This window comes from Girardinichthys multiradiatus, chromosome 6 (assembly GCF_021462225.1).
Source record: "Girardinichthys multiradiatus isolate DD_20200921_A chromosome 6, DD_fGirMul_XY1, whole genome shotgun sequence".
In the NCBI taxonomy this organism is placed as follows: Eukaryota; Metazoa; Chordata; class Actinopteri; order Cyprinodontiformes; family Goodeidae; genus Girardinichthys; species Girardinichthys multiradiatus.
The window spans coordinates 22050767-22339124 of NC_061799.1; the positions used below are offsets into that span (position 1 = coordinate 22050767).

At 39.1% G+C, this 288358-nt stretch overlaps 2 protein-coding genes and 2 pseudogenes across 9 annotated transcripts; 2 read left to right on the forward strand and 2 right to left on the reverse strand.

Annotated features, from left to right (window-relative positions):
- Nucleotides 1–33240: 33240 nt before the first annotated feature.
- On the reverse strand, nt 33241–185100 carry gpc5c (glypican 5c). Of its 6 annotated transcripts, XM_047369087.1 has the most exons (10): nt 184662–185100; nt 166140–166301; nt 136740–137443; nt 118312–118481; nt 117063–117119; nt 114904–115026; nt 87908–88028; nt 64135–64273; nt 63865–63947; nt 33241–35692 (listed from the first exon to the last, which is right to left on the reverse strand). In XM_047369087.1, exons 1-10 carry the CDS (start codon nt 184837–184839, stop codon nt 35612–35614), a joined length of 1818 nt encoding a protein of 605 aa, XP_047225043.1. In that variant the 5' UTR covers nt 184840–185100; the 3' UTR covers nt 33241–35611. The 6 variants fall into 6 exon arrangements, with proteins under 6 accessions (XP_047225043.1, XP_047225044.1, XP_047225042.1 ...); XM_047369088.1 differs by lacking the exon at nt 63865–63947 and having other exon boundaries at nt 64150–64273; nt 184662–185099; XM_047369086.1 differs by lacking the exon at nt 63865–63947 and having other exon boundaries at nt 184662–185097.
- Nucleotides 185101–195032: 9932 nt separating this feature from the next.
- Nucleotides 195033–213762, forward strand: nyap2b (neuronal tyrosine-phosphorylated phosphoinositide-3-kinase adaptor 2b). Of its 3 annotated transcripts, none has more exons than XM_047369428.1 (7): nt 195033–195898; nt 198343–198544; nt 202038–202357; nt 205974–207050; nt 208603–209832; nt 209956–210059; nt 211167–213762. In XM_047369428.1, exons 2-7 carry the CDS (start codon nt 198366–198368, stop codon nt 211452–211454), a joined length of 3198 nt encoding a protein of 1065 aa, XP_047225384.1. In that variant the 5' UTR covers nt 195033–195898; nt 198343–198365; the 3' UTR covers nt 211455–213762. The 3 variants fall into 3 exon arrangements, with proteins under 3 accessions (XP_047225384.1, XP_047225385.1, XP_047225387.1); XM_047369429.1 differs by having other exon boundaries at nt 195033–195498; XM_047369431.1 differs by having other exon boundaries at nt 195034–195898; nt 205977–207050.
- Nucleotides 213763–213887: 125 nt separating this feature from the next.
- On the reverse strand, nt 213888–216697 carry LOC124869823 (annotated as a pseudogene).
- Nucleotides 216698–264511: 47814 nt separating this feature from the next.
- On the forward strand, nt 264512–272322 carry LOC124869824 (annotated as a pseudogene).
- Nucleotides 272323–288358: the final 16036 nt, after the last annotated feature.

Here is a 288358-nt window from a genome sequence, read left to right on the forward strand (position 1 = left end):
ATAAAAATTATTGTTCTCGTTTTTTGACCGACTGATTTGCAGATGAGCATACCTGGTTCCCAGGTGAGGAATGTCCTGTGTGGTTCTCAGGTAAAGAATGCGCTGGTTGGTGCTCGCTTACCATCAGCAGGTGTCACATGAACTATAGGCCCCTTCCTTTCCATCCACAGAACTGGATACCTTCGTCTGAGTGTGTCTGTGAAACAGAATGCATCACTCTACAAGGCAAAATTAATTGGCTAATAAGTCAACATCTGTCTTGAGCTGAGCTGCTTCCAAGTTGCCTGTCAATCTTGGTCAATACCACAATCCAGACAACATTGCCACTCTGCGCTATATTTAAGTTTACTTCAATGTCAGAGAGAAAGGAAAAAAAGATATCTACACGTTAAAATCTATATGGTACTTTGTTCTCTATCTGATTTAACCTGCAGATGGGAAAACGGATAATACGTTTCAGTCATGTTTCTCATAAGTTATACAATGTAATATTTTTGCAGAATTTGCTTCTTGATGGATGTGTCTTTGGTTGTGTGTAGGGTGGCAAACAAGAAAACACACACACACACACACCAAGGCACCATTCATTCAAGAACCACCATTTGTACCAAACATGTACAAACAAAATTGTGACATACTTCATTGGATTAGAGAAGAGACTAGGAAGACCTTCATCATTTGTCAAAGCCTGCCAAAAGTGACCTTTACGCCGTTAAGTTAATTTAGACAGACAATGTTGTATGAAGTGTAATAGACTGAATATATATGTTTTATCTAAATTTTAATGTTTGTCATAAATGTCTCATTGTGATGGTGTTGTATTGAATTTTGTTAATTTAATACATTTTAAAGCAGATCCACTGGTGCATTTCCTGTTCAACAACTGCAACTGAACTATATCTGACCTAAGTTTTGATTGATTTAAAAGCTTAGTTTAATATGTTTAGGTTCATAAAGTAAAATTGCAAAACTATTCACGTTAGTGCATGACAGTGCAGTTCTTAGCACTGGTTCTTCAAAGCAAGAAGGTCCTTCCCCTAGTATACAGGTCCTTCTCAAAATATTAGCATATTGTGATAAAGTTAATTATTTTCCATAATGTCATGATGAAAATTTAACATTCATATATTTTAGATTCATTGCACACTAACTGAAATATTTCAGGTCTTTTATTGTCTTAATACGGATGATTTTGGCATACAGCTCATGAAAACCCATAATTTCTATCTCACAAAATTAGCATATTTCATCCGACCAAAAAAAGAAAAGTGTTTTTAATACAAAAAATGTCAACCTTCAAATAATCATGTACAGTTATGTACTCAATACTTGGTCGGGAATCCTTTTGCAGAAATGACTGCTTCAATGCGGCGTGGCATGGAGGCAATCAGCCTGTGGCACTGCTGAGGTCTTATGGAGGCCCAGGATGCTTCGATAGCAGCCTTTAGCTCATCCAAAGTGTTGGGTCTTGAGTCTCTCAACGTTCTCTTCACAATATCCCACAGATTCTCTATGGGGTTCAGGTCAGGAGAGTTGGCAGGCCAATTGAGCACAGTGATACCATGGTCAGTAAACCATTTACCAGTGGTTTTGGCACTGTGAGCAGGTGCCAGGTCGTGCTGAAAAATGAAATCTTCATCTCCATAAAGCTTTTCAGCAGATGGAAGCATGAAGTGCTCCAAAATCTCCCGATAGCTAGCTGCATTGACCCTGCCCTTGATAAAACACAGTGGACCAACACCAGCAGCTGACACGGCACCCCAGACCATCACTGACTGTGGGTACTTGACACTGGACTTCTGGCATTTTGGCATTTCCTTCTCCCCAGTCTTCCTCCAGACTCTGGCACCTTGATTTCCGAATGACATGCAGAATTTGCTTTCATCCGAAAAAAGTACTTTGGACAGCTGAGCAACATTCCAGTGCTGCTTCTCTGTAGCCCAGGTCAGGTGCTTCTGCCGCTGTTTCTGGTTCAAAAGTGGCTTGACCTGGGGAATGCGGCACCTGTAGCCCATTTCCTGCACACGCCTGTGCACGGTGGCTCTGGATGTTTCTACTCCAGACTCAGTCCACTGCTTCCGCAGGTCCACCAAGGTCTGGAATCGGCCCTTCTCCACAATCTTCCTCAGGGTCCGGTCACCTCTTCTCGTTGTGCAGCGTTTTCTGCCACACTTTTTCCTTCCCACAGACTTTCCACTGAGGTGCCTTGATACAGCACTCTGGGAACAGCCTATTCGTTCAGAAATGTCTTTCTGTGTCTTACCCTCTTGCTTGAGGGTGTCAATAGTGGCCTTCTGGACAGCAGTCAGGTCGGCAGTCTTACCCATGATTGGGGTTTTGAGTGATGAACCAGCCTGGGAGTTTTAAAGGCCTCAGGAATCTTTTGCAGGTGTTTAGAGTTAACTCGTTGATTCAGATGATTAGGTTCATAGCTCGTTTAGAGACCCTTTTAATGATATGCTAATTTTGTGAGATAGGAATTTTGGGTTTTCATGAGCTGTATGCCAAAATCATCCGTATTAAGACAATAAAAGACCTGAAATATTTCAGTTAGTGTGCAATGAATCTAAAATATATGAATGTTAAATTTTCATCATGACATTATGGAAAATAATTAACTTTATCACAATATGCTAATATTTTGAGAAGGACCTGTATATGCTAGGATGCATATTCTGTTATTTTGCCATTCTGTATTGCCATTAATGTGTGTTTGCATTGCATGGAGACATGTAGGAAGAATCCGGTGTGTCTCTGTGTTTCCCTTTGCTGGACTTTCCAACCTGTCCGGTGTGCAGTCCTGTGTGTATATTGCCTAACACCCACTTTATAATTAATTATTTTGAACAGAAATATTACTTATTTGGTAATCGAGATTATTGTTTTTTTTTTCAATACAGTCTATAATTTAGATAAATGTTCACTTAGGCTTTGGGTTCAACACCTAGCCTAGTATGTCAGGTCAAACCCATAACCCAGTTTGTTTTTTAAGTAAGATGCCACCACCCATTACAGCAGTGGATATATAAAACTGCAGCACTTTTTAGAATAAAGAACCATCATGACAGATGTGCAAACAAATGTCAAGAGAAAAGAGAGAAAGGCGTAACAAAGATGAACAGGAGAACCTTGTGGCAACATGAGCCATTTCCTATCCCCTAATCATTCTCTTTCCAAAGGCAAATACTGTTTACGATTACATTTTAAACTACTACACTATAATTAGCCTTTTCCTCGTCACTGGCTTAGTCCAAACAACGAGGAAAGCATCTCACAAATCAGTAGCTGACAAAGGGCCACACTTGCATCCTATTATTACAGCTGCGAAATGAATAGGCATGAATTACACATTCATTCGGGAGTGTCAAGTGTCATCCTCATTGGCAGCCTCTCTCTTTCTCTGTGTGTGTGTGTGTGCTCGTGTGTGTGTGCGTGCGTGTGTTTGTGTGTGTGTGTGTGTGTGTGTGTGTGTGTGTGTGTGTGTGTGTGTGTGTGTGTGTGTGTGGGAAAAACTGGTGATACACCTTCACAGCTGCTTTCTAATATTGAAATATGTACAATACAGACCAAAAGTTTGGACACACCTTCTCATTCAAAGAGTTTTCTTTATTTTCATGACTATGAATATTGTAGCTTCACACTGAAGGCATCAACACTATGAATTAACACATGTGGAATTATGTGTTAAATTACTTACCATCAGCTACTAGTTAGACTAGTTGAACTGTCAAAAACACCACAGTTTTTGCTCAAGTATTTTATTTTGTATATTTGTTTATTTGTCCATTGCATTCTGAAAATCCCAGTACATGTACAAAATCAAAAATTTCAGTCAAGTGAAAATTTGCCTTCAATTTTGAATAAATCCTCAACAGTGTCACCAGCAAAGCACCCCCACACCATCACACCTCTCCCTCCATGCTTCACGGTGGGAACCAGGCATGTAGAGTCCATCCGTTTATCTTTTCTGCGCCGCGCAAAGACACAGTGGTTGGAACCAAAGATCTCAAACTTGGACTCATCAGACCAAAGCACAGATTTCCACTGGTCTAATGTCCAGTCCTTGTGTTCTTTAGCCCAAACAAGTCTCTTCTGCTTGTTGCCTGTCCTCAGCAGTGGTTTCCTAGCAGCTATTTTACCACGAAGGCCTGATTCACACAATCTCCTCTTAACAGTTGTTCTAGAGATGTGTCTGCTGCTAGAACTCTGTGTGGCATTGACCTGTTCTCTAATCTGAGCTGCTGTTAACCTGCGATTTCTGAGGCTGGCGACTCAGATAAACTTATCGTCCGCAGCAGAGGTGACTCTTGGTCTTCCTTTCCTGGGGCGGTCCTCATGTGAGTCAGTTTCTTTGTAGCGCTTGTTGGTTTTTGCGACTGCACTTGGGGACACTTTCAAAGTTTCCCAATTGTTCGGACTGAATGACCTTCATTTCTTAAAGTAATGATGGCCACTCATTTTTCTTTACTTAGCTGCTGTTTTCGTGCCATAATACAAATTCTAACAGTCTATTCAGTAGGACTATCAGCTGTGTACTGTATCCACCTCCTGCACAACACAACTGATGGTCCCAACCCCGTTTATAAGGCTTGAAATCCCACTTATTAAACCTGACAGGGCACACCTGTGAAGTGAAAACCATTTCAGGTGACTACCTCTTGAAGCTCATCAACAGAATGCCAAGAGTGTGCGTAGCAGTAATCAAAGCAAAAGGTGGCTACTTTGAAGAACCTAGAATATAAGACATATTTTCAGTTGTTTCACACTTTTTTGTTCAGTATATAATTCCACATATGTTAATTCATAGTTTTGATGCCTTCAGAGTGAAGCTACAATATCCATAGTCATGAAAACAAAGAAAACTCTTTGAATGAAAAGGTGTGTCCAAACGTTTGGTCTGTACTGTAACTGTGACACATTGTTGACAAAAAACAATTTCATTACTGTATCTTACTTGTACCTCGCTCTTCTTGCTGCTGTGAAACAAAATAGATTGTGTTGAGGAAATCTGGCAAGTAGAATCAAACCATGTGTGATCAAGACTGTAAATTGCGGGGGGTTAGGGGGGTTATGGACCCCCCCCCCCAAAACAAAAATGGATCCAGTCAATTACCCCTGCAATAAAATTATATCATTCAGATTTACAAAAAACATCATACATGAATACCTTGTTGATTTTCTTTATTTATTTACATTTGCCAGCAAAATAGTAGTGTGTTTAAACATCTAATAATGTAACCCCCCTTCCTCCTGCCAAAAGATTGCTATAACCCAATCCACTTTCCTACCAAGCGTTCACTGTTGGCTGTTCTTTTGATGCATTCGCTGGTGAGAGTGGTTGTACTTTCAACTTCTGGTCGACAACAACCCCTTGTAAAAAGAGCAAAAATCAAAATGAGGGAAATACATATGTATTGTTAAGTTAGCTCATAACTTGTTGACTATGCTGTTCGCAAACGCAGACACACTGTGAATGCTGGTGCAGGTATTTGGGCTAGCTCTGTGGTACAGTGGCACCCAGGAACATTGTTAGACCAGTCACCTGTACTTCCGGAACTGAAGCTCCAGATGTTTTCTGAATAGCCCCGAATCTCATGATAGAAGATATTTCAGATAAAAACATGCATTCAGCCCCCAAATGACATTAGACTTCACATATTTTTATCTAAAAAGAATCCAGTTTGTTTCTACTGTATTCCATGTCGCATTAGTCATAATGCTCCACATGTAATCACTGCCTGCTCCACCTAATGAAGTTAGCGGTAAAGCCTGAATACGGACTTAGAATGGGATATTTGGTTTTTTTATTGTATGTTTTTTTACCGTGTCCTGTCCGGCAGGGTAGCAATCAGAATTGTTGTCTGAGTGCCAAGAAGAAGCCCAACAGATTTACTTTCACATGTGGAGCACTATGACTAATGCGACAAGGCTCCCCTTGATATTTAAGAAAGAAACTTTATTGGAAAATGCTTTAGGATTATTTCAATTGCAATGGATATGAAGTCAGAAACAAAAAGAAAAAAAAAAGAAGCAAGAAAGAAAGAGAGGTGCGACAAAAAGGAAAAAGGGAGAGAAGGAGAAAAGAATAGAGGAGAGAAAGAAATATGAAGAGAATACAAGACAACAACCTAGAAGACCATTTCTACACCTGCAGAAACATGTATAACACCCGCATTGTTATCGAAAAGTGCACAGTGATAATGAATGCAAGATGTATTTGGTGGTAACTGTGGCTCAATATATAACATCTGTGTATCTGTTAATACCTGAATCTAATCACCTGTGGGTGTAAGTGTGAGAACACTTGGGTATATAAGGTTTCTCCAAAAAAATATGTAATAGTGAGTGTGAGGAGCCACAGACTTGCCCCCTGGACCCGAAACAGACATGGAGGAGATCTGAGCCACAGACATCCAAAGGCCCCCCAGAGCACAAGAACCCCGGAAGGACCACCACAGGGATTACCACAACCCCCCCCCAGAGAAGCGCAGAGGAGAGCCCCAGGGGAACCACTCAGCAGTCACAGTGCAGAAGCCCCAGGGAGTTGAAGCAGCAAGCTCACAGGCCCGCTAGCAGCCGTCTACACTGGAGCAGATCCAACCATGGACCCAGAGACCCCAGAGGGGCAACCAGCCAATGGTTCTATCTGTGATGAGTATAAAGCTTGTAAAAATCTCTGAAAGTGCTGTTTATTCTTTCAGGATCATAAACTGTATTCCCTCTTGAATCTTTAACAGTAAATATATTTGTCTTTTCTTTGTTTATTTTTAGGAGGTTAGCTAAAAAGCTACCTGATTTATTGGCATGTTCAAAGTTTTCCATTTGAAGTCTCTGTACTAAGGAATGTTTGTTTTTTTTTGTCAATAATTTTATTTAATTCTAGTTTTGCCTTACATAGTTTGCCCAGGATTTCCTGTTCCTGGGATTCTTTTAACAGTTTAATGGTTTCTTCTAATTCCTGAATACATTTGTTTTCTTTTTTGTTATGTGATTAGAATAAGATTATTTTACCTCTCATCACTGCTTTCCCTGCCTCCCAGTGAACAGATGTTGATGTACCAGGAGGTCATGATACTCCAAATATGAAGTCCACTCTTCTTTAAAGTATTTGATAAAATCTTCATCCTTAAGTAATGATGTATTAAACCTCCAGCTTTTGCTTTGGGGGTTTTATTTCTTATTTACTAGAGTTAAGGAGACATGAGGATGATCGCTGACAGCTATGGGGTGTATCTGAGATTCTGAGATGTCAGTCAACAACAAGCTGCTGACATAATGCAGACAAGAGTAAGAGTGAAGCACATGTGAGAAAAAAAGTATATTCTCTGTGATTAGGGTGAAGAGATTGCCATGCATCGCAAAGTCCTTAATCACTTATGTACTGCTTAACTATATTTGTTGACTGCCAATTGCGCTGAGTCCCTGTTGTACTCAACATGTCTGTTTTTTCATTTAGACCAAAGTTGAGATCACCCCCAAGAAGTGAATAATCCAAGTGTTCAGACAGCGCAGAAATAAAAGTATAGAAGAATAGGGCGTCATCAACATTTGGGGCATATATACTGGCAATACATAACTTTTGGTTATGTATAGATATTTTTATTTTTATAAATCTACCCTCTAGATCTGTAACTATGTCTAATACTGTAAAGTTTTGCTACTCCCCTTTGTCTATAATTATAACAGGGAGATAACAAATTAGGAAACTCAGGTGATTTAAGATCATTCGCAGCTGTGGCAGATTTATGAATCTCTTATATTAAGATGTCTGCCTGTAGTCTTTAAAGCTGGTTAAAAATCTTTAACTTTTTCTCTATGGTGTTGGCTACATGCACATTCCATGTGACAAACCTTAGTGTGCCCATAGTGGTGTGTGTGTAATTAAAGTTGGACAGCACATGACACCATAGAAACAGATAGAGTTAAGTGAAATCACAGTTAGTGCTTGGGGCTGCCTGATGTAAAGTCCAGAAGTAGAGATATAGCAGAGAAAAACACAGAAAATTAAGAAGGTGCTGAGGATAATGTTAATAAGTATTTGTGTGTGTATGTTGATGTATGTGAGTGTGCATGTTTGTGTGTTACAGAAAGAGAAAAGAGTGACAGAGAGATGTAGTAACAGACAAAATGAGAGAAGACAAAAAGGAGCGGATTCCTAAAAGCCCAGCCTTAGCCCCTCCCACATCTAAATATGTAAACATCATGCTGAGCTGTGCTTTCTAGTATATTATAACTGCCCGTTTTCTAACCTTTTATCTAACCAGGTTTACATGTTTTAGACTAACCTGCTGTTGTTCCTAATAAAACCAAGTGATCTCCTGGTCCCTCAACAACTGCCCATTACAATGTTTTAAAAACATTTGTCTTAGTTCTCCAGAATGTCCAAGGTTTCCTCGTCCAGTTTATCTGGAAGATATGACACAGTGGTTAGTATTTTAAACGTTTCTATGTTTGGCTTGCATTTATTAGCTTGCTTTACTTGAGTTTGTCGTGTTTGTTTGTTTACCAGTATACCGCCATATTACTTACGCACAACTGTCACGAGATCTCAGCCGCTCATCTTGGGCTATTTGTAAGCAACAGCTAATCACTTATTCACCCAATAAGGCATGAGGACGAGTTTTACTCATTTTTACTCAAGTTACATGTACATACAACTTTATGTATACATTTATTAATAACTGTAACATTAGTTTGAATAACAGGACAAAATATTAGAGTCAAAGAAAGGTCCAGGATGAGGCTGTATAATATTTCAAACTTCGTTTTTGCTACAGAAGGAGTTTAATAGCAACGACTAAACTAAAGACTCACATGCTCCGTGGAGAACAACAGACTGTGTTGTAAAATGTTTTATTAATTATTTTTGGCAGGCCAAATTAAAATAGTTTCTTCTTAAGTATAATGAAGAGCTAGAAAGATCGCAGTAAAACATAACAGGTTCATGAAAGAAGGAACATATGTTTAAAAACTCTCATCATAATTAAAATAAAAACATGTGTTTGTAGGATCTTACCATTTGACTAAAATTTAATAAAATAAACTTTATACCAGTATCATTTTTTTGAGATGTAACAAGGTATGAACCTGAAGTCAGAACAATTTGATGATATTAACATTTAAAAAGGTCATTTATGCAGATGAGCGAAGTAGCACATTTTTGACCCACAGTAAATATGGTTTCTGTAAGTTTAATAACATATTTTTTCAGACGGACTGAGCAGAAATTCAGATTAAGATTTTTCTAAATATCACAAAATGTGCCATTATCTGCTTCTGCAAAAAAAAAATCATCAATCCAGAACTCCATTTCTTTTCATCTTTCACTTCAACTACTAGCAAAAAAAAAAAGATAACCATGTCAAATTATTGTAAATCTTTTTTGTTTGATTCACAATATGTTGCATTCAATGAAAACCCAGTCAATGCAGAGAGGAACAACATAACTTTATATTACTTATAAACTGGGCCGCTGTCTTATGAAAATGAAACTGTTTAGGGCCTGAGGTAAAGTCCCCAATGCTTTAAGACCCTATTAATGCCCATGGTGAAACCTTTACTTTATAATATAATTTGTTCTCTGATGAAGCTCTTAGCTGAAATTATTCATATGTAGAATCAATTTTTCTTATTGAAATGAATTGAAATATAATTATTCCGTTCCAGACTCCAAGAAAAACCGTGATGCAGCACTCATGAATATGAAGGTGTTTAGTTTAGTTTAGGGTTTAGTATATGACCTTCACATGTGCTTGTGTCTTTGTCAGTGGCATTTGGTTTGTGAAACCAGAGATTATGCGTCTGACCGTGTTCCACATGTGGTCATAGGTCGGCTGTCTTGTTGGAGAGCTGATTGGCCCTCTACTGTCTGGTATGGAGATTATGTAATTAATGCTCAATAAAGCCACAGAGCAGCCATGTTTTCTTCCGACTGCCTCTCATTGATGTTTTATTGCCTGTGACCATGAAAGGCTTCCTAATGAGGAGCAGGATGCGGGGGGAAGTCAAGCAGACCAGCAGAACGTTAGGAAAGACAGAGGAGAGTGCTGCGTGAGAGGCCATAAATAAGCAGCAGTTTATTGTACATGTGCAATAATTATGTGGGGAGCATTTTCAGGGTATGGTGAGGTTTTCCAGCAAAAATGACATGTGTGCGAAGTTACTTTTGCATAGTGACAGTGGTAAAACGTGTTATGAGAAAAAATAGGTAACTAAATTGAAACTGTGATTTAGAGGAACTTTTATTTGTGCTTTTAGTCACTAAATACATCTATGGAATCTATTGAAAACGAGTCTTATGAAATGAAATTAAAAGCAGAATGCTAGACAAAAGGATAGAACAAAAATAAAATAAGGACAAAAAAGCAAAATTGTTATTAGTGCAATTTAAATGTATGTCTTTTAAAGAATTTCAAGTGTTTCCACTAGATAGAATTTTTATAAGAAATTCCTCGTACTCGTACTCATACTCGTCGTCTTCCGCTTATCCGGGACCGGATCGCGGGGGCAGCAGACTTAACAGAGACGCCCAGACGTCCCTCTCTCCAGACACCTCCTCCAGTTCCTTCAGGGGGAGCCCAAGGCGTTCCCAGGCCAGCCGAGAGACATAGTCCCTCCAGCGTGTCCTGGGCCGTCCCATAGGCCTCCTCCCGGTGGGACGTGCCTGGAACACCTCCCGAGGAAGGCGTCCAGGAGGCATCCGGTATAGATGCCCGAGCCACCTCAACTGGCTCCTCTCGATGTGGAGGAGCAGCGGCTCTACTCCGAGCCCCTCCCGGATGGCCGAGTTCCTCACCCAATCTCTAAGGGAGTGCCCGGCCACCCTATGGAGGAAGCTCATTTCAGCTGCTTGTATCCGGGATCTCGTTCTTTCGGTCATGACCCAAGGTTCATGACCATAGGTGAGGGTAGAAACGTAGACCGACCGGTAAATTGAGAGCTTTGCTTTTCGGCTCAGCTCTCTCTTCCTTCACTCGTGAACAAGACCCCGAGATACTTAAACTCCTCCACTTGAGGCAGGAACTCCCCTCCAACCTGAAGAGGACAAGCCACCCTTTTCCGGTCGAGTACCATGGCCTCGGACTTAGAGGAGCTGATCCTCATCCCAGCCGCTTCACACTCGGCTGCGAACCTCCACAGCGCATGCTGTAGGTCTTGGTTAGAGGGGGCCAGCAGGACCACGTCATCCGCAAAAAGAAGAGACGAAATCCACTGGTTCCCAAACCAGACCCCCTCCGTCCCTTGGCTGCGTCTAGAAATCCTGTCCATAAAAGTTATGAACAGGCCCGGTGACAAAGGGCAGCCCTGCCGGAGTCCAACATGCACGGGGAACAGGTCCGACTTAGTGCCGGCAATGCGGACCAAACTCCTGCTCCGCTCGTACAGGGACCGGATGGCCCCTAATAAAGGGCCCCCGATTCCATACTCCTGGAGCACCACCCACAGGGCATCACGAGGGACACAGTCAAATGCCTTCTCCAGGTCCACAAAACACATGTGAACCGGTTGGGCAAACTCCCATGAACCCTCGAGCACCCTGTAGAGGGTATAGAGCTGGTCCAGTGTTCCACGGCCGGGACGAAAACCACACTGCTCCTCCTGAAGCCGAGGTTCGACTATCGGTCAGACTCTCCTCTCCAATACCCTGGCGTAGGCCTTACCAGGGAGGCTGAGGAGTGTGATCCCCCTGTAGTTGGAACACACCGTCCGGTCACCCTTCTTATGTAGGGGGACCACCACCCCAGTCTGCCAATCCAAAGGCACTGTCCCTGTCCGCCACGCAATGTTGAAGAGGTGTGTCAACCATGACAGCCCCACAACATCCAAAGACTTGAGGTACTCAGGGCGGATCTCATCCAACCCCCGAAGCCTTGCCACCACGGAGCTTTTTAACCACCTCGGTGACTTCAGCCTGGGCGATGAAAGAGTCCAACCCCGAGTCCCCAGCCTCTGTTTCCACCACGGAATGCGTGATGGCAGGATTGAGGAGATCCTCGAAGTACTCCTTCCACCACCCGATAATGTCCTCAGTCGAGGTCAGCAGTCTCCCGCCACCACTATAAACAGTGTTGGCGAAGCACTGCTTCCCCCTCCTGAGGCGCCGGACAGTTTGCCAGAATCGCTTCGATGCCAACCGATAGTCCTTCTCCATGGCCTCACCAAACTCCTCCCAGGCCCGAGTTTTTGCCTCTGCCACAGCCCGGGCCGCAGCACGCTTGGCCTCACGGTACCCGTCAGCCGCTTCAGGAGTCCCACAAGCCAACGACAGCCGATAGGACTCCTTCTTCAGCTTGACAGCATCCCTTACTGCCGGTGTCCACCACCGGGTTCTGTGATTGCCACCGCGACAGGCACCGCAGACCTTACGGCTGCAGCTACGGGCAGCAGCATCGACAATAGATGCGGAGAACATGGTCCACTTGGACTCTGGTCGAAGCTCTCCCGGAGGTGGGACTTGAATACATCCCTGGCCGAGGGCTCCGCCAGGCGTTCCCAGCAGACCCTCACTATGCGCTTGGGCCTGCCAAGTCTGTCCGGCTTTCTCCTCCTCCAGCGGATCCAACTCACCACCAGGTGGTGATCAGTGGACAGCTCAGCCCCTCTCTTCACCCGAGTGTCCAAAACATGCGGCCGAAGGTCTGACGATACGACAACAATAACAAATTCCCTTCTATTTAATGGCAGACAGAAATAACAAATCAAAGAGAAAAGAAATGTGGGGAGGGGATACAACAATGAAAAAATATTAGTAATAATGAAATAAGTTAATGTAATTCATAAAATTGACCTGCAACACATTCTGTGTTAGGGCATGAAAGTTTGTGATTTCCCCTGCTGCCATCTACATGTGTTGTGTGAGTTTATGTCTTTATGTGTTTGTGTCTGCACAGAATTTAAAAGGCGAAAGTTGTCTGTAGTTCAACTGTGGAAAAAGCCACAGAGGAGACAGAACATTCCCACCTAGCAAGGGCAGGGGCAGACACAGGTCTGTACCTGCAAAAACTACAAAATGCAGCCAGCTCCTCCTTCACTTATCGTTTAAACGTGGTGTTTCTTACATGTTACATGCCAATTAGTGGTGTGATAATGTAATTGGTAATAAATTGGTAACATGCTTATGAAGCAAGCACATAATGTTTTATTTATGTGGGGTGTTGAGCTACAAAGTACTTTGCAATTGACAACTGAACAAGAAACACTATGAAATAAAGTTAATTAAAGAAACAATTACACAACAGAACAATACAAATGGACTGAGGTAGGTGAGTGGGACTTTTAGAGAGACAAATGTAGTTAGGTTTGTGTGAGACAAAGTATAGGGAAAAATTAACTTAAATTAAAAAAGTAACTAGGTTCGACTCCCAGCCGGGGGTCTTTCTGCATGGAGTTTGCATGTTCTCCTCGTGCATGCGTGGGTTCTCACTGAGTACTCCGGCTTCCTCCCACAATCCAAAAACATGACTGTTAGCTTAATTAGTCTCTCTAAATGGTGTGGATGCGTGTGTGCATGGTTGTTTGTCCTGTATGTCTCTGTGTTAACCATGTGATGGATTAGTGACCTATCCAGGGTGTACCCTGCTTCTCACCTGCAGACTACTGGAAATAGGCACCAGCTCCCACGTGACCCACTATGGAATAAGCAGCATAGAAAATAAATGAATGAGTGAATTAATGAATCAATGAAAAAGTAACTTTAAGTACATAAAATGGCAAACCTGTGATTGTTTAAGTTTGATACATTTCTTTATATGCAAAGACAATGTTGAAAATTACAACCACATGACCAGCTGTGTAAAACCATCGTATCCTCTAATACATTCTTCTTGGAAATTATTGATGTGGTGTCCTTTGAGGTAATGACAGAAACTTGAAAGTTATTATATCTGCAAAAGCTACCGTCTGTGATGGTAAAAGGTTATTAAATGGGATTAGTATGGACAACGGTATCCGTAAACTGTTACTGGTCTGATGCAGGATAGTGACAAGTCTGCATGTAGACAGGAGGTGAATCGGCTGGTCCAGTTATGCAATCAGAACCACCTGAAAGCTAGCCTGCTCAAGACGGTGGAGATGACTGTGACTTCCAGAGAACACGCCCCATACTTCCTCCCCTCACCATCCCCAACAACGCCGTGTTTGCTGTGGATCACTTCCAATTCCAAGGAACCCCCCTTTCTCGGGACTTGAGGTGTTCCTTACACATAGACACTGTTCAAAAGTAGGCCAACTAGAGACTGATCTTCCTGTGGTAATTTAAGAAGTACAACCTTCCACAGGATCTGCTGGTCATCTTTTACACTGGCATCATTCTGTCTGTCATGTGCACATCCATCGCTGTGTGTTTTGGCTCATCCACAAATAAGGACAGATCCAGACTGCATCAAGAATCATCAGGGCTGACCTTCTGTCCACCCAGGACATGTACAGGTCTAGAGTCAGGAAAAGGGCTGCTAACATCTCTGCAGACACCACATATCCTGGTTACAATCTATTTATACTTTTTTTTGGTAGCGACTTTTATTAGGTAACGCTCTGTAGCAACCTTCAGGTGTGCTGTTTACTAAAAACAGCCGCCACAGAGACAGTTTCTTTTCCCAGGCTGTCTCTTTGATGAACATGAACACCTTACAGCCAGAGTAGTCCACGACTCTGCTGTGAAACCACAAAAGCATATTTGCACTATCACAACTTGCCTTTCTGTTTTAACCAAAGAATTGCTGACATGCTGCTCATTTAGCCTTATTTTTATTTTGTCTGACGTTTATGCATTTGTGAGTGCTGGAAACCAAAGTTAAATCCCTTGACACAAAAACATGGACAACATAGATGACTGTCATTCTGATTAATTGAAGGGCTTTGTGTTCATTTTATGCTCCTGTTCTGTTCTGTACTTTAGAATTTTTATGTGTTGGTCTGCATTCTGGTTTGAGTTGCAGCGCCTTTCTCCTTTTGGTTATCTGGTTTTCTTTTTTGTGCTGTGTCCTGTTTGCTTCCTTTTGACCTCTAATACCTCTTTCTGAGTGTCTTTGTCACTTTTGCTCTTTTCTTGTCACTTCTCTGTTTAATAATGTTCAGGTTAGTTATTATTTACCTTCTGAATGCCTAAAGCATGTCTCTATGCAGCTGGGTCCTCATCACACAACAAATACTGTTTGACATAAACTTGTCAATGAGTTGCTTATTAAGCTCAATTAGTTCATGGTTCAAAGAACGGAATAAACTGCCATTCAGATGACATCTCTGACATCAGCAATGGTGTCTATTCCTGGAAGATCATTTGAAATCACCTGAAGAATTGCACTCAGAAGCCAATGATTTTCAGTAAAATAAAAAATCTTTATGTAGTCAAGATCTGTAATCCATGGAAAACACCTGGGAAATTATGTTTATAGTATAACAACAGAATCCCAAATTAGGAGAACTTGTCAAATCCAACAACAGGTAAAAAGGGGAAACCTGGCAATTAAAAAGATAGGAAAATAACAGCGACAACTTCTATGAATATAAAACTGCAAATACCATACCACTTCTTTAGTCCAGTGAAATTTTCTATACCTGTTATAACTATCTGATGTGTGACCTTCCAGCACATCAGTTTGCATTCCTGTTTGTGTTCATCCATTCTTTATTTTAACCTGGAAGAAAAAAATGTCAGTAACATTTTTTAGTAGAGTTTAAAACAGAGATACAAATTCAAGTGACAGATAACTCCATCTTTTATGTGTGAAACTTCATCACAAATGTAAAGTTTCCCTGATTAACAATTAATTCACCTTCATCAATCTTTACAGCTAGAAAAGTGATTTAGTTGCTTTACAAACAAATGCAATTATCTTCATTTTTTTTCCACATAGCTTTGTAAAAAGCAATACTTGCATAGTTATGAAAATAAACTAAAATACTATAGATTTTGCCACATTTAGACAAGCACAGACTACTCATATTCAAGCACAAACTCACTTTCTCCCCAAAATAAAAGTGATTTAGTGAGCATGCGTCAGGACTGGATAATCTACAAGGCCCTCTGCTGGGCCTCAGAGTTTCTCTGTAAACTTCAGTGTGCTGTTTCAACAGATGTAATCATTAGAGGGAGATCATTGTGTCCTTTCCCTAAAGCCAATCTCTTCCATGTTCTTACAGATACCATCGAATCTTCATCCGCTCTAGGTTTTAATGTCAACCATTAGCCAGGGTTCAGCACATTCACTAGAGTGCTTAAGTGCCACACATTACTCAGCAGATCTGTCTTTTGCTTTTCGTATTCATTGTCCCCTTTATTCAGTCCATTACATTTATATTTTATCTCCCATCCAGAATACTCCCTGATGTCCTCTTCTCATATATGTCCTACAGGAATTTTTGATCATACCTTCATCCTTAACTTTGAAGCTACAATGCAAAATTGTAGGTTTTTGAAGTCCCCTCCTGTAGCATTTCCTTTGTCATCTATGTTTCTGTTTGACTGGAAGATTTCCTGTTTCAATAAAAGAAAGCCTCGCCAGTTGCCAAAGATAGATAATGAGAGGAAAAGGAGTAATATGTGCAAAGGGAAGACATATTATATTGTGGAGGAAAATGACAATAAGTGGGGAAAACATTAGGGCTTGGCTGGGTGAGGTAGTGTGATAGGAAGGACAAGAACATAATGATGGATGACATGAGGAAAATGAATAAGAAGGAAATTTAAGGGAGTGAAAGCAAGTTAGAACTGAAAGAAAGTGCACAGCCTCAAAAAAATAAAAAATGTTTTGCTGCTTTTTGTAAAATCTATAAATATTTTACTTTTTTTACATTAGTTAACTTTAAAGTCAGTAAACTATATATAGAAATCCCCCAACTTAATTTCTGTTAGTACAGACGAAAGCTAATAATTACACACTGTGTGAACAGCTAACATTTCACCATCTTACTTTCTGAAATTAAATCAAATCAATTACTACAATTATTTATATCTGCTAAGTGCCACACTAATGAAAGGAATATTTGTTGTCAATACTTAAACTTTCTTCTATTTCAGATATGTTCATAATTTTCCTTAGTACTTGTAAGAATTGTCTTTTCAACTGAATGAGTATGGTCAAAGCTTTTGGGAACCCCTTTACAAGCTTGTCACAGTAGCTTACTGTAATTCTGAGCCATTCCTTCTGACAGAACGTGTGTAACTGAATCAGTGAATAATGAGAAGGCAGGAGGTCCCAAGGAGAACCAGACATCAGGCGGGTAACCCGGAGGTCATTCCGGGGAGACGCAGAGTTCAGGCGGGTGACCCAGAGCTTATCCCGAGGAGGGACAGATTGCAGACATGCAGTTTAGAGGTCGTCCCAGAGTAGTACAGAGTTCAGGCAAGTGACCAGGAGGTCATCCCGAAGAGGTAAAGACTTCAGACAGGTAACAGGAGATAGTCTAAAGGGTAGTTCTGGTGGGCATCAAGTTCAGCAATGAAGTGCCATGTCAGAATGGCTGGGCCTTGAGATAGAGGAGTCATCGCAGCTGACCTGGATGCTGACGGCACAAGAGGTGTGGAATTCAACAGCAACGACGATAGAGCCACTGGCAGACGGGTTCAGGAGGTCCTCGGTGATGGCGGCAGTGGTGGAGGGGTTCAAGAGGCCGGTGCTGCAGGTGGTATGGAGGCCGGCCAGGAAACCGGGAGGACCCATGAAGAACCTTGTCAGAAGTCTGATCAAGAGATTAGGAGAACCCACAGAGAACCTCTGGAGACTAGACCACAAAACGCTGGATTCCATGGTTAGTCCACATGGCACTGGAACCCACAGTGGAGCGATGAAGAGCAGTGCTGAGGCTGCTGGAACCTACAGTGGAACCCTGGAGAGTAGTCATGGGGCATCTGGAAGCCTTGGAGGATGTAGCCTAGACATATCTTGGCAGAGTGGAAAGGAAACCGGAAGATCCCTCGAAGGAGCTCGGTGACAGCAACGTGAGATGGAGGAAAACCCATTTGGATTCACTCATCGGAGAACCCAGGAACACAAGGCGGGTCCACCTGGACACCAATGTAGGAGAACTCGGAAACAGGAACAGGAGTTGGGTCATCCTCAACACTTTCGGAAACCTCAGGATCAGGACCTTGAGGCTGAAATGGAGCCATGGATGGCTAAACAGGTGGTGCAGATGGCAACAATGATGATAATGGCGGAGCAAGGGATGCAAATAGTGACAATGATGGTGTTGTTACTGATGAGGATGTGGAAGCTATTCCATGCTGTAGATCACTGAGAGGTGCTGAAGCAGCAGCAGGGGCACTGGAGAGGTCTTGGCTCTGGCATTCAGAAGGGATGAGGAGTGGGCTCTGGTGTTCTGCGGTGGTGGCATCTTGAGGTAGTGGTGGTCTTGTGCCAACGACATTGTCTGCAGCCAGAGGATGAGGTATTGACAGGGAGGGTGAAGATGTCAACTGATGCCATCAACTGGACCTCTGATACTGGAGTGGGGGTGTCAGCTGGACCGTCCAGAACAGGAGTGGAAATGTCTGGATGGTGGCGTTGTCTGCAGCATGCAGAGAAGGAAACAGCAGGATGTACTGAAACGTGGCGGTGGAGGAGGTTGAAGCTGTGACTGAGGTGGAGGTGATTGTTGAAGAATCTCTGCCCATGCTTCCTTGTAGTTCCACTCTCCTTCGTTGAGATGGAAGAAGAGGGCTCCATATGGGCAGCTGATGCACAAAATCAGCTGCTGCAAATACATGCTGCCAAGGTTTGCCAGGCTGAGCCACTGTGTTGCCCTACACTTTCAATATGTATTTGAGTTTGTTGAAGCCCTCATCAGAAGAGGAATCTGCTGGGTCAAAATGGCTGGATTCTTCAGTCATGATTGTCAGTTAGGAGAAGGACTCAAGTGCAGCTATAAACTGGCAACAGAGGACTTTAATAAATAAAATAGAAACGTACAGGTGGTATGGCACAAGAAGAACAGGCCATAGAGCATGGGCAAAGAAACAGGCAAACTAATGGTATCTAGTTTGTGCACCAATCCCTCCTCCAGCAAAATATAAACACAGCATCATGCTGCCACTTCTGTATTTCATAGTTGGGATGCTGTTCTCAGGGTTGCAAGTTTCCCCCTTTATCCTTTAAATATAACAGTGGTCAATATGTCCAAACACTCAAATCTTAGTTTCAGTTGTTTAAATTCAGACGACAGAACATGTCCCCAAAACTGATGATCTTTGTCCCTGAGAGCTTTTGCAAACTTCAACCTGTTTTTTTTTATGTTGTTTTGGAATAGGTCTCACATCTTATGCTTTTATTTCTGGATTGGTGCATATTTCACACCAAATCCCAATAGTTTCTGGGAAACATAACCTGGCCTGAACAAATATGGCTGGACATTCCCATGGTGTTTATACTTGCATAAAATTGTGTGAACAGATGAAGTCATTGGGTGAGAGGTGGGGGCAGACATCTAGAAATTGTAGCCAAGAAAGAGATCAGTCAGTCAGTCATTTTCTACCACTTATTCCATAGTGGGTCACTGGTGCCTATCTCCAGCAGTCTATGGGCGAGAGGCGGGGTACACCCTGGACAGGTTGCCAGTCCATCATAGGGCAACACACATGCACACACTCATTCACCTAAGGGCAATTTAGAGTGACCAATTAACCTAACAGGTATGTCTTTGGACTGTGGGAGGAAGCCAGAGTACCCGGTGAGAACCCACGCATGCACAGGGAGAACATGCAAACTCCATGCAGAAAGACCCCAGGCTGGGAATTGAACCCAGGACCTTCTTGCTACAAGGCAACAGTGCTACCAACTGTGCCACCCTGCAACCACAAGAAAGAGGTGTTGCCCAAAATACATTATTGCTTCTGTTTACCTCAGATGTTGTGAATTAACCAATCAGAAGCTTAAAAATTCACTGAATTAACATCTGAGTTTTCCCAGATGTTTTAGTCACACTAATCTTGTGTATCTAAAAATCAGTCAGTCAGTCATTTTCTACCACTTATTCCATAGTGGGTCACTGGTGCCTATCTCCAGCAGTCTATGGGCGAGAGGCGGGGTACACCCTGGACAGGTTGCCAGTCCATCACAGGGCAACACATACAACCACTCATTCATACACCTAAGGGCAATTTAGAGTGACCAGTTAACCTAACAGGTATGTCTTTGGACTGTGGGAGGAAGCTGGAGTACCCGGCGAGAACCCACGCATGCATGGGGAGAACATGCAAACTCCATGTAGAAAGACCCCCGGCCAGGAGTCAAACTTGCTGCAAGGCAACAGTGCTACCAAACGCGTCACAGTGCAGCCCCATATCTAAAATCAATTTTCTAGAAATCTCTCTCTCTCTTTCATTATTCTAGTATTAATGAAAAATAAATAATTATGCTAAACTTAAATTACCTAAAACTGGAAAGGTTTGTGTCTGATACAATCAAACCAAACCTGATTTATTCAGTGTCTGATTAAGTCAAACGGTGAAAAAACGGTTATATGTCTTTTTATGCAGTGTATGTAAACCTCTGATATTCACCGTAAATCAAAAATGATTACTACAAATTAACAAGCCTCTCTTAAACATAATAGTGAGCTTTACCTGACAGTAGCATATTTCTGTCAAACTGCTATGTACATTTACCTACTCTATTGGTCATATGTCCCAGAGAATGAATGAGTTACTCCCCTCAATTGCCTCTTTCTGTGAAAACTCATAAACTCCAGAAACAACATGTCAGAAATGAATGATTAGGATTACAGTAGTAATGCCTACGATTGTTAGCACATTTTGACCATGAGTTCAATGCTTGGATGTGAATAAATAAATGTGTTTTATACAGGTTTTATGCATTCTTTTTTTCTTGAGAGAAAACCATGGTAAGGCAACGAAAACGCTGAAACTGGTCACAAATGTTCTGTAAAATTTAATTCATGCAAATCTGATCGAGGGTCAACTAACCTAAACTCCCCTTTGCTCCTTTTTGGTTCTGTGACAGATCTTTGTTCAGACTGGCAGCACCTCCCTCCACACTCCCTCCACACTGGCCTCGGAAACAGTGGGAGGCAAAAACTCTGTGCAGTTCTCAGCCCCCTATGAGGAGTCCTACATTATTTTTCCACTAACACTTAAGATTATCTACACATTCCTTCAACATTCCTCAGCCCTCCTCTGCACACAGGGCACTTTATCGCATTACTCCTACTCTCATCTCCAGAATTGGGGTTTAATGAGAGAGATGTCAGAAAAATAAGAATGCATCAATGTCAACAACATTACCAATAACAAGGATAAGGACTTTAAAGTACAAAACCATGGACTTTTGACTGCAATAAAGTTAGTTTTAGGTTGGATATTTGATAATCATGTTCGAAAGTTTTAGCAGAATCTTACTCCCAATTGATCCGATGGAGGCAGTGTGATTCTCTGCCTGCTACGGTGGTTCCTTTAGTGACCGTCCATAAATTTCTGAGTCAAACACACTGTTTCATGGTGGTATTGTTTTGTGTGTTTTGGGGGAAATGCACAGTATGTGCGTCTGAACAGCTGATTTTATGTGTGATCAGCTGGTTTAGATTGTTATTAAAAACATCGCTCCTCGTCTTCAGGCATGGTTTCTGTTTGTACATAGTATTTTATTTCAGTTTGACCTGGCTCCGGCCACTGTTTCCTTAATTATTATTGTCATCTCTTTTCCATTTTATTAATTTTCCCTGCACTACCTATTCAAAAACCTTCTCATTTCTCCTGGTTCCATGGCCAATCAGTGAACCGCAGTCTGTTCACGTCATATATAGTCACTACTCAGCCCCGGTCGTCCCTGCTTCTGAGCAGGTACGTAAAAAGTAGGTATCAGTAAAGGAAAAACAGCAATTAAAACACTCGCAAAGTGAGATGAATGGAATGAAGCCGGCCTATATAGAGTTACTGGAAAAGGGGCAAAAGTGACTGTGTAAATGCAAATCCTTCCCACCTTAATAAACCTTCACAAACTGATTTTCTTTTTCAAGAACAGCTGCTGAAAACAACCTAGGAAATGTATTGGTGTTTTCTGAACCTTTCCATTTGTTTCTAATTGTAAATTTCCATTTAGATGGATTGTTCACTCAGCGCATTCTTCTTATGGGGTTATAAAGTAAACTGTAAAACAAATTTGGCCAATAAATCTGTCACCTGTGAACAGGCTGAGTATGGCTGGATTTCAAATGAAGTTGTAATACTGTGCTAAAAATTAGAAAAAGCTGTGTGATGATGCTGATGGAGAAGCCTGCTTGAGTGCAGTGTGATAAGTTCATGATTTGATTGTATTCAACTTCGTCTCCATCAAGGATTTTAAAAATGCAAGATTTAAGGAATGCTCAATTTGAGGGCATGGTTTCTAGTGACAATGGCTGTGGAAATAGTCATGGTTGTACAAGTCACTTTTTAATTTTGGAAAATGGTCTGTGCTTGTATAGCCTTTCATGAAAAGAGTATTCCTTCATTTTATTGTTAACTAAATGTATATCAATTGTTTTTTTTATCTTAATGTTTGTTCATTAGAGTGTTGTCTTTGCATTGATCAAATGTTTAAAAGCCATATTTGGTGGAACCACCTTTGACGAAGCTACAGCCACAATGGTTTTTTTGGATATTTCCATAACAGCTTTGCACAGGTCATACCAAAAAAATATATATATATATATATGCTGACCGTTCTTCATTACAAAATAGCTGAGGCTCAGTCATATTGGATGAAAAGTAACTTTAACCAAGGGTACAGTAGGTAAGATAAGCATTGCTTTAAAATACCTTTTTTCCCCAAACTTTGGTTTTATGACGATTTTTTTTCTTTGTTTTTTTTTTTAAATCAGGAGAATGACAAGTGATTGAAATAATAAAATAAAGTCCTTTTTGTCATTATGCTCGAAATAGCTCGGACCCACATAAAGAGAACACTCAGGAGGAGGAAGTAAAATAAAGATTGTTTATTGAAGATAGTCAGGAACAGACGACATCTCACTGTAAGGAGAGAAGTGAAGAGAATGGATGAGTATGGGTAACGGAGGGAAAAACGAAACTAAGAGCAAATAGTTATCTTGATACTGAGATCGGCTTACTGAGTTATGATGGTCAGGTTGCCAGGGGGAATGAGATTCAGGATCCAGGTCTTAGGCAGATATATCCGTAGAGAGTTCACTTGGTGCTGTTCTGTGGAGCTCAGGTTACAGTAAACAAGTTCAATATACAGTGGCTTACGTTGGAGGGTGGACAGGGTACACTTGTGGTTTGGCCCAGGAGACGAAGAGGACAGGAAGCTGCCAGCTTGATGCGAATCCAAACGAAGGTAGATCACAGGATAGGAATCCTCAAAATGAAGACAGGCTTGATCATCCAGAGTAACTTTCAGAAACATAGTCCAAAAAACTCAGTGACATAGACCCAAAGCTTAGGCTTTCAAAATCTGCAGAGGAGCAAAAAACAAAGCTAAACGAGGTCGACACACAAAGCATAACTTGGAGTGTGGCTAGAGTTTGTACCACTGTGGCATTGAAGTGCTGGAAGCCTCCTGCTTAAGTACTCCTCCTGGCAATCAGTGGAATAAGTAGCACCTGTCACCCAGCACGCCTGAGAGCTCCAGCACCACCTGAGAATGAGCACATGTAGCAAGCACAAAAACACAAACAAAACCCAGATCCTGACACATTTTGTTTTTTATTTGTTTCTGGACTTAAACTATGTTACACGATAATGATGGATCACTCCATTGTAGATCTGCCTGTATGTTTAGTGTCATTGTGCTGCTAGAAAGTGAACCTCTGCTATAGTCTCAAGTCCTTTGCAGCCTCTAATAACATTCCAGGGCATTCAGGGTGACATGCATTAATAGTTTCCTGCCACCTACGGATATAATTTTGTATGTTGACTAGAAGGTTTTATTTTGCTCTCAGCAGAGCCACTTCATCCTCGTTTGCTTTGTCCCCTACATGGCTTATAACAAATGCGAACAAGAGTTCTCATGACTTTCTTTCAACAATGGCAAGATTCAAAACCAGTAACCTCTTGCTGAGTCAACAGTGCTAACAACTGTTCCATTAAGGGTGGTGAAATTACCTTTAAAGAATAAAGGAATATGTAGATTTAGAATTTTAGAGAATATTGTCAGATACATTTTGAGTATTGGTTTAAGTTGTGCTATCATTGTGTAAACAGAAACAATTTCCGAACATCTATTGTTATATTTTTACGCTGAGAGTACAGATCTGATCTGAAGTATGTGATTGGGGTTCTCCAAATGATGGCGGAGATCCTAACTGCACTCAACTCCAAATTTCCCATTATTGGGGTAGTGTCAGTGATCTTAGTCAGCATCTAATGTAGAAAGTTCTGATGGAAATATTTTAACAGAAAATGTAAGCAGTTAAGCAGACACATCACAGGTTTGCAATTTGAATATTTCTTGAGGTATATGAATAGAGCCATGTTCTGTCCCACCTATTTAATTCAGCATTGAAATTCACGCATTCACCTGAATACAAGGAAATCATCCAAGCATTTTTCTTAGGTTGTTTATTCTAAAAACCAGCCTAAAGAACAACATGTACATATTTTTATATTACTGTACTTTAGAGCTACTAAGAATAAACACGGCACTGACTTCAGTAATGTATTCTGTATCAGAAAATCTTGATCTGGACATCCCCAAATTTCTATTTTTAGAGAGCACTTGAAAAGCAGTCACCAACCTATTTTAATATGCACAAAAAGTTCCATCTGCTGGCAAAATTATCTTCAACTTTCAGCATATTATAATGAAGCATAGCTGCATAATATACATGTATTGGAAATAAATGCTTCAGTTGCTATTTGCATGATTTAGATTTCATATTTTAACTCAACGTAAAAAACAAAAACATTTTCTTTAATTAATTTGAACTTAGAGACCTTAATTTTGCAGAGGAACATAAAGTCTTTTTAGGAGAGAATGTATGCTACAATATGATGTGATATTCTCTGTGTATTGTTTATTTCATGTTTCAAAAACCTCTGCATCAAGATGCTGGAGCAGAAGCTAACTTACTTCTACTAACTCACTGACTCACTCGCTCACTGACTCTTACTAATAAATCATGTATGAAGAGCATTTAAGGAACACTCAAATCAGCAAGAAATGTTTTTGTCATCGCTGCCGTCCAAAATCACTCAGGCATGAGAAGTGGAGGTTATACTACAAGAATGAGGCTGAAGCACTCGATGGCCCGAATAATTGATTTCAATTCATTCACGGTCTGTGAATTTTGACGTCGATGTGCACCTCTGAATCTCTAATCCAAGCCAATCGATGACACTCATTTATCTTGAGTCACATACAAACTGTGTATCCAACAAGTCCAGCAAATCAATCAAAAGATTGATTTAACTTTAATACAATACATTGTTCGGACGTTATGAACATGGGCAAAATCCTGTAAAACTAAAATAATCGACAAATAATATTCAGTTTCAAACTGTTACAGATAGACAGAGAGGTGGAATGGCACCCATGGCACCCATGGGACCTGTGGAACATTCACAGTAGTGCTCATCCGTCTCCAGGACATAAGGAAGAAGGCTGCCTGCCGCATGCTAAACAGAGCAATCCTGAAAGAGAATTCTACTTAGATGAAGGCCAGCCTTTAACATATTTGACACCCATGCAAAACGACCTACAAACATTCACACACATGTGTATTACTCAATTCTCAGCCTCCTCAATCATACCTCAAATTACAGTAACAGCAACAGCGACCCTACTGGTCTAATTGCAATAGGGGCTCATGCTAGAGGGGCCACATTTTTCTTTTGCTGGCCTCATGTGGAGACAGTTAATCTGTTTTCTTAACTGCCTGACTTTCCCATTGACTAATGTTCAGGCCCACTGCTGTGCCTTATTAAAGCACAATACATTCCAATGACACACTCAATCTAGTCTTTGGTTTCGTTCACCAGGCCATCAATAACTTTGTGTCTTTTGGACATTAACATGGGTAAGCATGGACAGTCCTCATGGATGCAACAGTTTGCATCTGTTGATAAATCATGTTAACCAATATTTACACTTACAGGGATATCTAAAAGAATTTGAGTATTTTGATGAAGTTCAATATTTTTTGTTGCTCATTCCAGAAAGTGAAACTCAGGCAATACGTAGATTTATTCCACATAGGGCGAAATAGTTCAAGCCTTGTATTGTTTTTTATTACTATGACTAATAGATAAGGAAAACCCAAAATTTGGTGTCTCTGAAAATTAGAATATTGTGAAAAAGTTAAATATTGGAAACTCATGTTGTCACATCCTAATCAGCCTATTAACTCAAAACACATGGAAAGGTTTGCTGAGCTTCTAAATGGTCTCTCAGGGTGGGTCAGTAGGCTACACAATCATGAGGAAGACTACTAACTTGACAGACGTCCAGAAGACAGTCACTTACATGCTCCACAAGGAAGGTAAGCAACAAAAGGCCATTGATAAAGAAGCTGGTTGTTCACAGAGTGCTGTATCCAAGTATATTAATAGAAGGTTGAGTAAAGTCAGGCAGGAAAAGGTGCACCGGCAACAGGAAAAATCACAGTCTTGAGAGGATTGTCAAGCAAAATCCATTTAAAGCTAGAGTCTGCTTTATGGGCCTCTACGCAAAGACAAATCTGACGCATGGGCTACTAACATCATTCTTGGACTAAGGAGAAAGGGAACTGGACTGTAATTCACTGGTCCTAAGTCCTCTTTCAGGTGAAAGTAAAGTTTGCATTTAATTTGGAAATCAACATTCCAAAGTCTAGACGAACAGTGTAGAGACACATAACCCATGTTGCTGCTGGTTTTGGTCCACTGTTTTTTCTGTGGTCCACAGTCCACAGAGAACTGCATGCTTCCTTCTGCTGATAAGCTTTATGGAGATCCAGCAGGATTTGTCTCCTGCCCGCACTGTAAAAGGTACTAAAAGCTGGTTCTATGACCACAATGTTACTGCGCTTGATTGGCCAGCAAACCCGCCTGACAAGAGGAAGATGAGAGAACCCAGACCCAACAAGGCAGATGACCTGAAGGCTGCTATCAAGCAACCTCGGCAAAACCACAGCTGATCATTTTCATGCCACTTCACACTGATGCAGTAATTCATATAAAAGGAGCCCCAACCAAGATTTGAGTAAAAGAACATACTTTTCAGAAGCCTGACAGTTCTGTTAAAATTATCCTTTTTTTATTGGTCTTATGTAATCTAAGTTTCAAGGACACTACATTTTGTGTTGTCATTATCTGTAAGGCCTAATTATCACAATTACAAGAAATAAAGGCTTGAAATATTTCACTCTATGGATAATGAATCATTTAAAATTTTTGAGAGGCACCTGGTGGTGTAACGGTAATCTTTGTTCCACTGAATGTGTTGCATTTGTCTTTGAGAAATCGAAGATCATAACGTGAATGGAAATGACACTGACATTTTAAAAACCTAAACTAGCAATACTTTTTAAATGATTTCATTAAACGTGCAAATTCTAAGAATAGAGAGAATTATTAGGATTTTAAAGAATGGCTCTCAGTAGGAGCATACAGAGTTTCTGAAGCATTTTTCAACACTACAATAAAAATGGAAACATATTTTTAATAAATGGATGATAAATATAAAATGCTGTTTAATTTCTCTTCTTATCCTTTTAGTTGAGCATTATTTCTGTAATTCCTAAATGGCATGGTTTCCCATGCCTTTCATATCCACACATTCTAATTTGAAATACAAAAGTAAATAAAAAAAAAATATATATATTCATAACAAATTATGGGGTTTTAGGTGTTTCCTCAAGGTCAGTACTGCCTTCACCAATTTGGTACCCATGTGTATGGAGGACCGATCCTGACATAATTAAGAATAAATAAATAAATAAATAAATGACTCGATAAAATAACTACTGGTCCAAAAAGTAACTAGAAATATAAATTAGTGTGCCATTAAATGCAACAAAATAATAGACAGAAGAGATTAATTAAATTATTGATCAATTAATCAGATATAAATATATATATTTTTATTTTAATCCGCAATTTTTATTTAAACCATTAATTTTAAAATCTTTTTTTTTTTCTTAAACTCTATATTTTTCCTTTGTTTATTTAAGTAGATTTCTTGCTGTTTTATTTTTCTTACCCTTTTTATTTCTTTCAAATGTATTACCACTTTCTGATACTTTCTGAATAATATTAAGATATATATAAACTTTTCAACAATAAACCCTAGTAAATATGGCCAATATTACTCAACATATAAACCTTTTTAAAGTAAACAGTGATTCAAGGCTGCATGGTGGTGCAGTTGGTAGCACTGTTGCCTTGCAGCAAGAAGGTCCTGGGTTCAATTCCCAGCCTGGGGTCTTTCTGCATGGAGTTTGCATGTTCTCCCCATGCATGCGTGGGTTCTCACCGGGTACTCCGGCTTCCTCCCACAGTCCAAAAACATGCCTGTTAGGTTAATTGGTAACTCTAAATTGCCCTTAGGTGTATGAATGAGTGTGTGTATGGTTGTATGTGTGTTGCCCTGTGATGGACTGGCGACCTGTCCAGGGTGTACTCTGCCTTTTGCCCATAGACTGCTGGAGATAGGCACCAGCTCCCCTGTGACCCACTATGGAATAAGCGGTAGAAAATGACTGACTAAATATGGCCAATATTACTCAACATATAAACCTTTTTAAAGTAAACAGTCATTCAAGGATGATTTCTGTCCAAAAAAAAAAAAAAAAAAAAAAGAAAAAAAAAAAAATATATATATATATATATATATATATATATATATATATGATTAGTTAATCAATAATTTAATAAATCTCTTCTGTCTATTATTTTGTTGCATTTAATGGCACACTAATTCATATTTCTAGCTACTTTTTGGACCAATAATTATTTTATTGAGTCTTTTATTTATTTCTGTATTTATTCTTAAATACGGCAGGATCTGTCCTCCATAATATTGTGCCATTTCATTACTTAATATTTCGTACCTGTAAACAAACCCTTTCTTATCCACGTACTCAACCTGTGTTTTACGAATTTATTTTAATTTGTGGCTAATAATTTTCTTAGTAATGGTGATAAGCAGTTATAAAATGCTCAAATGCAAATCTCACATATCTAATTGTACATTGTTTTCTGAAGAACCAGGTACTGATCCCCATTTGGGGTTGTTGATTCTCGTGGAATTTGACAGATTATGACCCCTGATCAAATCAAAGTAACTCTACGTGACCTTCTGGTGGTAGATAACATTTATTTGAGTCACATAACTACATAAATTAATATTAGACAATGTGTGGATTTTAGAAAGTTACAATGGATTTCAAAGCAGGTATAAGTTGATGCATGAACAGCACAAAGATTTATGTGGTAGAAAGGTCTATTTACCTAAAAAGCCAGACGTGAAAATGCAAAACCTGTACAAAATGTCCAGCACCTGTTTGTTCAAAGCTATATGTCAAGGTGGGACTGACACCTAGGTGTTATATCTGACAAAATGTGGGATTTTATATGTATTTCTTTTGTCCGTGGGATACATGGCAATGCCAAAATCAGACTATTTGGCTGTTAAATGTTCTCAAATTTGTGTTTTCTGACAAAAATGTGTAAGTGTTAAGAACTGAACATTATTTACAGGAACTCTATTGTACAACTTCTGTGAAGTTCTTGTAGGACCTGCCTACTGCTGCATTTGTTAGTTTAGTAACCATGACCCTGTCAAACTTCTGACCAACCTCACAATATTTGAGTGTGTCAAGAACAAACTGCAAGAACTCCCAATCTAAGATGGCAAGAAAATAATTGTCATTTTGTTTTTACCACTTTGAAAAAGAGCAACTTCATCTGTTTGTGCAGAGTATTGGCCTTAAGTTAAGCTTTTTAAAATATTTTAAAGTTCTCTTTGAGACTGTAAATGAGAGTAGGGGTACACCCTGGACATGTTACCTCAGTGAATCAGAGAACAATGCTGAGACAAACAGAACTGACAATCATGCGTGTACACATTCTCACTTAAGGAGATTTAGAGTGGCCTAACAGACACGTTTGAAATTTTAACCTAGGTCTTTTTGCTGCAAGGCAACACTAGGCAAGGCAAGTTTATTTGCATAGCACATTTCCGCAACAAGACAATTCAAAGTGCTTTATATGATAAAAAAAGTACATTGCAGTGACAAAAAACATACACTAACAGCTGCACCACCACACTGCCCAAAATGGAGCATTCATCCACATAATAATACAGATATCTTTAATCAGTTTTGTCTATTCTAATACTGTAGTTTCAGTAGTTTCATTTAGACATTTTTATTTTCCTTAATATGAGACATGTTCGCCCTGCCCTTTCACTGTTTTTCCCCCTCTTAAACTGTGAATCTTAGAAGTGATTGGAAATGATACGAGCCAACTGCTCAGTCTTCTGGCCTGTGGTATGATAGTTAAAGTCTGCCTCTGTTTTTCTTTCATAAGAGGAAGAATAGGTTGGAAATCCCATAGGATCTGAAAGTATTGCATAGTTGAATAACTGCTCATATTTGATGTAGTCCATCTTGAATGACTTGCCGGAGGCAGTTATCAGCAGAGGACAGGATGACTACAGTATGACAATTTGTTATTTGTATTAAAAAGAGGCTCATAAATTTACTGTGCATGAAGCTAGTAGGCCACCGGAGCAAAGTGACAGATCAACAACTGACTATATCTGCCTTCGTTAACCTGTTATTACAGTTGATGAAGCTCTGAGCAGAGAGAAATTGATACATCTGACGACTGAAAGTCAAGAGGGAGAGCTGTGGTTAAGAGTAGCCACAGGACTCTTTTCACCCGATTGTCTATCACAAGCTATTTCTGGTGCCGTCTCCTTTCCATTGCCTCTTTCATTCTGTTCAAGCTTGTCAAAGTGATCCCATTGCTGAAAAGGTAAGACAATCTGGAGGTATGGGGTGGAGGATGGTGGATGTTATCCTGGTTTGGAGAGTGGGCTGCTCTGTTTTTACTCTGCTTAAGCTGGGATCATCGACTAGAAAAAACATAATGTTGTCAAAGCTAGATTCAGTGTGTGTGGTGTGACATCTCTTTGAATTAGTTCTAGAACCTATCTTTACCAAGATGGCAAATATTTCACACTGTCTTACTCTCCCTTCTCTCTATATATGTGAGGATGCTTGGGTGTGCATGAAGTTCTGTTGGAACGACAGAAGTGCTGATGTATGTCATTGTTTAAAATAGCCCAGACAGACATTTAAGCAGCTTTGACCTTAGGTCCCCCAAACTCTCAGTTAAACTCATTGACCACTCTGGTTCTCACTCTGTGTCGGCATATCCCACAACATTTTTTTAAAGATAAATTCAAAACAAAAGTGAATGTCAGACATTGGTACATTAAAGGTTTACAAGTTTGCGTGGCCATATTTATTAGGCTTTAGTCACTTTATTACATGATGAGCTCATTACCAGAACCACAACACTTTGATACTGTAAGACAGAACAGTGTAGACCACTTATAAATGAGGAAAAGGTGCAGAAAACGTTTAAATACCAAAGTTTGATGTCATGGGTTGATATGCTGGACCAGTGGTATGAAGTAATGAATTTTAAACCAGATTATATTGGTTTTTTGGTAGTTGTTGCTGTTTCTTTGGTTTTGTTTTAATCCAACTGATTGGTTTTGGTAAACAATCAAATTAAACCAGTAGGACAGCTCACTGTTATGAAGCAGTGTATTTTGAAACCAGATAATGATTTTTTCTTTATTTGTTTGTTTTATATCTGAGTAGTTTGACATGTTTGAGTAACCAGTAAATGCATTTGAGTTTATGCAGAACTTTACATTTTAATTAAAGTATTTTAGGAAACTTTTAGTTAAGATGTGAAGGTGTTTTGCACTTCTACACATGCAGCTGTCCTTCTCAGTATAAACATTCTTAATGTCCCAAAATATTATGTACCCATACATACTAATTAAGGTGAAACTAAATGTTGAATCTCCTTTTCCTACCTACTCACTGACATTGTTTCCCAACATATATCCAGTTCATACCCATATAAACACAAATTTCAAACCCATTGCCATTAAGCCTTGTGTATTTGTTTAGTTTTAGTTTTCTCATTGTAGTTGGTAGCGTACAAATGTTAAAAACTAACTACTTCATTTAATTTAATTATCAAATTTAATTATATTTAGATTTTTTTTTCTATTGTACCCTATTACTAGCGACAGAGTTTCTGATGTTGGCAAACATTATTTGGGTCATAGGTCCACGTGTCCTTAAGGTAGACTTTGAATATGTTATAGAAAATTGGCTTAGATCATTGATTGCCAAAGTGGGCACAACATACCTCCAAGATAGATAGAAATTAACGCTTGGTCAATATGGAACATCCCATGACATACGGTTCCATTTTTTACCAAAAAACAAAAAAGAAAAATAGTGTTACAATAATTAAACTGCAAAAGTACAACATGGTGAAGGGGCAAAATGAACAGCACCTAATTAATATGGATCAATTACTTTGCCTTTATGTGTTCTAAGCTTGGCTATTTGGGATTTGGGGAAAAATAATTATTTGCTAACAGGCAACCCAACCCCCCCTTCAGGGGCAACCAACAGGTCATTCATAACCAATTTGATAGATGTTGCTGTCATCAAGACTGGCTTTGACAGTGCCTGAACTATTCATGTCTTCTGCACTGTCACACTACTGGTGCAAACACGGACTGGTATGCTTAGCAAAACTTCCCCTTGGTACAAATGGTGAAGGACATAATAAAACAGCTTGTCCTGTCTGGACCCTCATAACCTTAAATATTCCTCAGCCCTGACATCAGAACATTTGATCACAGTCTTTATGTTGAGAGATAACACCCTGCTCTATTCAACTTGGTAGTTACTGCACAGGTGTAATAGTTACTGGAGTTGAATCTGGTTGTTTCTGTAAAACAATGATGCAAATTATGCATAGGAGCATCCGCAAAGGTCAAGCTCAGAATGAGTTATGACAACATGAAACATTAAAAAGTCTCAAGTGGCAAAAGTGTTTGCATCTATAAAATGTGTAGGTAGAAAATGACTAGAGACTTTGAGCAGACCTTATGAGGTGTCATTAAATTAGACAGATGTGTTGCCCTTACAGTTATCATTTCCCATGTCAAGGATAGTTTGTTAACAGTACATTTAGCATATTAGAATGTATCACAAAAAAAACAGCTGTAGATCTATATATGCACTTTAAAGAGTACTGTGACAAGCAGAAAGAGCAGAGCACTTTTAATAGAGCTCGAGTGCACTGTATCGTAATGATACAAAAATGACAAACACAAAACAAATGACAGGATGAAAAATATATACATTTATACACATGCAAGGGCCTAAAACCGCTGATAGATGGGTGAATTTACTGCTGCTTTGGAGCAAAAGTTATGATGGAACAGCTGTGTTTAGAGAACACAAAACGTTACAAATTCAACTTTTGAAAGCTTGCATAGTTACTATAATAATTATTCTATTCCAATTTGACTTTGATGCTTCCGTATGTAAATCCATGGATGTTCTAAATTACACTTCACATTTGTGTTTTCAGGTAGGGTGTAGTACTTTGTTATCAGCCCAGCTTACACAGCTACAGTTAAAACCAGGTATTAATAAACACTGTATAAAAATGAAACACAACTTTTTTTTTTCACTGTCAGACCTCATATCACAGTCTTTAGGTCAGTTTAAGAGCAACTAAATTATTTTCATTTGCTAAATGCCGAAATAATGAGATTATTTGCAGAGAATGTTGAATTACTTTCTTCAAATTTAAAGAGTTGCATACCCTAAGCTTCTGAAAGGTTAATTCACAACATCTTAGTTTAACAGAGCCACACCTGTGGATGTATTTTAAGGCCGTACCTCAAACACACTGACTTCTTGTGTGAAATATGGAAAAATTAAAGAAATCAGGCCAAATATCTAAAACTTGGTCTCTCTCATTATTGCGGCAATTAGCAGATAAAAATGGTTGGATGATCCTAACTGACCTAAAACAGGGAAAAGCATATCTGATTTAATGTGTGACACTGAGGAAACAAATGTATGCCTATTATACAATGCATGTTCTATTTGATTTAAACCGTATTCCTCTGTGTTAGTGCCAGCCATTACAACATTTTACCAGTCATTACAATTCGTCTGCACAAAAGGATAAACTGGCACTCAAATGAATCCATATCTGAACACATGTTTTTTCTTCCTCTGTTCTGTGCCATCACAATATAATGAAAACACATTTTCAATTGTTAGATTTTCTGAAAAAAAAAAGAAAACAAATAGAAAAAGCATATACTAGGGATACTGTATTGTTTTGTGATTCTACATCATCTGGTTGCAGAAAGGCAAAAAATAAAATATAATTTCACAATTAGAAATTTTAAGGGAAGAAATTCAAAAATAAAGAGTATTTGAAACTGAAGCTCTGTGAGAAATAATTTTAAAAAGTTATCATTTAATTCGTGCAATAATGTGCAATTCATCAAGCAAACACACTAAGCAGGATGCACAATAAACATTACTAGAGCCAGCATTTTACAACCTTTGTTCAAAACTCTAAAACTCCCCATTCTTATAATGACTTAATGTGGTAAATTATTCATATTTTCCCTTTATTCCTGACATTAACATTATATTGACATGTTGTGTAGAGCTGACAAGCATAGCCTATTCATGAAAGAAAACAAATTAACAACCCATTCAGCTCATGTCATACATTCACTCAAATCTCTCTACCTATATACAGTTGCTTGCTACAGTATTCACACCTAGTTTGTCTGCACAATATGTTCAGCCATGCAAGGGAGCTTGTGAAGTCATTACATTCTAATCCCTGCAAGGCACACAGTCATTACAGCAAGTCAAATCTGCTGTTTTGGACCAGGCACCTGGGACGGATCTATTGGTTTTTCATGCATTCCTTAATTCCACAAAGAAATTAGTTAAATTTTTAAGAGCAGAATTCTTCCACCTGGCTGGTATTAGTACAGTGCTGTGAAGAGGTTCATAGCTTAGAGGATAAGTTAAATCAACAGTAGAAAAAGAAGACAGCTGCTATATGTTATTTGAATTATGTTTGTATTTAAGTGCTTACAGTTGTAAATGTTCTTAAGAATGATACAACCCCATTCTGAATTACAAAAGTTAGGTCTGTGCAAGTGAAGCGAAAGCTGTACCACTCCTTTATACTCACATCTAGCCCCAAACAGTATAGTGAAAACGACAAATCTAATCTTTACAAGCATTCACTATGGTGATTCTGTGGGACAAGACCCTGTGGTTACCCACTCATTATGCATATACAGGCTTCCACACTGTTGTCCACACAATGTCCCACTCTTCATTACTGTGTTGCCCTTAGTGATGTCTATCCGTGCAGAATGATGAGAGAAGTAAGGGAAATATTTTTGATATGTCTATGATGTGAGTGTCATGTACAGGGGCAGGGATGAGAAGAGTTGTTTTTTTGTTTTTTTTCTTTTTAGATAGCACTGTCATCAGAACATCATCCACTTCAGACAAAGTCCAGCAACAAGCAAAACAAGGCAACCCGGTTGTTGCCAGCTCATAGTTGGTGAACCCCCGACCACCTTCACTGCAGGGGGCTTGGAAAGGTTTTCTTGTGTGTTGTCACCTCCAGGCTGTCTTTCATTTGACGTCCGCCCATTGACATCTTTATGGGACAAAAAAGAAAGAGAGAGAAAAAAAAACAGATAAATATTGGTATTTAACAATATGATCAGTGCCATCGGTTTTGAATTTTTGAAATGAGGTTATGCAAACACGGTACATAATAAAGCAGTTAATATCTTACCTGTTGGCATTTTCATTCAGTCAATCCAGATTAGTGGATCCCAAAAGCTAAAACAACTCCAATCTCAAAAACATCAAAGCAGTTTATGTTAACACCATTTTATAAACCATTAAACCATTGTCACATTTGCATTGGGTGGTTATTTTACACAGATGTTGACAATTATATACATAGGAAAAATCAGGAGGTGGTGCGCAATGATCTGTTAAACATGGACTAAGAATGGAACATACAGTCAGAATACAGAACTATCTGACGGGAAAGTAATACAGTGCATAAAGCAAAAATATTACTTTTTTTTTTACACAACCTTGTCTTTTCATCTTATATTTAATTGACAGGAAAATGTTTTACATTTTCTGTCCTCAATGTGTGTTTCACACAGAAAGATCATTTGAGGTGCAGCACCTCCATTTCCAATGTAAATAATCATCAGTTTTTGTGTACACAAAGGCCTAAAGTAAATGTATTGACAGTTTAAAGGTTCAGAAAATAGCATTTGCATAATCTGATGTTATGTGTTTAAGATGAGACTGGAGTTGATTTAAGATGATGGAAGTTCTTTTCGGACTGCGACGCAAAGCTGTCAGGTCCAACTAATTTATATTTTTGCTAAATGAAGATACCACCAGAGTTATCCTGCTTGTAAGACAATAAACTTTGTACAGTCTCTCACTTCTAAAAGCCTGAACTACTTTTAAGTCCTTTAAAGTTGTGTTGGGCTCATAAAAATGTATATATTATTATTTTACATCACCAGTTGAATCACTTAATTCTAAGTGTTGTTGCTCTCCCTCCAGGCCAACTAGATGATGTACATTAACTGATGTATAGCTGTTGGATGAGTTTAAAGCACTGTATTTGTGTGCCCTAAAGATCTTTAAAATGCACCTACACTGTGCACAGTAATACATGAACACTGTAGGTCCTACATCTGACAGTGCAAAGGACATTTTAGTTTCTGCCAATCAGGAACTGCCACCAGAATTTCCATATATGCATCAGTAGGAAGAAAATGCCTTGATGTCTTCTTACCTCTGGATACTGTACATATTCATCTGAACTCGGACACAAATATAAAACCTTCCTGCTGACATCAGTGAAATCTCAGCTCTTCTCTACTTTTATACTCATGTCAGTGTCATCTGTCTTTATTTATCTTTTCTTTCAACATGATGACAAGGTGGAAATGGATTCCTCCTATTCATTGCCCATCCCTCTCTCCAGTTCTCAGTATAAATTCCAGCTTGACCCAACCTAACTCTGCTAAGAAACGCAAGTGTACAGATGCCAGCGTAACACTCTCTGCACAGTAGGATCACACAACAGGATCAAACACACCCATAGACAGAAAGATGAGAAGGTTTTTTTACATCTGTTTGAGGGACTCATGTGAGGCTCATATGAGTGTTAAAGGAAGATCAAGATCAGTAAAACAAAAGAAATGGTTTGCAAATGTGGTTAAGGATGGAAAGACATGGAATTTGCACTGTAGAGTTAAAGAGCAAAATGTTGTTTGCTCAAAGGCAGGACAATTCAGCAATGCTTTTGTACCGTGTTTAAACAAATCAGGATAATGTATGAGGAGGTAATCCAATACCATGTTTGTGAAATACAAATAATTATTTTGCACACCAGAGTAAAATAGGAAATGGGTATCCAAATCTCCTATTTTTAATGTAAAAATATCCAATGATTTATTTTTCTTTCCTTCAAGTATCTTTGAATTTACATTCTTTTGTAAAAGAAACAACCCATCCCTAACCATGCTCCTGGGTTTCTGTGCATTCCTCTGTCAGGGTATGGCGGGGCTTTGGATTGAGGAGTGTTCCCCGTGTCAGTGATTTTTGTTGCTCTAGTAGACAATAGACAAATACATTATTTATCCCAAGTCAGATTTCTGTTATTGTGTAATGGGAATGGGTTAATGAAGCAGGTTGTTACAAATACAACAAATTACAACAGAGTTTGAGAGCATTGCCAAATAGATAAAATGGCCTTTTATATGCTCCTTGCACTCTAAATGATGTCTTCATCCTTCCACCCCTTGTAAAGGTAAAATAGCTTAAACCTACAAGCAGAAACAGTTGACACATATAATGAAGTCAAATTATAATAATCAAAGTTCTGAAGCTGTCTAAATATATCAATGTAGGCTTTCTGAAGGTGCTATTGTGAACATGGTGATGAATGTGAACCTGGCAATGATGCGGCACTACCAAAAAGGTCAGAAATGACATTTACAATTGTTTTCAACTTGGCTTGTTGTGGCAAGAGAGAATACGATGTTTTTTGTGTCTGGATGATTTCCGTGATATTTTAATGATAGTACATAGATGTGCATGTTTCTTGAACTGCCACCTTAACGTGGTGGAGGGGTTTGAGTGCTCAAATGAGGCAGCGGCAATCTCCGAACCCGGTGGTGGACACTGGCAGTAAGGGATGCTGTCAAGCTGAAGAAGGAGTCCTATCAGTTGTTGTTGGCTTGTGGGACTCCTGAGGCAGTTGACGGGTACTGTGAGGCCAAGTGTGCCATGGCCCGGGCTGTGGCACAGGCATAAACTCGGGCCTGGGAGGAGTTGGGTGAGGCCATGGAGAAGGACTACTGGTTGGTGATCCTGGCAAACCATCTGGCACCTCAGGAGAAGGAAGCAGAGCTTTGCCAACACTGTTTGCAGTGGGGGTGGGGAGCTGCTGACCTCAACTGGGGACATTATTTGGCGGTGGAAGGAGTACTTCGAGGATCTCCTCAATCCGGCCATCACACATTCCCTGGTGGAAGCAAAGGTTAGGGACTAGGGTTTGGACTCTTTCATCACCCAGGCTGAAGTCACCGAGGTGGTTAAATGCACCACAGTGGCAGGGTTTCAGGGGTGGATAAGATCCGCCCTGAGTACCTCAAGTCTCTGGATGGTGTGGGGCTGTCATGGATAGTGCCTCTGGACTGGCAGACCAGGGTGGTGGTCCCCTGGCATTATAACTGGCATTATAAACTGAATTTGACTGAACTGTATTAGATCAAACTGACAAATGATCTCTTAATTCACTATCTGAAACTAAACTAGAATAAACTAGATTAAATTGTTTGTAAACCTGTTTTTCTTGTAAATTGCCATACAATGGCATTTGTTGTGATTTGGCACTATATGAATAATTTAAATTGCACTGAATCAAATGTGTTTTTAAACTTAATAAAGCTTCATGCACATTTCTTTTCCATGTTCCAGTGTGTTTCCAACAAGCTGCTTGGATAAAATTTGGACTTTCAAAATCACCAAACTTTAAGTTTTAACAAACTTGTAATACCATAAAATTTTAGCTCCATTGAGTTACCAACTTATTCTTTTCACATTTAAACAATGAAAAGCCAACAAATGTTAACAACATCTGTATTGAAATGTCACATTATAATGTGATAATAATGGCCAGAAAATGTTGAGTAGGGTAGTAACTTGAGAAAACAAGCTAGAGTGAAGCAGCTTGGAACACAAAGAAATCTGAGATGTAAATGGAATGTGATTTTGTTGTCATAATCAATTTATGTTAGCAGATAAGCCGTGCTTTATAAGATGGCTCATGTGTAAATCCTTCAAATACGAAGGGAGAAATGCAGAAAAGATCAAGGGAAACAGCAAAACAATGAGTGGGAGGGAGCAAGGAATGCCATAGAGGGAGAGGGGAAGAAAGCAGTAGAAGGATGGATTTCCTTCATTGTTCACATAAGGACAGATGGAATCAATCACTTTAGGCAACATCAAGGTTATGCAGCAGGAGTGATATGCCTCTTCCACTAGGCTGTCCGTTACTAAAAGACAAATGTAATTTAATTTGTAAATGTTGTATACAGTGATTACCAATAATTAACTGATAGAAAATCAAGTCAGAACTAATAAATCAGGATGGATGAAATATATTTGTGGTAGCTTTAAATTGTTATTCAGATCTAAAGTAAACTAAAAAGAAAATAGTTTAACTATTTACAATTGTTTATTCAAAATCTCCTCTGATATAACACATAGCTTCAGGATCTTGTTGACCTCTGTGTTAGCAAAGTGTGTGAGAATTAGTTCATATAGTCCTTTGTCACTAATGCTTCCCCTGATGGGTTAGCTTGTGTGTTTAGAGAAACAATTTCCCACTGGGCAGGGAGAAAACAGCTGCCTGTAGCAAGTCTGACTATAACAACAGAGCAGTTCAGGCTAGGAGGCAAGGCAGATAAAATGGCAGTGTGGGAGAAAAAAAAAGAAACAAGTCTTGACCATAATATGAGAACATTCTAAACTAGAAGGTCTCTTATTTTTACTGTCAACCTTAAGTGGCATGTGAGCACTTTCAGTCAATTTTTTGTTTTGCTATGCTTCACTTGCTGCACACACTTTGGCTGGCAATATACACTGCTCAAAAAAAAAAAAAGGGAACACTTAAACAACACAATATAACTCCAAGTAAATCAAACTTCTGTGAAATCAAACTGTCCACTTAGGAAGCAACACTGATTGACAATCAATTTCACATGCTATTGGGTAAATGGAATATACAACAGGGGAAAATCTTTGGCAATTAGCAAGACACACTCAATAAAGGAGTGGTTCTGCAGGTGGGACCACAGACCACTTCTCAGTACCTATGCTTTCTTGCTGATGTTTTGGTCACTTTTGAATGTTGGTGGTGCTTTCACACTCGTGGTAGCATGAGACGGACTCTACAACCCACACAAGTGGCTCAGGTAGTGTAGCTCATCCAGGATGGCACATCAATGCAAGCTGTGGCAAGAAGGTTTGCTGTGTCTGTCAGCGTAGTGTCCAGAGCCTGGAGGGGCTACCAGGAGACAGGCCAGTAAACCAGGATATGTGGAGGAGGTTGTAGGAGGGCAACAACCCAGCAGCAGGACTGCTACCTCTGCCTTTGTGCAAGGAGGAGCACTGCCAGAGCCCTGCAAAATGACCTCCAGCAGGCCACAAATCTGCATGTGTCTGCACAAACGGTTAGAAACCGACTCCATGAGGATGGTATGAGGGCCCGACATCCACAAATGGGGGTTGTGCTCACAGCCCAACACCGTGCAGGACGCTTGGCATTTGCCAGAGAACACCAGGATTGGCAAATTCGCCACTGGTGCCCTGTGCTCTTCACAGATGAAAGCAGGTTCACACTGACACATGTGACAGATGTGACAGAGTCTGGAGACACCATGGAGAGCAATCTGCTGCCTGTAACATCCTTCAGCATGACCGGTTTGGCAGTGGGTCAGTAATGGTGCGGGGTGGCATTTCTTTGGAGGGACACACGGCCCTCCATGTGCTCGCCAGAGGTAGCCTGACTGCCATTAGGTACCGAGATGAGATCCTCAGACTCCTTGTGAGTCCATATGCTGGTGTGAAGCTATGGACCGGCCCGCCCATTCCCCAGACCTGAATCCGATTGAGAACATCTGGGACATCATGTCTCGCTCCATCCACCAACGTCACGTTGCACCACAGACTGTCCAGGAGTTGGCGGATGCTTTAGTCCAGGTCTGGGAGGACATCCCTCAGGTAACCATCCGCCGTCTCATCAGGTGCATGCCCAGGCATTGTAGGGAGGTCAAACAGACACGTAGAGGCCACTCACAATACTGAGCCTCATTGTGACTTGTTTTAAGGACATTACATCAAAGTTGGATCAGAATCAGAATCAGAATCAGAAAAGCTTTATTGCCAAGTACGTTTTTGGACATACAAGGAATTTGTTTTGGCGTAGTCGGTGCAATACAATACAAATTAAACAGTATAAACATATCTACAATATAATATAAATATATGTGCACAGTTTTAAGTGAGTGAGAGTAAATATAGAGCAGTATAAGATGCAAGAGCAATACAACAGTGCAGGTGATCATTGTGCAAGTATGGCAGTGCAAGTAAAGCAGGAGTCCATGCTGAACGTTAATGTAACGCATAGAGTTACAAGTTACGGGTGTCCTGTCAGCAAAAAAAGGGGGGGTGTGGGTAAAAGGGAGAGTGTCAAGGTGGTTTCCGGGCTTTGTTAACCAGGCTGGTGGCAGATGGGAAAAAACTGTTCTTGTGGCGTGAGGTTTTGGTCCGGATGGACCGCAGCCTCCTGCCAGAGGGGAGAGTCTCAAAGAGTCTGTGACCAGGGTGGGAGGGATCAGCCAGAATCTTCCCTGCCCGCTTCAGGGTCCTGGAGGTGTACAGTTCCTGGAGCGACAGTAGACTGCAGCCAATCACCTTCTCAGCAGACCGAATGACACGCTGCAGCCTGCCCTTATCCTTGGCTGTAGCAGCGGCGTACCAGATGGTGATGGAGGAGGTGAGGATGGACTCAATGATGGCTGTGTAGAAGTGCACCATCATAGTCTTTGGCAGGTTGAATTTCTTCAGCTGCCGCAGGAAGAACATCCTCTGCTGGGCTTTCTTGATGAGGGAGCTGATGTTTGGCTCCCACTTGAGATCCTGGGAGATGATGGTTCCCAGGAAGCGGAAAGATTCCACAGTGTCAATTGTGGAGTCACAGAGGGTGATGGGGGCAGGTGGTGCTGGGTTCTGCCTGAAGTCCACAACCATCTCCACTGTCTTTAGAGCGTTGAGCTCAAGGTTGTTCTGGCTGCACCAGTCCAACAGATGGTCCACCTCCCATCTGTACGCGGACTCGTCACCATCAGAGATGAGTCCGATCAGGGTGGTGTCGTCCGCAAACTTCAGAAGCTTGACAGACTGGTGACTGGAGGTGCAGCCTGTAGTGGGTTTTTCCACTTTAATTTTGTGTGTGATTCCAAATCCAGGCCTCCATTGGTTAATAAATTTGATTTCCATTGATGATTTTTGTGTGATTTTGTTGTCAGCACATTCAACTTTGTACAGAACAAAGTATTCAATGAGAATATTTCATTTATTCAGATCTAGGATGTGTTTTTTGAGTGTTCCCGTTATTTTTTTGAGCAGCGTATTATACTTCTGGTCAACTAGGGGAGTTGTCCCTCTTCCACTGTATAATTTATCTCATTTAAAAATCTTCCCAGATGAATAGGCATAATGTGTGTGCTTTCCTAATCTTTCAGTTTGGTGGTTTGTAGTTGTAATTATGGGACAGACTGGCTAAGCTCTGAATAACGGTTGATCAGTGCCAATATAAGTAACTTCTGCCCATGCAGTTAGCACAGCAACATGTACTTTGCTGTATTGCAGAAAAAAAGTCAAACAAGCATGCAGCCATACAAAAATGTACAAGGTGCACACACAAGTAATACAGTGTGGAAAACTAGAAGTATTTGATACATTGCTGATTTTGCAGGTTTTCCCACTTGTAAAGCATGTAGAAGTCTTTAATTTTTAGGTACTCTTCAACTGTGAGCAACAGAATCTAAAACACAAATCCAGAAAATTTACATTGTGTGATTTTTAAGTAGTTCATTTGCATTTTGTTGCATGATATAAGGATTTGTTCACCTAACAACCAGTAAGAATCATGGCTCTCACAGGCCTGTTAAGAAGCCCTCCTGTTCTCCACTCATTACCTGAATTAACTGCACCTGTTTGAACTCGTTATCTGTATAAAAGACACCTGTCCATACACTCAATCAAACCAACTCCAACCTCTCCACAATGGTCAAGACCAGAGAGCTGTGTCAGGACATCAGGGATAAAATAGTAGACCTGCACAAGGATGGGATGGATTACAGGAAAATAGCCAAGCAGCTTGGTGAGAAGGCAACAACTGTTGGTGCAATTATAAGAAAATGGAAAAAGTTCAAGATGACTGCCAATCTCAGTTTGTGGCTCCATGCAAGATCTCACCTTGTGGAGCAATAATGATCATGAGAAAGGTGAGGGATTAGCCCAGAACAACATGTTAAGGCCTAGACAATGACCTGAAGAGAGTTGGGACCACCATCTCAAAGAAGACTATTAGTAACACACTACCCCGCCATGGATTAAAATCCTGAAGGTCCCCCTGCTCAAGCCAGTGCATGTCCAGGCCTGTCTGAAGTTTGCCAATGACCATCTGGATGATCCAGAGGAGGAATGGGAGAAGGTCATGTGGGCTGATAAAACAAAAAGAGAGCTTTTTGGCCTAATGTCCAATCCCAATGTTTGAAGGAAGAAGAAGGATGAGTAAAACCCCAAGAACACCAAATGACATTTTATGGAGATGCTTTTCTGTTAAGGGGACAGAAAGACTGCACCGTATCAAGCGGAGGATGGACGGGGCCATGTATCGGGAGATCTTAGCCAACAACTTCCTTCCCTCAATAAGGGCAATGAAGATGAGTCATGGCTTGGTTCCTCAGCAGGACAACGACCCGAAGCATCTCAAGGTCCTGGAGTGACCCAATGATAGCCTTGAAACCTGAAAGATCTGAAGAAGATCTGTATGGAAAAGTGGTCCAAAATCCCTGCTGCACTGTGTGCAAACCTCTTCAAGAACTACAGAAAACATCAGATATCTGTAATTGCAAAAAAAGGTTTCTGTACCAATGTTAAGTTTTGTTTTCTGATGCATCAAATACTTATGTCATGCAATAAAATCCAAATTAATTACTTAAAAATTACACATTGGATTTTCTGAGTTTTTGTTTTAAATTCTGTCACTAACAGTTGAAGAGTACCTATGATAAAAAATTAAAGACTTCTACATGCTTTGCAAGTGGGAAAACCTGCAGTCTGTGTATCAAACACAGACTGCAGGTTTTCCCACTTCCCAGTTCTCCTCACTGTTTATCATTTGCTTGAGCAACTGGAAAAATGTTCTATTTGACTTGTTTAGACATGGGAAAATTGGTCTTGAAAGGGCACAGCTTTAAACTAATCTTTCTCTACTAAGAGTACTGTTGCTGGTCATGAGCAAAATACAGCCTACATATGACTATTCCTTGCACTTCTAAAATAATGTTGTCTCCCTTCTTTACATCTTTCCTACTTTCTGGTTTGTTTGGTTTCAGATAAAACTATCACTGTTGCCTTACAAAAAAAAGTTCTGCAATGGTAAAAATGCAAACATATCACACCTATCTCTGTGTTTACATAATATTGTCTGTCTTTTCCATATCTCATCATTGTTCTAAGAGAACTCACACAAAGAATGTATGTACATACCGGACAAAGATGGGAAGATTTTAATACTGACACACTCCTACAATGGTGCACTAATGGGGCTAGCAGGTGGTGAATCTATAAAGAGACAAATCTGGTGAGATAATGCTGGAGACTTAAGTCTATGTAAAAATATATATTTTGCTTAGACACAAACCTGTACATGTGTTGCTGTGTGAGCTGTGCATGTCTGCACAGAATTCCTGACTGAATCTTAACTGTGATCCATCAAGGAAAAATGCTGCTGTACTCTGACTTATCAGGTTGTGACACTATTTGATTCTGAGTTGGCAAAGCAGCTTTTGTAGACTGAAAACACACTGGTAGCTACTACAAATATTGTAATCTGTGTGGAACCGGGTTCTAAACATTGCACCTAAAAGTTTCACTGAAGTTGAATGTGCATATATTTAATATGGACATTTTTAAAGTACCTCTGCTCTGCATGCCGTGCGCAATTGTATGACGCCAGAAAGCAGAGAATAGATTGATTCCATACCAAATGTGTGTTGTGGATGTTGATGGGATCAGTATCTTGCTTCTCATCTTGCTTTATTGCTGTTTCTCTCTTAGTTCCCACAGCGGCCTTGACCTTGTATTGCCTCTCCCTGCTAAGCAGTTGATGGGTGGTGGATGCAGCGGTTGGGAACATTAAAGCAGCTCGAGTCTGGCTTTTCACAAGGTCATTGAATCTGCATTATGGTGGGCTTTCATTAACACAAGTAACCTCTGACAGTTTTTACCACTCACAAAGCAAGTCACATAAACGTAAGCAAGCACACAGGCAAGAAGATTCACGAAACTTATGATGCATGCACATCAGAATGCACATACAAATATACTGTCTGACACATGATGTGGGTAATAGCTCCTTATCTTAAATATTTCAATAATTAGTCTCTTTTTATAGAAAATTCCTGATGTTAACTTTACTGTTATTTGCCATTGTTTCATAAAAAACTGGGTCTGTCTGCTTCCAGTGTGAGAGGGAGAAAAGCCAGAGATAAACGGTCAATGCATGTTTCACCATTGCCTTCATCGATGGAAATCAAAAAGTTTTGGAGTGTTGGAAAAAATAGATTAAAAAACTAAAATTGTTTAGAATATGATTTTTTGTGTTGTTAGTTTGTTATGGGCTAAATGAATGAAAAAAAGTATTGTACAAAGGAAGACAATATTAGGTCCTCTTACAGAGTGATACTTGTATTATCATAAGAGTCCACTAAAACAGGCAATGAATGTCTAGAACATAAAGCTTCCACTTCTACACTAGCAAATCATATACAAGTAGTATATTGTGATTCAGTGAAACAACAAGGGCATGCCTGAATCGGTCTTTTTTTATCCTAAATCTTGTGATAATTCCACCCGCTGTTGTCATCGTCAGGGTGCATACATGCATGTTCTGAAAAACAAAACAAAAAGATATGCTCCACATGTTACATTTTGAGATGGTTTTCTTAGATTTTAATCACAATAGCTTATAGCAGTTGCAGTTGGTAGCACTGTTGCCTTTCAGCAAGAAGGTCCTGGGTTTCAATTTTAGCCTGGGGTCTTTGTGCATGAAATTTGTATGTTCTCCCCATGCATGTGTGGGTTCTCTCCAGGTACTATAGCTTCCTCTCACAGTCCAAAAACATGACCGTTAAATGGTATCTGTAAATTGTCCCTGTGTGTGTGTGTGTGTGTGTGTGTGTGCTTATCCAGTATGTCTCTGTGTTGCCCTGTGATGAACTGCAGACATGTTCAGGGTTTACCCCACCTCTTGACCAATGACCACTGAAGATGGGCAGCACCTCTCCCGTGACCCTGCATGGACAAGCGGGTATAGAAAATGGATGGATGGATAGTTTATAGTTAGGGTGGCTTACGTTACCCTGAGCAGATTCTGCTACACACTTAAACTGCAGCATGACATACTGACCACCTTTCTCACTTTGCTATTTTCTTCTAACACTTTCCATTAATGCTTTATTTGTGCTTATTGTTGCCATTTATTTTGTGTTATCTCTCTGATTATTTTCTCCATAGAAGTGACACCTGGCCTGGTGTCACAGTGCTTAGCTGTGTCACCTTCTTTGAAGGAGCCATCTGCTTAGCTATTGCTGCCAATAACTTTATTTCACTCTATAGATCATACACTTGGCTTAGTTTTTCAGTGGTTAACTGCTTTTCATCCCTTTAGATTGTACTACTGGCTCAGAATTTTGGTTTAGCTTCTGTTTAGCTGTGTTTTTGTCTTGGAAACAGTCACTAAAAGTGCTTCCGCTGTTTTTTGTTTTTTTTTCCGCCTGCCCTGTCTTTGTAAATCTCCAGTTGGTCGAGGCAAATTGTCATTCATATTGAGCTGGTTTCTGCTGGAAGTCACAGTTGCTGGATGCAAGCTCAGTTTTGAGATTGCTGAAAAGTTAACACTCGATGCAAACGACCATTCACTGTTCCATAATGTTTGCACAGTATAAAGAATAGCTGCAAATTCAGACTCAGTGCAGTTGGCTGGGCCTCCATAAGATAAATAACTGGCATTATGAAATAAATTTAAGTATATTGTGATACAAAGGGCTGCACAGTGGCACAGGTGGTAGCCCTGTTGCCTTGCAGCAAGAAGGGTTCGACTGCATGGAGTTTTCATGTTCTCCCCGTGCATGTGTGGGTTCTCTCTGGGTACTCTGGCTTCCTCCCACAGTCTAAAAACATGACTGTTAGGTTAATTGGTTTCTCTAAATTGCTGTAAATGGGTGTATGCATTGTTGTTTGTCTTGTTTGTCTCTATGTTGCCATGAGATGGACTTGCAACCTGTTTAGGGTGTACCCCCTGACTGCTGGAGATAGGCACCAGCTCCCCCACGACCCTATACGCAAGAAACCGGTACAGAAAATAGAGGGATGTGGTATAAATACAATCATATTAAAATGCATGTAAATTAATTTGAATCTGTCTATGATTGATCTGGTTTTACACAGTATGTAAATTGAATTTAATTTAATAGAACTGGATTGGTTTAAACTGAATTTTGTATATAGCTTGACATATAAGCTTGACTGCTTAGTCAATCAATTAATATGGACGGCATTAAATTGACCTCTGGTAATAAAGTAAAAAACCCTGGAATTATTTTTGATCAGGACATGTCATTTAAATTCCATTTTAAACAAGTTTCTAGGATTTCCTTCTTTCACCTCTGGAATATTGACAAAATGGGAAATATCCTGTCCAAGAGTGATGCTGAAAAACTAGTCCATGCACTTGTTACTTCAAGGCTGGACTATTGTAATTCTTTACTATCAGGATGACCACAAAATGCAGTTAAAAGCCTTCAGCTAATCCAAATTGATGCAGCAAGAGTTCTAATGAAAATTAAAAACAGAGATCATATTTCTCTCTTTGGCTTCCCTTCAATGGCTCCCTGTTCTCTCAAACCCCCCAGTCGGTCATGGCAGATGGCCGCTGACACTGAGCCTGGTTCTGCTTGAGGTTTTGTTGTGATTATAAATATGAATATATAATTTAATATTTAATATTAATACTTTAGCATTTTATCAACACTTTATTAATATTTCGGTCTGTTAAGGGTTGTCCTGTGAATACCAGCCCAGTAAGGAGATGGTATTAGGACAAAATAGAAAGGTGTGAGACGAGCTCTGACATTGTTGAACAGCAAAACTCTGTACACACATGGAATGAATTTACACAATTTCTTAAAATACAAGAATTTATTAACAAAAATAAGTCAACTCAAAGTCAAACATATTTCAATCAACAAACTCTTCACTATGCTAAAACAATCCAACTAAACTACCAAGCAGAATAAAAGAATAAGGAAGACTAATGGGCTATGAACAATATAAACAAGCTGATCAAAGATGGTTGAAAACCATGACCGAAAGAGTGATACAACATTACCATACAATGTTATTTATTTTGAAAGTCCCAGAAAAGTTCTTACTGGCCCATTATGTTGTATCCATGGCTGGTGTCCTAACAGTTTCTTCCTGTTAAAAGGGAGTTTTCCTCTCCACTGCTCCACTGTCACTACATGCATGCTGAGTATGAGTAATTGCTGCAAAGTCGATGCCATCGATTGTCCACTGTCTCTACATGCTCATCCATGAGGAGTGAATACTGCAAGTCCCTGCCTCAATGCAATCCGTTGGGTTTTCTTAGATAGAAAAACTCTTGAATAATAAACTGAATCTGACTGCACTGTCTGATAGTTAGGATTAATTGGAATGTATGCACCTGATTTGAAATCTGTATGATTGAATCGACTTTGCAAGTGCCTTGAGATGATATGTGTTGTGAATTGGTGCTATTTATATAAAACTGAACTGAATTTAAATTACACACCACCATCAGACTGAAAGTGCCAAACTGGACATGAAACATTAATTTGTCTTCTATACCACTTATGCCATAGTGGGTCACAGGGAGCTGGTGCCTATCTCCAGCAGTCTACGGGCGAGAGGCGGGGTACATCCTGGACAGGTTGCCAATCCAGCGCATGGCAACACAGAGACATACAGGACAATTCACACCTAAAGTTAATTTAGAGAGACAATTAACCTAACCGTCATGGTTTTGGACTGTGGGAAGAAGCCAGAGTACCCGGTGAGAACCCACGCATACACAAGGAGAAGATGCAAACTCCATACAGAAAGACCCCCGGCCGGGACTCAAACCCAGGACATTCTTGGTGCAAGGCAACAGTGCTACCAACTGACTCACTGTGCAGCCCACTAAACTAGAAATGTTTTTCTTTAGCAGGAAAGTGTAAACACATTAACAGATTTATCTTGGAATTGCTCAAGAAGTGAAAAAAATAGCATGGAATGTGAGCAGGAATAATGCAAATAAAAGACTTTTGCAAGTACTGAATAAAAATGGTCAAATAAAAAAATAAGGGCAGTATAAAACGTTGGTGGGTCATGCAAACAAATAAACAAGTTTGGAGCAAGATTGCCCTCTTAAAATATTAAAACAAATAATTTATACTTTTGAGTCTGTACCTATAGGAGCTGTTTTAAAGAGGATAATTTTTTGTTGTCAAATGAAGAAGTCAATATATGTGTGATGTGGGAATTATATCTTCACACATATCCTGTAACATATGTAGATTAGTGCCAATTGTAAGTCAATAAAGGATTTTTTAATATTCTGTAATTTGTCATCTACAGAAGCCCTAAAAGGCAAGCGGAAACCAAGTGAGCTCATCATGTACTCCAGAGGTAGATTGTGTTTGTTATTTCACTTGTGGGACAAACAGAACTACTTATAATATTATATTATTTCACCACCGAACAAAACAAAATGTGGCTGAGAAGTCAAAGGAGAATAGACATTCACTGGTTAAAGTTGTCTAAATTTAGACAGAATGCATGGACTACAAAAGGTTGGATGTTGAATATATTGCTCAAGCCCAAATAAAAAACATGCTCAGGTCAACTTTAAAATAACCTTTAAAAAGGTGTCTATGGATATCTAGTCTTTTCTAGGATTAGTCCTATAAAACTGCTGGGCCTTGTATTGTTTATGTGTTATGCAGAATCAGATGCTGTTGTTCGAAGAATGAAAGCAAGGTCTATTTGTCACTATGTCCCGTGAACATTTACGTTTCCAAGAACTCCCGTAATGTTTTCTTATTGTCTTTTACTGTATAATTAAATATGGGGGTAGATGATGAAGAATAGAGAGGAGAGTAGGATGAATTTATACATCATTATTGTCCATCTAGGTTGTCCATAACTAACATTTTATTCCACTGCTTGTTTTGTAAAACAAACACATACATAAATAATTTCTCTAAAAGATTTCCTTGAATAACGAAACTCTGTATATGTAAAACAGTAAAAACAGTACAGATACCTAATGCCTAATATGAAACATATAGAAGCTAAAGGGGCTCAAATACTGGGGCATCAGTTGGATACACATCTTAGCCCAGAGCTACCCCAGCAACCAGCAATACCAGTAATAACGTGGCAAATCCAGAGAAGAGGTCACACCAAAGGCATCTGTCAGGACTATTGAGCTTCCTGGCCAAAATAAAATTTACACCCTTAACACAAACAAAAACAGGTACATAGAATAAATTGGCATATGGGCCATTCAGAACACAGTGACCTGTGCTATTTATAGTGAAAGATACTGAGGCTAATTTGGAAACTTTCGAAGAAAGCAACCTCTATCTACACAGCAGTTAAATGTCTAACATAACTTCGCAAATGCAAGCACACATGCACACAAAGCTTCTCAACAGAGTATAGAGAATACACAATAAACCTGTGTGCACTCAGATGCCAGATGTCTCATTGCACTGGCAGGTGTCAGGTTGTCCTTGCAGACAGACAAGCATGAAGGATGCAGAAATAAGCTCACATTCATTCTCCTTTACTCCATATTTTATCATCTAACACATGCATGAACACACTTCATCATCATCCATTTAAGTCAAGAGGAAGTGTACATAGGGTACCAATCAAGAGATTCTGTCAAGGTTTTGTCTGACATATATTCAAAACTAAGATCAATCTATGCATGTAATCTTTATATTTTACTGCATAAATGTTAATTTGTTTTATAACATCAATAATAATGCTGGAGTCCTAGGTCACAGTTGTTACAACCCCAATTCCTGTGAAGTCAGGAAGTTGCTTAAAATGTAAATAAAAACAGAATACAATGATTTGCAGATTATATTCAAGCTATATGCAATTGAATACACAACAAAAACAAGATATTTAATGTTTAAACTGATAAACTTGTTTTTCACAAACATTCACTAATTTTGAATTTAATGCTTGCAACACATTCCAAAAATGTTTGAAGCCATTGGTCTCAATTAGAAAAAGGTGCATTGCTCCCTGATGGGTTGGGGGTCAGTCAATGCCTCAGACAACCGAGTTCATGCATTTGGGTGTTATGTTTACAAGTTCACAAATGATGGTAGCATGGAGCGAGAGCAGAATATGCAGATTGGAGGACTATACGAGTGCTATTCTTACCTGTCAAGGTGAATAAATAGCTGTTCTGACCCTCATAAGTGGTAATGAGATTTGGAACGCCACAGAAAGAATGTAACCTAGGATACAAGCAGCTAAAATGAGAACACTCCATAGGGTGGCTGGACTCAGCCTTTGATAAATACCGTAAGATGTTTTTTCATCTGAGGCGAGTTCAAAATAGAGCTGTCCAGAGGGAGTGAGTTGAGGTGGTTTAGGCATCTGATCAAAATGCCTCATCAAAGCCTCCCTTTGGAGGACTTTTGGGCATGTCCCACTGGGAGGAGATCCTGAACTGGGGTTGAGGAACTAAATATCCCCTTTAGTCTTGGAACACCATGGTTCCTCAGAATGTGCTGGAAAAGGTCGCTGCAGAGAAGTGTGTCTGTGTTTCTCTCCTAGAGCTGTTACTTCCATGATCTGATCTCAAATATACAGATGAAAACCAATGGATGTATGTCTTATGTTGATACCTGTTTAGTGACAAGCAGCAATGATGCACACACAAAAGTACTGTTCAGAAATTAGATTGCAGCTCTGTGTTATGTTACATGACTAGCCTCCCTTGAATAAAACTAACTTAAGTAAAGCTTATCATCCTTACTTCAAAGTGATTTCAGATATCTGTGAGGGTAAGAAGAAAAAGCATTGTGCTGTGATGCTATAAATGTTTCATTTCGTGGCAGTGAGTAAGATACTTTGATGTAAGCTCTTCCTCGCTTACTCCTTGCAGTTTTAAAGTATGTATATGCAAAATGCATTGAATAAGCTGTCAGTGGTTCTTTCTCGTTAAACTGTAATTAGGTAGTTTGGTGTGAGGTCAAACCCTTCCCAGTCTTCAGACTTCATGGCCTGTCAAGGTTCAGCTCTAATTAACATTAATTATGGATAACAGAGAGGGCCTTTGTTGCTTTGGTCAATAGGATTGGCCTTTAATCGAGAGACTTGTCTTGAACGTGTCTTTTATGCATAATACCTAGAATACCTACAATACCTAGTCAGACTGCAGGTAGTCAATATATAAATGGGCTGATTGCCACAAGCCTTCACTGCCTAACCAAACATACATTGGTTATGTAAAGCCACCATCTAAACCTTTTTTAGTTTCAACTAGATGTAGCTTCGTAACTCTGCACTATGGGGGCATTTCTTTCCTTTTTTATCTCTCCTACTTTATGCTGTCCTTCTCCCTATACAGTGGTTTGAGACGGAAAGAAAAACACTAATCCCTGCTCATCCTTCCACTGTATTTTTCAATATCATATGTCTTTCTTTATTTACCCAGTACTACCTTACAACAGGAATGTTAGTTTATCTATTAATAGAGAGAGATAAACCACAGCCATGGCAAGACAGTCCAAGCTGTCTCTCATGCTACACAAACACACCTATACACTCATTAAATTCTCATCGCAGCCCTCTAAATTATATAAGCTTGAATATAAGCTTTAATGAAGCAGATGGGAAAGTAAGTGAGTCTGTCCAAAAGTTGCCCCAGCCCCTAAAGTTAAAACCAAAATGTTTCTTTAAAATCAATAAGCATCTGGTCCAAAAACCAAAATCAATGCCAGGGTCAAGTGGAAAGGGTGGTGCACAAGGGCTTCATGCACATAATAAACCTCAAGTTATATGCATTGAATTTTCAATTTTCAATGAAGAGACCTTTATGAGACTGGACGCCATCTTTTAGCATCCCTAAATTGCCATTTACTGCCTTGAAACCTGCAAAAATCCATGAAGACTTATTGAGATTAGTGGATATTAGTTTCATGCTTTTATTTGGCTCTGGTAGAGCATGGAGCCATTGGCATTCTTTGTGCTTCTGCTGGTTAACTTCCCAGCAGTCACTCAAAGTTCTGAATTGTATGGATCATTTTCACTAATTTCTGTGGGTAGTTACTCACACCACAGGCCTTCATTTTATGGCCTGCTGCTACACCAGAGATTCTTTGTGCTAGGGAAGCTCAGTCATAAAAGGCCTACAGATTCTGCTTTAAAAGGAAATGATGATGATTGCTAATGGGAGCTATGCTACACTGATGAACATTGCCTAGAGAGTCTTTAAAGCTAATATGGTCCAAAAAAGTGCAATAAAAACCAGAGGGCAGCATGTCCACCAAGGAAGAAAAAGGAGTCCACAAAAAGGTATGATGAATCAGGCTTTAAACAGCATAACAAGTGACAGAAGAACACAGGAGTTTATTGAAAAACTAACAAAAATGTTTGCTGTGATTTGGTAATTACAGATTGGCTTATTAGAAACAAGTCAAATTAAAGCTCCTTTAAACCAATTTTCTTTCCAAAAAATAAATTTTTGGAAGCCAAAACTTTACAACTATGTAATGTTTTTTGCAGCTTCTAATACAGAAAAAGCCACTCTGCAAATGTGACTGGGAATGTGATGAATTACTACCACATCTAACCACAAAGCAGGCCATTTTCCTGTAAATTCAAAGCCATCCCAGATCCTCATGTTCCTTCTCCCACAACACCACTCTTCCGGGAGGAACATTCTCTGAGCCCAGTGAGCTCTAGATAAAAAACTAAGGGAAATGGCAGCCCCTCTAGTAATATCCGCACCTGGGACTCAGCCACTACATCTGCTGGCCAGCCAGCTTCTATGCACGCAGTCTCATGGGGGAACCTTGCAGGAAGAAGATCCAGGGTGAGTGGAGGTCAAAGCATCCAAACAAGTACCAAATCCAGCATTTATGTTCCTAAACCTCCTCTCTCACAGTAGATTGTCATTGATTTGACCGATAAATTTGTGTTCTTTGATTCTTACCCATTTTTCGCTCTTTTACCTGTTCCTCCATTACCTAATTACATCTTTGGGTGTAACATCCAATCAAACAGCTATATTCCATTAGTTCTGCATTGTTTCATGATGTTTTTCTTTCCAACCCATCTATGGCTGTGACACCAGGTACTTCCAGCCTAATCTCCCTTTTTGTTCTAACTTTTCTGAAACAAGATGTAGGTGTGTTCTTGTTCTAGAATAACATCCATCTGTACTGAGCTTGTGGTTATTCATCGTAATCTTAGTAATAATGATGTAAGTTGACCATCTACTCGTACCATCTTCCCTGTTGCTGCTGACAAAAATTCATCCCTATAGCATTATTCTGCTACCAGATGTTTCACCTTAATGATTTGCAGGGTTAGTTTTCTGTCACACAGTGTTTTGCATGTTGGCCAAAATGTACATTTTTGGTATCATCTGAGCAGAACAACTTGTTCCACGTGTTTGCTGCTTCCCCTCAGTGTCTTTAAACTACAAACAGGCTTTGGGATGCCTTTCTCTAAACAAAGCAACCCTAAAATTTTTATTGTTGTTCCAAAAGGCTGGACTTGCGAATAATGCCCCTGTTCCACTGGTACCTATTCAGCACAATTCTGCATGGCTGTACACGCTTTTTAGACTTTTCCATTAATAACTGTTATGTAGAACTGTTATTAATTTTTATCCTTGGTTGGATGCGGTTCCAACCGTGTCAAGTGCTGAAATTGCGACATCAGAAGACTCTCGGCCACTGATTGGGTAGGGGGCGGCGTCACTGGTCACTACTATATTTAACCGTTAAGTCATTGTATGCTGGGCTTATTGTGTATATGACCAAAATAGCAAATTAACATTAAGAAGAGTTAGCTTACCCTCACATGTTCTCTAGCTTGTACCCTTTAGTATGATACCACTCCATGGCTTCCCATTATCTCCTGTAGTTCTCCAGGGTGTTAATCTTGCCGCCCTCAGACGTCTCTGGCTCTGTTCTTTCACTGACAACAGCTATAAATTGAGCAGCATATACTCCATTGTTGTTTTGCTTGTTTAACTACAAATGACATCACATTGTTTTTCGGATTGTGGTGTCGCCTTGATATTCAACTGTAATGTAAAGGAAAATGAACCAAACCGTGTAAAGCTGACCCGACCCGAGTCAAGTAAAGTAGTTACTAATGCAATTAATACATTTTCTGTTTTTGCTATTTAGATCTTCCACCTTTCATTAAATGTGTCTTTGTTTGGTTCTCGTTTTCTTGATAAGTCAACCAACCATCCTGACAGATGTTGGTGGAAGAATTGTATTTCCAAGGCTGAATGATTCACTTAATAATGCAGAGCACAAACCTTTAGCTCAGTCCCATGATTATCTTCCTATCCTCCTGTGTAATTTATGACCTGCTTTATACTCACCTATTATAGACTCTTTAAATCCCATACCATAGTTTTAACGATATAACTTTTAAAACTTCAGTGGAAACAGGTATAAAACATACTTCAGATAGAACAGCTTTTTAGTTTCTAAAATATTTCATTGTTCTACGGTTTCTAGTTGTTGCCATTCCATTTCTTAATAACATGTTGACATGTGCCTTACGTCCCTGATGTTATTTAAAAGACACCATCTGGAGTTAGGTCTATGGAAGGAAGCATATGTCTGAATAACAGAGCGGGATTTGAGCAAATACAATGCAGATTAGCTAACATTTCTGTAAAGCTTAATTCCAGAGCAGTTACAGTATATTTGTTATTGTGTCTGTCATGGAGTGACATTTTGGACTTGTTGGTGTATTTTGTAATTTTGATTCTCCTTATGGCTCTTTGTTTATTTCTTAAGTTATTGTTTCTATGTTCCCCTCTAGTTTCTCTGTTTACTTTAGTTCATAGTTATTCTAGTTCTTTATTTCCTCCTCTGATTTATTCTCTTGCTTAGTTTGTGTTTTCTGTTTCAGTCCTTTCACCCATCCTCAGCCTTTGTATTTGTTTCACCTGTTCCTTGTCACACCTGTTCCTTGTTTCTTTGATTACCTGCCTTTTGTTCCCCTCTCTGCTCTGTGTATATTAGTTGTTCTGTTTGTTTAGTTCCTCGCTGGTTCCTTGTTTCTATGTTGGTGATGTCTATGCTTCGTTTATGCTACGCCACGTTTCTATGTCTATGTTTTGTTCATGCTTCGTTTTGCCATACTACCTGGAGTGTGGAATAAATTATGATGCGGCTACCGAGCTCTGTTCTGCGTTTTGGTCCGACCCACAGTCCTTCCCCGACAGTGTCATTTTATTGTAAAATGTAAACTGAAAGTAATTTAGTATTTTTATTAGTAATTTACTATTACTTAATTTAGTAACCCTAACCCCTTGGTATCTGGGGAGAACCAGACATGATGGACATGATAGCAGAACCGGCTGTTAGAAAATCTTACTATATAACTGTCAGTTTTTTGCATATTTGTTCTTCAGTATAAGCAATAAAGCAGCACTATTTCACAGAATTTCCATTTGTGAACCTGTTGTCCAATTCACTAACAAACAACCAGTGGTCATTTTGTGATCTTATTCTTTGTTTTTATACTGTGCCTTTTTGACAAATTCAGGCAAAATCCTTTATTGGCTGTCTTTTTTGCAGATTTACACATAAAACTGTAAGAAAAAAAAGAAAAAGAATGAAAAAATATCTACTTAAACCCCAGGAAACATTGTTGGCCCCATTAGAAAATGGAGTCAAAAAAGTCTTGATGTGTCTACATTTGAAGCAGCTCTTTTCCTAATGGAGAGATCATGGTCTAAACTACCATGAAAAGTGTTTTAGAGATTAATGTGCTAATGAGCTATCTAGAAATGAATAGCTTTGCAAGCAGCATCACAAATGTTCCCATGGCTAATGCGGTTAATAACCCCTGCTCACGCCACAAAATGTACTACAGAAGAGGCACTCATAGCCCCAGAGAAGAGGGATCATATGGGTCATTAAAGATTCGTTGATTTATCCCTTATGTTCGTGATTGTCGCAATGGCAATTCGAACATGACCAGACCTTGTTTAGCTGGCACACAAAGTACACCAGCATGGAGTAAGATCACAGCCAAGATCAAGGAGGGATTACAGCATACAGTCAGACTGCACTTTCTTCAAGAAAGAAACAACAGACCATATCCATAGAGTTTGAGTTCTATTTTTTTTCTATATATACAGTACTGTACAAAAGTACTGTTGCACAGTATAATAATTAATAAAGTTGGAATAATTTGTTCATCTTTTTCTCCTTCTCCATGTTTTTTTTTTTTTTTGCTGAGAAAAATAATGAAACATATATAATAAAACGTAAACTTATAATTTAATATAATAAAACTCAAGACCCTGCTTTGACGAACAGGATCCTAACCTAATAACTATCAAAGATAATTATTCACTTCCTATAATTTCCTTAGCTTTTGAACCAGTCCAAGGTGCCATAAACAGCTAAGTGGTTAAAGTCTTGTCAGTAGTGTTGGTCTCTGTTCTTTTCTTATTTCTCCATCACTTATGACCCAGGATCCAAGAAAATCAAGCCCCACGCCCTCTCTTTACTGTTCTTCCTTGAAGAAGCATCTATAGAACCAGAGCCCATCCTACCTCAGTCTTGCAGCATTGGGGCCCTCTTGTGGAATCTGGAAAAAAAATGTATGCGCCCTGCAGGAGGAACCAGATCCTGGGGAGGGTCTTCCTGGCTGCCTCTACATACTGTTATCTGTTCAATCCCAGGTAATTAATTGGGCATATTCTCTCTTGTCATCAAGGAGCCATTTGCAGTGTTGACTTCTTTGACGTTACTTCTGGTGACCCTCTCTCAATAAAGATGTCCAAGAATGTGTTTCAGCATGCTCAATCAGTGTCAGCAGTAAGAGTACTTACAGACCCCCTCAGGGCTTCTACAACCACTCCGTTACTAGCAGTCCTTGGTCTCACATTGCAATTGGTTTCTTTGGTTTTACCATCTGTCAAGACACACCTTTTCCGATGCCACAGGATCTGGAACCAAACCGAAGCTGCACTCCAACTTACTTCTGTCCAAAATAAAACAATTGCTGGCAGGAAATGCATCTCGACACCCATCTACTACCCTGGATGAGAGGTTTAGCTTTCTTTTGCTATCATCCCATATTCCATGTCTCCCAAATTAAACCTGCTCTTTCTAGCTCCTTGCCCATCGCTCCACTGCTCTCCACTTCTTGGACAGAATGAATGAGAAAACATCTGCATACTCATAACATAATCAGAAAAAGCAAGAAATAACATAAGTCCTATTTTCCTAGCAGGCAGCAGTTCCATTCTTTCTGAGTGATAGATAGTAAACTGAATCCATTGTCTGTAAAGTAGAGCTGTTAATTAACTTTTAATGAAGTCCTCTTTTTAATACAACAAAGGATGGTTAATCTTGCTTATTACCTGGACATTAGAATCTCTGCCTCAGTGAGAATCTCAAGAGTACTTGTCTTGCAACTTAACTAAGCTACAGAAAATCTATTCTACCATTTCCTTTAAACTTGCCTCCTTTAGGATTGTGAACCTTGCTTTAAAATACTTTTTAGACCCAAAATAATTTAGCTTGAAATAATGGTAACCAATCTAATGTCTTAAAAAACATGAAACACAGTGTTAGTTTTTGACTGATGTCCTTTTACTGAGATCATTACTTAAAATGTGTAGCGCCCCAGTCATGGGACAAAACATGGACTTGAACTGTACACCATTAAAGAGACTGGTAAAGACTCTAGATCTCTGGGTTCTCCATGTTAACCTACTTTTAGTACAGCCCAGGAAGGAGGAATCACTGCTGAAATACCTGTGATATCATGGAGCCACTAACAACACACTTCTCCCAGCTACACGTCTTTTTTCAATACCCCCGACAGCTGATCACACCGGGGAGAGCGTGCAAGAACCTGAATGTCTTTGAAATCCGTTGGTGAGTAACACTCTACTACTTTAAAGAACCCTTGGATCCAAAGTCAGCTACGATCTGATGTTACTGTATCTGTCAATTGAAGAACAACCACAGGTTAAGCTGTGATCTGCTGTGTGTGCCTCCAGCGTTCCTATCCAGGGTTAATTAAGGCAAGCCGCCTTAAGCCTTTTTTTCTGAGCTTCTCCAGAAAAGGAATCTGAGCCAGAGGTTTCCCCAGAAGAGATGGTGTCTCTAACCATGTTGAGTGAAGTGGCCTTCCCCCTTACTGCCTGAGAGCAGATGGAACAGGAACTGCAGCATCGCATGCCTTCCTGTGTGCTGGTCTGAGTAGCAGAGGTGACCTCTCAGGTGCTACCAAGAGCAGCAGCCACATTGCCAGACAACTCAAGCCCTTTGGACTTTCTTTACTTCTGTTCATCAGAATGGTTCACGTAAAAGGTAGTGTGTGGGGCAGAACATTTGTTTTAGGATTAAATGACCTAAATATTGTTTATTTTATAGTTTTTGGCTTTTGTTTGTGGTTCTAATGCTATTTTTATTATCTACATGAGTGCTAGCAGGCTACCGAGCCTGAGGATACAATCTAGCTTGGCTCGGTTTTCTAGTAAAACTGCCTTACTGCTGCCTCGACGAAGGCGTGCTATGGGAATCTCCTCCTTGCCAACAAAAGCAGGAAGTCTTTCCGCGCTGGCATTTTTTGCGGCAGAAGGAAGACGACAGCTTTGCTGCCGGGTGAAGGACAGGAAGAGAGAAGCCGTATCTTAGGGGACCTGTCCCCAGATGAGGAATTGCCAATCTTGAGCCATCATAAGATGACTGCGGCACTGGTAGGCCTGCAGAACGGCGCAACGTCTTCTCCGCCTCCCAAGACAGGTAAGTGAACAGGTCCAGGGTGTTTGCCTGCTGCTCATCCACGAGGTCCGTGTGTGGCAGAATAATTCTGTCAAACATGTTGTGGTGGAGGGCCCCAGAATGCAGACGAACAGGCAGTGTAACGGTGGTGAGTAAAGGATTTAATAAATAAAACTCACTTCAGCAGGTGGTGGCAAAAACATTCATAGACAGGTAGGCAAGACAAGACAGGCTTGGCATGAACAGCATGAGCTGAATGAAAAAGGGTGGGATGTATATATAAGCTTTTAACTAAGTGTTTGACGTTTTAAAGGAGACCACAAATGACTGTTTAACTAAGGGAGCGTAGAGCAATGAACGTAGAAAAGAAAAAGGGGATGGGTACCAAGATGTTAAAACTCTTCTTATTGATAGAGCTTATAGTTAAAGCTTTCTTGGTTAACCTGAGTTAACTCTATCTCTATGGGCTTAGGCTGCTGGGGGACATAATAACATATTTCCCTCACTCTGCTATATTCTCTTACTACTCTCCAATTCTGGATTGTTTGGTGTTATTTGAACCATTTTTTTTCTTTTCCTGAAAGATATATCTGGTCTGTCGTTCTGTTTAGCTGTGATACCTTCTCGGAAGGGAGCATCAGCTGGGCTACTGCTGCTGATAACTTAATGTTCTGCTGCTAATCTCCTGCTATAGATGATACACTTGACCCTGTCTTTTAGTGTTCATCTCTATCTCTTTCCTATTGACTGAGCTTTTACTGCAACTAACTGTATGTGCTCTCTTTCATTGTATAGACTGAAAACTGCATCAGAGCTTATCTGATTGGCTGTGTTTCTCTCTAGATGAAGCCACTAAAGCAGTTTATACTGCCATTAACTTTGTACTTTTATTTAACAAGAAAGTACTCCTAGATCAGTGTGTCTGTGTTTTCTTAAGTGTATGCTATGTCTTCTTCTCAAACTCCTAGTCAGTCATGGCAGATGGTCATTCACACTGAGTCAGGTTATGTTGGAGGTTTCGTCTTATAAATGGACAGTTTTTCTTCGCGCTGTCGCTACATGAATGCTTATTATTACAGATTAAACTGAATTGAATTGCTCTACCCACCTATAGTTGCTTCACTGAATGAATGACAAACATATTTTAACCAAAAATGCTACAGATACATACACACACCTACAGTTTATGTGAAAGTGTAAAGTCTTGTTTGTACACTGTTCCAATGTTATTTTCAATCTCCTGAGCCTGTTGTACTATTTATAGGTCAAGTGAATGTACAGTGAATGGTATATCTTGTCAGAAGAAGTACTTTGCCCTGTTCTAACATATATACATTATGTACTGTAAATCTTGGTTTCACAAGCTTTATGATGTGAAAAAGCGAGATTTGAAAATGTGTGTTTCTTCTGTCTGACTGTTGTTTTGAAATGATAGTTGTCTATTACAATTTTTTTAATTTAATTCCTTTAAAATGACAGAATTTGCAAATTAGTTTTTATTGTGTGTCTAATTACCAAAGTCCATTTTAAAAATTTACAAATGGTCTATTTTATTAATTATGTATTAACTAGTCCTATTCTAAGCTTTAAAAAAAACTAAAGTAGGAGCTTCTATGCAGTGTTATAGTGCCAGTTATAGAGTATATCTTATCTGCCCCAGGTTTCCGCAAATATCAATAGGTTCCCTTTAGTTATCTTGTAGCAAACTTATTTTTCTTATGCTTCTGTCATAAATGTATTAGAGGAAAAATATATTTCAAAAATAATGAAACCAAATAAAATGTTTGTTTGTTACATAAATGGCCTTACCGAGTTATACCGAGTTATAAGGTCATGAGCAAAAGTACATTTGGGCCCACCTAAGAAAATGGTTCTTGTACTTTGCCTTACTTGCCTTTTTTGAGGCTTAAGTAGGATTAACTGTAACAGCAGTTAAATTACTTACCATCAGCTGCTAGTTAGACTAGTTGAACTGTCAAAAACACCACATTTTTTTGATCAGTTTTTGCTCAAGTATTTTATTTTGTATTTTTGTTTATTTGTCCATTGCATTCTAAAAATCCCAGTACATGTACAAAATCTAAAATTTTAGTCAAGTGAAAATTTGAATATTATACAGTACAGACCAAAAGTTTGGACACACCTTCTCATTTAAAGAGTTTTCTGAAGGCATCAAAACTATGAATGAACACATGTGGAATTATATACTGAACAAAAAAAGTGTGAAACAACTGAAAATATGTCTTATATTCTAGGTTCTTCAAAGTAGCCACCTTTTGCTTTGATTACTGCTCCGCACACTCTTGGCATTCTGTTGATGAGCTTCAAGAGGTAGTCACCTGAAATGGTTTTCACTTCACAAGTGTGCCCTGTCAAGTTTAATAAGTGGGATTTCAAGCCTTATAAATGGGGTTGGGACCATCAGTCAAGCATGCTGGAGAGCTGTATTGCACACACACTATTCATCAGTGGATGTCAAGGCAGTAAGTAAGTTTTTCTTACTCAACTGGGAACTTATCACATCTCTTTATGATATGCTTAATTTATCACATTTGCATATTGTCTACAAATGACCTAGCTACACAAACGGAACTAAAATGCTTTACCTCTAAACACTTTTTTAACTTTTTGATGTATTAGATAAAGTATGAGAGAAAAATTTGCAATGCAACTGGAAATGTGATTGACTTATGGTTTTGGAGAGCTCTTTGAACCAACCTAAAACAAGAAACTTCTGAGTCTTAACCTGCCAAGGTTCCCAGCTGAGGAAATGCACACACATTTAGACCTACGTGGGCAGTGTACATGGGAGACAAAGAACATTACAGGAAACATAAAGTATACGAAGCACTGAACAAAGAGACTGGGGTTTGGAAACTATTTAATCCCTGTTCTTGTAGTGCACTGTAATTATAATTTTTTTATTTTTGAAGGAAAGAGCTCTATTTTATTTTGAGTTATTCTCTGTCACTGTAATTGTGATATTCTATACATTTTTATATTTTGTTTTGTTGTTGTGCGTTAATGCAATAAATCAGTCAGTTGCACTACCAATCATAATCCTTCTTACTCCTCAGAACCTAGGTCTTAGTAGCGCAAATCTTTAGTAGAATACAGCACAAGTGCTACATATATTTTAGAGAGATTATAGAAAAATACTAGACCAACAAAGATAACATAAAATGAGAGAAAAATCCATCTGTTTTTATGAATTATGGATAGAAAAAGAAGTGCATGTACACTGCAAGCATAATATGACTAAACCATGTACCTTGTATTACAGATCTCCTGGTGTGAAAAACTTGATCTCCATAAATCCCCAGTGTTTACCCAGTACTATAATATCTTTAGAAGATCGAGTACATACCAGTTTGTGACATAGTCCTTGCACCTTCTTAACTGTAAGCACATTTCTGTCAATGCTGAGATGGGTAACTGGGCTCAGTCTTTCTGAAATAAATGGCCTTTGATGGTTATATGGTATAAGGAAAAGTGGGTTGAAAAAATACAAAATATTAGTGACTGCAAGTCCTTACTACAGATATTCTCTCAATATAATGTGGAATATGAAAAATGAGTAACTGTTTTTGGTATAGGTTTTTACAGATGGCATTTTTCATGTTGATGTGGTGCTTACTGTTGTGTTCTTCACCATCTCCTGAGCTTTGGCAGCCATCTTCATCATCACAGTCTGCGGTGCTTCCATGCTCTTCCCCACTGCCCAGTTCTTCCCAGACGTGAATTTCAATAAGATCTGGGAACTTCTCCTGGGTTTCCTACAAAACGTATGGACTGTCAGCATGCAGTAGGGTACAATTTTAAGGCTAAACAAAAGAATAGTAGAGAAACATTTTAATTTATATTTTCGTTCAAACTGAACAAAGTAACAATACTATTCATGCAGTGACTAAGTAAATAGTTTCTATATGACAAGTCATATACTTAGTGATCAATATTGTGCTAATATTTAAAATAACAAGTGAGTGTTTCAGAAATTAAAAACAAGATGAACATCAATGTAAGACAGGAATGATTAACTATGACATTTAAAAAAAAAAACAACAGATTAAAATAGGCCAAGGGCTTGGACTATTTGACTGAGTGTGAAGAGACAGCAGAAGACAGGCACATCTTAGTTTTCTTACAGCTGGAACAAAGAAGTATAGACTGAAAAGCCAGATGTAAAAATTGAGTGAGAAGGGAAGTGAGAGTTGATTGAGAAGAGAAGTGAGGAACAGAGTTAAAATAAAATAAACAATAGGACAGAGCCATAAAAATAAAAAGGATGAAAACCTTAGGGCCATGATTAGGGCAAATTACACAGCATGAAACTGCTGCCAGACAAAAAAATTAATTTAACATGGGAACTTATATGATACTTTAAATTTTGTAAAGTACATCCTGTGTTGGAATAGGGGATAATTGTGCTTTCTTAGTTTTCCTGTGAAACATTTCTAAAGATGAAACATGGCCTCTGTTTAATGTCTAATGTTGGCTAGAGCTCAAAATGTCCTGGGGTAGATCAACGTGGGTGGTGCACAATAGCAAAGGCCCTAAGTGGTAGGATTATGTGTTCCATTTATTCCAAATCATGTTTCTAGAGAAACAATTACTCAAACAAAAAAAAATACCAAGTGTTATTTATACATGCATTTTATCTATATTACATATAAAATTGTCTGTCACTTCACACCACGACTTACAAATGTGTTGTACCTCAAGGCACAGGGACAAAAGAATAGCATGAATCCTAACTGTTGAATATATGGAACCACACACACACTTCTTGTTTTAACACTGTTGGTTGTACATTTCAATGTGAAAACACACTAATATCATTTACTGTACCAGCCCTAATGATTGACCGTCATACAGAAGAAATATCTAGTAAAAATATGTCAACTGGTGAATGTGAGGAATTGGGGTGAAGGTATCTGTGTAGAGGCATGACAAAAATCTTTGCAACTGGAACCACACCACTGACCCACACTCCTGGCAGCAATGGTGACTTGGGAATACCCCACAACAAAATCTTTCAGGGGCCTAGACATGCCTAAGTAATGTTTAGTAAGTCATGCAAATTCTTGAACAAAATCGGCAGGTGGCAGTGTTGCAGTTCTGTATGTACGGTATTTGGTAACAACCAAGAGACTACTGACATCTAAGGGAATTAGTTACTTAGTTACTACAATGAATATTCTTGAAGAGTTACCCAAAAACAAAAATACATTAAATGAACAAGTTAAAACTGTGAAAGATTAGAAGAAAACTTGTTAGCAGCTTGATTACTAAAGAAGAGCAGGGGTTGGACAATGAAACTGAAACACCTGTCATTTTAGTGATGGAGGTTTCATGGCTAAATTGGACCAGCCTGGTAGCCAGTCTTCATTGATTGCACATTGCACCAGTAAGAGCAGAGTGTGAAGGTTCAATTAGCAGGGTAAGAGCACAGTTTTGCTCAAAATATTGAAATGCACACAACATTATGGGTGACATACCAGAGTTCAAAAGAGGACAAAATATTGGTGCATGTCTTGCTGGTGCATCTGTGACCAAGACAGCAAGTCTTTGTCATGTATCAAGAGCCACGGTATCCAGGGTAATGTCAGCATACCACCAAGAAGGATGAACCACATCCAACAGGATTAACTGTGGACGCAAGAGGAAGCTGTCTGAAAGGGATGTTCGGGTGCTAACCCAGATTGTATCCAAAAATCATAAAACCACGGCTGCCCAAATCACGGCAGAATTAAATCTGCACCTCAACTCTCCTGTTTCCACCAGAACTGTCCGTCGGGAGCTCCACAGGGTCAATATACACGGCTGGGCTGCTATAGCCAAACCTTTGGTCACTCATGCCAATGCCAAACGTCGGTTTCAATGGTGCAAGGAGCACAAATCTTGGGCTGTGGACAATGTGAAACATGTATTGTTCTCTGATGAGTCCACCTTTACTGTTTTCCCCACATCCGAGAGAGTTACGGTGTGGAGAAGCCCCAAAGAAGCATACCACCCAGACTGTTGCATGCCCAGAGTGAAGTATGGGGGTGGATCAGTGATGGTTTGGGCTGCCATATCATGGCATTCCCTTGGCCCAATACTTGTGCCAGATGGGCACATCACTGCCACTACCAAACCATTCAATTCCATTTAATTCAGTTTTATTTATATAGTGCCAATTCACAACACATGTTGTCTCAAGGCACTTCACAACAGTCAGGTACATACATTCCAATTAATCCTAACCATTGAACAGTGCAGTCGGAGTTAACTTTTTATTCAAATTGGATACAAAGTTTTTCTATCTAAGGAAACCCAGCAGATTGCATCCAGTCAGTCACTTGCAGCATTCCCTCCTCCTGGATGAGCATGTAGAGACAGTGGACAGTGACTGGCGTTGACTTTGCAGCAATCCCTCATACTGAGCATGCATGTAGCGACAGCGGAGAGGAAAAACTCCCTTTTAACAGGAAGAAACCTCCAGCAGAACCAGGCTCAGTGTGAGCGGCCATCTGCCACAACCGACTGGGGGTTTGAGAGAACAGAGCAGAGACACAAAAAGAACACAGAAGCACTGATCCAGGAGTACTTTCTATGGGAAGGAAAAGTAAATGTTGATGGATGTAGCTCCTTTAGTCGTTTCACCTAGAAAGAAAGAACAGATAAACTCTGAGCCAGTTTTCAAGGTTAGAGTCTGAAAGAGAGCACATAGAGTTAGTCACAGTAAAAGCTCAGTCAATCGCCATTTCTAGGAGAGAGAAAGGCTTAAACACTAAAAGACAGGACTATGTGGATCATCGGTAGAGGGTGAGGATTAAGTTGTTGCCAGAAGAAGCTCGGACGATTCCCCTCTCCAGAAAGGTGTCACAGGTAGACAGGCCATGTGTAGCTTCTAGGAAGAGAATAGAGAGAACACTCTTGAGGACCATGTGCATCCAATGGTTCAAACATTATATCCTGAAGGCGGTGCCGTGTATCAGTATGACAATGCACCAATACACACAGCAAGCCTGGTGAAAGATTGGTTTGATGAACATGAAAGTGAAGTTGAACATCTCCCATGGCCTGCACAGTCACCAGATGTAAATACAGGTCCTTCTCAAAACATTAGCATATTGTGATAAAGTTCATTATTTTCTATAATGTAATGATGAAAATTTAACATTCATGTATTTTAGATTCATTGCACACTAACTGAAATATTTCAGGTCTTTTATTGTCTTAATATGGATGATTTTGGCATACAGCTCATGAAAACCCAAAATTCCTATCTCACAAAATTAGCATATTTCATCCAACCAATAAAAGAAAAGTGTTTTTAATACAAAAAACGTCAACCTTCAAATAATCATGTACAGTTATGCACTCAATACTTGGTCGGGAATCCTTTTGCAGAAATGACTGCTTCAATGCGGCGTGGCATGGAGGCAATCAGCCTGTGGCACTGCTGAGGTCTTATGGAGGCCCAGGATGCTTCGATAGCGGCCTTTAGCTCATCCAGAGAGTTGGGTCTTGAGTCTCTCAACGTTCTCTTCACAATATCCCACAGATTCTCTATGGGGTTCAGGTCAGGAGAGTTGGCAGGCCAATTGAGCACAGTGATACCATGGTCAGTAAACCATTTACCAGTGGTTTTGGCACTGTGAGCAGGTGCCAGGTCGTGCTGAAAAATGAAATCTTCATCTCCATAAAGCTTTTCAGCAGATGGAAGCATGAAGTGCTCCAAAATCTCCTGATAGCTAGCTGCATTGACCCTGCCCTTGATAAAACACAGTGGACCAACACCAGCAGCTGACACGGCAACCCAGACCATCACTGACTGTGGGTACTTGACACTGGACTTCTGGCATTTTGGCATTTCCTTCTCCCCAGTCTTCCTCCAGACTCTGGCACCTTGATTTCCGAATGACATGCAGAATTTGCTTTCATCCGAAAAAAGTACTTTGGACCACTGAGCAACAGTCCAGTGCTGCTTCTCTGTAGCCCAGGTCTGGGGAATGCGGCACCTGTAGCCCATTTCCTGCACACGCCTGTGCACGGTGGCTCTGGATGTTTCTACTCCAGACACAGTCCACTGGTTCCGCAGGTCCCTCAAGGTCTGGAATCGGCCCTTCTCCACAATCTTCCTCAGGGTCCGGTCACCTCTTCTCATTGTGCAGCGTTTTCTGCCACACTTTTTCCTTCCCACAGACTTCCCACTGAGGTGCCTTGATACAGCACTCTGGGAACAGCCTATTCGTTCAGAAATCTCTTTCTGTGTCTTACCCTCTTGCTTGAGGGTGTCAATAGTGGCCTTCTGGACAGCAGTCAGGTCGGCAGTCTTACCCATGATTGGGGTTTGGAGTGATGAACCAGGCTGGGAGTTTTAAAGGCCTCAGGAATCTTTTGCAGGTGTTTAGAGTTAACTCGTTGATTCAGATGATGAGGTTCATAGCTCGTTTAGAGACCCTTTTAATGATATGCTAATTTTGTGAGATAGGAATTTTGGGTTTTCATGAGCTGTATGCCAAAATCATCCGTATTAAGACAATGAAAGACCTGAAATATTTCAGTTAGTGTGCAATGAATCTAAAATATATGAATGTTAAATTTTCATCATGACATTATGGAAAATAATGAACTTTATCACAATATGCTAATTTTTTGAGAAGGACCTGTATTATTGAGCCATTTTGGGGTGTTTTGGAGGAGCGAGTCAGGAAACGTTTTCCTCCACCAGTATAACGTAGTGACCTGGCCACTATCCTGCAAGAAGAATGGCTTAAAATCCCTCTGACCACTGTGCAGGACTTGTATATGTCATTCCCAAGACAAATTGACGCTGTATTGGCCGCAAAAGGAGGCCCTACACCATACTAATAAATTATTGTGGTCTAAAACCAGGTGTTTCAGTTTCATTGTCCAACCCCTGTAGATATTCTATTATTATTAGAGTGCTTACTGCATCTTTATACTATGTGTAATGCAATAGGAAACTGCAAATTATCTTGTCTCACAGATACGTTTCTGACATTGTAACTCATTACATTTGTCATGTATAGCATTTTTAATCAATGTGAAAACATCTATCCACTCCTGAGGTGCAACTAATGTGATGTGATATAATAAAAACTGTACAAAAATGGCAGAAGTCCAGTTTTGATGAATGTGATACACTATATTGCCAAAGGTATTGGGTCACAGACCCAAATTAATTTATTCCAGTGTTTCAATGTCTGCAGGTGTATAAAACGTGATACGGAGAAGCTTGACTGGCCTGCACAAAGTCCTGACCTCAACATTCTTGAACACCTTTGGGATAATTAGAGGGGAGGCTGCAATTCTGGTTTCCTCATCTAACTATGAATACACCCCTAAATCTTGTGGAAGTTGTTTAGATAATAGTTAAAGTTGCTGTTGATGGCAATGGTGGATCCATCAAAAAAGTGAACCTTATGGATTAAGAATAGAAGTTCATGTACATGAAAAAGTAGACAGACAAATACTTTTGACTATGTAGCGTATATTAAAACGAAAGGACTTTAAAAACAAGCTGGTAAGACAAATCACTTACAAAGCAAGAAAATAAAATGGATTCACAGATTGACATCTCAGTTCAGAGTTTTGTAACATTCCCAAGAAATACTCAGCAACAATGCATAGTTATGTTTATGCAGTTTGTGTTTAAGGGTTGATTCAAATTACAACCTGTCTATTTTTGTTTCCTAAGCACATTTTGGCTTTTTGGAAATTGTAAGCTTATATTCTGTGTTCAAAACAACACCAAAAAAAGTACTTTCAGTCAGAGAGATCATAGTTGATGTCATTAACAGTAGATGTTTTGTGTATGTTTCTAACTTTACACTGCCATTTGAAGTTTTACTAGTGGGCATAAGAAAATGCTTTTACACCCAGGTAAGTGACAAATAGTCAGAAAATATCACCTATAAGAAAGATGAAATGCTTCTTAATTTCATCCAGAGCACAGTAATGGTAAACGTAGTGCCCTGTGTTAATTTTGCAAATCATTCAAATAAAAATCATATGCAATTAAATAAGTTAACAGCTATATGACATGTTGAAAAGCAGAAGCTCCTGTACCATGTAACAGTAAGTCTTAAACTTTTAATCACATCTTTTAGGGGAAGGGAAAACACAATGTCACTTCACACAGCCATGTTTAAGACATGTTAAAAAAAACAGCAAATCAATTAAGGACTATTTCATCACTATTGAAACCAAAGTAACTAATTGTGACTTGGTTGCTGTCCAAAGTGGCTCCAGCAACACAGAGAAAGAAAATGTGCCTGCGTACAAAACCTAAAACAAAACAAAAAAATCAAAAACAACAATAATAGCTCTCTTTTTGTCGTTCAAATTAGGACTATCCTACAAAGTAGATGTTTGAAGTGAAGGTAAACTATGACAGAAAAATGGAAGTGTATCTGTCTGAAAGAGAAAAGGTTATACTGTGAATATGCTGCTAGACAGGTGCTTCCAGTTATGTAAGGTGATCTGCAGCCAAGAGAGAAGTGTTTGAAAAATTAAATTCCAACCTTTCATTACTCTGGCATCTAAAGAGAATTTAGGTATTCCCAAAAGACTTGATGAAATAGTTTTCTAGTGCTGCTCATAACATGCAAACTAATTCTCTCCTCTCTTTCTTCCTAAGAATATTCTTTAGTCAAAGGATGATAGGGTTTTAGAGCATCAAAGGCTAAAGTTCTGCAAGCAGTCAACTTCTGAGTATGTCTAACACAGACACACACATTCATATTTAAATCCAGTATAATTTCCACTGGGGAGTCTAGCGTGTCTAAGTCTGCAAACAAGGACTTCTGTTCTCAAATGGAAAAATATGCTTGTGATGAAAGATGGTAAAAATCCCTTATTGATGCTCTGTGATTGTCTACTGATAGTTTGAAAATGGAACTCATTATAGAGGCTGTTGGTGATGAAACTGCATTTGCAGAAGATAAAAAGAGAAGTAAAAAAAAATATGCTGGGAACAGAAGGAAAAAATAGCAATTATTAATAATAAAAAGGTATGCCCAGTATTTCTCAGTGCCTAAAAAAATTCAAAGTCAAACTAACACACACAGTCTCACTTCATATTTATACACTGCTCAAAACAATAGAGGGAACACTTAAACACAATATAACTCCAAGTATATCAAACTTTTGTGAAATCAAACTGTCCACTTAGGAAGCAACACTGATTGACAATTAATTTCACAATCTGTTGTTCAAATGGAATAGACAACAGGGGGAAATCTTTGGCGATTAGCAAGACGAACTCAATAAAGGAGTGGTTCTGCAGGTGGGGACCACAGACCACTTCTCATTACCAATGCTTTCTGGCTGATGTTTTGGGCACTTTTGAATGTTGGTGGTGCTTTCACACTCGTGGTAGCATGAGACGGACTCTACAACCCACACAAGTGGCTCAGGTAGTGCAGCTCATCCAGGATGGCACATCAATGCGAGCTGTGGCAAGAAGGTTTGGTGTGTCTGTCAGCGTAGTGTCCAGAGCCTGAAGGCGCTACCAGGAGACAGGCCAGTACACCAGGAGACGTGGAGGAGGCCGTAGGAGGGCAACAACCCAGCAGCAGGACCACTACTTCTGCTTTTGTGCAAGGAGGAACAGGAGGAGCACTGCCAGAGCCCTGCAAAATGACCTCCAGCAGCCCACAAACGTGCATGTGTCTGCACAAACGGTTAGAAACCGACTCCATGACGATGGTAGGAGGTCCCGACGTCCACAAATGGGGGTTGTGTTCCCAGCCCAACACCGTGCAGGACGCTTGGCATTTGCCGGAGAATACCAGGATCGGCAAATTCGCCACTGGCGCCTTGTGCTCTTCACAGATGAAAGCAGGTTCACACTGAGCACATGTGACAGAGTGATATGCTGCCTGCAACATCCTTCAGCATGACCGGTTTGGCAATGGGTCAGTAATGGTGCGGGGTGGCATTTCTTTGGAGGGCCGCATGGCTCGCCAGAGGTAGCCTGACTGCCATTAGGTACCGAGATGAGATCATCAGACCCCTTGTGAGACCATATGCTGGTGCGGTTGGCCCTGGGTTCCTTCTAATGCAGGACAATGCTAGACCTCATGTGGCTGGAGTGTGTGAGCATATATAAAATTATTTCATAATTTATAAAATATAAACATATATACATACGAATCAAAAACTCAGGCTGTGATTTACACAGGCTCTCCAACATTTGACATTAACATATTGCAAATTCTTTCCTGAATAGTCTCTTTTTCTGCAGATGGTACAGTCCGAATTCTGTGCAAATATCATGAAAGAATGGATCCATCCTGCCTTACATTAATGGTTCGAGCTAGTGGTGTGAGTGTAATGGTGTGGGGGGATATTTTCTTGACATACTTTGGGCCCCTTCATGTCCACTGTGCATTCTTCAAATGTCACAGACTACCTGAGAGCTGGTGCTGACCACATCCTTTCCCACTGAGACAACAGAATACCCATCTCCCAAGACCTATGTCCAGCATGTCACAAATGCTCAAATCATGTCAAACATTAGTCACCAGTCACCCTAGTTTTAACTTTGTAATATATTTTGGTTTACCCAGACAGGTTCCTATAATATCAAAAAAGATTCCACTAATTCATTTAATGCAGGGAACATTTACTTATATGTTACAAGTTTTATAATCGATGATACCAAACTGGCTTAGATTTTCAGTAGAAGATAAAATAAAGAAAATACCCAAAATCAACCAGAAGAATTTATATAAACGAAAATACAGATGGCCATTTTAAAAATGCATGAGTACAATTATAACCTTGGACAAGTTCTAAACAACAACAGAGCAACACACCCCTAAACTACATGCCAGCACAAGCTGATTGTGTTCCTAACTGTTAGTGACACATTATTGGCTGTGGTCTTACGTAACTCTCATGACTCATTCACAGCAGTGCACTGTTAGGTCAGGCTGTCACACCCTGCACCTTTTAGACACTCACTGGAGCATATTCCATGTGTGTATAATGTATGTGTATTTGAATAAAGTTTGACTCATGCAAGATGAATGACAGATTTAATAAAAAAAAAAAAGATGACAGTTTGAGTAATATCTGTATTCTTTTAGAGCCTGTTCCAACAGCTGCTTAGATGACAAAAAAAAAGAATGTGAGAAAATGTGAGGCTGCTCCTGTGTTGCTGGGAACCAGAAGTTTTTCAGACATCAAACTGAGCTTAAATTGTCCTCTAGGCAACAGTATGAACAGTTTTAAAAGCTGCTCTGACAAGGTACCACTTGAGGTCACTCGCCATGAATGCCCATTATAATGGTAATAGTCAGCCCATGTGCTGGATTAATGAGAACAGCCTCTACAGTACAAGTATGTTTATTATTTCAGTTGTTTACTGACAATAAACTGCATCTATTTATCAATCCTTATAAAGAAAAGTCACTCTTTGCAGATCCATTTAAATAATAGAAGCTCCAAAGGTCTATAATTCCTAATGATAATTGTTAAAATAAGTGTTCATTCACCTCAGCATGCTGAACTCTTGACCTTCTAGACCTACCTTCTGATTAATTCAGTTAAAAATCATTCGACAACCTGGGGGCACTTAACTTCAGTTCCCAGATTAAAGACCCCCATTTAGACCAGCACGATAAACCTTTATCGTTATATTAACATTCACGCAAGAGACAATTGCAAGAAACAATGTGAAGCAAGTGACTCTGGAAATTCGCCATGTTTCTAGTGTACCGGTAAAGGCCATTACATAGGAAAAGCATAATTAGCATAATTACGCTGCTTTTCTTCTTTTTTTTTGTGAGCTATGGCTTTTCAGATGCAGGAGCGCGTTTCAGAGACACTTTAGATGTGTCCTTAAAAAGGTACGAAGCAAAGATTGCTGTAATCGGTATAGATCCATACTAGGTGGACAAATGCAACATGTCAGGGAAGATTCGCTCCCAGCAGTCACCTATATAGACATTCTGAATTATTTAATTCACAAAAAAATGTCTACACTAAGGAAAAGCTACAGTTCTTGAAGTATTTGGGCTCTTTTAACCTTTTTCCAAGCAACTAGAAGAATTGTGTACATGTACATTTACACATTTTGTAGTTCATATTTTATGCTTTGTGCACATGCAAATGGTATTACCTTTTCTTTGTGTGAGATTGACAGCATTTTATGTTTGTTATGACAGACAAAAATAGACTGCTCAAAAAAAATAAAGGGAACACTTAAACAACACAATATAACTCTAAGTAAATCAAACAATGTCCCACTGGGCAGGGAGAAAACACAGCTACCTGTAGCAAGTCTGACTATAATAACAGAGCAGTTCAAGCTAGGAGGCAAGGCAGATAAAAGGGCAGTGTGGGAGAAAAAAACAAAAAAACAAATCTTGACCATAATTTGAGAACATTCTAAACTAGAAGGTCTCTTATTTTTACTGTCAACCTTAAGTGGCATGTGAGCACTTTCAGTCAATTTTTTGTTTTGCTATGCTTTACTTGCTGCACACACTTTGGCTGGCAATATACACTGCTCAAAAAAATAAAGGGAACACTTAAACAACATAATATAACTCCAAGTAAATCAAACTTCTGGGAAATCAAACTGTCCACTTAGGAAGCAACACTGATTGACAATCAATTTCACTGCTTTTGTGCAAATGGAATAGACAACAAGGGCAAATCTTTGGCGATTAGCAAGACACACTCAATAGAGGAGTGGTTCTGCAGCTGGGGACCACAGACCACTTCCCACTACCTATGCTTTCTGGCTAATGTTTTGGTCACTTTTGAATGTTGGTGGTGCTTTCACACTCGTGATAGCATGACACGGACTCTACAACCCACACAAGTGGCTGAGGTAGTGCAGCTCATCCAGGATGGCACATCCATGTGAGCTGTGGCAAGAAGGTTTGCTGTGTCTGTCAGCGTAGTGTCCAGAGCCTGGAGGCGCTAGCAGTTGACAGGCCAGTACACCAGGAGATGTGGAGGAGGCCGTAGGAGGGCAACAACCCAGCAACAGGACCGCTACCTCCGCCTTTGTGTAAGGAGGAACAGGAGGAGCACTGCCAGAGCCCTGCAAAATGACCTCCAGCACGCCACAAATGTGCATGTGCAGGACCCTTGGCATTTGCCAGAAAACACCAGGATTGGCAAATTCGCCACTGGCACCCTGTGCTCTTCACACATGAAAGCAGGTTCACACTGAGCACATGTGACAGACCTGACAGAGTCTGGAGACACCGTGGAGAGCGATCTGCTGCCTGCAACATCCTTCAGCATGACTGGTTTGGCAGTGGGTCAGTGATGGTGTGGGGTGGGGTGGCATTCATTGACCTCATGTGGCTGGAATGTGCCAGCAGTTCCTGCAAGATGAAGACATTGAAGCTATGGACTGCCCCCCCCATTCCCCAGACCTGAATCCGATTGAGAACAGCTGGGACATCATGTCTCGCTCCATCCACCAATGTCAATTCAACTTTGTACACAACAAAGTATTCAATGAGAATATTTCATTCATTCAGATCTAGGATGTGTTATTTGAGTGTTCCCTTTATTTTTTTGAGCAGTGTATTATACAGAACACATTTAAGGGCTTTTTACTGAACTACATCAAGTTACATGCTCATTGCATGATCCTGCTTTCAGGACTAACACATTGTTAAACACAACATAATTGTAAGTACTTCAGTCCTATAAGACAGAAACAGCTTATCAACATTCAACAATGAAATGCATTGATCCCTAAGGCTCTGGTAGTTGTTGAAGGTATTATTTAAATAAACAGAGCAGAATGTAACACATGTAAGGCTTTCTTTTATAATCCCAAACAACTTGACAAGCTAAATTAAATGTACAATAATAGTTGTAGACTGATATGTCACAAACTGGTATGTACAATGTCAGGTGCGGTGTAACGGAGGACCCCGGAATGCAGACGGACAGGAAGCATAGGTGGTGAGTAAATGGTTTAATAAATAAATCTTTCTTCAGAAGGTGGTGGCAAAAACAGGCATGGAAAGGCTTGGCATGAGCTGCATGAACTGACTGAACACAGAGTGACATGATCCAAAATGTAAACTAAAACAAGAATGACTAGAACCCAAACAACCTCAAATCATGACAGAACCCCCCCCTCAAGGGCGGATAGTAGACACCCCAAAGAGTCCAAACAAAAATCAAAACATCCAAAGCAGGGTAGGCGGAGGGGGCCTCGGAAGAAGGGCCAGAAACAAAATAAAGTTCTGGCGGGTGACCCGGTGGTCGTCCCGTGCGGGCACAAAATTCAGGTGGGCGACCCGGTGGTCGTCCCGTGCGGAAACATTCTGCGGTGTAACGGAAGACCCCAGAGAGCTCTGGCTGTGTTTTACTTGTCCTTTGTGTGACACCGGTCCTATCCTTTTATATTTGTTGTAATAAGAAGGAAGAATGCATAGTACTATTATCAATAGAGAAACAGGAACAATTCAGATATTAAAGCACAATAAGAATAAATGGATGAAATATGTCAAGTAATGCATTACACAATCATGAATGAGTGGGTATGGTATTTTATTAATTATAATGCAATATAGTTTATTATTTCAATAATAATTATTACTATCACACAATTACAACATTTTACCATATATTGTGCATCAAATTACCATTACTGCATAATCTGATTGCAGATATATAATGTCTGGGACAAAGCCTGTACTTTTTTAAGTTAGCTTAATAGAGTCTCCTTTCACAGTCGGTTGTTGAGGCAGTTGCTGTGTCAGTCTGCCTCAAGGTAGGAGCCCAGTCTGGGTTGGATCCGCCATACAAGTCTGCACATTTTGCTTATATATATATAGAATTTGCTGATATTTTACATCAACCAGTTCAATATACCACTGACTGACTGACAGCGTCACAGTTTGGTTCTTGTTTGAAACATTTGAAAAAGTCCGTACCGCTAATGAAGTGATCAGAGCAAATCCGCGCCATATCTGATGGCTTGTATTTGATGGCTTGTATTTCCTCTGGAAACACAGGCCTGGAAGCCTGAAAACACATGCTGTCAAATACGTTGGCGGTTTATGCTTAATTGCAAAGTTTGCTCACTTTCTTCTGATTCTTGGTATGTAATGAAAATTTCTGTTTTCAATTTACTGTCTTAACAGTAATTGTTTTTAAACCCTTAAACTCAACAAAATACACAACCGTCGTTGTTTTCTTACGTGCGACCAATGAAGTGGAAAACTGCTTCCTGGATGTAGGACGTGTGATGTCATGTGGGAGCTATCTATTGGGTATGGTGTGTGTTAACTGATCAGAAAAGGATTGGATTCACTGGGTTTTTACCCAGCCTGTAACCATTTAGGGCCAGGTAAACCCAAAATAGTCCAATCCTGGTAACTAATTTTCATATTGTTGATTTTTTGTTCTTTAATTAAAAGCCCACTGGGTTACATTAAAAAAGTCAAATAATTGGGATTTTTATAAACTATGTGCTACCACCACAAGCAAGTTTTAAGTTTTCTACACGTGTCAATACTTGAGTTTGCAACCCAAAAAGGAGGCTAATGTATAAAAAAGCTGGCAGGATATTTAGAAGCTTTGCATTAACTAACAGTGGTTAAAAAATGTTATGGTCAAATTACCGTCTGGCTTCCTAAAGTTTGGTTGTCATGGCAACATAAAGCCTTATGTAGACAGACCTGTTACTGTATTGTTGCCACAGCAGCAACAAAAAGGAGCAGAGCTCCTGTGAAAACCAATTCCATCCTCTTTTTCAAGTGGAAAGAATTTGTCCCCTCCCTGTGACATGCTGCCAGCTAAGTCCAGGCTCTTTCTTCATCCCCTCGACTCCAGTAACTCTTTACAGCTCAAACGCCCTTAGACTAAAACGTTAAGTGATGGCAAGTTAAGGCCAGAAAATGTATTTTGGTTTTAGCTAAATAGCATGCACAAATTGGTTAGAATAAAAGCAGTAAAGTATATTCAAAAGCTGAGATAACTGTGGATTGAATGTGTTAACAGTAGTGATTTACTGAAATGTGTTCAACACCAAGGGAGGTTTATCTGGTGTCTTACCTAAACTGACAGCAAAGCAGGAGTCAGCCTCATCAACCACACAACTGGTTTCTCTCAATTTGACTTTATGCTCTATATCTTTAAAGAATCTTTAAAGCAATCTTCATGCTCTGACTGCTCAGTTACCACAACTTCCCCATTTTTAATGATCCTATCTGGGTTTCTGCATAAATGTTAATCTGTGTGTTTGACAGAAAATAAAGGATTAAAATAGAAAAAAATACCTTTTTGCATCTTGTTGGTCACATTCCATTTACAAAAGAATTTTCTTTACTCTATGACACATGTTCTGACCTCGATGATGGAAACAAAATGAGCATTCTTAAAGGGTCCACACTCAAAAACAGCTGGACTTAATGCTATTAATCAAAAATACATTTCACAACATTTATTGTCCACTTTAGTAGTATTTATGGGCAGAGAGCAGATAGTGAAACAGAGAAAATAGTCTGGGGAGGAATACATGGTTGAATCCTGATCTGACATACAAATTAGACCATTTTATATAATATAACCCTAGGTTTGACATATTTGTGCATTTGTGTTTCTATTAGGATGTTATTTCTAGATACTATTTGATTAAATGATTCTTGCTGTAGATTTGCAGCTGTATATGTCTTCATTCACCACATAAAACTGTCAAGCACATGTCACATGACTGTGAGAACCTAGCATTTGCACTGTCTGTTTTGTTATGGTTAAACCTGCACTCATGCTCTTCTTTGTGCATGAACAAAATAATGACATGAATAAATTCTAGGCAAATGTCTGTGGTATTTCAGAAAGAATTATCTTAGCATAGAGAAATTTCAAAAGCACATGCAGCAAGAAACATATTTTCTTGTTGTTTTTCTTCCTCTGTCCTTTTAAGTTTTTTTCTATGCCATAGTGCAGAGCATTTTATAAACTTTACATTATATTGAGGAAATTAGAATTACAGTTCATGTACACAGCTTTGAAACTCAGTCATTCATGCAGCTACACTCAGCCGAGGGGACAAAGTGTGCCCTGCAAACTTTGATTTGAAAGAAAGAATTCTAAACAAAAAAGGTTTTAAAAGCAAACACAACCTGTGGAAACATGTAACTGTGATTCATTTTCAAATCTGCCCATCCCAGCTGAGAACTCTGTTGAATGACTAATAAGGGGCTTTAAAATAAAACAATAAACTATTAGAGGAGTTTAAAAGACATTTTTTCTAAAGTCATTTTCCCCTGCCATTATGTATTTTGTTAGATTTTTCAGGTTTGCTTTTCAGTTAATCTCAGACATTGCTCCGTTAAAAGAAAAAAAAAAAAACTCAAATAAGGCAAGAGTAGATTATAGCTAAAATAACAGGGCTTCCAAACAGTTGCTGGTATAGTCCACATTAGATACAAGGTTGTTTGTGCTTAATCAAGAAAGATTCCATATGTGTTAATTAAACAAGATATACATAGTTCACCAGCTTCTTTATTAGGTACACCAGTTTTATTGCTTGATGAAAAACAAGTTGTCTTATCCTGAGCATCAGAATAGGGAAAAATGAAATTAAAGGACTTTCAATATGGTATGGTTGTTGGTGCTGGGACCAGCTTGTCTGAGCATTTCAGAAACTGCTAAACTACACATACAATCATCTCTTGAGTTAACTGAGAACAGTCCAAATAAGAGAACAGATCCAGAGAGCAGACATGTTAATGCAATTGCTTTGTTTTTATTAGATTTCAGAGAAAATTGCAAATATTACTTTGTGATAATATAAGTGTAACATTAGCTAAAATAACAAAGGTATGCAAAATACTACTCTGAATGCACAACACATTGAACCTTGAAGCAGACAGCAATGTGTGCGTCTCTCGTCAACTAAGAACAGGAAGAAGAAAAGACGCCACAATTTGCACAGGCTCACCAAGATTGGATAATAACAGTGTGGAAAAACGTTGCCTCATATTATAAGTCTTAATTTCAGCTGCAACATTCAGATTGTAGAAAAAGAATTTGGTACAAGCCATATGAAAGTATGGGTGAACTCTGCCTTTTATCAATGTTTCAGGCTGTGGTGATAATGTAATGATGTAGAGGATGTTTTATTGGCAGACGTTTACCCTGTGCAAACTCTGAACGCAACAGAATATCTGCTGCTGTAAAGAAAAATGAAAAAGAAAGACTGCAGGGTCTAGAACACCACTGATGAGTACATTGAGTTGGAGACATTCGCAAGACTAATGTAGACCCTGTAATCCTCATACAATGCAGTCTGGTTTTTTAATTGCACTTTAACGTTACCAAGTACATACAGTTCTGTTCAAAATAATAACACTATGTTTAAAAACTAAGTAAAGCTTGAAAATCTTATAAAAGTTGTTATTACCATACACGCAAATACAGAGCCTTGCAAAAGTATTCATTCATTTTTTATGTTTTATTGCCTCATAACCTGGAATTAAAATTAATTGTCTTAGAGTTTGCACCATTTCATTTCCAAATTATGCCTACAGCTTTGAATATGTATTATTATTTTATTTTGAAGCAAACAACAAATAGCACAATATAACCAAAAACTTCAGCATGCATAACTGTTCAACCCCCCCTAAAGTCAGTACTGTGGAGCCACCTTTTGTGGCAAAACATCTGCCACTCACCTTGGATAAGTCTTTATGAGCTTGCCATAGAGCCTATCCAAAGACTCTATGGCAAGTGTTAGTTGAGCAGTATTCTTCAGGTCATTGTCCTGCTGGAAGGTTAACCTCTGTCCCAGTTTCAAATCACAGGCAGACTGACACAGGTTTTCCTCAAGAATATTCCTGTATTTAGCACCATCAATCTTTCCCACAACTTGGATCAGTTTCCCAGTCCATGCTGCTGAAAAATCTTCCCACAACATGATGCTGACACCACCATGTGTTGGGTTTGCACCTGATAGAGCGTTTCCTTTGTGGCCAAAAAGTAAAATTTTAGTTTTGTCTGACCAGAGCACCTTCCTCCATACATTTGGAGAGTCAATCACGTGCCTTTAGGCAAACTCAAAATGTGCCTTCTTATTTTTAACACTGAGTAAAGGCGTTTTACTGGCCACGCTTCCATGAAGCCCAGCTCTATGGAGTCTATTGTGGTGTTGTGGACAACTACTCCAGTCTATCCTGTGGAACTCTGCCACTCATTCAGGGTTACATTTGATTTCCATGCTGCCTCTCTGATTAATGCCCTCTTTGCCCTGTCTGTGAGTTTTGGTGGGCAGCCCTCTCTTGGCAGGTATGTTGTGGCACCATGCGCTTTCCATTTGAAGATTTTGGATTTGATGGTGCTTTTAGAAAACATTAGGGGGCAAGATTTGGATATTTTTATAACCCTACCCTGACTTATACTTCTCAACAACTGTACTGGACAATGGGAAAACTGCCCAATACTGGTCCTTCTCAAAATATTAGCATATTGTGATAAAGTTCATTATTTTCCATAATGTCATGATGAAAATTTAACATTCATATATTTTAGATTCATTGCACACTAACTGACATATTTCAGGTCTTTTATTGTCTTAATACGGATGATTTTGGCATACAGCTCATGAAAACCCAAAATTCCTATCTCACAAAATTAGCATATCATTAAAAGGGTCTCTAAACGAGCTATGAACCTAATCATCTGAATCAACGAGTTAACTCTAAACACCTGCAAAAGATTCCTGAGGCCTTTAAAACTCCCAGCCTGGTTCATCACTCAAAACCCCAATCATGGGTAAGACTGCCGACCTGACTGCTGTCCAGAAGGCCACTATTGACACCCTCAAGCAAAAGGGTAAGACACAGAAAGAAATTTCTGTACAAATAGGCTGTTCCCAGAGTGCTGTATCAAGGCACCTCAGTGGGAAGTCTGTGGGAAGGAAAAAGTGTGGCAGAAAACGCTGCACAACGAGAAGAGGTGACCGGACCCTGAGGAAGATTGTGGAGAAGGGCCGATTCCAGACCTTGGGAGACCTGCAGAAGCAGTGGACTGAGTCTGGAGTAGAAACATCCAGAGCCACCGTGCACAGGTGTGTGCAGGAAATGGGCTACAGGTGCCACATTCCCAAGACCTGGGCTACAGAGAAGCAGCACTGGACTGTTGCTCAGTGGTCCAAAGTACTTTTTTCGGATGAAAGCAAATTCTGCATGTCATTCAGAAATCAAGGTGCCAGAGTCTGGAGGAAGACTGGGGAGAAGGAAATGCCAAAATGCCAGAAGTCCAGTGTCAAGTACCTACAGTCAGTGATGGTCCGGGGTGCCGTGTCAGCTGCTGGTGTTGGTCCACTGTGTTTTATCAAGGGCAGGGTCAATGCAGCTAGCTATCAGGAGATTTTGGAGCACTTCATGCTTCCATCTGCTGAAAAGCTTTATGGAGATTAAGATTTCATTTTTCAGCACAACCTGGCACCTGCTCACAGTGCCAAAGCCACTGGTAAATGGTTTACTGACCATGGTATCACTGTGCTCAATTGGCCTGCCAACTCTCCTGACCTGAACCCCATAGAGAATTTGTGGGATATTGTGAAGAGAATGTTGAGAGACTCAAGACCCAACACTCTGGATGAGCTAAAGGCCGCTATTGAAGCATCCTGGGCCTCCATAAGACCTCAGCAGTGCCACAGGCTGATTGCCTCCATGCCACGCCGCATTGAAGCAGTCATTTCTGCCAAAGGATTCCCGACCAAGTATTGAGTGCATAACTGTACATGATTATTTGAAGGTTGACGTTTTTTGTATTAAAAACACTTTTCTTTTATTGGTCGGATGAAATATGCTAATTTTGTGAGATAGGAATTTTGGGTTTTCATGAGCTGTATGCCAAAATCATCCATATTAAGACAATAAAAGACCTGAAATATTTCAGTTAGTGTGCAATGAATCTAAAATATATGAATGTTAAATTTTCATCATTACATTATAGAAAATAATGAACTTTATCACAATATGCTAATATTTTGAGAAGGACCTGTATATTCCAAAACAGAATTTGCCAAATTTGTTGTCGCACTACATAAAGTGAAAAAAAATGAAACACTAGGCATTTAAAAAAATATGTGGCATGTGCTTATTTTATGGAAATTTAAACATTTAACTTTCCTGTGAATTATTTGACTAGTATAGTTGTTCAACCACTATTGCTGAGAATGGTCTCACATCTTTGTTGCATGAACTCTGCTTTTCCTGATTTTACCTCAGAAACTGCATGCTTGATGTTACACCACAAGTTTTCTATCGCAATAAGGTCCTGGGATTGGACTGGCCCCTCCATAATGTTAATCATGCATCTAAATCAGCATCTAATCAGGATCCTGCTCCCTTACTAGTGTCTTTGGAGTTGTTGTCGTGTTAAAACATCCATTTCAAGGCCATTTCCTCTTTGAAATTAGGCAACACGACCTCACATTTTGATGTATAGACTCATCCAAGATCCCTGGTATGCACATGATGCCTTAGCCACCATGCTTCACAGTGTTCTTTTGCTTTAGTTCAGTGTTTAGAGACTTGTCTGCTAAACATTTTACAGCCCTAGAATAAAAAGAAGCAACATTGATCAGTCCATAAAATTGTACCATTTACCTTTAGGCCAGTTAATATGTCCTTTTGCAAGCTACAAGTTCTTCAACCTGTCTTTGTTTAACAACTATAGAACACTGCAAGAGCATCTTGCCAATGGCTTGGCTTCACATAGGCCTCTTCTAATTATTACCCTGGATCTGATCCTTGGTTAAGTCTTTGTCATTTTGGCTATTCTTCGATCTATTGTATTGGTAGGTTTCCCTTTTCCTGCACATCTTTCTGGTTTTGGTTTCCATTTTACAGCATTTGAGATTATTTAAACCGAGAAGCCTTTAATCTTCTGGCCTTCTTACATGTTTATTCTTTTCTCAATTCACTTGTTTACCACACTGCTGTTCTTCTAAACCATGTCTGGAATGAACCATGTTATTCCGATTTTTTGAGAGGAAGGCAGTATAACCAGCTTGTACAACATGTTTTGCTACTTTGCTCCTTCAATAAGGGCCACCTGTAAAATACCTGTTTTTCACATAATGAATGACATTACTGTTTGAACCTAAAGCAGTTATGACTGTGAATAAACCCCATTCAATTAATGATTAGTTACACTAAATCGGAAATTACCAGAATCAGAGAAGGCAGGTCACATTGATATAGTAACCTGTGTTTGTATGGCCTTCAACCATTTGAGTATTTGCGTGCTGATATTTTTGTATTTGTGTGTGTGTGTGTGTGTTTGTGGGTGTGAATTTGTCTCCTGGACGTATACATTTGTAAGTGTGGCGAGAACCGTAGAAGACCTGTAATCCACAGCACCTAGAAGCAACAAAGGGCAGGTAGACCTGGCTCCGGAAGGCAGCAGCAGTCCCTGGTTAGTCATACGCTAAGCACAGAAGTAGGTTGCCAGCAAGTCACAGGAGCAGCAGCCCCCAGGTCAAAGAGGCATAAAGCAAGACGCAGGGTATTGAGCCCCGCCGAATCAGCCACACCGCCAACCCCAGCCTTGCCAAGCCCATGAACAGGTCCCAGACCAAGGCCTGCACCAACCCCTGGCAGCAAGACCGCCTGGCACCAAGCAAGGGAATCCCACCAAGAGTCCCCAACATGTTGGGCAGGCACCAGCTCATCGCACCAGTCGGAACCCGGAGTGACCAAGGTAGGAGGGGCACATTGTTTTCATTCTGGGGAACCTATCCGTGACAGGTCTGGAGGGAGGAATACCAAGCAGAGTGAGGCGCAGCCCCCATGGCCCTCAACCGGCCAAACACACCTCCGGGAGCTATAGGCCACCAGAGGGGGGCCCACCACTGTGGGACATGGCCCGAGGACCCACACAGACAACACCCCACCAAGGCCGGCAACCCCCTTGCTGGGCCCAACCCCAAAGCCCTAAGTGTCTCTATCGCATTGAAATCAAGGTGCAGGACAGGACCAAATATAACAAAGGGGGGGGGATTGGATGGTTCCCCCCATACCGATAAGGCCAATTGTCCCACTCCCCAAGAGCAACCACCAACAGTCCAGAACCCAGAGATCTGCCGGACCAGCCATTACCGCAGGCCACACGCAGGCCCCGGCAGGTGCTCCCAGCTCTCAGCCTATCATCCACACGAACATACCCATTCCTCAACCCCCCTGCCAGCTCTAAACCCTATTTTGGCCCACACATAGCCAAAATACCCCATGGCTCAGCCCTACCTCAATGCCAGCTGCCACAGCACCCCCACACCACCAGCTACACCTCCATGGCAAATCCACTGGGTTTGTTGGTTTTCTATTACTCTGAAACACCTTCTGGATTCACCATGCAGAAACTGAGTGGTTGAATGAAGTTGGAGTAATACTTTTTAACACAAATAGACATGGAACTGATTTTCTTAAATAACTAAATAATTATATATATACTATGTAAATTCAGTCCATTTACCATTTAACTGACTAAGGCTCAGTATTGGCAACCTAATTTTAATTGACTTGGATCAGTATTGGGTTACTAACATCCTGGCCGGCGTGTCCCTACTGGAGACAAATTATTCAAAGACAAATGACAAGTCTTCTGACAATAGAAGGACATCCAATGAACTTAAACATTGCAACAACAAATATTTAAGCTGACAAATAATTTTTGACAAGAAACTCAGTATGAAGTCTATTCATATTCTAAAAATCAGTTAATTGCCAAATAACTACACTTTAGAAGTGAAACTCACGACTTAAACTGAACAGTGGTGGTAAAGAAAATGTTGTGATGCTAACAGAAAATTAAGCAGCTGGCCTCTAAGCCTGTCATATGCATTATGAGCATGAATGAATTCTGTTGGATGTGCATCTAATTCTGAACAAAATCCCTTTGATCTGCCATGTGGCAGAGGTTAGCATCATTCCAATGCAAACAGTAAAAGTGAAATAGCTTGATTTCAGAAAGTGCTATTAGCAATAGTAGAAGTACCATTTCAACAAGCCTTTAATTATTATGCCTAAAATTGGCAATGTAGCCATACTGTTCTGTAAACATGTAACGGTTTAAAACTTGCATTTTGACTATTTGAGAAGTCTGATCTTATGCTCTTATCTGACATAGCTGTATAACTCACCAAATCTCTGTCACTTGGTGTGGATTCAAGGTACACTCTTAAACTCTGTAAATGTCAACGGGACACCTGCTCAACTCTGCATAGTTTCCATGACAACAAGGTACTTGACAGGTGCAATGCACAACAGGATGCTGAAGTATAACAGAAGTGATCTTGAGCAGTCAGAGGCAGACAGCTTGACAGACGGACTGATAGATATACAAGATATTCAAGAACAGGAAAAAAATATTCATGAAAAAAAGAAGAAAAACTGTGATAAATGCAAGATAATGAAAGCAGATAGAAAGAGTCATGATGATATCACTTCAAATAAGAGCAACAGAGAGGCTCACTAACAGGGAGAAACAAAGACAAATGAGAACACGGGAGAGAAAGTTTCTTTGATGTATGAGAAGCACGAACAATCAAATAGGCAAAGACAGGGTAAAATCAGGAGAAAAAAAGAGAGATCTATAGATATAAAGTGGACGGTGACTGCTATACTATTTGTAGGCATAATTTCCAGGGCAACAAAAGGGCCGTCAGGCAAAGGGGAACAAAATCCTTGTCCGTTTGTCTCCTCAAATGGCCTCTAGGGAAAGTCTGAAATGGGGCTTTTCTTCTTGGTCCTTTTGAGCTCTAAACCCCATCTACATGACAAACAGTGTCACTTTGAAGCTGCTTGTCATCTATGCCTATCTGTCAGTCATTCCTGACCTTTTGCTCTTGCCTCTCATCTCTCTCTTTTTTCTTTCTTTTCACAGTAATTCAACTTTTTTGTCATGGTTTCCTTTTCACACAAAATCCTTCTCATTTATCTTTGATTCCTGCCTCTGTTCAGAAAACAAGAATGTGAATCAAGAGAAAATGGCAAGAATAATTAGGTAGATTGGCGTTTCCCTGTGTTTGAGGAGAGGAAAACAAAAATTATTTTAAACTTGAATGTTCAGGTTTTACAATTGTACATTGCTAAAATATTGCCAATGAATGTTGGAAATGGTTTTATTATTCAGCAACATTAGGTTTAATCAGCAAAAAAAATTTTATTTGTACATAAAAAAATCTGTTGTTTTTATGGATCAATTTAGTTTAATGATGAATTCAGACAGCTATAGAATTGCACTTTTTTTTAAAACATGTAAGAAGAACCCAATAATTCAGTGGCACCCTTGGGTCAATTTCCTGTATTTGCTGTATGAGATGTACATGCCTATATTTGTTTAAAAAAGGAAGTATTGATGACACATATCCTAGTGCTAAAACAAAGTGCTCCTACCCGGTTGAAGAGCTCCAGCCTTTTCTTTAACTCAGCCATTGTAGGATCTAAGCTTCGAACCTTGACCTCTGGGTTTTGCCTCTGGGCATCCAGACCATTTCCGACGATTCTGCTAATATAACTGGGAGAAGAAATAAAAACATAAATAAACCACATATTAGTTGATTGACCAAACACCAACCCTATTTTCTAATTATTTTAGAGCACAAATTGTTAGATAGCAGGCTGTTTGTTGTTACCAAGTACATTGCTTTGAAAAAGTATTCACCACTTGTTTGTCACATTTAAATCACCAAACTAATTTTGTTATTGGAAACAACAACAAACAAATTAACTTGAGGAAATGCAAAATGTAGTTTTCAAATGATGGTTTATTTTATTGTGGGAAAAAAGTGATCCAAACCCACCTCGGCTTATGTAAATCATCCCCCTTGTTAAGTCATGAATTAACTGTGATTAACTACATCATTTGGAAAGCTAAGCTTAGTCACATCTTGGTCTGATTACTGTCAGACCTGCAGAATACAGAAATCACACAAATATAACCCATCTCTGACAACACGAAGTAGTTTCCAAACATAACAAATTAAGCCTGTCTAACAGAAAACCCTTCAGAAAAATGTCTGGCCATCAGTTGGAAACCTTAAGGTCAAGTGCAATTATGTTAAGCAGAAAAGAAGCAGCAATGAATTGAGCTCACAAGCAGACACATCTCAAAATTGCTCCAAAAACAAACAGAAAGTTTTGAAGATCAATCCATCCATCCATTTTCAATACCCGCTTCTTCCATACAAGGTCACGGGAAATTTTGAAGGTTTAGAACTTATTTGAAGTGAGGTGACATGACCCCAATAAGTCTGTTTATTCTGGGACAGTAGCTGGAAATAAATTTGGCTGAATTAAAGCAAGGTTGGTTTTGGATAGCTTTGATTCCTTATTAAAATAAATAATTGAAAGCTGCATTTTGTATTTACTCAGCTTATCTTTTGTTTAATATTAACTTTTAATCATCATCTAAAATTTTAAAGTGTGAAAAAAAAAGTTGTAACAGAAGAATTGTACCAGTATGTATGTAACAGTAGTTGTAAATTAATAATCTATCTGTAACTTCAGTGGAACCATTAAGCAAAGGTCCTTTTAAATTACGATGGTGTACTTTCCTTTTTTCATCACAATCCATGAAAAAGGAAACAAAAACATACATCATGTACAGCAGTCATTATAAACCTAAAATCATTAGGACCTTATTTGTCAAATACGAAACTCAGCAAATTATACAAAGCCATTAAATGCTCCGTTATGCAATTGCATCAACACAGAATCAAATCTGGTCCAAATCATACATTGTGCTTTTAGGTTCTCCTCTGACTGAAAATATTTACTTTGAAAATATGTCTGAGCTCAGCATTGTAAAAATTAAATTAAATTAAATGGTAAGCTCAGCACTGTAATATCTGCTCTTCATGCTCTTTGGACCAGAAGCTTGCCATTGTTGAGGAAGTGTTATATCTTTGTCGTATATTGAAGTTTACTAAACATGCAATAACCTTATAAATCCCATCTAAATTGTGCAACTATGGTGGGAGGGTGAGATGAGAAACTGTTTCGATAAGTGAAGGGTCTGAATGTGTGTGTGTGTTTGTGTGTGCAGTTGCTTAGGGGGAGGAATCACTTTTAAATAGTGTTTTTTTTATTCCTGTAAAATAAGAATAAGAAAGAAATACCTTCTTATAAAAAAGATGGTTGTGTATTTATTTAGTCAGGATGTAATACTGAAAATATTTAACTTTAATCAGTGCCTTTGCAGTTAAAGGGATGCATGTTGTACAAGAGGGGACAAATGCAAATTCAGGGGCATATTGTTCCCTTGACTATGGATTGCTCTGCAAGAACAGAGGGGTATTTTTGCTTTCTGCGTCTATTTAGAGTATTCTGCTTTGGGAATTAAGTGCAGAAATAAAGCAAATAGTAGGAGCCAAACAGAAGCAGAAAATGGAAGAGATTGCACTGCTTTATGAATTTCCTCATCTATGTACTAGTTTAGTAATCTTTATTTCGCCTTCACATATCTTTGTAATGTTGTCTGAATTATTTTGGCATTTATATACTGATATTAATTATTAATTCATGGACTTGACATCATCGTAGAGGAGTGACAGGCACTGACACCAAATTAATCGATGGTTTCAGCACCAGTGCTTGGCTGATAAATGATTATGTATGGTTATAGTTGGTGTGTTTATGCAGACATGTTTATGATTATGTCATGCATTTGTGGTTTCCTGCACTCCCACGTCTATGTATTAATTCAAATATGAGTAAAGGAAATCATAAAAGTGCTGAACCTGAGAATTTGTGGCCCGTGATCTGAGCAATGTGTTGATGAGGTCTGCACCATCAACTTGCTGAAATGGCACTTTACTGATTGGGCCAATGAAAATCCCCCCTTTACCCTGTCATGCCGCACATTAACTTTACATCCCATTGTTCTTTTTTTTTATTATTTGTTCCTTCATGAATTGCTTGATTTACTTTAGTGTATTTGCAAAGCTAAATTCCTAAATCCCCCAAGGCACAGACACAGATAACCATATCTCTGTTTTGACAACAGCTAAAGCTCTCATTGCTGCCAACTCTAAATCTTGTCAGGATGGAAACAAGCAATAGTGTTCCAGCATAACTTCACTGAATAAAATGATTAAATTAAAAATCAAACATCTGTGGGTTTGGGGGCGTATGCATGTCTGTCTCTATACCTGGCTTCGGGATGACAGAACCGGTGTGGAGTTTTTCACACTAGTCTGGATGCTAGCGAAAGGGAAGTGTAATTTCTTTGAAGTAACATTTGATAATACATAAGGGACATGACAAATGATGCAGCAGGATATCCAGGAATTATTACTTCATAACAAATTTAGTGCCACAGTATAATCAAGTGGTTCATGACACAAATCAGACCTTACAATTACTGCACCAACATTAAGCAAATGGTCAAATCTTTACCCACTGTGCCTTACTTTAACAAACCAACATTTTGCTTTTTTATCTCTGCAGAGTGTTAGCGAACATTTCAAATGATTACCTAAAGTTATATTACACTTGACCCATGGCTCTCTAGCTACTTTTGGTGGAACTGTAACATTGCTCACTGAATGCCCCATTAATCGCTCTCTTAAAGACAGCTTTGTCTGGATCTTCTCTCTGCTCTGAGCACACAGTAGCAGTGACCTCCGCTCACTATTTTCAACTTCTAACTGAACTCACTTGATCTTTTAAAGATCTGCAGGAAATCTTTTTGCATTGGAAGCAGAAAACAAAATTAAATACTCATCTGCAGGGGCATCTGCAGGGGCAGATAGCAAAGTGAACTTGCACCTCATTATTCTGATGTTGGGTATACTTTACATAGATTTACTGGTGAAAAAAAGCAGGTGCATTTGAAATATAGTTTATAGAGATTTTAAGTTGTATCAGTGAGGGTTTTTAAATTAGACTTGAAACAATTAAATTCCTTTTAACTTTACATTTCATCAAAGTGCAATTCTCTATCTACCAAAAAATCATCTTTATTTCTTCCTATACATTGTTTTTGCAAGGCAATGGTGCAGCCCGGTTTGTCATGATTGATAATTTTCCCTTTAAAATAAACATACAACAAAACTAAAATGTAGATCTTAACACAATTTTAAAGATGCAAAAGAAAAAGAAAACTAGAATCTCTAACAAGATGCAGTGCTTACATTTTTTTTACAATAAGCTGTACACAAAAACATATCAGAGTATTGTGCGTGCATAAAAAATAATTTTATACAGTTTTAACATGCTGTGGTTTATCTTCAAGGAATATATAATAAAAAACATGCTCAGAAACATTAACTAAAACTCAGTCCTAAGCAGGAATTGCTTTTATGCCTGAAAACAAACCAAAAAAATGGAAGACTGGCTGTACAGATGCAGTATATTTTATTTTCCTCACTCACTTTGGTTAATAAATCTGTGTTTTCAAATATCATGCAAAGCATTATTATCATGATCATTATTATTATTATTACTATTATTATTATATAATAATTTTGGGTATAATGCCCATCAAAGAACAACATAACTGCATCATCACAGACACTGAATGTTGGAAAAGGCTGAGTACAAGTATTTCTTCCTTCCCTTATAGGAAAACTTGAAGTCACAAGTGAGTGCAGCAGTGAAAGCAAGGGAGGGGTCTAGTGGATGTCTGTAGTCAGCTAACTTTTACGAGCAGGACTTGGACATGTTGAAATAGTCTGAACGAGAGGTTTTGTTCTGAAAGGCCAGACTGTTCTCACACACTGTGAGCCTAGCAGCCTTTTGCTGTACTGCAAACACTAAAGGAACTGGTGAAAAGCCACTTTACAAACATTTAACCAACATAACCTATGAGAACATGCTCCCACTTACACTGAATATAAATATGTCTAAACAGATACAAACACTTTTCAGGAGTGTCATGCCCTGTAAACAAGTACATATGGCTCTGAGACTTGTCATAACCTCTAAAATATAAGATTTGCTCCTTGGAAAATAAATATTTCAAACATCAAGCAAAAAAAAAAAAAAAGAAAAAAAATGGAATGCTGGCAGAATATTTTGATTGCTCTTGCTGAAGCTGTCTCAACTCCTGGCAATAAGCAATGTAGCATGCTGTACTTCAAAGGCACCATTATTAAAGAGGAAATACTTGGATCACAAAATGTGCAAGAAGAAACTGCAAGCAAATACAGAGGGGTCATCTGCAGGGCAGGCAAGCTTAAGCAGTATGCTTTTTATTCAATGCTCTGTTTCACTCACCCTTCCTGCACTCCTACCCATTATTTTGTGCTCCTAGATGATCTCTCCAAGCCAACCCTTTGATTGTCAGTTCCAAGTCTCATTTTTCTTACTTTACTGGCTTTATCATCCTTTTTTGCTGCTGCTGTTGTCATTTGTAACGCATCTGGAATTGCATTGAATTCTGAATGGACTTGGAGGTTTTAGGCCATACTGTATCAGCTTTGTTTTATCATTACTTTTCATTGCCCACAACTTCAGATTTTATTACGTTTTAAAGTCTTCTTCTGACATTTAGCGGTTGTCAAAAAGCTAATTATTTCAACAACATTTTGTTTGCTCTTCTCTTTCCAGTGCTGACAAAACCTCTGCTTTGCTCAATTTTGTGAACCCTCAAGTTAATCTATTTAAGAGGTGAGTTAAGGGTGCCGTGGGATTCTGTGGTCCTGGCTGGAAGCCCAGAGAGCCTCCTGGCATGCCTTTCATGATGTGATGGCTCAGATTTGTGGGAAGAGCTGAGCAGAGTCAGAAATATAAAGATCAGTACAGGAAAAGAAGGCATCTTGACAACGACAAACATCATCAAAATAGATAGCTGTAGAACCTAGCGATATACTCTTTCTTGTTCTGAGGTTACTAGGAATTTGTTTGGATGATTTCATTCTGACTAACCACTTCTTGCAATGGGGAGTTTCTGCATGACTAATCAGGAGATGGTGAGAAACTGAAAACTCAGAAATGTTGTTGTTTGTAATAAGTCTTCTATGGCTCAGCCAACATTGATCCTCTCGAGGCAATCTAGAATTTAAAGCATATCAACTGGTTTCAAAGGTTTTTGACTTTTGATTCCCAGGATATTGTTTATAAATGGCTATGTTTTCCTGGCCTGTTGAAAATATTGTTAAATATAAAATTAGAAAGGAACAAACATTAGACTGCTGGAGATAGGCACCAGCTCCCCCGCGACCCACTATGGAATAAGCGGTAGAAAATGACTGACTGACTGACAAACATTTAATTATCAAGTGATAACATAACCCTCAAAATTGAACAAGGGGAAAAAACATTGTTAAGTGTACCGGTATAATGAATCTATTAACATCATCCATACAAATCTTTTAAGGTTGGCTGTTGACATGGTCTTTTTACTCTGAGCTCTAGATTACATCATTTTAGTCAAGATTATGAATTTTTGTCCATAATGTTTACATTAGCAGACCTTTACAGGTAACTTCTTGGACTATACAGAGGGACATTACCGGCGCATAGCTGGTGATGTGTATATTTGAGGTATTTGTCAATGAAATAAAGATGTTTATGGCTTTGTGGGTAGGGTTGGAACTACCCCTTTTGAAGGGGTCCCAGATTGATTTGTACTAAGACAATAGTGGTTTATTGAATGGTTGCACTGCAACAGCTATATGCCTTAATGTCTTACAGCTCAGATTTCTAACAGTTCATGCACAATAAAAGCCCGGCCTCTACAGTGCAGTAAAGGCTGTAACTATGCTTACAAAATGCTCCCTTTCATACTGTGCTTTCTAGATAATTTTGATTCTGGCCTTTTATTAGGTCAAGTCAGGTGCTTCATGATTTTCTTAAACATTTAGTTGATTTGTCAATTAACCCATACATGTAAGAGTTTAAATTACTTATTCAATCATTTATGATTTGACGTAATCTGCATCATATACAGTGTCTTGCAAATCTATTCATACCTCATATATTGTCACAATAAAGCTACAAACATGAGGGAATTCTGTTTTGAAGATATGTGGTAGAGCAACATAATTAGCACATAACTGTGAAGTGGAAAAAAACGATAGATGGTTTTCAATATTTCTATACAAATAAAAATTTATCTATTTTTAGCCGCTAAGACTAAATTCTTCGTAAAATCACTTTTCATTTTAGGAAAAGCCACAAGTCTTTCTGGGGTATCTGATTCCAGGTTTGCACATCAAGAGAAATATTTACCAGTTTTGAAAAATAGTTGAAAATCATTCTGACTGCATGCAATCATCTGTGATCAACAGCAATTGTCAAGTCTTGCCACCGATTCACAATTGGATTTAACTCTATCCTCTGACTAAGCCAGTATAAAACATAGATGCTTTGATCTCAACCACTGCATTGCACCCCTGACTGCATCAATACAAAAACAGTGAAAACAAGCCAGTCAGAGGCTGCATACCTCCGTCACCCAATGCTGGGTTAGAAATCTTGCATCTGGATCAACTGAATCACTAGCAAAATTTAACGGATCCTTCCTTGGGCTAAGACACACCTATGGTAAGAATTTCACAAGAATTTGTGAGTAACTTTTTCCGTAAATGTTCTGACAGACAGACAGACAGACAGACAGACAGACAGACAGACAGACAGACAGACAGACAGACAGACAGACAGACAGACAGACAGACAGACAGACAGACAGACAGACTCACTCAACTGAAAACATTACCTCCTTGGTGAAGGTAATCATTTCCATAAAATACATTGTAAAACAAACATATACGCTTCTTTTTTTTAAACACATGCTATTATCAAACATTGGCAAAAGCCACCCTGGCAGAAAACATTAAAAGGTGTGGAATTTTACTGCATGCTTTGAATGGGCAAAAAAGTTGTGCCATCTGACGGACTTAAATATATATATATATATATATATATATATATATAGCTGCCACTCCAAAATGAAACCAGAACATAAAGGATTGTTGGATGGTAAATTTATGATCTGAAATTACATTTTCAGATCATAAATTTAGGAACAAACTTGACCATGTTTAAATTGTTTAACCATTTTAGGGTAATTTGAGGCCACAATTGTACAATTGTTTAAAAAAAAATATCCACTGGAAAACTTAGGCTACATAATCCTACACAAAATAGATTATAATAAAGAAAAATATACTAAACTAAACTGACAAACAATAAAACCAAATGGTATAAAATATTGTGTTAAATTATACAGTGGCAGACATTTTTGTTGATTTTTTAATAATTAGGGGAATTCTTATCACATTTGGTTTCACTGGGTTTTATTAAAGGGAATCAGTGTAAAGACAGCTGAATACAAAATATACAACAGTTTTTTTCTGATTTCCGTTTCTAAAATAAATTAAAAAATATTCTTCATTTCTGTTCCATTCACAAAAGCTACATTAAAGATTGTGGTTGTAATGTGATAAAATGTGAAAAATACTTATGGGGAAAACGTGCAATACTTATTTAAAATTCTGTGTAAAGGTCACTCTATAGTTTTACACTGATCAGAGTTCCATGTGTTGAAACAAGGCCTCAAAGGTTGCCTGAATACGTATTCTGTACTTGCTTGTATACTCAGCCATGTGCTTTGGTAGCTGTTGACTGAGTGTGTTTGGCAGATTCTTGCGTAGATGGAGATGAAAGTTGACCCCAGTTCCCCCACTCTATTAGACCATGGTCTTGTGGTGATGTGGCCCACTGTAAATAGCAAAATGAAATGCTCTTCAAAGATGAGCTGTTCAGTGTACTTGGGGCCAAATTAGTTAAGCAAAAAACAAATTGCAGCCAGATTTCCAAGGGGAAGTTTGGAGTATATGTTCGTGACCAAGGTCATACTGCCTGCACAGTAAGCCTAACAAACAATATTTATTATATCCCCTAGCCATAGCTTGTGGAAAAAAAACAAGCCCTGACGTAGGTTATCCAAACAAAAATGTTTTTGTTTTTAATTTAGCCCATGTCTTCTCCTTTCTTGGAATGTGCTGAAGACCACTGTGACCGGGGCCAATCCCAGATATTTGGAAAGCTGGAACAAAAACTGAGCCACAGTCAGTGCACTGAGTTTTAAGAGGAAAATGGAACTAATATATAGCTAGACACTTTAAAAGGATTGCATATATTTACAGATATCCACACTCTGTTGTTTTCTCGTATTGTGATTACCGTGTACCTGAGAGGTGTTTTATATCATTAGACCTATTCTTTTTCCATGTCTATCTGCAGGCGAGTTGAGACAATATCAAGCCTGGCTCATCATTACCCCATTACTACACTGCATTCAGCTGAGCATGTCTCATTTCTTCAGTACTCTAGGCTAATGAACATGTATCGATTTATCTAACAATTGCAGCAACTGCAAAGTGGCAAATTAATTTGGAGATAGTGACTCACTCTTGGCAAAAAGTACTCAGGCTCCTTTGGTTTTCTCATACTCCTGTTTCTCTCACTCCTATATGTTTGTGTAAAGATGTCATATTAGCAAATCTGTCATGTTTGCTTGTAGTTTGACTCTGGAGGTGCAATAATTACAGACAGATTGAACTGGTTTGAAAGATTTATTGATACAATAATGTAAGTGATGGGTCTTCTGGGTCCTGGGGTAGATTTAGACCGAGCGCTGAATAGGAAAGGTAAGTGGTTAAATAGAGAGAAGATGACGATGATGATGATGACGGTGCGCAATGGGTTCTGAGAGTGGAATAGAACACTTGTAAACAGATGCCCTGGGGAGTTCAGCAACACACAGAGTCTGAGGCTGATAATGCAGCGTCTCCTGTTGTCTTCCAAAAGGATGTAGCTTTTGGAGCACTTGATGTTTGGAGGGAGGACAGGCAGGCGAGTGAAAGTTTTGTAGCAGAGTACCAGAGGTAACTGTTATCAGGCTGAAGATCCAAGGAGCTTTTCATCTTTGATCACAGGGAGGCTTCGCCAGGTGTCCAGGTGTCATGCTACCACACAAATGTTCTGGCATCCCCTTAAACACTGGTTTAAATTATATCTCTTTGGACAACTCAGTTCATTTAAATTAAATCCTTTTTGGGGTTGGTGCAATGACTCAACATAAAGAAAATGTCATCTGTTGCTTCCTAAGTGAGTTTTCTATTGCTGTTTTGCCTGTGCTGTATATTTTAAGTGGGTGCCCCCTCTATTGTATGCTCTTCAAACACTGTTGAAAATATAAGAAGAAATAATTGAATACTGTGGCTGGGTAATGACGCTGAAGTTTCTATCTGAGTTGCAATGGATGCCTAATTAAAAGAGCTTTTGATGTGTCTTCTGTAAGGAGTCTGGTCTAGATTTGAAAATCTTTAGGCTGAAATGGAAAATAAGCAGTCTGGTCTATCTACCTATAATCCCTAATTATTAAGAACAAGAGCTAACATTGAAAAGACCAACATTTTTAGGGTGGAGAGCAGGATCCCCTCCCACGGTCCCATTCATGTAAGAACCGCCACTGATCTTAACTATGGTGTAGTTTCCCACAAAAAGAAATACACATGTTGTTTAAGAACTATGACACACTAATCCTCACCAGAAGTCTTTATATGAATCCCATCACTCATGTCATTCAACATTTATTCTGCTGACTATTACATTTCATGCTGACTGCAAAATTCTGTTTCTCCCTTTTAAGGCCATTAATTACGTAATTAATGGGTTGCTCATTATCGTTCTATCGTTTTCAGTCACTCTGCCCACCGCCTCTGCCATACCTTTATACCTGACATTCGTAACAATAAGTCTCTGTCCACTTTCAGATCAGGTCTGAAAACATATTTGTTCACTCTCTATTTCAATTATATTTAGTTATTTTGTTTTTTATATGTCTTTGTGTATGCACTTGCTTTTAGATTGTTTAAAGTTGGAAGATGTGGTAGCCATTGAAACCTTCCCTTAGACAAATGTTCTTCTAGTATAAGACCTTGTGTTTGGTGATGCAGGTCACGACAGAATCCTAGGCCTGGAAAAGTTTTCAGGCAAGAGAAACAGCGGCAGCTGGCCGACAGGACTTCACCAGAGCCACCATGAGGATGATATCATGATGATACTGCAAAATCAATTTGACAAAATCTGCAACTTGTGCTGTTTTTCCAAGATAAATGTCAGTCAGTCATTTTCTACCGCTTATTCCATAGTGGGTCGCAGAGGAGCTGGTGCCTATCTCCACCAGTCTATGGGCGAGATGCAGGGTACACCCTGGACAGGTCACCACTCCATCACAGGGCAACACACAAACAACCATGCACACACTCATTCATACACCTAAGGGCAATTTAGAGTTACCAATTAACCTAACAGGCATGTCTTTGGACTGTGGGAGGAAGCCGGAGTACCCGGTGAGAACCAACACATGCACGGGGAGAACATGCAAACTCCATGCAGAAAGACCCCTGGCTGGGAATTGAACCCAGGACCTTCTTGCTGCAAGGCAACAGTGCTACCAACTGCACCACCGTGCAGCCCCAAGACAAATGTTTCTGAAAAAACATGGATGACAAAGGATTAGGAGATGCCTGTATTAAGAAACTTGTTCAAATGCTTCTTAAAAAAAAGAACTAAAGAGGCTTAAGAGAAATATAAGAAATATAAAAATAAGCTAATATTGATTTTAAGAAGACATAAAAAAGGGTACTAGCAATTTACTAAGTAAAAACAGAAACAACATGAAGGCTCAACGGGGAAGAATAAACAGTGTGATAAAAAATTATATAGAAAAAGTCTTTCAAATTATTTTATTAAACACAACTTTGAAATTTCAGATAAAAAGAAAATAGTAGATAATTTCAATCTTTTTTTTTTTAGATGTAGGCACAAATCTTTCAGCAAATGTCCCTTAAAAATGTTATTTACAAAAGTATTAATAAAAATGTTAACAGCATTTTTCTTTAGAAAACAGAAAGAAGAAGAAATATCTGCTGATAAAATGATCAACTGACCATTTAGATATGGACATCAGGTCAGTGAAACCTATCATTCACACACTGATCTAGATGCCAGTCTAAGAAAAAAGGTGCTGCTATACTTCCCCCAAGTGGTGAGTGCCATGAGTTCATTGCATAGATCCATTATTTAAAAACAATGGCTAAACCTAAACGAGGTCACTTGCAAACAAGCTTGAAGATTGGTTATACAACTGTAACATCTTTTAACTATTATAATAATCACATTGGCTTGTTGAACAATGAGATATTGTTTTTTTTAATTCTTTTTTTTTCTGAAAGGAATGCAAAGCCATCAATCCGGTCTGTCATTACTCTACAATAAACACTAATATTTCAGTAAAATATTACAGTGTTTTGATAGTGTTTATATCTGGATTTGACAAATTATTGTTTGTTTATGGAATTTTAGCTCCATGGACATTGGAAATCTAATGTAAACCAGATAAATTTAAACTGACAAGTTTTATTTGCAAGTGAGGGAACTGACCATTCTCCCTCTCCGCAAGTACAAATTTGTGACTCACTGGGGACATGAAAGTTAAACAAATTATGAAAATAAATTTGTAAACATTTTCTGCTAGTGTTAGTGGCAGAGTAGTGGAAACATAAAATATGGCCATAGCATATTTAAAGCTCTAATAGTCTGTGATGGAAATGAGATCGATTAAAACTGTAATTGGTTTGTGGTTTTCTTTGAGGACATTTCCAGGCCTGGCTGCCCTGACTATGTTTGTGGCAGGGTATAACGACTCCCCACCTCTGTGTCGCCTGCATTATTGTACCAGCAGAGATGCTGCAGTTTGAGATAGCAGACCACAAAGATCTCTTGAGAAAGGGACAGAACCAAGGGAACACGAGTGTAAAACCCCACTGTGTACACTTAAAAAACTGGCATAAACTGAGACTGATTTTGTCATAAAGAGAGCACTTATTTAATCTAGCGCCAGACAAATAACATTTTCAAGACATCTTTTATTTATCCCAAAAAATATTTATCTATCTGTCTACATTTTACTTTTTAAATTCAATCTTTTTCTTTTTTGTCATTTTTCATTATATCTAAGTTATTTAGATTTTCTGGGCACACCTCAACCAGAACTCCATGGAGAGTTTGGAGAGGATCCATCTTTTTCTAGAAGATGGATTGATCGAAGGGCAGACGGATGGATGGACGACCAGACGGATGGACGGGGGAGGGATGGATGGATGGGAAGGAGGAATGCATGAAAAGATGAATGGACGCATTGTTTACTGCTTGGGCAATACAGAACCTGCACTACTGTTAACTATAGCTGCAAGTCTGAATCAAGATATTCTCTGCGCTTCTTTATGCTAAATTTATGAGTTATTTAACATTTTTTTAAACACATACTGCAGTAACAAAAGATTGCCACTAAGTGGCAATACAGGTCAACATAAAATCAGCTTAAAGAAAGAAAGAAAGAAAGAAAGAAAGAATCTTTCCTCAAGCTACATGCCTACATGCCAAGAAGGGCATGGATAACTGAGGTAAGATGTCTGGGGGGATGCAGAGGGACAGTTGGTGTTTGGAAGGCAGACAAGGGCAGGCAGGGGCAGAGCCAGCAGAGTAAACTATGCTCGAGAGCACAGCCGGGTGGAGTGGCCTGTGATCCTCTGGTGTGGTGCGACCACCTGTTTGCCTGTCTGTCTATGTTTAACTGGTCAGAATAACATGGGCTAAAGCTTAGGGTTGACATTTTTATTGTAAACTAGCAAAATGTTGTCAAAACGGGTTGACCGTTTTGAGGTGAGAGCAGTATATTTTAGTTCATGTTTTAATTTTGCAATCAAATTACAATTCTGTGTGTTCAGAGGAACATTTTACAGAATCAGAATCAGAAAAGCTTTATTGCCAAGTACGTTTTTGGACATACACGGAATTTGTTTTGGCATAGTCGGTGCAATACAATACAATACAGAGGATATAGGATCTGTTAGGGTGTTGAGTAAGGAAGCCAGAGTTCATGGTCTGCTGGTGCAAGTAGGTGGGGGCACATGGAAGTACTTCTTACACTCGTGCTCTACCATGAACACATGCCCACAAATTCTCAAGACACACCAGCCCCAAAGCACACTTATCATGCCTAAGAGCAATCTCTTTACATACGCATAACCACAGATGGTCCCGTGATGCTCAATAAGATGGACATTTGAGAGCATATTGTAGATAGATAGATTAGGAGTCTGCTTTAATTGCAGCTACCCAACACCAGAATTACATATATTGGAATATGAAAATGTTGAGAAGGAAGTGACTATATTGCAGGTGTAAAAAAGGAGGGCAAAGATTGGGGATATGTTATCTAAATGAAGTCAAACAGATGTTAGCATTGACAAACACATGAACAAATGGCCTTCTTGGTGGAAATCCCAGCCATACCTATCATGTTTGCCATGAACAGGCATATCTGTCAATCAAGCACAGGTTGGAAACTGTACACATCATCATAAAGCAGCCACTGAGACGAATCTGAGAAGTCCAGGTTAAGCCAATTGGTCCTATGCCAATTCAGTAATTTATTACAGTATCCTGTTTATAAAGGTTTTGGAATTATTCAATAATATCAATTTCTTTCACATGAGTAACATTTCACAGACAAACCATCAGTAATAAAGATGAAGGCTGATAATATTTTGTCTTGGTTTTCACATTTAAGTATTTTATGTTACTCCTTAACTTGGTCTGTCCAAATTTACCATGAACTCTAGCAACATAAGAGTTAGACTCATTTAAAGATCACAACCAGTGGTGTATTTCTTTCTTTCATAAATGTATACTGACAATAAAAAAACAGCGAAATAATAAAGAATGGACATCTACTGCAGGATTTCACAAAATAATATGATTCTATTAGCACACCAAAGGAAAAAAATCTGCTGTGCATTTTTAAGGCAATGAGAGCACAAGGATTTTGCTCACCAGTAGCTGCTAGTTAAACATCATGGTGGGCAAGCAACTTTGTACAGGTTTCAACATGTACTCTGAGGGATTTTAATTACATAGAAGTTCCAACAAGTTCAACAGTAGGTGTTCAAAATGGTTAGTTTTTCCAGTTTGAATTTTTCTACCTGATTAGTTTTTGTGCATATTCACTAATAAGTAAATGGTGTTTTCGTCTGTCCTTTACCTAAATAACACCTCTCTTTTTGATCGTTTAATAATATAAATATTTCCTACTTTTACCCTCTGGTGTTGGCAGAAATGATGGTGATGGTACAGGCACTGCAGGTGGATGAACAGCAGGGCTTACAGGCAAAATTGGGCTCATCACTAGTATGCCTGGTGATAAATTTTAGGGAGTAATGCAGCAGTTCTGCAGTAAATATTGTTGAGATTTTAAAATCATCTTAATAGAATGTATCAACCGGACCATATGGTTTTGTAAAAGCTGGCTTGAAATAATCACCAGTGATAATGAAATCTGCCTCTTCACAAATTTGTTCTTGAATTGAATTTTCCTGAAATACACTTCAAATGTTTTACAACTGTAATGAATACAAGTAAAAGTAAAAAGCTTTGACGGATGAATTTCATTAAAAGATCCCTTTAAAGAAGAAAAATATAAATGGACATACACAAAAGAGCTCAAATTTCATTAATGAAAACACAGCATTTATAATTAGAATATTTAATTAGACTATTAAAAAACAATTTAATCCAGAAATGTGGACTTAATGAATCTGTTTAATACCTGCTTAAACACTGTTTCAAAAGGTACTTTTAATCTAAACACATTTTACTTTAATTTGCTGTACTTGTAAAAGCATGCTTCTGCATTGGTAGATTTTACCTTACTTTAAGAACAATTTACAACAAGATAAAATGTCCTGAAATGTTTAAGAGGTGAGGAACTGTATCTGAAGTAAGTTTAACTGATTTTAAGGAAAAGTCTGGCTAGTAGCTTTAAATCAACAGCAAAAATGTATCCTTTCGTTTACATGAATCTTGCAATAAATCAGTAAAGTAATCTGCGTATTAATCACACACTCATCAATTACTTTGATACATCCATCACTAGATGCATCATAGTAGTCTCATAAACCTACTTTCATGTTCCTTTTTCATCTCATCAACATTTTAGATAGAGAAATCTATTCTCTTGCTATGTCTGTACGTTGTGTTATTTGCAGACGGTGGAATGGATTTTTGCTTGATAAATAAACCACTTATTGAGTTAAGATGATTGCGTGGCTAAACTGTTTAGACCGGGGCCTTAAACATGGGCCAAAAAGTAAGCCTTAGCAGAAATTAATGGAGGTGCTTCTCTTCGGCAATATGCCAATACCACACCCACAGAGCATAGTAATATCTGACAGCCATGTTTGAACCAAATCCATTTAAATTATAGGGCAATAACTCAGCCACAATAAGACATAACTGAGTGGAATGATGGAAATATATATCTCACAACCTAAAGACGGCATAGGCTGCTAGAACTTAGAAGTGTTTAGTGTGAAACCTTGATTTGGATTACCACTGTTTAAGAAACAAGAACTCTTGCTTATTGTAGAACATGTGCTGTTAAGTTGTGCATGAGTGTTCTGTATCATTATTGTATTCCTGTGTGTTTGACTGCAGGTCTCATATACACGAACGATTGAAAATTAGGTTTCCCTTCGCTTTGCACCTCTTCCTCCATAGAGGCAACATTCCCAGCACCATTCAGGGGGGCTTCAGTAAGCAAGGCATGATACCCAAACCCACCCAGAATTCAAAGAGCTTTTTCCCTGAGGTTTCAAGTTACCAAATCCACAAGTTTAACACATACCATAGAAACACACACACACTCGCACACACACACACACTCGCACACACACACGTCTGCCTACACAGTAGCATACTGTACTTTTGTTATTTAGATAGAGTTGGGTTGTTGGCTTTCCTTCTACCCTCCCATGCCTGTTGTTCATTTTCATTTTAAAACTCACATTCTTTCTCCTGTGAGTTGTGAAAAACTTGGACATGAACTCAAAACCTCAGGTTGACCCAAACCAACCGCCTGTTAAGATTCTCACTTTATTGATACATACCACACGCTGAAAGTTTAACCTTATATACACATTTACTCTAAAACCATACAAGATATTTGGCCAGAGCTCACCTCATATTCCAAGCTATATGTAAACATGGCATCTCTCAATATTCAGTAGCATTTCTGTCAAAAAACTGTTAATTCACATTCACAATGTCAGTTTGTTCACTGTATCCATCAGAAAAGGGAATAGAGGCCAAGTCAGAAATCTACAGTTTTTACAGTGTGTGCCATAATGAATGATTCTTTACCAGACCTCTATAGAACAGGGATGCCTCCAGTAAGTTACCAAAAGTGTGCCAAGATGGGGGCCATTGATAATCTTGGGGTACAACACAAAAACACAAACAGCCTTTAGGAGGTTTTATCTAGCTGTTTGGGTTGATAAAACCTCTTAAAGGCTGTTTGTTGATGTACCCCAAATAGCCTTTAGGAGGCTGTTTGGGGTAACAGCAGGGGTGAAAGTAGCTTTAAATTCTTGCTGGTAATTAGGGGCGGAGCTAGAGGGGGGGCTGGGGAGGCACTGGGGGCATATATGCATGTATATATATATATATATATATATATATATATATATTGTTAAAGAGCTGCCATGTATTAAGCAATGATAAACCATTTTCTGATGCATAAGGTTTCATCTTCAGTTTCCCTTATTGTTCTCTGCATTGTGGTCAAGTTTTGATTTCATTTAAATAAAACATTTGACACTTTGGTTATTTTTGCGTTATTTAAAAGTCTGTAGATGGTAAGTGATTTATTGTTCGTCCTGTCCTAATGCAAGGGGTGTTTTTTTATGTCCCAGTCCATTAAATCGAACGCACCAATCTCCTTGGCAACCGTTCTGTTTTGGGGGTAAGCGCACATGCGCTCTCCTGTAGTGTATGTGAAATCTCTGGTCATAAGCGGTTTTTTCGAGCTGAACTGTGTTGTTGTAATTCAGCAAAATAACATGAAACACAACTAGCTACTCTTCCTTTGCTTTTAACTGGGGTATTTAGCAGCGAGCAGACAGACATTAAACGTAGCGGTGCTCGTTTTAAAGGCTGGCCGTTCACAAAAACCTCGAGCTCCGAGGGGAGAGAAGGAAAGCAAGAGCACTGAGACTCCAGCATAGCAGAACAGTTCAGAAACAATTTGGAATGAGGGGAAAAAAGCTATATTTATATTTTAGACTGGCTTTTGATAGCGGATCTGATGTTCTTTGTGTGCTCGTGAATTTTTGCAGCTGTAACTGGTTCTGGATGACGGCTTCATAGCAGACAGCCGTTCCTCCGTCTTCCCGGTACTGCGTACCGGCGCAGAATCTTTTACTGGTACGCAGTACCGGACCGTACTGGCTCACTTTCACCTCTGGGTAACAGTGAACAGAAATGTTTGGGAGGCTCACACACACCACTCAAACATACACAGAGAACAATGATATAAGACTACCATTGGCTGGCCACCAGGCAATAAAGCCACAAAGACAGAGAACCCTCTTCCTCCTGCCACAATCATACATAATTTTCAAATAGACTTCAAATATGCTTTCCTTGTATGATTGAGACTTTCATTCTTCATCCTGTTCTCAATCGCTTTACTTTCCAGCATCAACTTCCACTTTGATATATTTCCAGTGGGCAGGGATTGGTTAGTCCAGTCTACCTTGTCCAATATACACTGCTCTTATAAAGCATGCCAGTCTATTAAGGCATTTTAATTATATGAGCTTAACCCACTCCACTGTCTAGGCACACAACATTACAGGAGAAGCTGGAAACCCTTTGTTTGCATAGAAGAGATGATGAGAGCAAAGCAAGCTGGAAGGCAACCTCACAAAAATGTGTACAAAGGCGTAAACACAGGGAGACTGAAACACTCATTACTGAGAGAAATGTGACAAGTACCACATTTGTAGTATCATATTACAGTGTCACAAGGAGTGCATAATTGGGCATGTTGCACATTACCTACAATAGGCATCTTTTGCAGTCATTTTAAAAATATTTTTAAATGTCATAAATCCAAAGTCACAGTGCAAACATGTTAGCATTGAAAATAAATAAATCAAAAACTGAAATGTAATCACTGCTGGTTTCCCTTTTCTTCACACACACACACACACACACACACACACACACACTCTCTTGTTTTGCTATATGTAGTGAGGACCATGTGTTGACTCCCATTGACTTCCATTGATTTTCAGTCATTTTCAACCCTTTCTATGCCCTAGCCCTGACAATAACCCTAAACCTAACTATTACCAGTGCATGCCTAACCCTAACCTTCACCTAAAGTCAATTCACACTTTAGTCCTAAACCTAACCATTAGCAAAATAGGTCGTGAGGACCAGCAAAATGTCCTCACTTTGGTACAGACGGTCCTCAATCTGATGGTGAAATCGGGAAAATGGTTCTCACTGTGATGCCAAGACAGGAACACACACACACACACACTCTTGTTTTGCTATATGTAGTGAGGACCATGTGTTGACTCCCATTGACTTCCATTGGTTTTCAGTCATTTTCAACCCTTTCTATGCCCTAACCCTGACAATAACCCTAAACCTAACCATTACCAGTGCATGCCTAACCCTAACCTTAACCTAAACTCAATTCACATCTTGGTCCTAAACCTAACCGTTAGCAAAATAGGTCGTGAGGACCAGCAAAATGTCCTCACTTTGGTACAAACGGTCCTCAATTAGATGGTGAAATCGGGAAAATGGTTCTCACTGTGATGCAGACAGGAACACACACAAACATACACACACACACACACACACACACAGTTCAAAAGATTCACAGCAATGGAGGGTCAAACTGAGGTCCTAAACCCTAATTTAGGGTTATGGGAAAGGAACAGTCCACTAAGTCAAGGGGAAATTCAGAGAAGAATAGACAAAAACACGGACTAAAGAGGTTAATCATAAAATTAAACACAGTAGGGTTGACTTTAGTCCTTAAAATTTGATATATGATGTCATCTGCTCCTTGTCCCAATTCAATCTGGTCTTTTTCCTTTTTCAATTACCTCACAGATGTTTAATGTTTTCAAAACGCAACAAAAACCCTCGTAAGGCTTTAAGCTGTAAATGTCTTTTTTCCCTACATATACAAATTAATTTACTGTCGTCTCAACCTATGCTATTCAATTTAGCCAATTCTCTTACATTTTTTAACTAAGCTCCTCGAGACCCAGGAGACGGACAGAAAAGAAGGGGGAAACAAAACTTATGACTTGACAGTACTAAAAGGAGTGGAGTATGAGGGTTGAAGGCTTTGCCCAGTGCACCGCTCTTTCTGTTTCTCTTCACAATGAGCAGAATAGATTCCAGATGTCAAAATGATAAACAAATGGTTTGTCATAACCTTATAAAAATGCAAGGCATTCAGAAGCATTCACATTGCTGTATTGTCTGTGGACCATCTCTTTGACTTAATCACAAAACCTTGGAATCAGCCCCAAAGAGGAGTGCTGAGTTATTAGTTTCTTCATTCTTTCTGAAGAACACACACATATGTTCAACACACCAGCCTGTGCAGAGCAATCTTAGAATAATTTAGCATTCTATGAGGTTAAAGTGTCAAATTTCTTTAAAATCAGGCTCACATTATAAGAAGAAAAGAAAAATTGTAAAATATGTATTTGCTAATTTGTGGAGAATCTTTGCAATGAATGTGTCCTCCTCCAGAGATCAAAAATATCCACAGGAATATAATTTACTGTATTCTGCTTTCTTGATTTCCACCACTTAAGGTGGCAGGTTGTTGCAGTAACTATGTTACAGTTGTTCTAATTTATTCTTTTTTTTAAACTTTTGAAACTGAGACATTGCTTTTTTGGGGGATTATTTTTGCAGTTTTGAAAGCAAACAAGCTGAAATGTTTTTCTTAACATTTCGACAGTTGTTATGATGAAGAAAACATAGCACAAGCATTGCTATTTTTGTTTTTCTTTACAATCGGAAACAGTTGGACATCTTAAAAGCTCAAATAATGTCTTAACTATGATCCCATATCACAGATGAATTGAAAAGGAAGCATTGTGAATGCTGAACAAAAACAAAGACAGAACAGAAAAGGAGGAAGTTTAAAGCATTCCATCAATCATAACAGGGAACCCCCAGATCTCTGGCAAATAAAATAGATTAACTTCAAGCGCTAAAAAGGACCCAGTCAGAGTATTGGTAATGCATTATAACGTGCTTCACTAAAATGTAGCTTGAGGATCACATACCCCACGACAATGTCACTCTGCCCGACTTTCTAACTATATGAGCAGAAAGAGATTTGAAGAGTAGCAAAAGCAAAAGACGTGGATTATTAGTTCTTGTCAACAACACATGGTCCATGACATGCTACTGTGAAATACCATCTCCGCAGCCCATATTTAACATTTAGCTGTAGGTTTATGTTTGGCAATCGTATATATTCAACCATCCAGTCTTGACGACATTAGATGTCATGTCATCAGTTTAGCTGGCGCCAAGTTGAAAACAAACACCTAAACACATTTGTGGCAAGATCAGGATATTTTAACCATGCCTCCTCTCTCCTATATATTTAACATTTCAAAAGCTTATCAGCTGCTCTACCATAGAAAACAAAACACTGGATTTTTTAATGCAAATGTCAAGAATGCATACATCTCCAAAGCAAGACATCCTATTGAAAAGAGGACCTCCTATTGGACAGCACCTTCATCACCAGAATAGTGAGATACAAAACATCAATTACCATTGTTCTAAGGGAACTGCTCAATAAGAAAAAGAAGAGCCTTCAGCTAGGATGATAAATTTATTTATTTCATAGAGGAGTAAAACAAGCCATTTAAAGTAGAGATTAGAGACAGTAGGGAGTGTTAAAGTAAGATTTTCAAATCTGTAGGGGATGTGTGTCGTCAGGCTAGGGATTGCGGCTTTTGATGCAGATATGGGGGCCGGGGTAGTAATCAGTTAATTTCTGATTAGATTTCTGTTACACCTTGGACTTCTTATCTGTTTCCCTGCTCATCTATGCTAATATGCCTCCCTCCTTCACTTGACTTGTATTCTCCCTGCCACAGCTGCTCCACATTTTATGTGACAAGTTCTCCTGGTCCATTGGTCAATTATCCACCCTGCCGCTGTATTTAAACTCTATTTTCATTGTTCACTATCCCATCCATCCGTCGTCTTCCGCTTATCCGGGTTTGGGTCGCGGGGTCAGCAGCCTAAGCAGAGCGACCCAGACTTCCCTCTCCCTAGCCACTTGGGCCAGCTCGTCCGGGGGAATCCCAAGGTGTTCCCGGGCCAGCTGAGAAACATAGTCCCTCCAGCGTGTCCTGGGTCTTCCTCTGGGCCTCGTCCTGGTGGGACGTGCCCAGAACACCTGACCAGGGAGGCGTCCAGGAGGCATCCTAACCAGATTCCCACCTCAACTGGCTCCTCTCCACATGGAAGAGGCTGCAGCTCTACTCTGAGTCCCTCCCCTATGACCGAGCTTCTCACCCTATCTCTAAGGGAGAGCCCAGACACCCTGCGGAGGAAACTCATTTCAGCCGCTTGTATCTGTGATCTCATTCTTTCGGTCATGACCCAAACCTCATGACCATAGATGAGGGTAAGAACATAGATCGACCGCTAAATTGAGAGCTTCACTTTTTGACTCAGCTCTCTCTTCACCACGACAAACAGGTACAGCGCCTGCATCACTGCTGATGCAGGACCAATCCGTCTATCGATCTCCTGCTCCATTTTTCACTCATTCGTGAACAAGACCCCAAGATACTTGAACTCCTCCACTTGAGGCAGGACCTCCCCCCCGACCCAGAGAAGCCACTCTACCCTTTTCCGGATCAAGACAATGGCCTCGGACTTGGAGGCACAGATTCTCATCTTGGCCGCTTCACACTAGGCTGCAAACTGCTCCAGTGAGAGCTGTAGATCACGAGCTGAAGAAACCAATAGGACCACATCATCCGCAAAAAGCAGAGACACAATATTACGGCCACCAAAATTGATCCCCTAAACACCTTGGCTGCGCCTAGAAATTCTGTCCATAAAAGTTATGAACACAATTGGTGACAAAGGGCAACCTTGGCGTAGTCCAACTCTCACCGGAAACGAGTCTGACGTACTGCCGGCAATGCGGACCAAGCCCTGACACAGGTCATACAGGGACCTAACAGCCCGTATCGTAGGGCCTGGTACCCAATACTCCCGGAGTACCCCCCAAAAGATTCCCCGAGGGACACGGTCGAATGCCTTCGCCAAGTCCACACAGCACATGTAGATTGGTTGGGCGAACTCCCATGAACCCTCCAGGACCCTGCTGAGGGTGTAGAGCTGAATATTGTTCATTGTTCACTACTGGATTCTAATGTTTGCCTGCCCGTTCCATGCCCGTCTCATCACATATGACAGCTGGAAGGTGAACCTCCGTCCCAGTCTCAAACTATAGGCACTCTGACTGGTTTTGATCCCTGTACTTAGCACCATCGACTTGGACCAGTTTCCCGGGCCCTGCTGCCCAAAAAACATCCCCACAGCATGAGGCTGCCACCACCAGAACAAACATTTTAGGGGCTTTATAGCAAAGAAGGTGGACACTTATGAACATACCATTTTTCAGTGTTTTCACCAATTCAGATTATTTTGTGCAGATCCATCACATAGAATAAGATAAAAACATTTAAATTACAGGTTGGAATGTAACAAAATAGGGAAAAAACCATACTATTGCAAGGCACTATATATTGAATTGCTTACTTCTGAACCTTCCTGTGCTCTTTTTGAAACTGATACCTCCTGCAACTGCCCATTCCAAACAAGCAGAGTGAACACTAAGTGAGTAAGCTTAAACCCCATTATTAAGATGACATATAAAAGCTTTAAGGTGAATATGTGCCGCCCCCTTCTGTCGAGTAGGCTCTCCCGACACAGGAAGGGGGGGGCACAGCTTCAACGCAGACACAGCGGATCTGGGAAAACCAAGCGATGTCAATAAGACATTTATTTAAAACTTTGGAGAAAGTGTGATTGTTGGATCCCGTCACCAGAAAAGTGTGAGTGTTAAAACACCTACATCCCCCCGTGTGACACCCATAACAGCAAGGGGGGAGATGGAAGTTGGAAATGCTATCTTGCAACTTCAACACACCGACTGTCATCTGGACAAAGCAGGGCAGCACTGTGAGGATTATGTTTATGTTTTTACCCTTTTGTAAAGCACTCTGGTCAACGTTGTTGTCCTAAATGTACTATATAAATAAACCTAACATTGACATGGTGCTTCGAAAAGGCTAGCATTGATCAAAGATTTCATTAAACAAAGTACAACTGAAAAGACATAATGTATTATATACCACGGAGTTAAAATAAGGCACTTACTCATAGAACGTGACCATTTTGATCCTTATTTTCCAGAAAACATGCCCCACAAAAGTCACACCTATGAGGGTTTAAATGCTGAGAGATGTGAGCAGATGTCAATATGCCCTTTACAGCTGTTTGCTCCCTGTTTGCCACTCTGTCATCAAATGTTGAACAAAGAGAAGAATGGGATTTCAACCACAAAAGACTTTCATGTGCTTTGAAGTTTTAAATTGTGTGTCTGTCTGCGGATATGTGCTCCTCATCTGAACCCCTTATGAATAACCTCCCAGCTGTTCACAAGCTTATGGATCCCATGTGGATTGATACTGTATATGACTCTACATCTCTTGTTTAGGGAAAACCCTATACGTCTTTGTAGGCTTTGTGAGTGCATCCTGTGTGAAATAGACTTACACCTTTGCATCTCTGTTTTGGGTCTGCTTTGGCTGGTGTTATTTGTTTTTTTCTTTTGCTGCATTAAACTCTTTCTAACATGGTTAGTTTTACTTAACATCTTTGCTTATTTTAGTCGTATTGCAGTTCTGACACAACTTTCCAAAGCATGGTGCATGCAATGGCAAAGTTATGGCAGTGATGTCCGAGTCTTTCCCATGCAGACTCATAGGAGGGCCTTTGTTCCCCCTCCATGCTTTGGGGGTCCCCACAGCGGGGCTGTGCCCTACTCAACTGACTCCACAATGGGTCTTTATGCTGCCAATGCCCCCCTCCTCACTTTTACTCCAACGTGCTTGCCTCATCAGGGGCACCCTGACGCACAGGGGGCACCACAACACCAAAATGACAACTCTTTTATCATGGTCTGCTCTGTCCTCCCTTCTCTGTAATGAATGCCTACAGATTCAGCAACAGGGAAAGAGAGTAACTCAATGGGCAAAGCTAGTGAGAGTTGCCAAATGTCTCAGTGGGGCACTGTTTTCTCATTCAACCTAGAAACACTTGATACCACAAGCAATGACCTGGCAGTCAGCAGGGAGTGTGTGATAACACACTGTTACAGCCCTGTAGTACAGTTAATGAAAAAGCAACACACTTGTGAGTAAATGACACAAACTCAGTTACGTACAGAGTGAATAAATCGACAACTGGTTATTCATACAAAGGTGGACGCTTTTGTACAGTTGTTTCGAAATGAATGTATGCAGCCCACTCGCTTTCCCCCCCCTCCACATGTTTCTAATCACAAATCTCCAACACAGATCAACTGTCTTTTTTAATGGTGTACTAAAATCCTGGCACATGCCCAGTTAACTGGTACTAAGTTCATCGGAGTACTTTGCAAAACTATTCATACTTCTTGAACTTTTCAATATTTTGTCATGCTACAACCACAATACATATGGCATGCATGTGTATTTAGCCCCACAGAGTTAATTTCAAGAGCTTCCTTTCACTGGAAGTGCAGTTGCAAGCCTTTTTTGCTTATTCTTTCTTGCAAAATAGTTTAAGTTCACTCAGATTGAATGGAGAGCATCTACTGTATAAGCCTCAATTTTCTACTTTTGCAACTCTCACTATGATTTAGGTCTAGGCTTTGACTGGACCCTCCTAACACATTAATCTCCTTTGACCTAAATCCTTACTCTGTAGGTCTGGCTGTATGTTTAGGGTTTTGCTCCTGCTGGAAGAATTACCGCTGCCCATGTCTTAAACTGGTTTTCTCCCCATTTGCACTGTATTTAGCTTCACCTATCTTCACCTAAAGCATGCCACACTTTTTGGATTTGTATTTGTAAAAAAAGCGAACATTTATAAATTTTCTTCGTTATGTCAAAAGGTTCGAGGGGTATGAATACTTTTGAAAGATCCTGGATTTCTCAACAGGAAATATATTAAGGAGGCAGAGAACTGGGTCATAGTGAAAATTACAATATTTTGAAATCAGCCACTGAACACAATAAAAACCAAAATCCAGTACATCTGTTCCTGAGCACAGTGTCTCATCAAGTAAAGCAAGGCCAAATCCCTTATGTTGAACAAGGGCAAAATGATCTGTCACACACACAAAGGGAAAATAAATCCAAAATATATTTTTTATTCTTCTGTTCAAGTAAGTAGTGGCGGGGCCATAGAGCTAAAGTTACTATAGTTGTTAAAATGGGAGAGTATGACCTCAACATAGCTGTGGAGTTAGCTACAAGAGTGTTTAAGAAACTGATCCAGAATTTAGAATCAATTACAGATTTGAGTTGGCTTAGTAATTGGCTTAATTTTCTTCATACGCTGAATGAGAGGCAGAAGAACCACACACTGAGCAAGCTCTCTGGTCTCTTAAAGATGTGTCCAAATCCATCAGCAGGAAAACAGTTCCAAGGCTATATCTATAAATCACCACAAAATAAAAATCTCAGCAGAAACAATTCAATCACTGACACAAACACAAAGACAAGAGCATTATGACTTTTTGCCCTGCCAGCATGCAGTCAATAATAACTTCCTTATTTTCACTGTGATTAAGAGCAGCCAGCCACACTGACTCTCAGCCTGACGGTTTTAGAAATATCCTTTATTGTCCCACAGTGGGGAAATTCAGGTGTGTCAGCAGAAACGTAAAAGGCAAGTGGAAGCATGCAGATACTCACAAATGTAAAAAAAAAAAAAACTATAAAAAATAATAACTTTACAACATAAAAAAAAAAGAAATACTGTACAAATAGAAATGGCATACTCAGATTAAATTAAATGTGCAACTGAGTAGGGTGATTTAAAAATTTACGAAAAGCACATTTGTAATTGTGCATGAAAAAACTGGTTTTCTCATGCACAATTACAATTTACAAAAAATGGAAAATTTTGCAAATAACAGCAGGGATGTAAACATTCATTGACACTTTGGAGTTCACTGTTTAAAACCTTTTTTTTTTAAATCAAGACATTTAAAATATATATTTGTTAAAGCAGGTGATTAAGCATTTAACTACTAAGAAATGATAAGTTAACACAAGTCATGATTTGTGGATTTAAACAACTAGAATTAAATTAAGAATTATGTGTCTTTGTCACTAAAGAAAAATGGTAATTGAACATTGTAATGTGAACATTGGAGAGACTAGAAAATCTTCTCTTACCTTTCTACAACACCATCACCACCCCAGCAGGTGGAGTCGTCCACTACATACTCTCCTTCACAGAGCATCTCTGGCACTGTTATAAAGAAGGGCTTATATCGCTGCAGTAACCTTAAGAAATCCCTGATGGAAAAATAGAAAAATTCAATAAAAAGGTTCATATTTTCATTATTATTATTATTATTATTATGCATTTTAAGATTTAAAGCTATTTAAATTAAGAGTCCTCAGCATGATTATGACGTAAGTAATCTCAATATCTGTTATTAGGCTCTGGAATATTTGAAGTAAGAACAAACACTAGTTTAATATTCTTTTGACATTCTTTTAATATTCTTGTGATACATACACATGATGATATTGACAGTGGCACAAATAACAGCCAATAAATGTGACCGCATCAGCACATTTCTTTTGTTGCACTGTGAGGTGAAGTGCTTGCTTCACCAGATCTGCCAACACATGTTATCAATGTAGACACTTTTGCAAAACAAAGCAACCCTTTTTGACCTGATGCAGACTGTCTAAACCCACAAGGAGAAACAGAAATGACAGGTGCTGATACAGCCAATGGATTTTAAATTCCTTGAATTCTCTCTTTTGTTGAGTTTCCAACAATAATTTCAATCTGTTTTAGAGAGAGTAGGTCACATCTGCGAAGTGCATAAAATAGTTTGATGGTGTTCATATTTTTTACTAATGAAAAGTGCTTTTGTTTTTATTCCCCACTACTCTGACACCTCTAAATAAAATCTACCGCAACCACTTGCCTTCAGAGGTCACATAATTAATACATTTGAGGTTTGTTAGAAAACATTAGTGAACAAACAGCATCACAAAGACCCATGAACACACCAGTCAGGTCAGGGATAAGGTTTTGAAGAAGTTTAAAGTAGGGTAAGGTTATAAAGTAATAACGCAAAGTTTGACCATCTCAAGGATCACTATACAATTAATCATCTGAACATGGAAAGAGTATGGCATAGTCAGAACAACTTGAAAGCTTTGAAAGGAGAGCATTATTTAAAGAAGAGGCTCATGGTAACTCTAAACACACATGAGCATCAGAGATCCACAGGTTTGATCGGAAAATGTGTTGACAGGGCAACCATTTCTTGTGCACTCCACAAATCTGGTCATTACAGAAGTGTGGCAAGAAAAATCGCTGAAAGAAAGTATTGGACACAGCAAGCACGTGGAAGAGGGTGGTTTAGTTAGATAAAACCAAAACCTTGTCTTCTATTAGCCTTCTCTTCTTCTATTGCAATAATACTGTGTATATAAACATTTCTCTTAATTTTTTTTTTTTTCCCACCAAATGTATATATTTATATTTAAAATCTCTTTACATTAAGAGCAAAGTGGATGTGAACTTAAATTCTCAAATTCATTGTTTTTGTGCACAAACAGGGCCAATAAAGCTGATCGGTAATCAAATTCTGAAATTGCACTTTTAAGGTACATACAAAATGCTGTGTGTGACGGAAAACTTAAACTGCAAATCACCTCCAAAATACTATCCTCACAGTGAAACATGGTGGTGGCAGCATCATGTTGTGGGAATTATATTTTTTAATAATGGGAAAATTGAGATATTACAGGGCAATCCTAGAAAGAAAGCCCTTGTTTGAGGCTGCAAAAGACTTGAGACTGGGGTGAAGGTTTGCTTCCAGCAGAAAAGTTACCATTGATATGAGTCAAATGATGTTTACGTATTAAAATAGCCAACTCAAAGTACAACCATAAATCCAATTGAAAACCTGTACAAGACCTCAAAACTGATGGTCAAAGCTTGGGATACTATTGTACAACCTCACCAGGCTCTAAATGTCTCTACAATATTGTCCTTGACATGTCTGGTGTTTCTTGGGCTTCATAAGGTTTGTTTTTAAAGATTTATATTAAGAAAAAAAATTTAAGTTTATTCAGGGGTATCAGACGGTACTGAAAACAAATGCATGCAACACTTTCCAGATTGTTAAGGATATTGTATCACAAAAAAGAAATCCAAGAAAATACATGGATGTTTGTATTTATAATGTAACCTAACATGAAAACGATGATGGTGTATGGACACTTAAATAGTCATAGTCACAAGTATCTCCACGATACTGGATGAAATAAACTTGGAAAAACAATTGCCTTGCGTTCATGCTTACCAAGAGAGCGTTCTCAGATTAGGTTTATTGTTCTTGGAGGGTTTCAGAGGGAATGGGCTGGGAATGATGGGGGTTGATGTCCGAGGGAAGGTTGTTGCAAGCAGGAGGATGCAGGGTGAAAAGGGAGCATGGAGAGATAAAAAAAAATATATATATATATTCACATGACACGAAGTGTGGGGAAGATGAATAAAGGACACTTAATTGACCACTGTAGAAAGTGATTATTCATGCACATGCCGAGACTAACCAATCTCCCACTTAATTAAAATTATGGTCACTAAATACAATCAAACTGATATATACACGTGTGCAAACAGTTAAAACAAATAAAGAAATGCTGAACATCATGATTCACTTTCTCCCTACAAAAATTGCTATACTCTGTAAGCTTTCATATTTTCCAACCACTATTCTTCCTTTGCTGTACTGGTTGCTGCTGTGGCTTTGAAGTGTTCAGGGCTCACACGAGCTCTGGTCAGCTCTGGCAACAGGCGGATGAACTGGATTGGTTTGCTATGAATGGCGATGGCAGTGCCATGCCAGCCGTGACAGCTAGGCTTGGCATCAGTGCAGTGATTCACGGACTGTGACAGGGTCAAGCAGTCAACTGTGCTTTAGTTCATCTGAGTGTGCTTTCCAATACGGTGCTGGCTGGTGTGCAGAATTGGCGGTATGACTGTCTGGGTAAACAGGAAATTGTGTGGTCTGTCAAGATTAATCTTACCAAGGCTCCGCCTGCCCACCAGCTGTTGTGGGCACAGGATGGTTGCCCTGGGGACCAGATGGGGAGCTTGGGTTGTGCTGGATAGAAGCTACTTTGTCTTTGTGTGTGTTTGAATCCAACTAAACATTTGAAAGCTGTGTAAAGATATTGAAGTTGTAATAGCTTTGGATATATAATAATAATAATAATCATCATCTTTATTGGTCATTGCACATGTACATTACAACGAAATTTGTCCTCTGCATTTAACCCATCCCCTATAGGGAGCAGTGGGCTGCCATTGTGCGGCACCCGGGGAGCATTCTGGGGCTAAGGGTCTTGCTCAGGGACCCTGAGTGGCAATCTGTGGGAAATGAACCTGGCCCCTCTGGAACGCAAACCTCCTGTTCTAACCACTAGGCCACCACTCCCCCCGCTAACCAACCTCTTAATCTATGTCAGTACAGCTACTATATGCAAAAAGTAGGTAGTTATAAATCTTTATTAAGTTTATGGTTCATATTAATTCAAAGCTTAACCTACCTTTTTAAGTGGGCAAACTTGTCCAGCCACTCCTCTGGTAAAAGTTGGGAGGAGGGGGCGGATGCAGATGGAGGAGGTGAAGTTGAGGTTGTGGTAGAGGTTGTGAACTCTGGGCTTGTAGGCCGCATGCCTGGAGGTTCCCCCGTAGGCAGGCCACACACCTTGTCCACCTGTGGAGAGAGCAGAGCAAACACACACCTGCTAAGCAAGGACAACATATGAAAGTGTGGGTGAAGCTACAGGGTGGCCTGCAACCCTATCACTGACACCTTCACATTTGAAAGTGTTAAAGGTAAATGAAATCTTTTCTGATAGAGAATGACAACATTTTGGTTGTCAGATAAATGACTAACATAGATGCAAAGGTAGATGTAAAGGCGGAGATGTGATGAAATAAAACAGTATAATGAGTGAGTTACTGCCTGGAGGACTGACAATAAATATAGAACATTCCACTACATCATCGAGGTGAGCGCACATGTGCACATTTGGCAATGGTAGCAAGGATCTCTTGTGAGCTATTAAACCCTGCAGCAGAGACGAGGTGAAAGCAGGATCTTGGAAGTAAAAGGACAAAAATCAATGCCGTCTCATTGGCTTAAGAGCCTTGAGGCAATGCAGTTAAGTGATCCTCAATTAGCCAGAGAGACAGATTGTGATGGCTTTTTGTGCTTGACTGAATAGATTCTTAAAGTGATCAGTGCCTTCACTGCTTTATTTACAAGGATGAATCATTCTACCATGTAACAGCATCCAACTGGACTTAGTAATACTTTACAGGGTAATGTTATTTTAACTTCTGGTTTTCAGTTCATGATGTTACGGTTAAAAGCACTAGTTATGATTCCAGTCAATTTTATCAGTTGTGATAAATACAATCTTAGCAAAACGTTAGACACACCTCAGCTTTTGTTAGAATAATTAGATCACAAAAAGTGATTTAGTTCATTTACTTTGACTACAGACTTTATCCAAAGTAAAAAAAAAAAAAATGTACATTTTATCTGTAAGATATGTAAATGTTTTATGTAATTTGATGTCTTTAGCACACAATAAGGCCAGGTACTAATATAATATCTATTTAATGCAAAGGAGTCACAACACCTTTACATGACCCAGAGCATACAAAAATCCTGACTACACTTCCCCCCAGTTGGTGGCAGTATTGCATCTTTCACTCAGCTTAGCAGTCCTTTTAAAACTCAGAAGAAAAAGTATTAAAGCAGCGTACCATCTTTAACCCTTTGCATGTTAATTCATGTAGCACAGCACTAATTTCCATTAAATCTAAGTTCGCCTCCACAGGCACAAGTTGTAAAGCACTTGGAAGCTACTTTTTAAAAAAATGTGGTTTTGGTACAGATTAAGAGGGTGTCAACCAAAATCTTACTTCTTAGGGTAGAAAAAAAAAGTGTTTTACCATTTTAAAAAACAAGGACTGTAGAGATACAAGGCAATAACAGAAGGTAAAAAAAGAGCAGGAAGCAGCAGCATGCACATTCTTAAGGAAAACAAATAAAAGCAGCAATCAGCAGATGCACTCTGACTGACAGGAAATCAAGTGGTTTATTAAAATTACTACCATCTCATAATCTTATCCATAAGATTCTGATGCCTGTCCACACCTGTTTTATTTTTTGACAGATTTGCATGTATTGTTGTGTACATTTGTTTAAACATTTGTTGTTCACTTTTATAATGTCACAATTATAGTGTACTGTGCTGCCTCAGTCAGAAGGTTAAATTGCGTCTTTAAATATTCATTCATATAAGTATAGTCATGAGACAAAAAAAGTACACCCTCTGTCAGTTATAGTGTTTTACCTAATAAATGATCTGAGAAATTATTTACCAAGTTATAGAAGTGTTTAAATATAACCTCAAGTTTGCAAGAAAGCAAAGCAGTTTCTATCATGTCATTTTTTTCATTAAACAAAGATGAAGCCAAGCTGTGAAGAATGCTGTATCCTTTGTAACCCTAGATAAAGTTAAATACCACTAATTTATTGACCTAATACATTTAAGATGCATTTATAAAATTTTATTTTTTTTTTTTTTAAATTAACTTTCTTTAACGTTTTACTATCATATTAAATATGGTTACCACAATGTATTTCTTGACATATCTGGACATAATGTTAAGATCATACCTGCCGCCCATGGAACACAGATTGCAAAAATTTTTTACACAAAACAAAAACAAAGGACTGACCAAGCCAACATCTGTGTTAAACTGTAGGCATTAAAGAGTTTGAATTGTCAAAACAATATGTGAAAAATATGTGTTAAGAGCTTATTAATACTTGTCATATCCTCCTAAAAATGTACTTTCTTTGAATTTGCAGTTGATTGATCATTACAAAACAGCAACAGCATTTCATAGCAGAAGTCAGTGGCTTTGAAATTAGAGATCACCATAGCTACCTAAACCACAGAGAAGAACTTCACCGTAGCCTTTTGCTCCAAACCTTTTCCTAACTACATGCACAGTAAATCCACTCTTCAAGCAGATGCTAGGCACGAGGAAGGTTGTTTTACTGCATTAACCTTAAGTCCCTCTGGAACCATAAAACACACTCACATGTGGTAGAGCAGCCAACAGCCACACATGCAGACAGCCATACATGTAAACATAGAGCACATGCATATATATGTCATTGTCCCAGGAAGAAAAAAATAGATTACAGCAACTGTTTTGGCTAAGTGATGTGGAAAAACACTAAAGAAAATGTGCTTTGCACAAGCTTTTGGTTTCTTTTTTTTTTTTTTTTTTTTTACTACCTCATTTAAGCTAATAAAATGCTGTTTAAATAAAATATAGGTGCAATTATTTCCAAGCAGTTGGGGGGTAAAGGTTCAAGTAGTCAGCATTAATTAAACTATATTGGTAATTGAAAAACATTTATATATTATATCTATAAATGTAAAAACCAGTTCATTTCATCCTCTTGCTCAAACCTTCACATATAAAGTAAATATGTGTCTGCTTAGCAAATCTGGTTTGTCTTGCCTAAAGGTTAGGTTCATATGCTGTTCTTCATTTAGGAGGGAAACAGAATGTTTAAATCAAACACTGAGGATGCTTTAGATGACTTAAAGTCCAGTGACAGGATGTCAATGCTGTTGCACTTGGGAGGTCTAAAACATTATGCATGTGAAAGTGTGTGTGTGTTATTCAAGAAAGTTTCAAATTATTTAAGTAATAGTGTTTTGTAAGATAAATTCTTAGATTGTGAATTGTAAATTCAATTTGTAAATGTTTATCCAATTTTTTGGTATTACATTTTAGTCAATTAGTTTTGTGTCACTTAGACTTTTGTTCACCAAACAGAGGTGCGAAGGCAATCAAAACACTTAGAGGACAGTTCCCCTCCGCCTACCTTCAGGGGTGGCCTGGGACACTTTCATCTAAATTAGCTTAGCAGTCTGAACACATTCTATCTTCAGACTAGCTGAAGGACCACCAATTAACCTGATGTGACTTCCACCAAGAAACGGAGTTATTACCTTGAGTTTTATTGACACATTTTTAATCATTTATTTTAAATGATTACACAGTCTTCTGAGAACATATTCTAAAGATCAGATATTGTATAAATAAAACTTTGAATAATAAAAAAAGATAATAATCTTCTGGCATAACTCAGTTATAGTCCACTTTCCCACTAGAAAAAATGCTCAACTCAAATTTTCTATTTTATTTTAATTTTTTTTAAGATCAGATAGTTTTGCATTGTTGTTCACATTAAATTATGGGACCTCCATCAGAGTGTGATCAGTCTGCACCCCCAGTCCACATTCCCAGAAGAAGACGTAACATGACACGCAGTTTGCTGTGTTTACAGAAATAAATATCGATGCTGCTCATGTCAGTGAGTTTATATAACTTCTAAAGTTGTTTCGAAAACTGACAAAATTATGACAAGTTCCACGCACAGGGTCTATTGCAGTGTTAAATTCTAATGGTAAAACCTACATCCCCAAATAAGGGTGTGAGCATGCAATTATTAAATCAAGCAGCAGTCAGCATCTCCCATACTTAGTTCATCCATTGTTTACATTTGATCATACCTCCTCCACCGTAAAATAATGAGGCCGTCACATGCAATGACACTAAAGTTGAATGAAATGCAACATGACTGTTCACACTTAGAATGCTTTGAAAAACATTAGAAGAATGTGACCTGGGTCTGATTTAAAAACCTATATATGGGTCACAAATGGCCAAAAATTCAAATTTTCCTGTAGAGTCAATTTAGGATTTAATTAATCACGATGCTGTTTGGGTGTGTGAGTTTTCTCTATAATGTGAATTTTTTGGGGGATGATTGTACTTGTTGTGATCACTATATCATAAAAATATGTTATGCCAAATAAATAATCTCTCTATGGCAATAATAATAAGCAAGTCAAGAGTTTGCAACATATAGCTCAACAAAAAACATGCTTGTTGAAGTTTAGTTTTATCAGAATCAGCCATGATGCATGGTAAGGAAAGGTCTGAACCGAGCCTTACTGTACCAACTGTTAACTACCTTGACAATAAATTATCCTGGGGAAAATATGAAAGAAATGAACTTTGAGGCAAAAAATGTCTGTATAACATGTAAAAAGTAGATGTGGAAAATATAACAAGGTATTTAAGCTCCAGGTATTTAAAGAAAAAAGTCAAACTTGCTGGATAACATAAAAATAATAAAATAGTTAAATTAAATAAACAAACTACTGTTTCACTAAAGTGATTAAATATCAAATTATAAAATTGTATAAAATATAGAATAAAAATACAATGCCAAGATATATTTGTATGTACATTCACATATATATGTCTTCCTGTCACGTTTTTTACTCTTATTTCTGAATTTATCCTAAAAGTAGTAAAATGTGTTCCGTAAAAACAATTATAAGATGGTAATTCAAGGCTAGTCGTTCTATAAAGACGATTAATAAAGAATGTCACCTTTTCAAGAAATTGCTGTCAAGCTCCACTTAGACTCATTCAATTTCTCACCTCCCATTGCTATTCTAAAAAGGACAAAAACGTAAACATTCGAACACACAGAAGAGGTCATTCTTGGTTCTGTTTGCATTACACCATTATTTTTGCACACATACCTCACAGAAAAGGTTCAAAATCACAGGACCTCTAAACAGGCCAGAGGAGATTGGAGAAAATGTTTCATTTCAAAACAATGATAGCACAAATCCTTCTTTTGCCTAACTAAACAGCAAACCAAGTAAATAGAAGGCAAACTCATTGCAGGGAAAATAAACAATATCCTCTTAAGAATCCTCTTGAGGAAATGAGACATGTCCTTATAGGTTAGATCTGCTCACCATTTAATCTCAGGGGACAATCTCACAGGCTAAAATAATGACATGAGCTAAAACATAAATTGATTATCTTCTTAGCAGATGATGGGGTGGGAATGAAAATCTTATTTGGGAAAATCGTTCCACCATAAATTATGTTGGTGTGTGTGTGTGTGTGTGTGTGTGTTGTACCACCTGTTTGTCCTTGTTATGCCTCTGCAATTTCAACAATTTTGTAGAGCATTTCTTGTATGATTGCTTAAGGACGGAGACTGATGGTAGGGGAAGATTGATGGGATGTGCGCTATCCACGTGGTAGTGCTTAAGGGAATTGCAAGGCATGCGTTCAATGTGCATTTGAGCTGTCAAATAAAATCTAACTTTTCCTGCAGTCTGCAGCAGATACACAACAGATCGCACATTTGTTTATTAGGTGTAGGTTTTTAGTTTTGCAAAAAAGTTTATATGCATGAGTTGTACTAAAATCAAAGGTGTGCAGATAGGTGGGTGAGACAGTGTACCTCTATATCTGCTCTAAATGTGTGTTTGTGTGTGGGTGGTGTGCTTTATGCTCAAATATTCCTAAGGCAACAGAGTGCCAAAAAGAACACAGCAAGAGAATCAACTCCATCAGAGCCAAGCCCTGGTCCATCCTTTCTCCAAAGGAGTATTGGTTTACAGATAGCAGCAGTGGTCTTTCTTTTCAGTTTATTTATCAAGGGATTACCCAGTAAAACCAAAGGAAATTTCTCAGCCACCTATCACCCCAAGCACTGTGGGATGGAGGTCCTTTGGGGCTTTTTCAGTCATAGAAGACCTTTATATTCTGCTTTAGAGTTTGAGTTAATTGTGCATACAGTTATAGACAATGAAAAATAATTAGAAATCTCAATAAATCTTAGCTTTATTACTGTATTTCAGTATTTTAAAATTAATTAGGTTGCAGAGGTTAAACTACATAAAGTCTTGAGATGAAGAGGTATGAACTAACCACAGGAGCACAGCAAAAACATTTTTGTGTAAATGCTCAAAACCTTTCAGAAGAGGAGTTTGGTACAAATGTACCAACAAGATCAAGCAAAGTGAGGCAGATTATTGCATGAGTAAATAGCATTTTATATATTTATTTGGCATTCACTTGGTTGCGGTTTCTAACTAAATAAAAAAAGAAAATTAAAATTAAAAAAAACACAGTCGTCAGTTAGAGGCATTAGAAAACAAGAGCTTAAACTTTCTATTCCAGATTTTTTTTTTGGCAAGACTGTTGTCTGTTACATTTTCCAACAAGAAACCCATGGCTTATACTTCTAGTTCATATGTGGAGCCATTACCACTGAGCACTATTATATCTGTGTAATTGTGCAAAACATTATTTCCACTCCTAATTGCAGGATGTTGAAGTTAAAAGTCCCATGAAGTAACTGTTTCCACATCTTTTTTATTGACGTTTTATTGACATTTCACCAGCATTTCAAGGCCAATTTAGTACAGAGATTATTCTGAAAGAGTTTTCATGCTTTTGTTCATGCAGGACACAAACTTTATTGTACATGAATTTATTGTACATCCGAGTTTATGGTCACATCAATTGTTATGTGTAGGAAGGATACAGCCAAAGAAATACCTTTATGTCTTTATATTGGAGGTGCAGCAGTGCTATGGTGGAGGCCTTGAGGTTAAGGAAGCAGACGTGTGACTGGATAGTTGCCAGCAGAAATCCTGGACCATCTGGGAAAACTTGAGTGTGTTGAGGGACTATAAGAATTTATCTCCTCCCTCAGTTAGGTTGTGTTTTTAGATTAATTACAGAAGTGGGGATTAAATGTTGACTTTATTCAGCCACTGTGGAAATCCACTAGAACGAAAGCATGTCTCCCCCCACAATCAGCAAGACAATTGCAAGGAAGGTGTATAAAAAAAAAAAGTAGCGATGCATCAAGAAATTGGCTGTTGACCAAAGCTGGACAATTATCAGGCTTATTGGTGCTGACTGGTGACCGACAGACAGGAAACTCAAAAATCCAGTTTTGTTTTCTTATCAGTGAAAGTCAGAGGAAACAAAGTTGTAAAAAGCTTTAAAATCAAACTATATTTTTAATAACTTGTTAAAACGTGTCTGTGACTCATTTAGGCTGAGTGAGATGGTTTTATCCTTTTAAGCTTTCAACATCTATTTGTTATGAAACATGCGGGATTCGGAAATGTTTCTAGCATTTGGAAATTTCAGAGGTAAGATAACAAAGAAAAAACCGAAACCAGAGTTTGTCCTGAGGAGGCACATGCACATAGTTCAGGTGGGTGACCTAGAGGTCGTCCCAAGGAAGCACAGAGTTCTGGATGACAACCCAGAGGTTGTTCCGAGAAACCACAAAGATAGTGGCTGGGAAATTGTCCAAAGGAGGCATAGTGTTCTGGTGGTCATTGGGTCCACGAAAGGAACCTAAGAGTTCCATTTAGCAATGGCTGGGGCTTGAGATAGACGAGATGTAGAAGCTGACCAGGACATAGATGGTGCAAGAGGTGGGCGGCACAGGAGGTCTGTGTGCCAGTGGCGAGGGAGAGCTGGGTCCGGCAACTCTTCCGCTGGAACCCTCGGTGGAGCACTGGAAAGAGGTGCTGGGGCCACTGGAACCCTCAGAGGAGCCCTTGAGAGCAGCACTGGGGCTGCTAGAGCCCTCAGTGGAGACCTGCATAGCGGCTTTTGAGCCTCTGGAACCCTCTGACAAATCCTGCAGAGCGCCATTGGGGCCACTGGAACCCAAGGAGGAGCCCTGCAGAGCAGTTCTGGGGCTTCCACAACCCTCAGAGGAACACTGGTGAGCAGTGTTGGGACCGCGGGAACCCTCAGCAGAGCTTAGGAGAGCATCTTGGATGCTAGAGGACAAAGCTCAAGAAAACGGAGTGGATTGCGGGAAAGTCTCTCAACAAAGCTCGGAAGAGTGTCTTGGATGCCAAGGGAACCATCGATGAAGCTTGGCGACAGGGACGTTAGACAGAGAGAAGTCCACCTGGACCCTCTTGTTGAAGTACTCGGGATCAGGAGATGGAGGCATGGCCACTTTGACCCCCCCACCGGAGAACTCGGGATCAGCAGATGGAGGTGAGCCCACCTGGAACCCCCCACCAGAGCAAGAACGAGAGTCGGGTTATCATCTTCCACCACGAAGAACCCAGGAAATGGGAAGTTGAAGCAGGTTGCCCTATACCTCCTCAGAGAACATGGGTTTAGGAACCCAAGCATAAGTGGAGTCGTAGAAGACTGAATAGGAGGTACAGACGGCAGCGATGATGATGATGATGACTGTTGGAGAATCTCCACCCACACTACCTGTTAATTCCACTCAACCTCCTTCAACAGCTCCTCAAAGCCCTGAGGAGGAAGGAGAGAAATCCATATGCACACCTGATGAACGTAATCAGCTGCTGAAGATAAATGCTGCCAGGGTTTTCAAGGCTGGGCCACTGTCACAGTAAACCCTCACTATAAGTGTACATTTGTAGAAGTCATTAGAATAGGAATCTGCTAGGTCCAATTGGCTGGATCCTTCTGTCATGGCTGTTGGTTTTGAGAGGGACACAGTGCTCATATAGAATGGCAAAAGAGTTCTTTACTAATAAAAACAGAAAACTTACAAAAGGTGTGTCAAAGGAAAACAAGACATAGAGCAAGCGCAGAGAAAGAGGCAGACTTGACAGAGAAACAGATTACATGGCAGCTGAACGGAGTAAGGGGAAGATCTAGCGAAGAACAATGAGAACCAGAGAGCTTATATACTGAGGGTCGAGTGGAGAGTGACATCGAATGCTGGTGAGTTAATCATTGGATTATGTGGAGCAACTGAAACAGAAGGAATGAATGGAGACTGAGGGAGGGAGACTAACATGGATGGAGCTAAACTAAGATGCAAAGAAACTCTCTAACCAAGGGGAAAAGTCTAGCAGAGATTTAAAAGAAGTAAATTCAAATATACATAGAACAGAACACCATAATAAAATAGTAAACTAAACACAAAGGAATAAACTAATAAGGCAATACATTTCTAATAATAATGAATGCTTATTATGGCATGAGCTAAAAAAAAAACACAAATAAATAACAGAGAAATGGTGAGAGCACAAATGCAAATGAAAACCAGAGTCTAACACCAAGGATCCTGACATTTAGTGCTTCAAGGAATATCTGATTCACAAGAAATAAGTAATGCAGATCAATGCTTTACAAATTGGGATCGGTGCATCTCCAAAGCAATACCTAATTGAATATAAAGTAATTTAAGATGTATCTGGTGATGCAGGGATACATTCTATAATAAAAGTAGACTATCCTAAATAAGGGAGCTTTACTTGTATAAACAAGTAAAGTCCTCTCTACTGTTTGTAGAATCTATATTTCAAAAAGGGTTTCAGAGTGATTTCAGTAATCGCTGCGTGACAAGTTTCCGTTCTGTAATAAGTGCTTACATTAGCACAGAATTTAACTATACAGGGTAAAATTTTACTTAATATAACAAGTCAAATCTATAGATGAAGCACTGATTTTTACTTCTAATACAAAAGAAACAAATATGATCTATCCTCTAACAAATTCTAAAACATGGAACTTCAATTAGCCCCTTTCTTAAAAAAAAAAACCATCCAAAATCTGAAACCATTAAATCAGAAAGATATTTACAGCCTCTTCCTATTTGGAAAAGCTTCAAAATAGGAGCATAGATATCAAACATCAATCTGCCAATACATCCGCATCTCTCTCTGACATTTCTTTAATGCACTCTTTTTAGGGTCTCCTTCAGTCTTTCTAAATCATGTTGTCTGCATCTCTCTGTCTCTGTCAAGAAGTCCTTCTCTCATCGTCTATTTCTCTCTATTTTCAAAAAAGGTCAGGGCTAATCAAAGAGAGCTGCAGTTGTGTATATATCACAGTGGATTCCAATCTGCAAAAAAGCGCGCTGAGTTTCGCTCTAAATGCTGACGCTTGTTTATCCTGATTAAATCATTTGCAGATGATCAGAAAATGAAAGACTCATGGGTATTTCGAATATAGATGACACTGTGGAATTGTGTTATTTTCTGTCCCTTTCTGAAAGTAAAGATCATTGTAACAAAATGTGCCAAGAAATTTGAGTAATTTAATGTGTTGAGAGAGGTGTCTGAAAAAGAGAGCAATGAGGGTTAAGTTTAAATCTGGTTTGTCTGGGACACAGTGGAACATACGAGGGGAACGGAAAAAAAAGACATCTGTGAAAAGAAAATTTTAGAATCCGTGTGTTCGTTTGAAGTTTCCATATTAACCAGAAAAGGAAGAACTTACCCTATTCATTGAGCAGTCAGTTCTTAACCTGACAAAAGAAACAGACAATTGTCATAATCCTGAGTTGTTTTGTGTCTTTGTGCACTGTTTTCTAAGCTACAATATGGCACCATCGAGATTCTGTCATACTGTTTTAAATCACAGTGAGAAATTCTACATTGTTGTCATTTGTTTGTCTCAGAAAGACAACACCAATATATGCTCACCTTCATCCTTTCCTTTTCTTGTCACCTCCATAATATATGTGAAATTGTCCATCGAGCTGAGCTAAAGATTTTTAGGAAAACTCCACAATAATCTAAGTATCACTTGTTTACAAAAAACACGTTTTGTTGAAATTAGATTCTTTCTTCAAATTAAATTAATTTCAAATAATGGCTGTGCAGTTCACAGAAGAATACTGTATCCCAAAGACAACAGTTTTGTAATCTTAGAACTGTGGCTGAAAAGATTCCTCGAATAATTTGAGTACCTCGATTACTAAAATTCCTTCAGGCAGATCTTCTGCCTTGAGACTTTGTTAAATTTTCTTTAACTATTCATTGCACTTTGTTCCAGCTGGATGATTATTTGTGTTGCACAATGCTCTCACTTCCGCTAATAGCCTACGTTGCTGATAAATGGATGCCAAATGCGGTTATAAGCACAGAGGAAACAACTGAAAGGATCAAAAGTGTGGGATCACTTTAAGCTTTACAGAAAAGAAAGTACAACACAGTGTGTGTACTGCTAAACTAAATTAGCATTCCACAATACCACGTCCTCAATGCTGCAACACCTGAGCAGGAAACATCTGCTGGAGTAACGCCTCAAACCTCATCCCTCTGAGTCAATTCACAATTAAGTCAAAGGCTCATTATCAACTTACGTATCGAAAACACCCTAGAAAGACATATTTTACTGATTGATTACTTCGGTAAACAACAGATGTGTACACAAAAGGAGACCACTTTTGTGCACAAGGGGGGGAAACCGACAGTGATGTCTGATATATGAAATGCAATGTTTATTATGCCAGAATTTAAATTTACTGCTTATCTTTTCGATAGGTAATGTATAAGTTCTTTTTCTCAGTTTTTGTTCTAAAAAGACAAGTGTGTAACTTGGCACTTGAGTACCCTCCAAGCTCTTTAAAAATCCAGAATGCAATATGCAAGTGACACTTGATGCAATTGTTTGTTTGTGACTATTTTTATTACAGAAGCTGCTAGCACTGTATTGATGTTGTCAGTCAGAAAGGGCTGAGCTTTTGACATATTAACGTTAGACCTTTTTAAGCTACAGATCCATTATTTGCTACAAATGTTCAAGGGTATAATAAAGACATGCTATGTTATTGCATTTTAAGCTACGTTATTTTTTTCAGTTATTTAGAATTCCATAATTTCTTTTCTTGCATTTTCTCTTTAGTATATTTCTATTAATCATAAAATATGCTTAAGTAGTTAAATGGAAAATCTGCAGAATCTGCCACTTTTTTATCTGATTTCTCAATTAATCATCAGAATAATTGATAGAATACTCGATATAATACTCAAATACTAAAATAATCATTAGCTACAGTCCTACTTATAACTTAATTATCCAACAATCAGACATATTAAATTTGCAGATGAAAACAGAATGAGAACTATGGAAACCTTCTATGGTGTCGAGGTATACTGCATATTATCCTAATAGCCTAAATTAGTCAGGCTAGAGGCATGAAAAGAAAGGAGAGATGAGGGACAAATGTGTGAGAGCAACTATGGACAAGCTAGGCTTCATCTACTATCATTAGCTAATGGGCTGCTAAGTAAATCATTTTGGAGGATTAGAAGCGGAATTAAAATGAGCACAAACTGTGACAATTCAGCAACCAATAAAACATTAGAAGGAACTTGAACAACAAAGTCTGTGCAGCAATTCCTTTATTGACTTATTCTTTCATTTAATTGCCTTCATTCATTTCTTTAACTAAAACAACATGCATGTTAGAAATAGCTTTTCTCTATACTGCCAAAACAATATCAAAGAGTTTTGGGTACATTCCACAATGACTGAATTGTCAGAGTGTTAACAAAATAATATTGGCGTTTAATCCTGATGGTTTCTAATCCCCATTGGAGTCAATAAGGAAAATGCAGCATAATAAGTAAAATTTCAATATTACTATTTAATACTTAAAAATATTTTGTTACAGATTTTGTAAGATGCTTTATGTCACTCCACAATCTTCCTCACACTGTTCCATTTTCTGCTAAAAATTAAAGAGTGCATAATTGTACTTGATTGTCTATACTTGTCAGGACTTATGTAGTGGAGGAACCCAGAATGTAGACGGACAGGCAGCATGATGGTAAGTAGAAGATTTTAATCTTAAGAAAAACACAAACTCATTCGTAAGAGAAGGCAGGAACAAAACGGTAACAAGACAGGCATTGCATGATCCTTAACCAGGGTGGCATGATCCGAAATGTTTCCACGAGGAATGTACAGAACAGAGGTGTATATATGGAACAAGAACCAGGTGGAAAGAGGAGACTGAATGCTAGGTGCAGGTGAATCAAATAAGGTTAATTGTCAGACAGGAGAGAACAAAACGTGGCTGGAGTAAAACAGAGACTCTTGAATATAAACTAATAGAAATACAACTAGTAAACCATGAAACCAGATCCACAAAAAACCTAACTTGGCAAAACATGAACTAGAATACTAAACCTAAAGCCTGACCAGGAAAATAATAAACAGTAGCATGATTCAAAACCTATAAAGAATAATAATAACAATAAGAAGAACCCAAAAACACCCACAAATCATGACAATACTATTTTGTAAAAGTGAAAAAAAAACCTGCTATTTGCAGTATGGAAAATATAAACAAATGTTAAAGACTTTAAAGTTGGAAACCCTACTGCTCATTGAAACAATACTTTTTTCACCTGAAAAGGGATTTAAATAAAAGTAAGTTTCTGAAACGCTTGCAAATAAAATGACAAAAAAGAATCAGTTTCACAAAGATTTAATCTTTGCTTTTTTGTCATGTTTCAAACTAAGTGTTATCTTTAGTTATATGCTTGTTTTAGTTGACATTTCACGTTGGGCCCTTTTTCTAGATTCTTGAAATATTTTATCTTGCATGGGCTTTGTTAACAATTTGTGGGGGAAAATTAAACAGAATATTTTTGTATACCTTTGTCTTTGTGCCTCACTGCATGGGCCCTGACAGTTGTGTTTTGTAATGTACTGTATACCAACAAATAGGTCTGTGTTTGAATGTTTTTCAATAACCTTGCTGTATATATAGTTTGTAAGTTTTATTTGTCTGCTAAAAGAAAATACTAGTATTGCAAAGAAATTTGTGATCAGCAGATATTCTTGTATAAAATGACTGGAACTTGTAAAAGGGACTAATAAAACCAATGCTGCATTGGCCTTCCAGACATTCAGTTGCACTCTGTTACCATTATCTGTTTAAGGTCATCGGCCTGGAGTGAAATGATGTGGCAGGACCATCAACTACATCACAAAGACCTGCCAATAAACCGCTGTAATCTGCACCAGGATTATGATTTGCTAATAAACACAGTATGAAACTTGAACAGAATGTATGGCTCCCATGTTAAAATTTAACCATGTCTGCCCATCTTAACCAAGCAGACGCTGTATAATTTCCTTTCAGGTTAAATAAGGTATTACATTTTTATGACCCTGTCAATAAATTGCAGTCTCTGACCTGTCAAGCACAGCAAATACTGGGATTTTTTTAAAACAAATTCAACAAGCCAGTATTCATTGAGAGAAAACATAACTAAACACTAAAACTATCATTTACACCTGGGCCCAATAAGAATATCAATTTTTTATTTAATCTATCCAACTTTCTCTTAATTGTGCCTGCTTGGCATAATCCTGCCCCAGGTTCCCCTAATATACATGACCACTTCCTTCTGACATGTCCTCACGATCCATCTCTGCACAAGAACAAGGTTCTCAAAACAAATAGTATCCTAGATTCTTTACAAGCCTTAAAACCTAATACCTCTAAATTGTGCAGAGCATATGAACAATTGTTATGATGTGGGTTCCTATGATTTATAGCAATATATAGTGAATGTTAACCCTGTTCAAACCAGTCATTGTAACCAAAGAATCAATATAATGTTTTAATACTAATTTCAATTTAAGAGTGTAAACAAAGTTGATGCTTCTCGTGTGTACCTTTACAAAGAAACACATGCTTATGAAAACTTCACATTAAAAGAAAGCACATTCCTTCAGTTTGTTATAGTCACAAAAAAAGTAATTGCAGCAGTAAACTTTTTATAAACTGTTTGCAGGTATCAAATTTTAGGCCTGTTAAACAGTTATAAAGTTGATTTTCATTCTAAGGATGGTTCATAAATGCATTTACATGCTGCTACCATAATCCAGTGGCTGCACACTTAAGAATTAACACTTTTTTTTTTACAAGCCACAGTTGTTTCATTAAACCATGCGTGAGAGCACAGAAAAAAAGAGGCTCCAGTTTCTAAACTCTCAATTACCTCCTTTTTTTTACCCTTTTTTTTTTTTTTTTTTTTACATCAAACTAGACTCTGTTTGCTTGGCCTGGCTGGAGCCTTTCCAGTTTTTCCTACTTGGTTCCATGGGTCTCTGTCTTCTCCACTTGAAAATGACACCATGAATACCAAGCAGGCATCCAGACGCATATGCATGTACATACAGTTCACACGCACAACAAACCCTTGGTTTCTCAGTGCATTGCTGGATATATCAGTGTTTAAGCCTGGCAACCATTTCCCTTCTGTTTCTTTCTGAGTTTGTGTATGGTGTATAGTCTATTTAAAATAACCATCGACAGAAAATCAGAAAGTTTTATAAAATTCCTTTGTAATCTCATGGGTATTTAAAAATATGAAAATATGAACAAATCATAACTTTCATGCCAGCAACACAGCCACAAAAAAAATGACTTGCAATTGTGTCATTTGGCCTTTTTATTAATCTGCACGCATTGTACAGTAGATTTGTAGAGCCAGTGAGTCCACGTTTTTCCCTTTGCTCAATAACTGGTGGTCATTTTGGCCTCGTTTACTTCTATAAACATTCTTGCAAAGTGTGCCGAATGAAGTCTAGCACTGTCCTAATTAAATAACTAAAGAAAAAAATGTTGCAATATAATTTAAATATGGTATGTATATCTTAAACAATCCCAGTATAATATATTCTGTCAACGGTAACTGGGACACCCAAAGAACATTAGAGAAAGTCTAATGAAAGCCAGGATGGTCTATGTTTCGTATGTACAACCTTGAAAGCTGAAGTTTAGACTCATTTTACCCTAGGGCATATGTCCACTATATTTTTGTTAGTTCAAGGTCCACCTTTGCCCTTCAGAGTTTATGCCCAATTAATACACACATTGCTCCTTGATAAATATTGTTTCAGGTGGATGCAACAGCTGACTGTGTTAAATGACAAGGGGCTCCAAAGGTCCTGTGGCTAATCTCCAATAGACATCCACCAAAGGACTCAAAAGTTAGAAACATCCAACAAGCCCTCAATTCTTGACCTTTTCTGCAGGGACAATTTTCAAATAAATCGATAATGTTAGAAAAACTTTTTTTAGTCAATGTTCTCATTTTTGATCCATTTCAAATCCTTGACAAAGGTAAGCACTTAGAGGTTAGCAATACTTCTCTGTACATCGACAAGGGTACTCCACTGGTGCACTTTCAGTTTTCTTACAAAAACAATCCTTGTAAATACTGATGAAGTATTTAAAGGTTCTTAATGTTCATATGCCAAAGCTTAAACCTCAGAAAAAAATCTCTGACAGTGGATTTTGGTTTTTAGTTGTAGATAACACATTTTTCCTCAGAGTTACAAATTGGAAATATAACACAAGTTGGTGGACAACCACTGCTGATTTCTAAACCAAATCCTCCTGCTGCGTGGATGTCAAGCATAATGGCAGATGCTGCTCCCCTTCCAAGTGCTATTGTATCTCCTAATTATCTGAATGAAGACACTACTCTATCAATATATCCTCTGACAAGAGACACAGAATTTCATCCTGTGGTATATTTTTGATAAGCATCTAAACACAAAAAATATTTAAATCTCTGGTAGATTTAAATTTAAAATAATTTTTATTGAACAGAGAAGTTTGTTTCTGATAACAAATAAGAAGTCTCTCAAAAGATTATAAAACAAAATGTAAAAGGAGTATCAGTTTTGAGCAACATATTGTATCTGTTTGTATTTACATTTTATTCTAAATATAGGGTCTCAAAACTTACTTACGGTATATTCTACTCAATGATCAAAGAAACAATTGTATTACAGCAATCAAATCATTCCTATAATTGCTGGCCAGGTTTTTGTGTGTTTTTACTAGTATTTTGATGATTTACCTTTGGTGAGCTTCTTGCCATCGCCGTAATCTTTAGCTCCCTCAACAGACTGTCTATCAGATTCTAGTTGGGACCCTGGCTGAGGTATTCAGAAATGTCAATACTGCTTCATTTCAGAAGAAACCAGGGGAAAAAATAAAAAATGTTTTAAGCCTAAATCTGCTGGGGGTATAAATAACTATCTGGTTAACTGGAGCTATAAGAAATGGCAAGAAATTACTACTAATGCTTACCAGCATTTTTGTAGAATAAGTACTACAAAATGGCAAGAAATAATCTGCAGCACACATTTAAATTTAAAGTCTTACAGTGAAAGCACACATTTGTGAAATGTTGTTCCTATAAGAGTTGTCTTTGTGCTGCTAAGATAAAAGGAGATATGACATGATAAGTGTTTTTTTATATATTAAATCTCCCCCAAAATCAGTTGCTCAACATAAATGTCATGACAAACATGCATGAAATTTAGAGTAAGACAGATCCATGATGGAAAACCTGAATTAAGTGTAAAAACTAAAATGGTCCTTGAAGTTGCCCCCTTACAACATATTTATGTTTTCATTTTGGCAGCTGACTGACTATGGTAAATTTAAAAAATAAAACTAGAAGGAATTCAACACAGTACTTAAATCAGTTTTAACAAAGCTAATTATTGATAACCCAACAAAAGCACAAACTCTGTATTTCATTTGGTTCATAAAATACTACACAAGATTTAAGACAAAAACAGTTGGAGATTTCTAGCTGATGTATAAGTCTTAAACTGAAAACTTATAGTACTGTCAACTCCGAGTTGATTTATTTTCTGTTTGTTTATATATTTCTCCAAACCATGGCTCTCTGCCTAACAATAAAAATTAAAAATCAAGAATATATTGTTAAATAAAAACACAACTTTCACTATAGATTTAACAACATAATTCCACTGTAAAACCTGTATTCATGTGGAAATATGAATGAACTATAAGTTATAACCACATATAACATAAGGCATATGGTAGTAATCATACCATGTGAAATTCAAAAAATATGTGGTTTGATATTTGACTCCACTGCATCATTCTCAATGACAAATAATATGGTTGTCAGAATCTAAACAACAATGATGAATTTAAGATGCATTGCCAATTTCAGAACACTTGGACAAATGTTTTATTTGACTAAACATTGTTTTTCTTGGATTAGTTTCAGCACTGCACAAACATTAATGAAGCGTGCAGGATATTTTGTAACACGAGGGAAAAAAAATCTCACAGACCACAAGCAACCAGGAAAGGCTTCCCAATAATTACACTTAACACTGACAAGGTATATGGATTAAACAAAGATGTGTTAAAAAAAAAGCTTAGATGCTTTGGAGCAAACCATTAAGGTCTCTGATTGGGGTTTTATTAGTGTATACTCACCGTAGCAGTAATGAGTGGACCATGGTTCTGTGCGTAGAGCAGTGCTCCATTAACACGCCCTCTGACCCCCAGAATGGCTAGCTCCAGGCTGTGGTGGCCAGCCATTGCAATGGTTAGTTTCTCCAAGAAGCTGATATATATCCTCCAAGGCTGATCCAGCTCGGACATACTCGCTAAGCAGCCCCGCATTACATTCAAACAGTAGCCAGCACAGGGCTTAATCAGTGTCAAGCCTCTGCAGTGAGAGCAGTACACCATCTTTGCCAGACCTTTTACACAATCTCTACTGAAGTTGACATGTTCTGTTGCGTTGATGACCTCTAGTCCTTTATTCAAGGCGAGACCCAGTTGTCTGCCAACCTCCAACAGCTCAGCCAGTTCCTGAGCCATGATGACAGGATAATTCCCAAAAGGTTTCACGTCCTGCCTGATCATACGCAGGCAGTCTCCAAATGTGCTGCTTGCTGTAACACTCCCTTCAATGCCTGGATTTATGAACCGTGTATACACAAGAGGGAAGATGTTATTAAAAAATCTGTGAACTGTCAACTCAACTGAGACGTTGGCTCCACGCAGAAATAGGGAGAGTGAGGAAAACAGTTGATTCACATGGGGCAAAGCCTGATGGGATAGGGACGAGTAGGTTCCCTCCAACAGTGAACTTAGATGACCTTGAGAGAATGACAGGAGGTACTGAAACATGTCTGCAAGGAGAGGAGAAAATAAACAGAAAGAAGACATAAGAATCATAAAAAACAATTTAATTGTAATCAGTGAATTTCAACTTTGTATGTCTTTTGGAAATTAAATAAAACTGAGTTGAATTTACAGCAAATATTTCAAACTGAAAAAGATTAACTCAAAATGCAACATCTTTTAAACTTTTGTCATCACAATGTTTGATCACAAATGCCCTCTATAAGATGGGATGTTTGATTTTACAAGAAAGGATAAGTGTATTGAAGTTTGTTACTTGCTCAGACTACTTACCGTTCTTCAAACCTGCTATCATCACAAAAAGAAGGTAAATGGACTGATGCTAAAAGGTCCGCTTTATGACACTGACATACTGATACACTGACTGATAAGCAACACTGACTGATAAGCAACTTGGAAGTTATGTGCCTTGTTCAAGTCACTTTGACATTTGGTGGGGAAAGCAACCATCCAGTTGCCACACGAATACCGCTGCCAACAACCCATAGCCAGTCCACAAAAAAGTAAAAGAAAGCCTCCACAGAAAAATATTTATTTATTTATTTATTTTTTTTTTTTTTTTCTTTGGTTCAGTGTGTGTTGCATTAATTACTTTAAATAAGTCCATATGACTCTTTTGAGACAAAATGTTGTCTAACTCTATCCAAACATAGAAACCTTCTGCAGACAAAGGCTGATTGTCTAGTGAGACAACATAAAACCTAAAGTTTCATCTGTTGGAACTACCAGCAATATGTTGCTTGTATTCCATGTCTGTTGTGGAGATTGCAAGCTTAATTGTCATGTTATGTAGCCTGTTGAGCTGATTCTGTAAAGAATTGAATTGAATAATTGCGCTTTGGATTTTCTGTGACAAATGTGATATTATAGATCTTAATTCATGCTAGAAATTAATATTGTCAGTTTTTTGGTGCACTGTAAAGTATTGAATCAAACACTTTGAAGAAAGATGCTGTAAAGCTTTACACTGCCTTAATGGCCCCAATGAGTAGTACATTGCTAAGAAATTCAATTCAATTCATCAGTCAGTCATTTTCTACCGCTTACTCCATACTGGGTCGCGGGGAAGCTGGTGCCTATCTGCAGCAATCTATGGGCAAGAGGCGGGGTACACCCTGGACAGGTCACCAGTCCATCACAGGGCAACACACAAACAACCATGCACACAGTCATTCACACACCTAAGGGCAATTTAGAGTGACCAATTAACCCAACATGTCTTTGGACTGTGGGAGGAAGCCGGAGTACCCTGTGAGAACCCACTCATGCACGGGGAGAACATGCAAACTCCATGCAGAAAGACCCCGGCCGGGAATCACACCCAGGACCTTCTTGCTGCAAGGCAACAGTGCTACCAACTGAGCCACCATTCAGCCCTTCAATTCGTCACATCATCTCAAGCCTCTTCACAAAAGTCAGGTACATACATTCCAATTAATCCTAACCATTGAACAGTGCAGTTTCAATGTAAAACACTTGAGGAGATAGATGAACTGAAGGTAAGTTTTTGTTTTAGTCTTATCTTCTATTACATTAAATTCTCTGAACATAATAAAGTCCCATACTAAATGTTACTTTAGATTTGATGAAGTCTTTTAGAGATTGCGGTAAAAATATTCTTCACCACATTTAAAATTATTGACCCTAGTGGCTCCTGGCATTGTCTCCTTGGAATACACCTTGACCCCTGTTAGTACAAAAAATACTGCTGATGGAATAAACATATTACTTAATTTATTCAGATCATGTGCTGTTCTCACTTTTGGACATACGATCTTACTTAATGTAGACCTGACCACATGCGGCAAACATCGATCATAACACTTAAGTCAAGTTTATTATTCCATGCAACATTTTTCCCGATTTTCTCGCATTTCACATCAAACTGGCACACTTTATTATTGCGTTTTGTATTTCTCTACTAGAATAAAATGTAAATTGGTTATTTTACATTGCAATTTAAAACGATCTAATGGCTGTCCCTTCCAAACCTGCCATGTTGTTATACCCCTACAAACTTTCGCCTGACATGCCACTTCCCATCATACAGTCTTCTCTATGCATATACAGGGGTTGGACAATGAAACTGAAACACCTGTCATTTTAGTGTGGGAGGTTTCATGGCTAAATTGGACCAGCCTGGTAGCCAGTCTTCATTGATTCCACATGGCACCAGTAAGAGCAGAGTGTGAAGGTTCAATTAGCAGGGTAAGAGCACAGTTTTGCTCAAAATATCGAAATGCCCACAACATTATGGGTGACATACCAGAGTTCAAAAGAGGACAAATTGTTGGTGCACATCTTGCTGGCGCATCTGTGACCAAGACAGCAAGTCTTTGTGATGTATCAAGAGCCACGGTATCCAGGGTAATGTCAGCATACCACCAAGAAGGATGAACCACATCCAACAGGATTAACTGTGGACGCAAGAGGAAGCTGTCTGAAAGGGATGTTCGGGTGCTAACCTGGATTGTATCCAAAAAACATAAAACTACGGCTGCCCAAATCACGGCAGAATTAAATGTGCACCTCAACTCTCCTGTTTCCCCCAGAACTGTCTGTCGGGAGCTCCACAGGTTCAATATACACGGCCGGGCTGCTACATCCAAACCTTTGGTCACTCATGCCAATGCCAAACGTCGGTTTCAATGGTGCAAGGAGCGCAAATCTTGGGCTGTGGACAATGTGAAACATGTATTGTTCTCTGATGAGTCCACCTTTACTGTTTTCCCCACATACGGGAGAGTTACGGTGTGGAGAAGCCCCAAAGAAGCGTACCACCCAGACTGTTGCATGCCCAGAGTGAAGCATGGGGGTGGATCAGTGATGGTTTGGGCTGCCATATCATGGCATTTCCTTGGCCCAATACTTGTGCTAGATGGGCGCATCACTGCCAAGGACTACCGAACCATTCTTGAGGACCATGTGCATCCAATGGTTCAAACATTGTATCCTGAAGGCGGTGCTGTGTATCAGGATGATAATGCACCAATACACACAGCAAGACTGGTGAAAGATTGGTTTGATGAGCATGAAAGTGAAGTTGAACATCTCCCATGGCCTGCACAGTCACCAGATCTAAATATTATTGAGCCACTTTGGGGTGTTTTGGAGGAGCGAGTCAGGAAATGTTTTCCTCCACCAGTATCATGTAGTGACCTGGCCACTATCCTGCAAGACGAATGGCTTAAAATCCCTCTGACCACTGTGCAGGACTTGTATATGTCATTCCCAAGACGAATTGATGCTGTATTGACCGCAAAAGGAGGCCCTACACCGTACTAATAAATTATTGTGGTGTAAAACCAGGTGTTTCAGTTTCATTGTCCAACCCCTGTACATTCATGTAAGTTTGTGTATGCATGTGCTAAATGCAACACTCCTCTCTGGGGTGTGATCTAAGCTTAAAAGCATGACAGGACATGAAGGAGCAGCACCAACTGTACAGACACTGAGACCTGAGAACAAGGGTGCCAGGACACGCACAATATTCCCCAATACAACCACAAAGTACACACACACACCAACATACACAAACACACGTGCACACCAACACACACCCACATGCACCCCTCCCCCCCACACACACATATACAAGCAGACATTTCTAAAATAAGATCAAACCTACACCGACTCCCAATCCTACATACAATGCTAACAGCTCACCAAAAGTATAAATCACGTACTTTTGACTCAAATTACCATATGTTACCACTTTCACATTCATTTATAAGAGTCATTCCAGTGTTGATTCTACTTCAGCTCAGAGCTTGTTAGCAAGTGTGTGTGTATGTGTGTGGGTGGGTATGTACTTCTGTGTGTGTACTTCCATGTGTGTGTTAATGCTTTTGTGTTTTTTGCATTTGTCCTGCCCCTCCCAGGTCACAGACAGAAGGATTACAACAGTCATGTCCTCACGAACAGCTGCACTAATATGAGTACTGTCTGTGACACACAGGGACTCCCCATTTGCTGGTAAAAGTCACAACTTATTTGTGAGCCCCAGAAAACACCATGGAAATTACACTCACACGAGATGGTATTGGAACAATGTAAAGGCTAAGGACAGATATAAGCCAAAGGCATGTGAGAAGAAAAATAGAGGTATAGAATTTAGGCTCAACTGAGATATGAAAGGGGGTAAATAGTTTAGAAATAGTGAAAATAAAGATTCACAATAAAAAAACAATATAAAAAAACAAATGACCAAAAGATTATAAAGATGATATATCCATCCAACCTTACTGTCTTTGTGTAAATTGTACTAGTATGTACTAGTAGATGTCAAAGCTGCAAGGGTCATCACCTGCTGTTACAACATAACAGTTAGTTTAGTTATACAACACTAAAGAATGTTAATATAATTATAAGGCTCTGAATCCTGTTACATTTTGTCTCTGTCCTCAACAAGTCCATGTTTCAACTGGGATACAGATTTTTTTTTTAACCAACAGGGTGGCACATATGTGAAAAAAAGAAAAAAAAAATGTCAGAGAGAGGGAAAGCCAGGAAAATATAAAAAAAAACACATCAGAACTTTTTAAACAAGGAATAACTACTGTACAAGACGGCTCCACCTTGTGAACATGCTGACATCTGGATCCATTTGGCTCTTGGCCTGGAGCACTTCCCTGTCTCTCTGTGGATTTTACTTCAAACATGTACTTCTGAAGGAAGGAGGGACATGTTGTTACTTTAAAGATTTAGATTTTCTTCTGTTTAAATACAGGAAAAACAAACAAGAAATAGTAGGTTCCGAAAACAACTTACGCTCCCTGAAGGTGAAGATTAAGGCATAAAATATAACATTGGTGGGTGGCCTGGCTGAAACACCTGTATTTACACCTGCTCAGACATACACATGCTGACAGTGTGAGTTGTCTCTCAGGTCAATGATAACTCTAAAATCCTCTCTGGTGAAATCCTGGGATACACCTAATTATTTTCCAGTTGTGAGCAGAAGTCATAGAGGACAATAATGCTAGTTAGTGGCTTGCCAAACTATTCATACTGCTTAAATGTTTTTGACATTTTCTCTTGGTACAATCAAAAACTTCAGTGTATTTTATTGGGATTTTTTGTGACAAACCAACAATTGTAATTGTAAAGTGTACTAATAATATTAAATAATAATAGTAATAATAATAAACAGTTTTTAACCCTCCTTACCAATATGTTCTGAAAACTGCGCCGGGCATTTGCATTCAGCTCCCTTATACTCTGATTCCCCTAACAAAATCCATGCCAAGTAAATGCCTTTAGAAGTAACCTAATTAAGTAAATGATTTATTTATTTATTTAATCTTGGTATAAATACTTATGTGAAGCCCGCAGAAGTTTGCTAGAGGACAGCAGTGTACAAACAGCATCATAGAGACTAAGACAGGTCAGGAATAAAGTTGTGCAGAAGTTTAAAGCACTTTTAAGCTCTAAAAAAATATCCAAAACATTAATCATCTCACAGAGGATTGTTCAGTCCATCATCTTGAAATGGGGAAGAGGTCGGATTTAAGTCGCAGACATGTTTCTGTCTTATAGGTTGGGGGTTGGTTACGACCCCTTGTGGTTGGGCTGGGCATTTGCCTTTCATGTGCAACACTGATTGCTCATGTGGGACACCTGAGGACCTGGTAAGGCTCTGTTTCTTCAAAACCCTGACTTGATTTTAAACCTTAGTTTTGCTGAATACATTTATATTTGAGAACTCTTATACATGGTGTGGCCTTTGAGCCAAGTCATAACAGTGGTATAACTGCAAACCTACCAAACAATAAAAAAAAAAAGCAATAAGAAAGCTGCACTGGATTTGTTTAAGTTTGCTTATTTGGTTTGTTTGGAGCAATGCTGTTTAAAGAGTCTAACAGCTGCTGGGAGGAACTACCTACAATAATGCATTGTATTACACCCCTACATGTATTCTGAATCTGATCCTCACACGGACAATTTATCTGATATATTAGAGATTAAAACCATAATAATAAATAAGTGCTCATAGATTTTATAAAGGTGTCTCATGACCAAATTTATGCACTGTTTTGTTGTAGCCTTTATACATAATAAGTTTCATTTTCCGTTTAGTATTGTTCAAGTTCATGTCTTAATAAAGTACAGTATATCATTTAACTGATTCATCAAAACATTTACTGTTAGAAGAAAATTTCAGTACTAATTTGCTTGTAGCTAAAAAGGTTTTCTTTTGTCTAAATGTCCTTTCATAATAAAGCACTTTATTGCTTTATTAAGACTATAATTTCAGTTGTGTTAAATTGCAGCTGGTGTGTCATTTGGCACAATGTAGCAGTCATCTCAATATGACCAGTCACCAAAGTGTATATATATTGAAACTATGTTAAAGTCCACACATAATTCCAATTGAAAACGTGTGGTCAGACCAGAAAATTATTGATCACAAACGCCCTCCATCCAATCTGACTTAGATTGGTCTGCCTTACAGCCTCCACTAAAATGTTTTCACCCTGAATTTTTTTAATCAGAGTCAGGTTTATTTGCCAAGTTTGTGCGCACAAACAGAAATTAAGAAATATTTCCTATAAAGTAACATGCATTTTTACAATATTTTAATAAGCTTAATACATCCATTAGCTGACACAAAATGTGCTTTGTTCACAAGGAATCTAAAATGAAATAATTATAATCTGTTTTTTTTTTATTTTGTGGTTTTTAGTTCACAAAGTATTTTTGTAATGCTCTCTACCTGACTCGCAGATCTGTCCTGTCATTCTGCAAGTCAACCGAGAGCTCCAAAACATTTGTTTTAGGTTCTTAGTACCATTGTATGAAAGTCATTTGGCTCGGATTGCTCTCTCTGACCACCGTGCCTAAATTTGGATGTGACCACATTCATTTTAGAGAAGCATCTGTTGGTAGCTATCCTTACGCTTTATTGTTTCCCGTCTATGTTTCTCTTGGGAAATGAAAGATGGTTAAAATGTGGTCACTGTGCATGGGGCAATTATCTTTCATTTCAATGAAAGTCCGAAAACACGGAAATTACAAGCACATATTTTCAAAGTTGACAATTTCAGAATAAACTGAGATGCCTGCATTTGCTTTGCTTTAGTCCTGGGGGGGGGGGGTCATGCTCTTTGACTGGAATAAACAAGAAAAAATGCAGCCCTGGTCCTACAATAGCCTGAAGTGAGTACAAATGTATGACTCCAAAGTGAGGTATTACACAATATAGTTCCACCAATCCGAGGCCAAAATTGTTCTCTGAGATCATTGGGTTAAAATTGCACGAACCCCACTCCGTTCGACACTCTGCACAGCAAACCCCATGTTTAACTGGCACAATTTAATTTAAGTGTCACCATAGGAAAGCTGCCACAATCAGACTGAAATAAGCAAGTCTGTGGTTTCAGTCACAACTATGGTGTTTATTGCCTCTGCTTTGATTGGCTCTGATTTCTCCACAAATATATTATATTGTATATCTAGTAAAAGAGGCAATTGTAACAGTAGCAGTTTCCGCTGTTGCAGCAACAGCTACAATTACTAGTTAGTGATGTTTAAAGCTCTCATGTGAATGCTTTTCTGCAAAGAAAACAGCTGTCTTGCTGCACTTTAGTTCCTAATGTCAAAGCATTTGGTACAACACAGCCATGCTTAGGAGGAATCAACTTCTCTCAGTGCAGTTCAGTTTTTTAATGAAACAACCAAATATGACTCCCACTACAGCATTTTTGTGTCACATTATACACTTAAACCATAGACATAGACCATTACACACAGAGTGAAATATTTCTACCCATTACTTCTTAAATGTTTTAAGATTATGGCTTACAGATAATAAAAACCCAAAATTCAGTGTTCCACATAATTTGAATATTGTGAAAAAGTTCAAGCACATTCATAAAAGGTTGAGTGGTGAGAAAACGTGTGGTACAGTGCCTTACGAAAGTATTCAGCCCCTTTGAACTTTTCAACCTCTTGCCACATTTCAGGCTTCAAACATAAAGATATAAAATTCAATTTTTTTGTGAAGAATCAACAAGTGGGACACAATTGTGAAGTGGAATGAAATTTATTGGATGTGTCAAACTTTTTTAACAAATAAAAAACTGAAAAGTGGGGTGTGCAATATTATTTGGCCCCCTTGCGTTAATACTTTGTAGCGCCACCTTTGCTGCAATTACAGCTGCAAGTCGCTTGGGGTATGTCTCTATCAGTTTTGCACATCGAGAGACTGAAATTCTTGCCCATTCTTCCTTGCAAAACAGCTCGAGCTCAGTAAGGTTGGATGGAGAGCGTTCGTGAACAGCAGTCTTCAGCTCTTTCCACAGATTCTCGATTGGATTCAGGTCTGGACTTTGACTTGGCCATTCCAACACCTGGATATGTTTATTTGCGAACCATTCCATTGTAGGTTTGGCTTTATGTTTTGGATCATTGTCTTGTTGGAAGATAAATCTCCGTCCCAGTCTCAGGTCTCTTGCAGACTCCAACAGATTGTCTTCCAGAATGGTCCTCTATTTGGCCCCATCCATCTTCCCATCAATTTTGACCATCTTCCCTGTCGTCATGTTTGGTGTGTCTCCCAGGTGGCTTGTGGCAAACATTAAACAAGACTTTTTATGGATATCTTTGAGAAATGGCTTTCTTCTTGCCACTCTTCCATAAAGGCCAGATTTGTGCAGTGTACAACTGATTGTTGTCCTATGGACAGACTCTCCCACCTCAGCTGTAGATCTCTGCAGTTCATCCAGAGTGATCATGGACCTCTTGGCTGCATCTCTGATCAGTCTTCTCCTTGTTTGAGATGAAAGTTTAGAGGGACGGCAGGGTCTTGGTAGATTTGCAGTGGTCTGATACTACTTCCATTTCAATATGATTGCTTGCACTGTGCTCCTTGGGATGTTTAAAGCTTGATAAATCTTTTTGTATCCAAATCCGGCATTAAACTTCTCAACAACAGTATCTCGGACCTGCCTGGTGTGTTCCTTGGTCTTCATGATGCTCTCTGCGCTTTGAACAGAGACCTGAGACTATCACAGAGCAGGTGCATTTATACGGAGACTTGATTACACACAGGTGGATTCTATTTATCATCATCAGTCATTTGGGACAACATTGGATCATTCAGAGATCCTCACTGAACTTCTGGAGTGAGTTTGCTGCACTTAAAGTAAAGGGGCCAATAATATTGCACGCCCCACTTTTCAGTTTTTTATTTGTTAAAAAACTTTGACACATCCAATAAATTTCATTCCACTTCATGATTGTGTCCCACTTGTTGATTCTTCACAAAACATTTGAATTTTATATCTTTATGTTTGAAGCCTGAAATGTGGCAAAAGGTTGAAAACCTCAAGGGGGCCGAATACTTTCGCAAGGCACTGTAGGAAAAGTGCACCGGCAACAGGGATAACTGCAGCCTTAGGTCTGGTAAGGTAAAACTAAACTATAAATGTAACAAACAACCATATTAGTAGGTCCTACATCAGTGTTTATGTTGGTTTTCTCTCAGCATCCACTGCCATTCAACAAGACAAACTATATTATAGATGGATGAGTATGTAAGTGTGGCCCTGTGATTTCCACTTGGCTTGATTATATTTGCTTGGAGGTACAGCAATATTGTGATAATTGAGACAGGAGACACTGTTCTCATACCATAAAGCTGTGGGACATTCCCATCCTGGCAGTTGGTCCTGACAGTACTGAATGAATCTGACCAACCAGCATCTCGGGAAAAGCATTTAATCCTTCTACTGGCTTGGGTTTCCAACAGGTCACCACACAGATATGTGTCATAGTGACACATGTGAAGATTACATATCCTCGTTTTAATTAGCAGAAAGACTGTATATGTAGGGCTGTCTTCTTCCAGGCATTGGTGGTCATCTTGAGTTACAGTCAAGAGCTGCTGTGTCATACAATCTCCTACTTTAATGGTAATAAACTATTATTAAATTCTTGAATCAATCTGTTGATTCATCTTACTTATGTGACTCTTGAACACAGCATGACCAAGTCTAAAGAAGGAGCATGAGTCACCTACCAAATTACATGAACAGGTTTACTGCAAGCATGAGCAGTAAAGGGGGGAGGGTGCACCTTCCAAAACGTTTTACTTTTGACTTTCACAACATTTTTTCTCAAAAGTCTAAGGGATCATCTAAGATCAGATTATCTCCCAAGGCTGCAGATTTTGCCCAACCTCTTACTCATTAATGAATCATGAACACTGACCTTAAATGAGGCAAGTGAAGCCTGATTTGCTTTAGGAACTGTTCTGGTTTTTTTTTGTGGCCTCCTAGAGAAGCTGTCAATAATGCTCCTGAAGTAATATTGGTAGGCCTGCCACTACTAAGAAGGTCTACAACTGTTCCATGTTTTCCCTATTTGTGGATGGATAATGGCTCTCACGGTAGTTTGTTGGAGGCCCAAAGGCTTAGAAATGGAATAATCAATTATTTCAGAATCAGAATAAGAATCAGCTTTATTGCCAAGTTCGTACATACAAACAAGGAATTTGACTCCGGTACACTTTGCTCTCTGGTTTTTGTTTTTTGTATATACAATATACAAATATACACATATATAAATAAAAAGGTGCATTTGCAACATCTGTATGCTGTTGTTTGGTACTCTATTAAATGTTCCACAGAGAAACAGCCTGGGGGAAGAAACTGTCTCTGTGGCGGCCGGTTTTAGTGAACAGTGCTCTGTAGCGGCGGCCTGAAGGTAAAACTCTAAACAGTTTATGTGCAGGGTGTGTGGGGTCTACAGAGATTTTTGCAGCTCTTTTTCTGACCCTAGACCTGTATAGGTCCTGGGTGGAGGGAAGGTCAGCCCTGATTATTCTCTCTGCAGTCCTGATTATTCGTTGCAGTCTGGACCTGTCCTGTTTTGTGGATGAGCCAAACAACACTGAGATGGATGAATACAGGAAAGATTGAATGATGGCAGTGTAGAAGGTCAGCAGATGACCAGCAGCTCCTGTGGAAGGTTGTACTTCTTGAGTTGCCTCAGGAAGTACAGTCTCTGCTGAGCCTTCTTTCGAACAGTGTCTATGTGCGAAGACCATCTCAGGTCCCCAGAGATGGTGGTTCCTAAGAACCTGAGGTGGTCCACAGCCGACACGGTGTTGTTGAGGATGGTGAGGGGGGTGTATGGGGGTGGTGTTCTCCGAAAGTCCACCACCATTTCTACAGTCTTGAGTGGGTTGAGTTCAAGGTAGTTCTGACTACACCAGTGTATCCGCCGATCCACCTCCTGTCTGTATGCGGACTCATCACCATCCTGGATCAGACCAATGACAGTGGTGTCGTCTGCAAACTTCAGGATTTTCACGGACAAGTTCGCTGAGGTGCAGTCATTTGTGTAAAGGGAGAAGAGGAGTGGGGAAAGAACACACCCCTGGGGGGCACCAGTACTTATTGATCTGCTGCGGGACAAGATGCTCCCCAGTCTAACCTGTTGCTGTCGGTCCGTCAGGAAGCTGTTGATCCACTGACAGATGGAGGCTGGGATGTTGAGCTGTGTGAGCTTCTGGTGGAGGATGTCTGGTATGATGGTGTTGAAGGCTGAGCTGAAGTCTACTAACAGGATCCTGGCGTATGTCCCTGGGTGGTCGAGGTGTTGTAGGATGAAGTGTAGACCTAAGTTGACAGCATCATCTGCCAAAGTGTTTGCTCGGTAAGCAAACTGCAGGGGGTCCAGCAGGGGCCTGAGATGTCTTTCAGGTGCTTCAACACCAGTCGCTCAAAGGATTTCATGACCACAGAAGTCAGGGCTACAGGCCTGTAGTCCTTTAATGCTAGGATGGTGGGTTTCTTGGGCACTGGGATGATGGTGGATCGTTTGAGGCAGGAAGGCACCTCACACGTCTCCAGTGATTTGTTAAAGATCCGGGTGAAGATCGGGGCGAGTTGATTCGCACAGGCTTTCAGGCATGATGGGGAGATGTTATCAGGTCCTCCAGTTTTCTTTGTTTTCATGTGCTGAAAGAGCCTATTTACATCTTCCTCGGAGATCTTTAGTGCAGGCAGAGGATCTGAAGGTAGGGGGTTGGTTGTTTTATTGGTCGAATTTGTTCCTGAATGGGATGTGGAGGAGATGATTTGAGGCATGAACGGCTTCCTGTCATGTCTGCAGTAGAAGCCATTCAGACGGTTGGCCAGGTGAGGATTCTGTTCAGGATGGGTGGAGGGGCTCCTGTAGGCAGTCAGGTTTCTCAGACCAGTCCATACAGCTGAAGTGTCACCAGTAGAAAAGCTGTTCTTAAGCTTTTCACTGTAGCTTCTCTTGGCTGCTTTGATCTCCTTTGTTAGTCTGTTCCTGGCCTGCCTGTACCGCGCCCAATCTCCACTGCTGTCAGCTTCTTCCTTGTCCTTGCGCAGATTCCTGAGGTGTGGAGTAAACCATGGCTTGTTATTCCCAAAGGTGCAGAAGGTTTTGGTCTGCACACACATGTCCTCACAGAAACTGATGTATAATGTCACCACATCAGTTAGTTGGTTTAAGTCAGTGGCTGAAGTTTCAAAAACAGTCCAGGCTGTGCATTTAAAGCAGGTCTGTAGCATCTGCTTTGATTCCTCAGTCCACTTCTTAACAGTGTGAACCGTGGGTTTGGAAGCTCTTAGTCTCTAATTTTAGAGAGACTTTTAGCTCTTATTTAGTGATTTAACAAGTAGGACAGAGCCAGGCTGGATTGGACAACTGCTTTCTTTTTGTAAATGAAATGATCATTTGTTTTTTATTTGTAATAAAAAAAAATTCTAAAATGAGCATCTGTATATACATAAAACTGTCTGAATAATTTAGCCATTGGTGTTTTAGTAATTAAAAGGCAATTCAAAATTCTGGAATATGGAAAACTATCATAAATACCAGCATAATTTAATTCACACTGCCACAAAAAATTGAAGTGAAGTGGACCCTATATTAGAAAGAAATGAGAACACATTTCTTGTTGTTTGCAGAAATACAGAAACAGGATCACAGGTGATGTAATAAGGAGATGACAGAATGATGGGGACAGAGGGCAATTGCTGAAGGAGTGAGGGAGGTATGAGTGGATGAGATTATTGAAATAACTAATGGGGGTCTTGGAGGGTGTTTGTTGCGCACTGTTGACAGGCTGATGGACAGCACCTCTGGTACAAGGCATTAAAGGGACAAAGGTCAAATGTTACCCCAATTTATTTTTTATTGGTTTAGACAATGCAGTATAGAGCACATCGAGCATACCCAACTGCAGGGGAAGTGTTGTCTACAATATATTCCTAAATCAGCCTTCAAAGTACAGTCAAACCATCCTGAATGTCAAACCACTGAGCAGAAGGCAGAAATGCAACTTATTCATCACCAATTCACATTTTACCAATGTTGATGGAGCAGGCTGACCAACTTTGCACATTTAATCAAAATCATGATATGAGCACAAACTCAAGACAACAAGAGGAGTCCCATTTACACAGAGAAAGTGCATGTTTAATAGCACACATTCATTAAAAAAGTTATTTGTTTGTGGTTTGGTCAAAAGTAGAATGTGCAGAACAAAAAATCCAAAGAAAGAAAATAACTACTTGCAAATAGAATCAAATTCCATGCATTAACACAAAATCAATCTCAGTCTTATCCACTAGAGGCATTTACTTCAAAACTACTAATGCAGTGTAAGTTAGGATAAACAAAAGAAGGCAAATAATGCTGATGAAGGTATTAAAAGGTAGTGAAAGAAATTAAAGGTGCTCAAGATTTTTTCGGAAAAGAATAGGTAACATTTAGGCTAGCATATGTTTAACAGGTGTGGAATGAATTCAAGAAGAAACGGACTCTAATGACAAATTTTCCACTATTCTTAGCAGGTGTGGTTCCTGTTATCATTTATCAGCTTTTCTTATGAATAGTGAGAGGTCGAGGTGCCCACTTACTGCATTGCTTGAATTCGGGTCCGTAACTTCTCGTTGTTTAAACACAATCCAGACACAGCTCTCTCACACACACAGACATACACAAATTGGAAATTATGGGATCAGAAGTTTAATAAAAATTAAAAATAAATATTTCACTGAAAAAAATAACCATTTTATTGTACTGAACTACATGGATGATGATTGAGGACTATGGAAGCAAATCGTTACCATATTTCAAATGAAAAAGCATTTTCAGAAATGCCTTTTCATTTTAAGAATGTGGCGGCATTGTTTGACTCATAAATGAAATTAGTAATCAATAATCCTATTTGCATTTTAATTTTCTTCTTCAAGACAGCTCATTCTTTCACTTAATTAAAATTAAAAAGATACATTTGAGATATATTTTTCAAAATGTACCCCAGCAAATAGATACCAAAATTCTATTTGAAATGTAAAATTTGAAAATGAAAAAGCATTTCCAGAAATGCTTTTTCATTTTAAGAATGTGGCTGCATTATTTGACACATAAATAAAATTAGTAATCAATCATCCTACTTGCATTTGCTTCTTCAAGACTGCACATTTTATGCCATAATCAAAAAGAAAACATAGCAGACATTGCTTTTTCGTTTTTGTGGTCTGCCCGCAAAGTACTGCCCAGAACTCGAAAACGAAAAAGCATTCCGAGCGGCGGGCGCAGCAGAGTGACGTCAGCAGCCGCTCTTCCTCAGCTCCCTGCTGACTGAGCTACCCATCTTGTTCAGTAGGGGGCGCTGTGCACGTCTGCATTGCATTACATTGCAAACGTGCCGAGAAATTGATTGAATTGCAGCAGGGCCGAGCTCAAGTTGTGGCAGTGGCAGGCAGAATTGGCAGTTCCGGTGGCAGGCTGTGGCTGAGACATCCAGCGTGTTTTTAAGCATTTATTTATAATTTTCTGTGAGTGACAATTCAGAATAGCCACTTGTGCTCTATAATAAACCGGCTGTTTGTGCAATAAATCTTCATCATCCTTTCAACACACACACACATAGTGCTATTTATTTTCCATGTCAAGTAAATACAATCACCTTATGTTATATGGGTCTAAAGCTGTTTATTAAATAATAATCAATAATGAAATCATTATTTAAAGGTAACAGGCTATAACAACAATGACATCCCGTTTGCCGATAATCAGCATTGGCATCACTTCCGGTAGCAGCTCCACAGAAACTATTAACAATAATGACATCCCATTTGCCAATAATCAGCATTAGCTTCCACAAAAACAGCGGCAACCGCATTGGCAAGCTTTTATGGCCGGTCTGGCACCTTCTGGCATCCTCGCGGAATCCCGTGCCACCCTGCTGCAGGCTGTGGCAGTTCTGATGGCAGCTTCGGTAGCAGGCTGTGGTGGAACTGCCACAGCCTGCCACCGGAACTACCAGTTCTGCCTGCCACTGCCACAAATTGAGCTCGGCCCTGCTGCAATTCAATCAGTTTCTCGGGACGTTTGCAATGTAATGCAATGCAGACGTGCACAGCGCCCCCTGCCGAACAAGATGGGTAGCTCGGTCAGCAGGGAGCTGAGGAAGAGCGGCTGCTGACGTCACTCTGCTGCGCCCGCCGCTCGGAATGCTTTTTCGTTTTCGAGTTCTGGGCAGTACTTTGCGGGCAGACCACGAAAACGAAAAAGCAATGTCTTCTTTGTTTTCTTTTTGATTATGGCATAAAATGTGCAGTCTTGAAGAAGAAAATGCAAATGAAAATAGGATGATTGATTACTACTTTTATTTATGGGTCAAATAATGCAGCCACATTCTTAAAATTAAAAAGTATTTCTGGAAATGCTTTTTAATTTTCAAATTTTACATTTCAAATTGAATTTTGGTATCTATTTGCTGGGGTACATTTTGAAAAATAAATCTCAAATGTCTTTTTCTTTTTCATTTTAATTAAGTGAAAGAATGAGCAGTCTTGAAGAAGAAAATTAAAATGCAAATAGGATTATTGATTACTAATTGAATTTATGAGTCAAACAATGCAGCCACATTCTTAAGATGAAAAAGCATTTCTGAAAATGCTTTTCATTTGAAATATGGTAACGATTTGCTTCCATAGAGGACCAGATACACACTTCTGTTTGTTTTGGTGGCATACTAGCTTCACAGAAGTGGATCAAACAAACATAACATGGCTGGCCAGAGCAAAAACACCATTTATGATTGTTAATTTCTTTATTAATTATTTTACATGCTGCTCTGGAATACACTGATCTATAGCAGGAAGATCAGTGGATAAAGTCCTGCTCACGGAAATCTTTATGGTAAACAGACCGAAAAGGGAGGCAGAATAAATGGTGAAGAAGACATCATAGGGTGTAATGGGGAAAGTTAGTTTAGTCAAATGTGGGAGTGATGGAGTGAGCCAGAGGTGAAAGATGGGAGAAAGAGAGCCAACCCCATCCCAGTGTGACTGAACCAACAGTATGAGTCATTATTGAGAGACTTGCATTACAATGTCTTTCACTTGTGCATTAATATTATGGATTCCAAACAGACCTTGATGTTGCACAGGCACTGAGTCACAGCATTTTTTAAAATACCTCTCTAGCCACTGTGTAACGTTCTGTCCTCTTTTATCTCAAACACATCTCAGTAACACTCTCTTATTTCTCAGAGGATAACAAGGTCTGCTTTTTCTCAACTTCAAATTTATATCAATGTTTTGCTGGTTATCTACCAGGCTTTAAAAAAGTATTTGATTGGCAATTACTTATGCAGTTACATATTGCATAGCTGCTATGTTCTGCCGTTGAACCACAAAGGAAGCAGAGTCAGACAGGACACGTTAAAAACAGACATACCAGAACAATTAAAAGCAGCGCAGTAAATTCCCAAAGGCAAGTCAGACAAACTGTGTTCCAGATAGGCTGAAATCCACTGAACAGAAAAAACAAGCCCAAAAAATGCAACTTTGATAAGATAAGAATCTACAGCAAAATCAAGGTTTTGTGCTTATATTGTGAATCTTAAAAGTGTACAAGCCCTTGTAAAGATTTTAGTGAAATGTTACAGTATGATAAATTATTTCAAACATATTTCTACCTTTTAATATGATATTTATACTGTACAACTACTAGTCTGTTAATGGGAAAAATGTTCTAATAAAAAAAAAGAAAATACCTTACAGTCTGTCAAACAGAAACACAAAAGAAGCTGCAGGAATTTCTGGCAAGTACTGGTTGTTTTGTAACTAGAATGTTCTATATTGTATCTAAGTTTGGACTAAATAGTAGGAAAGCAAGAAAGACTCCTTCCACTTAAAATAGGCCTGGCAAAATTATGTAAAACTTGTGGGAGAATCTGTTATGGTCTGATAAAACCAAAACTAATATTTGGCACCACGATTCTGAAAGGTTTGTGTTTTAACCAAAACCAACACTGAACTACATGAAAAGAACCTCATATAGACATGGAAATATGGTGATAAAAGCATCAAGTACCATCATCATATGTTTCTTTTGTTTTTAAATTGAACCAGACGTTTTCACTAGGGGGATTAAATTATATATTTTTTTTGTCCAATAACTTCATGTGTCTCAAAAGTTCAATACAAAAAGGAAATTCAACCTGAAAAGACTCACAATAAGAAACACAAGATGGCGATTAGAGAAGTTTATTGATAGAAGTTAATATCTTTGGCGCTCGGACCCCGGAGGAAGACATGAATGCTGAGAATGACATGAGCTTGAATGAACGTCTTAGGCTTAGAATTAGATGAGTCCTCCCCCCTTGGGATCCGATACTGGTGGTGGAGTGAAGGCCTAAGAAGGTAAGGGAGCCGGGAGGAGTATGGAAGGGATATGGTGGAGGTGGGGCGATGCTCAGCTGAAGAGCGGGGAATCCATGACTCGAGGTCCTTAAAAGCGAAGCCCCAGAGGATGATTGATTGAAGACACATGGTGATCTGACACTAATTGGATGGAGGAGAGATGCACGGTGGAGTCATAGGTTGGCCGGGGGGTGGAGGTGAGTCTTTCAGTTTGAATTTTCGTCAAAATTTTTTAATGCCCTTAGCAGAGCTCAGATATAGAAGGTACTTTAACAGACTCTTAGTTCTGGGTGTGTGCATGTATGCAACCAAATAATTGCTACTTATTTAGTTTGTTAGATTTTTCTAGATGTATGTGGCTTAAAGGTGAAAAAGTTAACTAGTTTAAATTGGCCTCATTTTTTACATCAGGAAAAATGGCATTTAACTCAAGTGTGAACACTTTAGAGATACCGTTAAAACTTTGTCTGCTGCAGAAAATGTATGCGTTAGAGCTTGGTGAAATGCAGGGTGAAAGAAATTTTGCTTGGGGATTAAGGAAACTGTTTATTTTAGAATAAATGGGATCAGTAAAGAAAGGGTTACTTGGCATTATTGTTATGTAAATATAAAATGATGTAAGTGAATCAGCAGTGACAGCAGGCCAATAAACCCAGACTTGGCTTTTAAATGAAATGTTGAGCATCAAGGACAGATGGTGAGTAATGGCGTGACTAATGAATAAAAATATTGGCAGACCGCTCGCTTGAGGTAAAATTTAGGACATATAATTTAAGCCTAAAATTTCAATCTCTGGAGTGACCTTTTGACAGCGGGGGTTAACATTAGTGTCTGAGGAAACCCTTCTCAGCAATCGTGCAGTCTGTTCCTCGGGGGCATGGCAGTTGCTTTGGCCGGTTGTGCAGACCCTTCAGTCCACGGACAGCTCAAGTGGAAGTTCCCAGAAACAAAGAGCAGCAAGGTAGATTCTCAAACCCCAATAGTTTTTGAAACCATATGCACAGCTCAGTATAAACAGAACAATACCCTGGCGTAGGCCTTACCAGGGAGGCTGAGGAGTGTGATCCCCCTGTAGTTGGAACACACCCTCCGGTCCCCCTTCTTATAAAGCGGGACCACCACCCCAGTCTGCCAGTCCAGAGGCACTGTCCCCGACCGCCACGCAACGTTGAAGAGGCGTGTCAACCATGACAGCCCTACAACATCCAGAGACTTGAGGTACTCAGGGCGGATCTCATCCACCCCCGAAGCCTTGCCAACGCGGAGCTTTTTAACCACCTCGGTGACTTCAGCCTGGGTGATGAAAGAGTCCAACCCCGAGTCCCCAGCCTCTGTTTCCACCACAGAATGCATGATGGCAGGATTGAGGAGATCCTCGAAGTACTCCTTCCACCGCCCGATAATGTCCTCAGTCGAGATCCCGGATACAAGCGGCTGAAATGAGCTTCCTCCGTAGGGTGGCCGGGCACTCCCTTAGAGATAGGGTAGAGATAGGGTGAGGAGTTCGGCCATCTGGGAGGGGCTCGGAGTAGAGCCGCTGCTCCTCCACATCGAGAGGAGCCAGTTGAGGTGGCTCGGGCATCTATACCGGATGCCTCCTGGACGCCTTCCTCGGGAGGTGTTCCAGGCACGTCCCACCGGGAGGAGGCCCAGGGGACGGCCCAGGACAGGCTGGAGGGACTATGTCTCTCGGCTGGCCTGGGAACGCCTTGGGCTCCCCCTGGAGGAACTGGAGGAGGTGTCTGGGGAGAGGGACATCTGGGCGTCTCTGCTGAGTCTGCTGCCCCCGCGACCCGGTCCCGGATAAGCGGAAGACGACGAGTACGAGTATAAACAGATAGATGATAATTTTTGCTTAATATTTAATAGAATTCCACTTTAGACTGTTTTTTGCTAGAGGCGATAAGCTGTGCATAAAAAAGGAACAATCTGTAGGCAGACGCTACCAAATGTGTAAGGCTTACATATTTGCTGTAGCACCGACTTCTGCAGCAACGGACATTAAACAGCAACATAAATTAGAGGAAGACACATTTAAGGCAGACAAGATGAAACGAGAGAGTAGTTGATAATGTAAGTTGTAGCATTAGTAAAACAGTGAGGGAGGCAGATAGTGTTTGATAACAATAAAGTCCTACTGTTTTTATCATCATCATAGCTAAGCCAAAGTTTGTTTTTTTAACTGTGTTGTTTAGTTACTGTAAGTAATGCAAAATAAATGTCCCAGCATAACTGTGCTAAAATGTATGCTTATAGGTATTACATTCAGTATATGCCTGCTGAGTGAAAAAGTTTTAAAATAGAATGTTATTTTATCATACACCATCATGTAACAGAAACATAAACTGTGGATCAAATTAGGTATATCATATGGGTACAATACTTTTTAAATAATATTACTATAAAACTATATATAAATATGAATACAGTAAAAATCCCGATGCGGGATTTAGCATCAGTTCTAATCAGTAATTTAGCCAGCTTTAAACACATATACACTCACCGGCCACTTTATTAGGTAGACCTTGCTTCACCTTGTTGGAGCCCCTTTTGCCTTCAGAACTGCCTTAATCCTTCGTGGCATTGATTCAATAAGGTACTGGAAACATTCTTCAGAGAGTTTGGTCCATATTGTCATGGTAGCATCACACAGATGCTGCAGATTTGTCGGCTGCACATCCATAATGCGAATCTCCCGTTCCACCACATCCCAAAGGTGCTCTACTGGATTGAGATCTGGTGACTGTGGAGGCCATTTGAGTCCAGTGAACTCATTGTCATGTTCAAGAAACCAGTCTGAGATGATTCGTGCTTTATGACATGGCGCGTTATCCTGTTGGAAGTAACCATCAGAAGATGGGTACACTGTGGTCATAAAGGGATGGACATGGTCAGCAACAATACTCAGGTAGGCTGTGGCGTTGACATGATGCTCAATTGGTACTAAGGGGCCCAAAGTGTGTCAAGAAAATATTCCCCACACCATTACACCACCACCACCAGCCTGAACCGTTGATGCAAGGCAGGAGGAATCCATGCTTTCATGTTGTTGACGCCAAATTCTGACCCTACCATCCAAATGTTGCAGCAGAAGTCGAGACTCATCAGACCAGGCAATGTTTTTCCAATCTTCTATTGTCAAATTTTAGGGATGGATGGATGGATGGACTGAGGACCCTCAAACTCTCATTTAAACTATGTCCATACACACCTATAGACCTGTTGGTTTTTAAAATGGAGAACATGGACATTTGTCCAGGGCAGCATTAGAAGAGGGGCCAATCAGCACCAATAAGAAATTTAAAAAAGTAATTTTTATGGTTCAATTATGCACTAAATGAGTTTTGTTATGCATTTATGGCATGTGCAGCCGGTGAGAATTTTGAGTCCCTCCTGTGTGGAGAAGACGTACCTTGTTTTTTGTTGACATTAGATGGAGTGGGTTACCTGACCTGGGTAGACCTGCACAGCATTTTTCCAGCCCCATATTTGAGGGGGTTTCCTGAATTTGGATTTGTTTGGAGGTATGGCTGTTCAATTGTGTTGATCAAACTGAGCCCTTGTGGGGTAGAGCGCAAATCAACTTAGGACATCCTCTCTGACTTTAGTAAAAGTGCTTTAGTGCTATGTGAAGGTACGTGCAAGCTGGAAATTTGAGTGAATTACGTCCTCACAAACTAGGCGCGTTTCTTTGAATGCTTGTATCATGGAAACAGCTACATGGAGGATAACATTTTGAGCTAACAGGGAGACAGAATGACCCAGCATTCAGGTACCGGCTATGGATGCTTTTACACAACATTCCCTATAATCTTGCCCACTCTCTTCATTTAGTTTTTGTCTTCTTACTTTCTGGAATCATCTTTCAGCTCCTTTGGGTTTCACGTATTAATAAAGTGGTGACAGTTGCTTATGAAAACACAAGTAATAAGATTAGTTTAAAGGAAACTTTATGATATTAAAAATACATTAAGTTTTTCTTCTCTTCTCTTTTCTTCCCTTGTTATTTCCTTTTATTCTGTAGAGAGTTTAGTTCTCCAAATTCAGTGAAAAAAATGCTGTCCTTTGCAGTGACATCCTAGGAGATTTGCATAGGCTCAGTAACAACACAAGCAACATTCACACACAAATATGCAACATCCTGGCTCCACTGTTAACTTCATAAATACATTTCCTCTCCACCCAGCATGATTAAATAAGATGTGTAGGGATAGATTCTGGATATCCACCCTAATTTAAGAATGAGCTCATTCGTGCAGAGAAATATCATCCTGTGTTCAAGCATGAGTCTCTAGGGCAATAACCCTGTCAGTCAAAACATCTGCAGAAAAAAAGACAGAAGAATGAAGTGAGAGTACAAAAATGTGAGAGGACAAAGAAAACAAAATCACCAAAGATGAGCCGGAAGGCTTCCAGACAAAAAAGATCGCACATAAGATAGAAGGTGCTGAATTTAATGAAACAGTGAAGACAGTATGCAGTTCTTATGTCTGCTGCTAGCAAGTACGTATACAGGCATATTTGGAATTCATAAATATGCCCACATGACAAGGAAAACAAATGCCTGGAAATCCCCTCTTGTTAATTAATGAGTCAGGTGGCTTTATAAAAGCTCCGTTGCCTGGGCCACCTAAGATGATTACGACAGCTGATATTAGCAAAAGGAAAATCCTTTCCATCAAGCAATATGCTCTTAGGCTACATAGTCTTGTCTGTCTGCCAACAGATCTCACTTATCTGACATGCACAACTTTCCTTTATCTGTGCAGAAATATAAGTTTTTCCTTTGTGTCTGAAAGAGCACTCTGGTCAGGGCATAAAGGCTGAAACAACAATTTTGTGTAACATCTCACAAGCCTGACTAATCTGAAGTGAAGTCATTCACTCACTTTATTACGTACATCTTGCTAGTTGTGGGTTGCCCCGTTTTGTCTTCAGAACTGCTTTAATTCTTCATGGTAAGGATTCAAGGCCGGTTCTAGGCATGCATATATGAGGGGGCAGGCAAATACAGGATATATTTATGCTTTTATTGTCTCTCTTTTCGTGGAATTATGCAGCAAAATTTGTAAATGAAATAAATCAATGTTCTGCTAGGCATCGTAATCAAAAGAGACTCACTGAATCAGGTGAGAAAACATTAAACATTATTTCACTGTTTTCTGACAGAGTTGAAACATTACACTAATAATTAACCATTACCAATATCAATATAACTCACCACACTTTCATGTAGCTCAAGAACCACCTTTCATTTCAAATCACAAATTGACTTTAATTAGTTAATGTTAACATTGGCTCTATTATTATGCTAATAAAATCAAACAGACAGCTAAGCAACATTTTCTTATCTATTCATCATTTTGTGTTTCCTGCTTTATATCATAGAACATTATATTCAGCCTTCGACATATAATGTTAATGTAAAGTTAGCTACCTAGAAAAATGATTCATCAACTGTTGGAGTAGAAATGCTTGCGTGAAAAGAGCTCCTTAAGTTAAAGTGACTTTTATCTCCACAGAACAGTTTGGCCAGCATGCTGTAATTATACAATACTGTATGTTGGTTTCTATTATCAAGACTTTATTATGAGAGTTAGGCTACTAGACATTCAGAAAAAGGGCTGTGGTCATGCTTTTTCTTTTCTTCTTCAGACTTTACCATCAAAGTAATAAAATGAAATGAGTGAAATGGTCTAATTGGTTTGTTTGGTTGTATATCTCCCTCTCTGTCTCTTCATTAAACCTGACAAACATCAGTCAACAGCTGGATTTTCTGAGTACAAAACATGAAGGCAATGCATTACGCATGCATGGATGCTGATTGGAAGAAAATGCAAGCGTTTTTCAGCAGGTGTGGCGCCTCACCGGCCCTTTCTCTAAAGAAACTTTGGGCCAGAAGCCTCGTAATGTTTTCAGCAGCACTGTAATGTTAAGCATAACATTGCATACGCGGTCATGAAAATTGAGCTTTGCGTGGACATGTCCGGCAGACGTCTGCTTTGAGTCCACGTGTATGTCCACGGAGTCAAGTAAGGGCAACTATGTTTTGTAAGTGTAGGAGGAGGAGGGAAAGGCAAGGCAAGGGGTTGTGCTTGTGTGATTGAGAATTGATTTGAGGGGGCCAGGCATTTGTTTGAGGGGGCATTGCCCCCCTGCTGCCCCTGAATAAAGACTCGTATAGATTCCACAAGACGTCTGAACATTTGTGAGAGGAACATATTGACATCATAGCATCTTGTAAGTGCTGCAATATTTGTCGGCTGCAAATCCATGATGGAAATCCCCCCATTCCACTACAACCCAAAGTTGCTCAGATTGGGATCTGGTAAATGTGGGGGTCAGTGGAGTACAGTGAACTCACTGTCAGGTTCAAGAAACCAGTCCCGGCATCATCCAGCTGGAAGTAGCAGTCAATAGATGGGTAGGTCAATAGGTCATTAAGGGATGAACATATTAATCATTTAAACTGCAGCATTTAAGCTAGCTTTAGTTATAAGCACTTTAAAAACAACACAACTGACTAAAGTGCTGAGTATATATATAATGTACATGCATTAAAACACATGTACAAGAAGACATAAAAAAATCTTTAAAAAAAAAAAAAAATGAGCTCTCTCAACGCAAATTAAAAAAGATGAATTTTCAGAACAGATTTAAAAGTCCCCAGTAAGGAAGCCTGTCTGATGTCAACTGGCAGTGAATTGCAAAGCCTTGGAACTGTCACAAAAAAACTTCCACCACATCACTCGGCACAGCCAGGAGAAGTTGGTCCGCTGACCTGAGTGAACGGGAAGGGTAATTGTAAAAGTTCAGGGACGTAGGGCAGGGCAAGACCTTTTGAAGACCTAAAAACAAGTAAAGGTATTTTAAAAGGTACCCTAAAATGAACAGGCAGCCAGTGCAGTGAGACTAAAACTCTCTCTTTTGTAACAGTCAAAAGATGTGCAGCTGTATTCTGCACTAGCTGGAGATGAGACAGCGATGTCTGTGAGACACCATAATATATATATAAGAGTTACAGTAATCAAGGTATGTTATGATAAATGCATGGATTACAGTTTCAAAGTCCTCTTTTAATAGAACATGTTTCAGTTTTGCTAGGTGTCTCAGATGAGATGATAAAAACTGGACTTTACCACTGAGCTGATCTACCTGTCAAGACTAAAATTATGGTTGATTTTCACCTCAGGTCAGTGCCAGTAGGCTTTATGCACTGAGTGAGAGTGCCAAGCTCTACAGAGGATGGCCCACTGGAGACCCCAGGTCTAAGGTCTTGTCCCAATACCCACACTAAACCCTACGCCCCTCTATGAAGTGTGTACTTCATACAAGTGCACATAGGGGTTGAAGTGCGCAGGTTTCAAGCATGCAAAATTGGAGAATTGGGATAGTAGAGGTTACGTCATTGAGTTGCACCTCTGCACTGCAACTGCAAAATCAAAAGAGGCAGGAACCAGTGCTGTTTTCGCAGTCTTGCTGCTAAAAAAAAATATTTTAAAACTGCAACAAGCAATTGTTTTGAGGAGAAGAAAGTGCAGAAAGCGAAGGAGGTTTTTACACCAGACTCTTGCCGTGCCAGTGGTTGTTTGAAAGGTAACTTCAGTGTTATGACCTACTGACTGCCCAGACTCACTCAGAAGCCAGTGGTATCTTACAATGTTGAGCTTGGAAAACCAGTAAAAAAAAAATATTTGTCGGCTTGCTGTCTAAGGTTTATGCAGTTCTTATTATTCTGATTTGATGGTTGATTACATTGATGGTTGTGATTGGTTTTTGGTCAGAACGTCATCTGCAGCAGTAAATTGTGGGTAATATGCTTCAGCAAAGTCCGCTTAGATGCGCGTTTAGCCGAAGTGTGGATTGAGGGGGTGGGGCTAAGGACCACTCTGGAGAGTTGGGACACACTACGCACTCGAACCCATCAACTGAACCATGAAATTCAGGGACACAAGGGAGGAAGTGCAAGTGTTGGAACAGGGCCTAAAAAGCAAAGCTTCTGTTTTTCGGGCATTAAAGTTCAGGAAGTTTAGAATCATCCTATTTCTTCAATGACAGCATGGAGTGAGTGTTCTCTCATTTAAGGGGAAAATAAACATGACAATTGTTGCCATTAAAATCAAAGGCACATTTGTGCTTCCTAAAAATGAAACCCAACTGAAGCAGATACAATGAAATAAGCAGAGGCCTGAGAACTGAGCCCTGTGGGACTGCACAGGATAAAGAAACAGCAGACAACTTAAAAATGGCCCAGGCTGACAGAATGTCCTTTCTGTTGAATAGGACCTGAACCAGTAAAAGGCAGTCCCTTGAATGCCTTTAAAATTGTCTTAACAAAAAACTGATGAGATTCAACCTAAGATGCTGAAGGCTCTGGAGATTGTGGGACTGTCATCGATCTTATTTGTGGTGTTCACGGTCAGAATCTCAAGGCGTAGTCACAAAGGATGTCTGGTTTGGAAACCTCAGGGTTTCATCATTACTTTTTGAAAGTGGTTTGGTTCTTCTGGATAGTTAAGTGTGCCCTGGATCTATTTGCAGCTGTATACACACATCATTGATGAACATAAGAGAACCAAATGGTCCTTTTTTTTCAATCAACTATCCTGAAAGAATATAAGCCACCTTTCACTCTAGGAATACATTTTTGAAAAGGAAATTAATTAGGACCAATTTTAAGTGACCCCAGCCTGAAGTCATTTAACAACAAGTAAGTACAATGTCATTTTTCTTTTTTTATTTGTGTTGTTGATTGACATAAAAAACAGCGAATTTATGTGAAGAGACTATCTGAACCGACAAACTCTGATCAGGCCTTATGCTCATTTCTACTTGTACTTCTCAGTCTGATTTTACAAGCCATCAGTTGAAGAAGGAACCTGAAGTAGAAATTCTGACTTTGGAAGTCGGAGGTCTTCCATCAGCCTCATGTTCAGTGTGCAATATGTTGCATATAAAATGTAGGAAGAATTTTAGATAATTTTAGCATCTTTGATACCTTACATGCCATTTAACTAGTGGCAGATACAGTACTATATTACCTATAGCTGTCAGCAGGGGAGAAATGCAATGGCTGGTGCTGGTTTTTGTGGTTAACAACAAAACAGTTTGCCAATTCAAAATTTAACTGAAAAGTGCTGAAATTGGATGCAGTATTTTAGTGAATTTGAGAACATGGAGAACAATTAGAAGATACAATAATGAAGATAATGCACATCCCACACTAAGCTGTTGAAGGAGTGAGCACAGTTGAACTCTTTAAACCCATACACTTGCCGCTTGGATGGATTAGCATGCCCTTAAATGCATCTGATGTCAGTTGATTCAGGCCAGGCACCACGCCAACCAACTTTAATTATGTTAATGGTGTTGTCTACAGCTGCACGACCAAGAAATGGAATCAGAAACAGGGCAGAGAAATACACACACACAAGACTTACTGTAAGATGTACTAGACTGTATGACTTTAAACACAGATAAATGAATATGAATGAAGTTTAAAAAGTCCATTATGTTAAAGTAACTGGCTCTAACAGCACAGATACAGAACAGAAGTGCACTTGCCAAAACCAAACTGTCATTACTTCATGCAGCATAATCCACTTGCTACTTCACATTCCTCCAAAGGCACTTAGACAGTGCAGAGACTGTCCTTAGAAGGCCTTGAAAAGGAAGGGCCAGTGACGTCATTATTTTCAACACCATCACACCCTGGTTTCTATCGTTGCTCTGTTGTGATTTTCCATTTTCGGCTTTTCTGTAAATTTGGAACACCTGATTATCATTGTCCAGACTGGCTCAGACATGATGTAAGATGAGAGGGATCTTATTCATGATAAAACAGACAAGTAGCAAAAACACTCTTCAAAGCCACTTATGTCACTTATTGTAACAGCTGTAAGAGGGAGGGTCATATTCCCAGTACTCTAAACACCTGAAAATTATGTGTGAAACAGATGGATTTTATGACATATGTCAAAAACAAATCGTAGACATTGAAGTACCGATATCCAAAACTATAAGGTTTGATGACCTATATCAAATTTTTGTGTTAGATCAAACATTAATAACATTTGTCAAACCAAGATCTGTTCTTTTTTCAGGGGTTGGACTAAATATACAACACACCACACGTCTGACTTTACTATGAATTTTCTTTAATCCATGCAAGGTCAAAATTATAATTGCAGGCTCACATATATGCATACACTCCCACAAATCTTAAGATATATGAATTTAACCAAGATGCAGAGAAACCTCAAACTTTTAGAAATCATGAACAATGTTCTACTCTCTTTTTAACTCGAGATTTGATCACAATAATTATTCATTACATTTTTGCAGATTTTTGGTTCTTATGGATTCTTGATCCCACGATCTTCAGTGTGCATTGGAGCAGTTCCTAGCTGTGTATCTAAGTAGCTGACCAATTTATGTTGACACAAGCATGAAGTCGTTAAACAACAAGTGAATACCAGGTCATTTTTCCTTTTCCTTTGTTTTGAATGTTATGAATGAGAAAAGACTAAATCCAACAAGCATGGATCAGACCGCATGTTCCTTTCTATTTGTACTCGTTAGTCTGATTTTTCAGGTCACCAGTTGAAAACATTTGCAAAAAATTAATTCTGACTTTGCCCTGCGATGGACTGGCGACCTGTCCAGGGTGTACCCCGCCTCTCGCCCATAGACTGCTGGAGATAGGCACCAGCTCCCCCGCGACCCACTATGGAATAAGCGGTAGAAAATGACTGACTGACTGAATTCTGACTTTGGAAGTTGAAGGTCTTCGATTAGCCGAAGTTAAATGTGCAATATTTTGCATATAAATTGCAGGGATTCAATATAATGTGCAGCTCTATACTGTACCAAATATTACAAGTTACTGAATAAATAAAGCATTGCATGGAAGCATGTTTTTTGCTGAGTGTCAGCCTAGATCCATTCAACCCTTGCTAGACACAATATTTTGAGCACTTACCCTTAAACGTATCTGAATGGCCAGAAAGGAGGTGTTCCAGCTGATACGTGTGGGACTCGATTTTTTGCAGGGTTTCTCGTTTCACAGCAGCCTGATAACATTCCTCCATCTTCTTGTTGCAGCAAGATGGACCTTGGTGCTTGCATATCTGCAGATCAGCATCTGGGAAAAGTGGAAACAACAAATCCAACTGTAGTTAGGATTTTTTTCTGTGTTTTTCTTTGTGGTTTTTGTTTCAAAATATGTATTTTGTTGTTTTTTTAATTAAAAAAAACCATAAGGACTAACATGATGGGAGCTTGAGAAAATTAATTTTACTTTTGTGCAGAAGTTAATTGAAATTTTGCAAGTACTGTATTTGTCTCTGATTGTTAAAACATTTTTACAACTTTGCATATATCAGTTTATGATCGTGCACTGAAAAAGTATGTTACAGTGCATCTAACGTGTCTGGCTATGTGCAAAGACAAGCCATGATTCCTCTGAAAGACAGAAGCAGCACCATGTCATGGTGAGAAAGTAGAACAAGTATTTCATCCACGATTAGCTGCTATAAATACTGTGTGCTAAATATATGTCCTTGCCTCAATGTGATACGAAGGCACACATGGTTGTTTCATATACTGTGGCATGCACATATACTTTATGATGCATATGAAAGACATAAAAAGTACGTGCATTTTTTCCAAACATATACATATAAGCAAGATCACTTGAGTTTAATAGGCTTTAATAAACCAATGTATAACAAGCCTATTACAACAATAATTAAACTATGATCAAACACAATCAGATGAACCTTTGTTACACCTGTTTGAGCTGTATTTACAATGTAGCTAAAGTGAGAAAGTGACCTGAAAAACAAAAAGTGTTTTTTTTTCCTATTAAATTGTTTTGCTATTTTTTAAATTTTCTATAGTATTTCCACAGATAAATGAAAAGTTTATATTATGCAAATGTCTGCTATCACTCAGATAACTCATTTTACTCGGGGAAGAGGTGGACAAAGATGGCTCGAGGCAGATGTTATCAGAGCCTAAAGCATGGTGTTAGGCCAGACCACAAGACCAGTGCCTCACTGGTCAAATCCCTTCATGAAACACAATAGGGTTACATTCTGAATATCTCTTTCTCTCTCTGGACCCTCACTCCCATTTGCCTGGCATATCCTTGTGAGGCCTGGGTGTCTTTTAATTACCCAGAGAGGCTGCATTTGTTTCCATCCCAGAGCCAGATGAATTAAGTCATGACTAGCTGTCCTCCAGCTGTTGGCTCATTATCTCTATCTCTGTAGGGGTCTGCTTTTTTTATTTTGACACTTGTCTGTTGCCTCATGCTCTGCCTGACAGTTTTCTGCACTGTCATGGAAAAAGCAATAGAGTTAACAGATAGTGTTTTTATTACAAACAGATTGGAATAATAAACCAGTGCTGATATAATCACAATTATCCTTGCATTTATATGTTCTGTTTTATGTGAAAAACAATCTAGATTCTTTTGATTTCTATGAATTAATATACACTCTCCAAAAGGATGTAACCTTTAAACAAACAAAATTAATGAACTGTGGGGATCTGGAAGGTCTGTAGTATATAATTAAAAGCTAAGCTTGAAGGAATGGTTTAGTTCTAGGATCAATATCTCTTTTCTCCATTGTAATCCTTCCCTTCTGTCCCTGACCTCCTTCTCTCAGGTTGACACTAGGCTTAACTCTTTGTCCAATACATGTAGCTGCATCAAGTAAATGATACTTAGAAAGGCAGAGAAACCAGCTGCTGTCCTAAATAGAAAGACTAAATCAAATGTATATATTCATTAGAAAGAATGTCACAGTATGTTCCAAAACCCATGGACAAATGACTGATTGGCTCCTTTTAGCATCTTTATGAGGTACATGTTCTTAGAACCAGGTTGCCTTTAGAATTGTCTTAATTCTTCATGACATATGGTGTTGTTCTTCAGAGATTTTGGTTCATACTAAAATGACAGCAACATGCTGTTGCAGCTGATTTGATATTTCCACAGCCATGATGTGTTTCACCACATCCCAAAGGTGCTCTATTGGACTTTGATCAGGTGAATGTGGAGGGCACTGAAATACAATAAACTCATTTGGATGTTAAAGAAAACAGTTTGTCATTTGATCTTTGTGATATGAAGCAGAATCCCACTGCAAGCAGCCTTCAGAAGATGGGTATACCATGGTCATAAAAGGAATAAACATGGTCAGCAACAATACTCAGAAAGGCTGTGGTGTTTAAGCAATAGTCATTTGGTAATAAGTGTGCTAAGAAAATATCTACCAATCAGCCAGAATCACTGATAGAGGCAGAATGGATCAATCCTTTGATGTTTACGCAAAATTGCCATCCATTTTGCAGCTGAAATCTAGATTCATGGATCAGGCAATCGTTTTTTGTTGAATTTCAGTAAGCCTTTTTAAAGTGTGGCTTTTGTTTCCTGATGTTATTTCACAGGAGTGGCAACTGAAGTGGTCTTTTGCTGCTGTTTTTGGTGCTGTAGGCAGCACAACCCTAACCAAAATGCATTGATATGCCTGGTATTGCAGGCCTGTGAAACCTATTGACTTCCTCCTAATCTTTTCCCATGTTGTAATGTTTTATGAGAATAAATGATCAGATGCAACACCACAGGTTCTCACCCTTAATACGTAAAAAGTTTGTAGTCACATCTAGCAACAGTGACAGAACATCTGGACAATAAAATTAATGTGATGGCTGATGGAACTAGTCAGTCAAACTGCTTGAGGACCAAGACAGAACAATTTTTATATGTTTGACTAACTGGATTTGGAACAGTTTCTGACTTAAACTAATTATTAAAATGTTCACATTCCTCGAAATACTGGGTGAGGAGGAGGAGTAGCAACCATCTTTCTGTCCGATTTATTGACTAGTCCCAGACCACTCAGTAGCTACAACTCTTTTGAATATTTAATCCTTAGTTTTCCTCACACACAAAGTGCAAAGCACTAAAACCACTTCTGTTTGTTGTTTTGTACCATCCACCCGGCCCTTACTCTCAATTTTTAGATCAGTTTTCAGACCTTTTATGTGATTTAGTGTTAAATACAGATAAGGTTATTATAGTGGGGGATTTTAACATTCATGTTGACACTGAAAGTGATAGCTTAAATATAGCCTTTAATGGTATCTTAGACTCAATTGGCTTTGCTCAAAACATTAACAAACCTACCCACCTTTGTCTTTATTCTCTAGACCTTGTGCTGACATATGGCATTGAGTGTAAAGACATAACAATATTTTCTCATAACCCTGTCCTGTCTGATAATTTTTTAATAACCTTTGAGTTGAATTTAACCGAGTACTCCACACCTGAAAGAAAATTTCATTATAGTAGATCATTATCAGGCAATGCTGTAACAACCTTTAAAGAATCTGTTCCACTTTTGATTTCCTCATTATCATAGAAAAACACAGTGGAGGGCAATAATTTTGTTTCTTCCCCTTCACAAATTGATTCTCTTGTTCATAGTGTTACTTCATCATTGCGTGGTGCATTAGACAATAAGGGCCTCTTCAAAAAGAAGGTAATTATTCATAGGAGGCTAGCTCCCTGGTTTAATTCAGAGCTGCGTACTTTAAAGCACAATGTTAGAAAATTGGAGAGAAAATGGCGCTCTACACACCTAGAGGATTCCTACTTAATCTGGAAAAATAGCCTACTGTTGTATAAAAAGACACTTCACCAAGCTAGAACAGCTTATTTCTCATCATTAATAGAAGAGAACAAGAATAATCCTAGGTTTCTCTTTAGTACAGTTGCTAAACTTACACAGAATCATAGCTCTGTTGAGCCATCCATTCCCTTAGCTCTCAGCGGTCGTGACTTTATGGGATTCTTCCAAAATAAAATGTATTCTATTAAAAAGAAAATCTTTGACATACTCCCGAAGATGATTACTTCATCCTCAGCAAGTGAGACAACATTGGAAGTAACTGATGATACTCAGCTTTACTTATCCATGAATCCTGATTAGCCCAACAAGTTAGATAGACTACAAGCATGTCTTGAAGACATAAAAACTTGGATGACTTTACATTTTCTGCTTCTTAATTCAGACAAGACAGAAGTTGTCGTCTTTGGACCGGTCTTTTAAAAAGAAACTGCTTAGTCAATCACTTAACCTGGATGGCATTAAATTGACTTCCGATAATAAAGTAAAAAGCCTTGGTGTTATTTTTGACCAAGACATGTCATTTAAATCCCATATTAAACAGGTTTCTAGGATTTCCTTCTCTCACCTCCGGAACATTGCCAAATTTAGAAATATCCTGTCCAGGAGTGACGCTGAAAAGCTAGTCCTTGCATTTGTTACTTCAAGGCTGGACTATTGTAATTCGTTATTATCAGGATGTCCACAAAATGCAGTTAAAAGCCTTCAGCTGATTCAAAATGCTGCAGCAAGAGTTCTGATGAAAATTAAAAAGAGAGATCATATTTCCCCTAATTTAGCTTCCCTTCATTGGCTCCCTGTTAAATCCAGAATCCAGAATAGAATCCTGTTTGCCCACCTGAGTAAGCAAGCAGTAAACCATCCGGATCCCCTTCAGTTTGCTTATCGCTGTGGAGTTGGAGTTGAAGATGCCATCATACACCTGCTTCAACAAACCCACTGTCATCTGGACAAAGCCAGCAGCACTGTGAGGATCATGTTCTTTGATTTATCCAGTGCATTTAATACAATCCAACCTGATTTGCTTTGTCAGAAACTCCAGAAGACTCAGGTGGAGGCCTCAACAATCTCCTGGATTAAAGACTACCTGACAAACAGACCACAGTTTGTGAGACTGAAGGGTTAAGAGTCTAACCAGGTAGTCAGCAGCACAGGAGCACCACAGGGGACTACTCTCACCATTCCTTTTCACTCTGTACACCTCAGACTTCCAGTACAAGACAGACTCCTGTCATCTGCAGAAATACTCGGATGATTCTGCAGTTGTAGGGTGGATCAGAGATGGACAAGAAGCTGAGTACAGGAAGGTGGTGGACCGCTTTGTGGCATGGTGTGGAAACAATCATCTTATTTTGAACGTGACTAAAACAAAGGAGATGATTGTAGATTTTAAGAGAAACAGGAATAAGTCAAAAACTATTTCTATCATGGGAGAAGAAGTGGAGGTGGTGAAGGAGTATAAATACCTCGGTGTTCACCTGGACAACAGACTAGAGTGGAGATGCAACTGTGAAGCCATCTACAAGAAGGGACAGAGCAGACTGTACTTATTGAGGAAGCTTAGGTCCTTTGGTGTTTGCAGGAAGATGCTGCATATCTTCTATAAGTCTGTTGTGGAAAGTGTGATCTCTTCTGCCATCATCTGCTGGTGAAGGAGCATCAGAGCCAGCAACTTAAAAAAGCTCAACAAGCTGATAAAAAAGGCTGGTTCTGTTCTGGGGACTCCTCTGGAACCTCTGGAGATCATTGTGGAAAGACAGATTCTTCATCAAATGAAGAACATTATGGAGAGCCCTGAGCATCCTCTTCATGTGACTGTTCTACAACAACACAGTGTCTTCAGTGAGAGGCTTCTTCAGATCTGCTGTATGACGGAGCGCTACAGAAGCCATCAGCATCTACAACGGCTCTTTGAGGAAACCCTCATAATGAGCTACAACAACATTTAATTTCCCTTTGGGATTAATAAAGTATTTTTGAACTGAATTTGAATTGAATTTAAAATTCTCCTCCTCACATACAAAGCCCTTAATGATCTAGCTCCATCATACATCAGAGATCTGATTGTTCCATATGTTCCTAACAGAGCACTTCGTTCTCAGACTGCAGGTTTACTGGTGGTTCCTAGAGTCTCTAGAAGTAGAATGGGAGGCAGATATTTTAGTTATCAGGCTCCTCTCCTGTGAAACCAGCTCCCAGTTTTAGTTCGTGAGGCAGACACCCTGTCTACTTTTAAGGCTAGGCTTAAAACTTTCCTTTTTGCTAAAGCTTATAGTTAGAGTGGCTTAGGTTATCCTGAGCTATCTTCCTTATTTTTTTTACCTCCGTCTTCTTCCCTCCCTGTTGGATGGAGTAAGGTGGAGTCAGGTTTAGCCTAAACCGGCTCAGTTATGGTTGAGGTGCAAACACACCCTCCATTTCTGCTACCTGTATGACCCCCTCTCTTTTCCAATGGTTATAATCAATCTGACAGAGAGAGGTATCCCAATCGTTGTGGTGTTTAGTATAACAATGGCCATCAGTGGGCTCTAGATGGACAAACTGTCTACTTTTAAGGCTAGGCTTAAAACTTTCCTTTTTGATAAAGCTTACAGTTAGAGTGGCTTAGGTTATCCTGAGCTATCTCTGTAGTTATGCTGCTATAGGCTTAGACTGCTGGAGGCCATAATGACCACTTTCACCATCTTCGCTACATTCTCACACTACTCTCCAATTTTGCATTATTTGCTGTTATTTCAGCTTTTAACTTTGTTCTCTCTCTTTTCTCTTCCTAGAAGCTACACCTGGCCTGACTCTGTGTCTACCTGTGACACCTTTCTGGAGAGGGGCATCATCCAAGCTTCTGCTGGCAACAACTTAATGCTCACCCTCTACTGATGATCCACATGGCCCTGTCTTTCAGTGTTTAAGCCTTTCTCTCTCCTAGACATGGCAATTGACTGAGCTTTTACTGTGACTAACTCTATGTGCTCTCTTTCAGACTCTAACCTTGAAAACTGGCTCAGAGTTTATCTGTTCTTTCTTTCTAGGTGAAACCACTAAAGGAGCTACATCCATTAACATTTACTTTTCCTTCCCATAGAAAGTACTCCTGGATCAGTGCTTAGTTGTTCTCTTTGTGTTTCTGCTGTGTTCTCTCAAATGCCCAGTCGGTCGTGGCAGATGGCCGCTCACACTGAGCCTGGTTTTGCTGGAGGTTTCTTCCTGTTAAAAGGGAGTTTTTCCTCTCCACTGTCACTACATGCATGCCCAGTATGAAGGATTGCTGCAAAGTCAACGCCAGTGACTGTCCACTGTCTCTACATGCTTATCTGGGAGGAGTGAATTCTGCAAGTCACTGACTGGATGCAATCTGCTGGGTTTCCTTAGACAGAAACATTTTTATCCAATTTGAATAAATAACTGAATCTGACTGAACTGTTCAATGGTTAGGATTAATTGGAATGTATGTACCTGACTTTTGTGAAGTGCCTTGAGACGACATGTGTTGTGAATTGGCGCTATATAAATAAATTGAATTGATTTGAATTAAAGGCAAGAGAACCAAGCAACAAAAGACAAGAAACCTCACAGTGCCTTGCAAAAGAATTAACATCTCTTGAAATTTTCTGTGTTTTCTAATAATGCAATGCAATAGACCAAATGAAATTGTTCATAATTGTGAGGGGAAAAAAAATTTATTTTATTTTTTTATACTAAAATCAAAAAATGTGGCAGGAATTTGTATTTAGCTACCTTTACTGTGATACTCCCAGATAAAATGCAATGCAACCAAATGCTTTCAGAAGTTGCCTAAGTAAAAAAGAGTTCACCTGTGCATTATTTAATATCAGTATAATTTAATCTGTTCTATGTAGAGCTCAGAGATTTGTTAAAGAACATTAAAACACTGCAGGTCATGGATAATTGTGTAGAAGTTAAAGTCAGGTTATGACACAATACCCTAAGCTCTAAATATCTCATATAACACTGTTCAATAAATTATCCAAAAAATGAAATGATTTTTGGCATAACTGTAAACCTACCAAGACATGGCCATCCACCTAAAGGCCAGGCAAGACGAGCATTGACCTGTTAAGACATGTTAAGTTAAAGGGGTTTTGGAGCGATTTCCGTTTAAGTTTAGCTCCAAATTTATAAAGTCTAAATGCAAACTTTTGGTACCTGTGTAAAGATAGGAATATTTAATTATAAGTGGAACTACTATTGTAACCATTACTATGGCTGATTTACTTGTGATTAAACAAAGCAAAAATTAAATCTTTTGAGCCTCGCCAAAACATTTTTCTAAATGAACATTGCAAAACACCATGAAAATCCTTTGGAAATCCTAGTCGAAGCCCAGGTTGTATTCATCAACATCTTGACTATAACTGCAGCGAATTTCAACTGAATCAGTTGATGCATATTTGTTCCAAAAAGGTTTAAGTGGGCAATGTGCCAGGCGGAGCAGAGATTTTGGCACAATTTATCCAAATGTGCCAAAACTGTGCCGAATGTGTTTTTTCATCTCATAAAAGGGAATCTGGTCTAATAAAAGTGCTGATTTCCATTGTAGGACTCTCTCTGCATATGGCATGACATTTGGTCATGTCATTTACTCTGTATATCAATGAAATGTACAAATGTGCACAGCATACAGTCAATATAATGGACAGAAATCAAACTAAATTGTAGACTTTTATTGCCAACTGGAGGAATTTTATTGAAAAAAAAATTTATGTGAAAAACAATGTAAACAAATGTCCGAAAACAAAATTATCAATAACAACTATATAAACAAACGTGCAAAAAACAACCATAAAACAAACAATGTTAACCAATGTGCAAGAAGAATTAGCAATAAAAACTATATAAAAAAATGGTGACCACAGGTATTTCTTGCCAGCTGAAATTGTCCTTTGCGCATTCAAATTGGTATGATTGATTATGGTCCCGATGGTGCTTGCACTAAAAAACAGTTTCTACCACTTGCCACTTGTCCTCGTCATCACGAGTTGTAGAAGTAGCCTGACTCACCCGCCTTGAGAGTTGTTTCCCTCTCTTTGTTGACTTCAAAGAGCTGCTCCTTTTTCTTGGGACAGAAACTACCTTATGTTTTATGGGCCTTGAGGCACTACCTAGCTGATGGGCAGGTGGGTCATACTCCTCATTTTCTTCATCTTTGCACCATTGTCACTGCAGAAACAGAAAGATATATGCTGAAGACTAATTTTATCTAAATGACATGCTAAAAATTAAGTTGCATCTGACACTGACTTATAATAAGCTTAGGAACACAATGGTAACACTGTAATGACCCATCATGTATACTTTGTAACCATAATAGTTTGCACCTTCTCACCTTGAAGAAGAAGATAAAGCCTCAACCCAAGTAGTGGGAGGCTGGGTCCTTTCAGTGCCAGATGGTCCTTCCTCCTCTGGGCTGTAAAAATACAGCTACTGTACAGAAAAATAATAAGATAACATACAAAAGCCATGATGTAATGCTTTAACAGTAAAGTGGTATTGGTAAAGTGTCAATGATATAAAAGCTATATAACAGGCCTTCATCTACTTCCACAGACAGGCCTTGCAGCCTTTAATCGGGTTGAATCAATGAAAAATAAATCATTGTTGAAATAGTTGACATGTAATGTAATGTTGCTGGAAATAAAAAGTAACACTATAATTTACTCATGAAATGGGTCCTGAAGAAGGTCCTCATCTTCTTCCACTTCACAGTCCACGCTGCTGTCCGAAGAATCTTCTACTTCATGGTCACTGCCATGCAAAATGTTTACCAAGGCTTCCAAAGTGCACATTTTACTCTTCTGCGACATTATGATGTTTGAAGTTCAAGTAAAAACACCAAAACAACAAGCAAGCTGTGTGTATAGCAGTGCGTAAAACGAGCTGTGCATAAAGCGAACGTAATTTTATGACCTCAGATATGGACGGGATTTATGTGACTGGTGGGATTCTCTAGTTTCCATTGGTACTGAAAAAATAGGGGGTGGGGAAAAAGCATATGTGCTTCCTGTAACATTTTACCTACAGACTCAGATATGCCTGAAGGACATTTAAGTATCATCTTGTATTTAAATTGCTGCAAAACCAAAAGTTTGCTGGGTTTCCTTAGATAGAAAACGTTTTATCAAATTTGAATAAATAACTGAATCTGACTGCACTGTTCAATGGTTACGATTAATTGGAATGTATGTACCTGACTTTTGTGAAGTGGCTTGAGACGACATGTGTTGTGAATTGGCGCTATATAAATAAACTAAATTGAATTGAATTTCTGAAAGACTAGTTTCGTGAATCACTTTGTAAACATTAAAGCCTCCTCTTGCGAGGGATTTCGGGAAGAAAAATAGCATTTTTTCAAAAAATAGGCATTCCAACCGTGAGGCTTAACAGGTTAATAAGAGATGCAGCCAAGAGGCCTATAATACTCTGGAAGAGGTGGAGAGATCCATAGGCCGGAGAGATCTGATGATACAACTACTGGTCGTGCACTCCATAAATCTGGCCTTACTGGAAGAGTGACAAGGCAAAAACCATTGTGCAGAAAAGCCATATGCGACAAGTCATCTAGAGAACACAGAAGACAAATGGAATAAGGTGGTGTGATCAGAAGACACAAAAATATGGCCTTTATACAAAATGCCATGTCTTTAAAGACATAAAATGGTAATTGTGGTGAAAAGTGGTGCAACGAAGCATTATCTAATGTCAATATTCCACACAGACTACAAATAGTATGAATAAGAATTAACTGAGAGTTTTTGGATTTGGGAGTTTGGCAGCAAAAGTTTTAACAGCTCAAAATTTTTGCCACAAATTCCAGATGGCTTAGCAATTGAAAGAACTGACTAAGAATAAATAAGAATAAAATACAAATTAAGGAACTTTTCAGCAAAGAATCCTGAAATCTGGCAATTCTTGGTGATTCGTATTATTCGTGGGCAGTGTGGAATGGAGCAGTAAGAGGGACTGAATGCAAATGCAAACCACACTTTTTAGATTTTTTTTATTTTTGAAATCCTTCTATCCCTTTCCTTCCATTTTTTTGTGCACTACTATCTGCTGGTCTATCACATAAAATTCTAATAAAATATACTGAAGATCATAATTATAAATTGATAAAATGTGGAAATCTTTAAAGGGTACTACTACTTTTGACACCTTTAATCCCACCACATATTTGTTGGCTGTGAACAATTTTTTTAAGTTGTTGCATTTGATTTGTTTATGATGCCAGGCAGTAAAACAAACTTCTAATGTTCCTTACTACGTTTAACAAAGAAATTATACAGTGGTCGAGTTTCTCCAAACTGAATTTTTGACAAGATCTTTAAACCATGGCAAGTTACTCCAGAGGCATTAGTCACCTGAGAACAATTAAATAAAACCCAGAGCTGACATCTCATCTGGACTGTGTTAAGGTTTTGCCAAACAGCATGTCCATGGGCACTAATTAACTCACATGCCAATAAAAATATGCTAAACAATAATATCAAAATTTGCATTATATAGTTTGTGATGTTTGTCAATTTAAACCAGCTTTGAGAGGGTCATGCATAATCACAAAATTGTACTTACTCATTTTTTGCACCCGTTTAATATGTTCTATGTTACAGAGGAGGTTGGAACATAATCCAGTTGTCAACAGGTAACACAAAGGGTATATTATGTAGCCTGCCACTGCGCAGACCAGATGAAATGTATGTGTTGTTTAAACCTTTCAAATGCAAAATGGATATATCACTCTGATATTCACTAATAACTGGATGGGTGGTTCTTCCTAATGCTACTCTTTATTTATATGCAGTGTCATTTTTCAGAGAACAAGACCAACTTTGTTATAAAGTTGGCAAATAATACAGTTTGCCTTCTACTGGCCCAAGAAGTCAGTGTCCTTTGAACATGAAGGATATTTACACTAAAGATTTGATGGGCTTCCTGCAGACCAGGTTAAATGAAAGCACATCTCAAAGCGTTCTTTGCCACATACCTGAAGTTCTGGACTACCTTGAAACTAAACAGGAATGTTTGTTTTTCCCTGAACCCAAGCTGAAACTGCATTTAGTGATTAGCAAGTAGTCCAAAGCCACATCAGAGGGCAGAAGTTGGAAATGCAGATCATAAAGATAGATGTAAGGTGGTGGGCAAATAGATGTAGACCTGCTGAAGCAGCAACCTACTGGAAGGGTATTAAGATGCTATTACTTTTTGGAGCAAGATAATACATCTGACAATTTAGGAGCATATAAAATCAGCTGAAACATAAAAATTAAATATCCAAAAACAAGATGATAAGTAAAAACTAAATTAGAGAGATCGGCTAAGATTAGTTAACTGACTGAAACGATCTGGTTGTACTTTACACTTATATTCACTTCTTAAATCAATAATGTGGTCTATATGCTTTTAGAACAAGATTTTGTCTTGAAATTGGTCTTAAAAATCCCCAGTGTTTACTTTACTTAGGTAAAATCATCACAGAGCATGTTTATAAGAATTCTATATTAAGCTGTTTAAGGCAGTAAAGAAATGGGCAGAAAACGTAAACACAGATGTTTTCAAGTGTTTACAGTAGGTAAGTCCTGTGTTTGATGTTCAAGTTAGAGGCTAAGTTTAGAATGAATCAAAATAACTACAGTCAATAAAAGATGATGGCAAACTTTGAGAGCTGTAACTGTTTAAGGATGTGGCTTCAACATACTGTTTTCCCATTCATCTGCAGTTTGCAGACCACTCGAATTTTGTTTCATTAATTACACAAACACATTTTCTTTTACACTGGTATATACAGTGCATTCGCTTGTGTAGTGTGACAAAGGTAGTTGAATGTGAAAGCAAATTACACAACAATATTTTATTCTGCGTATCTCAGTAATACAATCAATCTACTTTTTTTTTTTAACAAAGATTTTGTATGGTCTAAGCATGTCTATACTTTAAATAAAAATTGCAAATGGTTTCAAATATTCCTGTAAACTTAACTGTTTAGGTTTCAGTTAAGCTGCAAAGATTGGAAATACCTATCAACATGAAAAACAATAGTATCCAAAGAATTAAAAAAGCATTTCAGACATTTTTCACCTCCATACTAATTGCTGATAAAATAATTTGATGTTTCATTTTTAAGATAAGAAGAATGACAAACAACAACATATGTGTACAGCAAGAATGCTGTTCATTTGAAACTGGATCATCAAAATGCTGGGTGACACACTCCTGCTACTTCGTAAGAAATCTGTTCACAGCACATAAAGTGCAGCACTGTATCCTAAGGCAAACATCACACTGTGAAAAGGCCTGAAGCCTGGCCTCTTCGCACTTTAGGAGTTGCTTTTGTTGGCATACGATGTGAGGACCGAACAGAAATTGCATCATTTTGTACACAGAATTCTTACAGATGCCAAATCTCACAATCTCAGAAACATTTCCACATTTTAGCTTTAAAGATATTTTTTTTAGCCCTTTAAAGACATAATTCAAATTAGAAAGCTTAATTGCCATGTACTGTTTTTCTTTGTTACTGTAGTCTTCAATATGTACATGCACCTACAGCAACAATGCTTAACAACAGAAGTAAAAAAAATATATGCACAGCTTGGAAATATATATAATTTTGGTAATCCTAATCGACATAGGGCAGAAAAGTTCAGTCTGATTTTACATCAGACAACCTGGTTAAAAAAGGCAATGTATCTTTCTATCCAATTTATTTAAATATCTGGTTTCACCTCTATATTTACAAATGCTGTAGACAGCCGTACAAACTGAAGCAAGTTAACAGGTATTGTGAAATAACTTAAAATAGCATGTACAGTTTAACTAAATGTATAGGAAAGCATGTAAATAATTTATACATTGTGGATAATGTGTATGTATAACATGTAACATGACGATAACATTTTGTACAGGTAAAGCCAAGAGTAGTGATAAATAACAAAATGTAAAACCAGAAATACAAAGTTTACAGGTAATGAGAATAACCACAAGGCAGTGTAAATACTTTTGCTCCATGAGAGGGTAGCATCACATACACTAGTACTAAACAGATTGAGGGATTAAGTTATTTTGTGCTTTAAAGCTGTGAAGTGATCACTTGTAAGCAACATCTCAAAAAGTTCAAGTTTCATGTGTGAGAAGTCTGACATCTTTAAAAAGCAGTCTTTGCTTCTTTGCTAGAGGTCAAGCGATTTGTCAACTTTGGGCATTATGTGATGGTGGTCTTCAGGAACCTGAAGAACTCCACAGAACTCCATGGAGCTTTTCAGAATTGTAAAGAGTGGCTGTATAACGAGGCCTCTTGATATCCACTCTCATCCTAGTCTTTCAGCTGTAGAGGGGTATCCAGCTGCTCCACTTGCAGATTCAGGCTAATGGTTGACATGCCTGACATCCTTTAAATTCTTATATCTTTTCTTAAATTAAAGTCACTGCAGTTATTAATGTAAAAGAGGAGAGTAGTGGGGAAAATAAACACCTTTGAGAAACACCTGTGTTTATGGACCGAGAGGTGGTTTTGAATTTTCCAAGCCCCAAAAGATGTATCTTTTCTGCTGAGGAGGACACAAGTAGGGTCAGATACAGAAAACTTGAAAGGTTTTGCATTAAGTTCTGGAATGACCATGTTGAAAGTTGAGCTAAATACCACAGAGTTGATCTTCAGCTAGGTGCCTGGGTGGTCAAGTTTGCAGGATTTCATCCAGCCCCTTCCTAATCATGTAATGCACTGAGCCCGTGCCCTAATCAGTGAACTAGAGAGTCTGTTAGGGGTCTAGTGCTGTTCTATTGGTATGACAATTCTATTTCCTAATAATTTAATGATGTTTAGGCAGCTGGTCTTTATAAGCTACTGATTTTTTAGGGTAGGATTTGAGCATTTTGAGCAGTAAAGAACAACTCACTGCTTCAGTGATCTGTTGACACTCTGACAACAGGTCAGGACAAAACATGAGACAGGAGGCAAATGCACCTTGGCCTGGTGCTTTCCTGATATTTTGTTTCTGGAAGAGCTGGTAGACTCGTCCTTCACAGATCTCAGGTGCAGGCTAAAGATTGTCGTAATAAATTAACTACACCTCGTAATGGGAATGACATTCTCTGTTGCTAATAGTAACATTTGAAAAAAAACAAACATATCAAGTGGTTTGGATGCACCTCAAACTATGTTTCCAATTGACCTATCTGTTACTCTTCTTGCGGTTACAGCATGCAGACTCATGCAGGGTGACACTTGATCTGTAACCCACATGCAGGTTACACTACTGCAGCACCAATCTCAGTGTTAATCAAACAGAAAGCTATGCCAGAAATAAACTCTAACCCTTAATACAACCACCATAAATAAACTGACCTTAGTACTACCAGATATAATGTATTGTTATCCTAAATTTTAATACCTACAAAACCAAGAAAATGTTTTCTATTTGAAGAGCAAACTTGAATAACTAAAGAATTGTGGCTCAATATTTTATTCAAAGATTCTAGATCAGCAGCTGATCTAGAATCTGAATCTGTAGCTAATGAATTTCTAAATAGCAGAAAATAGTCAAAAATCATAACTATATCTCTATATCAGGATATCATAATGATCTCTATGTATCATGCTCCCTGAGCTTTGGCAAGTGGCATGAACCTCTGTGCAGTTGAGATCAGTTGATTGATTGAGTCACTGACAGATTTCGACTTGTATGGTAAGCAAAGGTAGACAATTGCCAGCCCCCCTTATAATACATAATAGTAGTATGGAAATCCAACTATGACAAATATGTCTACCCTTAGGGCAACCTCCAATACAAATTATTGAGAAAATTGCATCATCTGTCCTTGGGTGAATAGTGTTTGTGGGATCTTAACTGTTGATTGTGGATTGCCCAGATTTATGAAATGTTCAGAGATAGCAGTGTGGTTTACAATGACATACCAAAAGGGTAGTGCATTGAAAAGCACTAGTAATACAAAGAGTAAAAGTCAAACATGACAAGTTGTGTTAGTACCTTTAAGAGTACAATAATCTGCAAATCTGTGCAAATTGTGAAAATCTGCTTATAGAGTGCTTTTTTATGATTAGGTAGTGAAAAAGGAAGTGCATAACTAGAGGGCCAGTTGCACTGAAATTCATGCTAGTAATCAATTTATTTTACCAGTAATGTTGGGTAAATGAAATATTTTACCTAACAAGTACTCTTTCGTATCAAGTACTCTTTTGAAAGATTTGGCAATTAGTTAAGTAATTTGACAAAACAGGTTGTACAACACATGCTCTCAAACCTTTTTTTTTTTTCCACCAGGTCACCCACTCAAATGTGAAACATAAACTGTACCCTACTTTTTCTGCATCAGAACTATTCATGCTGACATGCACCCAAATTTTCTAGCTCACCGTTTACACTAAATTTAGTAATTTATTGTTTATATCTCAGAAACTCCTTTCTTGTGATTTTTCCATAAAATAGCAAAGAAAGTCCACTTGGTGTAAACATATTTGTCTAGAGATAAGTTGTAATTGTGTCCACTGGACCAAGCTGAAGTGTTTATTCTCAAGATGAAGGAGTCTTAAAAAGTACATTAATATGAGAATAAAATATACCTCAAGGTTTGTCATACCTCAGTCCAACAGTGTGTCAATTGAAAATCCCAAAATCTTGTTCTCCATAAAATATTTCTTTAACACAGAATTGACTGACAGGTAAGGTTGTCAGATATATTATTTTCTAGTAATATAGAAGCCCACCAACTTTATAACCTTCATAAGAATGCATTAGCAGGCTTTAAACATGACTTATTTTGCATTTAAAGGCTTACTTTGTCCCCAATCTGAAGGCTTCATCTTTTCCTAATCAGTGAACTAGAATTCTAGAATCATGCTACTCAAAGTGGCCACATGTTGGGTTAGCTCTGCTACATTCATTCTGATTTTCTTTTTAAAACTTAAATTCCTCCTTTGATGGCTGAAACGGTCCAACTGCACAGCATCCAAAACTAGAAATGCTGCTGTCCAGTAACCATCATACTGTAACCAACACTATGTACATTATGAGAGAAGAGGTGGAGACAAACCTGAGCAAGGAAAAATAATATGGGGGTGCAGAATGCGTGTTACTTCTATTATTTTCTATTAAACATTCCAACCCTGTAGCCTCTGATCAGCACCAAACCAAGGCATTATGCCCAGTGATCCTTTGTGGACTTGCTCTATTCTGAAGTGTTCTGCAGCCCAGTCCTCTTTGCACCAGTCCCTCATGGTTCCCCCTGCAGGTGGTGGGCCCACTGGGGGATGGCCTTGCGTCTCTCATTCGGGCTTGGCCCGGCCGGGTTTCACGAGGAGCAACCCAGCCACAAGGCGCTCTCCGACAAGTCCCGACCCCAGGCCTGGCTCCAGGGTGGGACCGGGCGACGTCAAGTTCCTCGCTTTTGTGGTCCTCATGAAGATGTCTTGAACCGCTCTTTGTCTGACCCATCACCTAGAGCCTGTTTGCCATGGGAGACCCTACCAGGGGCATTTGAGCCCCAGGCAACATAGCCTCTAGGATCATGTGAGCACTCAAACCCCTCCACCACGTTAAGGTGGCGGTTCAAGTATTGGGTCCTCTTCAGGTTGGGGGGGAGTTCCTGCCTCAAGTGGAGGACTTCAAGTATCCTGGGGTCTTGTTCCCTAGTGAGGGAAGAATGGAGCGGGAGATCGACAGACGGATCAGTGCGGCTGCCACAGTAATGGGGCCGCTGTTTTCTGGTGAAGAGAGAGCTGAGCCGAAAAGTGAAGCTCTCTTTGGGTCATGACCGAAAGAACGAGATCCGGATACAAGTGGCTAAAATGAGCTTCCTCCATAGGGCTGGGCACTCCCTTAGAAATAGGATGAGGAGCTCGGCCATCCGGAAGGAGCTCGGAGTAGAGCCGCTGCTCCTCCACATCGAGAGGAGCCAGTTGAGGTGGCTCAGGTATCTATACCAGATACCTTCTGGACCCCTTCCTCAGGAGGTGTTCCAGGCATCTCCCACTGGGGGGAGTCCCAAGGGACGGCCCAGGACACGCTGGAGGGACCATGTCTCTTAGCTGGCCTGGGAAGGCATTGGCCTCCACCCGGGAGGAGCTGGAAGAGGTGTCTGGTGAGAGGGACGTCTGGGTGTCTCTACTGAGTCTGCTGCCCCTGCGACCCGGTCCCGGATGAAGCGGAAGACGACAACAACGACAAATTCATAAACAACAAGTCACTATAGTCCAGAAGAGGAAGGAATGTTGATTAGATTAAGTAAACTCTGACTTGTTGAGAGAAACAGTTCCTGTTTCTGTAGAAGAAACCAAGCTTTGACTTTAATTTAGACACAAGATGGTTAATGTACTCCTTGAAACAACGTTTATCATATCTGATCTCACCAAGGTACACATGAGAATTGACCATCTCAATTTCTGTCCCATTTGCCCTTTTAATTGTAGGAAACATATACGGTAGTGATTTACTTCCCGAAAACAACATTAGCATAGTTTTTTTTTCTTAATACTGGTTTGAGCAGAGTCACATGTAACTGATTAAAAGCAGATTGAAGAGATTTATGTTTGCACAAGAGAATTGGAGGAGACATTCTCTTTTGGTCCCAGCATATATGACTTTGACAAAAAAAAACACACAAAAAAAAACTATTGAAAGGCTTGTGTAGACTCATTTGATCTAAACGTACGTATACGTGCTTGGATATAGTTGTTTAAAAATGTGAGTTATTTAAAAAAAAAAACAGCACGCCGCTTATTAGATGATGCTTTTTGTGCGCCAGCTGAAGCGCTGTTTTTCCCCCACTAGCCTTACCTTTGTACGGTTTCTCCGGCACCAGGTGAAGCGGTCCGACGTGTCGCTGCTGGAAAGCGGCTCTCACTTCATAACAGCTGTGCTTATCCGCGTTGATTACATTTACTGAAAAAAACACCAACGCCAAAATCCGGACCGAGTCAAAAGAGTTCACGCGTAGGTATATTCCTCGGGACATTGCCGCATCTCACACCAGGTATCCTTGCAAATGACCAGCTGTAGCCTGACTGTAAGCTGTCTGACTGCGTTGGAAACAGATTCGCGAACGTAAAAAGCGACGACTCGTCTGAACAGCTGACAGATCTTTCCAAGTCTTACATTATTGGTTGGGATAGGAGAAAGCGCCTCAAAGACAGGGGAGGTTTGGGGTCGGACAGAGGAGTGGTGTCTTCTGAAGCCAGTCTGTCCCGCGTTTGGCAGAAGCTGACTGCATGTTGGCTATGCCTGTTTCCAAAGTACTGCGCACATTCCCCTCCCTGTTCTGTATATCCCTGCTGAACGTCAACACTAAAAAGTTAAACTGTATTAGACTTATGGAAGTTTGCACTGCATGTGTATTGGGAATTACATTTTAAACTCTGACAAATAAACTATTAAGTTATAAGAAAGGAGAAAATATTATGGGGTTATTATAATGTCAACATTAGCATTAGATTACATTTTCTTACTACTTACTGTACCGACATCACTTGCCATTGTGGTCCTTATTTATCTCAATATAAGTATGCTAAACTTGGCAAATGGCTTATTTTCAAGGATTAAAAGCAACCAGCAAATGAATGCAACATCAGATTGCATCTTTAAGCACTCCAGTTATCTGTTGTGATTATGTAGTTGATTTCAGCATTAATTTGTCCTCAAGACGCAATTAAGCCTGTGGAGTTCTGGGAATTGTTTACTTTAATATATTGTAAGCTGTCTATTTGAGATACGATGGCGCCCCCTCATGGAGAAAAAGAATCATAACATGGCTTACTTTTATGTTTGAGGATAGATAGATAGATAGATAGATAGATAGATAGATAGATAGATAGATAGATAGATAGATAGATAGATAGATAGATAGATAGATAGATAGATAGATAGATAGACAGACAGACAGACATATTATGTTCCTCGATTTATGAAGATTTCTTCTTTACACAAAGAAATTGCACTCTCCTAAACAGACGTGCAGAAGATATGTAGCATCTTGCTGCAAACAGTGAGGGATCAAAGTTATTTTCAAGAAGTGCAGTCATGTATGTCCCTTTTCTAGACAGCTTCACTGTTGTGTCTCCACTCCAGTCTTTTGTTCAGGTGAACACTGAGTTATTTATACTCCTCCATCAACTGCATCTATTTTCCCAAGATGGTAATAGCGCTTGACATAATTTGTTTCTCCTGGTATATAAAGTTAGAGTATCTCATTTGTTTTGTTCACATTCAAGATAAGATAATTATTTCCACACTATGCCACAAGTCCATGAGTTTAATGTCCTCAGCTACTTGTTCATCTCTGATACACTTGATAACTGCAGTCATCAGAGTATTTTTGTAGGTGACATGACTCTAACTTATACTTGAAGTCCTAAGTGCATAGTGTGAAAATGATTGGTGAGAGTACAGTCCCATGGTTAGACACATAACCCATCAGTCTCACAAACTGTGATCTGTTTGTCAGGTAGTCATTGATCCAGGTGACTGTTCAGGCCTGCACTTTTGTCTTGTGGAGGTTTTGAATGTTGAAGAGATGCTGTGGAATCCCACAGAGCTGTTACAACAGGCATATAGAAGTCTGTGGCTGACACCATCTGGACCTGCAGCCTTGTTCCAGTTCAGTCTCCATCTGTCTTTTCACCTGACTTCTAGAGACAGACAGGTGGGAGGGGGAAAGAAAGGGAGCACCGGCATCTCCTGATTTCCTTAAGGACGACAGTTTAGAAGCAGAAGGATTCATGACCAAGGTGTAAGATAAAACATTTGAGGTTTGACAGGAAAGCTGTGGGTCAAGAAAAGGTGGGATGTATGTTTGGCTGCAGGCAGGAGGAGAGAATGCTGAGCTCTTTTCTGAACTGAACCTATCAAAGGATGAGAATGTTTGTGGGCTTTAGGTTGTCATCTGCTTCATCCCTGACCACACATATCTTTTATTCTTCTACTGCAGCTTGTTCTCCAGCTTCTTTCTGTATCCTTTTTGCTGTTTCTAATCTTGACTTTAAGATGTTTTCGTATGCTCTTCAATAATTCCCTGTCCCCCTCCCTGAATGCTCACTTTTCTTGTTCAGCACTTCCTTTATGGTAATGGTGATCCAGAGATTGTTATCAGGGAAGCATCTCACCTTTCTGGTGCAAATGCTGTTGTCCACACAGGTTGATATAAATAAGATTGTGATTGGATTTGACAAGAGGATGTCTTGCTTTAGAGATGTATGCAACCCTAACATTTACATAAAACAAATCCAATGTTTGGTTTCCCTGGAAGAGCAGCTCTCAACCTGTTGAAACATTGGAAGTGAAGAAGAGAGTAAGGTGTGATTAAAATCACCAGTTATTGCCACAAACGCATCGGAGTGTGTCTGTATGCTTGCGACTACGGAGCGGATGACACCACGTACATTGTTGGCAACAGCTGAGGGGAGAATGTATGCAGTTGCCAAAATAACACTTGTGAACTCTCCTGATAAAGAATACTGTATAGATGAGCACTTACTGCTAATAGTTCAATGTACAGGCTGCAGAGACATCAGTCTTTTAGGGGATTGTGGTGTCACTTAGTCTCTTGTTTTCACTGTTTTTTATCCTGCCTGGTAATATTAAATGCATGTATTTATATAAGACTTGATTGCAGTTACAGAAATTACATGAGTTTATTTTCTGCACTGAAGTAAGTTTGTACACTTTCAAAGAAATAAACAATAGGTAATTTTAATGGAAGGTGTATATTTACTGTATGTTGGAATTAGAATACCAATCAAAAATCCAGTAAAACGCATAACATAAAAGTAACAATTGATTTCATTTAGTGAAATACATTTTTGATACAATAAAAACAAGACAGAATTTTGGTCCTCGCAGCTTGATTGGGTGCTCATGCGGCACACAGGTTGATCAGTTATGGATCTACAGATATATCTAGTTTCTGCTCATCACTCATTAACTCGATCTAAAATCTTATCTCATGAAGTGAGAATTATCATGGGATAGGTGAGAGACAACAAGGTCCCTCATGGAGGGAGCTTGGTAATGATCTAAAGGAATGATCTAAACACAACTTGGTTTTAAAATGAAACTCTTTGACATCAATTTCACCTATTATGTTCAGATTATGTAAAATGTTGATTGTGACCAGAACAACAGTATCCTGACATTAAAGTATAAGGATGGAAAATTATCCTCTGGGGCGGTTTTTTCTTTTAAAACTATTGAACAACTTCCCTGTAAAATGTTGAACAAGAGCCTTCTTCATTCAACCAGAACTATGTAAATGGGTCATGAATGGATCTTACAGCATTAATGTTACCCAAAACAAGGCAACAAATAATTGGCTCACCAGCAAGTACATCAGGGTCATGGAGTTACCTGGCCAGTCTCCTGATTTCATTCTTGTAGAAGCTGCAGCTTTGAGTTTCTAACAGCAGTCAAGAAAAAGTTTAGAGAGTTTCTCTAAAGAGGAGCAGGCCAAATTTCCATCTGAGATGTTTGCAAACCTGAAGACCAACTACATGAAAGGTGTTAAACATTTATTTACTAACAGGGGTTTCTCCACCATATTCAAAATCATTCATCACTTCAGGATTGAATAGTTATGCAACTCAATAACATCCACATATATTTCTGTTTTTTGAGATTTTTGCTATTTGTTCTTTTTCCATTGAAATTAAATCAACAGAATAATTCCAGAGTTCATTTCTTTTAGAAAATCGGCTAAGGAACAAACAATTATTTCCCACACTGTTGTAGGAATCTCAGCACAGAGAGAGTAAAGAATTATTTCCAAACAACAGTGTATGTTAGCAATTTCAGTCATACAACAGATTCATAATGCAACTTTAATCTTTGTATTGTTTTTTTTCTACAATTCTTCTATTTTAACCAATCCGTTTCTAAAATTATAGAAATATTTATTGTATTTAACATTTTTAATTTGCTGTTTACACCCTCATGTTTTATCACATTTTAAAACGTGACCTGTGTTTCCTCAAGCCTTTGATGTCACAGGTCTCTTTCCCAACTTTGTTTTAAGTGTAAACAGAAGACTGCTTTAGTTGCTCCACTCATCTTGTAATTTTCCATTGATCCAATTTATAGTTTTCCCAGAGGTTTTAACTTTGGTAAAGAAATGCTTTAGACAGCTAATATTTGGATGTGCCCACAGAACAGCAAACTCATACAGGGTCGTTGCAAGATGACATTCCTGTCCACTCTAGGCTCCCTTTAGTATCGTCTAACCTGTTACGATTTTACTGATTAAATTTTTTAGGTAGACCTAATTTTTTAAGATTATGTTGTGCAAAAATACAATGTCTCTATGTTGATTTAAAAATAATGACCGTAATTGTAACAATTATTATAATATCTTTATTTTTATCATTATTTTAATAATTATTTATACTAAATATTTATACTACACGATGGAGACCATATGATTTGGCCATTTTACAACAGACAAAGGCACTCTGAAAAGCTCCCTGTGATCCCTAATTTAACCTCAGACAGTGAATTATACTGCCATCAATGCACATCCACTGAGCTGTGTGCAGGTTGGTGCGTGTTTGTGTGCGTCTCTCCGCTCTGCAGGGTGTGACTGGCAGGCGTACTCCAGCAGCTGCAGCTTATTGAACCTAATCAGGAGGAGTTTAAAAGGAGCAGAAATCAAAAGGGAGATACCAGCTTGTTCGCTCTACTAGCATGGTAATCAGGCCTACATTTTGAATGCCTTTTGCTCTCTTTGATTCTGGCTCTTACCTGACTCTGTTTCTCCCCTTGGCAGAAACCAATCCATGTCTGTGCTTGGATTCCTCCACTCTGGTCTGAATGTTGCAGCAGAAATTGAGACTCATCAGACCAGGAAACGTTTTTCCAATCTTCTATTGTCCAATTTTGTTGAACCTGTGCGAATTGTAGCCTCAGTTTCCTGTTCTTAGCTGACAGGAGTGGCACCCGGTGTGGTCTTCTGCTGCTGTAGCCCATCCGCCTCAAGGTTCAACGTGTTGTACATTCAGAGATGCTCTTCTGTATGCCTTGGTTGTAACAAGTGATTATTTGAGTTACTGTTGCCTTTCTATCAGCTCGAACCAGTCTGGCCATTCTCCTCTGACATCAACAAGGCATTTGCGCCCACAGAACTGCCACTCACTGGATATTTTCTCTTGTTCAGACCATTCTCTGTAAACCCTAGAGATGGTAGCGCATGAAAATCCCAGTAGATCAGCAGTTTCTGAAATACTCAGACCAGCCTGTCTGGCACCAACAACCATGCCACGTTCAAAGTAACTTAAATCACCTTTCTTCCCCATTCTGATGCTCGGTTTGAACTACAGCAGATTGTCTTGACCATGTCTATATGTCTAAATGCATTGAGTTGCTGCCATGTAATTGGCTAATTAGAAATTTGTGTTAATTAGCAGTTGGACCGGTGTACCTAATAAAGTGGCGAGTGGTGAGTGTATATGCAATCATATTGTCAAACATAAGTAATACAATTTTCTAAATGTTTTGTGCTAACTTTTTATGTAAGTCTGTATTTTATGCATTGCTTAAGAAATTTTGTGGTAGGTAAGTGTAAATGTATGTTATCTCCCTTGGGACTACGGATGAAATCTAGCTAATATGCAAATTCCAGCCTATTTACAATGAAACATATTGCTATTGTGTTGATTACTGTGCACTGTCCTAGTAAAATAAAATAATTAAATTGAGTTAAGTAAAAACTGTTGTCCTGTAAAACTACTTATAGGATTACTTTTTTCCAAGTAGTTATTAAAGTAAATGTTACAGAGTAAATGTAAGTAATTACTACCAACCTCTGCATATATGAGGCTGTACAGGATCACCACTACTGGACAACAGCATACTGGCAAATTGCCAGGAGAGATGCATTTTTCTTACTGCTTCATCATCCTTTGGTACCATTTCAGGGTGCTGTGGATGGCATATTTTGCAATTATCCCAGAGTAAAACACATCTACATACTTCATGCGTGATAGTTCACAAAGATTGTGATGTGTCACTACACACAGCTCAGAATATATTTGTGAGATGTGGAGGCACAGGAGATATTTGACTCTATCAAACCTGCAGAAGCAATTAATTTAAACTTTGTATTGGATCAGAATCAATGGGAGAAATAAAAATGGTGTTTCCATATTTTTCTTATTTGGTTATTTGGTTTGTGGCAGATTTTTCTCTATAAATAAATGTTGATTACAATGAAAAATTAACATGTCATTTGTGCATTTGATAATGGTAAATTTACTTTTTATAAATTATACATTTTGTTCAGGATATTTTATTTATTTTAAGTTGTTTTGTATAGTTTTTTTTTTTTTAGTGGTAAAAGAAATTGTCTACACCAGAGGGCGCTAAATGTTCAAATTTTTCCTACTCAGCTTTCCCCCATAGTCATTTTGCTGTTATAATTATGGAAAAAAAGTGCAAAAGAAGGTCAGTGGGAGGGGAAAGACAAATTGTTTTTACAATCAATACAAGATGCATTTGTGTTTTCTATTCTCGGGGTTAACCTAATTTTAAATCAAAACCAAAATCAATTAAACAAACATTTCTTCAAAACGCAAACTATTCAGTTTTGCAGCTTTGCATCAGTCACTCTGGATATTTTCACAGTGCATCTCCAGCTGTTTAGAACAGAAGAACAGTATGCTCCTAGATCTACTGTACACCATCAATCTGAATATGTCAAATACCTATTTTAAAGATTATTGGGGAAAAAAAACTGTTATGTGTGTTATAAAAATCATATTCTGTCCAGTAAATAGGGCTTTGGAGGGATGAACATTCTCCAGTGGTCATGGCGGAAGATCATGTACCAATTTGCCTGGGTCCAGTGCTTTGCACCCAATCTGCAGGTGCTTTAGCTCATCAGTTCTGGCTCTATAAACTGGAGATTTATAGATTCAGATGGGGTTAAGCCCATTGGCTGCCTGTTAGGGAGATTACTGACTTCAGTCTGTAATTTTCACCTCTCTGTCTTGTTGGAAGCAGCAGGAAGTGTGAAGGGTGGACATTAAGGACATGCCTCAGCTTAACATCTCTGGAGAGAGGAAGCTGTTATAAATTAATGCTTTGAAGCTTGCAGCATTCTAAGGAAATTGTGGCCAAGACATTTATTTTTAAAGAATCTCTGTAATAAAAAGGTCCCATCAAGATGCTCTTAAATATGTTATCTTTTTCCATAGAGAGGAAACTAAATCAATGTTTTTTCAGCTTGACTTGGAAAACGTGAATCATAGAGTGGTCACATTTCTACAAATGGCCAGTCAGACCAGAAACCTTATGTTCCATTTCTCTCTCCAAGATCTGAGGAATGGAAGCAAGCCTTGCTGCATCTTTAATGAGAGTCTGACATCTGTCTCACTATGTGTTCCAACAGCTCCTTATTCATCTTCACCTACACTGGACCTCTAGAGTAAACAAAATGTGACTAAGCATCCAAAACACATTGAGGAATCTGCATTCTGCATAAAGTCCTTTAAAAATGAATACCATTGACAGACAAGTGCTTTGTACATGTCAATTCCTAATATTCTGAGCGTTCTGTTTAACAAACATTCTAATCTACAGACACCCCATATTCACAACAAATCAATTTCCTTTGTGTCATTTGATTGATTGGAATAAAGTTTTTATAGACTCTTCATTAGCCTGTTAGTGTACCGGATCAATTCAACATTGCAACATGCATGACTAAATGGAGCACCATGTATCTGCTCCAGGGTGTATTAGTCTGTATTTGTACACAGTCATTAATACAATACTCTTCCCTATATATGGACTGGCAATTTTATGTTATGTTATGTTATGTTATGTTATGTTATGAGGAATAGTTTGAAGAATAAATTTGAACACCCTCACATTTATTATCACTTGAAATCACTGAAATTACACACGGATTTATCACATTTGTTGCACATGATTAGGACATCATTGGCCAGCATTTTTGATGGAGGTTTTCTCTGTTTAAACCTCAGACATTCAGTTTGGTGTTCTCCTGATTGTTGGTGTGAGAGTAAACACCATGATAACATCAGGGAGCTGTCTGAGGCTTTCAGAAGGAGTTATTTTTGAGTCTGGTAAGGGATTTAAACAGATCTCAACGGAATTTAAAATCGGCCATTTCCACCCTACAGAAAATAGTCTACAAGTGGAGCACATTAAAAACAGCTGCCAACATGCCCAGGTCCGGCTGTTCATGCAAGCTGAGCCTGAAAGCAGTTAGCAAGATACTAAAAGAACTCTCCAAACCCAGAAATCCCATCATGGAGTGTAGAGCAGACTCTACTGTTACATGCCTCTACAATTAAAAAGAAACTGCATAAATATAACAATCATCAGAGGTGTGCAAAAAAACATGCTGGAACTAGGTTCTGTGGTCATCAGAGTCTACCTTCTAACCTAACCTGACATCTAATCGTGTCATGTCCATATAATGACACAAATCATAGTGTACAGTAGGTATAATTGGGATGGGTGAATTAGGACAATGCAAAGCTAAAATCTAAACCACTCTGATTTGAATCTGCCTGCAATTGCATTTGAATGCAGGGTGTTTTGATCTATTTTTCTTTGTATGCAAATATGTTCCTGCAAGGCTACATGAACTAAAAAGTTCCAGGAATTGCATTCTGTTTTACCCCTCATTCTGTCCCAGAGGGAGTGTACTCTACTGTTCACAAAACAAACTACTCTTGTGCACATAGGTGAAAATATTTGTTTAACCCTCGAACCCCTGGGGTTTTCTTTTACTGTCTGTTTTCATCAAAATCCTATGGGCTCTAAACACTCCCTTTGAGATTGGACACACTGAGGTTGCACTGGCTTTTTGTATAAATGCACATGTGTTTGTCTGTATGTGATGATCCAGTATTATCTGACTGACTTCCTTTGTGCAAGATCAGTTAGCCACATCCTTCCCAATAGGCATAAAAATGGGTTGACTACCTTTTGAGAGTGCATTTTCAACTCAATGATACCACTTCAGCTGCCTGTTTGTGATACTTGACTTGCTGTTATGAGAGTTGAAATGGGTGCAGATATATAAGATTGAATTTCACCCTGTTTTACCCCTCCAATTACTGATTTGTAATCAAACACAATTTGGGTATCTTGGTGCCCTCACCATGTTGTTGATCTGTTACTGTAGATGCACTTGTGTACTTGCACCCATTTTAAGATCTGCTGTTATTTCAAACAATATTAACTCCTGTTATTCCCATGACCGACCACTGCATGTTTTAGCTTGTTTTGATGTCTTCAAAAACTTGTTCCATATGCTTTTTTTCCTTAACCAATGTGGAAGGTACAACCAGGAGTTAAAGGAGGATAAATGCAAGGGGGGCAAGTGTAGGAGTCAAGAGAAATGGAGGGAAGGGTTGATAAAAACAACAGATCTCTGATTCTTAATCCCTTTGTGTCCGTGGTGTAATCCATTCAGGCAAACCTAGTCCCCTCCAATCACCCACCCATCCTCATTTTGTACACTAGCCTCCCACCCCCCGAGAGTCCTGCTTTTGCACCATATACTGCTCACTACTAGCACATAAACAACCAGCAGCTATACTAAAACCAGTATTCAGACAGTCATGCAGTGGTACACCACCCACGAAAACAACAGCTCAGCTACAACTTTGTCCTTTCTTTTATCTCCACACTTATGTGGTCTCTGGCAACCCATTTGAACAGATTTTGTTTGTTTTGTATGTTTGTGCACTCAGCTTTTAATCTTGCATCAGCGTTTTAATTTGTGCATGGAAAACAATTACACGCTGCTGTTGTTTGGCTCTCTGTAGTGTCCTTATTCATCTTTGTTGTGGCCACAACACATGTGAAGAAGGCACCTGAGAGCATCACGGTGCATTCACTGCAAATGTTTTCATGTCATGGTCTTGTTTACGAGCTACAAGAGAGAAGCGGGAGGAGGAGGCATCAGGGAGGGGTCTCGCAGTGGTTGCCAGGGGAAGAGGAGGTTGTGTCTTATGAGGTCACACCCTGGCAACCCTTTGACTCCTCCCACTTACTCCTCCCCCTCTCCCATCTTTGCAATTGTCCCTCTGTGCCCACCCAGAAAACTCCCCGCCTTCTTCACCCCAAGCAAGGAGAACTCTCCGTGGTGCTGACAGCAGAACAACACATTCAGGCTCAAGCTTCCTCTCAGCTGCAAAGAGAAAGGCAAACCACACACAAGAAACAAAAACTAAACACGATTGACTGCAGAGAGAGCCTCATGTATTAGCGTTTTCAGAAAAAAAACATTTAAAGAGACTCAGCAAGAAGAAGAGAAGTGAAAGAAAGGAATGCACAGAGAGCAAGAGAGAGAGGCTGACGTATTAGAGCAAGGTGGCTACAGTAGGCAGTGGGCGTGTTCTTCTTTTGATGTATAGTTGGGAAGCCCAGTGTCATCTGCTTAAGCACCGAGCAACTGTGCTGAACAGGACTGAGAAACCCAGCGTGGAATGCCATACCTTTGGTCTACCTCAATCACGATGGCACTGCGGATGTGGACCCCTTTTTTATTATTCTTGTGACACTTTGATCCAATAAAACATACACGTTCTACTAAAGAAGAATTTGAAACATTTTGAAAGCCAGCTTGGCTCTGCGGCTGAGAGAGGACTTTAATGTGAGAAGATGTGATGTGCTTTTTTGCAATGCATGCAGCGGCAGTTGTGTCCTGTTTCTTTAGGATGTGCAGATGTGTGCAAAAGTGAAGCTTATAGCTGGGTCGGAGTTTGGTAGCATCTGGATTGGTGGTTTCTGATCTTTGGCCCAGGAGAAGGGAGCATCGGGCAGGGCACCTGATGGCCCAACTCCCTTCTAGTTCCATCTTCATCCTGGGTCACTGATACTCCTTCTAGTGGGGCAGAATCTGTTGGAAAATACAATGTATGGAGGTCTATGTGAATTTAAGGGGAAGTGTGCATGGATCCTCCAGCCTAGGTCAGAGTTTGTTATTGCACCGTGGACTCAGGGACAGACAGAAGACACTTTGATCTACATTACAGTAAAGACAAAGCCCTTTTGTAAGTATGCATCATAATACTTGTTTATAACAAAAAGTTCTTGAAAGGCAGTAGGTAGATTCATTTTCATCTTACCCATGTCAAACGTATAATCTTTTGTTTGCCAATAGTCTACTCAAAAGTTAGCAATTTGCTATATGTGAAGGGCTTCTGAGTATTGGACATTTTGTAAAGTAGAGCAACTAAAGTTTAGTTGAGGTTAACTGCGATGCATTGACGTTTGTTTGTCTGGATGTGTGTATGCGTGCACAAGCATCCATGCGTGTGGCCACCAGACTGCTGGCCCTAAAATTTTTTTGACATTGTGTCTTTCAAATATCCACGCTGGCCCTCTCCGGTGACATGGTTGCCTGGAAACAGAAATGATGTGCCACCATCAGTTACTTTTTTAGTAAAGTACACCTCTGTTTCAACTGTTGCAGGCCCTCTCATTCAGAGCAAAAAAATGGGAGGGGGGAGAAGAAAATGATGACATTAATATAGCAAAATAGGATGGAGTTGGAGTGAGAGAATAAAGCCTTGATTTTACATAAGTAATTTACTGGAGGACAAGCAGTTGTGAAAGGCCAGTAAAAACACAGTGATAAACAAGCTGATTTCAGTTCAGGCTCCGGTGGCTTACAGGATTAGACTGGTAGGCTTAATTCAGCTCAAGCACTGTTTGAACAGTGCTTTTTCATCTATGCTGGTGCACATCATTTCTTCCCTAAAACCCAGTTATATATTCCTGTGGCACAGCTGCAGATGTATACATGCAAGTCTGCATGTGCAGCAGTGTCTGGATCTTGCAATCAAGATACAAAAACAATCATCAAGATTATTTGGCAACATGCTTCTGTGCCCTACTATGAACTCTCCTGTCTTTGACACTAATCACTCCACATGTCTTTCAGCTTGGCTGAAAAGTGTTGAGTATGCCTGAAGGGGTGTGGAACCTACAGATAAACCCACTGACCTACCCTCCATGCTAATGCATAGATAGACACGAGATGCAGAGATGCTGAGGATGATCAGGCAACCATTGCCCTCCTGTTAGCTTTGCAGTTTTCATCTGCCCTCCAAGACCCCCCACACTGCTATAGCCTCCCTACACAAACAACATACACACAACCCCCCTTCCCACCCCCACTACGCACGCTCACACTCAGTGCTTCTCTCACACGTAAACAAGCAGGAGTCTTAGGCTGATCTGAAAACACTGACCTACATAAAAGCATGCACTGTCTTCTCTTCACCCTCTTCTAGCCTCTCTCATTTCAACTTGGGGCTGTTGCACATTAATTCATAATTTTGCATGCTGTTGCAAGTGGTTTTAGGCAAATGCATCCAGCACATGTGTGCTCTCTGAACCTAATCATTAACTGCTTCCTTCTCTGCTCGAGTAGATGCAAAGAATTGTACTCTGGACTGATTACAGTTTACGAGTGAAACCCAGAATTTCTTACTGTAGCATCGATTTTCTTTTCTACCAAAACAATACAGACAGGTTTATTCTTTGTGTAGAATTAGAAGCCAACAGACGTTTTTGGATCAAAACAAATAGGGACAAAAAATGTACAGTACTTGTACAAGCAAAGCTGAGCCTGTCAAGTGAGATTGTCTATTAATTTGTCTATTCTTATTTGTCCCACGGAAGCCATATTTCCACATCTGAGCCCAGCACATATTACAACAATGGAAAACAATTTAAGCTGTATTCACATGCTCGCTTGGTTAAAACCACTAATTTCAGTTTGAGTGTTGATTAACACTCAAACAGGAGGTTATGACTAATTGCAGTTCGCTGGTTATGGTTTGTGAAAATGAAACATGCTGTAAAAAATATTTATACTGTGGATGTGATGCAAGGTTCACCAGCACTATAAACCTTTCATTGGAAATGGACCACACATCATTGGTCAGAAAGGTTCAGAGATATTCAGACCAACTCAGTGTGTTGAATATGTTGGGCTTTTAACCATTTTTATGCTACCTTTCTTATCATCAGACAATAATACAGTGCCTTGCACAAGTATAAGGAGCAAAGGTAGTAGTTGAAAAAGTCCTCTGAAAGTTGAACCTCTGCCCCAGCCTCAAGTCTTTTGCAGTCTCAAATAGGTTTTCTTCCAGGAATGCCCTGTATTAGCTCCATTCATCTTCCATGACCTCTGACCAGCTTCCCTGTACCTGCTGCCAGGAAGAGAAGCATCTCCACAACATAATGCTGTTACCTCTGTGTTCACTGCAAGGATGGTGTCTTCAGGGTGTAACATTAACAGTGATTTCTGAAGGCTATTGGTTGCATTGGTTCAAGGGTTATGAATTTTTTGTGAGGCACTGTAACCAATGAAACAAGAAAATGCTGACATTACATGTAGAAGGTCTTCTGTAGCTCTTAATTCTGAGGAATAATCTGTGCCCTGATTAGGTAAATGATTATGAGTAAACATTGTTTTATCTTCCAGAATGCAGTGCAAAGACTTGAAGAATGATGAGCTCCAAAGAGGAGGAAACACTCAACTTTTTTCAATATGTTGAGGAGAATGGACTGAGAGCCTACAACGGCCTGGTGGCTCAGAACTTGGACCATGCCAGGAATGAGAGAAACAGAACATTCCTGCAGGAAAAAAAAGACAAGAAAAGAAAACAGGAGGAAGCCATAAGAAGGTAGGAAGACAACCAGCAAACAAAGCAGCCACAAAAGGAGAAACAAGATTCATTGCCACAATTCTATAAGGACAGATTTCCTAGAATACACAAACATGTATGTTTGCCTTCATATTTAAAGAAATGTAGCACCCCAGCTTCTGTAACATCACATATGTGATAGAGTTCACTTTGGGTCAGAGAAAATTGGGACAAATGGCCGGAGGGTGCCGGTGGTGGTAGAAAGTTGCTCAATTCTGGGGTTACCAAGTGCAGATGCACTCCATGAACCTACGGAGAATAATTAATTTCTCATTTAGACTTATTTAGGACTCGTCCTTGCACAGAGGTCATTGCTGCTCCATTTTTGTAAGAACCAAGAATGCAGAGGATGAGCTGTGAGAGAAAGTGTGTTAAAACTGTCAGGATAAAAATGAGAAGGATATATGGGAGCCAATTTTATTCGGTTTTCTATAGGAAACAGCACTTCTATCTATGCTTAAAATATGTAATTTAATCAGTTATAAAAGGTATGGGAATGTTTTATGTCTGGGACGATATGTTTTTAGATGTTTTCTGTCTGGGACAATATGTTTTTAGATTTTTGAATTCTGTTTTCATGCTGTTGTTAAAAAGCTTTTATGAACGAACATCAATGATATCCCTAAATTTAGCCGTTAAGAGATACACTCTTAAAGGGATAGTGTAGGATTTCGATGTCAGGTTCTTTTTAATAAGTAAGAAGAAGTTATTATTATCTTACCAACAGTAAATAACGCTATTGATGCCTTCACTTAGTATAGGTTCAGTATCAGTATCAGTTTAGCTGACTCAGAGGCAAGTCCAAGAGGTGCAAACACCAAACCGGACCTCTACAATCAATAAACAGCTCTACTATAATTGTTTATGCAGATGATACTTTATGCATCTTAAACTATTTTCATGTTTGCATTGAGCTGCAATTTACAGAGAAGCAAGCCCATCTCTGGGCCCATGTTCAAAGTTTTATCTCGTCATCCAGTCATTACACTGATACAATTCTAGGTGGTTGAATGGTAAGTGAACAGAGGTTGTTCTTCTTAACCATTGAGACTTGAGCCCTGTCACATTTCCATCAAAGGTCATGCATTTTAAAAGATATTTTCCTGTTCTGCAGTGTTTCTACTGTCCTCTGTGTGACTCTTTATGGACAGTTTATTACAGAGTGCCTGCACTTTATTACGTTTGTGATCAAAACTGATTTAGAGTCATTAATGTTAATGCTTCAAGCATTTTGGGAGACAGTTAAACATGGAAATCCCACAAGAACCCTATCTCTGTCCTCATTAATTTCACCAACACAACATTTCCCCCATCTATATCAGCAGTCTGATGTAATCTTGTGTAGCAGCTTGATGAATTAGGCACATGGGATGCCTAAGAAAAATGACATCTGCTTTCTTTTAGATTTTGTCAAAGCAAAGACGTTAATACATTTTCATTTGAGGAGGAACATAGAGTTTAGAGATTTTTTATGAGTGCTACAAGTAGATCAATAGATGACCTATTTCTACAGTTACTGAGTGAGAGTTTGAGAATCCACGGTGCATACTTGTTTTTGCGAGTGCATAAGCATATGCATAGATGTGCATACATGGGCTTGAACAACAAGTTAAAAAAATTAGAGAGGGGTTGGATGGAGCAAAAATTAGCAAATGGCATGCCAGATTATGTTAGAGGTACAGATCTTGTTACAGCAAATGTATTTAAGAGTGTGGTGAAGGGAAAAAAAGTAAGTAAAACTTGTTAGAGAGAGATTAAGTGTGAGCTCAGTTACAGGAGATGTGTTCTGCCTGGTGACAGCTGGAAAAGCTGTAGCCCAATTGAATCAGCCTGTTGGATTTGAGCAAGGCGGACCTTCCTGCTGACAGTTTCCTTGCTCGGGGTCTCTTTTGTTGTTTTTCACCTGAAGACGAAAGTCAGTCATGTTGCCACACAGAAGGGCATGCAAGGGCATGTATCACCATTAGTTCCTACAAGCCACAAACTCACAGAAGACCAAAGACATTTAAATGTTCCCACATTTACATATGAATGCAAATTTCAAACGTCTCTCTTTCCCCTTCTGAACTCTTTGTGCATAAGTGCATTTTCTTGCAGGCATCCACTTTCATTTTTTTTTCAGTATTGTCCTTAGTCCTAGACAGACATACATGTTTTTTTTCACATTGCCAAAGAGAGAAGCAGAGTTGCTCAACAACAAGGCAACTTCATTTGGTCCAACTGCACCTGTGGTCTGTTCTCTAGCCAATCACTGGGCAAATATCCTAAAAATAACTCAGCCACCAGTACTCCAGTCACACCAAGCCACCTACACACATGCAACCCCTGCATACTGGAACTGCAACGAGATGCACACCAAAACATATGGGAAGCAGATACTTTTTATTTCAAAGACACCTGTGGCTACATCTAGCAGGTGGAAGTTCTCTGCTTCATTTCCAATAAAATTGTAAAATAAAACCTTAATAATAATAACAATAACAATAATGATACAAAAAAGGCCATATAAATATACATTTTTGTGTCACGTTTTTTGATTCTTTGGTTTCTCTATTTCCCTGCCTTGTCACACTGATATTCTACAGGTTGCTGTAGACCAAAGCACCCTTTTTGTGAACCATCTGCATTTGTTAAAAAAAAAACATTCCTGATTATGATGTGCTCATGTGCAAATGTTGTTAGGTGCACATGTACTTTGTTAGTGTTGTGCCAGGACAGCTGGTTTTGTGTCTTATGTGTATGGGTACCCTGTTGCTAGGCAAAGTTAAGCCCCTGGCCATTGAATCAACCTACAGAGCACCTTCTGTTCGGCAGCTGGCCTAAAGAGAGTCAGTGTCAGCAAAGTAACATGCATATGCATGCTTTAAAGATATTTGCATTCTGCATCCTGTTACTTGTGTAAACATGGACATTTTTCACATCTGTTTGCATTGTGTATGTTTGAAAAGCTTTCAATATATCAAATAAACAGCAGAGTTCAAGCATGCACACAAACACACACCTACACACAATGTCCATTGGCCATCATTAATGCTACATTCAGGCCAATCATCCATTTAAGGGCATTGATTGTTTACAGGCAGGGGGGCTTTCATTGTGTTTGTGTGATATCCAGGGATAAACTCAAATCAATACTTTGCCTTGGCTCTGGCGACTTTCATGCTGTTTGTGGAATTAACATTTGTTTATATTAAGTTGGTGCCCTTGTCACTTTAGCCACTGATACAGAATGAAACAAACAAACACTGATTGACTGACAAGAAGAGCTAAGAAAGAAGATGTGGGTACTTTCTCTTAGACTTTTTGTCTGACACCTCTCTGTTTACCATAGTAATTTAAACAAAAATGTATTTGAATATGTGTTGTTTTTAACCATCTTGCATCAGAACTAACATGTTTAATTCTCAATCTTTAAATTTGTATATCTATTATCTTCCTTCTACCCTCGCTCCCCTTCTCTTGCTGCTTTCAGAACTGGTGAAGATATAACAACAGAAGGCAAGCACTTGCGAATGGGCTCAGTAACCATGCCTGACCCCCAGAAGCGCATCCCCTTGCCCCAGCTGCACACCATCGCCTGCGGGCAGGGCTTTTCCGTTCGCTCCCAGTCCCTCCATTCTGTCGGTGGTGGGAGTAACAGTGGAGGAGGAGGAGATGAGGAAGTGGGCAGTCCGACCTCTAGGAAGCAGCCACCGCCCAAGCCTAGGAGAGACCCGGCCACCAAGCTGAGCATGTCGTCTGAGGCAGTGGACCACAGCGCTATGTCCACCTGCCACGAGGACAGATGTGACGGTTAGTGTTGGTGGCACTTTATACCGGACTGCTTCAGATATATATATATATATACACACACAACCGGTCAAAGATTTTAGACACACCTTTTCTTTTAATGGGTTTCTTTATTTTCATGGCTTTACATTGTCAAATCTCGCTGGAAGCATCAAAACTGTGAATGAATACACATGGAATATATGTTAACATTGGTTTTGGATTGGAAAGGGCTTTAAAAAATGTTTGATTCACTGATTATTCCATATGTGTTTATTCACAGTTTTAATCCTTCAGTGAATCTATGTACAATCTAAAGTTTAAACACATCTTTATCATTCGATATTTATTATTTTTATTACGTTCTACATTGTAAATACATGGTGAAGACATCAAAAATAGGAAACAAAAATCAAATCATGAAGCAAACAAAAATTGTGAATTAAATCAAACATTCTTCAAAATATCCACCCTTTGCTTCGATTACTACTTTGCACTCTTGGCATCCTCTCGCTGAGCTTGATGAGGCAGTCGTGTGAAATGGTTTTCCAACAGTCTTGAAGGAGTTCCCAGAGGTAGTAATTAAAAAAATAAAGACAAGCCATTAGATGACAAGGTCTATCCAAATTGAATCTTTTTCACTGATTATTATATGTGTCCAGTCCCCATGCTTTAAGTCTGAACAAAAAAAAAACAAGTTAGTGCATCCAAGCAGGCAGATAAAGGTGCCATAAATATTTCTTAGAAAATCATAAAGTTTTATATTTTTATAGCACGTTTTGATTGCTGGGTCAATTCATTTCATCCTTTTATACTGGCATTCTGCACCCATGAACTGCCATTTCATCTTTTCTGGTTTGATTACGTACCTGCAAGCAAACTCCTTTCCCCCATGTTTTTAAACCCTTGCACATGTGCTTATTCGTCTTTTTAGTTAAGTATTACCATGATTGATGAACACAAATGGTCAAAAAAGGTTCAAATCTCACATTTAATTTTACTGTAAACCATTTGCTGGAAGCTATATTGCATCTTATTTCCATTTTATTTGGTTCTGATCACAAGAAAGATAGTTGGTACTGAAATATGACAAACTAAGACCAGTTATCTAACAGAAATATTCACAAGGTAGGGCCTTGCTTGTAGATAGGTACTGGAGTTGTAAAATCATAATGATCAAATGTACAAATGTACATTGTGAAGAGGCAAAATCTCCTGCCCCATTTAAATGTCTGTCAATTATTCTTGGCCCTGCTCTCACACACCAACTGCCTACATATCATGAAAGCATAATAAAAATTATCTTATAGCTTTTGGTTTAGTTTTGTCACCCCTAAGATTTGGAGGCATTACTTTGAGAACTTTCTCTGGTCTTGTGCTTTTTAAGAAAAACTGCGTGTTCATATCATATCCCAATAAATCAGAGCCAATAAAGTAAACATTCATAGCCTGATATAAATAACACATTTTTTTCTTGTGTTTCCATTTTAGCAGGTGCCATCCAAATTATACTACACATATTTGATTAGTGAAATTTTCAGTGAACAAAGCAAAACTTAATGCTCACATGAGTGATAAAGTAAGATGTCTTGTGGTATGTGCATGCATCACCTGCTAATGAACTCTAGCTTTAACAAGCTGAGATAAAAGTGATTGTATATAATGCTAAAAAGGGAAAAAAAATACAGAAAAAATCTTTTAAATCCTTGTAATCTAATTTATAGAATGGTACTTATAGCATTTGAATCAAGAGAAGCTTTAAGTTCTTTCTCATTGGTATCCTTTACTGCCAATGTGATGTTTAGGGAGTCACCCAGCCAGGCTCAGATTGGTGGGGATCTATGTGTGCACATACAGATCTTCCTGGGCACCACGGCAACCAGCCCACAGAAACAAGACCCCCTGCAGTTCGGCCAATTGCAGCACTGTTGAGCAGCTCGGGCCAATGGGACTCCAGAGATGGTGATGTCTGAGCTTTGCCAGCCAATCTGTGACAGAGTGTGGGGGTGTCCCTGGCTAAGGGGAGGCTTGCGTGTTCCGTAGCTGGTGCTTTTTGTGGAAAAGGGAGGAGCTTGTCAGAGTAAAATTCATTCAGATTGACCTAGATACGTATTCCCCTGGAGAAGAGGGAGGGGGAGGGTGTTGCGGGTAAACAAATCCACTACAAGGGGAGGGGGAGATGGGTAAGCATAAGACACAGGAGAAGAAAAAAAACAGGCAGTAAAGGATGTTTAAACGGGAGATTTTAGCATTAGTGCAGATACAGATCTCAGGGTCCAACAAGAAAACCTCATTGTGCAGTAATGCATTTTGCTGTGATAAAGAAGAAAATACTTTAACCACTTTGGGCATTATTGGATGCACATGTACATATTCTAGCAAATATTCAAACAAAGAAGCAGGGGGAAATCTTAAGAATATGGCCACTATGTTGGTCCAATTGTAGCATCTCCTTCTACTATTTAATTTCAAGTCGTAATAAGGGCAAAAATGCAAAAGCCATTGTTGACAAAAGAGAAATAAGCATAACTTGACATCAGCATCATGTTAACTTGCAAAATATGAGTGCAGAACAACATTATATGTTCACGTGACTTATTCTAGATTTTAAATCAGAAAATTATCTACTATAACAATAAATCTACAAAGTTCAGATATAACAGGGACAAGGAAAACAAACAAGTACACTATTAAGACTAAGTAGTAAATAAGCAAATAAATTGTTTTTATATTTTTCATCAATACATGTGTAGCCATATGCTGTGTGCATGCACTGGTTTGCATGTACTGTAGTGATGGGTGGTGAGTCATACAGTTATGGGAAGTATGCATGTCGGGGGCCATCTGGTATCTGAATTATTAAAAGGTCTAAAATCTGCAGTTTGGAAATTTCAGCTATGGTTTACTTCTTCAATACGCTCATCTCTTATTTTCTATCCTAGGGAAAGGCATTTCTATTTCATCGACTGACCTAGAAATACACTGTGACACAGAGCAGCGAATGAGACTTTAGCCCAATGCTGCTTTTATACAGTAGTATCTAGAAAATACACGCACTGTATCAAAACCACTCTGCACCACACCTAAGAGATTCACACTGCAATACCCCGTCACCGCTATCAAAAAGAAGCTCCACAGTGTTTGTGGCCCAGATACAATACTCACATACTGCTTCTGTGTTATATGTCTGACCTAGAAACATGCATATGCGTCAACTGTTCTCACGACTCACATGCAAGGTATTGCTCTCAGCAATAAACGATGACCTACAGCTGACCCATAGCAATGCAAAAAGGTTTCTGCTTGTATTTTACTTCGATGTAGACTTTGAAATTCTACATTTTGCCTATGCTGTATACCTCCAAATGAGTGCCCGGTGGCGCTGCCTGTATGGCAGCCTCGCTTCTGTCAGTCTGCCCAGGGCAGCTGTGGGTACATTGTAGCTTACCACTGTCAGTGTGTGGATGTGTGAAGTGTTAAGCGCTTTGGGCCCATGGACTTGATAAAGCGCTATACAAGTGCAGGCCATTTACCATTTAAAATTGAAGACAACAAATTTATAAACTACAAGAAAAAGATAATTTTTCAGATTTTACTTGTCACTGTAGATTTGATGAATTTATTCCTCCCTGTATTTCAGCAGCACAAGGATGCAATGAGGACTGTAGGAGGGTGCCACCTCCCAAACCCAAGAGGAACCCCAACACACAATTGAGCGTTTCCTTTGATGAGTCGTACATTAGGAGTCATGGTAGCAGTGGTGTGTGCCCATCCAAGCCCCTCCACCTCACCACATCCCCATGTGAACATAACCCCTCACCTCCTCAGAGCAATGAGAGTCCTACAGACGACTGTGAGGATGAGCCTGTCTATATAGAAATGGGGGGTATTGACATAAGGCCCCGAGAAGCATTGAAGAGTGAGGATGAGGAGCCAGGAGAGTCCGTGTATGAGGAAATGAAGTATCCAGCACTGGATGATATGGAGTACCGCACCGACCCTGTAGGATGTCGTTCTGCCTGCCCCACCCCGGCACCCTTTGACCCTGAGCCACTCAGTCGCTGCTCCACACCTCGAAACATTCCCCTCTGTGACATTCCTGCACCCTTTCCTAATTTACTCACTCACCGACCCCCGCTGCTGATGTTCCCTCCAGCACCAGCCCAGTGCTCTCCAAACTCAGATGAGTCCCCCCTCACACCTTTAGATGTAGCCAAATTACTAATGCTGGAGAACCAGCCATACAGCAAATCCCCCACCTCTTCAAACGACCCTCCCTCTTCTGCTCACATCCGTCGGGAGCTCACTGCCACCCCGACACTAACAGTCTCCGGCCGCTCCTCTGCACCTCCACTTCCCTGTACTCTCTATAAATCCTCCTCATCGTCATCCTATCAGCGTAGCCACTCTGCCTGCCCATCACCGGTTAGCATGGGCCGCTGTCTCACCCCTCTGAGTCTAATGCGCACACCTCCATTTGACACTCCAATGCCGTTTCCTGGGGGTCTTCCTCGGAGTGCCTCTGCTACCCCTCATGGCAAAGGTTCCCCACCTCAAGAAGGTGTTGGACGACTCCACGGATCTATGCAGAATGTGTCAACCGGTCGTTCACGGACACCCACCAGTCCACTCGATGAATTAACAAACCTGTTCACCACAGGCAGGAACATGCTAAAGAAAAACACCAGTGGAAGAAAATCTAAAGAACCTGGAGAGAGTAAGATATATCTCAGATTTGTCTTTATATTATAAACTGTTGTAAAGCAAAGAATAAAAAACTATTTCTTGATTTAGATTACTAATGTGGATAAAAAGATAGGTTAGCCCTTTACCTTGTAGTTTATTGACCCCTGACATTTGAGAAAATTTGCATAAACAGATCAGTTTGTTCAACAATCTGCACACCAGAAATTTCCTGCAAAATCTGAGACTATCAGATTTAAACAACCAAACACAAATAAATAATATTACATTTATTTCCTCTGTCCTTTTAATTAGTCTTATTTTTGGAATAAATTATGAACCCTGCCAATTTAAAAAGATGTGAAAAGTGTGCATCACTATTACAACATGGTTGCTGCAATTTCTGCAAAAAGTTTCATTTGTGTAATCTAGGTCCACAAAGCCAAGTCAGATACAGATCGTATGATTTAATCTGAAGAGATTAGAGACAAAAGCGGACAGCGGCTCTCTGAAACCAATTCATGGCATTAGGCCATCAGGCAGGATTACTTTTAAATATGTAAACATTAGATTTAAATACCGGTATTCATGCCACACTCTCTCAAGATGCTGCCAAAATCAGTTCATCTGCAGAGGAAAGCAGAATCTGCTTGACGACAGGCAGATATCTTTCAATTTAAAAATATATTAAAACTGTGATTTAGATCAGACTGTATTTTAGTATGGCTTGTTTGCAGCAGTATCAGTAAACCACAAATTCACTATGTTGGGTATGGGTATGGGTTTTTTTTTTTTTTTTTAGAAAGATAAGACTTATTAATCTGCTATGCTTCATCCTTCTTTTGGGTGGTCTTTCAGTATAACAGAAATTTAATAGTTAAACTAAAATTGAATTGTATTTTAAACCTATATGGTATTTTAATGGTTTCATTGAGGTACTCCCCTCCCCCCCCATAAATTGTGACAGAATTGCACAGAATCCACACATCCATCCCCAGTCAGTGCTCTTAACAACTACAACATAGCAACAGAGGAAAGAGGGAATATCCCTGTTTCTTATTTGCAGATTTCCTTCCTGTGTGTAATGCAGCCAATCACAGCTCAGGGCATGGTGTTGAGCAGCTGACAGGGATGATGATGGGTCTCATCTCAAATCTAGTTTGTCCAATCAGCACATACCTTCCCATGGTTAAGCCAATCATGCAGCTGGTACAGATGTGCAGCTGGAGAAAATAGGAAACATTATTGGGTCGCTTATTCTTTTCACTAAAGCAACATTTACTTCAATTAAGTTTTTTTTTTTCATAATAGTCAAATTCCTAACTGACAATAAAGAAAACAAGGAAAAGGTATTTAATATGTAAAAATGCTGAATATTTATCCGCTCTCTGGGTTTATTGCAAAATCTGAAGCAAGTATTGAGTGCCACCTAGTGGAAATTACCCAACATAGCTAGATAAACCTATTTCCTCAAACCTTTTATTGACAATATGTTAATAGAGGTTTTGAGAATTACAACCATAACATGAACATTTAAATTTTTGGTGGATCTAAAAATATATATTTATTTTTATGTTCCTCTGCAGCTGAGTCTAAGGTCAAGTCTCACAGTGATTCTAAGCGGGAAGGTAAGGAACGCCACAGCAAGGAGTCCAAACGTGAGTCTAAAGAGCGCCAAGGCAAGGAGTCTTCTCATCGAAGAGAAAGAGACAAAGACAAAGACAGAGGCAGCAGCAATACAGAACCTCCGCTCCACAGACGCAACAGTAAAGACCACACATCCAGCAGCACCGACATGCCACTTGTCTGCAGGGATAGTAAGGATCAAGCCTCCATTGGTCTAGAGTTTATCCCTGGAAGACGGGACTCCAAAGACAGAGGCTGCACCTCCATTGATCCCATACCTTTAATAAGAAAAGACTCCAAGGAAAGAGGTATTAGCAATGGTGAGCTGATGCCAAGGAAAGACAACAAAGACCGGAGTGGGGGACATGTAATAGAGACTTCACAAAGACAGGACAGTAAAGACAGAGACAAACTAATAGATCAACCACATGAGCCGTTATCAAGACAAGACAGCAAGGAAAGGGCAAGGAACAGTATGGATTACAAGCATGAAAGCAGAGAGAGACTGTTGGATCGGCCACCTGAGCTTTTACCTCAACAAGACAGCAAAGAGCGAGCCAGGAATGGTTTGGACTCAAAGCAAGATAGCAGAGAGCATCTGCCTCGTCAAGAAAGTAAAGACAAAACTAGAAATGGACCTGAATATAGGCATGATAGCAAAGACAATCGTCCTGATTTGTTACTCCATCAAGAGAGTGTAGACAGAGAAAGAAGTAGCACTGAACATAAATATGAAGGAAGAATAGACCAGCCTCCTGAGATGCTGCCGCGACAAGAAACATCCAGGAGTAACAGGGTTGATTTTAAGTATGAAGGCAAAGACTGGAGCTGCCAGAATGGAGGGGATCTTCCTCCCCCTCTTTTACCAAGGCAGGAGAGTAAAGACCTGAGTAGGACAGGCCTCGAAGTGAGACGAGACAGCAAAGACAAAACTCTTATTGGCTCAGAGCAGCATCATTATGAAGTCAAGCGCACTAAGAGTCCTCCTACAATGGAGTGTAGATGTGATAAAGAAAGTGGGCACAAGTCAGAAGGTACACCACGGCGTGATAACAGAGTTATTTACAATATGGACCAGTCAAAAGCACAAGAGAGCAGCACAATTTCAGGGCAGCATTCATCAACTACTACACCCACTCATCATGGGAAATCATCCGGTAGCCCACCTTTGACCGCAGGAACTGGAAACGGTGAGTGCTTACATCTTAGTTCCCAGACAAAAATAAATATTGCGAACGTTTCTAGAAGGCAAATGCATTTAAACTTTCCCATGACATATAGCTTTACATGTTTTTTTTTGTTTTTTTTTGTAGATTTGAAAACAGCATCTAAGTATAGCCGCACCCATTCACTGCCCAATACTCCGTCCCCAATAGGAACGCCCCAAAGGAGAGCATTTGAGACACGTCAAAGTCAGGTATGCGGATGTGTTATTTTTCTTTGTATGACACATGATTTGAAAAAAAAAAACACAAATCATTCTTTAACTTTGGATAATAGTGTCATTGTTTATGTGTGAATTCTTGTTTGAGCAATGTAGATATTTGTTTTGTATTTTTCACTGTACTGTCATATTTGTTTTATTGGTTTTTAGTCCTCCTGGGTTGTACAATCTGAAAAATCTCAAGAGCATATTTGATTCTAAAATCAAAAATAGATAGCAGCACTATTCCCAAAGCAACCCAAGCTATTTCACCAAGCATTAAAAACTGTCCAAAGTGTTTTAAATAAGTAAAACAAATGTTATAAAGGACTCACTTTTTAGAGAATGTATTAAAAGTGAAAGTCATGTACAGAAATTAGGTTAGACAGACATGAAACTTGAATCCTACCGTTTCAAACAAAATTAGTGTTGAATTATTATTGACAATACAACTAAAAGTAAATGTAATTTTCCTACAGTTCATTTCAAACCCTAATCAAGTAATAGTAACTTGGCAGAAATGTTAAAATTAATATTTTCTTGGAAACATTTTCAAGACAGTTTCCGTTTATCAGTTTCTGGCCAAATAAATGATTTTATACATTTAGGAAGAGTTTATGTACTAGACAGCTGAAAATACATTAACAATTTTGAGAATTGTGGGTAATTTCTGACAGCTAGAAGCTTTTTTGTGGAACAGAGTAATTATATGAGAGACACATATGGCATCTAAAATAACTGAAATGTCAAAACCAATAATCTTACCTGACCAGTACCAGGGAAAAGGCACAGTACTGGTTATGATGTTTCAGTTCATGGAATATAGAGATACTGTAAGCACAGTTCTTTTTTATAGTTAGTAACTCAACATCAATTTTATCAGTGCTTATTTTTGTTACCTCTGATTCATTCAGTTAACATTATACCAAACTGACAATAAAATAACTGATTTGAATCAAATACAAACATGAACATGTGCAATTTTATATAACTGCATATGAGCTATACTTGTTTGTAAAGTGCCTTGAGATGACGTGTTGCACTTTGTCACTACATAAATAAAACTGAATTTTAATAAATAACAATAACTCTGTCACTCAGATGCCACAGATGCCATGGATATGTGGAGACACCACTATGCTAGAGCAGATAGAGAGAAAGCGTAAGCTTTGTGCGGAGATCCTCTCCAGACAGCATCCGCACTTGCAGAGATATCTGGAAAGGCCTCCACCTCCTGACAAGAATGAGGACAGGTACCATGAGGGAAGTCAATGCAAGCAGGATAGTGTGTCTGTTCTCGCCGGCTGTGGAAAGAGCAGCGGAACCAAGAAGATCCGACCTCCTCCATACCCAACACAGACAACTGTATTCTGGGACACAGCCATCTGACATAAAAAAAAAAAAAAAAAACCTTTAACCTCCTAACCACATAACCCCCACATGCTCACTCCATCCACCTGCTTGGTGATACTGGGTCTCCCCTGCAACAATGCTTCAGGGTGACCACAAAGAGCACCAGAGGGGTAAGACTCTGTGATGTCAGGACTATAGTAGTTACCACTGCAATATTTCTGCTTGTTCAGGTTGTCACATTTTCTTATCATCACTGGTGATATTTGATATTTTTCTATTTCCTGTGACTAGACTCTTGTATATTGATAAGAAGGGTAGATATTCAATGATGAATAGATATTTTCTAAATAAGCTGAAGGGGAACAAAAAGCATCTTAAATCATGTATAGTAGACTTCAATGCAATCTAATATTTGTGTCAATGTTATATTTTGTTCAGTTTATTTTACTTTAAAAAAACATAATCTATCAATACTTGTACTGTAGTAGCATAATTTTTTTATGCCCAACTCTTTCTTTGTGTGTGCCCAAAAGCACTTAATTTCTGCACAAAAGCTCAATTCTATCTATATTCTTCACATTTTCACAGTTGTATTGTCAAAGATTGAACATTGACGTGATTCACTGTAGATGGAAAGAAAGGCTCTCAAGGCCTTTTGAAATCTATGTTCTAGAATGTACAGCAGCGGATCCTAGAACAGATTCATCTTCTCTTCTGTGAATCGCAGTTACAAGCTGTGTGCTCGCAAACTCAAAGCCTTTCTGAAATGGTTGAGTCATTATACCTGTTGCTTGACTTGATGTAAAAGACAGAGCAATGTTACAAAGTAGTCCAAACAAAGCTATGAGGTTGAGTTTGATAGGTAGTAAATTAGAACATACATTTTAATAGTTTAAGACCAACCAAAGCGTGCTGACATGTCAAAGGTGTAGTGCTGGTTTTTGATAAGGGCCATATGGGAAGTTGTTCAGGGAGGTATTAGAAAAGGGGGTGCACGAACACCAGACAAACAAGAATAACTTCTGTCAGTTGTGCCATTACGTTTTTTTATTGCTTTTATGCAGTTGAGTGGGAGTCCTCTGCTTGTTGCTGAGAATAGAAAGACTAGCTTACCTGCTTTGTGTGGGACAGCCTGCATTTTGCCCCAACTCAGAATCTCAGAAAACTTCCTGCATTTTAATTGGTTGGCATGCAGCAGCAGAAGTTCACCTTGGGTGCCATTAATATGAAAACTGCCACTGCAAATTGGTGTGGTTGCACTCAGAAGGTTGGGTTTTTGGCAGGAGCTTGTGAATAATGTCGCCCTTATAATGCAGTGCACAATATAACCACCATAACAAATATGTAAATATCTGATGCCAACACTTAGCCCGTACAATCAAAACCTAAGCTTTTAGTGAATTTCCTAATTTTACAGCAGATTATTATAGCCATATGCACTTGAAGAAATAATGTTCAATGTTATGCTTATATATCTTTTTGGGAATGGTTAAGAGTGATGAGTTTGCCATGTATGGTTTAATTTATTGGCAAGAAAGTAAAGCCTCAGGAGTATGGCTGTGTTCAACATGCAGTCCTTCATATTTGGTTGTCTTTGACAATGTTCCCAATCCAGAATTGGTTGGCAACCACTTTACAAATATCAGATTGTTTAAGGACCTATCACATTATAATCATGAAGACAAGGGGTTGCACAATGGCCTTTAAAACATTTGGGCTTTTTAAAAAAAAAGCAGCATTACCCATCATTTACTAATAAACTGGATCAGGCTGGTGATCTATATGTCCTTCTTTTCCTGTTCTCATCCTCTACCTCAACCCTATTCTTACATCTTCATTGGTATTCCTTTTGTACATTAAATTGCAATGTTAACATTACCAAAAGCACCATAAATTTGAGAAATGAGCCAGTTCTGAGTGTCCAGGTGCAGCACCCCTCACTCTGGTGAAGATTAAAGAAAGACAATACTTCGTGCTGCGTGTGTGAAGAACAAGGCTGTATGTGTGTGTTTGTGTGTGATTGCATGTTTGTGAGTGAGTGCCAAGCTACACAGGTTTGCAAGTCGCAATGTCAAAATGATTGTTTTAAAGACATTCACTTTGCTCTATCATGACATTGATGGGTGAAGGGTGGAAATGTAATATTAACGATGTACAATCTTTTTGTGTGTATGAACACGCACTGTGAAAAGGTAGAGAGAGCACCGCACTGTCAGTCCTCTGTCTGTATTGCACTGTGTTCTCGTTTTGCATTATATTAAAAAAGAAAAGGAAAAAAAGTCCTGTATTCTGATTGTCACTTGGGTTCTATTGAAAGAAATAAATATGAATTTCAAACCTGCAATGGAAAAGTTTTATGTAGGTATTTTTTGTTGAAACATTAGACTATAACCTTTTTTGATCAATTTTACATTCTGTTAGACTCTCAATGTCATCTTTAAATACTGGAAAGCTTTATAAAAATCACAGTAGAAATTAAATAATTAAAAAAGCAAAAACAAAATTAAAATAAAGCCTTTATTCCAAGAACATTTTATTTAATAAAGAATGTAAAAGGACTCGTGATTGTGAAGCAAAACAAATTCTGTTGTACAGTCAGATTGATTTCTTGTCTCTCTACGTAACCGTAAAACAAGTTGTACTAAATGTAAAATGCAAAATGGCCCAAATAAAAGACATGGATGGCGCTTTGGTGGCTGTTAGGCAATAGTCTTAGCTAAAGGTGGACCCTAAAATGCAATTTTAGCTTAGGGCCTTATGTGACCTTGGGCTGGTCCTGGTTTTAATTATCTAAAAAAACACAAATGTGTTTATAATAAGAAGAGTTATGGCTTAAAGTCTAGAGAAATCATTAAAAGCGAAGGCAAACATTACACCAGCTGGCCTTGTATTGCTGCTGTTCAGATCCTTTGATGGTACCAGGCCTTACAGGGATAAATTCCTTTGTCTCTCTAACAGTAGTCAGCCAAAAACTGTAGAGGTTGGAAAAGTAGTGACAGGAACCCTGTTCACCTTGACACTCAATGAAGGGATAAGTTCAAAAATCCTTAAGGCAGCTACCAGAAGAAACAAGTGATTGTCCACCACCCTTGTCACCTGCCCCCGTGTGCTAAAAAGTAGTGACATTAGATGAGAAGAGTTTACTTCATAAGGTATTTATAAACACATTCCAACTTTTGTTGTAACTCACCAGAAGGCAATGCAGGAGAAAATGTCTCACACACAACACAGCGGCTAATATGGAGGCTAATATCCTGGCCAAAAAGTGGCATCATGGGTATGGGAGCAGTAGTGGAAAGCCAATAAGATTTGTCATTATGACTTGAGTAGTAGCAGGCATCTCTGTCACAGTAGGAGAAAGGCATGGTGGAGAAAACAGGGAGACAAGAGCCAGGCTGACCTACATGGAAGAGATATAAAAGAAGACAAAGACAAGGAGATATTTTAAAACTATGAGCTAATTTTAGAATTTCAAGAGGACAACTGAATGACATGTAGACTAACCCAGATCTTGTGTGTGAGGTAGATGAGACTGTCTCCCACCCACAGCTGATTGCTAGCTGCAGGACACTGAGGTACCTGAACAGACTGGCTATGAACAACCAAAAGGAAGCCTGATCTCAGTGGCCCTCCATGGCCTGGCTCACCAGCATCACCAGGGGGACCAGGGGGACCTGAAACAAGGAGGAATTGAATGAAGAGCAAAACAGCTCTATAGGGCAATCTAAAGTGGAAATAGGTAATATATTTTAAGACACTTGTCATTTCTGTGCAGTTTGTTTAGCCCTGCTCTCAGATGTGTTTACAGGTAAGTTTGCACTGAAAAGGATTTCACTGTAAAAAAATAGTAAATTACTGGCAGCAGGGACAACAGTAATTTACTGTTTCTTTACAGTTAATTTACTGTAATTTATTTTAACAGTATATTACTGTAAAATGAATTACAGTTAACTTACAGTAAAATAACAGTAAATTACTGTTAGGCAAGGCAACAGCATTTTATTGTTATTTTAGGGTTCATGTACTGTAATTTATTTTAAGAGTATATTACTGTCATTGGATTACATTAAACTTTTTTTTCTTTTTAATTTTACAGAATGCATATCAGTTTACAAAAGATATTGAAATCTGCAAATTCCCATAAATCCTTTGAAATTCACCCAAAAAAAGAGAGAACAGATTTACTAAAATAGTTTTTTATTCACAAAACACAAGGACTTATTTCTTAATGTCAGACTTAAGTGAAATTATGACCAGAACCTCCGTATAGTGGCTCAATAAAAATGTTCTTCAATAGTATAAAGTTCTAGTAAAATAGCAGCAACAGTGAAATTCTTAAAAAACATGGCAGCAACAACAGTGTAAGAGAAATGCATCACAGTCTAGCTTTGACACGAGTCTTTTGTAAGTGCAAGTGTTTATAACAGGGAAGGTAAAATGCAGAAAGAGACAGCTAACACACAGAAATGGCTTAACTGCAGTAGTTGATTGGTATCCTCCACATGAATGATTAGTGCCTGTAAAACAAACAACAAAAGAGCAGCACAACGTCACTCTGAGGTCTTCTTCTGCCTGACAGCTCCATCTTCAAAATTATTTGTCCACTATCCCTCTTCAGCATGTCAACCTGTCCACAGCATTGTCCACTATCCCTCTTAAGCATCTCAACCTGGCCTCTCTAGCTTCACTATTCCTCTGATCTATTCATTTCTAATCTTGTCCATCTTTTTACTTCCAACAAAAATCTCAGTATTTTCATCTCTGCCACTCCTGCTCAGTCTCCTGTCTTTTAGTCTCACTGTCACTAAAGCCTACATCATAGTAGATCTCACTAGAGATGCAGAGTAACTGTTTTTCACAACCAATATTGATAACTTCATGCTTATCATAGTCGATAACTACAGATAAAACCACATTTTAGTAGTTTACATTCAGCCAAACGTTTTTAGAATGGCTATTGGTTTTCACAAAGTCTGCTGCTTCAGTAAATTTAAAGCTTTTTGTTAAATGTTTCTATCTGATATCTTTTCAGAACATTCCGGAGTATATAAACTGCCATAATAAAAAACTGAGGCATCACACTTTGTGAAAATATTTTTGTCATTCTCAGAACTTCTGAACGAACTTCTGCTGTACGAAAGCCTATATGTAGTAAGCAAGTAAGATTTTACCATTATAGCTCTGCCCTAATCAAATAAGAATATTCAACATAACTTGCAGTCTCTTCGTTGTGTTTTCTAACTTTTTTCCTCCTCTCTGAAATGAACCTCACTACTCATTACTAATTCTCTGCACTTCCTGATCCACTATCTGTCCCACATCTGTTCTCTGCTCTCTGTTTTCCTTATTCATATAAAAGCAACTGTATTTCAAATATTTCACACACTTCAACTGCTAGTACTGCTATTAATGTAATTAGTCTAAGAATTACTTTAAGTGCCCACAAGTACATAGACAAAAACTAATATCAAGGTATTTGCAAAGTGTTATACAGTGTTATAGGACACTGCTATGACAGGCACACCAATATACATTTTATAAGCAAAGTACTGAGTGTGCGGTTTTAGTGGCATAGAAACACGCACATAATAACAGCATTATGACAAGACAGTTGTGACCTACCTCTGAAGTCCCACTCAAAGTCCAGCAATTTCTTTAACAGTGTGGCAACATGTGGGTTGACAGTCACGGGCCTTTTCTGAACCACCTTCCCAGTCCTCTAAGACATGACATTTCCATGGCTGGCTTTGTTGCCTCTTTCTGGATTTATGCCAATAAACTGTCATAAAAAACAACAATAGAAGAAAATTACAATAGTCAGTGGCAAGATTGTGAGACTGGTGACTTAATTGATATTTGGGGAAACAATACAATTCAAAACAAATTAATGTTCCCAGTAACATACAGTAGTCAAAACTGTTTGCATTCACTAATCTGTCTCCAATAGGCCACAAGCAATTGTGCTATATTAATATATTAAGTTCTTGAGCCATTTATACTAGTAATAGCTACCTTTGAATGAATTCCAGGGTCTGGGAAGCCTCGTCCTGATACTGGAGGTTGAAAACATAGAACACCGCAAAGAAAGTCGCAAGTCCTGACTGAAATGTTGGCTGAATGCTCTGACAAATCACATGGCTCTCAATGCTGATCATCCACTTGCAGAGTGTGTAAAATACATTTTGGAATTAATTAATCTACAGTTTGAGAAATATAAATACACCACGAAGGAGATGGCAAGATTTCTCCCAAAAAATCTAAGTAAATGAAGTTGCCTGGATTGTCAGATCATGAAAGTTTGCAAGGATAGAAATTATCTTCAGTACTTGAACTCACATTTCATCTCGTACTGTGGTAATTTCAGTTTTAATTAAGCAGAATGTATTTCTATATAAAAAACTACAGTGAGGTTATTGTGTTTTATCATGGCATGCCATTACAGTGATGGACCTAACCCTGCAAAAAGCATGTTCTGTAGTTACCTACTTCTTTGATAAATAAAGTTTTTTTTGTAATGTACATGGGCTGCATGGTGGCGCAGTTGGTAGCACTGTTGCCTTGCACCAAGAAGGTCCTGGGTTTGATTCCCAGCCGGGGGTCCTTTTGCATGGAGTTTGCATGTTCTCCCCATGCATGCATGGGTTCTCACCAGGTACTACGGCTTCCTCCCACAGTCCAATGACATGCCTGTTAGGTTAATTGGTCACTCTAAATTGCCCTTAGGGCAATGAGTGTGTGTGTGCTTGGTTGTTTGTGTGTTGCCCTGCGATGGACTGGCGACTTGTTCAGGGTGTACCCCGCCTCCCGCCCATAGACTGCTGGAGATAGGCACCAGCTCCCCCGCGACCCACTATGGACTGACTGACTGTAATGTACACCAAAATACATACCAAGCAAAATGAGCTGAGGACTGACTGGTAGAGTGAAATTCCTCCCAACATGAGCAGGTGTAGCAAATTCCTGTAAGTTAAGAAAAATCAGAACAAATAATAATCTTATAGTACACATAGTGTAAAGTACAATCACAAGAATCATTCAACAATCAATGATGAATACTCACATCAGCAAAAATCATCAATCCATCTGTGCTTTCACCAAAGTGGGCCATAAGAAGCTGGACCACATGGAAAGTGAGATCCCTATCCAGACCCTAGGAAACAATACCCTGGACATCATGGTGGCTGGACTGGGTTCTGAAGTATTCCACAATCACTTGTCCACACTCCTCAATAGAAAGCTCCAAAACTTGCATTACTTTGACATCTGTCAGAAGCATAAAATGAGCATAGATACCACACAAATGTTGTCCTTCAAAAAGGAGTCCTCTCAGTCGATTGATTGTTAATGATGTGATACCATCAGGACAGAACCAGCAGCCAACAGCATTTCAAAATATTCTGACAGATAATGCCGCGACTTGTAAATGATTGCTTTTTCCACAGCTTGAAAAAAAATACTGTATTTGCACTATGATGTGATACGATGTGCTTCGAAGCACTAGGGATCCAAGGCTTTATCTGTGATACATGAAATGTAGGGTGTATGCGAAGGCTTGCAGGTAGATGGACCGCTGAGGGGGTGATCACTGTCTCAATCTCATAGGGTCTGATGAAATGAGGTGAAAGTTTTCGGGACATAGACTTCAATGGTACATCACGTGCAGATAACCAAACCTTTTGGCCAGGCTGATAGTCCGGGGCAGGTCGGCGTCGACGATCAGTGAACTGTTTATTCTGTTCTGCGGTTTGTTGGAGGGTTTGAATGGTGGAGTTCCATATGGTCTTGCAGCGACGGATGTGTTGGTGGAGTGAAGGGACCGTGATGTCTGTTTCATCAGCAGAAAACAAAGGTGGCTGGTAACTTAGCAATGCTTCAAAAGGGGAACGTCCTTTAGCAGAGGAAACGTGAGAGTTCAGAGCATATTTAACCCTTGGCAGGTATGAGCACCAGTCTGTAGGATTAGTAGAAGTGAGACAGCGTAAGGTGGATTCAAGTTGTGGATTGAGTCTTTCTGTTTGTCCGGTGGATTGGGGGTGGTAGCCGGAAGTTAGTGAAACTCTAGCTCCCAAAGTTAAACAAAATTGCTTCCAGACCTGAGAGATGAATTGTGGACCTCGGTCAGACAGGATGTCATGTGGTATGCCATGTAAACAAAAAACATGTTTGGTGAGAAGTTTGGCAGTTTGCAAAGCAGAGGGAAGTTTCCTGAGTGGGATGAGATGGCATGTCTTAGAGAATCGGTCAACAATTGTGAGAATAGTGGTCATACCTGAAGATGAGGGTAAACCGGTAACAAAGTCCAAAGCAATATATGACCAGGGACGATCAGGTATACTGAGCGGTTGGAGGAGACCAGCGGGGGGTTGATTGCTGGTCTTGTTTCTGGCACATGTGGAACAAGCATGAACAAAGTCTTTAACATCCTTATGGATTGAAGGCCACCAAAACCATCTCTGTATTAGAGCTATAGTCCTGATAACTCTGGGATGGGCTGAAAAATTAGCTGTGTGTAACCAATCAATGAGTCTGTGACAAACCTGAAGTGAGACGTAGGTACAATTGGGTGGTCCTGTGCCGGGGTTGGGTTCTTGTTGTTGTGCTCTGCGGATTACATCTTCCATCTCCCACCTGAGCGCCCCGACCGTCCAATTTGGTGGTAAGATGTGCGCTGGCTCCTTTACAGATTCATCACCTGTAAACTGTTTGGAGAGTGCATCAGGTTTAGCGTTCTCAGTTCCAGGTCTGAAAGAAATACAAAGATCAAAACGTGAAAAGAACAAAGACCACTGGGACTGACGTGGGTTCAATCTTTTAGCAGATTGCATGTAAGCCAAGTTCTTATGGTCCGTCCAGACTTGGACTGGATGTTCCGCGCCCTCAAGCCAGTGGCGCCATTCCTCAAGAGCTAGCTTACTAGCCAGTAATTCCCTATCTCCGACGTCATAATTTCTCTCTGCATTGTTCAGTCTGCATGAAAAAAAAGGCACAAGGATGTAATCTCCCATCTTCAGAGTTCTGTGATAAGACTGGTCCTACCCCAATGTCAGAGGCATCAGCCTCTAAAATAAACTGTTTCGAAGAGTCAGGGTGAATTAAAATGGGAGCTTGAGAGAACTTCCTTTTTAGAGCCTGAAATGCTTCTTCAGCCTCAGGTGACCATGAAAATGGGACCTTGGAAGAGGTTAAAGCAGTAAGCGGTGAGGCTGTCTGACTGTAGTTTCTTATGAAGCGTCTGTAAAAGTTTGCAAACCTGAGGAATCTTTGTAGTGCTTTGCGGGTGTCTGGTACACTCCACTCCAGGACCGCCTTAATCTTCTCAGGAACAGATCGAACCTGTCCTGTCTCGAGAATGTATCCTAAGAAAGTGACAGAGGTTTGATGAAACTCGCACTTTTCACTCTTCACAAAGAGACGGGTTTCCAAAAGACGTTGTAGTACTTGGCGTACATGGCGATGATGCTCCTCAATGTCCTTAGAAAAAAGCAATATGTCGTCAAGATATACAAAAACAAAAATGTTCAAAAAGTATCTAAGCACATCGTTAACAAGTGCCTGAAAAACAGCAGGAGCATTGCATAGTCCAAAAGGCATGACCAGGTATTCAAAATGACTGAGAGTCTTGAAGGCCGTCTTCCACTCATCCCCCTGGCGGATCCTAACAAGATGGTAAGCATTTCTCAGATCTAGTTTAGAAAATACTGTAGCACCATGAACCGGTTCAAAAACTGAGGAAAGTAGTGGAAGAGGATACTTATTTTTGACGGTGATTTGATTAAGACCCCTATAGTCAATACATGGTTTTAAAGAACCATCCTTTTTTCCTACAAAGGAAAATCCGGCCCCGAGAGGCGAAGAAGATGGTTATCCCTGCTGATAAAGACTCACTAATATAATTCTCCATGGATTTCTGTTCTGGGTGGGAGATATTATATAGTCTACTAGATGGTAAGGGGGCGCCAGGGAGAAGGTCAATAGCGCAGTTGTAAGGCCTATGGGGTATTAAGGACCAAGCCTTATTTTTACTAAAAACTCCCTTGAGGTCATGATATTCTAAGGTTACATGTGAGAGATCTATCTCCTCATTTTCCTCACTACTCTGTTCAGAAAAGCTCGGGGAAAATGCTGACTGAAGGCAAGATGAGTGGCAACTAATGGACCAAGATTCAACACGACCCTTCAACCAATCAAGATGAGGATTGTGTTTTCGTAACCAGGGGTAACCTAAGACCAAAGAACCCTGCGATACAGGAAATACAAAGAAAGAAATATTTTCTCTATGGTTCCCTGATAACAAAAGGTCAATGGGTTTGGTCCGATGTGTAATTTGCTGTAAAGCCTGACCATCAAGGGCTAATACAGATTGCGGGGAAGGAAGTGGTTCAACCTCAATTCCTGCTTTGCTTACTAACCCTGGATCAATTAAATTCTGTTCACTTCCAGAGTCGGCCAAAGCGGACATAGTCAAGGTTTGTTGGTTAACCATGATAGTTGTTGGTAAGCTGATTCTAGGGGCTTCATTATCTACAAAATGGTCCGCTAACCACCCCTTTATGGTTTGTGGACCGTGTCTTTTGGCTGACCGGGACAAATAGGACAGTTAACAACAAAATGATCAGGAGAACCACAATAAAAGCACTGTTTGGCCTGTGTGCATCTCTGTCTTTCTTCTGGAGTTAACCGGGTGCGTCCTATCACCATAGGTTCCGACCCAGTAGCTAAGGGCTGAGTGCAATGGGTGAAAAGTTAATCTGTGATCTAATACTAGATTCTCCTGTTCTGGTTCTCCTTCTCTCCCTAATTCTATTATCCACTCTTGTGGCCAAGGAGATTACTTCGTCTAATGTGTCAGGTTCATCAACCAAAGCTAACTCGTCTTTTAAATCCTCATCTAAAGCATGAATAAATGCTGACCTTAAAGCAATATTATTCCAACCGGAAGCTGCTGCCAAAGTACGAAATTCTATCAAAAACTCAGTGAGAGGTCTATTGCGTTGCTTTAATGCTCGCAGTTGCCTTCCGGTGACTGGCTGATCCACTTCAGTGGAGAAGGTTTGCTTAAATTCAGAAACACATTCTTCAAAAGTACAACCAAAGTTGCAGGAAACAGAAAATCGGGCCTCGGCCCATCGCAAAGCCTTCCCAGTCAATAAACCAATGATATATGAAATCTTAACTATCATCATGCGGGAAGGAACTTGGAGAGTGGTTGAAAACTAAGGCACATTGGAGTAAAAATCCTCTACAATTTCCTACTTCTCCAGAAAACTTATCTGGGTTAGGGGAAATGATGTCACAAGACTGGGACAGTTGTGGAGTAACCGGGGATGCAGCAGCACCATCTACCTGTGTGGTGGACTGGGCACAGAGGGTTTGCCGTAGCATGGAGGTGATCTAAAGTAACTGCTGGTGGGTTTAACGCTGCTGCTCTGTAAGAAAATGGAGAGAAGAGTCATGAGAATGAAGCTGATTTGCATGTTCTGAAATAGTTCTTCAGAGGGTTTCTGCAGGGTCTTGTTGGCCAGAGTGTTCTGTCATTTTTGGTATAGATTTGACCCACATACAGAGAACACTCAGAAGGAAAAGTTTTACGGTTTTTATTCTCAACAAAGTAGTCTTGGACGGGAACTGGGAACATCAACTGTAAGGGAAGGAAGTAGAATGGATTGGTGAACAAGCGAATGATATGAGGCAACTGATTACTTAGATTTGAGAAATGACTTACTAAATTGTTGTAGCAAGAACCGCCAGGGGTAGAGAGATTCAGAGTCTTAACTTGCGAAGGGGGATTGTCCAGTTGTCTTTTCTGTTGTGAGCTTGGTGCCAGCAAAAAGGAGCTCAGGTGCCGATGTTTGAAAAGCAGGAAGAAGCTGGGTGTGCTGATGCCTGGGTCCTGGAGTCGAAGGAAACAGGAAGCCGCCAGCTTGGTCCGTGTCCGAAAGGTTCATACGGAAGTGAGTGAAATCCACAAGAAGTAGTTTCTTAACTCAGTAGTTAATAATCCAGATGCTCAGAGATACTCTGGAAACGAAGTTGGAACTCAGCAAGGTAAACAAAGCCTCAGGTAGAAACCACTAAGGCAAAAACTCTGGCATCAAAGTGCTGGCAGCCTCCCGCTTAAGTACTCCTCCAAGCAATCAGCAGATAGGAAACACCTGTCCTCCAGTGCACCTGAGAACTCCAGCACCAACTGGAACACTGAATGGTTATTTAAATAAGTACACAAAACACACACGAACACACACACACACTCTCAGACTCTGACAGTATTATGCTGTTAAATTCAAGTTGAATTACAATTATTTACTGTTACTGCTTAACCAGCGAAATTAACTGTAAATTAACATGCTAAGTGTAGTAATTTAACAGTATTTTCCTGTTACAATGAAATACAATAAAATACTTTTAAAATTCACCGTCAATGTACAGAAATCTGTTACAGTGTGGGATGGGTACATTATAGCATCCTATTTACCTTGAGACCCATTGAATCCTATCTCACAAACATCACCTGGGTCTCCATTGGGACCATCTAACCTAGGAGGACCTGGTCTGCCAGGAAAGCTCAGAGACCCTTTAGGACCCTTTGGTCCTGGAACATAAAAAAAATAGGTAATGAAATTAAAAGAGATGATACATAACATAAACATACATACATTAAACTTTCTCACCTGTTCGTCCAAAAGAACCAGGTGGACCTGAATACCCTTGAGGTCCTACACTGATCTAGGGACTAGGGAGAGCAGCCACTAAACCTTAAATGATTGAATCACCAGGTTCACCACTGGCACCTAGAAGAGGAACAACAGAATGACCTCAGTGAAAAAAATTCTGTACTTTAATTATTATAGTTTATTAACATATTTTTGATTTTCTGTCACAGTCCCACAAACCTGGATCTCCAATCGGGCCAGGCTCACCCTTGCGACCTTGGGGCCCAGAGATGCCTTTCTGACCTTTGGGTCCCTGAGAGCCCCTTGGACAAAAGCTAACTTTTTTTCCACACGGCCATTCCCCGGAAGAGCTTGAAAGCTGGAAATATGTCTGATACAAGAAGGTCAGAAGATTCACATACCGATCAAAGACCACGCCGACACCCGTCGCAGGTGAAAAACCCACAGAGGTTTTATTTCCAAGGAGATGAGTTTCCTCCTTGTTGATTCAGTCAACTAAACGGTTCTTCATATTTTCCCCTCCTGGACAGATGAGAAGTTTATCGTTTTTCTTTTGAGTTGATCACGGACGCGTTTAGCAGCCGATCGCTGCGATCGAGACATCAGCACACCAGGAGGGTTTCTCTTTCCATTTAACCCAAATTGCACATTTTGTCCATAAAACTGCTGGTCTTCATAGACACTCAATGTACATATATTGTTCTTTTATTATCATTGTTAGTTAGTAATTTTATCCCCTTTGTGTAGAATAGTGCTTGTTAGTTAGGTGTAGGTTTTTGGACCAGAATGGTGGTATATCAGAATTATTTGGCTTCAGTAAATCTTAATATATATAATTAAGAGGAGCGTTTGTGTTTATTTCATTCAAGAGTGATTTATCTGTCAAATCAATGTCATAGTTCCCCCACCTTTGGTGAAGCGGTTGAATAAACAATGTAATTTTGTGGTTTTGGTGAATAATTTATCAATTATTAATGATGAATAGCTAATTGTAAGAGCTTTGAGCCCATGATCACAACACCAGAGGACATCTCTGATTTCTATTTGTGAGTAATGATTTTGGATAATAATTCGTACTCGTACTCGTACTCGTCGTCTTCCGCTTATCCGGGACCTGGTTGCGGGGGCAGCAGACTCAGCAGAGACGCCCAGACGTCCCTCTCTCCAGACACCTCCTCCAGTTCCTCCAGGGGGAGCCCAAGGCGTTCCCAGGCCAGCCGAGAGACATAGTCCCTCCAGCGTGTCCTGGGCCGTCCCCTGGGCCTCCTCCCGGTGGGACGTGCCTGGAACACCTCCCGAGGAAGGCGTCCAGGAGGCATCCGGTATAGATGCCCGAGCCACCTCAACCGGCTCCTCTTGATGTGGAGGAGCAGCGGCTCTACTCCGAGCCCCTCCCGGATGGCCGAGCTCCTCACCCTATCTCTAAGGGAGTGCCCGGCCACCCTACGGAGGAAGCTCATTTCAGTCGCTTGTATCCGGGATCTCGTTCTTTTGGCCATGACTCAAAGTTCATGGCCATAGGTGAGGGTAGGAACGTAGACCAACCGGTAAATCGAGAGCTTCGCTTTTCAGCTCAGCTCTCTCTTCACCGATCCGTCTGTCAATCTCCCGCTCCATTCTTCCCTCACTTGTGAACAAGACCCCGAGATACTTAAACTCCTCCACTTGAGGCAGGAACTCCCCTCCAACCTGAAGAGGACAAGCCACCCTTTTCCGGTTGAGTACCATGGCCTCGGACTTGGAGGAGCTGATCTTCATCCCAGCCGCTTCACACTCGGCTGTGAACCGCCACAGCGCATGCTGTAGGTCTTGGCTAGAGGGGGCCAGCAGGACCACGTCATCCGCAAAAAGAAGAGACGAAATCCCCTGGTCCCCAAACCAGACCCCCTCCGGCCCTTGGCTGCGTCTAGAAATCCTGTCCATAAAAGTTATGAACAGGACCGGTGACAAAGGGCAGCCCTGCATGCACCGGGAACGGGTCCGACTTAGTACTGGCAATGCGGACCAAACTCCTGCTCCGCTCGTACAGGGACCGGATGGCCCCTAATAAAGGGCCCCCGATTCCATACTCCTGGAGCACCCCCCACAGGGCATCACGAGGGACACAGTCGAATGCCTTCTCCAGGTCCACAAAACACATGTGAACTGGTTGGGCAAACTCCCATGAACCCTCGAGCACTCTGTAGAGGGTATAGAGCTGGTCTAGTGTTCCACGGCCGGGACGAAAACCACACTGCTCCTCCTGAAGCCGAGGTTCGACTATCGGTCGGACTCTCCTCTCCAATACCCTGGCGTAGGCCTTACCAGGGAGGCTGAGGAGTGTGATCCCCCTGTAGTTGGAACACACCCTCCGGTCCCCCTTCTCATGAAGGGGAACCACCACCCCAGTCTGCCAGTCCAGAGGCACCGTCCCCGACCGCCACACAATGTTGAAGAGGCGTGTCAACCATGACAGCCCCACTACATCCAGAGAATTGAGGTACTCAGGGCGGATCTCATCCACCCCCAAAGCCTTGCCACCGCGGAGCTTTTTAACCACCTCGGTGACTTCAGCCTGGGTGATGAAAGAGTCCAAGCCCGAGTCCCCAGCCTCTGTTTCCACCACGGAATGCGTGATGGCAGGATTGAGGAGATCCTCGAAGTACTCCTTCCACTGCCCAATGATGTCCTCAGTCGAGGTCAGCAGCCTCCCGCCCCCACTATAAACAGTGTTGGCGAAGCACTGCTTCCCCCTCCTGAGGCGCCGGACGGTTTGCCAGAATCGCTTCGAGGCCAACCGGTAGTCCTTCTCCATGGCCTCACCGAACTCCTCCCAGGCCCGAGTTTTGGCTCTGCCACAGCCCGGGCCGCAGCACGCTTGGCCTCACGGTACCCGTCTGCCGCCTCAGGAGTCCCACAAGCCAGCCACAGCCAATAGGACTCCTTCTACAGCTTGACAGCATCCCTTACTGCCGGTGTCCACCACCGGGTTCTGGGATTGCCGTTGCGACAGGCACCGCAGACCTTACGGCCGCAGCTACGGGCAGCAGCATCGACAATAGATGCGGAGAACATGGTCCACTCGGACTCTATGTCTCCAACATCCCCCGGGATCTGGAGGTGGGAGTTGAATACATCCCTGGCCGAGGGCTCCGCCAGGCGTTCCCAGCAGACCCTCACTATGCGCTTTGGCCTGCCAAGTCTGTCCGGCTTTCTCCTCCTCCAGCGGATCCAACTCACCACCAGGTGGTGATCAGTGGACAGCTCAGCCCCTCTCTTCACCCGAGTGTCCAAAACATGCAGCCGAAGGTCTGATGATACGACAACAAAGTCGATCATCGACCTCCTGCCTAGGGTGTCCTGGTGCCAAGTGCACTGATGGACACCCTTATGTTTGAACATGGTGTTCGTTATGGACAATCCGTGACTAGCACAGAAGTCCAATAACAAAACACCACTCGGATTCAGATCGGGGAGGCCATTCCTCCCGATCACGCCTCTCCAGGTGTCACTGTCGTTCCCCATGTGGGCGTTGAAGTCCCCCAGCAGAATAATGGAGTCCCCGGGAGAGGCACTATCCAGCACCCCCGACAGGGACACCAAGAAGGCCGGGTACTCTGCACTACCACTCGGCCCGTAGGCTGAAATGATAGTCAGAGACCTCTCCCCAACCCGAAGGCGCAGGGATACGACCCTCTCATCCACTGGGGTAAACCCCAACATGAGACGGCTGAGCTGGGGGGCAACAAGCAAACCCACACCAGCCCGCCGCCTCTCCCCGTGGGTCACTCCACAGTAGAAGAGAGTCCAACCCCTCTCAAGGAGATGGGTTCCAGAGCCCACACTGTGCGTGGAGGCGAGTCCGACTATTTCTAGTCGATATCTCTTGACCTCCCGCACAAGCTCAGGCTCCTTCCCCCCCAGCGAGGTGACATTCCACGTCCCTAGAGCCAGCCTAAGCATCCAGGGACCGGGCCGCTGAGGTCTCCACCTACATCCGCCACCTTCGTCCGCCACCCAATCCTCTTTGCACCGGTCCCTCACGGTTCCCCCTGCAGGTGGTGGGCCCACTGGGGGATGGCCTCGCGTCTCTCGTTCGGGCTTGGCCTGGCCGGGTCCCGCGAGGAGCAACCCGTCCACCAGGCGCTCTCCGACGCGTCCCAACCCCAGGCCTGGCTCCACGGTGGGACCCCGGCTCCGCCGTACCGGGCGACGTCACGTGCCTCGATATTTTGTTCTTCATGAGGGATTCTTGAACCACTCTTTGTCTGACCCATCACCTAGAGCCTGTTTGCCATGGGAGACCCTACCAGGGGCATTTAGGCCCCAGACAACATAGCCCCTCCTTGAACCGCCACCTTAACGTGGTGGAGGGGTTTGAGTGCTCAAATGATCCTAGAGGCTATGGATAATAATTTATCTTCTTAAATTAAGATTTTGTATTATAATTTTTGATAAATATTAATTAATAATTATCACAATCCTTACACAAAGACAAAAAGATATGCATCATGTGAATCTGTCCATGTGGGAGACCTTATGTACTGGCCATTACAGCCTATGATTTTTCTAGTTTAATTTTAAATAACAGAAAACAGTATGCAGGGTTTGCCTTCCTCTATTTACTAAATACAAGAAATCCAAGAAAAAAAGTCAACAAAAAGCCACAGCTTCAGTGGAATATGTTTTGAAACATAACTTTCTTGAAAGTTAATGTGGATGTCAAACACACACCTTCAATAATCCCCACAAAAGAGTCCCCTTTCTCACCTTGATTTCTTTAGGACCTATGATACCTTGTGTGCCCTATGAGAAACCAAAGATAAATATTAAATACTTTCAGAATACAATTATTGACATAAAAGTTTGGAACTAATATTCAATTTAAATAATGTCCTGACATCTGGCCCTCTGGGGCATTGATTTCCCCTAAGTCCAGGGTCCCCCTGAGGTCCTGAAGCTCCCAGAAATCCTGGAAGTCCTTGATAAGGTGGTGGACCAGGGGCCCCAATAGTCTTCCAATCATGCACACATTCATATTCCCCTGGACAACCTTCAGGATGCAAATGACAAAACATTAAACACCACAGTGTGACTAATTCTCACCTAAGACTTTTGATGTTTCCTTGCTGCCCTTTTTTCATGCTTGATTCATGTTTGACTTGCTTCTTTTGTTGCTATTAAGCCCCAATTCCACACAGACCACAATTTGTAATAAGATCCTGAATTCATAACTGCTTTGTATTTTAGTCAGTTCTTGTAATTCTTGAGCTATTTGGAATTTGTGGCAAATGTTTTGAACTGTTCAAAGTTTTGGTGCAGAACTCCCAAAATCATTCTTAGGCATTGTACTCGTACTCGTCATCTTCCGCTTTATCCAGGACCAGGTCTTGGGGGCAGCAGACTCAACAGTGACACCTAGACGTCCCTCACCCCAGACACCTCCTCCAGTTCCTCCGAGGGAAGCTCAAGACGTTCCCAGGCCAGCCGAGAGACATAGTCCCTCCAGCGTGTCCTGGGCTGTCCCCTGGGCCTCCTCCCAGTGGGACGTGCCTGGAACACCTCCCGAGGAAGCATCCGGTATAGATGATCGAGTCACCTCAACTGGCTCCTCTCGATGTGGAGGAGCAGCGGCTCTACTCCAAGCCCCTCCCGGATGGCTGAGCTCCTCACCCTATCTCTAAGGGAGTGCCCGGCCACCCTACGGAGGAAGCTATTTTAGCCGCTTGTATCCGGGATCTCGTTCTTTCGGTCATGACCCAAAGTTCATGGCCATAGGTGAGGGTAGGAACGTAGACCGACCGGTAAATCGAGAGCTTCGCTTTTCAGCTCAGCTCTCTCTTCACCACAACGGACCGGCACAGCGCCCCCATTACTGCGGCAGCCGCACCGATCCGTCTGTCGATCTCCCGCTCCATTCTTCCCTCACTCGTAAACAAGACCCCGAGATACTTAAACTCCTCCACTTGAGGCAGGAACTCCCCTCCAACACAGAAAAGGACAAGCCACCTTTTTCCGGTCGAGAACTGGTATTAAGTACAATTAGGTATTGTAACCAACACCTCATTGACTCTTGGGCATTCCTATGTATTCTTAACTCAATCCGGTATTCTTGAAGCATTGCCTAATAAAAAGGTAAAAAAAATAAATAATGATAATTGTTTTATTACATAAGAAATATAAAATAAGATAAAACCTAACCTTGTGTTCCTAACCTTTGTGCAGTATTCTCAATACATTCTTATAAAAAGTAATGAATTCTTGACAATATTAATTCAAATCAAACTGAAACTTGTGATTTACCTTTATCTATCTTATCTGTGTCGTAACTGAATTTGATGGCGACACAGAATCAACCCAAATATTTATAAATTTCCAAGAATCCTCATGAATTGCACAATTTTAAAATTGTTGGCAATGTGCATATTTTAAAATTTCGATCTACAACAGGTTTTTTTTTTTCCACTCTCTCCGCTAATCCAGTTGTCCTAGTTTTGAAACAATTTAACTCCTGAATGGAAACATCATTTTTAAAGTTTTCGCACATACAAAGAAATCTTACTTCTGTTCTAGATGTTTGTATGTTAACATGCTCAGCAAAAATGGTATAGAAAAATATCTGCGTGTACATGCAAAGAAACAAATCACCTCTAACTCCTTTTAGGCCTTTGTTTCCAGACAATCCTTTGGGTCCATCCTCACCAGGTTCCCCAGGACAAGCAAGCTTGCAGTAATAATCTGCAGGATTAACAAATCCGAGATGTTGACTAACATAAACTATGTCTGCAGAGGATGTTTTTTAATGACCTAAGTATTTAGTACTTAGAAGAATTAATTACTTTCACATCCTGGTCAGATCCCAGCACAAATGCCACACCATCCCCACAAACAAAGCAGAAACAAAGTCATTGAAAATAATGATTCATAGAAAATCACAGGATCAAAGGTTTCGCTCAGAAATCTGTAGATGTAAGATTGATTTATACATGATGTCTTGTATACCTTGTGGACCAGGGGTCCTTTGGCACCTCTTGTCATTTTGTTCCTTTTGTTCCCTTTGGTCCCAGAATAAAAATTATTTCATTTGTATCAAATATTCTTGGTTCTCCCTTTTGGCCCTTTGCACCAGAAAGATCTGGTTGACCAGGGGGACTATGTGCCTGTAGAGGGAAAATAAAAATTATGTGAGACTTCACATGACATAAGACCAACCCTTTCCATTTCTATGTTTGCAAACAGAGATTTGTAAAACTTGAGAAAATTAAAAAATATATATGTTTCAAAGCGTTTATTATACTGACTACTACTGCATCACTCCTCTTGCTTACATCATTAAGTTGTAAACTGTGCTATCACTCACATACAGTTATTGTTATCAGCACAAAGTTCAAATGTCATCATCTGTGATGGTGTGGGGGACATGTGCTAGTGCCCATGGCCTGGGTAACTTGCGCATCTGTAATGGCATCATTATTGCTGAAACGTACATAAAGGGTTTAAAACAGCATATGCTGCCGTCCAAGCAACGTCTTCTTCTGGGACATCCCTGCTTATTTCAGCAAATCAATACCAAGCCACATTCTGCACATGTTACAATAGTGTGGCCTCGTAGTAAAAGAAAGTGCGGGTAGTAGACTGGCTTGCCTGCAGTCCAAACCTGTCTCCCATTGAAAATGTGTGGCGCATTATGAAGAGCAAAATACAACAACAGAGACCCCAGACTGTTAAGCAACTGAAGTTGTACGTCAAGCATGGATGGGACAGAATTCCACCAACAAAGCTTCAATTAGTGTTCTCAGTTCCCAAAAGCTTACTGAGTGCTGTTAAAATGTAAGGTGATGTAACACAGTGTTTTTTTGGAACATGTTGCAAGCATCACATTCAGAAATAGTGAATATGTGAAAAAAAGAAAAAACTATAAAGTCTTTCAGTTTGAACGTTAAATATCTAGTATATTTAAATGCATTTAAGTTGAACAGGTTTTGCAAATCATTGTATTCTAGTTTATTTCTGTTTTACACAACATTCCAACTTCATTGGAATTGGGGTTGTAAACGGTGTTTAAACTCTGACCTGGTAACCCTGGTGAGCCAGGACGCCCAGGCATGCCCATAAACCCAGGGTCCCCTGCGGGCCCGGGTGCACTTGGATCTCCATGGTCTCCTTTACCACCTATAGTATATAAACATACAACAAAAAACAAATTGTTTATTCTGATAATCTTATAAAGCAAATCTTAGTATTTCTAATTTGACAAAATACCTGGTAGTTTTGTCATAAATTTAAATTATGCATGGTCCACTGTAATTGTCTGATATAGAAATTGTCTTTATATCGTATATGATTCTATTTCGTAAATTTCTTTGAGAGAGCATAATAAATTTCAAGGAAATTTAGCAAAGTACATTTTTCAGATGTCTCTGAGCTGAGTTAAGTGACCTCTGTTAGTAGGTGGCATTTTTCAGCTAAATCACCTTAGGAAGAAAGCTGCTTGGGATTAGTGCTAGAGGGTTTCTCTGAATGGCATTAATTACATGTAGAAGACCTTGGTGTTATCTTTGACCAGCATATGTCCTTTACTTCCAACAAAGAACATGCATCTAGGACCTTCTTCTTCTGCCTGTACTTTTTATGATCAACTTAATCTGATTATAACTGAGTTGCCTGTAGTTGGACTTTAATCTGGATCCAACGTAATTAGATTTGATGGTGCTGGAAGGAATTAGACTGAATCTAATACGTTTTAACTGAATTGAATATGCCTAATTAGATATAAATTTGTCCATTTGTCTTTTAAAGGTCCACAGATTTCCTTTAGTGTGAATTGTTGCTGTAAAAAGAGTCACACATCTCAAATGGGTATTATAAAAAGAAAATAAGTTGTTATTATTGGCAAAACAAAAAACTATCCAACTTTTCCTTCACAGGAATATCATTTCACCTTATTTCAGCTCTCTTTTATTGCCTCTGAATGCAACTATAGGAAAAGTGTAATGCAGATCATGATCTGATCTCACCTCTCAAAGCACTTTCAATATAAAGCTGTGAAGGACCAGGGAGACCTGGATCCCCTGGCAAACCCTGTTGACATCAAACACATAAATGGAAGTTATGAGCATGAATGTAAAGGGGCTATTGAAAAACTTCATCTTAGAATAGTGGATTAACCTGTTACACTACTTACAATGTTTACACAGAAAATGACTGCATCAATAACACTAAATAGCCATCAGGGGCCAAAAAGTAACACGTTTCTTCCTACTTCCACATACAGTCATATTCATTAAATTAAAATATAGATTGTGATGAGGCTCGTTTGTCAAATTAAAAGTACCTTTTGAAAATAACAACCTTTAATCCGGTAATAGACATGTCTTTCACTAAGTTCACATTTCAGTATATATATATATATATATATATATATATATATATATATATTTTTTTTTTTTTATTGGTCTGACATAATATTCTAATTTTAGGACTCTAAGAAATTAAATGTCATATTTTCAACCAAAAGAACTGCTTGAACACATCAATCTGTTTGTAATTAATCTATATAATGTGATTCAATTAGTGAATTGTTACTGATACAAATTAACTTTTCAATAATATCCTAATTTATTGACTATGACTGTTGCACCTCTAACCAGAAATCTGTTAAAACCTTGCATAATTATCTGCTATTTAATTTCCATTACATACCAAAAAGACCCTGAAATCCAAAGTTATGCACAGTAACCTAAATGAAAGTACTAGCCTACTTAGGCTTCATGGGGCTATAATAATACATTTGGCGTACCTCTGGTCTTGTTGATCCATCCTCACCAGGCAGCCCAGGAATACCTTAGAAATGGCAATAAGTACTAGAAACACGCATTTTAGTGGAAGTTTGATTTACTTGACTGACCCTATTTCCTCGAAATCCAGGGTTTCCCTGCTCTCCTGTTGGACCTGGGCTGTAGGTATCTCCTCTTTCATCCTAATTTGAAAAAAATGAAAGTCAAACATATTTTCTGTCTTCTTCACAATTGACAGCTAAAAGAAAAAAATTACAACTCACACGTCACCCCTTTGGTCCACATGGTTCTGGTGGACCTTGATGAGCCTGAAGGTCAACAAGAATGTCAACATTTAAATAGTAAAAAGTCCTGAAATGTGGCTATGTCATGTATATTTTAAATAAAAAAATACTATTGCTTTATACAAAAGTTGAAAAGATCTGCTTCAGAATAATATGAAAAATCCGTTTTTTTCTACCTTCTCACCTTTATGAGGAACGTATTCTGGTGGGTATTCTTCTCTTTCTTCTGGACCTGGTGGGCCGGGTGGGCCCTGTTAACCCTAGAGTTTAGAATTAAACATTAAGTTTAATTCATCCACACATATATGCAAAATGATGAGACAAATACATATGCAACAGAAAGACACTAAATAAATAGTAGCCAAACAACAGAATGGTTTCTTACAGTGTCAACTTTAGGACCAGCAGGTGATCCTCCTGGGTCACCCTGCAGAACAAGCAGCAATTTAATGACTGTTACTTTGAGTTGGTTTAGTTGTGTAAAGTTACAAAATATTTTTTCCTTTATGGCATGAATAGGCATAGATGTTTGGGCTACTTACAGGTTGTCCTTTCACATCTTTAAGACCTTCTAAACCCTAAAGGTGTCACACAAACATAATGTCGCACAATGATATACTGGAGCAAAGGTTCTAACAAAAATATACACATAAAGATTTTTAACCTGAGGCCCATGAAGTCTAGGAGGGCCACAGAGACCTTTAGATGTGGTGCTTACATATTGTCACAATGAACATAGAAATTATGCATGACCCTTGAACTTGTTTTACATTTTGTAACTACACTGAGAAATGTCATTGTATTTTATTGGTTTTTTTGTGACGGATCAACAAAAACTAGTACATAATTGTGAACTGGAAGAAAAATGATAGATAGTGTTCAAAGTTTTTACAGATAAGAATCAGAAAGCTGAACATAAGTTCCCCCCAAGTGGAACTTTGTGGATCCAACTTTCTCTGCCATTAGAGGTGTCAGTCTTTTGTGGTAAAACATCCCCATAGCACGATACACCTACCACCATTTTTAATGATGGAGATTCAGGGTAATTTGCAGTGTTAATTTTCCACAACACATAGCTTTTTGCATGTTGGCCAAAATGCTTCACTTTAGGTCACATCTGACTAAAGCACTCTCTTTCCATGTTGGTCGTGTCCCACATGGCTTATAACAAACTGTCAAAGAAACTTGTTGTGGCTTTCTTCCAAATAAGGAATTCTTCTTAACACTTTTCCATTAAGGCCATGTATGTGGGAAGCATGAATAATAGCTTGGTGTCGACAGATTCCGACATCTGAGTTGTGGATCTCTTTAACTCACTGGTACTAAATTGTATTGTCTGAATTATATTTAGGGGTGTCACAGTAGACCAGCTGAATACATATGTATAACTTTCTTCTCTCATGTTATTTACTACTTTTTGTTGATATATCACATAAAATTGCAATATATGCTTGCAAGGCACTGCAAAATAGAGAACAAATCCTCTCGCAACAGACAAAAACAAACTAATTCACCATGGTCTCCATCTCTACCCTGTTCACCCGGTAAAGTGTATATGGAAAATAGAAATTAAGAAAGCATTTGAGGGGAATATTAAAGTTTGGATCTTAGGCACCAAATCTCATACAACATAGATTATGAACCTTTAAAACCAAGACTTCGAAGTTGAAGATTGCTAAATTGGAAGAATACTTACAGGAAGACCTGGAAGAGCAGCAGCATACACAGGCTCTCCTTTAAGTCCTTTAGCACCACTTAATCCCTGACAGGAGGGCAGTAAAGGCTCAAAAAGGATACATTCATAATGTTTCAGAGGATAATAAAGCAATGTCTGTCATATGTATTTATGTATTAATATGTATGGTTTTTTTTACCAAACATATGCCTGTCAGATATACTCAGGACACTGTGATGAAAACAATTATGCTTATCTAGATGTTATATGACACCTCTAGGTGCAGGTGTATGCTTCATTTATAAGTATGTTCAGCATGTGCATGTTGCCTTTCCAAGGCTGCCTTGACTTAATAATTGAGATATACTCACTGGTGGCCCATGGAGGCCATCAAGTCCAGGCTCACCAGCCTGTCCTGGTTTCCCTCGTGTTCCACTACAGCCATCCAGTCCTGGTAAACCAGGCTCACCCCCTGCCCCAGGATGTCCCTGAGGAGCAGAATTAGGTAACATTAAATCAGGTTTAAAGATTATTAAAGGTTACATTCAAAGCCTTCCTGGCACCACATAGGAATGCTACATTTACTATGTCATTGTTCAATATAGTGGCGAAAAATAGGCTATATCAAAATCCTGGCATATTTATAAACAGTAAAGAAAACCACGTTGGTAGCTTTCATAGCATTCCTTACAGGTTTCCACTAGAGGTCGCAAGAAACACTTGCATGAATATCAGCTGTATTAATCTTGAATTTGTACAGCAGGTACTGAAAAACACTTCATGACAGATAAAAGCAAAAACCTCTTACACAGTGATCAAATAAATAATCTAATTTCATTATAATATTAAGAAGTAAGAAGAATTTGACTCCACATTAATTTGTACAGGTTTTAATACCTGCAAAATCCATACATAATGTTCATTTTTAAGGGTATTGTTAGTATTAGTAAAATATATTTATCATTGGCCTTTGAAAATTGAACTTGGATTGAAAATCCTGACTATTGAAAGCTGAACTATTTGCTACACTGACATGAAACATGACAGCTAACCTTCCTATTTTGGTGCCACCTGCAATGCAGTTCTTTGTAACATGGTCTAACTTTTAGTTTTGTTCTAAATATCCATGTGTACGTAGTTAGAAACCTATGCATCTTGGTTTGGGTTTAGTGGATTATAAAGAATCAGTTTGATAGAACCACAGGTGATTTTGAGTTTTATACTGAGGGAATAAACTGTCTCTAATATGTGGGGTTGAGCCTTTTCTTTAGACCTATACACATTTTGTACCTCTGTCAAGGGAGATGTTGCAGTAAAATGATTTAAGTTAACCCCTTTGATTTGATGATACATTTCTCTTCTGATGAAAGTGATTTCTTGAAAGTCACTTTTCAATCTGAAGGCCACAAAATTACAATCAATAGTTTGCTGAGTGACAAACTGCAGTGAATCACCTGCTTTAGTCTACACAGTTAACTTATTGTTAACTAGTTGAACACATTCTGTCCAAGTGACCAACTACTACTCTGATAACTATGAATTAAAACTCTTTTGTTATAAGCTATGTCTTTTACAACTAGATGAATAAAAGACATATCAAAAGTTTGCTATACACTGAACAAAATAACAACATAATTATTGTAGCTGTTTTTGCATCAAATATTTAGCCTTGTTTTTAAATACTGCTACAATAAATGGAAATCAATATTACCCTGTTATTAACATTGATTCTGTACTTTAATTCTTGATAAAGACACACATCCAAGGCATTATTAAAGCTACAAAGCTATGTGGGTAGCTTAACTCAGTAGCACTTACTAGAGGTAGAAAAACAAAACAAACATTTCATGTTATGACAATCTAGAATTGCTAATTAATTTAACCCACATGTTTCTAGACGGTGGGAGGAGGGGACAGAGTAAACTGTAACACCACTCAGCCAGCCCAAGGTATCTTTTATTTAAAATTATTGTTATTGATTCCTGGTGGGTAATGGATGATTATAGAATCTATGGGTTCACTTTCAAATACATACAGCAAAATGCTTATAATTAGCATCCATATTTTAACTCTGAAGGGCCTGCTAACTCTGATATACCGATTTTTTTTTTGTGCTGTGTAAAACGTCTTAATTTTTCTTATAATTAATATTAGAAACAGATAAAAACTCAAACATTCAACTACATCAAGGAATCAACTACTGCATCAACTACATCAAGGAATCTTTATATCATATCTCATATTTATATAATCTGTTCCAGTATTCAGACTGGGACAGAGGCCAGTATTTGAAGATATATGTGGAAAGATGAATAAAATTAACATAAATCCTGTATGTATACAGTTCAGCAAATAACAGGGTTATCTTTGTGCCAGTACCAAAGTGTCGTTTGTTACATGCAAATGCAAAGTACATAGCAACAAAAATGGGATTGACAGTCTTAACAGAAAATAAGCAACACAACGTTAAATCCTACTTCCTTACAAGACTTATATTTTAACCCATTAGTTGGTAAAATACAGTAGCTTACACATTACTCTATACATATCAACATGGTTTGACTTCGTCTTTTAATGTACAGCAGGTACATATTGCACTTTAGTTTACAATATACATAACGGATTATTATAACCCATGTAAATACATTACAGGAGCAAGTGGATGTGAGGTGTTTAAATGACTGTAGTAGTTTTAGTTAAACAGGGCACATCTGTGTCCTTAAGTAATTTAAAAGCAATCTGCATTTGAAATACTTTTCAGTTTGTAAAAATAAATATGCAACTTTTTGCCAAACAATATGTTTAAAAATATATAAATTAAAATAAAAAAACAAAACATTATTTGACATTTTTTAAGTCAAAATGCATATATGTATTGAATTGTTTAGAGAATAATGTGTATAAGAGAATTGTTGTTCTAAAGATTCTTCCTGTGTTGAAGAGCTGCACATTAATGACCAGAAAAACAATACACCTGTGAATAAAAGCATAGAATGAATGAAGCAATAAACCGACCAAAGAGTGTTTACGTTCAGTCAAGCAAAACTACAAAACAATTTATGTGAATATATCACATAAGGCGACTGTGGCTCAGTAGAAAGAGTAGTCGTCTTGCAATCAGAAGGTTGTGGGTTCAACTCCAGCTTCCTCCTGCCATATGTCAATGTGCCCCTGGGCAAGGCACATAACCTCAAGTTGCCTACCGATCTGCGTATCGGTGTATGAACGTGTGAGCATTAGTGAGTGCGATTGGGCTAGTGTAAGGTGCTTTGAGCGGTCTGTATGACTGGAAAAGCACTGTATTAGGTCAGTCCATTTATCTGATGAATTTCAGATTCACCTGCTGTGTAAACTGAATTAGCATACATACCTTTCAATGATGTTCTTACGCTTCTGTCACATATATATATATATATACAGTATAGAGCAAACGTTTGGACACACCTTCTCATTCAAAAATAATGTATTATTGTGAAGTGAATGAAAAAAGATAGTTGTTTTCATAACTACAGATACAAAATTTGTATTCAGTACCCCCCGAATAAACACTTTGTGGAACAAGGCTTCCAGTTTTGCGCGTCAGGAGACTTGAAAGTAAAGAATTATTACCTTTTCTTTGCAAAATAAGTTCATTCAGATTGGACAAAGTGAATAATGAAAAAAAGTATTCAAGTTTTGCCATGTGATCTCATCTCAGTATGAGTGTGGACTTTGAATGGGCCATTCTAACTCATGAATAGGCTTTGATGTACAGTTCAAACCAAAGGTTTGGACACACCTTCTCATTCAAAAAGTTTTCTTTATTTTCATGACTATGAATATTGTAGCTTCACACTGAAGGCATCAAAACTATGAATTAACACATGTGGAATTATATGCTGAACACAAAAGTGTGAAACAACTGAAAATATGTCTTATATTCTAGGTTCTTCAAAGTAGCCACCTTTTGCTTTGATTACTGCTCCGCACACTTTTGGCATTCTGTTGATTATCTTCAAGAGGTAATCACCTGAAATGGTTTTCACTTCATAGGTGTGCCCTGTCAGGTTTAATAAGTGGGATTTCAAGCCTTATAAATGGGGTTGGGACCATCAGTTGTGTTGTGCAGGAGGTGGATACAGTACACAGCTGATAGTCCTACTGAATAGACTGTTAGAATTTGTATTATGGTAAGAAAAAAGCAGCTAAGTAAAGAAAAACGAGTGGCCATCATTACTTTAAAGATAAAGAAAACTCTTTGAATGAGAAGGTGTGTCCAAACTTTTGGTCTGTACTGTATATATATGTATATATATATATATATATATATATATATATATAGTGGGGCCAAACATAGTTGAAGTACACTTCATCTATATGAGAGACAAAATAAGAAAACAAATCCACAAAATGACATTGTGGGATTGTTAAAGAATTTATTTGTGAATTATGGTGGAAAATAAGTTTTCGTCACCCACAAACAAGCAAGATGTCTGGTTGTCACAGACCTGTAACTTCTTCTTTAAGAAGCTCTTCTGTCCTCCACTCGTCCCCGTATTAATGGTACCTGTTTGAACTCGTTATCTGTATAAAAGACACCTGTCCATAGCCTCAAATAGTTAGACTCCAAACTCATGGCCAAGACCAAAGAGCTGTTGAAGGACACCAGGAAGAAATTAGACCTGCACCAGGCTGGGAGAAGTGAATCTACAATACTAGGCAAGCAGGTTGGTGTGAATATGTCAACTGTGGGAGCAATTGTAAGAAAATGGAAGACATACAAGACCACTGATAATCTCCCTCGGTTTGGGGCCCCAAGCAAGATCTCATCCCATGGGGTCAAAATGATCCTGACAACAGTGAGCAAAAATCTCAGAACTACACAAAGGGACCTGATAAATGACCTACAGAGAGCTGGGACCAAAGTAACAAAGGCTACCATCAGTAACACACTACGCCGAGAGGGACTCAAATCCTGCAGTGCCAGGCATGTTCCCCTGCTTAAGCCAGTAGATGTCCAGGCCGGTCTAACGTTTGCCAGAGAGCATATGGATGATCCAGAAGAGGATTGGGAGATCGTCATGTGGTCAGATGAAACCAAAATATAACTTTTTGGCACAAACCCAACTTGTCATGTTTGGAGGAAGAAGAATGAAGAGTTGCATCCCAAGAACACCATGCCTACTGTGAAGCATGGGGGTGGAAACATCATGTATGGGGCTGTTTTTCTGCAAAGAGTACAGGATGACTAATCCGTATTAAGGGAAGAATGAACGGGGTCATGTATTGTAAGATTTTAAGCCAAAACTTCCTTCCATCAGTGAGAGCGTTGAAGATGGGACATGGCTGGGTGTTCCAGCACGACAATGATCCCAAACACACCGCTCAGGCAACAAAGGAGTGGCTCCATAAAAACCATTGCAAGGTCCTGGAGTGGCCTAGCCAGTCTCCAGACCTCAACCCCATAGAAATTTGTGGAGGGCGTTGAGTGTCCGTTGCCCGGCAACAGCCCTAAAACATCACTGTTCTAGAGATCTGCATGGAGGAATGAGACAAAATACCAGCCACAGTGCATGCAAACCTGGTGAAGACCTAGAAGAAACGTTTATTTTTTAATATACTCAGGTTGTATTTGCTGCATGATCTGAAACATTTAAGTGTGGCAATTAAACCAATTAGGTGTTAGCCTTCAGAGGTAATTTATTAACAAAAAGAGTTTACCTGCATGTAATTTCATCTCAGAATAAACCAGCTTTTCTATAGAAACCTCCAGGAAAATTAGTGAGCACAGCCTTAAGGAGAATAATAATCACACCAGGCAGGGTTTAATTATTGTTTAACAATAATTATTGTTTAACAATAATTAAACAATAAGCTTAGAACATCTTTCAAGACCCTACATCATGAGAAAACTGTGGCACATCTGCAAACATACCAGAACATAGCTGTCCCCCTAAACTGACTGGGAGAACCTTTGATCAGATGGGACAGAAAAAATGATGAAAGATGAGGGAAAGATGGATGGAGATTTAACTAATTATAGAGTGATCTTAAAAGAAAACCTGTTACGGGTTGCAGAACACTTCAGACTGTGATGGGTGTTCACATTCCAGCAGGACAACAACCAAAAAGATGTCAGAGCTACAATAGAAACGTTTAGATTAAAGTATATGTCTATGTTTTAGAATGGTCCAGTCAAAGTCCAAACCTAAATCCAAACTTATGGCAAAGCCAAAAGTTGTGATGCTTAAAGACACAATTCATCCAGTCTATCTGACCTTAACAGACAGTGATAATGTTGTTAGATATAACAGAATATATGCTATGAGCTCACCAGAAGGTGAAAAAAGTCAAAAAAGTTCCTTTTGTTACTTTTGTGACATCTTTCATTTTCTCAGGCTGCTGAACAATGAGTGCTCGCCTCAGTGCTGCCCCCTATGGTACATAAAAAGGAACATTATGCAATAAAGACAAGTTAGTCAATTGTCACTTCATTTTATAAAGTGAAAATAACTTTCTAAGTGGTAAGAAAGGGGAAAAAGTATTGGACATCCACTTTTGACATTAAAAAATTGTGAAAAAGGCAGATATTTACGACAGCTTTTTAAGTTTGTTGTCTGTGAGTTTTCATTCATTCAATACAGAAATATCGACAACTTATCAAAATACTGAATTTGTTCTCATGAAGGATTCGGTAGACCCAAATTAATCCGTCTCACAGTCAATTAAAACCAAACTGTCTCTGTTTGTCACTGGTGGGAGTGAGATGCACACTTGGATATTGTTTGGGGTAAAGCATGTGAGTAAATTTATACCACCTCCCTTCTTCCATGCCCAGTAAAACAGCTTCCTTTTAGCTTTCTGGATTGTTTCAAGACAGTTGAACCAACATAGTAAACTGTGATTTTACTAGAGCAATGATCCAATCCTATCTTAAGTGTTGCAGTGGACGGTGAAATGTGGTTGCTGAGGAGGAACATTAAAAAGCCATTTATTACCCTTGAAGAACCTAAGATTTAAAAGGACTGATGTAAATGGGACAAGGAAAACCATAAAAGAGCCAGCAATCATAGTTTTCCCGATCTTCTTTGTTGATGCCGAAGTTCACTAGAGGAAAAAAAGCAAGATGTTTTTTGCTCTTGTGTTTGTTTTTCCTACGGCTAAAGCTGCAATTATTATTTATGCTTATCTTAAACTGTGTAGCCACTTAAAATGGATAGTTTGTTTTTGGTATTGTTCTCACATTACACTAAACAGGCTGGGCTTGCTGCTGAACTATGGTGGTCACATGGTGGTCAGTGTTTGATTAACACAATTAAACAGATCTATGTACAATGATGATCAAAGCTATTAGCCTAACAATAAATGTTTTTCTAAAACTAAATTTTGAGAATGGTTTTAATTGTTTATCCCAAGACTAAATTTGTTAAGTCATTTTCCTAGTAATCATTTTTATCCTTTAATAATGTTTCTTCTCCATAATGAAACTGAATTAATTACAGTGAAAGTAAATAAACCAGTGGGATGAAGAACTATTCTTTCTTCTTTAGTTTTCCACTGTGCTTTGTTACACAGAAAGGCAATACATATTAGTAAATTTCCCTAAATTTGGTTACAGTACACAGCATACACACTATTTTGTTGCCACATAATAACGGATCATTTTCAGTTAACTTCTTTTACCTTTTTTAACAGAATTCTCCATGAATACTGAATAAGAGACTAAGCCTCCTCTAGAGTTTTACATAATTAGTTTTTATTTAGTGGTTTTGAAGCTTATATTATTTTCCATAACTCTTTCCACTTTGGCCTCATCTTAATTTACATCAAAGCTGACATATAGTTTAGTTTATTGCTACCACGACTCTGCGAATGTTTTTCTAAGTATGGTAAGTGCATTATGGGTTAACTTAAATCAATAAATTTTCTTCATTAATCGCACATTTGAATATCAAACAAAAGAGAAACCCTTTGAGGAGTTGCTAATCTTGTTTTGCTAGATTTTACTCTGATTAGTGGTGTCTTAACATTAAACACAAAGTAGCCACATTTATTCATTTATTTACAGTGCACATGCGGTGGAATATCAAGATGCCACTGTAAAGGAGTAAAAGGCAACAGGGTAAGTTTAGTTTGTTGCTTTGCCTAACATGCACCATACTGTATAAATGCATGTTTTCTTTGGATTTAAATTTACTAGGTACTACTACTTATTTTACACTTAAAGGAATTTGTTTAATTTTTATTTATTTTCCAGGGTATATGTGGAAGTAAGTCATATTTACTATCTGGAACTTATAGTGTGTGGGAACAAAGGAAAAGGAACATATGAAAGTGTTTCAGTCTTGGTATGTAGAAACACCTTCTGTTTGATTTGAATCTGACATAAATCAGCAAGGACTTCAAGACAAATGTTTTATACTTTCAGTTTTATTTACAGCTTTTTATTATTTGTACAGCTAATAACCTTTAGATTTGCATATGGAGTTGATAATTTCAACACTTTTATAACACATAACGTCATGTTTCACCAAGTTTCAAGGTAACATTAACAAACATGCAAATGTATGTAAAGGCTTTTTTCCATCAGTAAAAAGAGTTAGAAATTGGAATTTGTATGTTTGACATTTCTCTTTCTTACAGATACACAGGGAGAGAAAGGTTTTCCAGGAGATCCAGGTCTTCCAGGACCAGAGGGGCATCCAGGATTATTGGGTCAACCTGGACTAATGGGACCAGAGGTAGAATTTCAGCCACACTCATTATTCTCCCTGCTTATATTGCATTTTGTTGTCACTCTACATTGTAAATACCCTTAGCCACAGATGGTGAGAAATTTCAATGCATTTTGTAATACGTTTAGCAACACATGTTGGATCTCTAAGATGAACTATGGATTGCATTCTTTGAAAGGGAAATCATGGGCCTGACCGACCAATGGGACCTTAACTTTCCACAAACCCTTTGTCCACACTAAAACCAATCACAGGAATCATCTTCACTATAGTAGAAAGTCAAACATAAACCTTGTTTAAACTAAACAATGATAATTTTTATACATTTTTCCAACAACATCATTTTCTCACAGGGAGACACTGGACTTCTAGGTGTTCCAGGAAATCCTGGTCTGTTTGGAAAGCCGGTAAGAAGTAAACTCCAATACTTCCTGCACTGAGTAAACTTTACTACCTTTACAATATTTGGGCATCAATGTTGTACATTTATTCCAAATAACACCGCAGCTGATGGGAGCCTCACCAAGGCCCTGGAGGGCCTTAGGTCACTTAACAGCAAAATGAAAGATCATTCTGGAGTTGACACCACAATGTGGGATGGGTTTGGAGAAATGTTTGGTAAATATAAACAATTAGTGTTGTCTATCCTTATGTCAATAGCAGTCTTTGCAGCTATTCTCACATTGTGTGGATGTTGATGTATTCCGTGTATAAGAGCTTTGTGCACTCGCATAATAACCTCTGCTATTCAGCCAGTCAAAACAGAAATGTCAGAGATGTATGCCCTCCTGAGACCTGAGGAGACAGAAGGAGCCAGTGATGATGATGATGATGACCAGGAAGAAGAAGAGACTTCTCTGCATTTCCCTGATCTGTATCCTGACCCTGACGACAATTAGTTGTATACAGTAAACTTAAAGACCTCCTGCTACTTTTTTAATGACATGTACAGATAAAACACACCATGATGTCTTAACTGAAAATCTGAGAAGAAAAGGTTAATGATTGATGTATCAAGTGTTTAAAACATTTATAAAGAGGAGGAAAATGTTAGGGTTAATTAATGATTATATATGTTTTAACTTTAATAGAAGTGAAGCTTGCTGTTCAGAGTGATTATATCTTATATGTACAAGAGCTGCAAGATAGAGACAGGATGTTCTAGATCATTCTGTCAGTGCAGCTGTTTCTAATCTTATGAGTGTGCATCTCTCCCTATTTTGTGCTTGGAACATTCTGTAACCAGGGCCTCTTCTCTTATCAATAAAAGGCAGAGAGAGCAGGGGCTGTTTCAGAGTGTTGGTGGAGGATTGTAACTGAGCAGCCTCTGAAACACTCTCACCTGCAGGTTAAAATGAACTAACTTCTCTGTGTCTTTCTTTGTGCAGAAATGTGAAAGTGTTTGGTGTTTAAACCTAACATAAATGGTCCTTCGAGCCGGATGCCAAGATGCTTGACGATCCCAGTGGGTGAGTGAGATTCCAGACAAATCTGTGGCCACAGTACTAATACCCTTTCCGGGACTGGTCCCTCCCTGACAGGCTGGGGTCTGACGGCTGACGGTACTCCCGAGGACACAGAGAACCAGTGAGTAGGTCTTTCATTTAAAAGGAATGAGTGATGAAATGCAAATGATCTAAAATAGTACAGTATAGAGAAACCCTGACAATTCTAGACACTATCAGGTGAACTAAAATAGACAGTTAAATTCCGCAGGAGGGTAGACTCCCTTAGTTGAAATAGACTAATTAAACTCTACACAGGACGGCGGAGTCCTCTGTTGAACTAAAATAGACAGTTAAATTCCGCAGGAGGGTAGACTCCCTTAGTTGAAATAGACTAATTAAACTCTACACAGGACGGCGGAGTCCTCTGTTATGTTTTTGTGAAAGTAATTACAGTAAGAGTAAAACGCGTAAAAAAGTGTGACTGAAAAACGTGTGGAAGAGTGAATGGAATCGTAATGACCATTAGGTCCTTACCTTTCATATAAACTGAAAACAGATAGTAAATGGTGAGCCTTTGTGGATGCTTGTAGGCAAGAAAATCCCACCTGAACAGGGTTGAAGTGGATTTTACCACAACTGACTTCTTGATCACCATCCTGTTTTCAAATACATAAATCCAGTATTTAGAATACACCAGGTATTAAAAAACATACTGGATCTAAATCTAGTTCAAAATGGGAAAGGGGCAAAGTAAAGAGAAACAAAGTAAACTAATTGACTTAGAAGGGGAGGTAAAGTTTATGGAAAACTATGTAAAAGGAGCAGGTATGATCTGTCATAGATGGAATAAAAAATAAAAAACATGGGTTTTTGGGCAAATTAGATACAAAGGATGTCTTAAAATTACAAGGGGATCTAAAATTAGCAATAATGAAAACTAAAAAGAGAAAAATAACAAAGAACAATGGGGGAAGAACAGAGAAAAAGCTCTGATTTAACAGAAATATGTACACGATGGCATAAAAATACGGATTTTCAGGTAACTTAATTATCACTGAAATCCTAAAACTACACGGGGATCTTAAACTGGAGATTATGCATTTAAAAGATTCAAGAGACAATAAAAAACCTTGCCAGATTATAATTTCAAAGGGGACTTTTCAGTCCCTGAGTGCTCACAGTTGATAAACAGATTAAAACAAAAAGATGAATTAAAAAAAAAAACAACAACAATAAGAGCAGCTTTTAACTGACATAGCCATAATACTGAGGCCTTAAGAAAAGCACAGGAAAAAACTTTCAGCTTAACTGAAAACAAATAAAGGGGGGGGGCGGACTGCCACCCATCCCAGTTTAGAATACCAAGGTAGCCCCAAATTATAAAGACTAAGAGGTGGTTTTAGAGGACGTGGTAAAAGAAGTTAAAAGAGGAGGTGACAATGTGGACAACATGGAAACTGTCCAACTGGACAACCCAGTGAACAATGACTAGAGTTGTTAAAGAAGTAATCTGAGAGTAAAAGATTTTGTAGGCAAGCATTAGTGAGAAACAGGTGCTTTAAAAATCATTCTATGGTGTTATACTACCAACAATATCATGATAAAATGCAAAAGATTCATTTTACAGGGAAATAATTCCATATTTGGCTCAGATTGTGTGCATTCTTGATTTTTCCTCTTTGAGAGAAGTTAAATTTCAGCTCTGTGAAACGACCTTGACAAAGAGATGCAGCTGCCTGAAAACAAAGATAAAACTTCTGCAAACAGCAGAAGCCTGTCTCTGCTGAAAGGTCTGAAAAAATTGTAACTCTACCCTGCATGTGTCAAACTCAAGGTCCGCGGGCCAAAACCGGACCCCAGAAGTTTAGTGATTCTCTAGAAGTAGAGCCTTTTAATATGGTGATTGTGTGCTTGAATGTTATTTTGTCAATCAATAAGCAGTTTTGTTTACATTCTGCCACAATCTGCCTTTTGAAAATGTTTTGAATCTTGCTCTTTATGTATAAAAAAAAAGAAAGAAAAGAAAAATTGGCTAAAGTCTGCAGACACAAAATGAACTTGGATTGAAGCTCTAACTAAGTTTATTTAATCTGAGATCTTCTCCAAATGCAACAGTATATGTCAGTCTACATGAGATACTAACAACTTCACCTACTGATATAATATAAAGATGTGAGTGAATATGTGAAACAAACAATGATGAAAGTTTTTCAACAGGTGATGCTCACCCAGGAGGAAGACAGTGTTCCTAGGAAATGCAGCTCATTCATTAACAATCATTTTTTCTCCTATAGGTGGACGTTTTGCTGATTAATCATAGGCTGGATCTATGAAACATTATGTGCACAGAACAAATGACCAAGGTTCTGACTGACTTATGAACCTCACCGACCTGACAATGATAACATGACACCCAACAGATAACACCTTTAAGGTGGATCCACTAAGACCACCTTATTGATTCTTGGTGAATAAAAAAAAAAGAATTGAAGCGTTCAAAACAGACCTTGTGGAAACAAAAGGGGTTATGAGGAAACAATGTGCATTTTAAGAATAATAGAAGTCAAATTATGTTCAAATCTTTGCAAATAAAAATTACTCTGACAGAGAAATAAGTAAGCAGTGTGTGAATGTGTGTGAATGGGAATGACTGATTTCATTGTAATGCATCTTTGAGGGACATTAAAAGCGCTAATAAAGGTCTGATGTTCTGATGATCTTTGCCAAATTTATATCTTAATAAGGTTTCCAGAATCTTTTCCGAAAAATCATATAAAGATAGCAAAGGTTCTACCTGTATTAAAAATACTGATAACTATAGGAAAGTTCATAGATCTGTCTTCAATTTTTCCTAATTCTTTTACAAACAGGTTATTTAAACTTTCATGTGGCCAAATGTCTGTGTTTGACTTTCTGTTTTTGTGAAATAAATGTCTGTTTCATGTTATGTAAAAATTAGAGTCCTCAACATTACCATAATAATATTAGGTCAGTTCTCTATGGTAAAACAAAAAGATTTTAACAGATGTTTAGACTTTTTCCAGTCAGGTTCAAAATGATTGAATTAGACTCAAACTTAACATAAGATTAAATTAACCTTAACAGAATTACTGGACTGGACTGAAATAGAGAAAACTTGAGTTAATTGAAACAAACTTTAGTTACTTGAATTAAATACAAAGCTGACTGAAACTGTATGTTGTATCTATAAAACTGGGTAAAACAAACTAAGATTATAAGATATAATATGCCCTTCATTTTTTGTGTTCATCAGTGAGTGAGTTTTTATTTTTTATTTTTAATAAGAACTAAACCAAACATTATCTGAAGAAATAGCAAAAAGCCGAAAAGACTTAAAAGATACCCCTCTGACAGATGGAGAAACATTATTTGTAGACGGGTCTTCCAAAAAAGATGAGAAAGGTAAAACAAAAACCGGATATGCTGTAGTAACTCTTGATAAAGTACTGAAAGCAGAAGCACTCCCTTCACACTACTCAGCGCAAGCTGCTGAGTTAGTAGCCTTAACTGAAGCATGCAAATTAATGACAGGAAAAAGTGCAACAATATACACTGATAGCCAGTATGCATATGCAACAACGCATACTTTTGCACAACATTGGAAAAATAGGGGTATGATTACCTCCACTGGAAAACCTGTAACACATGCAGCACTATTAACAGAGCTATTGCAAGCAGTCCAACTGCCAAAAAAGCTTGCAATATGCAAATGTGCGGCACACACCACAGGAACAGACACTGTGACTAAAGGCAACGCCTTTGCTGATAAAACTGCTAAAGCAGCTGCAGAACAACAACCAAGTAGTCTTCTCCTAGTAACAATAGAACTAAAAGATGAAACATTACTGGAAATGCAACAACAATCACCCCAAAATGAAATACAAACCTGGCTAAAAAAGGGAGCTCAACTTAAAGAAGGAATATACACCTGACCAGAAAATAAACCTATCCTACCAAAAAACCTATACAAATGGGCAGCAATATCGAGTCATGGAGTTTCTCATGTCTCGAGAGGAGGAATGGTAGGATTAGTGAACAAAATATATACAACATATGGATTTAATTCTTATTCAAAAAAAATTTTTGTAGAACATGTTTGATCTGTGCTAAATACAATGCACAAGGGAACTTCAGACTAAGTGGGAAGGTCCCTATCAGGTGTTGTTGACCACTGGAACTGCAATTAAGATTGCAGAAAGAAACTCATGGATCCATCTGACACATTGTAAAAGAATAATAGAACATGACTAAAATAAGTTTCTTAATAGCAGTGTATATTCTAACCATCATAATTTGTGTTGTGGTCATAGCATTGTGGTATCTGCTGTAGCATTGTGACTTTTCAACAAACCTACAGAGAAAAGTCCGGCTACAAAGGGAATTGTAATTATAGTTTACAATTGTCTCAAACCGGTGAAGATCTCCACAACTCTGTTTAAAGGTGCTTAGGAAAGGTTCCAATCTATAAGTAAGATGTACACCCCCACACACAAGAAAATAGTGCTAGTAGCTGGAATAATCTCAGTGGTAATTGTAGGAGCTATTTTACTATGGGAACGTTTTTACGAAGAAAGAAAAGATTTGAGTAAAAGACAAATAAATGTTAATTCCTGCCCAAATGATGTAAGCATCAGAACCACAAAACTATGTGTACCAGTACAAAAAACCACTACAGTAAAAATACCCTGGGGAACGCTTGGAACAGCACGTGATGGCGCAAACAAACATGCCGCATTGTATAAGAAGTGGGAGTGGTATTTGACCTATGGAGATGTGCAATGGTGGAGTTGGAAATACTTAGTAGCAGAAACAGGACAGGACTGGTCTGATTGGTCCACAGGTCCAGCAATTAAATGGAGAAGACAATTGACCCTGATAAAAGATGGAGGAGGTCTAACCTTGACTGTAATCTCCCCCAACAACACGGGATGTACAGACTTTGTGGCGGCACCATATGTAGATTCTAGCCAAGGCCAATATTACTGGCAGATTCAAATATGCGTTAAAAACATTACTGAGCCACTTGCGGTAATACGGCATGATGCAGCCACACCTGAAAACAAAACAAACAAATGGCATATGGGGCTAAAACTATTAGTGGAGTTCAAGACAGAACCAGTAACCCCAGATGACTGGTTCAAAATATCTACAGGAATATCTAAAATAGATAACAACTGGCTTTTAATGGCAGAACAGGCTGCCCAGGCAGCAAAAACAGATTGTGTAGTATGCATGGGAGCCAGACCCCTGCTACAAGTGGTTCCCTCAACGTTGACAGAAGAATGTCTAGTGGAAGTAATGAACAGCACAAGACTCTCAACAAATTGTACAATGTGGGATAATGTTTATCCCTTAACTACAGCTGAAAAACAAAAACCGATGTTTTCAAATAAGGTTGCTCCAGGAAATTTTTCCTGTATAAACCGAACAGGTGTGGGATCAAACATAAGCAGACTCAATAAAGATCAATGTCACTCCATCATAGCAGTAGGTGTCAGCTTTAAACCTAAAGCACGCAGCGACATCTGGTGGTGGTGTGGAGACGATAAACTGTATGACAGGTTGCCATACAACACAACTGGATTGTGTGCATCAGTGTCATTAATATTTCCCGTGTCTGTTATTCCACTCTCAGTGGCAGATTTGTTGGGTACAGTAGCCAGCATATTTCCACACACCTGGAAAAATAGAGAAAAAAGATCAGGATGGAGTAAAGACGACCCTACTTATATAGATAGCATAGGAATACCAAGAGGAGTTCCTGATGAATATAAATTAGCAGATCAAGTAGCAGCAGGTTTTGAATCCACCATATGCTGGTGGTGCACAATAAATAAAAATGTTGACAGAATAAATTACATCCATTACAATGTGCAACGACTAGGAAATAAAACTGAAGAAGGATTCTCAGCCATCCATGAACAATTGTCAGCTACCTCTTTAATGGCTTTCCAAAATAGAATTGCTGTCGATATGCTCTTAGCTGAAAAAGGTGGAGTATGTTCAATATTTGGGCATCAATGTTGTACATTTATTCCAAATAACACCGCAGCTGATGGGAGCCTCACCAAGGCCCTGGAGGGCCTTAGGTCACTTAACAGCAAAATGAAAGATCATTCTGGAGTTGACACCACAATGTGGGATGGGTTTGGAGAAATGTTTGGTAAATATAAACAATTAGTGTTGTCTATCCTTATGTCAATAGCAGTCTTTGCAGCTATTCTCACATTGTGTGGATGTTGATGTATTCCGTGTATAAGAGCTTTGTGCACTCGCATAATAACCTCTGCTATTCAGCCAGTCAAAACAGAAATGTCAGAGATGTATGCCCTCCTGAGACCTGAGGAGACAGAAGGAGCCAGTGATGATGATGATGATGACCAGGAAGAAGAAGAGACTTCTCTGCATTTCCCTGATCTGTATCCTGACCCTGACGACAATTAGTTGTATACAGTAAACTTAAAGACCTCCTGCTACTTTTTTAATGACATGTACAGATAAAACACACCATGATGTCTTAACTGAAAATCTGAGAAGAAAAGGTTAATGATTGATGTATCAAGTGTTTAAAACATTTATAAAGAGGAGGAAAATGTTAGGGTTAATTAATGATTATATATGTTTTAACTTTAATAGAAGTGAAGCTTGCTGTTCAGAGTGATTATATCTTATATGTACAAGAGCTGCAAGATAGAGACAGGATGTTCTAGATCATTCTGTCAGTGCAGCTGTTTCTAATCTTATGAGTGTGCATCTCTCCCTATTTTGTGCTTGGAACATTCTGTAACCAGGGCCTCTTCTCTTATCAATAAAAGGCAGAGAGAGCAGGGGCTGTTTCAGAGTGTTGGTGGAGGATTGTAACTGAGCAGCCTCTGAAACACTCTCACCTGCAGGTTAAAATGAACTAACTTCTCTGTGTCTTTCTTTGTGCAGAAATGTGAAAGTGTTTGGTGTTTAAACCTAACAATGATTATTCATAATTTGTGTTTATTTTTGTTTTACTTTATAGGGAACTTCAGGTCAGCCTGGTTATAAGGTAATAAAATGTATGGCATGCTGTTGTAAGCTCTAGGCTTAATCCTTTTTTATTCAAGAAAGGTGAAACAGCAAATTTGCTACAGAATAATTATCTTTAAGGAGGTGGAAGTTCTGGAAGCATCATAAAAAGAAAACAACATGATGCAGCACAATTACAGTCACTGCTTTCCCCTGCTCCCTGAGCTAATTTTGTATCAGGTCCATATGAGACCAATAATTTTTTATCCCTTTTTATCACACAAGTCTGTGTTTCCAGTTTGTGCAGTAATGCACTGGTTAATCCTAAGACTAATTGCAATTATAAAAACTTTATTGTAAAGTGCTGAGTGACTTTATAAAGATAATCAAATAGTAATATATGCTAAAATAGGGGATCTATAAGACTGCAGTTCATATCCTAATCGCCTGTTTTATCTGTGGTCTCATATATATTTAAGTAATAGTTGCTGTCTGTCAACATGCCAGGGCATTAAATGACAGCAGTCCTGTAATGTTCCTTTCCTGCATTACACAACGACCGTTCTGGGAAATAAACCACATTCAATATATTCAAGATTGTGAGTTTAACACTGTCTTAGACCCCACATAGGGGCACTTAAAATCCTAATATGTCTTGTCTTGTCTTAGAATCACCAGAGGTGGACAGAAATGGAAGATAAAAAATGTTTCTAATACGTTTTTCTTTTACAACTAAAAAAATAAAAACTGGAGATCAGATGCATAAAGTTTAATATTAAACTGGCACTGTGATTATCATGTCAGGGTTATTCTCAAGCAACAGCCTGTTTGATGCCAGTGCCACAAGGACCACAAGGAAAAGATAGAATTCTGGTAAACATACAATACTAATTATGTGTAAATCAAAAAATGTTTTCCTTGCATCTCAGGGTTTACCAGGGGTTTCCAGGTTTACCAGGAGAAGACGGTGACATTGGTCTTGTATGCTATCTATCTATCTATCTATCTATCTATCTATCTATCTATCTATCTATCTATCTATCTATCTATCTATCTATCTATCTATCTATCTATCTATCTATCTATCTATCTATCTATCTATCTATCTATCTATCTATCTATCTATCTATCTATCTATCTATCTATCTATCTATCTATCTATCTATCTATCTATCTATCTATCTATCTATCTATCTATCTATCTATCTATCTATCTATCTATCTATCTATCTATCTATCTATCTATCTATCTATCTATCTATCTATCTATCTATCTATCTATCTATCTATCTATCTATCTATCTATCTATCTATCTATCTATCTATCTATCTATGATCATTCTAACTTCTCTATTCCAGGGCTCTCCAGGTGATCTAGGAGCTCCAGGATTCAAGGCAATGCTGGAGACTTTTTTATCTGATATGCATGTTCTGTATAAGGACAAAATTGTCAGTACCATTCTTTGTATTGACAATAAAAAAAACAAAAACCACATCTGCAGAATCTTTTGTTTGTAATCCTTTCTTCATTATCAATTTTCGTTCCACCAGTGAAAGACTAAACTTCTATCCCCTTGTGGTTTTGGTTTCTAGTACCACTGCAGTGCTCACTTATCTGTATAAACACAATGTAAACTTTCACACTCCCATCTCATAGATGTGTGCGATATCTATGGTGATAGGATTCTTTTTATCTTGGAAGGCACATCGTTTTATGGCTGTTTGTGATTATAGAGCACAGTACCTAAATGTAGGAATGAATGGTGTTTGTAAGATGTGGTTGTTTATAACACAAATTAAAATATCCACATCCATCCCACAGGGCCAAGAAGGAGCCCCATGAACTCAAGGACCAAAGGTAATATCTTTTTTAATGCTTTATTCTGAGTCAGACTTTAGTCAGACATCACTAAACTTAATGTATGGGATGTAGGATATGTGAGGGACACCAGGCCCACCTGGACCTCCAGGCACTATTAAGGCGTTTTTCACTGGGAGTCTTTCATTAATGGTAAAGTAAAAGTCAGTTTCTACAAAACATTAATGTAATGCAAAGTGCTGTTTTTTTTTTGTATGAATTAACAGAATGTCTCTGTTGGACTGATAAAGTCTGAGAAATTGCAGATGCACATGATGAAACAGTTTTGTCAGTGTTGTAATTATGAATGTGAATATATTATTTAATATTGATACTTTAATATTTTATTAAATAATATTTCGGTGTGTTAAGGGTTGTCCTGTACAAGCTCAATAAGGCGGTGGTATTAGGACAAAATTGAAAGGGATAAGCCAAGCTTTGACATTATTGAACAACAAAACTCTGCACACATATGGAATGAATTCACACAATTTCTTAAAATACAAGAATTTATTAACAAAAATAAGTCAACTCAAAGTCAAACATATTTCAATCAAGTAAGTAAGTAAGTAAGTAAAATTTATTTTATATAGCACCTCTCAAGACATGGATCACAAAGTGCTTCACAACACTAATACAAAGTACAATTGGAATAATATATTTATAAATGTAAAATAGAAGATAAGATAAAATCAAAAATAAACTAACCTAACGCAAGCCTAAAAAGATGAGTTTTTAGCTGTTTTTTAAAAGACACCACCGAATCCGCAGTCCTTATACATAAGGGGATAGAGTTCCAGAGTCGGGGAGCTACTGTTGCAAAAGCTCCATCACCCTTAGTTTTCAGCCTTGTGTGATGTACAGCCAGTAGGACTTTATCGCATGACCTCAGAGACCTGGGGGCAATGTACGGATACAAGAGTTCACTGATATAAGTTGGGGTTTGGCCATGAAGACCTCTATAAGTCAGGACCAGAATCTTAAACTGAGCTCTGAAATTAATGGGGAGCCAGTGCAGCTGGATGAGTAACGGTGTGGAGTGGGAATACTTTGAAGATTTTGTCAGAAGTCTAGCAGCAGCATTCTGAACAACCTGGAGACGTTCCAGGGAGTTTTTGCTAAGACAGGTAAATAAAGCATTACAGTAATCAAAACGTGAGAAAATGAATGCATGGATAGCAATCTCAAGTTCAGAACGTGACACAATGGGACTTAACTAACAAGGTTACGTAAATGATAACAACAAGAGTGAACCAGAGATTTGATGTGGGTATCTAAGGAGAAAGCAGAGTCAAAGGTTACACCAAGGTTCCTGATGGAAGATTTAGCAAATTTGCCAAGAGGACCAAGAGCTTCCATTATCCTGGGTATAAATCTATCAGGGGCACAAACAATGACTTCAATCAACAAACTCTTTACTATGCTAAAACAATCCAACTAAACTACCAAGCAGAATGAAAGAATAAGGAAGACTAATGGTCTATGTACAATATAAACAAGTTGATTAAAGATGGTTGAAACCATGACCGAAAGAGTGATGTAACATTACCATGCAATGTTCATGTTTGAGAACCAAGGATTATCTTGAAGAATCTGGAAGTGAAGTTAAGTTAGTCTTGGAACCAACTTAAGCAATAATTGGTATACCTTTAGAAAACACAATGCAACATCAGATAAAACATTATTTCAATAAAATAATATTTTAAAGAATGATTTGCTGAATAAAACCAACCTTGTGGATGACCAATTCTCAACGGTGTTTAATTAGCTGCCTTTAGTTATTAAAATAATATTTAAAGAAATATTATTAAGGAAATAGTAAAATAATATTTAAAGGAATATTATTTCGAATAAGAACCAAATCTTTCTGGAGGAATGGGGCTTAATGATGTTTACTTAGTTTTCAAGTTTAGTAAAATAATATTTAGGGAAATATTTTCTAGATTGAAAACTAACAACCGTTTTGGGTAAATGATCTTAGCAGGCAACCATGTGTTCTTAGCTGTTAGCGGTTAAAGCTAACAAAATATGCTTATACCTTATCAGAATCAAACACATGCCTTTAAAATACCGTTAATATAAGGGTTAAAATGCATAAGCGTGGACGGCGCGTTATGGCCGATTTTCTGTGTTTAAAATCACCTTTAATTAAAGTTTGTCTTAACTTAAAAAAAAAAAACACAAACACAGAACACCTTAACTGAGCACATGTGCTGAGCAGATAATCTGCTATTACAGCTGTAACCGCGGTGATGCGGTCCCACTGTCCTTCCTTCAGACCGGGAAAACTGCTCCACTCGGCGTCGTAGAGACAGGGTCTCTGCTGGGAACTCTCTGGAACACAGCTTGCTTCTGTAGACCACAGAGAGAAAGTCAAGCCACGCTTGTACCTTAATTACCCCTGTTCATTAATGAATACCGGATACACAAACAGCAATTCATTCCTACTTAACTTGGTGCATGTGATCGCGTGATCGTATGACACTCTTGGATCCAGTTTGGAGAGTTATGTCTGTTTGCCAGGAATATTTCCTACAGGCATTAAGCACTAACTTCAGTTCTATGTGTTCATTAGGGTGTAAAATGAGACAAAGGAGATGTAGGAGACAAAGGATGCAGAGGAGATCCTGTAAGCTTCTCTTTGAAATTCACAAAACAGAAAGTCTCTGGCCATAGAACTTCAAAAGTATACAATTGTTTCAAAGGGATATTTTTTTTAATTTATTTTTGACCTTGCTCAATCTTTACTTAGGGAGATCCCGGTGGCAGCTACCACACAAAAGGGCAACAGGGAGACAGAGGAAACCCAGGTCCAGAAGTAAGAATAAAAATTTTAATACATGTCTTTCTCCATACATGTAGCCTGTTGTTGACCACACTTTGTATTTTAGCACTGTCACACCTCAGAATAGAAGAAAAAAATATGATCAACAGAGGGCAGTAGTGCAGCATTAGCCTTGTTATTCAGTTCAGCTGCTGGAGCAGTAGCTAGACCCGCTGCCTAGATTAGATTACAAACGTTTTATTAATCTGTTACATGTCTGGTTGTTTTGTATCGGGTTTTCACAAATTTATATCATCGTGATTTCATAAATAGCAAAATGCTGAAAGGTGTGGTGTGAAGTTTTGTACAACTGAGGTTAGAACCTGGTAAAGATGAGATCTTGTATGTGATACACCTGTATGATTTATAGGGACTGTACTTTCTTTTACCATAACTGTATTTCTTCCCCTTGATAATCATCCAACAAACCATGACACAAATATGAGCAGGTGTTTAACTTGACTGCAGCTACAAAATATTACCTAGGTTCTATGCACAACCACATGTGATATGAAAATGCTTTGGAATACATTGAGAAAGGCCTGTATTTTAATGGACAAAACAACTTAAGCACATTTGAAAGAAGTTCTGCATTTAAATTACAATGTAAATTATGTTGGCTATGCTTTTTGCTGTATTGCTAAACAAAACTGTTCAATATAAGAATAAAATGCAACGTTTCAGAGTCTTGCTAAGCAAAAGTATGGCTTATTAAGTCGATGTCGTTATGCAAAATTGTATTTACAGGGAAAGCCAGGAAATGACGGTGAACCTGGAAAACGTGGATTCGGGGTAATCTCTGATGTAGTTAATGCATGAAAGGACATTTTACTGTTTAATCTGTGTTTTGCACGTTTTGATTACAATGCAATTCTGCTTAGGGAAGACCTGGGCCTAAAGGTGATTCCAGATATCCAGGTGCACAAAGAAGAATGGTTAGTCAGCATTCATCCATCCTTCTATCCATGCATCCATCCATTCATCCAATTCATTTTGATTGCATCCTGTATTTTAGGGTGAGAAGGGAAACAGGGGTCCACCTGCAAAGGTGAGTTTGCACTAATATAATTGTATGTGTATATCTAGTATTTAGTGATTCTCATTTTTTTATACCATCATGCTCTTTACAACATTAAAAACTAGGTTACCACAGGAGGTTGGCTTTTAACAAAAAAAAATAATAAAATCTGTTCTATTTTTAGAAAGAAAACTTTCAAAGTTCCAAGGTTTTTCCTTCCAAAATACTGAATTCATTATGTTGAATGATAGATAACGATCAATGATGTTTCTGTATGATACTTAAAACTTCATAAATAATGCTTGATGTATTGTACAAAAATCTTTTTTAGGTGTTATAGGGTTTCCAGGGACCACTGGACCTCCAGGTTTGTGTGATGTAGTAATTGTCACATTCAAAATATATTCTTCTTCTCATATTGCTTTTATATAGGTTGTGAATTTGGGATTTATGTACCAGGTGAAATTGTTTCCCTAGGCCTCCCAGGGCACAAGGGAAATCTTGGGGATCCTGGTCGTAAATATACAGGACATCCCGGGCTAGATGGTGATACTGGTGATCAAGGGCCTCCTGGAGACCAAGGCCCACCTGGGCCCTATATAAACAGAAGTAAGTAAAACATGTTAATCTTAAAAACAACACATGTGCTCTGAGTAATATTGAGAAACTTAGAAAACATGCAATAGTGGCCAACCTTCCCAGGAGTGACCAGCCTACCAAAATTACTCCAAGAGTGGATCAACGACACATCCAAGAGGTGAACAAAGAACCCTGAACAACATTTAAATCGCTGCTCAAGCATACTTTGGTTTTGCAACAGGAAGATAATGTGAAGGGCACCAGCAAGTCCACCTCTGAATTGCCCATAAAACATTAAATTAAGGTTTTGTAGTGGCCTAGACAAATTCTGGACTGAAGGAATCTTGCATGACAATATTTTGTAATTTTATTTTTAAAAAAGGACAATTTTTGTTTTTTTCTTCACACAATAGAATATACTATTATGACAAAAATGGCAGGAATATTTAACCATTTTAGTAGCACTTTTGCATGGGCTTTTTTGGGTTCCAAGGGTCCTAAGTGTCAGAGCGTGGGGTTTTGCTTTGTGTTTTTTGCCTGCTGCTTACTCTGTTTAGCCTCTAGATGCCGCCAGAGCTGCCACTGCCAGAGGGCGACAGGTGCAGTCTGTTAACCGCTCATCAGGAGGTGCTTAAAGAGGCTGGGCAGTCAGCACTCCAGTGCCTGAGAATTTCTGCAGATGACAGGAGTCTGTCTTGTACTGGAAGTCTGAGGTGTACAGAGTGAAGAGGAATGGTGAGAGTACAGTCCCCTGTGGGGCTCCTGTGCTGCTAACTACCTGGTTAGACACACAACCCTTCAGTCTCACAAACTGTGGTCTGTTTGTCAGGTAGTATTTGATCTAGGAGATTGTTGAGGCATCCACCTGAGTCTTCTGGAGTTTCTGACACAGCAAATCAGGTTAAATTGTGTTAAATGCCCTGGAGAAATCAAGGAACATGATCCTCACAGTGCTGCTGGCTTTGTCCAGATGATAGTGGGTCTGTTGAAGCAGGTGTATAATGGCATCTTCAACTCCACGGCGATAAGCAAACTAATGGAGGTCCTGATAGTTCATTGTTTGCTTACTCAGGTGGGCCAACAGGAGTCTCTCTAGGACCTTTATGATGTGGGATGTAAGGGCAACAGGTCTATAGTCATTGAGGACTGATGAGTGAGTTTTATTTGGTACCGGAACAAGACAAGAGGTCTTCCACAACACTGGAACCTTCTTCTGGGCCAGGCTAAGGTTGAAGAGGTGCTGCAGAATCCCACAGAGCTGCTCTCCACAGGCCTTCAGGACTATAGGGCTGACACAATCTGGACCTGCAGGCTTTCAGTCTTTTCAGTTGTCTCTTCACCTGACTTCTTGAGACTCACACGTGGAAGGAGGAGGCAAAGGGAGCATCAGCATCTTCTGATCTGGTTGAAGGCAAACATGTAGAAGCAGAAGGGTCCATGGATGGCATGGAAGAACAGACATTTGAGGTGTTACTGGACAGCTATGGGTCCTGTGGGTCAAAGGAGTGGGATGTCTTTTTGGACATGAGCAGGAGAGGAAGATGCTGGGCTTGTTTCTAAACTACCTATTGAAGAATGCATTAAGTTCATTGGCGCTGTCCAGACATCCATCGGTCTGATATTCCTTCTGCTTGAAGCCTATGATCTTCTTCATCCTTGACCACACATCTCTTATATTGTTTTGCTGGAGCTTGCTCTCCAGCTTCTTCTTGAACACCTCCTTGCTGTGTCTTATCTTGACTTTAAGTTGCTTCTGTATACTCCTTAATAATTCACTGTCTCCCTCTCTGAAGGCTCTTTTTTTCTTGTTAAGCAGGTCCTTCTATTTACTGGAGATCCAGGGTTTGTTATTGGGGAAGCATCTCACCATTCTGGTGGCGATAGTGTTAAGTTTATATAGTCGGTCACACACTCAGGCATGGCGTTTATGTCCTTTCCATGTACAGTGCATCCCAGTCTGTAGCCTCAAAGCAACTTTGCAGGGCTTCTTCAGCTTCCTGTGACCATTTTCTCACAGTTCTCTTTATTACAGGTTGTCTCTGAACAAGGGGCTTATATTCGAGCAGAGAAAACCAAGATTGTGATCTGATTTGCCAAAAGGAGGTCTGACTTTAGAGAAGTATGAGTACTTGACATTTGCATAAAACAAATCTAATGTTTTGTTTTCTCTGGTAGAGCAGCTGACAAACTGCTGAAAATTTGCAAGTGTAGCAGAGAGTGATGCATGGTTAAAATCACCAGATATTGCCACAAACGCATTGTGGTGTTTTGTTTCTGAAGCTTATCAACAGCTGAGCTGATGGCATCACTTGCAGTGTTGGCAACAGCTAAAGCTGGAACATATACTGTTGACAAGATAACACTGGTGAACTCTCTGGGTAAATAATATGGATTGAAACTTATTGCTAACAGTTCAATATCTGGACTGCAGAGACGACACTTCACAGTAACATGTCCTGGACTACACCATCTGTTGTTCACAAGTACTGCCAGTCCACGTCCTTTGCAATTGCCACTCCTCTTTAAATCTCTGTCTGCTCGTATGGTCAGAAAGCCTGGCAGAGAGACGGTGGAGTCGGGGATATGATCCTGCCACCATGTCTCAGTGAAACACATAATGCTGCATTCCAGATACTCTGGCTGGGTCCTTTGTAGGGCTTGGAGTTTATCCAACGTGTTTCCTGATCTCACATTGCCCATCAGAATCGATGGAAGAGATGGTTTGAACTTCCTCCTCTTTCTTCTCTTTGCTCCTGCTCTGCATCCACGGCCCCTCCTTTTCAATTCATCAGGGATTTGGGGTTGTAGTTGAAGCATTTTTTTAGCTTTTGAGATATAAACCATGATGCTGCCACCACCATGTTTGACAGTGGGGATGGTGTGTTCAGGTTGATGAGCTGTGTTGCTTTTACGCCAAACATTTCGTTTTGCATTGTGGCCAAACAATTGGATTTTGGTTTCATCTGACCAGAGCACCTTCTTCCACGTTTGGTGTGTCTCCCAGGTGGCTTCTGGCAAACTTTAAACAAGTCTTTTTATGGATATCATTGAGAAATGGCTTTCTTCTTGCCACTCTTCCATAAAGGCCAGATTTGTGCAGTGTACGACTGATTGTTGTCCTATGGACAGACTCTCCCACCTCCACTGTAGATCTCTGCAGTTCATCCAGAGTGATCATGGGCCTCTTGGCTGCATCTCTGATCAGTCTTCTCCTTGTTAAAGATTAAAGTTTAGAGGGACGGCCGGGTCTTGGTTGATTTGCAGTGGTCTGATCCTCCTTCCATTTCAATATGATTGCTTGCACAGTGCTCCTTGGGATGTTTAAAGCTTGGGAAATCTTTTTGTATCCAAATCCGGCATTAAACGTCTCCACAGTATCTCGGACCTGCCTGGTGTGTTCCTTGGTCTTCATGATGCTCTCTGCGCTTTGAACAGAACCCTGAGACTATCACAGAGCAGGTGCAATTATACGGAGACTTGATTACACACAGGTGGATTCTATTTATCATCATCAGGCATTTGGGACAACTTTGGATCATTCAGAGATCCTCACTGAACTTCTGGAGTGAGTTTGCTGCACTGAAAGTAAAGGGGCTGAATAATATTGCACACCCCACTTTTCAGTTTTTTATTTGTTAAAAAAGTTTAACACATCCAATAAATTTCATTCCACTTCATGATTGTGTCCCACTTGTTGTTGATTCTTCACAAAAAATTTGAATTTTATATCTTTATGTTTGAAGCCTGAAATGTGGCAAGAGGTTGACCAGTTCAAGGGGGCCGAGTACTTTCGCAAGGCACTGTATATATATATTTCCTGATAATTGTTTTTTTTGGGACATTTGGTCACCATGGAAATGGGGTTGTTTTCTATATTGCCAAAAGCTTTGGGTCAAACCACCAAATCAAGGAATTCCGGTCTTACAATCACTTCCTGGGCTGCAGGTGTAGCCATGGAAGTGACGTTTGTTGTAGAGAACCTTGACTGGTCTGCACTGGTCCTGACTTCAACCTGCAATTCTGGTTTTCTCATCCAACTATGAACACACTTGTAAACCTTGTGGAAGATGTTTACAGATAGTTAAAGTTGCTATTAACAAATGGTTAATAGCCACTTTTCTACTGAAAGCCCCAGGATGTGTTTTAATAGGAATCCCAGTTCAACATATAAATAATACATGATAAGCACCTTTAGATTTATACATGCATCTCAGCTTGGACCTCTGCTTTACTTGTACTGCCATACTTGCACATTGATCACCTGCACTGTTGTACCGCTCTCGCATCTTATACTGCTCTACATACTGCTCTACATTTACTCTCACTCACTTAAAACTGTGCACATATATTTATATTTATATTGTAGCTATGTTTATAATGTTTAATTTGAGTACTGTATTGCACCGACTACGCCAAAACAAATTCCTTGTATGTCCAAAAACGTACTTGGCAATAAAAGGTTGTTGATTCTGATTTTGATAAAGTTGATTAATTCTTTCCATTAATCCTTAACTAGCACTGGATTCATAAGCAGGTAAAATTGTAATAATTATATTACATTTAATTTTTTACCAACCTGCATCTGGCCAGAGTTGCTGCTTTACAACTGCTTGATTCTTTCACAATAATTACTAAACACTGATTAACACACTACAAAACATGTTTTTATTGAACAACAATGTATTAGAATAAAAAAAAACTGATAATCAGTCCAGAATTACATACATACATTGATACCTTGACTGTCTGATCATAAGCAAATATTTATATAAAGTAGAAGATTCATAGAGAGTAGAGCAGAGAATGGCAGGATCACTGAGCCTCTGGGAGGCTGCATCCAAACCTAGGAAAGATTTATCATTTGCTCAAATTTATAGGAAAAAAAGTCAATTTAAAATGATTTTGTGTTCATGTAAGTACATGTTTTGATTGTGATATTCAGGTAATAAAGTTCAGCCTGGTCCCCCAGGGATTATAGGTTGGGTTTTACCTTTGTACATCTGTGGACATTTACGCTCTACAGCAATTCTTTAGGTTTTTGTTTTTTAATTAAAAATTAAGTTTGTTTTTATTATTTTCTTTAAAACAAAGAGATCTAAGGTAACAGATTAATTTAGCAAGTAAACACCTGAAATTATGAGGGGGGTACTTTTTCTGCTCTATAGATTCTTACCATTATTGACTAAATTATTGGTTAAGTAATTAATTATTACATCCATTAGGGTGACAATGGCCATGGAGACTCTGGTCGTCTGGGTCTTCCAGGACCATCTGGTGAAAATGGAGCTCCAGGGCCTGCAGGTGATCCTGGAATGCCTGGTCTTCCAAGAAATCCTGGATTGATAGGCAAACATGGGCCTCCTGGAGAAAAAGGTAATTATAACTAAGTACTAAAAGTTTAGAATTACAATAATGATAAGGATTTCTTGATCCAGACACTGTATGAATTACAGACAATTTCCATATTATTGTATGGTTCCTATAGGAAGAAAGGGTTTTGTTGGCCCTCCAGGGCTTACTGGTAGCAAAGATTTATGTAACTGTTTACCTGGACTAGAAGGATTACCAGGACCTGATGATTATCCAGGACATACAGGTGAATCAATTATTGACATGTAATATCCTTTAATGGAACATTTAGAAGAAGGAAATGTGTAAAATGTAATGGATATGCAAGAGATTTGGTTTATAATTTTCTTCCCTTTAATTTAATATTTTCCATTAATCTATAAACATGTTGTTCTCCATTGATTCCCCAAGGAGCCCGCAAGGAGCTAATGGCTTGCCAGGAGAAAGGGAAATGTAGGTTTACCTGAGTTTGGTTTGCCTGGCCGTCTAGGTGATGTCACGATGTGGTTTTGGATCGGACCAAAGTGCAGACAAGAGCTCGGCAGGATCATCTTTGTAATTCAATTACAGCGCTACTGCTACTGCACTCATTTTGCCTTTTCTTTAAAACGTTTTTTGTTTGCGACAGTTTTATAGGCCGGAATGAGACAATTTACCATTGTCTGCCTTTGTCAATACACATGTGTTACTGTGCACTTGCAAAAAATCCTGCTGATTTGGCAAGAAATTGTACTAATTAAGCCTTAAAACATTTAAGACTTATTTAGTATTTCTATTTTTCACAAAATACAGTACCCAACTAGAAAATATTAAAAATTACATTCTATAATGTTTATATTTTACTCACTTAGGGATTGTTTTTTAGACAGGTGGTAATTATTAACAGTATTTAAACGATGTAATGCCAATAAAGAGATCATTTTCTGCATGCCATTTTTTTATTTTCTATCAAAAACAAACTTGTTGGTTGAATGGAAATATATTGTAATCTAAATCTGTCAAAGGTGTGACTAATTTGGGGCTTAACTGTAGTTTCACTTAGCATACAACAAATCTTTAAACCAGAAGCACTGCAAGGAAAACTTATAAAAGATGCACACCATTTATGTTTATTTATTCACTAAACAATTAGTTCCTTTATAAAAGAAAATAGCTTTATTACTTATTAAGAATACTTATATTAATTTTGTTTTGGGCTTTTTTCTGCAACATAGGGCCTCCTGGGTATGCTGGTCCACCTGCCTTGTTTGTTACAAGGAGACCAGGACCAACAGGGGAAAGGGGACTTCCAGGTCTACCTGGACTTCATGATGAAACAGGACAACCATGGTTGTCCTGAAAAGAAGGGACTTGTGTCACAGGGCCCAAAGGTGATCCCTGGCAATCCAGAAAATAGAGGTGAGTATGTTAGAGAATATATGTTATCTACACAATACCAGGGTTTAAAGGAGACAGAGGAGATCCAGGTTTTTTAGGAAACTCATGTTATAGTGGGCCTAGAGGAGATCCAGGCCCTCAAGGACCACATGTAAGTAATTATAACATTTGCTACAGACAAAATGTTTTAACAATAAATTTGTAATAATGAATATTGAACATTGCATTCTGTTGTTGTTTAGCTTCTGAAAATGATTCAAATGTGTAAATTTATGTAACTGGAAATGTTACATAAATGCATCTTTTATTTTTTAAAAGAGGCAAGAATTCATTGCAAAAGTTTTCTGTGTACACTGCTACTTGTGTGTGTTTATGTAAGAAGTGGTAAATCAAAGTCTCACTGCAGGACTCAAAGTCTAATCTTTGACTTTTTGTGTCCCCTATACCTTTTAAGGGTCCACCTGGTATGCCCGGATTCCCAAGACCAAGTGGGGATCCTGGTCTCTCCGGAATTCATGGCCCTCTCGGTAATCTATCATCTTTCAACTGCAAACAAAAGTGTTATCTATCACTGCAAAAGAATACTGGAGCACAACTGATTTATGTTTCAACAACAGTGATGAAATGCCTAGAATACTGGAGACAAAGAAAAATAAGTTTTATCAGACTTCAGTTCGCTTTAGTCTGCAATATCTACTTAAGTGGTATTTATGCCGGAGGTTGTGAGCACAACCTAATTCTTTGAAACTATTGCAATGTTCTACGTAAAAAGTTGAAAAAGGAGATCCTAGACAAGGGAAAAGCTGGACTGCCAGGTTTGTTCCTGTGTGTATTTGTTCCATGTTACATGAGCCTGTGGCACATTCAGATTGTAGAGTCGGAATTTGGCATAAACATAACTGAAGCATGGATCCATCCTAGCATGTAGCAATGTAATGCTGTGGGGGATATTTTTTTAGGACAATTTTGGTCCCTTAGCTTAACTGAGCGTTGTTTAACCACCTCAGCCTACCTCAGTGACATAGCTGACTATGTCCATTCCTTTAAGACCACAGTGCACCCATCTTCTAATGGCTACTTCCAGAAGAATGAGGCACCATGACACAAACCATCTCAAACTAATTTCTTGAACATGATAATGAACTCACTGTTTTTCAATTACCTCCATAGTAACAAGATCTCAATTCAGCATAGCAAATCTGGAACATGTTGGAACTGGGGAATTGGATCATATACAGATGTGCAGCAAGCAAATCTGCAGCAACTGTGTTCTATCATGTCAATATATGGACCAAAATCTTTGAGCAATGTTTCTATAGCGTTGTTAAATCTACAGTATATCATCATATTTAGTTGGAAAGGTAAAAGGGGGTCCAACCTTTTACTATCAAGGCAACGTAATGAAATGGCCAGTGAATATATTCTGGCTCTTAAATCCTCTCTTCTGCTTTTTTTCCTCTTTGTTTTCTTTTCAGTATAGGTTTAACTGTGAGAAATTGCACAAACATTCATAGAAAATCCTTAAAGCTCAAACCTAAAAAAATATTTAAAGTTAAAGAGTTAAAGTTGCCTGTATTACATGTGATACTTAAATATGCTCTTTAGGTCAAATAGGCATACCAGGAATCACTGGCCAAAAGGGACTGAGAGGTTTGCCTGGGAGAGCAACAGCATGTTATACTGATGGTTTCCTGATTGCCAGACACAGTCAGAGCATTAAGGTCTCTGACTGCCCTAATGGCACAACTCTCATCTAATCTGGATATTCCCTCCTTTTCATCAATGGAAATGAGAGAGCTCATGGCAAGAACCTAGGTATTAAGATAAGGATCATCAATCCAGAAATAATGTGTATTTTATTGATTATAGTAATCTGTGTCTTTACTTGGATCACAATAAAACATTTCTCTAAGGTTTTTTCCTAAACTCTCAGGCACAATGGGAAGCTGTCTCCTTCGTTTCTCCACCATGCTCTTCCTGTTCTGTGACACAGAAAGTACCTGCCCCTATGCTTCTCGCAATGACTACTCATACTGGCTGTCCACTGATAAGCCCATGCCTGCCAGCATGGTTGCCATCACAGCTGATAAACTTTCCCCCCACATCAGCAGGTCAGACAACAGTATGCACATGCACTCCCTTCCGCATTATTCAGAAGATGTTTATTTAAAGTATATACAATGTACAACGAGAGGTTTGTATACACAATAAAAAGACACAAAACCTTTGGGTTCTTATTGAATTCTATTATATCAGACTAAACCTTTCCTGTTTTAGATCAGCTATGATGACCTAATTTATTCCTATTTCCTAAACGACAAAATATTAAGAGAAAGAATTCTTCATTACTTTATTTATTATTTTTTCAAAGACATGCATTTGCATAAATTTCCTTAGCATTTGATAGAACTGCCTTTCAGATCTAGAGGTCGTTGGGGACTGGGGTCAGGGCAGGGGGTCGGGGTCCTGGTCGGGGTCGCTCAGGTTCAGGCACGAGCCCGGGCTAACACGGACCAGGTTCAGGTGCTGGGGCGGTCTGCCTGTCTCCACCCCCAGAGGGAAGGGGACCACCTCCTGCATCCAGGGGCTGGTTTCCCCTATGGTGTATCGGTATCGGCACCTGGACTTGGGAGTATAGAGTATGTATGGGGAGTGTGAGTGAGTGTACAACGTCCATTGTTGTTTGCCTTTATGTTGGGTGCGTGGCTGTGAGTGTTTTCATGTGTATGCATGAGGGTGGGAATGTGTGATTGTGATTGTGTGTGCTTGTTTTTTGTGTCAGGTTGGGTCTTGGACTGTTCCCTCTTCTGGATCAGTTTAGGCCCCCCATCAAATTTGGGGCCTATTTCCTCCCTGCCACACTACCTGCCAGTGGTTGGTGTCTCTCCTCGCAGGTGTACTTGTGTTTCTCAGTGTCCGGGGCTGAGTGCTTTGGTGTGTGCAGGCTCACTCCCGGTGGCTGCTTACCGGGGCCTGGACCCCTGGGCTCAGTCGGGCCTCTGCTTAGGGAGTGATATGTCCCAGGATCTCGGGTCTCTGGGTCCATGGCTGGATCTGCTCGGCTGTAGATGGCTGCCGGCGGGGCGTGTGGGCTCGTCGCTGCAGCTCCATGGGGCTTCTGGGGGTTACGGTAGGTCCGGCGGTGGTTCTCCTTGGGTTCCGTATGATCTGGGGGGCCTTTGGATGTCTGTGGCTTGGATCTCCTCGGTATCTGTCCCGGGTCCAGGGGTACAGGTCTGTGGCTCCTCACTCTCGCTATTGCATATTTTTATGGAGAAACCTTGTATACACAAGCGCGCACACACTCAGACCCACAGGTCTTTAGATTCAGGTGTTAACAAATACACAAATGTTCTATATTGACCCGGATTTACCACTAAATACATCTTGCATTCATAAGTACCATGCAATGTTTGGTAAAAAAGCTGTTAACATGAACATTTCTGCAGGTGTAGAAGCAAGCAGGGTGTTATCTTGTATTCTATTTATCCTTATTTCTTTCCTCCATTGTTTTCTCCTTTTCTCCCCTTTTCCTTTTTGCTTCACCTCTCTCTCGTTTGTGCTTTATATTTTCTTTCTCCGTGTCCATAACAATTTAAACAATCCGAAAGCAGTTTCTAAAAGTTTATTTTATAAATATCAAGCAGAGCCTTAAAGCATTAGCTGTAATGCTCCACTTGTGAAAGTAAATCTGTTGGGCTTTTTTCTTGGTACTCAGACAACAATTCTGAGGGCTACTCTGTCAGGCAGGACACGGTAAAAAAACAAAAGAAGAATTTTGGCCCATTCCTCCTTATCAAACTGGTGTAACTGAGTCAGGTTTGTCTGACTGTCTAACCTTTTTTGCAGTGCCCACAAATTTCCCATGAGACCTAGATCGGGCCTTTGTGATCAAGCCTCTAAAACATTGACTTTGTTTTCAATAACTCACTTTGTAACTAATTTGATAGAATGGATATGGTGATTGTCCATTTGAAAAAATACATTTTTATTCTCAAAATGTTATGATGGTCAACACTTGAATTTTTATTTAATCAGACCACAAGGTGGTACACTTGCAAACGGTAGTCTGTTTCTTTGTTGCCTTTTGGATTTTTTCCTTGCAGAGGGGCTTTCCAGACCATTTTGGTTTCGGACTTGTTGAACTATGGATAATGACTCACTTTTTCTAAACTTAAGCCATTATGTTTTCAATTTCATTTGCTTTTGCTTCATTGTTTATTCACGCATTTCACACCAAAACACATTTATCTCTGGGACACAGAATCCACTTATTTTCTTAACAATTTACATGCTATCACAACTTGGCATAATCCTATGAAGTAAAACCTCCAGGGATCTTGTAACTTGTACTAAAGGATGAACCAGACTTGTTGAGGTCCGCATTTCTCCTTCCGTCATCTTGCCTTATTTGTGTTTTTTATTTTCCTCTGTTGTCACACAAAGAAGGAATGTATTTAAGGTCTTGTTTAAAATACATCAAATGTCCCTCCATTTCATTAAAATGTTGTCAATTTTCAGAAGTTTAAAAGCTATAACATCTTCATCTAGGCTTCACAAATTATTTAAGGGCATAGTACTTATAGGGCCTGATCTTCAAAGGTTTCGCATGTACAAAACCACACGCAAACCTGTTTGTGTCCGCAAAGCTGATCTACAAACCAGGTGCTAATTGGATTGTGTGTCTAAAATCAGCGGAATAGCGGACACAAATCTTTTAGCATGTTTGCCTTCATAAATATGTAAAACGCATAATAATGACCCAAACACGCAAATTTATGGGAGGGGGATATGCAAGACCACCTGCAATGCGATTTATCAAACCTGAAATGGATTGCAGGTGCTGTTTTTGCGATGAGATTTAGCAAGTTTGAAATGCAGGTGCTAACTGGAATGCAAAAATGTCTGCTGTCACTTTGGCAAGAAGGAAGCATAGATTGCAGAGGCAAACCTCTAATTAATTCATTAACAGACATATTTGTCTTTTTTATTGTTAATATTGATTGGCCAATTTGTAAGCTGAAACCGTTGCGAGTTAAGCCGAGCAACATCGTTAACAATCTGTGCAGATGCAGTACTGACCGGCTGCCGCGTGTGCGCACTGAGGCCAGAGGGTGTGCACTACTCAGGACACAGCTCTACCCTGCTGGGCAATGGCCTGTTATCCAATATTTTTATTAAAGGCAAAGCAGAATGTAGTGTTTGCTTCACTGGGTCAGTCTGAACATAAAGCATCTGCTCGCAGAACAACTTCAAACTCAGCCTTCTGTATCTGCAATTAAACACTAAAAAGCACCCAGCGCAAATGAACATAGAGGGGGAATAATCTTGTCAGGGCAGAGGCTGCAATGAGAAGCCTGCTGCTGTGAATAGCGAAGACAAAATTTACCTTACTCTAGCAGTCCAGAAAAGTAGCAGAAGAATGGAACAGAAGGAAAAAATCAGCAACTGGATCATTTGTTTCAAGCAACACAGCTTTTCTTCGCTTTTCCTCTTGTTCCAATGGTGGCAATAGCAGCCAGCCAGTAGCACATGCAATTTTCTCATTTAAATAGGGCGGTTTGCACCTCTTTTGCACCTACTATCAATTACATGCGCAATCTTTGAAAATCACATACAATATGCCCTCTCATTGCATTTTTTTTGTTTTGTACAAGCAATTTAGCGGCCCCTACTTGGGATTTCTGAAGATCAGGGCCTTGGTGTATGTAAACGTCTGACTGTAAAGTAAGTAATGAATAAATGTCAGCATATTCTCTCTGTTTCATTAGCATTGCAAGTAGTAAACAGGAGTAATTAAGGTAATCCTATCGAACAGTAACCTTTCAGTCTCATTTTATCTCAGACAATGAGGATCAAATGTTTGTGTGTTAATACAGTTTTATTTGAGAACTTCTTTCATCTCATCACAGCTCCCTGTTTGCATTCATGATTTAGGTGCTAAGTTTGTGAAACAACCTCCAAAATATTAGCGATCCATAGCCAGAACACTCAGACACCTGAATATCCCAGGGGCTGGGAGGCCCTATGGACTGGTTATTCAGTTATCTTGGTAAGAAAGAGAGCATTTTAGCTCTTGGATTTCTTGATCTCAATAAAAACCATATTCTGCTTTCTTTTTATTATTACATCTTCCAGCAAACAGGAGTTGTAGCAGAAGGATCCTCCCAACACCTGACGTCTCCTGGGTCATGCATGGAAAATTTCCGCCAAGTGCCTTTTATTGAGTGTCATGGCAGAGGGACCTGTAATTACTATCCTGATTCCTACAGTTATGGGTAGCCTCCCTTGACCCAAACAACATGTTTCGGTAAATGTTTTATTAGTGATGGGTATATTAATATAACTCTTTGAATAATATATTTAGCCATGTATTCTGATAATCTCAGAAGAATTCCAAGTTGTTTTCTTGTTTTGTACCACAAAACATTGATTCAATTATCCATGTTACTAAGCTTTCACTAATCAAACCACTATTTCTTGTTCATTATTCCTGTGTTTCAAACAATGTTTTTTTCCCACTCCTGTAGCAAACCAGTTCTCCAGGATTTGTGAAAGGATTTGCTCTAAAGAGAGTCATCAGCATCGAGTACGCAGAAAACTAAAACAATGGCAAAGATGTAGTCTAGAGAAGATGTTTAAAATCACAATGTGTAAAAGTAAATATTAATATATAGACATTATGCAAACACACTGAATCTTAAAGCTCTTATAGGCTTCAGCACAAGGTTGCTGTTACAATTTGTGTTTTGTTTAGATTTGTTCTCAATTTAAATATTTATAACCTTTCTTTTTTATTATCTTTGTATCATTTTGGTAATACAAACAGGGCATTTGTCACAAAGCAAACCTAAACTTTGACCATTTATATCATATTTGTAATTTCCACATTATGTCAATTGATTTTTAGCATTTTTGTTTCTTTCAATAACATCTGTACAATTTTAATTTAAACAAAAATTTATAATGATAAAAAATTTTATCATTTCCAAATTTCTGGTCTGAATTCCTTAATATTCCAGCTGAGATTGTTTTAGTTGGTGGGTTTCTGCTCATTCGGAAATGTTAGTATTTTCCATACCTTTTTATAGATTCATGAAAATGAAAGATTTATTTTACTACTGATCAAAATATCAGATGTAATTCGATGTTTGAATTTCAGTCTTAAGCTTTTATAATTTATGTGTGTGCTAATAATCCCATTTTGAATCTTTGTTTTTTTGATGGATGTGTATTTATTAATATACTATTTTACCCAGCCCTTTTCATATGTATTTCCTCACAAATATATTTGCGACAAACATTTACTTAAAGAAATGTGTATTTTTTTTTAGATAGTTTTTTTGTCCTTCTAATTCCTGGCTCCAAGCAGGTAGTGATGGCAAACTTCCGGCATGATGATGCTAATGAAGTTAGGCATGAGCAGTGAGCAGTAGAGAACTCTGTTAGTGCTGTCTAATTTTTTTAATAAATGTTTTTGTGAATATATTTGAGGTAATAAATATGAAAGAAATAAAACGGGTAAAATAGTATATTAATAAATGCACATTTGTGAAGAAAAGGAAAAAATAGAGTGAGGTTCAAATACAAAATAAGAATAATTGCATGAAGATAAATTATAACAGTTTAAAGATTGAAATTAAAATATCAAGTTATGTCTTATATAAAAGGATATTTGAGCTGATTTATTATTTAATAAATCTTTTTTTTTATTATTTGGTTGTGTTTAGTGGCACACTATTCCATTTGTTTAACCATTTATTATATAAATAACTTAACTTATTGGTTAAGTTATTTATATATTTTGTATTTATTTTGTATTTATTCTCAATTATGACAGCATTGGTGCTCCCAACTCTGATCAGTTAACACACATCACTAGAGAATGTGAGGCTAGGTGTGAAAGTGATTCTATCTTATAGAATAACAATTTACAAAAAAACAGAAAAATTAACCATTTGTAAAAACAAACATGTTGATTTATTTGGATAACTATATATATATATCCAACATTTATTTAATATAAATCCCCTAAAATAACAGCTAGATAACAGAGAAGTAATAACTTTTCATGGCATGTTTTTGCTGCCTAATTCCAGCATCATAAAGATGGAAAAGTCTTGTAAGTGCTTGATGTTAAACTCCATTGGGTCACCATAAATGACTCACATTTTCCTCTAATATCTGGATGTCATAAATATGACACACATGCTTTGGAAGTGCTGTGTTATTGAATTTCCAAGTACAAATATGAAGTAATTTATTCCCTGACTCTAGAAGTATTTATTGAATTTAGGCTTGTTGAATGGAGCAGATAAAAGATCTAACTTTATGAGTCATGCTGCCAGCAACTCTTTCCAATCTGTCTTGAAATATACCCATGGCAGAAAAAGGTTCAGTAAAAATAGTTTATATTCTTATTTTTTATGCGTAACATTTATCCTCTGATTTCAAATTTGACCTGTAACAGTACAATTTCAATGTTGTTGTAATTTTCTTGTAATATTTCTCCACACTTTTCCCCCTGAAAACTATGACTAGTAGTGTCCCAAAGAAACATTACTAAAGCATCACTCACTCATAATTTGTGATGTTGACCAATAGATGTAAAGTGTGAAAGGCAAAAGGGGAGCGTACGTTCTTAGAGACCTCTCTGTTCAAAATAGAACTACTGTTTGGCACCAAAGTTTTTCTTTGCATTGATTGTGCCGTCAGAAATAACAAACAGCCTTGTATTTTTTTTTTTTTTTTACAAATATGTCAGTAAGCACAAGGACATGCTAAAAAAGCTGAAATTGAAAATCTATCAGAATGTGACATGGCACATCAAAATCCTGCCCATTCAAACTTATGTTTCAACATCTTTGAAAGTCTGACTTGATCAAGCCAACAGTGTACTCACATGGTCTGGTGAAGACAGTTGCCGGGCTGGATGGAAAAACCTCTGGCTCTGGAGTGCTTTCTGCAGCCTTCTTAAGATAATTTAGCTCCCAACAGCGCAATTACTAATTGTTTAGGCAGTGTGTACCAGAGTTCTACACGTCAACTACAATTAGGTTAGAACGCCAATTTGTTGAAAAGTTGATGCATCCCAAGGTTGTCTTTTATTTGAAAGGCATGTGCTTTTACTTTTCCCCATCCACCTTACATGAGCTGGAGAGAGATAAACCTTTAATACTACAGGTGGGAATCACATATGAAACAGTAAATGCCAATGCAAATATTTAAAAAGTGTTGCAGGAATTTTCTGTTTATTCACGCCTACACTACTGTCTTCACATGTACAGTGCCTCACAAAAGTATTCAAACCCTTTGACCTTTTTCTTATTTTGTTATTTTACAACCATTCTCCAAATGAGACAAATGTCCAGGTAAAATAACACTGCACATCACCATGAATACACCACCCCTACTGTGAAACCTGATGGTAGTACGATCATGCTGGGAGGATGCTGTTTTTTAGCAAGGAAGGGAAGCTAGTTGCAGTTGATAGAAAGACAAATGGAGCTAAATACTGGACAATCCCAGAAGAAAACCAATTAAAGGCTGTAAAACGCTTAAAACAATGACAAAGGTTCACTCTTCAGCAGGACAACAACCCTAAAGACGCAGCCAGAGCTACTGTGAAGTAGTTTAGATCAAAGAATTGCATTCAGTGTCGTAGAATGGTCCAGTCAAAGAAAAGACCTAATACATTGCAAAGACCTAACAACATACATTGACCAAAGTGCCGTACAATTAAATATAAATACTTAACATAAAACAAATGTTGAAAATTGATGTTCAAATGTGGTCTCCATCTAATCTGACTGAGCTTGAACTACACTGCAGAGAAGAATTATGCAAAAACTGATGGTAGTTGGTAGGAGAAATACCCCAAGAGACTTGCAAGTGTAATTGCAGAGAAAAGTGGTTCTAATACTGTAACTATTGACTCAGGGGACCTACATGCATGCCACACTTTTCAGATCTTTATTGGAAAAGGCACTTGAAAATCATGTATCATTTTCTGTCCACTTAATAATTATGCACTACTTTTTTTGTATTGGTATATCACATAAAATCCCATTAAAATACATTGCAGTTTGTGATTGTACTGTGTAAAAATGTGGCAATATTTGAAGGGTTTTAATATTTTTGCAAGGCATTGTATATAAACAGTTATATTGTTTTTTTCGTTGTATTATAAACATTAAAACAACCAAACACTTTCTGTTAGTCCATGAAACAGTTACCATTTTAAGGCATGTACCGTGGCAAAATCATTATGGCCTTTGACAAATACATCTTCATTTAGATGCATCACAACTATAAAATTAAACAGAGCAGAAATTCCATCAAAGACATCACTAGAGTTAGCTCACCAGGCCTCAACTAATGATAAATTGACCTTTATGGCCTTTAGATGTCCAACTGTTTCTGCACTGTCGTTGATTTCACTATACTGGAGAGCGGGGATAATAAAATCATTGTTTCCTCCATGTTTGTGTCATTAAAGTTTTATCTTACATGAGTGCACGCAGCACTAAGCTTACAGGGATTCATTGTAAGATATATTCAAACAATTTACAGGTTACATTTAATAAAAGATCAGGATGGCCTTTACATATGCAGTCAGATTCCAGGGGTGGTTAAGTACAGACAAAGACCACGATGGTGAAAATGTCCTTATTTAGATTTTTTGTCACCCTGATAATGGCTGTCGTAAATCAGGAAGTAACGCGCTTCAGTGCATTGATGGCAAGGAACACAAAGTTGAAGAAGCTTCTGACGCATTACCTGCACTACTCACATCTTCTCCCTTTATTGGGCTTGAGCACTATAAAACTGAGATCTTGCTGTGCTGAGCATTAGTTGTAAATTTTGTGGTGTCTTGCTGGGAAAAATAATTCCACAAAGAAGAACAAAGGAGAATTTATCTTTCCCAAGATGGGCTTCATACTGTGTATTTTGGGTCTCCTGTGTTTTGCATTATGCACTGCAGAAAACAGAGAAGCCGAGGAAAGATTTGAAAGCCTGCAACTGCCACCATTGGACAAACTACATGACACTCTGGTACGGCCTTTATTTTATCTTCTTTCTAATGCAACTTCTTAATTTGGAATTCTGAGGTTTAGTACATTACTAAATAAAATAAAATTTCTTCAAAAAGCTGATTTTGGCCAACAGCTACTGTTACAATACTGTTAGCATCAAAATGTCATTTTTTATTATTTTCTGACAGTTTTTGGTTATTTGATTATTGTTCAAATGGAGGTTAAAAATTTGTCTCAAACAACTTTTCATCTCACCTTCTATTAAAATATTTACTGTACAAGCAGCTTATGTACAGATAACCAGGTAGTCCCATCTTGCTGGAGTACATGTGGAAGGATTTATCATTACAAATAGTTTTTTTGCAATGTTTTTCATGAAGTTATTGTTTTATTTTTTTACAGGAATCTGTAAACAGACTGAACCTAATCGATTTCATTCACAAACTCTCCAAATATGAAAATGGGATTGTATACCAAGAGTTCAGAGAAACAGAGAAGAATCGGAAGCGTGGAGCAGAAACTGGCTTGACAACTCGCACACCCTGCAGAATGTTCTTCTGGAAATCCTGGGCTTCCTGCTAACATTCTCATTTACTGCTCCGACTCATAAATTGAATGCCTACTTTTTTTTTCTGAATTAAAAGGTAGTTTTTTTCCCAGCCAGTGACTTAATTTAGTCCTGTTTAATATTCCCAAGGGAAAACATGGAAAATTAAGCAACATTTAAAAACTGCCACCAAAAATTAAAAACAGCATAGCACCGTCACAGCCTATGTGTGAATGTTTGTTATCACTGCAACATGTGCTGCTTTCAATTTGACATGAATGTCGTAATGCACATCTGGCTGTGAAATCCCACCATATAAGACACTACGTTGTTGCAAGGCAGAAAAAATAGCATGTCGATCCTTTTTTACAGTAGTGCTCAGCGACCAGACTAGCTACATTGGCAGTACAAGTGGGTGGTAATGTAATGTGTTGTGTTATGTGAATAAAAACACTGTAGCAACATGGTTACAAAAGCTATATATTCAGCACTATGTATGCAACAAATGAGTTTGATGAAAGACAAATTGACAGCTCTGCAAATAAACAAATTCAAACTTACAATTACTACTACATTTTTGGGTCAAATGTTTAACTGTCATGGTGGGTTAGCATCCTGCAATGAATTAGTTATTAAATTAAACATTTTATGATAAATTTGATCAAATCCTTTTGCTCAAATTTGAAATTCCATCACAATATAAAAAAAAAAAACTTTTAAAGTCAGCGCTGTTTTTGCTAATATCAATTTAGCTATATTCAAAAATAGTCAAGGGCCCTTAACAGATGGACTCACAATTTAAGTTTAGTACTGATTAACAACAAATGTCATCTCAAGCCACTTACAAAAGAAACAACCTCTTATTTATAGACAGAAATATATCTGAATCTGTTCCCCAAATTTGTGCACACAAACAAGGAATTTGACTTTGGTTCAACTTTTCTCTCAATGAAGATGTTTTAAATATAAATATATAAAAATAATTGCTGAGAAATAAAGTTCTATTTTTTTTTAAATGTGTATATATACAGTGTGATATTTAAAAGAGGAAGACAAGATGGAATTAGCCCAAGGTTATCAGAGTGAAAGCCCGTGGAAGGAAACTGTCCCTGTGGCAGCTGGCGTTTGCAAATAGCACTCTGTTAAACTTGTTGGGACTCAGCCATGGCTACAACGTGAACGGCCAGTATAGACTTTCCTGGAACTTTCAAAATAAATTGCATTAACCTACTTCCGGCACAGCCAGGAAACGGGGTAACTGCGGACTTCCTGTGATGTCACTGTCCAAATAAAACCACCGTTCTTGCTACCTCCTGTCTCTTCCACACGGCATCCAGAGGGACCGGATAGGGGGGACAAGCACGCTAATGTCTCTTTGCTGGCAAAAAGACATAAGCTCTTCAAACTGGATCCAAGGGTGTCATAAGATCACGTGATCATATGCACAAGTTAAGTACTGATGAATTACTGTTGAAAGTGTAGTGGAATTTTCTTATCAAAGTGGGAGAGAAATTTACTCATATAAAGAGCAATACCGGGCTTTGTCTTTATAAGTTTTATTCAAAGGCATTCAGTGTTTGAATGACTCTGTCACTGAGCAAGTCAGTTAAACAGAGCCATGAACACCATTTACACACAGTATTTATACCAAACATGACAGTGTTATCTCAACTTCAAAGAGTCTGTGTTTTATGGCCCTAGACCCTCCTCAGGTCAGAGGTAACAAAGTTATCTAGGAACAGACCATTGGCTCTTCCTGAGGCATCACCCTAAATGATGGGTTTAACCATTAAACCTCTGATAATGGTTTTACAGACCAACTCCTCTAGGGTAACAAAACACAGTCAGAGCATTGAAAAGAATTTTCCACAACACTCCTTTCTTCTGATTACAAGATAATCACAACTAAAAGGAAAATTCTTCAAAACCATCACCCCTCTCAGATAATCCAAAGCCATTCTACTTTGCAAACTCATCGTTCTAAGAGCTTGCTGCTCCTTGGTCAAAACAGTGAAACCTTCCTCTCTAATAATGGGCTGATTGAATTATAAGTTGTGACTGTAGGTAGTAAGTGAGCTAGATAACATACTCCAGACCAATTAGCAAGCAGATACAGATATGATCTGTTTCCACACATCCAAACCATGTTCTTAGGACACGAGTACCCATCTCTACTAGGAAAAGTACCAAGAACCCTGGTTAATTTACCTGCCTGGCCATACAACTTACTTCCATTTGGTAAAGCTGTAAGATTCAAAGTTAACACAAAGGGATCTGGGACCAAAGATCCTGAAATAGTATAAGGATCAGTTCTGACAGGACATGGTCCAGATGTATTCCTGTGGGTCAAGGCACATGAAACTGGTATAATAGTTTTGCAACCCTCTGTCTTTCCAAGAAAATAAGGTGTGTTTTCCTCCTGTGCCATACAAATATCTGTACCTATATCTGGATATCCTATTGATTCCTATTACCCCAAAATCTATAAAGAACTATAAAGAATTCCTGTAGTAGCACATATTAAATTAGGCTCACTAGAAAATCTACTAACATTTCTGCTTTACCTTACAATATAATTCCTCACCCAAGGAAAAATAACCTCCACCAGCTGGTTATGTTGCCTATCTGGAAAGAAAGTAGCTGGAATAGAAGCGGTATCAATAGGAACAAGTACTAAAAATGGTTGATCATAGCACGTGGAATCAAACAACAAACATAGCAACTATCATTTCTTATCTTCCTCACAGTTTGATGCATCAGTTGCCACCAGACATTATCAGCATGATCATGGTAGTCAGAAAAGTGATGAATCTTTCTTCGAATCAGCTGATGAGTATTATTGGCTTAATTAATCAGATTAGCCACAAATTATCTTTGCTGTACCTTTCCCCAAATGAACACAAGAGTAATAAAAATACTTGCAATACCAATCATTAGCATCAGAACAGACCATCTTCCATATAGCTGCATTGTGACCTTGAAGTGGAATGACCTTTCTTCTGGTACTGAAAGCAAACAGGTTTTTTTTTCAAAGAAAACAAATCATAAACAAAACTCAGAAATCCTGCTGCCTCTCCTGAGTGGCTTCTGCGCTTCAAGCTGCCCTGTTACCACGCTGGTACAGGTGGGCGGTCGTAGGAAGCTCCTCTAGCAATATGTTTAGAAACAGGAACTCTAACCTGCTGGAAGTTAGGCTTCCATAGTCCAACTAAACAACGGTGGAAATGAACACATTTCAAATTTGTAATAATACCATATTGAAAGATATCAAGCAATAAACATGAAAGTTAGATAAAAGCATCCGAGATTTTCTCCTCAGAGTCAGTTTTGCTGTCAAAGTGGGAGAAATAATTTGGCTGACCCTCGCTGTCCAGGCAAAGGAGCCTAGTAGCCACCAAATGTTAAGAAATTAAGGAGAATAAGCATCATGGCACATGTTTGACTGTCTCTCTGTTGCAGACGTCGCCAGTCCATCATCCAGAGAAAGGTTATATGCAAATGTGTAGAGGTCTTCCCTGTATGTTTCCTATGTGTCTCTCACTGTGGTGTGTGTGCAGTGAGGCAAATGACCTTATGATTTCTAACTTTCAGGCAATGCGATGGCCTTAAGTAGATTCGGAAATAACGTTGCACTGCCCAAGGGATTGTGCACTTGTAAGAACAAGGGCACAATGTGTTCTTCAACCACCTCTTCAATCACTCGCCAGTGATCAGCTTACAGTTCTTTGTTTTGTGGTGGTCCGTTGTCCTCACACCTTTCAGGCCGTGGATGATCCAGTTGGAAGATGACTTGTGTCCTGGAAGCCAGATTAAGCTGGAGGAGCTGGAGCTTTCCTGCAGCTTTCCTGGGTGACTAGTATGATCTGATATGGGCCATTCCAGTGCCTGGACTTCCAGTGTTTTCTCCTAGATTCTCTGACCATAATCCAGTCGCCAGGAATAAAGGACTGGAGGGTGGAAGTGGCTGTTTCCGGTAATGCAGCCTTCACCGTCTGTGAAACTTGAGAAAACACAGTGGACAGGTTTTAACAGTAAAACAACATCCTATCTTCACACAAAGATGTGGAAGAAGATTATCTTGGCAATATCCCCATGTCCAAATTAGGAGACCTGCCACACAGCACTTCAAAAGGACTAAGATTTGCCTGTGTCCTTTGTCTCAATCTCATTTAAGTGAGAACAATATGTAGAGCCTTCACAACGCTTGGCTAATATTCATTTCAAAGTCCCATTCTCAAACCTAAGTGCTTAACTACATGAACTTCATCAAAACATCCAACAAAATCAAAAGAATTGATCTTCTGACTTCACCTGATATACTAGCAGTGACCATCAGCTAAATATTCTGAATATCAAAAGGATGACATGATGTTTGTGGAAGGTCTGATTACAGGTCAATATTTCCATAGTTTCAGAATACCCAAAGAGAATTTCAAAAATGATCTATTCTGTAGAGATGTAAAATTTCACAAAAGAATCAACAGCATACTTTCAGACAGGTTTTCAGAATGTGGTCTCAGGGAGCTATGCACCATTTATATAAACAAAGCACAACGTCTCTCTCGCATTGTCACTAAGTCCTCACTGGAGGTATGAGCTACCCCTTTTCCCATGAGTGCTAAAACTTTTGGAACCCCATGTTACTTTATTCTGACATTCCCCTCTTCTGGCGCAGGGTCCAACCCATGCGACAATCCAGCAAAAAGTTTGTACAAAAATGTTCTAGTAACCAAGATCACATTACATAGAACCAAAGAAATGAATTCTGACATAACTGTGTCACTATGAATTTAACTAAAGCAACATAAAGAAAATCCAGATATTTTAACTGCAATTCAGTTCCATTAACAACAAAACACAAACTTTAGTCATTCAGTTCATCATTGTCTCACTTAGAAATTAGTCACATATCATCCTGATTTGTCTTGTATAAAGATAAGTATTAGATTAATAGAAATCTAATGTAATTTGGATGCATAAACCCTACAAATTGAATCTAATAAATAATTCCCACCAAGTATGAAGTCATGACTCAGATTCTTTATCAAAAATATATTCCTTACTTTTGGAATATCTTGAACTGTCAGCTAGCTTAATGGCACCAGGGAAAACTTTCAATCCAATAAATCCCCAATGGTTCTGCATACAAAACAATTTTTTTTTTTTTTAAGTTTTAACTATTTCATTAACCTTTTAATAGTAAAACACATAAATTTAAATGTCATGCTACATCCTTAATTATTATACAAAAAAAACGTGTTATTAAGGCAACAATCACTACAAGCATTTTGATTCTATGGTCTCTTAAACAGTGTTAAAACTCAGGAAGGGAGGTACTGAGCGTTACCATGGGAGCAAAGGTGTGAACCAACCTGGTAGGTGGGCAGAGTCAGGCAGAACTAACCTTTGATGGACAGCCTATGGGCGGGACCCACAGTTTCTTCATTCCAACCCATCTGGCCCTGTCCCAATTCCCACACTACACCCTACGCCCCTCTATGAAGTGTTTACCTTGTACAAGTGCATGTAGGGGTTGAAGTGTGCAGGTTACAAGCGTGCAAAATTGGAGAATTGGGACAGTAGAGGTTACGTCATCGACTTGCACCTCTGCACCGTAACTGCAACATCAAAAAGGGCGGGAACCAGCGCTGTTTTCACAGTCTTGCTCCTAAAAGAACTATTTAAAACTGCAACAAGCAATTGTTTTGAGGAGAAGAAAGTGCAGGAAGCGACGGAGGTTTATACACCAGACTCTCGCCGCTCAGTGTTTGTTTGAAAGGTAACTTCAGTGTTATGGCCTACTGACTGCCAAGACTCACTCTGAACCCAGTGGTTTCTTACAATGTTGAGCCTGGAACACCAGTAAAAAAATATATTTGTCGGCTTGCTGTCTAAAGTTTCCGCTGTTCTTATTAATCTGATTTGATGGCGGGTTACGATGGCGATTGTGATTGGTTTTTGCTCAGAACGTCATCTGCAGCAGTGAATTGTGGGTAATATACTTCGGCGAAGTCCGCTTCGATGCGGGATTCGCCGAAGGGCGGATGTGGGGCGCAATTGGGGCGGGGCTAAGGACCACTCTGGAGAATTGGGACACACTACGCACTCGAACCCATCAACGGGAACGCGCAATTCAGGGACACAAGGGTGGAAGTGCGAGTATTGGGACAGTGCCTTAGTGTACCTGAAACTGCAAAACTGTTAACATGCACCTACCTCAGAAACAAGCTGCTTCTTAACTCTCCTGAAAACTCAAGGTTTTAATCAATCTGGGATTTGGAAACATTATTCTAAACATGGATTATTGTTTCATGCAACATATAAACAAACATTCATTCCAACAAAACAAACACAAAACATCAAAGACAGACAAATGACCAAATTTGAAGCTTCAAGAATTAAAAGAAATTTTTAACAATCTCTTTTCAGAATATGTTTTCTCAGCCATATCTTTTAATGCTGTAATTGATCAATTTTGTTATGACAATCTTCAGGATCCTTTTTTAAGATGAGTGCACATAGTCCAAAGAGATCTCAAAGTATTTAGAAGCACAGCAACAGTTTTCTCTTAAATGAACCCAAATTTGCTGATGCTGAAACCTTTTGCCAATTCTTTGTACTGTAACTCTGCAATAATAATAACTACAATCCTGAGGGTTATTGTTATAATTCTCTTTTTGTTTGGCTCAATTTGATCCCAGCTGTATTCAAGAATTTCTCTGCTCAGGTTAAATGCAAGAAGTATTTTAAGCTGGCGTTGACATTTTATGGTATACCCAAACAAAACAAAAACCGCAGTGTTTGACTTAATCAGAAATTAAGATAAGAAGCTTGACTCCAAACTGGACTTTTTTCCACATAGTGTTTCAAAGGGAAGACATAATTTTCCTTAATTTGGCTATTTAAATTTTGAGAGTTGGGGAGAATCTTATTACTAGAACCCCTCTTTAATAATCTAAATGCTGATAAATGTTCCAATATTTTATAATTAGTAATCTGAAAGTACCCTGTGTACCTTTCTACTCCTATGTATTCTTTTAATCTTTAAACCCTAAGAAATCAAACAAGGAGACTGGAGTTTGAGCCGACCATCCTCTTATTGTTAAGAGGACATTTATTTCTTTTGTCTTTTTTTTCCCCTAAAATAAAGGATTTTACTTGTCTTTATTCTGTTATAAAAATCCTAACCTTGGTTCCAAAACAAAACTCTTCAACCCCAATCTGTGTTACCCAGAGTAGAAATTTTGAGTATTATTGCATTTCAAAGCCACCAAATTACTGGAACTCATCATTGGCTTAGATCTGTTTTAATAGGTAATGGGTCTACCTTTAATTAAGTATTATAATTTTATGGACCCAAAATCTATGGCTTACGGGCTTCAGGAGTCCAGGAACCACAGGTTGAATACTACTGCATTGAACAATGATGTTAGCTTTCTGCAGAGATTGAAGGATTGGTTAAATATCCCCAGACCTGTTAGTGTATAATTTCTGCTTGGACAATAATCAGATTTAAAATTATTAGTTCACAGCTCCTAATTTACCTCAGATCATATTTGCTCCTAACCCAGTTCATAAGAAGCTTCAGACTAACATTGTGCTAAAAAGAAAACCCAAGAACAAAACAAAAACACAGATCTGTTTTAAAATAAAGAAAAAGCATGATTAAAAATTTGGTAGTGTGGTGGGAAATAACTCCACAGTTCTGAAGGCCTTTTCTGTACAGTCTTTTAGGAAACATGAGATTAGTTAAATTTTTGTGTGGTACCACTGTCCAATCAGAATCTTTCTTACCTTCAAAAATAACCCAATTTTTCCCATTCTCATTTTAAAGGTTTATTTTACCAAGGAAAATGTGTTTAACAAAACCAATTACTCTCAAAAGTTTTAATAGTTTTAGCCAGTGATATCTTAGAAAACAACAAGTGTTTCAATATTTCTGTGCAGCACAGAACTGATTAGGTTTTCTTTCCTTCCCCAAAGGGAGAAAAAAGGAAACTGCAGAACCAAGCCTTTCATAGTTTTTGTCAGGACCTGATATAAGGTACAGTGTAAATCAACACGCTGCATGAATCAGAAAAGGGAAGAAAAAAAACTAATGTAACCTCTTCCCAGCAGCTGCTGTGAAAAACAATGAATTTGTACTTTCCACAAGCGTAAGTTAGCACTTGCGGACAAAAACTGCAACCCACTGTAAGTACTGTGTCAGAGACTGTATGAAGACCATCTGCAGTAAAACTAAGCCTGTTTTAATGAGGTCTCTACCCATTAGATTTATGGGATACAAACTCTGACAACAGAAAACAATGCCTGAAGGAGAAGCCCATCAGGTGTTACACATGCAATGGGTTTTGAAAATGTTCCTTCATGAGATCTCTCTGAGAATAACATAGAAACACATGGTTGCTGCTGAGTTTTGGAGATGTTGTAACTTCCTCTGCTTTTTAATAACTTTTAATAACTAGAATAATTGACCCTGAATATTCCACGACGAAAGAGAACTTGCTTCTCTAAAAGAATTAACTGGAAAGTATCAAATGAGCTAATTTATCACCCTTTTAAAAATACTTTTCTAACCCTAAAATAATATTTTAACCCGCTATATCTGTCAACGTCAAGCAAGCGTCACATGAGCAGCGGTTAATAAGCGTTCTTCGTTGCAGAAAATAGGAAAAGATTTATGGAAATGTGTGTGTTTGTACATTACCCACATCAGTTTCTTAATCGCTCCAGAGTCAGACTGTCATGGCACACAGTCCTCTATCAGTCCAAAAAAACCCAGGCCCTTCCCCGGTGTGTTGGTGGGACATTCACTCCTTCCTTGTCCACTTTATCTTCTCCAGGTGGGAGAAAAAACTTTGCTCCGGCCTGTTTCTCTTCTGCCCGCATAAGATGTGCTTTCAATATAAATCCAGTGTATCGCTCTTCTGGCTCTGGCAAACAGCATGGATCGTTGTCCATCTCAGTGGGTTTGGGGCCAGATTTCTTCTGAGTTTCGTTTTGGTGGAAACTCACACTGTCATTTGCAGCAAGCAGGCAGACAGGCAGGCAGGCAGACCCTCTCTCTTTCAGGCCGTGCTGAAGAAGCGTCTCTGGTGGAGTAGCCATGGGAAGGGCAGATTTCAAAAGTCCAGACTCAAAAACGCAGATGTTGCACTCATATCCCATATGTGTGTGCATGTGTGTGTGAGAGAGGCAGAAGAAAAAGTTTAGTATAAGTTCAGATTTTGCACACAGAAATATTATCAGTCAATCAGTTGTCCACCTGCCTGTCACTTCTTTCCACAACATGTACTATACTCCTTTCTAAAACAACTTTATTTTCCCATCTCTAATGTCCCTTTTCACTTTTACCTTCTTTTCGACTGATCGCAATATTTAAGACAAACGAAACTTCCTGCAGGAAAGTTTTAACTCTTTAACCCCTTAATAGATTTTTAATCTTTTTCTTATGATTTTTTTATTTTTCCCATCTCCATCCATCAACTGTTTTACTTTAAACTATTTAAACTATTTTTTTTTTACTATTTAACTTATTGACACTCAAACTTCCACGCTGTGAAAAAACAAACTTATCTTCCCAAATTAAAGCACATTTAACACAATCATCCCCACTTTTTCCTTTCATTATTTTATAAATCACAGAGTCTGGAGAAGGAGGCAACCCTGATGCCTCAAGGTTCCGGAACCATTTTTCTTTTCCTTTTTACCTGTTCAGCGGCACGTCTGCCGTCTGGCTTTTCTCCTTAAAAGGTGTAGAAAATTGCCAAAAACCACCCGCAAAACCCTGTGTTTTGCTTTATCTTATGTTACCAATAAGAACCTCCCTGTATTTCCTTTACAGGGTGACCTGGGCCTCAGCTGATGTCCTCCCTCTCGCAACTCCGGAACCTAATTAATTAGTAAGGAGATGATGGTTAATGTATAATAAAAAATAATATACATTATATCATACAGAGCAACTTCTCACCCAGATATATTTGTAGACAAATAGTTCGGATCCAATTAGCCAGAAGCCGCAGGTGGGCATGAGGACTCCCCTCCGTAAAATGGAGGTGGACTGAGGACAACGTCTCCAGGCTGGCCAGGCGTCCGTGTCCCCTCCTGCGGTTTCCTCTGGCACGTTAGATCCTGCTCGTGACGCTAAAATTGTAGTGGAATTCTCTTATCAAAGTGGGAGAGAAATGTACTCATATAAAGAGCAAAACCGGGTTTTATTCAAAGGCATTCAGTGTTTGAATGACTCTGTCACTGAGCAAGTCAGTTAAGCAAAGCCACGAACACCATTTATACACAGTATTTACACAAAACATGACAGTGTTATCTCAACTTCAAAGAGTCTGTGTTTTATGGCCCTAGACCCTCCTCAGGTCAGAGGTAACAAAGTTATCTAGGAACAGACCATCGGCTCTTCCTAGATGATGGGTTTAACCATTAAACCTCTGATAATGGTTTTACAGACCAACTCCTCTAGGGTAACAAAACACAGAGGTCAGAGGGGAGAGAGGTAAGGGAAGTTCAGAGCATTGAAAAGAATTTTCCACAACAAAAGAATCCGGTATTCATTCATAAAAGCTAAATTAAGGTATAAGCATTGCTTTACTTTCTCTCTGAGGCCTGCAGAAGCAAACTGTGCTCCAGAGTTTTCCCCACAGAGACAGGGTCTCTACAACCCGAGTCTGAAGGAAGGACAACGGCCCCGCATCACCGTGGTTACGGTAATGTGCAGTTGGTTGGCGGACAGAACGAGCCGTCTTTCATCCACAG

Coding starts and splice junctions, on each gene's coding strand:
- gpc5c (XM_047369086.1), bottom strand. CDS start 184,839: ATGTCCCGAGGAATATACCTACGCGTGAACTCTTTTGACTCGGTCCGG. Junction 118,482..136,739: donor GTCCACTCATTACTGCTACG/GTGAGTATACAC, acceptor CTCTCTCCACAG/GTGGACAAGGTGTGTGGCCT. Junction 115,027..117,062: donor AATCTGAGAACGCTCTCTTG/GTAAGCATGAAC, acceptor TTTTTCCATCAG/GGATTTCTTAAGGTTACTGC.
- nyap2b (XM_047369428.1), top strand. CDS start 198,366: ATGATGAGCTCCAAAGAGGAGGAAACACTCAACTTTTTTCAATATGTT. Junction 198,545..202,037: donor CAGGAGGAAGCCATAAGAAG/GTAGGAAGACAA, acceptor TGCTGCTTTCAG/AACTGGTGAAGATATAACAA. Junction 202,358..205,973: donor CCACGAGGACAGATGTGACG/GTTAGTGTTGGT, acceptor CCTGTATTTCAG/CAGCACAAGGATGCAATGAG.